The sequence below is a fragment of the Arvicanthis niloticus genome, chromosome 15 (genome assembly GCF_011762505.2).
Source record: "Arvicanthis niloticus isolate mArvNil1 chromosome 15, mArvNil1.pat.X, whole genome shotgun sequence".
Classification (NCBI taxonomy): domain Eukaryota; kingdom Metazoa; phylum Chordata; class Mammalia; order Rodentia; family Muridae; genus Arvicanthis; species Arvicanthis niloticus.
This window is the reverse complement of record NC_047672.1, coordinates 25,972,505-26,237,858: the sequence shown is the minus strand read 5'-3', so window position 1 is coordinate 26,237,858 and position 265,354 is coordinate 25,972,505. Positions and strand designations below refer to the sequence as shown.

The 265,354-nt window shown below is 43.2% G+C and overlaps 3 protein-coding genes and 1 long non-coding RNA gene across 28 annotated transcripts in view; 1 reads left to right on the top strand and 3 right to left on the bottom strand.

Moving 5' to 3' along the window:
• Dgki (diacylglycerol kinase iota) overlaps positions 1–7,225 on the bottom strand; it is a 423,756-nt gene extending 416,531 nt beyond the window's left edge. For all 4 annotated transcript variants that reach the window (XM_034519548.2, XM_034519550.2, XM_076913542.1 and 1 more), the window contains exon 1: positions 6,836–7,225. In XM_034519548.2, coding sequence (XP_034375439.1) covers positions 6,836–7,221 — 386 coding nt within the window. In that variant the 5' untranslated portion in view covers positions 7,222–7,225. The remainder of the gene's footprint in view (positions 1–6,835) is intronic.
• Positions 7,226–32,540: 25,315 nt separating this feature from the next.
• Positions 32,541–151,705, bottom strand: Creb3l2 (cAMP responsive element binding protein 3 like 2). 2 transcript variants are annotated; one of them, XM_034519017.2, is made up of 12 exons: positions 151,268–151,705; positions 84,573–84,789; positions 66,942–67,117; positions 65,615–65,702; positions 62,497–62,681; positions 59,662–59,808; positions 58,788–58,846; positions 57,584–57,652; positions 40,879–40,978; positions 40,480–40,606; positions 39,022–39,241; positions 32,541–37,181 (listed from the first exon to the last, which is right to left on the bottom strand). In XM_034519017.2, exons 1-12 carry the CDS (start codon positions 151,367–151,369, stop codon positions 37,106–37,108), a joined length of 1,566 nt encoding a protein of 521 aa, XP_034374908.1. In that variant the 5' UTR covers positions 151,370–151,705; the 3' UTR covers positions 32,541–37,105. The 2 variants fall into 2 exon arrangements, with proteins under 2 accessions (XP_034374908.1, XP_034374911.1); XM_034519020.2 differs by having other exon boundaries at positions 37,033–37,181; positions 39,013–39,241; positions 151,268–151,515.
• Positions 151,706–160,194: 8,489 nt separating this feature from the next.
• LOC143434532 (uncharacterized) lies at positions 160,195–191,512 on the bottom strand. 21 transcript variants are annotated; one of them, XR_013104074.1, is made up of 6 exons: positions 191,280–191,512; positions 169,241–169,295; positions 167,961–168,162; positions 164,065–164,390; positions 162,841–163,029; positions 160,195–161,166 (listed from the first exon to the last, which is right to left on the bottom strand). It is a non-coding gene; the product is annotated as an uncharacterized LOC143434532 (long non-coding RNA). The 21 variants fall into 21 exon arrangements; XR_013104066.1 differs by having other exon boundaries at positions 169,241–169,298; positions 191,280–191,510; XR_013104069.1 differs by having other exon boundaries at positions 169,245–169,295; positions 191,280–191,510.
• Positions 191,513–219,093: 27,581 nt separating this feature from the next.
• Positions 219,094–255,174, top strand: Akr1d1 (aldo-keto reductase family 1 member D1). Its single transcript, XM_034519303.2, has 9 exons — positions 219,094–219,255; positions 220,879–221,043; positions 224,203–224,319; positions 237,604–237,681; positions 243,451–243,573; positions 244,649–244,758; positions 245,532–245,697; positions 250,254–250,336; positions 252,919–255,174. Exons 1-9 carry the CDS (start codon positions 219,094–219,096, stop codon positions 252,959–252,961), a joined length of 1,047 nt encoding a protein of 348 aa, XP_034375194.2. The 3' UTR covers positions 252,962–255,174.
• The last annotated feature ends 10,180 nt before the right edge of the window (positions 255,175–265,354 follow it).

Genomic DNA, 265,354 nt, shown 5'->3' with positions numbered 1-265,354 from the left:
TAAAGGAAAGATTCATGAAGTAACACACAGCCTAGGTTGCTGGAGTGGCCGGGCAGACCCCAGGAATGCTGGGTTAAAAGTTCTACTCACAGAAGGAAACATGGGCAGATAGTACCCTGGGGAGGAAAATCAATGCTGCCCTTGGAAAGGGATGAGACAGACAGAAAGGACCAGAGAGCTAATTAGCACTGCTCAGAAAGCAAATTAAGGCCTTTTCTCTGACAAGCTGCAAATAGATGGGTAAGGAAGCGGTTCTGCCTCCTCCTCTGGTCTCCAGCAGCTGGCTAGATGGCTGGGGCAGGTACTCCAAGAGGAAGTTGTAAACAGAAACACTGCTCTGGGCTGCTGAGCAGAGTGTACAGGAGAGAAAGGCAGAAGACAGGAAAATGGTATTTACAATGGACCCGAAAGAGGCGAAAGAAGCTGCTTATTTAAAGTTGACGATTGTTATTCATTCAACAAATATTTATCTTCTACCTACCAATCAAGAAGGACAAGATTCTTTAAGACAGCTAACCCAGTTGAGTTCTGGAAACACCCTTATTCTCCAAGCCTCTGGGGCAGATACTTCTGTGACCCCATTTTACAGTGACTACGTCCAGCCTCAAAGAAGACACTCTACGATCATGTCTAATGTAATTCCTAGATCAAGCTATCACTAACAACGTGATTTGAGTCCTAACAAAGTTATCTGAAGAGACCCACATGAGGACCACCCAAATGTGAGCCTAGGAGTTTTCCGGATCACAAGCAAAGAGGCTCTAAGAGAGCCCTGCGCTCAAACAGTCCCAGTTTGGTATTGTGTTTCTTGAATCTTTTTATTACCCTGGTTTGCTGAGGCTGGCAATATGTTCCATCCAAGTCAACTAGAAATTGGTCTGTTGCATCATTATTCTGTGCAAATTTCAGCTCCCTCTGGTATTTGTTTATTGTTGTTTTGTGCAAATTCCTTCCTTCCTTTGGCACCCATCAGAAAAGGAGCTCACATGCCCCTGGATGCAGCAATTATCCCAAGATAGGACCTGGGGGGGGGGGGGGAATCCGTCCATCTTCACACGATCAGTGCAACCAATGCAAACCCAAGAACACATGTCAAGCCCAAAGGTGACTGTGGTTTCTCCAGATGCCTCTGGTCTCAAAGGGGTTTCCACTCCAAGTATGCCTTGGGGTGGCAGAGAAAACAAGTACCCCAGATCCCAGCCCAGAAGAACAGAAAGGTGCAGAGACCAGGTTGGCACTCCCTGGGAGTCCTCATTTTCTCAGATTAGAAAGTCGAGTGTTAGAAAGAGCTAGCTCTCCTCTAATTTAATTTGGCCCCATGAGGCAATACCACTGTTGCCACAACAGAATTGAACACCAACAAAGTGTTACTCTACTCCTCCTGCCCCCAACTCCATGGGGCTCAGAGTGAGAACTCTCCCATGTAAAACAAAAAAACATAAGCAAATCAAATCTAAAGTCTGGGAGATCAGTCTCAGCAGGCACGCTCTGGACAGCAGCTCACTTGAAACGTCACCTGGTATACGTCCCCACTGAGGACTGCAGTGCCTAAATGATAACTGGAGGCAAAATGAAATTACTGGCAGTGTTTCTGTCTGGCAGTGTTTCTGTCTCATCATGAAGTCTTTATCTAACAAGTGTACGAAACAGAGCACAGATGTTTAAAACTGGATTTGTAAAAAAGAACACTACATGGGGATAGTCAGAAGACAATGCTCCCTGTATGCTACCAACTCAAGAGCAAGGAAAAGCCATGACCGTGCTACCCTGTTTAGCTTCCAACTCCCAACTATCCCTTACTAACACAGTCCTGTTTGGGTGAACAGAGAACAACACGGGAGCACAGTGAGCCCTCTGTGTCTGCTTGAAGTGCCACTGTAGACTCAACTAACCATGGATTGAAAACATTTGAGAAAACAAAGTAAAACTAACGATTTCCGGATTGAACATACTATGTTGTCATTAATGGTATCTGACAACTCTTTAGATTGCATTAAACATTGTATTGCATATTTTTAGAAATGGAGATGACTCAAAGCTAATGAAAAGGTGCAGATAGGTTATATGAGAAGGTGATGCTGTGTCACCTAAGGGGCTTAGGCATCAGCAGGTTTTGATATCTGCACAGTAGTCCTGGATCCAATCCCCAACAGCCACCAAGGGACAACTAGACTCTGTGATTGTCATCAAAGTCAAGGAATAAGAGACCCCCTTCCTAGCTGTTGTCTACTCCAAGAAATTCCATAGTCCTTACCGTTGCTTCTATATTGTACCAGAAACTTCCTGTGGGAAAGGTCAAGTGTGACCACCATGACTTTCAAGTGAAGCAAGTTAAGTAATGGCACCTGCCAAGGCCTCCTTACAACAAGCAAGCTTCTACTTTCTCTTTTGCTGTGTGTTTCCCAAAGAGGAAAGGCAGCAGCTTTGCACCAAATCTCCCTGCACCTACACAGCACCTGCAGAAATTATTTTAAAAGTGCATAAACTTCTAACATGGGTGTCTTCGTAGAGATAACAGGTGTCTCGGAGGTGGTTTTGTTCTCAGAAGCAAAACCAAACAATTTGTTGAAGATCATGAATTTCTATTCACTTCCAGTTCGGAAACAGTAGAGGGTTTCTGAAGGCACTAGCCATTGAGGTCAAGGCAAAGAGCCTCCGCCCAAAGAATGAAGCCCTTAAGAAGGAACAGGGAGAGCTGGACTTGGTGGTCACACCTTTAGCCCCAGCGCTCAGGAGGCAAAGGCAAGAGGATCTATGAGAGTTTGAGACCAGTTTGTTCTACACAGTATACATAGTGAGTCCCAGGACAGGCAGCACCATACAGAGACCCTGTCTAAATTTTAAAAGAAGAGAGAGAGAGAGAGAGAGAGAGAGAGAGAGAGAGAGAGAGAGAGAGAGAGAGAGAACAGGAAAACCTGAAGCATCTTGTGGATGAGGTAAAAAGTCATCTCTCTCTCTGTCTCTCTCTCTGTCTCTCTCTGTCTCTCTGTCTCTCTCTCTCTCTCTCTCTCTCTCTCTCTCTCTCACACACACACACACACACACACACACACACACACACACACACACTGGTATGTATATACACACATGCAAAGAGTTCAAACCTAGCATGGATGCTTGAAGAAACAACCAGAAAGATGCAGTCTAAAGAGAAAGTCCTCAAGAGTCAGATCTGCCTCCAGCCCAAGCCCTGGGCATCAGGTTCACTTTCTCTAAAACAGAAATAGTAAGAATCACATCATGGAACCACCAGGAAGCTCAAATAAGATACAGTATACAAGTCTGAGGAGAAGGCTCAGTACTTAAATCTCTTGTCCACTTGGTCAGCATGATCTGACATCTAAGCTCTACTTAGAAGATGCACTGGTTTGCTGGCTACGTATAATCCCAGAAGTTAGGAATCAGAGACAAGATATTCCCAGAGCAAGTTGGCTAGCTAGACTAGCCAGAATCAGCTGGCTCCAAGTTCAAAGACCCTGTCTCAATAAATAAAATTAAGAGAGATTTAAAAAAGACAATGTCAACTTGAACCTTCCACGTGTAACTGCACACACATATATACACCCACACACATGTGTCCACCCTCATGCTTACACACAGGCAAACACACATGCACACATACAAAAAGAAACAATATGCTAAAATATTTCACACAATGTTGCCTGACAAAACACAATCAATACCAGCTATGTTCTCTCTCCTTCTCTGTGTCTTTCTGGGTTTTCCTTCCTTTCCTTTTACTCACTTAAATGAGAATTCTTACAGCAGTTAAAATAAGAACTCCCTGCATATTATATAGTCATTTACATACATGTATCTGTTACAACACCATTATTTGCAAAGAAAAAGGAAGTAGTAATTTTAACAGAAAAGTACCAGATTCGTTGCATTGCCTGATAAAAACCTTTCCCTTTACAGAAAACAGGAACCATTTGCTCTTGGGGTGCAGATTCTGAAAGGGGAAAAATGCTCGTGGGAAAAATCATCCCCCCAAAAGAACAGCCAATGAAAGAAAAGATAATGAGGGGAAATCTAGGGGTATGTAGAAGAGTTCATTTGACTTCACAAAGTAAAAGTCAACAAAATGAATAATCTGCCTCCAGAAATGGTTATTTAAAGGTTTTTTTTTGTAAAGGGCTCTGGTTCCTAAAAAGACAGGAGTCACTGCATATGCCCACCCACTCTTCATTTATTTTTAAACTCTAGCTTATACGTTCCTTAGCAACAAGAGGAGCAGATGAGACCCCCCTACACACACACACTCACACACACTCACACACACATGCACACTCCTCCAAAGCCCCCTTCTTTGCACCAACTTTCATTCCACAAATATTCCTATTCTTCAAGACATTCCCACCTGCCTGCAGATCTCCACTCCACCACCTCAAATGATCCCCTACATGGAAGCTGTATCTCCTACTCTAGCTACACACTTCTGCATGGACTCTATTCCCTGGGAGCTTCCTGACTCCTCTCCACTACCTCCCACTAGTCCCCATGCTAAGCTGTGCCCAGAATCCTTTCATCAAGAGCATCAGGTCCAGTGCCACCTCTGAGTCCAGCATAAAGGGCCACCAAGGCAAATAGGAAGACCATTTGCTATGACTCTAAAAATAAATAAACAGCAGTGACCAAAATACAGAGATTATCCGGGATTAGCACATGCCAGGTGAGATCACTACCCACTGCTCTTCTTGGCATCGAAACTGCCTGGCTTCTTTGGCTGGGACAGTTTATGAGATCAAAGGTCAATGACTGAACCTTGGAGACAGCAACTCTCAGGTACTGGTGTATAAGCATCACCTGAGGAGTGTGACAGCCATCCTCACCCACAGAGAGTGGAGGCTCTACACCTGGGGATTGCAAGCCATCTGAGCAGCCACTTGAGGTGCTGTGTGTGCCAAGTGTCACTGCCTTGCGAACTGTGTGGCTTTATTCAAGAAGAAATAGCATCCAGGAAACAAAACCCACCACAGTGGGCTTCAAGACAGGCCAGTGTCATGTACTGTTCCCCTCTTGCAAAGATGTTCCTGTTTCCACATCTGTGTGTGTGTATGAACACACTTGCACGTGCCTGTGGGAACACTCTGCCCAGAAAGCTGCAGCCTCAAAACCATGCTTTACCAGGAGAGAAGCTCAGAGAATGACCCCTGCCAGGAGGCAAGCTGAAGTGATTTCCCTTGCAAATTCTGGCTTCACAACCATACCCAATGAGGAGTTTCATGAATACCAATGACCCAGGAGCCTCTCTTAGCCCAGAAGCCCAGACCCACAATGTATTTCACATAATAACACCCCCTCAACTTACAGCTCCTAAATTAGGCTGAATATAGTCCCTGTTCCCCTAAGAGCCAGACAGACCATCATAAGTAGAACTGCCTGTGTCCTAGCCTACCTCCCTAGACCTATCCCACTCCCCCCCCACCTGCCTATTTTTAGAATCCGAAAATATAAAAAGAAAGATCCATTTGGATCCAATCTATGTGAGTGACTAAGAGAACAACTCAGGTGGGAAACTCCCTCTGCGCATGGAGAACAAAATGCAAGCAACGGATGCAGCAGCAACCACCTGGCTACAGAATCAGCAGAAACCGGCATTTAGACACAGAGCACATGCCCTGATGACAGGGCCTCCAGTCCAGGCAATGCCTGTGGGGATCCCAGTGATTCACACACCTGCCCCCATAAACAGAGCACACCCTCGCAACCCACACACCTCTGTCATCTGCTTTTGCTTACATAACAGCACATGGTGTGACAGGCTTAATACTTTAGATGGTTTTTCTAGAAGGGACTGCTAACCCAAAAGGAGGAGGGCTACAAAGATATTTTCTCCCTGACCCCCTTTGCAAATATCACTCTAAGACCCAGCAATACACTGCTTATCGCCCCAACTTTTAAGAATCACCAGTGAGGGTAGTCTCCGCGCCCACGGTCTCCCTTGCCTGGGAATGGGAGACAAGCGTAGGAAAGCTATTAAATCCTCACTTTGGTTTGGATCCTGACACATCTGGGGCTTTTTAAAGCGTAATTGGGTGGACGTTCATTGTACACTGTCCTAGTGTCACAGATTCATCCATCCTCAGGTGCCAGCATGATATCTTCGCGCCCGCACTGGAACTGAGGGTGGGGGAGTGAACCTGGGAGTAGGCTGCCCACATCATCATCTGAACACACTGAGAGAGGGATAGAACACACGTGCACACAACATCAACACACACTGACATACCTACATACCTACAAGAAGAGACGCAACCTCACTAGTCTTTAACAGAGGATTTCAAGACAAGAACTTCCCCATAAGGATTTCTCTTCTGTATAGGCTGTTCTTTGCTGCCTGTCAGAACAGATCTTAGCCATCCGGTTAGTGCCCAAGGCTCACCCAGTGAACTCTGCAAGGCAGGGGGAGTGCTGGAGATGACAGGAGCCTAGGGGCAACTTTGGCGACTCTTCTTTAAACTAGGCATGTCTGGGTCTGCACCCGATACACTCACAGATGGGGTTTTGATCTTGTTCTGACCTTAGTGTTCTCTTCTGTTACAAGTGCACCCAGCCCTCCCTGGGTGTTACAGGGAGAAGCTGGGGCACCCCACTTATTCCCTTCAACCCAGAATTAGAGGATAAGAACATGTCCCCAGGAGAGAAAATGAGGAAGAGAGACAGAGACATAGAGAGAGGGAGAGAGGCGAAGAGAGAGAGAGAGAGAGAGAGAGAGAGAGAGAGAGAGAGAGAGAGAGAGAGAGAACCCCAACTCTACAGAAGTGCCTCTCTGGAGCTAGAGCAAGTGTCCCCCGCCCTGGGCGGCACCTGTCTCGCTAGCTCCCGCGCCTACCTGTAAGAGACCTGCTTCCGGAAAGTTAAGTCCCTCAGCTTCTCCTCCAGCGCCTCTTCCTTCTCTTTCTGTCCGGCGGCCGCGGGGTCCTCCAAGGCAGCAGCAGCCGCTGCCCCTGCACCCCGCGGGTCCACGCCGCCCTCGGCGCCCAGGCAGCAGCTCCCGGCGCCGCTTCCGCTGCTGCTGCTACCTCCCGTCGCCCCTCTCTCCTCTCCCGCCGAGGAGCTGGGGTTCATGGCGACCGCTCCGGCGGCCGCGGAAGAAGCCGAGGCGGTGCCGCTGCAGAGGCCGGCCGGGCTGAGGGCGCTGGAGGCGGCGGGAGCGCGGGCAGGTCCGCGCGCCGCTGGCAGGGGCAGCAAATGGCAGCCCCTTCCCGCAGCATCCATCCGCGGCTGCACCGCACCGGGGCATTGTGGGAAACTCCGTGCCTCCACTCCCCCTCCCCAACCAATCAGAGGCCACCTCTCTCCGCCTCCCCTCGGCCTCGCCCGACCAGCCGGCTCCCTCCAATTCTCCCACCCCTTCTCCTTTTTTCTAAATCCAGAGCAAAAGCCGGGACTGAACTTGAACTCTGCCTGCAGGCAATGGACCGCAGTAGAGGAAAGAGGGGAAGGGTGGGAGCCACGGGGCTTAGGACGCTGGGGACGAACACTGACCGTCAGGAAAGGAGAGTGTCCGGGGAAACTTGGAGGCAAGCCGGGTTGCCGCGCCCTGGTTAGCGCACAAGGGAAGCGGACCCCGACCCAGGAGCTACTCTGCCCTGCCACTGGCTGGGCACGGCTTAGTCCCAGTCCACTGATGACAGATGCCGGAGGCAGCATTTTGTCACCTCTTTGCAGCATCAGAGCTGGAGCCGAGCATTAACCTCCAGACGTGGAGGACCTTTCGGGGCATATATCTGGAGCACTATTAGTAGGAACCTTGGGAGGAATTCGTTAACCATGTGAATTATGGAAGGGGGTAGATTTAAGCTCCAGCAGCTGCTTCTTCCCAAGGAGAGGGTCGGTCGGGAAGTCTTCACCCATGAACGCCCGTACCTAGATCCTCGCTTGGTGCCTTCCAAAAGCTTAGTGATGCTCCCTAAACAGCTGTTAATTAGATTGAAACGGATCACAGGATCCTCGGTGAAGCAAAAGGCTGAGAGCATCCCTCAAGCAGAAGTGAGGAGGACCTGAGTGTCTCGTGCTGTGGGTTCCCGTGCTGTGGGTTCCCAGGAGAAGGGGAGGAGGAGCTAGCCCAGGAAGGGGCTTCTGCCGGTTCAGACACCACGGCTGAAACCTACGGTGCCGGAGGGATTTAATGACTGCTCTCTTACTTTTCTGTTTCTAAGATTATTGAAATCTGTGCGATTTGAACGACGACGGGCAACAAAGTGTTTAAGACAGCTCATTTTCTAAATTAGAGGGTTTTTTCACCCAAGAAATCTCTGCTGTCAGAAAACGCGAGAAAGATCTATACTCAACAGTAAGTGTGAGCAACCGAACTACATACGTAGATGTATGTGCTGGTAAAGATGGCTTTTTTTTTCACCCTAAAATTAGGAGGTTGAGCAAAGGTACCTCAAGCCTCGTCCAGCTCTCACAGTGTGCATCCTCTCACAGGTACATTATATAAGACAGGGCAGGGACGTTTTCAGGGAGAAAGGAAAAGAGAATACCAAGAATACCTGTTGAGGATCAGCACTTCAGAGACAGACAGAGATGAGAGAGAGAGAGACAGAGATGAGAGAGAGAGAGAGAGAGAGAGAGAGAGAGAGAGAGAGAGAGAGAGACCTGTATTTTCCTAGCATCTTTCAAGTGACTTTCTTCACACCAAGGCTAATCTTTCTGGGACAGTGTAACACCCCCCCCCCCCCCCGTCTTCAGAAGGGGACCCTTAGCTGCTCTTATGGCAAGATCCACAAACATCTAGATTAAATGCCTACAGCCCCGAATTCCTGAATCACCTTCCTCAGTAGCCATACCTTCCCACTTATAAATATTGCTAATGGAATGTCGTCCTTAGGGTAAAGTTCTTTGTCCTTGTGGCAGCTAGTTGATCCTTCAGGGCCATGAGTGCATGGTGGAAGACACGCCCACTTCCCCTCACTGCATCATGGCTTCACTCAGAGCTGGCTTACTTGCAAATCTCTTCTACCCTCTGCTCTGCCTATCCTCTTCGTTACCCACTGGAGCCTGCTGTCTCTTTGTCTGTCTCCAATATCCACCTCGCTGTCTCCTTCACCTTCATTAGGTCTTAGTTTACAGATCAGTCTCATGGAGAAGCCTTTGTTGGTGACTTCCAGTATGTGTTGAGTGGGCATCAGCAGGCTCCCATCAGGCTAAGCTTGGACCACAGTAAATGTTTCTTGTCAGTGTCTCCCAAGTGTGTGTCAGGGTTATATCATGTCCTATGTTCATAAACAAACCACACAGTACATATGATAGGCATGCATATCGTAGTCTGTCATTGAGTCTAGAGAAAGAAGTGTGGCTTTGAACATAAAAAATATGCTCAAGTTGACTTTCTATGAAAGGAACACAAGTCTGAACTATAGAATGCCATTTGTTAGAATAATCTGCTAATAAACAGTGTTGGTGATGATGGTAGGTAGGTGAATTGGGGAAATTCACTAACATCTATCAATACATAAAATGTATTACCTGGACTGGGTGTGGTGGCTAGTCTGGTTTATGTAGCAGATTCCAGGCAACCAGGCTTACATAGCAAGACCATACCACTACGATAACAAAAGGAAGAAGAATAAAGCATTTCCTAGCTAACCCAACAATCCACTTCTAGAAAATTTCATCTGTTGTGTTAGTAGAAATATTCACAATATTTAAATACCCTGGCAATTCTTTTGCATTAGCATTAATATATGACTAATTACCTATGAGACATGAAATTCTCTGGAGCCATTTGGAGAAATAAGAAAAAATATATTATTATAAAATGATCTCAGAAAAATAATAATGTTAACCTAAAAAGAAAATAAGGGCCAAGTGAATGTTTAGTATGCTGCCACTAATGGAAAAACTAGCATATACATATATATATACACATACACAAAAATATAGCTATCTACTCATGCTCAGAGGGAGACTGTTGAGATACATTGAAGTAAGCATACATATGGAAAAGAGAAAGATATCAAGCAAAACAGTAGCACTCGAGCAAAGTCGAGCAGTTCTAGAGCTAGAATCTTGAAATTTTTCATAATTCAATCAATTTGTACTAACAGGAGACAGTCTGTCTCCCAAGCTAATAGAAAAGCCAGCCCAACCTATCAGGGTGCACATTTGCATATTTAAAGTGTTTCAGTGGACTACTAAACAAAAGAAAATGAGTTTTAAAATCATGGTCTGTACAAATGGACCCCAAATTAAGACAGAGAGACATCTGGGAGGCACAGGCAACTGAAGCATAAGAAAAATCAATCTCTTGGTGGAAGGACCCTTTTGAGAAGTTACTGGAAAGATCGGTGGTCCTTTTAGACAACTTATTTTTCCTGATATTGTCCTAAGTAAAGTTGACATTGTTCAATCAGGTTCGTATTTTTCTTTTTATTTACTGAGAGGTGGGATTCCTCAACACGGCACAGAAGCATTCCAATCACAGGAAGGGACACTGCTTGTAAACATACATTATTTGGAGGGATGTAAGTTCATACAGAACATGAACATTGCTAGATACGTGGAAACACTGGTTTCTGGACTCCAGATGAATTGAAATTTTGTCTTTGGACCCCACCCCATGGCAGAAGCTCCATAACTTATCTTCCTATTATTCTTTGTTTTTTCAGTTGCAACAGCTAACATCTAAATCTTGTTGAGACTGGTCTTCCAACTTTAAAGATTGCTTTTACATTATTTCACATTTATTTGTTTACTTACTGCTTTATCTAGTCTGTATATGCATGCGGACATGCTCATATGTACCATAGGGGGAATCCATTCTCTCCTTCCACCTTATGGGTTCCAGGATCAAACTCAGACTGTCAGGCTTAGCAGCAATCTCCTGAGCCATCTCACTGGCCCCAGGCTTTCTTTAAAAAGGAAAGTGGGAGGGTGGGTTTCCAGGCATGAATTTTAAATAAGAAGAAGAGGAGGAGGAAGAGGAGGAGGAGGAGGAAGAAGAGGAAGAAGAGGAGGAGGAAAAGGAAGACCAGGAGGAGAGGAAGAAGAAGGAGAAGAAAATCTTAAATGTGTAGTTTGTTTTAAGACAGTTGGGAAGACTCTGGGACTAGAATTTACCAGCCTATAAAACTGCAGGGCAGATGACAATTAATCTATTATTCCCAAAATAAGTAAACAGGAATTTCCAAATACTAATACAGGATCATGTTTTGTAAAAAGAAGTTGCCCAAGCATGCATATATTGAAGTTCTTGGTTATTTGTAGATCAAGAAGAATAATAGAGCTTTTAAAAATGTTTGTGAGAGAGACAGAAGGAAGGAGAAAGGAGGGAAGTTATTGTAACTAAATACCTAAGACAGGCAAAGGTGAGGAGGGAGGAAGTGGGGAGGAGGAGAGAATGAAGAGGGAGAGGAGGGAAAGGAGGGTGGAAAAGGAGAAGAGGGAGAGAGGAGGATAGAGAAGGGAAGTAAAAAGGAAAAGGGAGAAGGTAGAGAGATTTTTCTGGCGTTGTATGTATCCCACAAAATGATGCCTGAATTCTTCACACAGTCTATAAAGCCATGCAGGTCTCTCTGATATTGATTTTCTTCTACTCAGCACCTCTACAGGAGGAAGCCACAAACCTTCACAGTTTTCTCTACTACGACCTCTTGGTAATTATTTTTCCTGATACTTCTAGGCCAATATTCATAAAGAACTTGATGCATGTATTATTAGATAACTGGGAAATAAAAGTCTAACAAGATTTTGTGTCTTAATTGTTTTTTTTAAAGAAATAATACACATAAATTTAAACAAAATGATATGTACATTTCCTTCTTTAAATATTTATTTATTTTTTATCTTATGTATATAGGTGTTTTGTCTGCATGTATGTCTGTACACCACATGTGTGCAGTGCCTAAGAAGTCCAGAAGAGAGCATTAGATCCCCCCTGGATCTGGAGTTACAGATAATTGTGAGCCACCATGTAGGTGCTAGAAACTGAACCCAGGTCCCCTAAAAGAGCAAACAATGCTCTTAAATCCTGAGCCATCTCTTCAGTCCTTGCATGTCTTTTGAAGTAGATGGCTTATTTACTCATGGAAACTAGAAGAGCAGACACACTTCTCAAACCGGGGAATCCCTGGATGCCACCACCTTCTTTTCCTATTCCACACTGATTTTTTCTTCTCATTGTCTTTTCGTCTGAGCAACCATCTCAAATGTAACTTAGTAATCATGAATTGTTGAAAGAATGTGGCAAGATGTAGCACAGAAACATCAAATACCTTAAGTCGCTAGGATTCAAGCTTACAGATATCAAGTGTCTGGATACTCTGCCCTCAGAACACAGATCCACCCTGCAATATGTTTGCAAATTCACCAGAGAAACGGTAAGCATCTCTGTGCACATCTCAGGAACCCCGGTGCGACTCCATAATTTTACACAGAATACTTGATAATTATTTCTGCTGACACCTCTAGGGCAACATTTGTGAAGAATACAACGCATGTGTTATTAGACCGCGCTGGGTGACAACAGTTTAACAAGCATTTGTGTCCTAACTATAGTAGCTGTTTGAAAAAAATAATAAACATAAATTGAAACCAAAGAAAAAATAATATGTATACATATGTTTTTGTCTGAGTTCCTTGGAGAGCAGATCCTGAGACAACGCTTGCATTCATTGGGGTTTCTATTGTTGTGAGACTACACCGTGACCTAAGTAACTTGGGAAAGAAAGAGTGTATTCCATCCTACAATTTTCAGGCCACACACTGTCACTGAGGAAAGTCAGGGCAGGAATGCAAGCAAGAAGGGCAGGAACTGATGTGGAGGTCATGGAGGGATGCTGCATACTGGCTTGCTCCTCATGGCTTTCTCAGCCTGGACTGGCCCAGGGTGGTACCTTTGTGCTGGGTTCCCTTGCATCCGTCATCAATTAAGCAAAATGCACTATAGGCTCTCCACAGTCTTGAGGCTGCATTTTCTTAACTGAGGTCCCTTCTTCCAAAATGACTCTAATTTGCATCAAGTTGATATGAAAATAGCCAACACAATTAACTCCTTGTCAACTTGACACACAGAAACATCTCATTATTAAAACACAACTTTTCCTTTATTGTTTATCCACAAAACCTCATGTTGATATCAACATCGCAATATAAAACAATGGAGAATTACGATCCTAGAACTCAGAAATTAAAAGGCAAGGAAGGTGTATTTATCTGTGTGGCATTACTATAACTAAATACCCAAAACAGGCAAATGTAGAGAAAACAGTGTATTTAACTCATAGTTCTGAAGTTTCAAAGGCATGATGCCAGCATTTGCTGGGCTCAGGGGAGGATCTCACAGATGATATGATACAATAATAATGAGAGAAATAAGAGCAGACAGGAAGAAAGAAAGACCCAAGTTGCACTTCAGTGAATTCTGATTGGATTCTGCTCTATGGTATATATATATATATATATATATATATATATATATATATATATATATATATATATATTCTAAAGCAGTGTGCTGAGTTTGTGTCATGCCCCAGGTGACTCCATTTTGCAAACAGCTTTTGAGTCTGATTTGAGGGAGAGGGATGACTACAGCCCTTGAGTGGACCTCCAAACCACAATATCTGTCTGGCACCATCTGAGCAGCACATAATGATAAATAACTTACTCCTCAGCAAAGAAAGGGAGCCACCCTATAAGTTCATCAAGGTGAAATGAGTCTGTGAGGGCTCACACAAACATATTAAAATCAATCAGGGAAACCAGAACCAAGAACTGGACCCACTGGACCAAGAAAAGAGTGATTTTTCTCACCTGAACCCCATAAAGTGGTAGACACCTAGCATTGTGACAGCATGTCCCCACTGACCTGACATCCTGTGTGCATCAAGGACACGCAGGCAGAGAACACCTGATGGTTTCTGGAGCTGCCATGAGGCTGAGTGCCCTGCTACTGAGACTGCCCGCCATCTTCCTGTTGGCCCTTCTCTTTACCTCACAGCCAGACTCCATCCTGTAGCTTCAGCTTGAGCCTTGACTTGAGCTCAGCAGCAGTCCCTCTCAGCACTGGTCTTGGGTTGTTATTCTATCAATATAGGTTCTAACTAGCATACCATCAGCCCATTTCTGAAACGTTTGTGTTCTATTGTCTCTTTAACTTGTATTTATTCTGTAAACTATACACGTACACACACACACACACTGAACAATATATTTATTATGTGCTTTGTGATGTGTGCTATGAGAGTTAATATTAGTAATTAAGAAGAACCTGTGTTTGCTTATCCAGTCTACCAACCTTGGCAGCAGCATTATCTGACAAATTGATACCATAAAAACTGTTGAGTCTCATGAATTCACAGTTACTCCATGAATTCCAATATTGTGGAAAGATATACACACTCACATGCACGCACACATGCACACGCACACACACACACATGCACACACAAACACACATTTGTGTAGGTTTCTGTCAGAGAGAGCTTACAACAAGAATACCCGTTTCTTTGTTTTCATACAAAGCTCAGTCAGGAGATTCTCCTTCTGTGGTATCTCCTGATCCTATCCAAGAAAATGAAGCCAGTCTTGATTTTCAATGAACCCACCCTAATTTTCAGGAGTCACACACTGAACTTTTCTTTTTATTAACAACTCTTACTGGGTCTCTTCTATGTGAACATTATGCTAAGGATTCAAACAAGGACAAAACTTGATAGCATCTTTGTATTTGCCATGTAATTATAATAAATCAAAACTATCTCCTCCTATTTCTTTTACACTCACATGGCAAACATGGCAGCCTTTTAAATTAACAGTCACTCACATCTGCTTACTTCCCCATCATCCTGGACAACAGAGATGAAAAACAAACAAACAAACCTCGATCAGAACACAGAGATAGCCTGGCCCTCCAATCCTTCCCTCTAATCCCCTCGTGGAGCTTAGAGAGTTTGTGGTAGCCATCTTGTAGTCATGAAGATAGACACCATTCACTAAGATGGAAAACTCAGATGGATATCCTTGGTCTGTAAAGACTTTCTTGTAACATCCCCAGTGCAGGACGTCCACTCCATGGGACTATTTATTATGTGAGAAAAATTTAACTCTGACCTGATTAAGTGCCTGCTGTTTGCATTTTAGCTTTTGTTTACTAAGTGCTAAAAAGCATTCCTGTCACATGGCACAGATGTATTTATTAGAAGTATTCAAGATAAAATTTTAAATATTCAGCCGTGTGGTGCACATCTTTAATCCTAGCGTTGGAAAGGCAGGGGCAGGCAGATTTCTGAATTCAAAGCTAGCCTGGTCTAGAGCAAGTTCCAGGGCTGCCAAGATTACACAGAGATGCTCTGTCTCAAAAAAAAAAATAATATTCATAATAGAATGGATAGCATGGGGGTATTTAGACTATATTCTAATAAGATTGTTCTTGTGGATATGTTCCAAGGTTAACTACAAAATTATCAATATTACTATTGAGGCAAATCATCCAACTTTACAAACATATTCTAAGAAGAAAAGCCCCAGTACAGAAGACTCTACATAAAGGAAGAGAGCTGCTACAGACTTTTTAAAATAATACATAGAGAGACAAATCCGTCCAAAAGATTGCCAGTAGAAAAATAAGTACAGAAAAATATGTGTCAATAAAGAACCCATACAAATAGCTTGGTGATAAGTTATGTGAAAATATGGGGACTGAAAATTTGATGAATCGATTGAAACTACGTAAAAATGAATAAAGATGGAAAAGGAATACACAGTAAAGAGTGTTCATTTTAGATGCTGGTTTGTTTTCCAAAATTATTTATGACATAATTTATAAGACATTTTAAATGTTAAATGCTATTTTTAACAAATACCATGTTCTTTGAAAAAATAAATGTCCTTTTGTGCTTCTAAGCAGGGACAGAAGTATCACAGGCTATGTTTGAAAACTGGGCCGGTAAGCAGAGCTATGTGCTTATCTCAAATAAATGACAAAAAAGCATTTACTTTGCAATAAGGGTGAATTTTCAATATCAGAAAAACTCAGCGTGAGCAAAACCGTTCTTCTCAAGAACGGACATGGATCGTAGAACCAAAATCACTAGATACATTTGGGTTTGTCTCTGATTTCCTTGCATATTGTGGACAGTGGGTTTATTTTAATAATTACAGCTATCTTTTTGCACAAATGGCAATAATAAGATGTCAGAGACAAAGAGACAAGAGAGAGCCTGGAGATCAGTGGACATCACAGCTCACTTCGAAAATGAAGTACCAGAAGTCTATAGAAGTTAAACGGCTTGCCCAAGATCACCCAGGCAACTGATGGAGAATACAGAGTGGAGGTCAACTCTTCTGTCATTCTATTTACTTTCCAGAACAAGAAGTCACTGAATGAGCACCTACTGATTGGCTGCTTGGTACCATTGTATACGTGCATGGCTCACTATAAAGATAAATGATGTGCATATCTCCCTTCAGGGATCACAGTCCTGTGGGTTGAATGGTAGGATAAGAATTATAAGACATTGGCATCGACATGTGTTCTAAGTTCCAAGAGCCTCGGAACACCATCTTGGAAGACCTAACGAGGGACCCTGGAAAACCACAACAATCTTGGAAGAGATCAAAGTTGAGGTATCACATTTCTATCATATTTTTTAAAAATTACTATAGAAGTCTGGTTATCAAAACAGTATGGGCCCTGCTAGACTACTGGATACTGATGGATCCTGGGTGAAGAGGTTCATCACTGTCCTCAGCTGTATATCCACCAGGGGGGACCCAGGCACCAGTGGACAGTCCATACCTATGTCCACACAGATAGCTCTGCTTAAAGTCAGTGGGTCAGTCACATCAGAGAACCTCTTCCCTGCTGGCTAGCTTTCACAGTGTTGGTAGATACCCTGCAGGCTGGGGAGAAAATTCACACTGCTCTTACCTACCAGTGAGCTGTGCATGCTACAGTACCAACCTGCCAGGCAGGTTATGCCCACCAATGCAATAGAAGCATGGTTATTATGGGGTAACCAATAACTTTCTGATTAGATTTGAGGCATGCTCCATGGGAGGAAATTCAGACCTGGCACAGTAAACCTGATCTAAACCCCTTTTCCCAAGTCATAGGCTATGGGGTAGGGGTAGATGTTTTGCTGGGTGGACATCTTGTCAAACTACCTTCTCATATTAAAAGTCATGAGCGTGCAGAAAGACTTGTAGGCATGAGGATGAGCAGGGCTGTGTATGAAGTTGTAGAAGAACAAATTTAATAAAAATAACTACGAATGGTGCTGATCAAATGAAAACCATCCTCCTACCTCCACATTTTACTAGAGCTCTCATGCTCCCAGCAATGCAATGCTGTTCCCAAGAAAGCTTGGCTTCTGTTTAAAAAAAAAAAAAAAAATCAGTGTAGGATTGGCACAGAGGGAGATAGACATACAAATCAATCAAGTATTTCTGAGAAATAGACCATTGACGAGAGGCTTAAATGGTATTTGGCAGTCATGAGGAAAACACGGTGTAGGAAAAAAAAACAGAGCTATTATATGATTCAGCAGCTGTATTTTTACATGCATATCAAAAGACCAAAGGTAAGATTTCAAAGAGGTATGCACACACCCATGCTCAGAGCAGCATCCTATATTTACAAAAGGAGTCAACAGGCAGGAGCAACCCAAATCCCTCTCAGTAGATAGATGGAGCAGCAAAGAGTGGAACATCCGTCCAAGGGAGTATTACTCAGTCTTCAACAGGAAAGAATGTCTGACCTGTGCCACAGTATGGATAATGCCTTGCAGATGTTATACTAGTGAGATTAGCCTATCTCAAAAGACAGTATTTCACTTAAATGAGGTAGTAAAGTAATCAAATCCATGCCTTGGGACACCTCTGAAACAGAGCTTTAAAAAGAACCGAGTGGCAGGAAATCATGAGCATAAATTCACACCAGTTTCTGACTCTAAGTCTCAGCTCGTGAGCAAGGAAAATATACCCTGCAAGGAAGGCAAGTCCAAATGACTAGGAGCCTGGCAAGGGCCATTGCAAGGCAAAGGAAGAAGTAGCTTCTTGATGGAGTTGTCTGAGTCACGACGCCAATCTCTGTACCAGATTCCACTGGAGCCTGCTCTTGCTCCTTTATTACTCAAAGACAGTGCAGAATTACAAGGTAGAATTGTTTATCTTCTTACCAAAGAAGTTTCCACTTTCTGCTTCTCTGAGATGATGGCCGTTCCCCAAAGACAAAGGTTCGTGTTCTCAGAACCAGAGTTGGCTTGTAGCAAAATAAATCAGAGTGCTTGGGGCCTGATTCTGTTATTCCTATTCACAGTCACTCTGGTGAGCCCAGTGCAATCAGCATAGTACATCCAGGCCAGCCAACCATTAGGGAGCCACGGAAAAGAACATTTCCCCCTTTTGTTTCAAGCCAGTGTGGCCATTGGACTACGGGTCAGCTAGCTCTCTCAGTCCAACACGGCATCTGCTGCCAAAGGGTCTTGTAACAGCTTCTTTTCAGGTGGTTCCCAGTTGACTCTGCAGCTACTGCATCTGCGTACACTGACCCCTCTCAAAGGAGCACAAGAATTATTTCGAAGTCTCCTAGACTCACTTGGACTCTCTCTATTACCACTTTAACTCACTCTTTTTGCTTACAAACAAGCCACTTGTTGCATAACAATAGAATCTAAATAGTTGCCAAATGTAATATGAAAGAATAAAGCACAGGTAATTAATCTGAAACCACGGTATCAGTGCGGAGTGAGGACGGATGACCATGTTGCTAGATTGAATCCCTTCAATAAGACACAGCTCTGTTTGCTTCCAGGGACCATTTGGAGGCGGGTGCTATGAAAACAGTTGTATCTCGAGGCTGCAATCAGAAGGGACCCTCTTCTCCTGGCCCTCAAATGTCACTTGATTGTTCTTAACACACACTTTACATAACAATTCTCTCTTCCTTAGCTCACAGTGGTAAAACTGTGTGTTACTTGGTGATCAGGGCCCATGGGCCCTGCAATCTCATAACAGCAACGAAGGGCTGTCCTAGCTGGTGCAAAATGGGTGTATGTGCCCTGCATTAATTTTGAATTGATCGCAAGCATGAACAGGAAAGGTTTAATGTTGAAGAGAAACAGTAGAAGCTTCAGGTTCTTGTGCTCTGCTGTGGAGTTTTATTCAATGCTACAATCCACTTATCATCTCTGGAAAGTTCTCCACTGTTTTGCTGTTCATCTGCTTCAGTACGTGTTAATTCCTCCAGGGTAACTAGTCCATGGCTCTAGCACATTACCTGGGTACACCTTACAATGACGCCAGTGATCTTGCTGGTGATCCTCCCCGTGACCCGTCGCCTGCTTGCTTGGGTGAGTCCTGACCTACATGACTATGGCTCCCTGAGTTTTCCTGCTTTGGAGTTCGTAGCAGTTGATTCACTGGATTAGAGAAGTCAGTGTCATTAGATACCAGAGCAATCAGGCTCAGTCTACAGGTTAGTCATTTTGAGACATGAGGGGCTGAGGTGAAGGTTCACTCCTGCCATTGGCTCACTTACCTCACCCCCAATGGGCATTTAGACTAAACCGTGAGCACTCACCCTTTATACTTTCAGTCAGCTGAATCCCTGAGCTAGAACATGGATCCTGGATTTAAAGCAGCAAAGCGAACACAAAAAAAACTCTGTAACAAAGCCCCACCATGAGAATGTGGTCGAGGACTAGTTAGCTGGTTGAGGAAGTCAGAGCCCTGGTTTCTACCTTCTAACCAAGCAGCTATATGGCTTCAGGCAAGTGGTCCAACTTAACTAAGCCATCATTCTCTGATTGGTTCAAAGACGGAATGAGGAATTCTTTAAGGTTCATTTTTGTTTTAAGAATCTACACACATGCTCATGCAAGCAGATCTTATTAAACTGAGTGGATGTACGTCACATACAACACAAAAAGTAGGCGGGCGATTTGAGAGAAGGAGTTTCAGCAGGAGCAAAAGGAGATAAAAGACATTTGAAAATCACTACAATCCATTATATACATGTACGGAATTGTCAAAGAGTAATCTTTGTAATGAAAAGGTAATCTAATAAATATGAATAAGGCGGACACCTGGCTTTGGGGACAAATGGCCACTTTGCCATTTACTTTGTTGTGGGAAGAAGTGAAGAGTCTGCTGTTACCACTTAATTGTGCCGTGCCCTTTCTCTGGCTCTTCCCTCTTCTTCCTCTCCTTCCACAAATGGAGACCTCCATCCAGAAAGAAAGGGCCAGAAGCAGCATCCTGAGGAGTGCTTTCAGAGGGTGTTACTGCATAGCTCCTTAAAGGCATTTGCATCTTCCCTTTCTCTCAGGAGCAGATATGGATCCTTCTGACTTTTTTTTTTCAATCACAATAAGCAGCATCATGAGTGAATGTAATACTTTGAACATTGAACTGTTTCCAAAGGATCTCTCCATCAAAGCAAATGGATTACAGGAGTTGACCACCATGCGCTTACGGGTGTGTTTCCTGCTCTTTCCCTTAATGAAAGTTAAAGATCAATGTCTTAAAGGACAGTGAAAACAAATGCTCCAGATGAACTCTGTGAGACACAAGGAAGTCTCAGGAAGAGACGTGCAGAAAGCTGGAAACCATGTAGAGACCCATTTTGCAAGCACCAAGGCTGATCCCATAGACCTGGGTTTTGCTTTGCATCTGTGGGTGCTAACCGTAAAGTGTTCCTCTGACAGTTGGAGAGATGGGAGTTTCTGCCCTTGTTTCTTGTTCTCACATGAAATACAGTGGCTTGGCTTGGCTGACTGAACTGTTTGTGGTTTTGAAGAGTAGTTAAAGAGGTTTAAGAGTTTCAGAAGAAAGTAATGAAGATCACTGAGCGGGAGGGGGGAGATTAAAACGGGGGGCATAAAAGAAACTAGAGATATTTGTTGAATTTATAAGGAAAAAGCTAATGGATCACTTAATTACTAGTTTATGGGATTGTCAGGTTTTTGAGATCATGTGCACACACACATATACACATGTATGCACACATATACACATATGTGCATACATATACACAATACACACACACGTGCATGCAACCTCTGCATTTCCTAATAACATTTTTAAATTAAGAATTTCTTTTGGTTCCAGGAACTCTAATTCCAGCACATATTCTTAAGAGCCCTCATTATGTTTTTATTAAGATCGTCTTCAGTTCTTACATTAGCCCTGCTTCAAAAGAAAGCTAATCTGATTATTCAGCCTGAGCTGCCCTCTCAAACATCCCTGTCTCTCTGAATGTCTGGTGGTATTTCTGTGCCTATTCCCCCTGACCAGCTGTGGTATCCTCAGCACTGGGGCACTTAGTTGGCTTCCTCAGAAATGGATAGGCAAAATGGAGGATATCTCTTCCTCCTACTGACCTGCAGGGGAAAAAAGAAGTCTCGTCAAGAGAGCAGAATTGTCAGTTTCCATCCTTCTGGTGCCAAGGGTTCTGAATAGACTCTCACTGGCAGCCTCTCTCCAAGACAGTAGACTCCTTCAGTGCCTAGTACATAAAACCCCATCGGTTCAGCCTTTACCTAAGTAGATTCTAATGTCCACCCTATGCCACTGAACAATCTCTTTGCAGATTCCTGCTTTAGGGATAATCCTGGCTAGAGGGTGACTTTCCACTCCAATGGATAGCTGTTATAAAATGCTGTCTTTTGGGCACAGGATATGCATTGTATCTTGAAATCTGAACATCTATGCTCACCATATAAGAGCCTCATAAGATTGGGCTCACTAACTTTACCTTGTGGTAGAGGAGTGAGAGATCATGAGGATGACCAAGTGCCAGGCAGCGCCTCCTGGAGAATGTCTACCCCTGGAGGTTACATAAGTTGTCAACAATTGCTGTGGGAGAGAGAGACTCTTGGAGTTTCCACTAGCATGTCTATCTCCCATGTTTTTGTAAATAGCCTCGCTTAAACTCATTGGTGGAGTTATTCAGGTTTTTGTTTGGTTTGGTTGGGTTGGGTTGGGTTGGCTTGGCTGGCTTGGCTTGGGTTGGGTTGGCTTGGGTTGGGTTTTCTATACTGTCAAGGAGACTAAACATTTGCTCACAACTCTTCACACAATCATAGTTTAATTGATGGCTGTCCATCGATTTCCAGGTTTGGGATTTGTCCTCCAGGGACTTACGTTCCGAATGCTAAAAACTGGCCATGTTTGCTTCAATGGCTGAGTTGCCCATACCAGAGAGGGAGAGAGACAGAGAGAGACAGAGAGAGACAGAGAGAGACAGAGAGAGACAGAGAGAGACAGAGAGAGAGAGAGAACAGACCAACAGACAGAGACAGAGACAAACAGACAGAGACAGACAGAAAAGAAAAAGAAAAGAATATGGGAATTTGAAATCTGTGCCCAACTTAAATCCTCCGAGTCCCTCAGTGACAATTATTTAACCTGAAGCTAAAGAAGATGTAAATATCAAAAAAAAAAAAAAAAAAAAAGAAAGAAAGAAAAAAGAAATTCTTGGAAACTGTACTTTATTTGATGGTTTCCTTCTCATTCTGTTCTTCTCTTTTTGCCCACCCATTTCCAGCTGATGATTATTGGGCCATTAACTGACTATTCAACTATCCATTTTCTCTGCCTGCCTCATCCCTTTTACTGGATCTGGAGACGGAGCCCAGGACATTGCTCATGCTGGGCAAGGGCTCTGCTGCTGAGCTATGGCCAACCTTCTTTTTCCAATTCTGTTTTGTTTTGTTTTGTTTTGTTTTGTTTTGTTTTGTTTTGTTTTTGTTTGCTTGCTTGCTTGTTTGTTGGATTTGTTCATTTATTTATTTTGCACATTTAGAGCCATTAACTGAATAGCAATATAACAAGTTCAGTAGATACCTGTGCATAAACTTTACCCCTAACCAAGTTATTCAGACTCTCTTAGAATAGGGCCCAGAAGTTAGTATTCTAAAAACAGTTTTCTAGATAATTCTAGTGAGTGTACGCCACTGGTCTGGAAGCTTGCTGGTTTCTCCTGCATACAACTCACTGAGCACTTGAAATGGGATATTGACTCTGACAAGAAGAATGGTTCCCTCAAGACCCTTACTACAATATTATATATATTAACACCCTCTGTGAACACATTAACCCCGTAAAGTAGATTTTATTTTTATTCCCCTTTTACATATAAAGGAATTACTGTGGAGACGTTAAGACACTTGCCTGGAAGTAAAGACAATATTGCAGAGTTTGAACTCTGGCTGCCTGGGTCCAGGGTTGGTGCCCTGAATACTCTAGACTAGAGTGTCTTTGTCTCTGGGTCCTAACTTTGATTTTTGAAGACAAATTCGTGTCTTTTGGTGTGGAACATATGTATTTAAGAGTTAGAAATGGAAAGGTTGTCACAAATCAACTGTGTTGACAACTGCATTTATAGAGGTATTTCCAATTTCATAGTCCCCTTGTGATGATATCTAATCTGCTGTGTCTCCAGTTGTGTTCTTTGGAGGCAGATGCTGGGCAAAGAAATCAAAATGAAATAGAGCCCTAACAACACCTTGAGTGACCCAACAGGGAGCTTTGAAATGAATGTTTCTTAAGCCATTTGTCACACACTGAGATGAAGCACTCAGCTCAATCACTGGATAGTAGTTATGATTGTTCCAGTTACCTTGGAAAAGATAGCTAGTAGCTTCTGAGGTAGAACTGGAAACTGTAAGCAGATGAGGCTGTCTATCATTCCTTCAGCTTGCAGTTGGATAGGTAGGGAGGACAGCCCATAGAGAAACAAATGTAAGAGTTAAGTGATACTACAAACATAATGAGGTCTGAAATCAAAGAACTTGGCATTGCATATGACTTAACAGAAGGAGGAGACAGAAACCATTTAAAAAGAAATTGTTAGAGAATTTTTAAAATTAATGAAATGAACAATCAATCAGATAAAGTACACACAGTGAATATCAAGTTAGCTTAATAAGCACATCGTTGATTTTGTTATTAACAAAAGAGATTAGAAAGTTGTCAAAAGAAAAATCCTGATTACCATCAGATAAGAAAGTATCAGAAAAATGGGTTCTTCAACAGGTAAAATAAAAAGAACCCCAATGGCAGTGGGATCAAGAGAAAATAACTGAGTGACTATAATCTAAAATTATATACCCAGCAAAACTATCGTTTTAAGCATTAGGAAGAGGGCCACCAAGATAGCTCAGTAAGAAAAGGTGCTTGCCACCAAGTCTGACAACCAGATTTCAGTATCTGGGGCCCATATAAGGAGAGAACCAACCCCTACAAGTTGTCCTCTGACCTACACACATACTCTCATGCTATGGCACATTTGTGTTCCTTCCTCTAAATATATTCATGCACAGAAATATTTAGACTTCTATTGAAGAATTAGGAAGAGCAGAAGACAGTAATAGACAAATTAAAGCTTAAAATAGAACACTAACGTAACCCTTTTCCTGTACAACTTTAAAAGGTGTCAAAACTCCTTCCACAGCCTCCTAAACTGCAATACCTTCTTTATCTACAAGTTCAATTCCCCCCCTCTCTCTCTCTCTGTGTGTGTGTGTGTGTGTGTGTGTGTGTGTGTGTGTGTGTGTGTGTGTGTGTCTGGGAAGTGATTAATAAAGATATTTTAACATAGGCTTAAGCAAGAGAATTCAGAGAAAGAGAGACACTCAGAACATAAGACAAACCTGAACGCAGGAGTGTGGGCTTCTCTAGGACACAGTTGCAGAAGCACATATCCAAGTGTGAGCACAGAGCTCACTCTGCAGGCCTGTTTCCTAGGCTACGAGTATGGGGATGTGTTCCTTATCCATCCAACTATGAGTACAAGCTCCTCAAGGGAGAGTCACCAAGTTCATCAAGTGCCAAGCCTTGCAAGCTTTTGAAATGTGAGACATAGCAGGTAGCTGAGAAGGGCCTTGACATTGTCCTTACCCTGAGTAATGCAGCCATGAAGACTCCCTTGGTTTTTATAACAAAGTGAGCTTTTCTCCTCCTGCTTTTCTTCCCCTGCCTCCTCCTTCCCTTCCTTCTCCCCTTCCTTCTCCTCCGGTTTCAAAAGTCAGCATCTTAAAAATTCACATGCTTAACTGCTTTTCCATCTCTTGCTGTAGATGTTACTTTAGCACTTTTTCCAGTGCTGTCTCCTGACTCACCAGTTATTACCCTCAGGACCAACAGTTCTGTAATGCACATAAAAATGTTTCTAATTTTTCTGACCAAAGTTATAGCCCTTAATTGTAAATCATATCTATACTTTAGATATGCTAAGCTACTTTGCCTTTGTGCCCAATCTCAAGAAGCTCTAGAACAATGTAAAAAAATTACCCAAGACCATCGTAGACTAAGGCATGAAGTCAAGATGAACTTTGAGCTATCAGGTAAATGTAGTTACAACTGCTTCTACCACAGATATGTTCCTGTTTCTCAGCAGGCTTACCAGTGCTAGATTTAGATTTAAATCGTTGCTCTTTGATGAAAATAAAACAATGTCTATGGCTGTTAACTCGGGCAGTGCAACACACCCTTTTTTCTCGACTGACACGCATGGTTTGTTTTATTCTTTTAATGCTTATTGAACTTAGACATCCAAGTTAATAAAATCAGAGTGTAACTTTCCTCTCCACGTATACAACATGAGGCCCTTGCAGGCACTGACTGTAAGCAACCTTCTCATTTTTGCGCAATTTCTGTCTAATATTTTAACTGCACAATCAATCCTCATTATTCACAGCTACCATACTTGTGATCTCACCTACTCTCTTAAATTTGTGTGTAACAGTCTGTAACCTCTAAATCAGTCAGGCAACGGGGAGGCAAGGGCAAGTGCTGAGTGAGTCATCTCAGGAGTTCTTGGAGGTTCTTTGAGGGAGGAACCAAAATAGAACACAGTCGAAGCCACCGAGACCTAAGTAAGCAAGACTGGAGTATGGGACTGAAACAAAGAACAGAGTCAAGCCCATGTTAAATTGTTAGGCTCTTTCCAGTTCTCTTGATAACTCACTCCATTCCACAATGCCCACCAACAGTTAAATTTCTACTCTGGTGTTTTTTGTTTTCTTCTAAGCAGTTCCAACCCACCTCACTTTATGCTGCTTCTTGTTTTTGGTTTTGTTTGGTTTTTTTTTTTTTTTTTTTTTTTTTTTAATTGTTTCTAACCTGGTTAAACTTTCCGCTCTCAGTTTGAATTACGCTAGTGGGAAATGAACACCTATCTACCAAGCACACACTTTAATAACACGAATCATTGTATGTCGTTAATGCTCTTTGGCACTTGTGAGTAAACAGCGATATTCATTCAGTTATTTAAGAAAGATGGAACTCATAAGAAGCCAAATGAACCAATGGAGAATAAAAGTAGAACAGAGCAGACATCAGAAAGTAAATTTTAAAATATTATGTTTTATACACTTAGAAGGCATTGCTTCTAAGAAGCAGGACACAATTTCTAGGCCTGAGGGAAAATTGTAAAATGAAAAGAGCTTTGAGTTTTAAAACTATAATGGCACGCAAGCTTACAGTAGAAGAATTGGCAGTTAAGGTAGCGGTATCTAGTTTAAAAAAATAAAAAGGAGCTATCAGAAGAAAATATTTAAAAAATGAAGAACTCTGAAACTAACAGAATATTAATAAGATAAACATTCAGTAATATTCTAAGAGCTAAAAGACAGGTGTCATCATAAGATGATATTTAATATATTAAATGGAGGCCTTCTATAAGTAAGATCAGCATTTTGTAACTTTTGTGGCAACAGATATAGATGGAAAAGACGTCTTCAGGAGAAATAATCCAAAAGCATTGGAAGTTCAAAGCTGGTGGGGGAACTTGTACAAAATCTTGAGGGAAGAGTTTCCCACTCAGGTTTCTAGTAGCAGTCGAAACCTCACTTACATAAGAAAGCAGAATAAGATATGGTAAACCTCAGAAGAATCTAGTGCTTAACCAACAAGCAACCTCTTCTTAAGCAACTACTAAGAAGGTGCCCAGCTAACTAACGTAATAAGCCAAGAGGGAAAAAAAAAAAGACACATGATCCAGAACACATGATCCAGAACACATGAACTCCAAGAAAGCAAAATGAGAAAAAGAAGGCTGGTGAGACAGCTCAGTGGTTAAAAGCACCTGTTCTTCCAGGGTCCCTGAGTTTGGTTCCCAGTACCCTTATAGCTGCTCAAAGACGAATGTTCAGTGGTATCTGATGCCTTTTGATGCACACAAACAAGCAGACAGAATACCTTTAGATAAGTAAAATAAAATAGATGCCTAAAAAATAAAAAGTAGATTTTTTTAATAAGAAGAAGTTTTACAGTACCATAGTCAAGAACACAGTTAAAAAAAAAAATACAGATTCAGGGTGATAACTGTAAAATAAGGTAAAAAGCAAATGGATTGAAGCAGGTGATTAGAAGTTTCTTAGAAGAATGTCATAAAAGCAAAAGGGGGAATCTTGGTAAATTATCTACCTTATTTGAGTATTAAGAATATATTTATATTGGTAAGTATTAAGAATATTGATAGGCATTAATATTGATGAAACAGCCTGTATATATTTTGTGTATTATTTATATTAATATTGTAAAGATTGCATAATGAGTACTTTTAATATTACATATTTGTATGAGACACACATGTGCACAAAAAATAAGGCAATATTTCCACCACTCTGGGATGTCCATAGAGCTGGATGGTAAGAACATATTACTGAAGATGCTTTAGCTGCAGGAAACAGAGAAATCAAGCTCGAACTGAGCTGGAGGCTTCTTCCTCTCTGCTGCTAGCTTTCATGGTTTCAGAGGCTGTTATCCAGGCTGCTAGGGGAAAACCCAGCTGTGCCTCACCTCACATGCCACACAACTGAACTGCCAAGTATGACACACACACACAGGGTACAGTAATGGCACAGCTGTTATAGGAGTAACCAACCACTTTCTGTTTGGATTTGAGGCCTGCTCCACAAGAGGAAATGCCTTGCATCATAAACCCAGTTGGAAACCCATAGCTGGGGATATCATAGACCTAATAGAGGAAAGATACTACTGTTGTTCTCTTAGAAGATATGTTATGATCATCTAACAGCCTTCTAAATATTTATGTCTGTATGTTGGAACTGCCCTCAGACCTGGTTAGAGAAGTCTTGCTTTGCAGTGGGCTGTAGTCACCACAGAAATTCATAACTGGTCAAAGTGCAGAGAACATTTGACTGTGAGTACTCAGCTCTAAGTGGGGCATCTGTATCACCTCCTCTAAGTCTCAGGGAACATTGCACGAGAGGGGACAGGAAGCATGTAAAAGCTGGAGGACGGGAGGAGTTCTGTTAAGGCATCCATGCCCACAGGATGGGCATGACCCCATGTACACACAATCTGTGGTTACCTGCACAAGACCTGTACAAGATGGAGCCTGTGACCATTCCTTCCCAAACAGGGTTGGACCTCATGAGGCCCTACTTCTTCCTGAAAGTGAATGGTTTCCAGAGGAGATGTTCTCTTCACAGGTGCTCATGTTAGAAGTCCTAATTAAACAAAACAAAAATGACATCAAAGTAGAACGGGGACTTGATGGGAAGAAGAGGATGAGTGGGGATGGGAGAAGGGTGGGGTAAGCGATGGTCATGGGGATGGATATAAAAATGCATTGTGGACATTTATGAGATTATCAAGGCAATAAACCACTTAATACAAGAGTGCCAAGAAAGAAAGAAAGGAAGAAAGAAAGAAAGAAAGAAAGAAAGAAAGAAAGAAAGAAAGACAGAAAGACAGAAAGAAAGAAAGAGAAATTACTAATCCCAGAAAAGAGGAAAATTTATATACAAAAGGAAATTTGATCTTAAAACACTACATGGCTCAGCAGAAAACATTTCCATCATTGTTGTTGATGCCAACTCTCTATTGGGAAAAACAAGAGGAGAGATATAGACATGTTTCTCTCTGTTGGAAGTGGTCAGATTCTTATATATTGTAATACACAAGTACAAGGTTTCAAAATCGGCATCTCAAGTATTTTTTTTTTTTTTTAGAAATGCTGACACATGATTCAGATATGAGGAGAAATTTAAATCGCTTACTTCCAATGTGGGACTTTTTGGGAAAAGGAACAATGGGCTGCCATTTTTTCACAAAAGCTTATTAAGATTCTAATATTTCAAGGCACAACAATGTTTTAAATATAACTGTTTCGGAGTGATTCTTTCCTTGCTTTCAGCACATTCCTCCTAGCTCTTTCTCGCTGCCCATTTAGTGACCCATGCTCTCTGTGACTGGTTTTCTCTACCAGGAGCTCTCTAGTCAAGCCTGGGTCCCCATTCAAGCTCCGATGGACAATGCACAGGACTTTCTATGTGGCACTGCAAAGACTGTATCCACTGCATTTTCTTAGCCTAGCTGTATATATTTGTACTTCAAACCATCTTGAACCATGCTTAGAAAAAAAGGCGGGGCGGGGGCATTGTGGAGATGGAACCCATCTTTTCTATCTCTTTGATTCCTAACTATTCAGGTAGTCTTACATGTATACTTTGTTTTCTGGAGACTTAAAAAAAAAAAAAATCTTCCAGGCATGCGGAAGTCTTCTCGCACTCATCAGGAACTGAACCTGACATCTGTTTTCCAGCAGCTCTGAAGAGGGCATTAGTTTCTGGTAGCACGGATGCCCAAATTCCCTTCAGTTAGAAAACATTAAACATTTTGAAACAGATTTCTCAGAGAACAGCACAGCAGCCTCTCTGGCAGCCCTCATGGTATTCCTCAATGGGTATTTTTATCCCTCCCTCTGAAAACAACAGCCTAAAGGGAGGAGAAGAACACATGGCCTTCTCTTGGGGCCAAAAACTCTTCGTGAGCATTGCCAAGTGATCCAGCAACAGCTGAGCCCATTGGGGTACAACACCAACTTGTGCTCGTGCAACGGGCTTCCCACGTGACAACATGGACAGTTCTACAGGAAGTGGCTCGGGTGATCTACCGTCCTCCTTTTTCTCTGCCCGTAAAGGTGGTCACCTTTGGAAGGGTCCCAAATCTTGGGTTGAAACTCAGTTCTGAAATTATTTTAGCAAAGGCATGTGATGGAATCATCTTCCAAGCAGGTTTGCTTCCTGGATATACACAATTCCATCAGGGACTCATGGGCACCCCCTGCCCAGGTGAGACTTGGGTCGATGGAATCGTTCCAGGAAGATGTCACATCTGTTGGCTCATGACTCTGCACACATCACTATGTATGTAACCTAATAGGGATCTGTCACATATCTTTGGCCCCTATTTCCTAAGCTAGCAGCATGGATTAAAAAAAAAAAAAAAAAAATATCTGGTACCCAACAGGTTCGCAATGACCAGCAGCTGCTGAAAGACCTGTTAGGAAGTCACTTGCTCCTATGCATCACGAATCACTCACATTATATTCTTTTACTTTACTTTTGTGACAAGGTACTTTTTTACATTTTTATGCATCCCTGTCTGGCCTTGAATTCACTATGGCGCCAAGGTAGATCTGAACTTCTGGTTCTCCTTCTTGCACACACCCACCCCAAGCACCGGGATTACAGGAATGTACCACCAGGCCCAGTTTTCAGATTTTTAAAATGTAACTTTTTAAGATTCCTAAAGGGGGCTGGAGAGATGGCTCAGTGGTTAAAGGCACTGACTGCTTTTTCAGAAGTCCTGAGTTCAATTCTCAGCAACCACATGGTGGTTCACGACCATTTATTATGGGATCCAAAGCCCTCTTCTGGTGTGTCTGAAGACAGCAACCGTGTGTTCACATACATAAAATAAATTTTTTAAAAATCTTTTAAAAAAATGAAAACAAAATTATTTTTAAAATCATAAATGTTTTATCTCTGGATAGAGGAAAAATAGGCTGCAGCCTGGAACTCCATTTATGAGTCAGGAGAAGACTTTGAACACATCTTCATACTTCACAACCGAGTTGCCTTTCTGCTCAGGCTCCCTCATTTCTTCTCACCCACGGTAAAATCATCCCTCTACCCCCTTTCCGTCCACCACCAATCCAGTCTCTTTCCCTTTGTTTTTATTCTCCTGACCCCCATGGCCAAATCAAGCGTCACGTCACGTAGCCAAGAGGCCATGCATTTAGATGACAGATGAACGAAGGAAGCGACAGAAAGGAATGAGGCAGCTGGGTGTGCACCGGCCTCCTGAAAGCTCTGCGGCACCCTGCTCACTTAACGAGATCCGGAACTTAATCCACGTGTGCCAGCACTCCACCAACTGAGCTATGCCCCAGCCTGTACTCCTGAGATTCAGAGAAAGCTCTGCTCTCTCCGAGTGGAGAAAAATGACTGGATCTAGAGTGCAGGGCAAGGAAGCTCATTCTGCTTGAGTGCACTGACCTTTAACCACCATTCCATCGGCCTTTCTGGAGCACAAGTCATGAGGCCTCCTCCCCAGCTGCTCCTAGGAGCAAGGCCCATTCTTTTTTGGCTCAGATCCAAAGTGTCAGTCTCAAACCTCCAGACTAGAGAAAAGCAAAATCAAACTCATAGATTCTGGGAATGTAGTTGGGGAATAGCTGTGGGAGACAACGAACACAGCAGCCAGACCACACGAATCTCAGGAGAAAACTGATTTTCTGCCACTGGCTGAAAAAGACAATTGCATTTTTCAACATTATATTCCTTCAGGGGAGACTCAGATTTAGCACCACAGAATGTAAAAACCATTGGCCTGAGCTTACTTTTGCAGTTTGGCTAGATAATTAGAAGAAAATGTCGATACACACACACAACACACATACTCTACACCACACAAACAACACACATCGCACACCACACACACCACATCACACGCGCGCACACACACACACACACACACACACACACACACACACGCATGCGCGCACGCACAAACACACACAAAGGCAAATACCTTTGAAACCAGGTTACCAGGACTTAAAGACTGGGCAACATTTGACTAAGAAAAATATTTATTTGCAAGAAATGGAGATACAAATGCATTACAATTTCATTTTTCCCCAAACTAAGTACAAGTATACTACAAAGCTTTTTTTATTTTATTTTTTTATTTTTTGGTATCTAATTAGCTATGATGAAGAATAAGAAGGCATAAGACAGTGCAACAGATCGGGTCACAGGCTTGCAATACCCTTGGATTTAAACGATGCTGACTTATCTAGAGTCTTTCAAAAGAGAGCAAAGTCAGGTGCCAGTCTAGGCAAGGAAAGCTCACTGATGCCTTCGGCACCTCCTGGGCTCTGCTCTGCTCTGTGTCAGAAGCATCACCCACAGGGTGCATGATTGTTGGTGTTTCCCACAGATTCATCATGGGCTTCATCTATGCAGGCCATGAGTGCACAAAAGTCCTGCTCCCACCCTGCTGTTGAGGAAAAGACAGAAGCAGAGATGTGGAGCCTGAACCTGGGTTCCCTTCACCCAAACACAAAGCCTACGAGCCATGCTCTCAGAAGATAGGATGAGACAGACATGCAGAGTGAGCCAAAGAGCTGAGCATTGCGTGGTCGGGCCACTGCAGTGGGTAGACCTGTTTCTGCTCAGAGAGCCAGAGACAATGTGTGTGTCCTCAGAAAGGACTCCAGAAACTATGAACCTTCCATGGCATTTACTTCTCCTGGCAATGAGTCACCCTTGCTTTCCATTTCAGTCAGGTTCAAAGCCTCAAGGATTACTTAGCACAACACTCAACACTTTAGAAAAATACTCAGGAAAGACTTCCTTCCTTTTAGAAACCAAGAGAAAGTATGAAAGTCTTGAATTTCATGCTGGAACAAACAGCAGTTACTGTTTGTCTCCTAGTGCAGAGTGCTGACATCTTGGCCCAGAGGCACGGAATATTAATTTTCAAATGGGCTGGTGCCTTTGCATCCAGAAAATGCCCTGTGGTAAGGATTTAGAATGCCTCTAATCCTGCCTGGCCACATTTTTATGTGATTGCACCTCCGTCTACAAAATGGGATTTTCCTAATGGATATAACCCCATTTCTTTACCTCTGATGGGCAAATCTAACAGTGTATAGTTTGAGGGAACCATCTCTGTGTCTACAGAGAAAACGCCCACGCCCAACTTAAACCTAATACTAGATAGTAATATATCACCTTCCAGGGACAGGGGATTCCTGCATCCTGGATTGAGATACAAGGCACATCGGAGGCATGATTAAGTACCTAGGAGAGAGGGGGTAGGGGAAGAGACCTAGCATTAGTACTGGGTCCTCTGAATGGCTACTAAAACTGGTTTTCCAAGTCTTTCTTATTCCCCAAGATTTCCTAGGTCTCAAGAAACCTGTTCTTCCTTAGTAAAACTGCAAAAGTCTAAGGAATGAGTGAATGAATGAATGAATGAATGAATGAACCAGAATCTGTGTCTGGCTTCTTCCAGCCCCCACCTTACTGCTCTCTCCACTCCCACGACTGCCTTTGTGGGTTGGAAGCAGAACTTATCCTGTGGGCTCTGCTCACTGCCTCTGCAGCCAGTGTTGTAATGAAGTGGTTCTCGCTAAGACCCCCACCGTTATTGGCTCCACAGGTCCTGCCAGGCGCGAGTGGGAGAGCCAAGCTCTCATCCAGGTTTCTCAAACACTCGGCTCAGCGGAAACAAATTAGCAACTAAAAGCTTTTTCTCCCATTTCTGTCCCCTCCGTGTTGGCAAGGACCAGGCAGATGTCCACTCCTCAGGTGGGGACAAGATATCTCCATTTCTCCGTGGGGGCTCACGTATGCACCTCACGAAGGCACGGGATCTGGCTCAGAGGCACTTCTAATTCTGCTCTGCTTTTTCTGGGTCTGAGCACACGGGATGGGGCGTGAGGGGACAAGAAGTGCTGCAGAGAATTTTAACAAGACCTGTGGTTAAAACTGATGGACATGAAGAGGAAGCAATCTGATATCCCTGCTGTATGTGGACAACAGTTGCAGGGACTTTGGGGGTATCCAAGAGGAACTGGTGCTTAAGAGGGGGTATCTATTAACCTGGTGTCTGCAGTTTGTTAATAATGCTGCCCCAAATCTGTTTTCCCAACACACAGAATCGAATCTATGAACCGAATGGTTGTCTAATTTTGCCTGCACTGATGTTAGATCCCACCTCCACCTTCTGCCAGGAAGGAGCAACTGAGTTCAGCTGTCAGATTTTTATAGAACACTCTCTTTGCATGAGCTACACTGCAATCCTGACACTTCAGGGCCTCTTCCTCAATGCTGGTGATGACTCCTCCATTTACAGGAGCCACTTCCCAGTGTGAAGTTGGGAGCTGTGAAAAGATCCACGGGTGTGTGTGTGTGTGTGTGTGTGTGTGTGTGTGTGTGACAGGGTTCCTCAGGTCTCATGAGGGAAAAAAAGAACTGCCTTGTTCTCTAAATCTTTGTGAGACATCTCCATCACTAAAGTGATTTTAAAATGGGGGGAGGGGAGACCTGTTTATAAGGTAGAAAATGCAACCAGCAGAATTTGTTCTGGCTTCTAAGTCTAGCAGTCTTTTTCAAAATTTTTCAAAATTTCAGTTCAAGGCGTTGGGTCAACTACAATTTAAAACCTTCAGGTTTTAAATTAGGTATTGACAGGTCTGCAGGACAGCTCAGTTGGTGGAAAATAAAACAATATTCTAGCCTTAAACTTTGAACAAAAAGTGTGCACACATCTACTAATTGCTCCTAATCCATCTTGTCTCATGCATCTCTGCAGGGTCCCTTAACTCCACGGAGCATCCCAGAGGGACCACAGGCTTAGTCCCCTTCACTAGCAAGCCAGGAGTAAAGGGCAGAGGTTTTTCTCATAGAGTGGTGGTGTTGGTTCCTGAGAGCTCCTTTAAAGGGCCGTTTGAGTTCTCTGGCTTATGTCCCACGTCTCTTGTTACAGATTCTATTCTGGAAGGCTAATTTCCCAGAGACAGAGGGCCCTGCTGTCTGGAGACAGTGGCACCCAAAAGAGTAGGCAGAGAAGAAAATAAAGTCCTCAGAGAACTAAAGATGTGACTGGACATCTCTTCCCTCCTCTTCTACCTCTTTCTCCTCCTTCTCTTCCTCCTCTGCCTCTTGCATAAATGGGGTCTCGACCCAGCTCTTCAGGCACATCAAAAGACCAAGGTTCAGCTCAGCAAATGCACATGTCAGTCTAAAACCCCACTTCAGCTCCCTATGGCAAATCCTTCCTCTCTCATCATACAAACACTGCCGAACCCTAGGATTTTTCCTGTTTAGGTTCTCTTAGCATTTTTTTAAAGTTTATGGTGTATAAATATCTGGCATTGTGAAGAGCAGAATGGGCCAGGTCCAGGAAGACCAAAGGAAGAGAGAGAGAGACAGAGAGAGAGAGAGAGAGAGAGAGAGAGAGAGAGAGAGAGAGAAAAGCAGGTCACTAGCCACCCTCTTTGTATAGCCCAGGCTATACACCACCCTGTAAGGGAAGCCCTCCCTCTTAAGCAGGAGGGCTGCTGAGACAGCAGTGGCCCTGAGGCAGGTTTCACCCACTACAAGGTGAGCTTGGCCATCTGCCAGCTGGGAACTCACCAAGGGAAGGAGGGTTGAAGGGAGGGAAGGAGGGAAGGAGAGAGGAATGGGGGGGAGGAACATTCCCTATGATGCCCTGAGCAGACCAAGCAAGGAGCTGCTCACAGGGCATGATGGCAAACACTAATGACGAATGCAGGGGCCATAATCCCCTTTATACAGGCTCTAGTGATCTCAAAGATGATGAGAGAGAGAGAGAGAGAGAGAGAGAGAGAGAGAGCCAAAACTATAGGCCTTTTAGCTGCTGCTAAAAATAAAATACAAAGTGTAAGCACATTTCTTACATAAAATTTTTTACAAGCTGGGGTTGGTGGGGGAACACTTTAAAAGAATCTTCTATCTTATACAACAAAAGAGCAATTTCCATTTCTTATTTGTATGAAAGAGGAAAGGATTTTTTAAACTACAATTTTTACTTTTTAATCATTATTAAAAAAAAAAAAGAGTTTAGGGTTTAGCTATGTCTCTTTGGGTGAGCTGCAAAGTATAGGAACCTGACTGTAAAAGGTACCACTGTTGGATGTACAGAAATTACCAACTCCAGCCTCCGTTAGATAAGGCAGGTGGATGGAGGGCAGAGGGAAGGAGGAAGGCGAGGGAGGGGGGCAAGCAGGTAACGTAGGACAAGCTAGCAAGGTTGTCAGCAAAGCTTATTGTCTAGGACAGGGCTTCCCTTCTCTGTGGTGGGAACAGAGAGAGAAAGCCATAGATCCTAGGGCCTGAGCAAGAAGACAGCATTCCACCATCCCCATGTCTTCATCCAACAGGGGCCACATGCCGAAGGGAATTCCTCAACAGTGATTACTTTATAGGTCCCCAATTTTAAAAAGAAAGGGAAGGAACAAGGCATCAACTACAAAGACTGGGGTCCCAGATCGCGGGGACTCCCCTGTTCCAAAGGCCAACAGAGGGCTTTGCTGGTTGGAAGGAGAAATATTTTTACTATGGTCAGCTGGGAGCTTCAGCAAGCTAATAAATACTATTTACAAGTGGGGAGGGGAGGCCAGGGAGACAGAGCTACTGTCCTGTGGGGATGCAGGCTGTGTATGGATGGGTGTGGGGTATTCTACAAGCAACACAGTGGGCAGGATAGCCTGGAGGGGAAGAGCCTGATGCCTTTAGGAATTGCACTTGCGGCCTGAAAATATGGTGGGAGTCCTGTCTGCCTGTGCAGGCATCCAATAAGGAGTCTGGCGTGCAGGATGGAGAGAAGACTGGAATGATGCTTTGGTCCTCTCAGTGTGGGCAGGGTCACACCAGAGGCCTAATGAGCAAGGGAGCTCAGGAGTCAGTGCTTTGCCACTCCCTGGCATGTTTATGGCATAGGTGTGGCTAGAGTCTGGGGTCTCAACTGAACAAGAGTCACGTCTTCTTCAGAGGAGTCACGCCTCACAGGGAAGAATCAGGCAGTATCTTCTTGGCACTACTGGTGAAAACAAGCCTGCTCGTTCCACCCCACCTCACCCTTAAAATAATTTCCAATGGCAGTAAGAGAAAGGGATGGAGAGGTGCTAGCTCCCTTGTGTGGAGAGCTACGGGGACATACAAGCAGAAACCCCTGGGTTGGCCTCCCGTCTCAAGCTGTAACACTAGTCCATATCCTCCTGGAGATCCAGTGGTGAAGGGGGAACTGAAGAGCAGGGCAGACTGGGGATGCTCAGATGGAGAAGAAGAGGGTGGAGATCTCCTTAGAAGGTAGCATTCACTCTCCTCTCCAGTTCTACAACCTTGAGTGTTTCATTCCCTTCCAGTTTGCTGGTGACCCTGTGAAGGCATCAAACAGAGAGGTAGAGTATTAGCCACCAGCTTCTGCCCGAATTCTCAGACTGCATAGCATGAATCAATTCTAGTCCTGTGGGGTTACCCTGACAGAGTCTTTTAAATGCCTAATGGTAATTCTTTGCTCTCTGGATCTCCCACTAGTCACCTGCTCACCCCCACACTCCCATCTTTATCTGGGAGCAGAGGAGACCCACGGTAGTTTGAAGCTGACTTATTATAAACTGCTTTCAAGGGCTGTTAGCTGGATATTAATGACCTCGGTGCTTTAAGTTACGGGGAGGGGAAAGAAGGGTAAAGGGCTGACATCTGCTCTAGAATTAAGAATCCAGACAATGATTTTTTTTTTAATGAATCAACTTAAAATATCCCAGAATATATGCTATAAAATAAACACAAGATCAACTTGGGTATCAGCTCACTAAGTCTCCCAGCATTGGGAAAGCTTTATTACTCAAGGAGACACAGCAGTAAACAGAAGGGGGGGTCAGAATGGGCTTCCAAACCCTGAGCTGGGAGAGCAGACTGTGCTGTGAGCCATGAGCCTCCAAGGGCTTCCAGTACTGGCTCCAGGATCTCTCCATAATGCGAATAAATTAAGGCTATTCATCATACGATCCTTACAAGATCTGTTGGTAACACATGCAGGCATGGTTAGTACTAGTGTTAAACATGTGCATGCCATGGATACATATAAAAGTACATATGATTATGAACACTGTTGCAAAGAGTTGGGAGACAGCGAAATGAAGCCTTCACTAGTTATCCTGGAGCAGCCTCATTTCTGAGCCCCCAAGAGCACAGATTCGCTAACTCACCAGCTTCACCATACATTACCCAGAGGGGGCACGTGGGCTTCCTATGCTCATCAGCGCCCCCCAAACGCCCCCCACAACAACAGAACCCTAAGATCACATCAGCCATGATGTCTTAGAAAGGATCCCTCCCCTCCCCATCAGCGATCTGAGAGGAACAACTTGTGTAGAATTGGTGCCAAATAGGAATGATTTTCCATGAGGAAAAAAAAAAATTCGCAGTTTCACCAACACTGTTTCTCTAGATATACATATAAATGTATACAGGCTGAGCAACCCTAAAACTCTGAGCTGCTCTAAGAACTAAAACTTTGTTACCTAACATAGATACATTACATGTTTAGACTTGGGCCTCAATATGTATGTGCAAGCATTCTAACAGCTGGAAACTATTCCAAACACCTCTGGTCCCAAGCATTCCACAAAAAGGGCATTTTATCTGCAGTTACAACCAACTTTATGCACTAACACATAAACCATCACTTATACTGATACCTAGCATAACATTAGTTTACTCTCTAGTCAGAAGAAAACTATAGGATTGGATTGAAGGCACATTTGCAGAGGATGCTCTCTATGTCACGGAGTGTTTTTTGGAAAAAGGGTCTCATGTAGCCCAGGCTAACTAACCATGAACTCACTATGAAGCTGAGGCTGGCCTTGAATTCCTGGTTTTCCTGCCTCCTCTTGCCAAGTGCTAGGATTAAAAGGTATGTGCTACCACATATGGCCAGTCTGTGGCTATGAGAGCAAAACAGAGATAGTGACTGAGGAGACTCATATTCCCCCCCCTGCTTTTTGGGGCCATCACTGCCATCTCTGGGCTGATGATGCAGAGACGAGATTAGCTCATCCTAGACCTTTTCCTTGCTAACAGCCATCCTCAGACTCTTCCCAGTGCCAGTGCTTAAGGTGGGTCCCAAGAGGGCCTCCGGGAGAGTGACTACCCTCCTGTCGAGCCCGAGCCATACTCCATCATCAAGCACTAGGTCTGTACCTACAGGACTCACAGGTGCTGCTGAAGCTCCAACAGTACTGACTTCTCCAAGCTGGTCTCATTGGAGATGATGAAATGAGGAAGCTCCACCTCTGGCAGGGCCTCAAGCCCAGACGATGCCCTGAGCAGAGACGAGCCTCTGTCCCAGCCCCCAAGCTCTGCAGCTGAGGCTGGGCTGGACGACTCTTCCAGGGGAGAATGTTCCTCATAGATTAGCAGGTTCCTGGATCTCACTGAAGAAAGAAGAGAGCAATAGGTATTAGCAAAATACCCCGAGGCCCACACATGCCCTTTACTCCGAATGCCCAAGGCCAGTGGCAGATGACAATCAACACACACTCTCATCTCCTAGGATAAAGTGCCAGCTGGGGTTGGCTTTCTGCAATGGCTTCAGGCTTCAGAGCTTATGCATCAAAAAGTTATTCCAATTCTACAGGCTGGAAAAATGTAAAAGCAAATAAACACAAAGCCAACTTCCACCCTCACTGCCTTTTAGTAAAACTTCTCTCACCCCTATCTGTAACTGTCCCAGGGAAAACAACTCAAAGAAAGTGGGGGTCAAATACTTGGAGCTGTTAAAACCTATCTGAATGAGGAGGTATCTCCAGAAAGCAGGTCATAGAATCTGCAGAGATAGCACAAAGCCAATCCAAGAAGTCAGAGGGAGACAACCTCTGATGCATTATGGGAGAGTTACATGGGAGAGTGACTCTGTAGCCATTTTCCTGGACATAGAAACTGTGCTCCCCTCAACTTACAGAATTTAAAGCTATTTCCCTAGGGATGGAAAATCCCCAAGAAGCCGCTGAAATTATCTGAAAAGAATGTCATTGTATCACCTGTCTGGCCAGGATATACCTAACTGCTGAAATCCACAGACATTTTGAGAACAGCGAAATTGTCCCTTTCTCAAATCCAGTACCTTCTAACTCGGTGTGTGTTGTTACCAACATAGCCGTGACACTCTGTATATTCCCTCCTTGTTACCCTCTGTTTTCTAAATACTCAGAAGATATCATTGGTCAAGGTGAGAACACCATATGCTGCCTAGTGAATGCCTGAGCATTCCAAGTCTTGAGCCTAAGACAGACAAGTTCTTTTAATTTTGTTGCAAACTCTTACTGCAACAGCATATAATCCCACTCAGGGAGTCAGAGACACTGAGCTATCAGAGCAAGCTTAATGCCCTCCTTACTCTCTGGTCTTCCAAGATCCACATCCCTCCCCAGCCCAAATCAGAACTCGAAGGGGGGTGTCAGAGCTTATCATAAAACAAGTCTGGTGCAGTAGGCACTTCTAACAACTCTGTGGAATTCTTGAGAAGCCCTGGTGTTACACAGGGAGTCCAGTGGCCACTCCCAGAACACCCCACCTGCAAATAGAGACACTCCACTTTCACGCATCGGATGAGACCCCTTGCAAAGGGCTTGGAAAACCAACTTTAGGCAAACATAACAAAGTGGTGACTTACCCACGGAGGCTGTGTATGGCTCTGACAGGGGATGCTGGCTGGGCAGAGCCATCTTGGTGGCAGAAGGATAAGGCCCGTAGCCTTGAAAGAAGCTGCCAAATGCAACAGCAAAGCAAAGCACAACGACCTGGAAGTGAGGAGAGAACATGAGGAGCTATAGACCCCAGGCTGTGGGGAGCACAACTTCGGGAACAAGCCACCTGGGATCACGGGACAAGAAAGAGCAACAGTCTGTCAGGGGTCAGGTCATACCCTCAGTCACGTCCTTGAAATGACACGCTGAGGAAGCCTTGGAACAGGACGCATGATCTCTCTGGCTTCATTCATTTTTCGTATTTTCAAGGGAGGGGAGTCTGGAAAGAGGGGACTTGCCAGAGGAAGTCCCTTTCGGAAACTCACCATAAGGCAGGTGCCAGTCTGTGTGCCAGCTAACTTGCAGGTTCGAGAGACCTTCCCCATCACCAAAGTTTGAAGCTTCTGAAGTTGCTGAAGGAGAGTCCTGCCAAGGTGACAAACAAAAGCCAGGAAGGGGCACGTGAAATCAAAATGTTTTGCACGACCCTCCTGCAGAAGTCATGGTGGTGTCACACCTGTGACTGAGCAGGGTCTGTTTCCTTAAAGGGAAGAGAACTACACCTGGGGGAGTGTCCCTGAGGACAACTGCTGGCAGCATCATTGCAGAACCCCGTGAAACTTCAGAATCATCCTGGACAGCAGCTCTGCAGCCTGTACTGCAGCCTGAAGCTGTTCTGGGCAAGAGAGGAGCCCCCAAATAAACCCTGACAGGCAGAAACTTGTCTGTCAGCTAATGAGCAAAGAAAAAGGGACACTCTGGTTGGATGACTAGCACACTTTAAAGTCTCTGGGTCCCCTCTCTCCAAGTTCCTATGTTCAGACTGAAGTTGTAATATAATGGTAATAGACAGGGGGTTTGGGGTGAGTAGCCTTGAGAATGGAGTTTTAATAACAGGATCAGGGCCCGAACAAGGAGCTCAAAGTACAGTTCTTCAATTCTACTACGTGAGAACACAGCTAGGAGCTGCCTTCTTTCTATGCACCAAAAGGCAGCCTTTAGCAGACACCGAATCTGCCAGCACCTTGATCTTGGCTGCCTCAGCCTACAGAACAGTAAGAAATAAATTCCTGTTGTTTCTGAGCCACTCCTTTTATGGTATTGTGTTACAGCAGTCTGAACAGACCAGGACAGTGGTAATCACGAGGAGGCTCATTTCACCGAGATGAGAGATGAGAGCCACTAATCTATAAAAACAAAAACAAGAGAAGGAGGCAAAACAAAGGCAGCAGAGAACAATAGCAGGAGGGGCCGGAGGTGGTGGCATGACTGGAAATGGCCAGTCCATCAGTGAGCACTCTGCAGAGGAAGGGAGGGAGAAGGAAAGAAGGAGAGAGGGAAAGGGGGATTTCATTCCCCAAACAGGACAACCGTGAGTGTTCAGAGATGAGCAGAGTAGCATATGCTCTGTGTAATATCAAGACATTGTCTGTGAACTTCTCTGCAAATCCTAAACCAAGAATGGCAAGACATAGCAGGGGTCTGGCAGCACATCCTCCCGGATTAGTGTGTCTCCCAGGAATCCAGTGTGACTAGCAGAAAGCACCGGAACACCGCCTCTATGAGAAAATACGGTCGTCTGAGTACCAAAGATTTTCAGAAAAATGCATACCATGATGTAGTGTTTGAAAGCCAGGCAAGAAGAATTCTGGGATTTCCTCATAGCTTGTTTCCCATCACAGCCTATCCCCTACATGCCTTTCAAATGATGAAAACGAGCGCACGCTTTTCTGAGGTTTGTAATTCTGTCCTGGCCAGCATCAAAGACAAGAGTTCTCTTAGTTTAAAGAAATCAAGGGCAGGCTGGCTTTAAGATGGTTTTCTTTTCTGCAGTGTTAGTGGTGCTGGAATTGTTGAAAGAATTTGAACAGCCCTCAACACACATGGTAGAGGCTTTCTAAACTCAAAAAAAAAAAAAAAAAAAAAAAAAAAAATCTCCCTGTGGTCCTATCTACTCTGTGTTTTTGCCTTGTGGAATAATCTTAGGATAGTAAAATGATATTTACTATGGAAAGCTATTGTACTTACTCATACTTTTTATTTTGGTTATATAAAAGCATGACCAGATGGGGTTAGATATGACCTGTGTTTATTTTATCAAAGTAGGATTTGCTTGAAAAGCACACTGCATGTTGCTCAAGGTGAAGAAATACTGATAGCACAATTATTTTAAATTCCACTTTTCAAAGTTCATTACCAAGAGTTCCTGTGCGGCAGAACTTTCTTCTATCATTGAATTTACTCTCTCTCTCTCTCCTACCTAAACTTCCTCAGAACACCTCTGCACTACCCACTGACACAAACCCCACCGCAGCACCAAATGCTGAGTGATTTATTGCCTGGCCGCCGGCTGAGTAGAACTCATTCTACAGACTTGTGATTCTGCCAGCCATAGCATGTGTGGGATAGACTGTCATCTGTAATGCCAACCCCGAGTCCCTTGTGAAGTTCTCCCTCGGGTCCTGAGACATCTATACAAGCAAGCCCAGAGACAGGACCGCTTCTTCCAAGGCATCAATCCTAAGGTCTTGGCTGCCTGCTAAACTACAGCCTCCCTGCTTCCAGTGTTGGCTGACGCCTTCACGGGGTGCCCCAACTCTGCCTTGAGCATCCTTGTGCCAGGATACAAGCTCAGCCGTGATCTACACAGGGGTGGCTATCCCTTCCTCTGCAGAGTGCTCACTGATGGATGGACTGGCCATTTCCAGTCATGCCACCACCTCCAGCCCCTCCTGCAATTGTTCCCTGCCGGCCTTAGTTTTTCTCCTTGTTTTGGTTTTTATAGATCAGTGGCTCTCATCTCTTGGTGAAATGAGCCTCCTTCAACTAGAAAGACGCTTCTCAAGCTGTACCAATGCCATCTGCTTTGCTCCAACATCCTCTGGTGTTTCGGAAGCAAAACCATCCTGGGTATTCTTTTTGCCTGTTTATCATCAAACATTCTACACTTCCTCTCTGCCCACCCATGGTCCCTGCCCAGCTTCCACATTCTTGTGAACTGCTGAGAGAACAGATTCCCCAGGACAACAGAAATACTCCTCCCTTCCAATATAGTTGAGACTATTGGGATTAGCATTCGCTTTCCAAAAACAAATATTCTCCCAGGTCCCCCCTAAAAAGAGACTTTAAGCAAGGAAGACATCCCTAAAGCCCCTTGGAAGACTGAGTGCCACAAGTTCTGAGCCAGACCCCCACCGCAACCCTACCTGTTACAGGTGCCAAATACTTTAAGGTTGGGGGAATAGTTGGAGCCTGGCTGGAGGGAGCCGGGAAGGCTAAGCTCACTGACCAGAGGGTCTTCACTTGGCATCCGCCAGCTCATTCTTTACAGATTCAAAGATGATCACTCACTGAGTCAGCTGGAGTGAAACTGGCCATTGAATGGGTCCTGATTTCTAACAGCTTATAACCCAGCCCTTTAAGATGAGCAAACACTGTAGTTACAAAGACATGCTTTTAGTTGGGAATTCTGGCAGAAGGCAAGAGACTGATGACATCCAGTTTGCTGCTGTTTTTCCTGCTGGAATTGGTGACAGCAGAATGAAATGACGGTGTGTGTGTGTGTGTGTGTGTGTGTGTATACAAGCAACACTCCAAAAACCCCACCAGTCTGCAACCCTGAAGCATCCTGACAGGGAAAGCCAGACTAACTCATCCAACTCAAGCATTTGCATGGGTTCCTGTGAGCCAACATCGTCTGGGGAATACACGTAGAATCTTACAAGAGAATCATTCGCCACCCCAAGAGAATGAACAATGAGCGAGCTCTAGGAACTGACTGTGCAGCACGCAGTAATGAGTACTTGCCTCAGAATAACTAGTGAACCCCTGGGCCAAGGTGTCAATCCAAACCACCCAACTCTGCAGTTTGCACACCTTCCAATATGTACAACACAGTCCCTTATTCAACAGCCTAATAAAAGTCATGGTAAAAATACTTTTAAATTAACATTCAGTCACATTAACGTGATACAGACAACAGCCTAACATATCATGGAGTGACATGTGCACCCTTAGACAAAAAAAATGTGTCTACTACAAATAACTACGACTACAAATAACCACAGAAGGGAGAACTGTACAAGGACCCAGGTGAAAATAAAGGGCCATGGTAACAGCCAGTTCAATAGCACTGAGGTTTGTATCAGCTAATGTTCAGTAATAGTGACACGAATATATGCATAGGGACACATGTGTGCATGTGTGTACACATGCATGTGATTGTATGCTCATGTGTACCTCTGTGTATATGTGCATTGTATATATGTATAATGTGTGTGTATATGGGTATGTGGATACATGTGGGTACATATTTGTGTACATGTGTATCTGTGTGTATATGTGTACACATGAACATGTGTGTACCTATGTGCACATATGTGGGTATTTGTGTCTGTGTGGATACATGTATAGGTGTGTGTATGTATGTATAACTGTGCATATGTGTACCTATGTATAAGGGCAAATATGTGTATGTACATTTATGCATGTATATTTAGTACCTATGTGTATATGTGTGTACCTGTGTGACTATGTGCACATATGCATATATGTATGTATCTGTGTGTACATGTGTATTTGTATATATGTGTATTTGTATACATGTACATGCTATACATATATATATATACATAAACACACTCCTGTGTACACATATGTATATCTGCATATGTATATATATATATATATATATATATATATATATATATATATATATATGGGTATATGTGCACATGTGTATCTGCATATGGGCATGTATATGTGTGACTGTATATATGTGCATATGTGTATATAAGTATGTAAATGTGTGTATGTGTACGCATGTATGTACATGTATGTATGTGTATGATGAAAATAGAAAGGGGACCATGAGAGGGGAGAGAGTGTAATGAATACAGGTGACTGGAGAGCAGAAGGGGGATGAAGAACACTGGTTGAAGAGAACAAATAAGAAGCAAGTACAATGAGGCATGTATGGAAATGACACCATGGAACCCATTACTTTTTACACTCATTTAAAAACACTCATAAACAATGCAGGAACATAAACCCCGTGTGGAACATCTAGGAGAGTATTGAAAACAATGCAGATGATAGACAGAGAGGCTCAGATGAGCCCTGCACAACATGAGGTGTCAGGAAGTCAAACCCAGGATTTATTTAGATAATGGAAGAAATGAGACCTGGTCCTCTCTCAGATGCCAAGTGCACGGATGGCTTTAGTGATGTTTGGTGGGTGCGTGGATGGCAGGATAAGAAGACTGGCTGTGAATACGGAGGAGACCGAGTTTAGACCTCACCATGACAACTCTGTGCCTCTAACCCAGTTACTTAAGTTGTGTGCTTCAGCAGCTAAGCGAAGCTAGCTTCCTTAACCACATCAGCTAACGGGATCATGGAAGATTCACTCTGCCCCGGGGAATCTGGTTTGCTAAAGCAAATGCATCTCTGAAAGGTGCTGCTGTTTCTTCAGTGGCTGGCGGGTGAAGAGAGCTTCTTTCTCAGCCTCAGAATGGATACATTATTCTGAGGTGATGAGGCACACTCTGTGATGCCACAAGGACAGCTGTCACCAAGTGCAGCACTGAAAACTTGGATGACAGCAGCCAGCCAACCAGCCTGCAGGACTTGCTGTAAGGAAAGCTAACAAGTAAACAGAAATACCAGAGCTACAAAAACATCTATAAACAACCCAGTGGTGCCTCCAAAACTCCATACACACTGCACATTGCTATTGTATTTTGAATCTTCAGTGAGAAAGGCCAATTATGGCTTAATGAACTTCCAGGCTTTTGGGATCAAGGTCTTAATTTAGAGGGAAAAACACTCTTAACATACATTTTTATCGGGGCCAAAAGATTTTTCATAACTTGTTAAACTGGAGTGTCCAGCTTGATGGAAAATAAAGATTCTTGTCCTAAGGTGAAGTGTAAAAAATAAACTTAGTGGCTTATCTTCATGTATATCCTGGTTAAAAAAAAAAAGAAAGAAAAGAAAAAAGAAAGAAAGAAAGAAAAAGCAGTCAAGGGGAGCTTCAGCCTTGACCCAAATAAAACATCACCCTGTATCCCACACAGCACATAAAAACCAAACAAACAAACAAACCAAAACCTCACAAGAGCGTTCAAAAGCTTTAAGAGTACAAGACACAGTCCTGCAGGGACTGGAAAATACATCAATGGCCTGGTATGTTATCTTTATGTTTGGCTTAATTTTGTTTTCTTCCATACCCTTTATTTCCAAGATAGAGAGGAAGCAATAGAACGTGAGAAAGATACACAGCTAGTATATAGGTAAGCCTTCGAACAGCCAAGAAATTCATTTCCCATTGGAGTCAGAAATCAGGAAAAAGAATACACTGGTAGATCTCAGTTATGAGGTGGGGGAGTCACCTCATATCCTCCCAATGTACACACCTCCCACTGGATCTCATAGCGTACCTTACTAGAAATTTAATTCAATGGGTCATGAGGCGCGAGCTTACGTGTATGCGTGTGTGTGTGTGTGTGTGTGTGTGTGTGTGTGTGTGTGCGCGCTCAACTCTCTAGGTGAATCAGCCTTCTTCAGAAAATAATAAAACCCTTTTTTTCTTTTTTACATCCTTATGAATACCTAGAGAGATACTTTCCAGAGGCCAAGTCATGGACTCTTTGTGAGACATGAGGTCAGTTGGGTTTGTGACTAGTGTATCATTTTAATACAATGAAATCAAACAGAAAATATAGTATCAGGGAACAGCTGACAGCAACGAACAGTAATGGATGAGATATACACATCCGTTAGCTATAGCATATGTACATATATGTGTGTGTGTTGTGTCTGCAATAATGTGAAGTGTATTTGGCCTGATGCTGCTTGTGCTATAATGTTAATTCTGCCTCTCAAAACTGCTTACATGAGTGTCTGCACATAAGACACTGAGGGACCCTGTCCCCAGCTGGTTCTGACTGGTAACTAAAGATGGCTGGGCAGGGCATGCGGAGATGAGACTTTTAGGATTCCCGGGCTCGGGACAGATAGGAATAAGAGAAGGAGGCAGATTCACCATGACTCAGAGGCAGAAGGATCTGGTTTAGGAGCCACAGAAGAAAAATCATCCAAAATGTAGGTGGAAGGGGAAAGCAGGGGGAAGTCCAGGGGGAAGGTAACAGGGCAACAAAGATAAAACATAAAATTAGAAGGCATTAAGCCAGGAGCACCAGAGGAAAATATACGCTAGCCGTGGGAAGGGTTAGAAGTGCCCTGCCTTGAGCTGGCTAAGGCATATCAATTACCTGGTGTGTGTGTCTGTAGTGGGTGCAGCGTACATGCCACCGGCACTGGCACGGAGTTCAGAGTGGGTTAACTAATTTGCAGCTACAGATGGCACCCAACGTGGGTCAAGAACTCACTTAGAAAAATTATTTTGAGATTCTCAGATAAAATACACACACACACACACACACACACACACACACCATGATGTTAGATTAAGATTTGGGGAGAATTTGGCTTCTTAACAGGCTACAAAATTTGCTGAGCCACGTAGAGATTTCTTCCAACGGTTCAAAATAATATAAAGAACTTGAGCTCAGAGATGCTGGGAGCCCCTGCTGAACAAAGAGGCTGGCTGCTCAGAGAAAGACAGAGACAGACAGACAGACAGACAGACAATAGAAGCTGCCTGCTGCCCATGACCAGATAAAGAATAGAGATATATAAAATTTGATTTAATTGTTTTTTTAAGAATAGAAGGGAGTATAATGGTAGATGGTAGAGTACTTTATCTAATTGACAAATATGATAGACTAAATGCTAATTATATATATTTTATAATTTACATAATTGTTATGGTTATGCTCAATTTATGTCTGAGGGAAGAGTTTTTGTTTTTTAAATTTGGAAAGAAAGGGTTAGATGTTGGGAATTGGTCCTAATGCATTGTCTTAATTTGGCTCCCCAAACGAGGAATATTCATGTCCAAAAGCTGAAGTTCCCTGTCTCTTTGCTTTTTGATAGATCAATAAAGAGCCAACAGCCAATGGTTGGGCAGGATAAAAAAGGCGGGACTTCTAGGTTCCCGGGGGAAGAAAGGAGGAAGGGGATCTGCCATGAGGAGTGGGACTGACCACATCAGGAAGGAAGAAGAGGGAGAGATAGCCCAAATGTAGAATAAATGGAAAGCAACCCTGGGGGGAGGGGCGCTATCCAGAAGGTAAGAGGGCAACAAAGATAAAACGTAGATTAGGAGGGTATTAATTTAGGTATACCGGAGGGGAGTGTTTGCTAGCTGCGGAAAGGTTTAAAGGTGCCCAACCATTGAGCTAAATCAACTGGTGTATCTGTGTGTCTTTTATTCTCAAAATCCAGAGAGCTCCTGAGCAGGCACCGAGACACTTAACTAATTCCCACAACAGTAAGTAATATAAAATATGAAAAGATTTTATAAAGAAAAAGTCTCAGTGTACCTAAACTAGTGAGTGCGCACACACACACATGCTTGTGCACACACGCACACTCTACAGCAATGAATCAGGGCCTCGATGAAACAGATGAGCACCCAAGTCCCTTTAGAGCAAAGCCTGCCTGCAGCCATCCAAGTGTTACCCTCCCCACACCACCTCTATCCAGTCAGGCAGAGCTAGTGTCTGGCAAGGTCTGAGCCCCAGAGAAGGAATCCAAAGGCCAAGGCATCTACCCCATCAGGTGGGGAGGTGGCAGGATGTAACATTAACAATTAGAAATTCCATCAAGGTCTTCCATAAGGAACCTGAACTACCTCAATATCTTACACACTAAGTTTGACAACTACAGCTAATGCCCTTAAATGTTAATACCTAAGTTTACATTCTTTTGCTTTTTAAAAGCCTGTTGTGAGGCTCTGGCCTAAAGAAGGAAGAGGATGTCCTGGTAGGAAATACTACGGTCTTCTTTTCTTTCTGATTGAATTATTTTTAAAAACTCATTTTTACTTTATATGTATGGATACTTTGCCTCTATTTATGTTGTGAAACATATGTGCACTGCCTGTGAAGGCCAGGAAAGGACATTGGATCGCCTGAATGTAGAGTTACAGATGGTTGTGAGGCATCATGTGGGTGCTGGGAATCGAACCTATATCCTTTAGAAGAGCACCCCGTGCTCTTAACTCCTGAGTCAGCTCTCTATCCCTCTTTCTGAGGGATTTCTATATTATAAGACATTTGTTTTACAAGTACCAGAGAGCATTTCTGAATTACAATATTACCTACTGCCCTAGGAACACACAAAAGAGAATTTTAGAATATTTACCAGGTCTATGAGATTTCTAAATTCATCACTAAGGCACAATAAAATGCCTGTCTGATCTCTCTGGGGGCTCTATGGTAGAGCTCTCAACAACTCTTTGAAGTTTGAGATATTTCCATATGAAAAGAAAAAATGGTACACACAACAGAGGGTGTAGATACTGGAGAAATGAAAGGTGAATTAAACAAAGATGAAAGTCTAGAGAAATGCTACTTGGGTAATTTCTCTGTCCTTAGTGGCCTCTTTATATATGGCAGTGGGTGGGCTCAGTCAGTACCTGGTCCAAAACAGATGAGAGGAACTTAGACACAGAAGACACAATAGAGTGCAGGGAGGACAATCAAAGATAGTGCAAACTAACACAGCTTTGTAGCCTCAACAGACACCCCTGGAAAGCAAGGACCCAGGCAAACCCTGCAGATTTAACTGAAAAGACCTGTGATAGAAATTCTCTTTTGTTTTGTTTTGTTTTGTTTTGTTTTGTTTTGTTTTGTTTTTCAAGATACACTTTCTCTGTGTAGCCCTGGCTGTCCTGGAATTCACTCTGTAGACCAGGCTGGCCTTGAACCCAGAGATTCGCCTGCCACTGCCTCCTAAGTATTGGGATTAAAGGCTTGTGCTACCACCATTTAGCTCGTGTTAGGGATTCTTATATAGAGTTTAAAGACCCTGAGACGTAGAGGACTCACTAAAGGGAAGGTTAAAGAGTAAAATTGGGTGATTCTCGCTGCTGATCAAATATTTATCCCCCAACTCCCATGGCCTAAGGGAAGGGTTCTAAATATCCCATAAGTCTGAAGGCTCTTTCTTGAACTACTCTAAACTGGGCCAGCCCTGTCTATAAGGCACTGTCAATGTTTGCCTAACCAGGTCTATAAGGAATTATCAATGCCTGCCCCTTGAGGTTTTCTCTATACTTGTGACTTTGGAATTTTTTAACTCCCAGATGGTCATCTCAGCATCCTAAATCTGGACCAGGGCTGAGCCTGCTTCCCTTCTCTCTCCACCCTGGACTCTATCCCACAGAACAGCATGGGGAAAGGACAGTACTTGAGTATCCTGAAGAGACATCAGACATATAAGTCAACCTTCAATGCCAACTTGACTAGAGCCACTTAGGAGACACACCTCTAGGGGTGTTGAGAAGTCTTCCCAGAGAGGTTTACATGGAGTGAGAAGATCTACCCTGAATGTGTGTGGTACCACTCTGTGAGCCGCAGTCGAAGGCTGAAGGAAAGAGGGAGAGTTGGAAGACAGCAGAGAGCCACCTACCTCACCCTCCCACTGCATCTTCTTCCTGTTCGACCGTATTGTCTCAGACCATACATACTCCCTTCTCAAAATGCTGTCGTCGGATATTTTGTTACAGCCAAGGAAAGCAACTCCTTCAGGAAGGGAACGGGTGCTGTTCTCTAGCCATGCCAGGACCGGAAGGCCTATCTGCCTTTTCACATGGGCCAGTTCTCAGGCTGATTATGAAACAAGCAACCTAACGTCAGAAGTCATCACTACCACTGCACAGAAAAGCAGGCTTATTTACAACTTGCCAGAGAAGAAAGGACTCCTCAAGCCCCATGTCCGTTTTAGCCCTAGGCACTGGGAGGGCAATGCTCACCTGGATCTTTTCTGAAACATGATAGCAAAAAGAACTAATATGGATGTCTCAGTAGTCACACTGCTGTTATTCTGGGCAGAACAAAGTCCTCTGTCTTGGACTTGGGAACCTCAGATCTTCTATAGGAAGGTCAAATGAAATCTCAGGCCAAACGCTGTGAAGGAGCACCCTCAACCTCTGTCCCCTCTCCCTCTGCTCCTCCCTACCCACCCTCTACACCTGCATCAGCTCCAGTCACACACATACACACATACACACACACACACACACAACCTTCACAAAGACCCCATTGGCCTCAGGGGTCCACCAGTCCCCTAGTTTACCTGTCTATGTGGGGTAGAAGTCCACATAGACCCTGGACACAGGTTAAGAGCATCTAGCCAGAGAATTCCAAGACCCTGGGTACCAGCAGAGTGAGAGCTCTGGGGAGATGCATCCTTAAGGTCTTGCTGACTACTCAGCCCATGGAGAAAGTGTGGCTAGAAGGGGAAAGAAGAGTCCTCTAAAGCAGGGGCCTTCTTGGCCAGGTGTAAAGTTGCCCCATGCTGGGTGGACAAGAGGGCAGCACGACAGCAAGGAGGGGCAGACAGAGGTCAAGATGAACATCCATTGGCTGAATTCCAGTGCCCTTTCTACTTTCAATTATTTTTACAACTTTAACCTCACCTGACCTTATATTGATTAGCAAGAGAACAAGTTCTCTAAGATGCATTTTAAGACCAAGTTCCCAAGACTCTAAAAATCAGGGCAGGAGGAGAGAGACTGGATCCCACAGCCTTTTAGAGACAGAACAAGTGGTAAATGATACAAACACCTTCCTGTAACGGGTGGTGTGCATCACTTAGGCGAAGTGGCTGTGGAGATGAAGAACAGGATGTCTCAGGAGTGAGACAAGGGTGGGCCTTCCTGAGAAGGCTTGTATCCTGAGAGCTTGCATCCCAAGAGATCAGTGATAGCCCAGAGCAGCAGAGGAGTCTCCAGCAGCCCTGGCTCACACTGCTAAGAGCGAATATGCTTGCTGATTGAGGGTCCCCTGGGACACCATCTCACTTCCCTCTTCATATCCTTGATGGCATGCAATTAGTGGATTATCTTAGTGATGGTGTCATGAAGGTACACTCCTACCATGTGTCTGTCAGCTCTGGAGCAAGAGGGAACAGGGATCTCCGCCCCACCTGGCTGGCCCCACCCAGTGTCCTGAGGTCAGAAATAGGGGTTCTTTCCTCTAGAAACCAATAACAAGCCAGGAGTCTGAATTTAGTACAAACCAGTCCAGACTGGTACTCCTCATCTGGGTGTCTTGGCCAGGAGAGGCATTGCTCTCCTCTAGTGATGAATACTCACACACTGTGTGTCACATTATCTGCAACGAGGGCCCTCTCCATCTCCCACCCACATCTTGCAATGTCCCCATCCACATTTGTCATCTGTTTTGACTTCTGTCCAGCTGCCTCCAAAGGACAACGGTAGGAGAAGCATCAACAGTAGCACAAACACAGCTGTGTGTTCTGTCGGTCTAGGCCTGTGCTCAGTTGAAACACCATGTGATATGACTGTGGCTCCAGAAGCTCCTGCTGCCACCTGCTCCTCTGCAGCTGGTGCTGGGGGCCGGGGTTATTAGTGTTTACACCATAGTCATTTTGGTTACTGTGGTCTTCTGAACAAGGGGAGGTCCTTGCAAGAAACAGGAAAAGGAAGGCAGAAGAGAAGAGATGGCATCCCCACCTCTCCCAGACCATGCTCCAGTAAGAACAGTTCATCTGTGCATTTGCCTCTTAAGTCAGAATACATGCAATATGGGTCCTGACTACGATGACCAGGAGCTCCTGAGTAAAATTATTTGTGGAAAGATTATAAGGAGTCAGGTACCAGCTATCACCACCAATAAAGGCCATCCACCAGAAGTGAAGTTTGAGCCAGAAGTGGGAAAGAGCGCACAGAGGCCCAGAAGGGAACCCATGGAGGCTCTTGGCAGTCAAGAGGCTCACAAACTGGGGACAACCAGGGTGGTTCCCTGTTTTAAAAGTGAAAGAAGCTAGTCAGAGACAAAAAAAAATACTGTGGCATTTCTTACATACAGAGTGATTTATAAGAAGTTACAACTGAGAAACAAGAATGTGAAATTGGTTCACAGGGCTGGGGGACTGGGGAAGTAGGGAGATGTTCATCTGGGGCTTTGGGGTGAAAGGTTCTGTGAGTTGACGTTGGCGGTGTACAGCTGGTCACTGCAATTAGTGACAAGGCAGTGAGACTTCTGCTAATTCTTATTTTGATCTAAAGCATTTGCAGGAGAGAAAAAGAGAGGTAACCACACGTGGGGGTTGTGGTTTACTTAACTATGGTGACCACTGCACAACGTACACATATATTAAATGATGACACTCAAAAATGTACAGCTTTATCTGTCGGTTACACCCAGATAAAGGTAAAGACATAACAAAACAAGCAGAACCTCTCTCTGCTTTGGCCAGTGCCAATTTCCTAGTCCTGACTGTATTCATCAACAGCCACTGTAAAGAAAAGGAAAGGGAAGGCCAAACACCAACGCCATGAGGGAGTTATGAAACCATTTCTGAGGAGGATTCTGTAAACGTATGTATGAAAAATGAGTCCAGTGTAGGTTGTTCAATGAAAAGTTTTTAATTAAGAAATATGCTTCACACAAACACGTACATATGAAGGACCCCAGAAAGTATTGATAGGGCCACATCAAAGAATTCTGAGGTTTACATATGTATTCTCTCTATGTTGAATGTGTGTGTGTAGGCCAGAGGTGTCATCCTCAGAAGACATCCACCTTGCTTTTTAAGACAAGCTCTCCCTAGCCTAAAGCTCATCAATTAGGCTGGGCTGACTGGTCAGTGTGCCCAGGAACCCATCTGTCTCCTGCTTCTTGCTAGTGGGATTAGAGACATACATCACCGCATGGGTTTAAACCCAAGGCCTACTATGCAAGCACGAAGAGTTTGGATAGCTGGTGCTCCTTTAAAAGAGGTGTGGCCATATGCTCTAGGCAGCTCAGCCCTGGAGTTGGGAGTGATGGGGAAATAGAGACAAGCAGATCGTGGGGGCTCCCTGAACAGCCAGTCTATAGAAATGTCAAGCCTGCAGGGTCGATTCAGGAGGATAGAGAAGATATGGGTTTCAATTGCTGACCTCCATTCCTTCCTCAGCCACATGCATATACATGCATAGATCCCCCACATCATTATTAAATATAAATACCCTGCTAATAACTGAAGAAGAAATGATTGGAGTCTGTAGAGCTGTTTCTAAATTCCTTATGTATTGATCTACCAGGCAATTATTAGAAACTGATGATAACCAGAAAAATGAGTGTTTATACACCTCCTAGGAGGATGAGGGGACCCTAGGAGGAATTCATACAAAACTCAAAAATAAAGCAAAGCATTCCGCAGTAAACACAGGACTGTCTGACAGACACCACAGGCACGCCGGACTTGGAGGCCAGTGGGATGACTGGCTAGGCTCTGTACTAAGAAATACAGACGTGGAAGAGAATCTATGTTAAAGATAAAAAGGCCCGCAATGGACACCTTAATGTTAACGATAAGGCTCACAATGGAAGCCCCACCAGTTTGAACCTTTGGATGTGTGGATACCACCTGACTTAAGCCAGCAAGCAAAAAAAAAAAAAAAAAAAAAAAAAAAAAAAAAGTTACAGTCTGGTTGAGAGGTGGAAACGGAGAAATTTTTAAATGTTCATGATAATCAAGGAATAAACACACAAAGTCAAGTGCCACCAGATCTCTTCCCAGGTGGCCTGTGAGCCCTCTTCCTCTGTTGAGGACCAGGTTCCTTCCTGGTCCCAGCACAGCCCCGCTGAGGCTTTGCTGCACCCATGTGGCCAACAGGAGGCCTAACAGCAGAGCCAGAACACAAACTGAAAGAATAATTGGGCTTCTTCCTGCCTCTTCCCCAGCTCAGGGCCAAATAAATCTGTTCATACTCGGAAACACAGAGCATCCACTGCAGCAAGGGAAAGGCTGGAGGGCAAACGCTAAGGAAGTGGCTGAGATGCAGGATCTAGAGAACCCAAAAACCTTGAAGTCACCTCTGGTCAGAGGTAGTAAGATAAAGATGGGGGACTCAGAAGAAGATGGGGGAGGGGCGGGGAAGAGCAGCAAAACAGGAGTCTTACAGTGGGAGGAAGGTCCTTCAGGTGGAGGTGGGGGGTGAGGGGAGGGATGTCACCAGGAGGGAGAGGAGACAAGATCCGGTCTAAAGGTCTGAGGGCACAGCAGTCAGGCAAAGGGCACCTGGATCCTCTCTGTGAGTGCCCTTCCAGATTACCAAGATAGAATCTAGCTCATGCCCAGAGACAACACGTCTAAGCCTGCTCCTGTCGCAATAAACCACAGAGGTACAGGACTCAGGCTTCACATGTAAAGTTGCTGTTGATAGCATGTGGAGAGGTTAAATCAGACTCCCGTAGCCTTTGACATTTTTTTATTAAGCAATAATGCTGACCCCTGACCCCCGCCATAACTATTGATTCACATTTTCCTTAGCTCCAAATGAAGTTAGTTTTTTCCTGCTTAATTTATTGGACCTATAATTCACTGGACCTACACTTCACTAAGGTTGACAGGATCCTTTGACTACTGGCATTTTCAGAGCACAGGTGAGCACCGTGTGAGTCGTGGACACACATTCTGAATCAAACATGAAGCGTCTTACCACATCCTAAGCCCTTACTCCTGAACCAGAGTTAGACCCAATTGGATCTTTCTCTATCGAAATTCACAGGATTGGATGGTTGTCAGCTGACATTCATTCTAAAGCCAAGGAAAAAGCCAGGTTCAGAACTAAGTGTTTTAGTTAGGAGAGATGACAGAGGTTCTGGTTAGTCAACAAAATGATGGACTGGGTATTAGGACTATCTTGTACCTCACTGGTACAAATTGGCATAATTATGCTTTAATTGTATTTTGAGAGAAAAGTTTTATTTCAACAGGAAGGATGATATATAGGAGGAGCTAAGGTGGGAGGAGTACTGGGAGGAAGAGAAGGAGTAAGGAGAGGAGAAGAAGAAGGAGAGGAGAAGCTAGGTGATGAGAGAGAGAAAGAGGGGGGGGAGACAGGGAGGCAGTTGTTCACGTATCTCCACCAGTCAAAGATAGTTGATATATCTAGGTTGGGTAGTGGGTTACACCTCTGATTGAACAATACCAAACTTATAAAGCCTTTGATTAACATTTTTTTAAAAAGTGTATAAATGCAAAAAGGAAAAGGGGGCATGGGATAGGGGTTTTCTAAGGGAGGGAATGGGGAAAGGGGATGGCATCTGAAGTGTAAATAAAATATCCCAATAAAAAAAGGAAAAAAAAAAAAAGAAATTTACAGGATTAAACTAGGGAGTGATCCCGGGCAGATCCCCTAGCGTCTCTGGGTCTAGGGCCCTCGTCTGTGTAATAGGGATAATCTCACTCCAGCTCCTGAGAACGAGGGTTTAAGATCTACAATGTGACCCAAGCAGTAACAGACATAGAAAACGTCAAGAGAGTTCATCAGTTCAGAGCCACAGCTACTTTTTCAAAACGGGACTGAAATGTGAGTCACTAATTTTTTAAAAGCAGGCTTACAAAAACACGGCTGTCTTTTTAAACTAATAAGCATGATCGTTACTAGGTTTAGCTAACACTACATCCCAGGGCCTCCCTGCCCAGCCCTAAAACTCATTTTCAGGAGAATCTGACTTAGGGACTTTATTTATTCTGCTCTAAGCCCCCTTTTAAACATTTCTTAACCTGTTTGTTGTGATACTGAGGACTGAACCTAGGGCTTTGTGCACCTTAGGCAGGAACTTCCTATGACAGAGCCACACTCCCAGCCCAATGCTTTTAACTTCCTCATAATAGCCTTTGTTATGACCAACCTCCACACCAACCATTAAAAAGTAAAGAACATATGCGTGGTTTGTGTGTGTGTGTGTGGTGTGTGTGTGTGGTGTGTGTGTGTGTGGGGGGAGCCTATGAAGCAGGAACCAGTAGGTGGTGGCTAGCTACTTAAGAATCTTGGTTGGTAGAATCCTTATTCCCTCCACACTGGACACAGTCTACATGACCCCTGCCATTGGACTATGACCCCTGCCATTGGATACGGTTCCTTCCTCTGGCCACACTCACCTATTGGTGTTCTCCAGCACCTCCACCTTCTTCCGAAGCTCCAAGTTCTCAGTTGAACAAGACTCCACTCTGTGGAGAGAGCAAAAAGACACTCAGCTACTCTCCACAGAGCAAGTCGGGGGCTTTTGGCATCACAGAGAAAGGAGTGGGGTGGCCAGTGAAGAAGAACTGGGGCAGCTTGAATAGAGAGACAGTGAGGGCCCACAGGTATAACACGGCAGGCTGGGGCTCCCTTCAGGAAGTAGCTCAGGTGGGACACACAGAAACCCCATCAGGCATCTCCGTCAGGTTCCCCACCTCCTCCTGCTGCCCTCTTCCCTCACTAGACCACAGGCTGTACAGTCACCAGGGAGCTGCACTGCCGGCCACATCCGATACAAAGCTTGGAGCTTGGGTAAAAGGCAGGCAGGACCAGAACCCAGGGCAGTGAAGTGCTAAAGTGCACATGCCCAGAGAGACAGAGAAGAAAGATCCATAGAAATAACTTTGATTGTGAATATCTTTAGGACACAGTGAAACAAACACAAGAAAACAGAACAGGAGTCCTTAATGCTACATCACCTATGCCCAAACCAGCTCATAGACGGACAACTTTCCGTAGAAGCTTCTAGAACTAGTTAGAAGCCAGTCAGTGCTTTACCTCGCACATACAAATAAATGAGAAAGACTCATTGGTGGGTCTTCCAGGGCCTCCTTCCTATCTGGAAATCACACCAACTGGTCACCTGAAGAACTACTTTCTAAGGCTGGTAGAGTTGGTCCTCAATTCACATGGCCCTCAGAGCCCTCAGGACATTCCAGGGCTTTCAAAAGAACAAAGGTTGCCTTCATGTGTATTTGCAAAAATTCTGTCTCCCCACAGCATCCATTACAGAGTACAGGAAATACCAGAGTCTTATTTGTATCATTTGAGGCCAGTAGGAACTGGTTAAACAGCACTGCTCCTGTAGGCTGGAGCTGGGCATCTCTTCTGAGGAGTTGCAGGAATGTCAAAGTCTAAGGTTTGCTCAAGAGGCCTGGAAGCACTCAAGACTATGGTCAGAAAGCCGGGATCCAACAACATAGTTATAAGCAGTTCCCCCATATGACCACTAGGGGGCAGGCAAACACTGCCGATGCACTGGGAGGGGCCAAACTGAGACACTCTCACCCTGTTTGGTGAATATGACCTAATAAACACAACCAGCCAGTGAAGCAGGCTTACTTTTTCTCCAGGCTGTCCATGTATTCTTTCTTCTTTCTCCTGCTTTCTTGGGCAGAAATCTGTGAAATAAGGAGGGGATAGAGATGAATTTCTATTTTTGAAAGTAAACCAGGAGTGAATGGAAGGAACACAGGAGGCCATCTGCACAGGGGCCAGCCAAGCCAGCCTCACTCATGTGGCCAGCCCTGCTTTGTTTAAATTGTGGACTCCCCCCTACTTATCGCCAACTCTGTTTCCGGCCCAGACAGATCCTCCCAATCTGCCGACAAACTCCTGGGTCACAGACTGATGGTTGAAATAGTTCAGTAAAATGATGTCAGCTCCCTGGACTTTAGCTGGCTCAATTATATATAAAATCAGCCAGCTGGGCTTGGATATGTATAAACTGTCTGCTGGCTCTGCATGAGGGTGAGGAGGTGTGACTCTGGTTCTTTCTCTTGTCTTCTGCTCTCGATGCCTTCCTCTCTTGCTCCCTTTGTCACAGCTCTGAAGGCAACAGAGATTAGGTGGCTACTGAATGTTGTTTTTATCACAGACCACTAGCAAAAAAAACCACAAGCTTTTAAGTAACACCACATAAAACTATATTTGCTTATAAATTACATGTAGAGCAATGAGAAGAAAATATTATATACATCATAAAAATCGAAAGGCTGAGGTTTTTAAAAAAGAAGGGTAAAGAGAGATTCTTGTATCTCCTCCTGCCTCTGAACAAGGAGTCTACGTACTGGTGTGAGCTCACACGCACGGTGGGCAGACGCTGTCTATGCTCCTGACCTGACTACAGGAAGTCCCACTATGGACCTTGGGGGTGGGGGCTTGAGGGCTCAGTTCTCCTGTCTGTCACAGAAATGCCTGGGGTGGAACCGCTCACCTTATTCTTGATCTTTCTCCGGATTTTCTTCAGGGCCTTCTCCTCAGATTTTGTCAGAGGCAGCTTGGTAGGAATGGGATAGCCTTCGGCAATCAGGGTCCTCTTCTCTTCCTCTGTCAGGACCAGTGGGCCTGATCCCTGCAGCTTCTGTGCAGACACAGAAAGGTCAGAGAGGAGGGACTGAAAAGTGACCTTGACATGGAGTGTGGAGAGTCACGGTGAAGAGAAAGGGAGCCTCTTACGCTTTGGGTCAGACATAGGTGCTCTGAAGTGAAAGCAAAGATAGAGAAGGTGTGCCTGTACGGGTATTTATCTCTTTATGTACTCATGTGTGTATGTATGTACATATGTATGCAATCATGTATGTATGTATTCATGTGTGTATGTATGTATGTATGTATTCATGTAAATACGCATATATGTGTGGTGCATGTATGTAGAGTACACGTGTATGTGCCCATGCACATAGATGGAGACTGGAAGAGAGTATCAGGCATCTTCTATTCTGCTCTGCTTTGTTAGTGAGGCAGGGTCTCCCACTGAACAAGAAGCTTGTTTTCTTCATGTAGGTTGGCTAACCAGTAGCTCTCAGGATATACAAGCCCCAACCCTCCCATGCCGGTGTCGCATACATGGGCAGTGATGCCTGGCTTTTTTATGTGGGTCCTTGTGATTCAAACTCAAGTCTTTATGCTTGCAGGGCAAACGTTCTGACCCACTGACCCACCTCCCCAGTATCCCATATGGGTGTTTGAAATCCCATAATTCTCAATCAAAGGGAAAACTACAGAGGCCTCCATCCAGTTTCTCCCAGGGAACACCCCACTATCTAGCACAGACAAAGTAATAGTATAGAGTTCACACCCCGCATCCCTGGAAGCTTAGGGGCAGTGGAAAATTCCCTTAGAGTTCAGCTTCATTTAAGACGTGTATTGTTCTCCTACTGAAGGGCTGATTTTATGATCAGCTTTCTCCACAGTTTCTCTTCCCCTCCTCTTACAGCCAAGGGGCTTGAAGTCCCTTGGCTGTAACACACCAGCAGACATTTTCCATGGAAGTTCAGGCTTCTGAGAGTCCTGTGCTGCCGGTCAGCAATGAAGATGAGAACCACGGTCTGTTGCCTTTAGCTCAGAACACAATGACGTGTTTGTATTAGTCACACAAGCTGACTCACTCACTAGTGTGTAATCTCCGTGCTCCCTGCCACAGAGGACTGAAAACAAAACCCATCTCTGCAGTGGTTTAGCGTCAAGACGGTAGGACTGGAGTTTTAGCCGTGAGACTGTGAGGACAGTTCGAGGCTGAGCTGAGATGTTGACTGGAGGAGCCTTCAACTTTTAGAGAACGAGAACCCTTGTGAGTTTATGGGATGAGAGGAGATGAGGCTCAAATGCTGCTTTCTGGAGCCGTGACGATCGACAAGGACAAGGCACGCAATCCGAGCAAAGGTCAGTGCTGTACTCAGAAGAGTAACAGGAGACGGCCCTGCCCAGAGCAGGTGAGCTCAGGAGGCTGAGACAGCAAACGGGGAACTGCTTAATACAAGCAGAGGTACTGGGGCTCCAGGGGCCTACAGACATCAGGGAGATGCAGACACATAACATGAATCTACACAGTGAAATTCAGGTTCAAATAGGGAAGGCAGGAATGACAAGTGGAGGCCTTCGTTCTCAGTAATGACGACATGTTGTTAGGATCTAAAACATATGGGGGCAAGTGAATCTTCTCAAAACTATCCAAATTATGCTGCTAGATGGTTCCTATTTCATCTTAAACTATTTCATTTATATTTGCCGGTCATATACATTGCAGGCATGAAATTCTCAAAGAATAAAATACTACGTTTAAAATTCGTTCTTCGTGATAGTATAGTTTTAAAAACCTGCTTGTAATTCTGAAGACTTCATAGACATCAGATTCCCTCTCTGAATAATCAAAAGTGACTTCTCTACCCCTCCTTTTTACCTGCGAGTGGGACAAATGATGACCCGGGATTTTGTCATGGTACCCTGGGTTAAGATTCCCCCCCAACCCCTGAAACACACACAAAGATTAAACTATGTTTCTGAGCCTTTGACATCAAAGCACTTAATCTCAGAGAGACTTTCTTTTCAAATTTCACCCAAGAATGCTTATCTCAAAGATGAAAGGCATCTCCCAGAGCCCATTAAGTAAGGAGCTTCTACTTTAATGGCAAATGTTTGTGGTATAGCTTTGAGGGGGAGAAGAACTGAAATGTTAGGTCCGGGGCTTCCAGCCCTGGAAAATAAACACATGAAGAAGAACTGGATCTGCATTTGAAAAGAGAATTCCTGAGATGTATAGGCAGGTCTTTGTAAACATATTCTTTAGGGTTCCTACAATACTGCTTTGGCCCTATGGCTGGAATCCAGTCTGTCCCCACCTGGAGGCTTGGTCTCCATAGGGAAGTGTGGGTATGAAGAGAACAGTCAATGCCCTTTTGCAGGAGTGAGTTGGGTCTCACAGGACCAGGATTAGTTACCATGGGGTGTGCTGCTGCACAGCCTCCCTGCCTCCTTTGAAAGTGTCCTTCCCACTACCTGCTTCTTCCTTCTGTTTTTCTGCCATGCACGGAGCATCCTCTCCAGAAGCTAAGTAGATGCAGGCACCATGCTCTAGAACTTCACCACCTCCAGGACCATGCACCAAAACATTTTTCCTTCCTAACTTACTCAGTCTTGGGTATTTTGTTACAGCCACATAGCACGAACAGAGACTTCTAACCATTAAACAAAAATTTCACTAGAATGATGAAAAATTAGACTGAGAGGATCGACCCCTGCCCACCCTTAGAAGGGCCATCCAGATACTTACATGTGGAGCTGTGAGGAGAGGAGATGTGGACAAAGCAGAGGGGCCCCGAGGCATGGCTCTGGCAGGGCTGTGGGCCTGAGACAGGCTGAAGGGATGCAGGCGTGGGTTGGGGCTCAAGCTGCCCTCAGAGTCACTGCTGTGACTACTGGGTGGTGTCGGTGGTAAGTGCACTTGATCCACGGAGGCTGCAGACAAAGAGAGCTCATTTCAGCCACCACAGAAGAGTAGCTCAAGACTCAGGGGCAAGTTAAACACACATGTGTCTCCACACTGGGAGCTTTGGGGTAGGTGCAGAGAGTGGGAACTCTGGGCTGACCTAGAAAGTTTTAGGACTTGATGTAGTGAGGAGAGGAGAGCCGGGTGCAGGACAGTGTGTCCAGTAGTCCTGTTGTATGAAAAGGGAGAGAGAACGTGAGCATAGAGTTACACTTACTAGTCCCCGCACAAAACTACCCTGGGCAGACATGTGCATGAGACACTAACATAAGAATGACCCCAGGGGTGGCCTGGGATTCTGGGGACTCCTGACATGGTATTGGCAAGACTTTACTGTGTTTCTTTATCATTCTCTTTTTGTAACATATTTTGAGACAGGTTCTCATGTATCCAAGTCTGGCTTTGAATGCTGGATAGCTGAGGATAGTCCTGAACTTGTGATCCTCTTGTCCCCACCTCTGTGATGCTGAGATTGAACGTGGGTCCCACCATGACGGGTTTAATAGGGTACTAAGGGTGGGATGGAGAGCTTCTTGCAGGCTGTGCAAACACTCTATCAACTAGCTACACCCAATGTCCCTCTGTATTCTTTTCAGATAGTTTACACAGGTTCATCTGCAGAACGTGTTAGTAGTGTGCAGTTTGGGGTTTTCTTTTCTTTCTTTCTTTTTTTTTTTTTTTAAACAATCTTCTAGGAAACTGCCAACCTGAGGGCTCTTGTTAATTCTTGGAGAAAAGCCCCCTTTGTTTCTGGAGGAATGTGGCTGTTGGGGCCTGCAGGCAGGAGGCCAGGCATTCTTCGTTCAGAAACCCCACATCCACCATTAGATACATAAGTAGTCACAGGAAAACGAAAGGGGTGCAAAATGCTTTCTCCCCTAAAGCATTTCTTCATGGCACATTACTGGGGCTGAGAGCACCCGATAGGCATCCAGCTAGCACCCCCAGTTGGAATGAGCCTCTAAAGGGAGATCATTGCCTGGGGTTCACCTGCACAAAGACCCTGTGGGTTCCCTCTTTCCTTTTTCAGAACAGATTTTTCTGTTCTGCCAGCCACTGCTGCTGAGGGAGATTATGTTCGAGGGTCTCTCGTCCCAGCTTTATGCAGCATTTCTGTATCCACAGGACAACGGCATGCTTTACAAACCTGAGTAGCTCAGGGGTAGGCTGAGAATGCCCCTTTAACACATCATGTGCTTGGCTAGAAAGCTGGCATGTCCCGACGTATTAGCCAAGGTTTCCCCTATGCCATGAGTATATGACACTGTGGGTTAAAACCCAGAAAAAGCAAAAACAAAACAAAAAAACAAAACCAAAAAAAAAAAAAAAAAAAAAAAAAAAAAAACCCTCAGGATCAAATTTCCCTACTGGGGAGTCCAGCTGAACTCCCAAGGACACCAAAGTTTCTCTGCCTCCAGGTCTGGCACAAGCTAAGCTATGCTCTTCTTCTTTCTAAGCAGCAGGTAGCCCACAAGAGAGAAGCAGACAGGAAAAGCCAGCCCTTCTAGCCACAGGTGCCTCAGGATCAGATTTCTAAACACCATTTGAAAAGCTGCTCTTAAGCTGCAGAAGGAGCAGGGGACGGCAGGCTCCTCTGCCCAGAAACTTTGATGTACACAGGATATTCAATGTCTTTATCTGTCTTTATCCAGGATAATGAGGAAGGATTGCTATTTCTCCTCCAGTGACCCTAGATCCTGACGCCACTATGGGGATCTATTGTTGGGGCTGTGACAGTTTTTGAACCACATCACAACATATTAAAAAGAACAAGATACATTTGTTGGTGGTAAGCAGCCGTAAAGGTGAAAGAAATTGCTTGGAAGCAGACATGAAGGCTCAAAAGTATGAATGCAGACTGCTCACTGCCAAGAAACAAAGGCTCAATACAGATGCAGATGGATAGTATCACCTTTTAAGTCCTTTACAGATAGTAAGGGGTTAACCCTGAGTCAATGGTCTCAGATTCAGCCCTGAATCTAGTCATACAGGAATGAAGATAAATTGTACACTCCCGTGCTCACACAATGTGTGCTCCTTTGCACACTAGCACATGAGTTCTCTGTGATTGCGTACAGTGACTTCACTGTTGACCATGTAATGAACTGTACATCTAAACATGTGTTGAACATGTAAATAAAAGGAAGGTGTAGCACCAACAGACACAGAATTAAGAAGTGTGGACTCTGTGTTCTGTATAAATAAGATACCGAGAGCTTCCTGTGCGCTCCTGAGATGAAGAGACTGTGTCCAGCATCCCAACTTGGTCTCACGGGAGAACACAGAGGCGAAAGGCAAAAAAAAAGGAAACTAAAAAAGATGTAGAGAATGAACAAAGAGTAAACAACTCCAAGGATGGCGTGGTCAGGTTCTAAATGAATGACAAGCAGCCCAGAGAGGTATATCACCATCAGGACCATGAACATCACCAAGGTAAGGAGCTCATCACAACCCTCACTCAAATGAAGCAGCTAAGAGTACACCTTGGCTGGGTAGACCCATTACGACTTCATCTACAGAGGGCTAAAACTCAAGTTTTAATTAAGCTAGTGCCATTGTGGACTGCTGTGCATCTGTGTGGGGTGACAGTGGGTTCACACCAGGAGGGCATAAGGACAAGTGAGTCTCACCAACCGCACACCCGTCACAGCAGTCACTATGGGTCTAAAACCCTTCCTTGGTAAGCATCAAACCACACTAATGCTTAGCTGAAAAGAAAGGACATATAAGGAAATAATTTCATTAGGTCACTGTTTAGATTTCAAAATATTGTTTTGGAATCCAACACTCTAAGAACAGAATTATTTCATACAGCCAGTTACCTCTATCATCCTACACTCCTGTGTTCCCTTTCCTTTCGAAAGGGCACACGCAGTGTGGGAGGGACGGAAGATGAGCTCACCTTCTTTTGGAGAGAAGTTTAAGAACTGGTCCACTTCATGCGGCTCCAGCTTAATCTTAGGAATGAGTGTCTGGCTTGAGGAGTCCCCCTGGAAAAGGAATTTCAAAAACGAGTCTTTTAACTTAGTAACAGCCTTTATGAAACAAGAGCCAGTTGTCAACTGTATCTTCTCACAGCCAAACCTGGGACCTGCCATCTCTAGTTAAAAATCCAAGGCTCATTATTGTTGTTGTTGCTATGATAAAGACACTTATGGCAAAATATTCTTGGAAAAATTCAAAGAATCACCCCCCCTCCCCCCGTTTGTCCTGCAATAAGCCAACGTGCCTCAGGATGCATGCTATCCCTCCAGGCTCCTCAGTGACTGATAACAATATCTAACTATAAAGTACCCATCAGGGAAAGGAGAGAAGGGAACAAGAGCACAGGATCCTGAACTGTTAGTTATGTACCAACTGAGTTCAAAACCAACTGAGGCCTGAAGAGGTGTCTGAGCAGTAAAGAGCACTTGCTGCTCTTACAGACCTGGGTTCAGTTCCCAGCACCCACATAGTAGCTCACAATACCCGTAACTCCAGTTCCAGGGGATCCAATACCCTCTTCTGATCTCAGTGATTCGTGGTACATGTACACACACACACACACACACACATGTGCACATATACACATGTACACACATAACACATAAATCAAGTGGGCCAAAATCTTGTGCAGCAAGAAAACCAATACAGACCTGGACAGCCCTCCCAGGACCCAGAGTGATGTTAAATTCTGATTTCTATAGCCATGGGCTTAAATTAAGCAAGGCTGAAACTCCTGCCTTCCTATGATCCCCACCAGTAACACAGCATGTGTGAATAAGCAGGTGAGATATTTCTGGGTTGAGTGAGAATGACTCGGCAGGGGACTAGACAAGGAAGAGTATGTAGACCCAGCATGCATAGTCACCGTGGCACCAGATACTGTGGCCGCTACCCTAACCTCAACCATTCCTCTCCTTCTGGAATAAAAATGTCATGGACAACTTTTCTCCTTTTACTGTGGATATTCATCTGTGTTTTTAATTTCATAGAGGCTATTATGGGGGGGAAAATGAAATCTGCTTTGCCACTGCTTTTTTCACACAATGCCTTTGAACGCTGCCACAATCAGTGTTGATAACAACTAGCATATTCTTGATACACTCATGATACACACATGAATGCATGCACACATACATACCTATTCTCCCTCAGATTCATGTATCTCCTAGGATAAATGCCTTATTGGAGACCAAAGATCTCTACCTTTTGATATCTATATTTATAAGGAAGAAAACTGGATGTACCCCAGCAGTCATATCCAGAGGGGACTCTTCTTTTTCAAAAGGAGTGGAAATGGCAGTGATGGTCAGAGTGACAGAAGGGACAAGTCCTGGGGGCTGCTCCTCTGTGATTGGCTCTGTCTTGATGGTGGCTGAAGGAAACTCTGTAGACAGGTACCATTTCTCACTCTCCACCTCCTCTGTGGGAAAAGGACAAGCCACAGGTGAGCACATTGGGGCACCAGGTATATGCGAGTCATGTGACCACTGCCCGAGTCATGTGACCACTGACCACTCCTTGACCAAAGCTCCAACAAAAGACTACAAAAGAATAAAGGGAAATGTGTATGCGAGAGGAGAGATGCATGGATAAGGAACTGAAGGGCAACAACCAAAAGCTTCCATTTGTGTTCACCTGGACAAGATAAGCCTAGGAAGTGCCAGAGGGGTTACAAGAGTCTGGTGGTTTGAATGAGAATGTCCCCCATAGGCTTGGACTACTTGATTTCCAGTTGGTGGAACTGCTTGGGGCTGAGGAGGTGTGGCCTTGCTGGAAGAAGTCTGCCCCTAGGGAGTTGAAGTTTCAAAAGCACACACTCCCTGTCTTCCTGCCTACAGTTCAGGATATAAGCTTTTAGTTCTCAGCTGTCCCTGCTGATGTGATTCTAAGCCAGGAATGACTCCAACCCTCTGGAATCATAAGTCCAAGTAGACCTTTTCTTCTGTAGGTTGTTGTCATGGTGTTTTATTACACTAAAGGAAAACTACCTAGTATCCTGGGCTTCCTTGGTATACCAAGATGGAAGCTCAGTAGGTGGAGAATAAGATGGAAGGGAAGGTTTTTAAATGTGTTTTAAAAGGTTTTAAACATGAGCCGGGCAGTGGAAGCACAAGCCTTTAATCTCAGCACTCAGGAGGCAGAGGCAGGTGGATCTCTGAGTTCCGGGCCAGCCTGGTCTGGAGTTGGTTCTAGGATAGCCAGAGCTATACTGAGAAACCCTGCTTTGAAGAACAAAACAACAACAACCACAACAACCTCCCAAAAATGTTAATGTGCTCTACTTTTTGGTTTCTAAACCAAGTAAATAGGCTATCTATTTAATAATACATAAGTACAGTTTAAAATAAGAAAGATAAAAAGGGAAAAAGGCTAATGGTTGACAGAAAATTTTTCCAGTCATTTGTTTTCTCCCCTTCACTCCCCTCCCCTCCCCACCCCCTGCACTTCTAATCCCTAGTTTTTGCCCTTCTGCTTCCCCACCTACCTCTCAAGCTTAACTAGACATCAGAGACATTGCACAGACCTCCAGGAAAGTTCTAGGCTTGTTTGGCTGAAATGGATAAAATACTCATCTAGGGAGGAGGGGGGTAGGGTCTGGTGAGTCTGGGTTCTATCTTGTTACCAAGGCTTTAATGATGATTACTGGGCCTGAGGAGAGATGACAACTGCTAAGCAGCAAGATGAGCCAGCAGGGCACCTCAGTCACTGGACACAAGCTGCCCTGAAGCTTAAACCACACCAAACTGCTTCAGAGCTAATTACTCAGCCTGGCCCTGCAGGAACAAAGGGTGGGGTGGGAAGGGAGAGCCAAGAGGCTGGAAACATGCAGAAGAAAAGGAAAAGCCAGCAGTCCAGTCCTCTCTGGACACCAGCTTTACTAAGACGAGGCATACACAAAGCACATGTGTTCTCTGCTATTTGAAAACAAGCCCCGCCTGCTTGGTGATCCTAACTGTTCCAGGATGCAAAGCAGTTCACACTGTGAATACATACTCAAGAATATGACTCCAATTCCCTTATTTATTTTTTTTAAAAAAGGTACTTGAAAAGCATCGTACAGAGAGCTGAGGAGGGAAGCGTGGGAAGGGTGGCAAAGCAAAAGTTCACAAAGATAATCTCGAACCCTATAAACTACTTCCTTTGAGCAGAGAAAAGGTTAGGTTCCCACTCACAAGGTGGCAGTCTGCTTTCAGAGCGAGCTCTGTAAGCTGCTGAGCGTCTGCTCTGATGGGGGGGGGATTTCCGTCACAGGGTGTGGGCGACATCCTGGACCAGGAGGGGCTGGTGGGGAACAAAGGGACCTTTCAATGGCTGCCAGAGGAGAGACACCACACTGTACTTGACACATACTTCTGCTGGCCAGATGGGCGCCCCGCTCAGCTTATAGAAACAACTGAAGCACAGGCCAAAAGAAAACTAATGAACCTCACAAGGAGGCTCAGAACTAGAAGTCTGTCCAGAGCAAGGAAGCCACAGGGAAGACATGCTAGGACAGAATGGGGAAGTGGGGGAGAGGCGGAGTGAGGGTGTAGATCACTTAGGACAGGATGGAGGGGGGACAGAGAGAGGGTGTGGATCCCTGTCTTCACTCAGCAGTGAGATGCCAACGCTTCTGTTTGTAGAAATCACACTCATATCCCAGACTAAGCACTGCTTGCCAGCAGCAGAGGCTAGAAGAGATATAGGAAGAAGACATTTAGCCCTGGGTATAATAAAATGAAGAGGAAGGAACACCTCTGGGGGAAAATGGCCCCACGCAACGACCAGTAAATTGTGAGGTAAGGTCACATGTCCTGCTATTACAGCCAAAGGGACCGTAATCCAGTTTAACTCACAATACACGAGAAAGGCAAAATCAGTGCAGAAAGGACACTTGAACTTGAAGCCCAACAGGAAGATGAAACAGGTTCTTCTGGTTGAGCAAAACCATCCCTCAACAGACAAGAGCAGGTAGGAAACAGGAAAGAACAGTGTTTGCTCTTCATGCTCAGCCCCTGGTCCTATCTAAAAACCGGTCACTGCTGTCGTAGGAGCAATGGCTAGAAGAGCAAGCAGTGATAACCGGAAAGCAAGCCGACTCCATTGAAGAGCACACAAGTCTTCCAAGTGAAAAGTCCATGGCTCTGCTCCCCCGAGCTCAGATGAAGAAAGCAACTGGTGTCTCCTTCATGCTTCCAGCCCAGTACCGCAGTGTGGTCCTCCATCTTGAAGATGATTTGAGTTAAACTGAAGCTCAAGCTCAAAGGAGTCATTTTTATAGATGACAAGACTGATACCTAAGTCTCCTCCATCGGCACCCGAGGTCAGACCCCAGGCTGCTGCATGCCTACCAGCATTCGTGAAGGAAACAAGTGAAGATATATACATACATATAAATATATACATACATATCAATAAGCTCACTGTCCTCTGATTTACAAAACACAGGAAATGACAGTCCATGAAGAAGAGGAAGATGAGGTGGATTTTGGTCTATCTATACAGCAGAATATTTATGTAGACATCCACATTATACTTACAAAGCCTTTTTCAATATCCAGGGAAAGTGTCATAACATCCTAAGGAAAACCTTGGTATAATAATAAACTACTGATGAAGAGAAGAGACAGAGTGAAAAGGCCTGAACAGTAGATGGAGATCAAGACAACCATCCGAACACCGTGGCTTTTCCTTATTCTTTGACATTTTATATTTGAAACTATTAACACACTTGTCAGTTGTCACACACAGCCATGGCCCTGCCTTTGCCCCCTCTGTGGCTTTGGGATGGCAGTTAGTGCCTCGATGCTGTGATGGCTGAAAGGGTCCGTTGCTGACTCCAGTTGGCTTCCTCTCTCTCTGTGTTCGTTGTGACTTGTTATTGCCGTGATAAAATATCCTGACACAAGCAACTTAAGAGACAGTTACAGTTTGACGGAAGCCCGTCATGGGTGGAGAAGCATGGTGGTTAGAGTGTGAGGTACATGAACATATCATACTCATGAAGCAGGGAGGGGTGAGCTAGTACTCAGCTAGCTTTCTCCTTTTTAGGTAGTCAAGGACCCCAACCCAATGGGGGATGGTGCCACCAGTATTTAGTGGAGTACTTTGCCTGAATTAGTCTAATCAGAATTCCTCACTTCCAGAGGCTCCTTTCCTAGGTGAGTCTTAGTCTAGTCAAGCTACATGGATATAAGCCATCACACCCTCCAACTGTGCCTTTTGCTGTCTGAGCTCTCTCAGCGCCTCCAGCTTTGCCACGTAAGTTAACCTAGGCAGCACATGTTAGCTCCTCAACATAGTAGAATCTTGAATCCTGTCAGCTAAGACGGGCGTTTTGTTCTCACAGTTTTACTCTCGCATAAGAAGGGTGTGTTAGGATGATCAGTCTCTCGATCCCAGAGGAAGGAGCACAGCCATACAAATCAAAGGCACGGCAGGATTAGCTGAGCCAAGCCAAGCCAAGCCATCCAACTCTCTGCTAGCCTTAGGGATATGAGCGAAAGAAGGTGGACTTAGCAGCCACTTGTCTGACCTCATGTCAACCAGCCAATCCCCAGCAGTGGGGATGCATGAGCTCTAGTAATAAAGTGATTGCTACTTCAAGTCCTGACATTTAGAGCTAGGCAAATAATATAGTGGGTGGAGTGTTTATTTAGCATATGCAAAGCACCAGGTTTAATCCCTAGCACCACACAAATCCTAGTGTTCAAACTCAGGAGGTAGAGGCAAGAGGATCCGATGTTCAAAATCATTCTTGACTATATATTAAATTTGACACCACCCTGGAATAGACATTGCCCGCCCCCCCAAATACACAAAACATAAAAGAATGGAGGTTTCAGGTGGCTTCTTAAACAGCCCAGCTAGCTAATACAAGATGGCTGGTCTCAAGATGTCAGAATCTATTGCAGTGTGGTGATTTTCAGAATAATCCCTCTAAGTTATTGACTGGAGATTATGCCAGTAAACATGAATAGGGGCTGGTGAGATGGATGAGCAGGTTAGAGCACTTGCCTTGCAAGCGTGATGACCCAAGTTCGATTCCTAGGACCTACACAACGGTGGAAGGAGAGAACCAATTCCTAAAAGATGTCCTTTGACTTGCACATGAATAATTTGTTGGGAGCCGACTTTAGCAGAAAGCGGCTAGATCAACTTTGCAGCCATCTGGAACCATATACCCTGATGAAAGATTTGGTTTTCAATAGCCTACAACAGCTAAAGCACACTCTGATACCCCACATATTTTGTGTTGCTGTTTACTGGCCCCAGCTGCAAGGTGCACGTGGTAGTCACGCCTGCAAGGCATGCGGTTCACATGCTGTCCACGTGCTATCTACGCCATACATGCTTATAAGGCGCACGTGCTATCCACGCCTGCAAGGCATTGCGGTGCACGTGCTGTCCACGCTATAGACGCCTGTAAGGCTTACGTCATATCAACACCTGCAAGGCACTTGGTATCCACGCACCTACAAGGCACGTGGCAAAAGCCTATAAATAGCTCAGAATTCCCTTCAATAAAAGAGACTTGATCAGAATCTCTGTCTTGTCTCCATTCTTCGCGTCTCTTCCCCTTTATCCCCACTCTCTCTCTCGCTAGACCCTGACCCTCGGACCCGAACGGGCAGTACGGGCTGCAACAGTTTGGCGTCCAACATCAGGCTCCAGTAAGCGCAACAATAATTAATAAAAATACATAAATATTTGTAGACTGGCCAACCAGACCCACCAGATACATCATGAAAAAACTGGTTTCAGATTAAAGAAGTGCAGTTAATATAAGAAGTTTGATGAGACCGGCATTCCAGTGTGGCTGAAATCAGAGAAGACAGTTTGCATCCCAACTCTTGTCTGTTGACTTACATTCTGTCACTAAGGCAAATAAATATCAAGTCAGAGAAAACAAAATGGCAAATGTAACCTATAAGGTCAGAGGTCAACAAAGGGTCGAATGAGGAAAGAAGTGGCCTCTGCAACTTTCCCAGGGCTTTAGTTTTGCAGGTGAATTTTATTGGCAAAAAAGCGACCATAGGGCCACTGAGGCTTAGAATCAGAAGCATCCTCATTTGAGTAATTGGTTAAACAGAGAAAGGGGAACTAAAGGCTTGGAATACTATAATTTCTAACTTATAAATTCTGCAATTTAGACTTTAAATGAAAAAGTGTTCTTCTGAATTGTATCTATGTACCTTTTAAGCTTTATTTCAAATGAAAGGCATCCCCTCCCTAATTTAATAGTGAACATTCTGGAAGATAAGCACCCCCTGTAGCATCAGATTTTATTTACATAGCTTCCTCTCAAAAGTCAAATTCCAAAGCTGCATCTTCTCAGCAACACCCTTTGGCTATCAGCAAAGATGAAAAGAAGCCACTGTCTCATGACAGGGATCAAGCTCTGCATATCTGAGCTCAGAATGGAACAGCCGGCAACACCACAGATGCTAAATACACTGAAACATCAGGTGGTCTTGGAGAGCAAAAGCACATATCTGCTTAAAGCCAACGAAAAGACAGCACTGGGAGTACAGTCTCTATCATTTCCATATGTATAACCAGGCAACTGCAGTGGAAAAAGACCAAACCTGAACTCAGTCTTGTATTTTATAAACACATGTACACACATGTGGGTGTTCACATGTACACATACATACACACAACACAGGCATAAGCATACATTGTTAAGAGAAATCACTTGGTTACAAATATCATCTCTGTGACAAAAAAAAAAAAGTCCTACCTGTATCCAAACAGTATGCATATTTTGTCCAATTTATCATCCAATGTATTCACATTATCATCCAAATCGTGTGTATAAATTGAAGAAAGTATCTTAGTTTCTTATGCCTCCTCTAAACCTTTATTTTGTTTGCTCTTTGACCATGTTTTTAAAAAATTGACAGATCTTACTTTTTCCACATAAAAATCTCCTTGCCTAGAGAGATGGCTTGGTGGTTAAGAGCACTGGCTATTCTTCCAGAAGACCATGGTTCAATACCCATACGACAGCCCATTACCATCTGTAACTCCAGTTCCAGGAGGATCCAGGCCTCCATGGGTACCAGGCACCCAAGTGGTATGTACCTGCAGGCACACCCAGACTAATAAAAAAGGACTAACACTATCCTTTCAACAATTCCAAAGCTGAGTTCTGGAAGGTAGGAGGCGTGGAACAAGAATTCTGTGGAACATGGTCAGAATAGGAAAACCTGTGGCCCACTGCACAGGAACCCGTGACCTGTCTGCTCATGGTGTCCCGAAACGAATTAGAACAGTGACGAGGTACCCATGAGAGAAAATTCAGCAGCACCATCAGTGTTTGCTATGGGCTGGGAACTGTTCTAAGTATTTTGGAAATATTAACTTAGTTAATAAGCATAACCACAGAGGTTAATACAACCATTACTCCCACTTGAAAAACAAAAAACTGCGAGATTAAAAAACTCACCCAAAAGTGTACAGCCGGTGCTCGGCAGACCTGGGACTCATAGAAGAAGATTCTTCACATCACAAAAATGAATTCCATCCCCTGGGCTCACTGTCACCTGCACACATTGCTTTCCAAGGGAGCAATGGTTCAATATAGGCCAAGTCTAGATGTATACATTTTAATAAATGTTATTTTTAGAGCCTATAAGTACGCATAGAAAAAAGATAAAATATGAATCACTCCTATTCTACAAACCAACAAACCAAATGTTTCTGATATGAAGAAACATCGTTTAAGACCAACCCATAATAGCTAAAACATTTTGTCCTCAGTCTTTGGCAGGCACCCAGCCTGTACTGGATGGACCTCTGAGACCAACATAATCTCTGTCTCTCTGTGTTCTTTCCATGACTGTGTATATAGAAGCTCTCTTCTCGGTTCCTGTCATTCCTATCATGAGCACTTGGTAAGTTATGTACTTAATTATAGAGCAATCCACAGAAGAACAATAACAACAATAGCTCATACTTATTCAGTGCTTGCAAAGTGACAGGCACTGCTCTAAGTGCTCGGCAAATAGGAACTCAGAGAATCCCTCCTGCAACACTGTGGGGAAGTATCATATTTTCATTTTAGAGATCTGGAACGCCAGACAGAAGATTGATACAGCTCACCCAGGATCAAGTCATCCATAATTTGGGCAGAGCCCAGACTCATAACATGACTCTTAGAGATCCATGACATACTTGATTGGGGATCAAGATTATTTTAAACTCACAATTTCTCCTGCAGGGTGTGGTGTTTAGAGCATGAACCACATAAATATCCATGGGACAACAGACTGATTTGGAAAGGCTGATTTGGCACACAGATGTACACAAAACTGTCACATACAGTTTATGTTTCTTCATCAGCGACAGACAGCTGTTACTCATGAACAATCAAAGTGGCTTTACTTGATAGATGGTTAACTTTGCTGTTTTTACTATTCTAGACTGTGATGGTTAGCCAAAGGGGTCCCTATTTGACTGTTTTAAGGGAAGCAATGTTATCATCTTCACCGTGTTCCCCTGCCTGTCCTACCCAAACACAAGCAGGTTCTTCATTGGCTCACCCACTGCAGAGGGCCCAGTACAGAAGCAGAAGAGGAAAGCGTCATCCTTTTACACACACACAGGGATGACGCACGCTGATGCTCTAGACACTGGCTCAGAGGAAATGTGATTACCTTATTTATCTCATCTCAGTGCCTTTTTCTTTTCTGGGTCCCACTTCCTGGGAACACGTCAACACCAAGATCCCTCTAAGGCTACAGAGCAGAAACCTAAGTCACCTATGAGTCACCCTTACCCCGCTACACACACACACACACACACACACACACACACACACACACAGAGAGAGAGAGAGAGAGAGAGAGAGAGAGAGAGAGAGAGAGAGAGAGAGAGAGAGAGACGTACACAAGCACAACCCTGTGTGAATACTGCTGCCTAATTCTCTACTCATTTCAAAAATCAGCCTTTCTGTGCCATCTATGCAGCATGGCTTCCTGCCTCTCTGTAGGCAGCTCTGTCTGTGTACCCAATTCTCTGCTCTCAAAGCCTCAGCATCAACAAATGCTCTCTCATTGCTCCAGCCCTGCTTCCCAATCATCCCGTGGTCCTGCTCCTCCTGCAGCTTGTCTCATACACCGTGTGACTACCTGACAGCAAGAACTTTCTTGCTGAGGACTTGCTTTCATTGTAACTGTGAAAGCAACTTCATAAATTCAAGGAGTCAGTACTTAGCCCACCCAGCTATCTCCAGCTCCTGTAAAACTAAGGGGCCTCAATGGATTCATTCATCTATCTATACTCTATAGACCTGGAACAGCAATTGTCTGTAAAGACAGAATATTTATTTTTATACAGACAGATTTTAATTTGTTTTTATTATTACTTTTAAAATTGTTTGTATACGTATGTATATATCGGGGGAGTAGGTATGTGCACATGAATGCAGTACCCATGGAGGCCAGAAGAGGGTGCCTGATCCCACGGAGTTGGAATTTACAAGTGGTTGTGAGACATTTGATACAAATGCTAGAAACCAGACTCTGGACCTCTTCTAGAACAGTACGCACCCTTAACCACTGAACCATCTCTTCAGTGTCCCCTAGATAGTCTCTTAATCCAGCCTAAATAGGTTACCCTGGCACAAACGCATTATACATCACTTTTGATTAGCCTGCTGATATTTTATAGACTTTTAAACCCTATTCTTACACAACCTCAAAGGATAGAAGCCATATCAAGTTCTTTCTTAATGCTCCAGGCTGGCACTATCAAGTTTCTTCTTGGGAGAAACACTGAAATAAAAGAACAAAGTAAATGTATACCTTGCGGTACACTTGGCAGAATCTTTAGCTGCAAGTCACACATCTGAATGTGGGAATCCTGGCTAGTCGGGTCACAGGAAAAGGTTTCTGGACACACAATGGACAGAAATTAATTCAAAATCAAACCTGTATTATATCAGAGGGGTTTCTGACAGGGCTCACCCAGGGTTGCACGGAGCAACTTCACTGTGGCTTTGGCTCTGAACTCACTGCACGATACAGACTGCTATACCCGAAGCGCAAACCCCTCAGGTCACCCCTCAGGGCCACTGCATGTCACGGGCTGCAGTAAAAATTTTCCTGCTCTTATAGACATGAAATAGTTTAATTATAAAAACCAAAGGTTTTTAGTATCATTCTAAAACGATATCATTTTGGGCATCGATTCTTCAGCATGTAAATATCAAATTAGTATGTCTTTGGAGTCTACTGTGTTAGAACGCTTAATTTTAAAAATTGCCGTTGGAGTTTCTGACTTGTTTCTTTTTTAAAAAAAAATAAGTTAGATGAATTTGACTTGGGATTAGGACAGAATTTCCAACAGTTTCTGAAAAGGCCCTAAAGATGCTCTTGCCATGTTGTATTGCATATTCATGCAAGACGACATTCTTAGCTCTGATGATTTTAAAACCCAACTATTAATCCACTCTGAAAACATAAAAGACACGCTATACCCTGCAGTATCCAATGTGTGTCCAAGATTAATGCTTCATATAAAAATAAGTTCAGCCATCTGCTTAACCATATGTTTGCTTCTGTCATCAATAAATGGTAAAATCGCATGTGTACTAAAGAACTGTCCTAAAATCCACTTGCGATTGATTATAGTAAATATTTGCATCGTGAACCTATTTTCTGTACCTATATCCCCAAGGGTTGGGCAAAATTTTCTTGAGTAAAGAGGTTTCAATAACTGGAAAAAGTTTAAGAAGGCCAGCTATGGTGTGGGTCGTAAGCATCTTCTAGTGTGCATATGCTCTTGTACCCAGTCTGGCACTTCTGGAAGATGTGAAACTAGGTGCAGCCTAGTGAGAGGTTTGGAGTCAGTGGGTGTATGTCCTTCAGGGGACTGTGGGACTTAGTTTCATCCTTTCTCTCTCTCTCTTTTTTAACTTTCTGAACCCAAAATGAGCCGCTTTGTTCCACCGTGGACTTCCACTGTGAAGTGTTGCTTCACCACAGACCCTGTCAGCCACTGAAGACACACTGGAGCCTCCAAAGCTGTCAGACCAAACTATCCTTAGGTGGTGACTACATCAAGTATATACCATTGTAACAGAAAATTAAGCAATATACCCAGCATCCCAATTTGATTACAATGGAGCGTGACCCCCAGTAGGCACTAATGGTGATGACCTCCCTGGGGTGAGTGACCTTCAAGGTTTGCTCTTTCCAACATAAGCCTTCATTCTTCAGGTCATAAGCATAGCCAGGAACATTCTACTGGGATATTTCTCTCAGCCTCTTCATTTTTCTGGGTTTTTTTTTTCATTCTATTTTGTGGGTTGAACAAGCAGGAGCCTCAGCATCTTGTCGTCAGCCTGTATGCTGAGAAGAGGTGGCCGAATGGGGTGGAGACTGACTCCAATGGCCATGAAGAGCAGCCACATTCCCAGGCGTGGCCACACTATGGCCTGAGCCCCATGAAGTTCCGTGGCTCCACTGTTTCAGAGAAGCTTCCACTTAGTCAGCTTTTAAATGGATGAGTCCTGGGATGTATTAGACCAGGGTTTCTTAGCTTTTCATTTTTACGTAGAGAATCTTTTGTGAAACTAAAAAAAAAGTTAACAAAGCCCACAGAATGGCTCAGTGGGTAAGGACACTGCAGCCAAGCTCAACAGACCTGGGTTTGAGCCCCAGAACCCACATAGTGGAAGGAGAAAACCAACTTCACCTCAGCATTTGTGTAACATGTACATGTGCATACCCTTAAACGGACACACACACACAAATACACACACACACACAAATACACACACACACACAAATACACACACACACACAAGAACATGGGCATGCACATATAATAAAAAAAACATAAACACGCAAATTAACTAAAGAAAGTTATAGCACCTCTTACCAGAAAGGTTGACAAATGTAGATAGCCCCAAATTTTGGGCACAAGTTTAGAGATCCAGAGTCCACTTGACAGGACACAAACATCCATTCGCTCTGTGTGATTGCCCTGGGACTCTGGGGGGAGGGGCAGAAAGGGTAAGTGAAGAGGAACAGGGAGGGCAGAGAGAAGGATTATGGGAGAAGAAAGGAAGGAAGGGAAAGGAAGGGACGGGAAGGGAAGACAGAAGGGTTATGGCAGGCAGAAGGGAGGGAGATGAATAAGGAGACTCCTTCTAAACCAACTCCCTACTTAGGTATGTGTGTGAGCGTGCTGCTTTCAAGCTGAGAAGCAATTACAGAAGAGCAGAGTTTGCTTTAAGTCAAACTGGACAAGGAGAGCTGAATTACCCGCTTTCCCAAGGACAGTGAAAAGCTCACTATCCACCACTAGAAGTGAGGGCTCCTAGTACAATTTCAGCCACTGCTTACTAAGAGGTAAGGGATACTGGATTTGGTGCAAACAGCCAGTCTTAAATACTACGTGTCTTCATGTGGCCTGAAGAGAAGTCGTACGTTATCAAGGTGGTCATCTGCTCTGAATGCTTGGACCTGGAGCGACTGGTTTTTCTTCGGAGGGATATAAGGCACGGTTCAAGAGAATAAAATAACACTGTTTCCAAACATTTGCTCATTCTCAAAACTCAGAAACATAATTGAAGCTAAGACCCAGGAGAGGCTGTGCTAGAAAAGCCCACCCTTGCCTCTATTCACCCACGCCTTCGCTGTCAAACATCTCCAATGATTCCTACCCCATAGCCATCATCTCCTAGCTATATACATGAAAGAAAAATCACCAGAACATCCATGAAGATGGACTGTGGACCGAATGCCCTTTGCAAAGTCCATCAGAACTTCATCTGCTTCTTTTCAGCAAATTAGGGGCACAGCCTGTCACAGCATGTGAGCTACAAATAGAACTAGGTGCCATTTGGGGGAACCCAACAGTGTATTCTGGAGTCTTACAATAGGAAAGCCCTCCTCGACAAGATGTGCTGACCATTCTCCCCACACTGAAGGTTAGCTTGTGTGCTCTTACAATTCCTTTACTTTAGGTTGCATGTAAGTCAAGGAGAACATGAGTGGGAGCCCAGTGACTCCATGGAAGGAGGGTTGTTGTCCTGTGATCTTTGTGTCTCTTTGTCGTACCTTGAAAGTCTGTAGGGCTAAATGTGTCTCCTAGTTTTAACTCTCCCCCCCCCTAATTTTATTTGGTTCTTTTGCTTCCTGGGAGTCCCCCCAAAGGGTTGTCTTCTCCATGACTCATCCCCAAACTACCGACACCCCATAATGAAACCCCAAATCACCAAGACAGCCGAAATGTCCATGATGAATTCACAGTCCTCTTTGCAAGAATTAATGACTAGACAGATGACTTAAATCAGTAGATGCACTAAAGAAGTCTAGTCCCTCACAAGACAATCTCCAAAGGGAGCGAAACAGTCAACTGGGAGAGGAAGTCCGAATGCAGAGGAAAAAAAGTCATCAAGGAAATTGACACGCTGGAAATGAACCAAGCAGAAGTTCTGTAATTGAAAGAATCAATCAGCCAATTAAAAACTACAACAATAAGTGTTGGCACAAGAGAGGACCACAGGGAGGAATAAATTTCAGCAACAGAGGACAAAGTAGAGACAACAATAAACCCAGACGTAGACACAGGAAGGCAACTAATGAATGGAAGAGGAAGGAACCCAGAACCTTTGGAAATCTGTTCTGTGAACAATCTTTTCACCAGGGATCTCGTTTTCAGAGCAGCGGAGTCCTGGCTCTCTACTGTCCATCTGTGGCCCTCGACAAAGCTCCAGGAGGCTGACTCCAGGCAGCGAGCCAAGGCCCAGCTGAAATCCTGCTTCATTCAGGCAGTTCTTCCTGACCCCTCGATGGGTTTTCTCTTTCTTTCTCTCTCTCTCTCTCTCTCTCTCTCTCTCTCTCTCTCTCTCTCTCTCTCTCTCTCTCTCTCTCTCTCTCGGAACACTACTCCAGTTCTGCCGGATAGAGTATTAGGTACACTATGTTTCCATCAGACTCTGAGTTCTTCAAGACAGGGTCTATATCTTACTACTTGGTTCATAAGTATCTAAACTAGAGTCTGGCACACAGTAGGTGTGCAACCAACATATGGAACTGAAGCAAAGTTAGTCTATTGAATTTCATTAGGCCATCTCCAACTTGTGTGTTGTGCACAGCAAACTGTTAAGTGTGAGACATATGCCTGCTTCTTCCTTCTTCCGCTGGTCTCTGTTCATGTCACCTATTCCCATTCAAATTTCAGTTTCTCTCCCTTCCCAGATGCGCCTTGTCTTTTCTATTTTCCGTAGATGGGCAATTATAAGGTAAGGTACTAAAAATAAGATATGAAATTAATTTGAAAATGAAGCATAAAGCATTAACAACACACCTACTGCTCTTTGGCATATTTGATCCTGCAAATGACAGCTGCTGTTAGCTAAGAGCTAACACTGGTGAAATCCTGCTTCTGCAGTAGGTACAGAGAGGCCATGCTCCAGAGCAATGGTCTCCATGGTTCTACCCCACAGGTCAGAGATGGATGCTCCATCTCTTGTGCCATCTTTTTAAACAACTGGGTATCTTCAAAGTTCCAAGCACAATGCTAACTTCCAGAAACAGAATGGAACTTGACTCAGCTCAAAATATAAAAGAGACTCAACAGCTACACGGATAATTAAACATGCAAGGATAACTAATAATCTCCATGCAAGAAAGTATTATGTTTACAGTTAATTCCTGTTGTCTAAACAATTATAATCTGGGGCACATTCTCTGGACCTAGCTACTGAATAAAAAACAAACTAGCAAAAATAAAATAACCCACTAATAAGTTAGACCACTAAGTACCCACTAAGTTTCACCATTAAACACAGGCTGGTAAATAAAGAGATCTTCTTACATAGGACCTGGAAGATGGCTCACTGGGTGTTGGCACCTTCAGCTAAGTCTGATGACCTGAGCTCCATCCCTGGAACTGACGTGGTGGAAAGAGAGAACCAACTTCTGAAAAATCTTCCTCTGACCTCCACACATGCCTGGTGTATGCACACTCATCTCCCTCTAAATAAATTAATTAATGTTAAAACTTGTTTTTTAATCTTCTACAAAGTCTTTCTGAGGACCCTGTCCCCTTGCAGATCTTAGTTGCAAAGACTGACTGCTATAGAGTTAAGAAGAACCAGAACCTGGAAGCCCGTGAAATCGATCATCACACTTAATCCTCAAAGGACAACGGGAGACCTTCTTCTCACTATAGTTTTACACACAGGGAAGCTGGGCTACAATGGTTAAATGGCCCTCCCAGAGCCAGTCAGTGGTAATGTAGAATTTAGGATGTGTAGGAAGTCACTCCCACGAGGGCAGGCACATTACAATGATTCCATAACCAGTCACATACATTTGCAATCGTCTCCTCCTGATAAATCCTGGGAGAGCAATGGACCAACATTTTGTTCTTTATATTTCTTCAGTGCTGTGAATGTAAGCTTGAGACCCACTTGGTGAATGAAGAGAAATAGTGTGGCAAACAACAACTCCAGGTAAAGGAACACAAAGAACTCACAAAGTGGTTGTCAGCATCCAAGAGGCCTCCAGTGCCAGCACCTCCTCCGAGCTGCCTTCCTGCGCAACCCCCGCTCGCTGTGAATCAGTGTGATCCTCCTCTGTGAGCAGCTGAGTCTCCTCCCTGGCTATATGTCAGGAAAGAAAGATACCTGACAGGTCTTTCACTTGTGCCAGCACCACCATGGAGAGACCCACACAAAGGGCAACCAATTCATCAGCAGTGACTTGTTTGGCTACTGGAGATGGCTGCTTTTAGGGTAGAGCATCTAACCCTGGGAATATCTAGCATCTGAGTCCAATCCCATGGTAAATTATGAACCAAAACTATACAAGTGAATCACTTCAGAGAACTAAGACAGAACTCATGAGGGAACAAATGGCCGTTCTAAGTCATTAATGTTGGGAGGGGTATTTCTTACATAACATAGTTGGCTAATACAAAGGACACTGAGGGTGATTCCACAAATGAAGAAGGGCTAGAGATGGAGGGGGTCAAAGGAATTGTGAGGCGAAGACAGGCAAAGAAACAGCAAGAAATGGGGGGAATCTACGGTGCAGATGAGCAGAAGAAATCTTAAGTCATTCGTCCAGCCACTCATCGAAGGCTTTAGTCCATTGACAAAACAACAAAACCAACTCAGAGCTTGCATGAATGTAGCCTGAAACCTAGACAACCAATGCCCGAGGGCTGGCCTGCGCGTGGTGAGGAATGGGGACACAACTCTTCGTTATCTGCCGTTCACGTTCCATGGATTCCGTTACCTACAGTCAGCCAGTCTGACAATCTCACACGGAAAACTAGACAAATAAGTAACTCATGAGTTTCAAATAACTTTTCTATTGTACACTGTCATGGCAATACATAAGTTGTAATTAGGCTAAGGGGAGAAGAGGGTACCAGTCTCACCAGGGATCATCCTCTGCAGCTGATCTTGGGCATTGCTGACATGAAGTGAACAAGTTGACGCCGTGGGGCAGGATTGGGAGTGGGACGTGATTGGCTGAGATGCTGTGTGGTGGACACTGCTCTGAGAGTTTGAAACACCTCATTTTAACCCCCAGACACCATTATGTCCTCAGATTAGCTCAGCTCTTTCCTTTCTTTCCCAGAAGGTGACACACCCCATCCTACTGATCTAAGGGAGGAACAACTGACACACAAAGGGTTAACTCCTCATACTCCTAAACTCTCCACTGAAAAGGGAGAGTCAGAGTGTTCTGGTTGAGGCTCCAGCAGACAGGAAAGGATCCACTAGCAGATCCATAGCACCCGTTTTACCGAGCAAGTGTAAGAACACACCCCCTTCACGTTGATTAGAGTGGCTCTTCGAAAATTAAAGAAATGTGACCCAGAGAAGAGCTGGAATTTTCACACCCACGACTTTCTGAGTCCTGAGAGAAGTTCATTATTTTAGAGGCTAGTAATGAATTCCCCTGGAGGAGCAGCCCCTTCCTTATGTGTTTGGATACAGGCATTGGCCTTTAACCACAGAGAGGCACGGGGAACTGTGTTATGTGGGAGCAACCTGTAAAAGACACTGCCGTACGCACATGGTATGTGAGACATGGCAGAAGGGGGCTCAGAGCAAAACCCAAAGAGGTCAACTTTTGACCACTGTGTCATGGCCATGTTAAAAAAAAGGCATCTGCTAGAATGAGAATAGGGAACAAGGTGTTTAAAGTCTACTCAAAGTATTTAGAATAGCTGGCTATCCCACTGAGAAAATAAAACATTTCAATTTGTGTGTGTGTGTGTGTATGTATGTGTGTACATATACATGCATGTGTGTTAATGCACACACACATGGAGAATTGGGCAGATAGAAAAGACAGCAGATAAAGGCTTATAGAGTAATGGTTAAAACGCCTCAGCACCTTAGTTAGAAAAGCCAGACCTTCAGCAATGACAAGCATCAATGCTGTTGATGAGAACGGGTACAAAGGGGAAAGTCAGGTACAACAGGAGAGTCCAGTAATGTTCACTAAGAGTGTAGGGTCAGTGGGAAATGCACGTGAAGTTTCTCTAGATAAAAATGAATATAAAAATCCTTTGTCAGGAAAGTGATTGATTCCTTAAAATAACTGGCTTCACATACTGTCGGGTTGTCATTAGCCAAGAGAACAGCGTGATTGCAGATGGCTGCCCTGCTACCCAAAACCCAAGGTAAAAGAGCACTGTGATTCAGTGACAGCGAGTTCCCGGAGACGTAGCCTAGCACAGGAGAGATCATGCTGTACCTCTTGGCATTTACCTCAGCACCAGGCCTACCAGGCAGTGGGGGTGTGTGTGGCTAGTGTGAATGCTAACAATAACAGAGCCCGCATCATGTCTCCTCACAGAGCTAGAGTCAAAAGGTTTGAGGCCCCCAGTGTTTCCTTGCTCTCAGGTTTTACCATCATTGAAGTTATCGCTGGTAGCCACATGGGTAAATGGTGACTGAGCCCGGGGTTCCTCGCTCAGAGAGTAGCTGTGTTCAGCCTGGATGAGAGGCGCTGGTGATGTTGGAGACGGCTCCACCTCCATCGACACACTCTTCTCTGAGAGGAAAGGGTCATTTAGGAGCTGACCCAAGACGTTCTGGGAAAACTCATCCAGGAGCTCCGAGAAGTGCTGCAAGAAGCAGAGGAGGAAGTCAGTGTCTCTTACTCTTGATACCGACTCTCCACACACATACCGCAAGGCAAACAGACATTTGTTGATACCGACTCTCCACACACATACCGCAAGGCAAACAGACATTTGTTGATACCGACTCTCCACACACATACCGCAAGGCAAACAGACATTTGGTCACTCATAAAGTCCCCTTGTCTATCTCTGTCCATCCAACCACTGCAGTGGAGAGGAGGCTCAGTTGGTAAACTGTTGGCTGGGCAAGCATGAAGACCCAAGTTTGATCCCCAGTACACACATGGTGGCACACGTCTGTAAAGCCAGTGCTGGGGAATCAGAGACAGGCTGACTCCCAGGGCTCACTGGCCCGTCAGACCTAATTGAGGAACCTCAGAGACAAGGTGAACATCCCCTAAAGAAGACACTAGGGTTGACCTCTGTCCTGTGCACACACATACACATGCAAACACGACCAGTGTTTAGTGGCTTAAATTAACCATAATTTATTATTCCTTGCCACTCTGTGATTGAGTGAGGAACTGACTTTACCAAGGTGCCCTGGTACAGTCACACCGACCTGCATGCTTGGCTAGGGTTGAGCCAGGCAAGCTGGGATCTCATTCAAGGAAGCTAGGTGTGGCTCCCTGATAGAAATGTAGAAATCTTCCATCAAGGACAGCATGAAAAATGAATGGCCTTAGAATCATACATCACTGTCGCACAACGTCCTGTCTCCGTGGAATCTCTAGCCACAGCAAATAATGAGCTAGCCTAGGGTCACAGGGTGGCACAACACAACTCTAATTCCTGGGAGAAAAAAATAATAATAAAATGCACTGCAGACGTGTGTGCACGGAGGATGGTGTGATTACCTGAGGGCCATCGCTGTAATGATCATCCATGTTCTGCACTAGGGACATCAAACCACTACAGTGGGCTGGAGAGAAGCTATCCTCTACTTCCACAGCATGAGAGAGTGGCTATCGTAAGGAACCTGCAATGGAAGTAGTGCTAGTAGTTTGGATCTAGAATGTTCCCCCAAAAGTCTGCATGTCAGAGGGAGTGTGGGGCCTAGCAGGGGCCCTTCAGGTCACAGATGAAATCCTCTTAAAGGGGACCCTGGGATCTTTCTTTTCTCCTTTTCACTTTTCAGCCATGAAATGGGCAGTCCTGTTCTGCCACGGACTCTGACATGAAGGAATGCTGGCTTGCTCAAAGCGACAGCATTAGCAGAAACCAACTAGTCAAAGAGATCAGTTACACAAAGTGGCCAATTATGCAAAGGGATCTGGACAACAGAAGCCTAAGGAAACGTTTTCTCCTTGTAAACGGATCCTATCAGACAAGCAAGCATTGCAGTAGTGGTGAGTAACTAACGGCCCACTTCTCTCTGCTCTCTCCTGTTGTAGGATATCTAATCACACTGTGAACCCAGAGATTGTGCTATTTACTGAGGAAAAAGCTGTTTCTAGTTGCAATGTGGCTCAGCTTTAGCACACACCTTTAATCCCTCTGCCTGAATACAGTCACGCCCTTAGTATACAACTTTAATTTTTTTTTTTTTTTTTTTTTTTTTTTTTTTTTTTTTTTTTGGTTTTTCGAGACAGGGTTTCTCTGTGTAGTCCTGGCTGTCCTGGAACTCACTCTGTAGACCAGGCTGGCCTCAAACTCAGAAACCCGCCTGCCTCTGCCTCCCAAGTGCTGGGATTAAAGGCGTGCGCCACCACCGCCCAGCACAACTTTAATTGTTTAAAAAAAAAAAAAGGAAGGAAAAGTTAGTTTGTAGAGGGAAGAAGCCATGTTTGAAAGTGAATGGCAAAGTGACGAATCAGAGAAAGATTTGGATAGGATACTCGGAACTCTCAGGAGAAGAGAGAAGAAAGGGAAGCTACTTAAGGGGCAGTGCAAAGAGAAAGAAAGGGGAGGGGGTGGGGGAGGCCCAGAAGGAAGCAATTTTACTGGGAGAGTTATAGAGAGACAGGTTGCAAAGAGAGAGACAGGTTGCAAAGAGAGAACAAGCTAGACACAGATAAAGACAGAGTGAGCCAGAGAATGAGCAGGAGATAGAAGATCAGAACATTGCTAGGGTTAGTTTGAGACCAAGCAGAGCAATTCAGGAGAGGCTGAGAGAGAAGCCAGATTAAATCAGTCAGCTTGGAGAGGAGCTTGAGACAGAACAACTGAGTTGATCAGACAGCCAGAGCTCAGAAGGAAGCAAGAAGGGGTGAGCTTGTTCAGCGGCACGTCTCAGAGGCTGAAAACATTCTAGGCCTAGATAACACTGTACGGAGGCTAGCAGCTTCTAGGACCAGACCTAGGTTAGCAGACAGAGGCACTTATCTTCAGGCAAATAAAAGATACTTATACGCTCTCCACTAGATTTTTGTTTCTCTTTCAGATTTCATTAATCTCTTGAACAGTTTTCCATCCTCCATATCTAATGCTGTTGCTTTCCGAGCCTCTGCCATATCATGGACATGCTATAGGAGTAACCTATATGTAACACACATGTAATATGTGGTGTTACTATGTGCCTTGCTCCACTACCCCACAGTGAAGGAGATGGAGCCCATTAATCTTCCCTCCATCAGAGATGTGTACCAGTGCTGTGAGGGTCTTCACCTCACACTTCTTAGTGTACTGTCGGTATGCTAGACTAGATAATTCTTCTAGTTCTGGTGTGGAGGTGATGGCAGTGGCATGGGTGTGTGGCAGGGGCGGGGGCTAGGAAAGGTTGCTCTGCATGTTGTAGGGTGTTTAGCAGTGCATTACTGACACACTGGACTAGACAGTCACGTTTTGTGGTAGTGGTGATGATAGCTCTGTGTGTGTGTGTGTGTGTGTGTGTGTGTGTGTGTGTAGTATGTATGTATGAATGTATGTATGTATGTATGTATGTAGTGTGTGGGGATGAGAAGGGGCTATTGTTCTGCATGTTATGGAATGCTTTACAGCATCCTGAATCTACACTGCCTGGATATCAGAAACACTCCCCCTTGAGTATGACAATCAAAAATTCCTCCCCAAACTGCCAAGTGTCAAAAGCATCTCCACACTGAAGCCATCCTCAGCACCTATAATTCTATGCATATTTCCATTTTCAACAGGAAGATGGCTCCACTCCCGTCACCACCCTGCTGCCTATAACACGTTTGTCTTTGGATGCCAACTGTCCTTAGAGGTTGTGTCCCAGATGAGAAGAAAATTCACAGATTTTGCAGCTACCAAATGCCAAACTTGAGGAAGACTCAGGGACACGAAACAAATAAGACAGAAAAGGCCCAGGCCTACCCAAGGCATGGCCACTTACGATAAGGCAAGGATATCTTAAACTTCTTCATACACAGAAACTATCTGGAGAAATTGAAGATGGAGATTCTGAATCACATGTATGAGAGCCAGGACCCCAAAACTTCCTTTGTGACCAGCTGAGTCCACTGAGGAGCAGGGCAGCTGTAAGGCTAAGATTGAAACCAGGTTTCTGGTTATACAGTAAGCTAAGGTCAGTGTATGGTTCCCTAGACAGCCAAACTTCCGGCCTGATGGACTGACGGATGGTGACTACTGGGAGGTGTTTGACCGAGCTCCCTTCGAGAATAAAATCACAGTAATAGAAAGGAGTAGCCAATGCAAAGCATAAAATACCAAAGTGAGAACTGGATACGGCCTGCCCATTTCCAAACCGAAATTGTGTCCCAAGCTGCAAGGTCAACTCTGGCCAGCTAGGCTGGCCCTACTAAGCCTCTAGCATCCCGTTCCATCTGGAAGCAAGGCGAAGCTGCCTAGGCTGGCCTGCTCTGTTGACACCCTGTTTTCTTTCTCTGGAGCAGCACTAATGAGTGTTTTCATGAACATCCTCTCGATAACCAATGCTAAACCTGCTAGCTGTGTTTGCCCTCCTCAGGCTCCCCTACTTTGGATGATACAGTAATTAGTATGTTATGAAACAATTTAGCCCTAATGACAGGCAGCCCTGAAAAATTCACAGTCATTAACAAGTGCTTCATCATAACCTCCCCCTCTGGGGAAAAGGAGCTCCTCAGAACCAGGGACTAACAGTGCCTAGCCACCCACCTTGGAACAAAGGTAACCACTGAGCGGGGTCAGGGACTAAAGAAATATGCTCAGTCAGTCCCACCAGACGCCATGACTCAGACCAGCAAAATGGTTCTAGGCAGACTTTGGCCTTGGGGATGCACCAGACAGGTCAGCCTCCTCCTGCTGGTACAGAGCTCAGGCTAGAATCAGCGCATCTCTAATGCCAGCCAGATTGCGAGGCATTATGGTCTAGTGGTCCAAAATCAGAGAAAAGAACAAAGTGGGCCTCAAAAACGGAGTCCTTCTGGACCCTTCAGATACTCTAATAAGTAACTAAATGCTTCTATAAATATAGTTGGCTTCAGAGGAAATAGCATACCATTTTACCACCCTACCTATAATTAACCAAGTTTAGTTCTAGAGCCTGCTCCATATTCCATGATCACAGCAATCTTGTGGAGTTGCCTAGCAACCCACAGCCCAATATCTCATTCATCTATCACAAGATCTTGAACTAGGGTCCTCTCATTTCTAACTGATGGGACTTTTCCCACCTTACTTCTCCTAGGAAAGAGATATTTGAGCCTCACAGTCGAGAGGATACATGGAAAGTAGCTTAGGTAGTATGGTAGGCTTGCCTCAGGACCTGAGTGGCTGACCTAGCAGATCTTCTCCTACAAGAAAGACACATCTCTGGATTAACGAGAAATCGGTGGCTTACGATATTTATGTACATTGTCCTGGGTTGGGTTGTGCTGTTGATGAAGGATGGAGCTGAGGTTCCACGCTCAAGGGTTTCCATACTCTGTGCACTTTTTATTACAGCATGCTGTCTCACTGCTGTCTGCCTCTAATGCTAAGCAGACAGACTCACAGACCGACCATCTCCTAATGAGCACATGAAAACTGTACAAATATACCGAGACAGTTTGGTGGAGAAGTACCTAGTACTGCCTTCTATGATCCAGAAGAGATGGAGGCATTTCTGCTACAGAGTTCAGAGTCATCTGAGCTGCAGCTGGGCTAAACCCAACTTCATAATATGGCGTGTCTCATCCAGCCCGGTGGAGATGCTTCTTTTAAAGATTTATAAATGGTGCCAACAATAAATAATAAAGGCACACTAAGGGAAAACTTATCTTTTTCTGGTCAAGAGGATGAAATCTCTGGCCTGGGTGGAAACCTTAACTTCCAGTTGGGCAGGTCAATGAGCCACCTATGAGACCGGGCCTAGGAAGACAGTCTCACTTTAAGTCATACTAAAGACACAGAGTAACTTTATAGAGATAATGGACTTACTATTTCTTCTCAGAATCCCAGCCCCCACCTAGCAAAGCATCTCACAGGACTGAAGCCCCATGGCTTCTAAGTCACCCCACTTTCCTGATTTACTCAGAAAAGCACAGTGTCTCCTTTTCTTCTTCCTATCTCTGTTCTAAACACGCTTCCTCTGGTACTTTGGGCTTCTTCAGTTTCTCTAAAGCTTGCCTTGCAGCCATGGGGTTGTTTGTCTACCATGTCGCTGGTGGGCCTCCATGACAACTTAACTCAAATGGCATGACATTTTGTCCTTCTCCGGATGTGGCAACATATATATGCCTATGACCTGAGAGCTATATATAGTAGTGGAGGCAGGGGGAGTTCTAGGCTTGCTGGGTACCAGCCTAGCTCCAGGTTCAGTGAGAGACCTTGTCTCAAGGGAGTAAGACAGAGAATGATATGCATCCAATGTCTTCTTCTGGTCTCTCTCTCTCTCTCTCTCTCTCTCTCTCTCTCTCTCTCTCTCTTCCTCCCTCCCTCCCTCCCTCTCTCTCTCTCTCTCTCTCTCCCTCCCTCCCTCCCTCCACACACACACACACAAACACACACACACACACACACACACACACACACACACACACAGGCAGGGGGAATTAGAAAGGTGACCCGATTCTAATAAGGTCACTTACTCCAAGATCTGAGGTCATGATGGCCAGGAGAAAGAATGAGTTGGGAAGATATCAAGGGATTGTGAGTTCAAGTACGTGGCACATAGACTTCCTACTGTCTCCCTCAGAGCACTCACCGCTGAGGCCTCTCATCCAAGGGGCCTTAAATACAGCTCTCTGGACAAGGCACCAAGCCCGGTGAGGCAGGTAGGAAGGAAGCTGGAACTCTCATGTGGCACAAAGGGAACGCTCTGAGGCACATTCTCTGGTCTGTGGTCCTGGATGCTCAGAGCCCAATGAAAAGAAAGCAGGCTGGGACTCTGTCGCTGTCAACCCATCACTTTTGAAGTGTGTGTGTGTGTGTGTGTGTGTGTGTGTGTGTGTGTCCTGAGGGGGCAGTATGCTGAGGAATTATGTAGTGATCATTAGACTTAGTACTTATCCACCTCGATAGACAGGGATGTTGTTAAGGGAGGGCAGAGTGGATGATGTTGGACTTGGTCCATACTTAGTATCTAGCTTTGATTCAAAGATCTATAGGACAATCGTGTGCATGCTTTGGACCATGCTGCCTGAGAAGCACCCACCGCCATAGCCACAGAAACCCTACTTACGCAGGCCTGCCTATCCCTGAAGTCTGTCCCAGATAGGAAAGGGATATTCCATGCACTGAGGCTAAGCACTGCCAACATAGATAATAGTAACCACTCACGAATATTGGCAGGCCATGGTTAGCAACCTATTCAGCGAGGGCACTCTATAATTTTCTAAAATGATGCAGACAACATAAAATGAAGCTATACAGGTTTTTCCACTTTGGAGAAGGGCAAGTGTTCTCTTCCCTGTTGTGGGTTTGTTTTATTTGCCCCTGTGACCTATACCCTGGGGGGCAGTGAAGCAGGTAAGGGGGTTCAGATAGAAGAACCCCAGGGGCAGCTACCCAAAGCTTGCAATCTGTACTCACTAAACATCCCATTCTCTAGTCCTGTGGACCTGAAGCTGGGACTACCTTCTCTTTGAAAAAGATTACACTTGGGCAGAAAAAAAGAGAAGCCTTTGTACTTCAAAAATCAAAACGGAAAGCCAGAAGCCTTATATACAGCACAAAGGGCCCAAGGACTGGAGCTGCAGAATGGGGAATGTGGTGGGACAAGCTGAAAATTAAAAGGACTTAGAAGACGCGCCTCAAATTCACTTTAGGAACAGAGGGCTCCCTCTAGCAAAGCAGTTCCTCTGTGCTGGGACAGAAGGAGATGTCCTCAGGTTCTGGAGACCACAAGGCTGCCCTTCCTGTCCCCTCCCCTGGAGGCCTTAGACCTGAGACGTTCCTACTCAGGAAAATTCCAAGTGTGCCTGATTTGTATCTGGCACACTTTAGGTAATTACAGACGTCTCTAAATTAAAACAATGATAATATTAATAAGGGCCAAGCCTCTGACCTCTTTTCATTATAAAAGGAGTTGGGGGGGGGGTGCGTTTCTTGGGTTTGATTTCACATTGGCAAATGTAATTTGTTTCATCAGAAACTGTCCCAAGTCTTACCCTCCCTAAGACATACATACACACTTTATTTATTTATTTATTTATTTATTTATTTATTTATTTATTTTGAGACAGGGTTTCTCTGTATAGCCTTGGCTGTCCTGGAACTCACTCGGTAGACCAGGCTGGCCTCGAACTCAGAAAAATCCACCTGTCTCTGCCTCCCAAGTGCTGGGATTAAAGGCGTGCGCCACCACTGCCCGGCTACATACACACTTTAATATATTGTATCTAGGTGTGCTTTTCTTTATACATAAAACAATGTAATAGAATTAATCTGATTATAAAGGCATGGGTAGACTCTATCTAAGAGGGCAGGGGCACAACAGCACGGGGGGGGGGGGGGCAGCTAACTCTGGGCACTGGAATGCTGAGCCATGTCAGTACACACTTGTCTGTACCCCAGAAGGCTCAACACTCAGTGAACTCTAACATAAACTACTGACCCTTGTGAGAAGAATGTGTCAGTGCAACTGTAACACTTGGGTCACTCTGACCCGGATGTTGATCATGTAAATAGTTGTCTGGGAAGCCTTTTGTGTTTCTTGGTCAATTTTGCTTCGAACCTCAAAATGTTCTTCCAGATTTCTGGTCGACCTTCATTTGCCTATTATCCACAGGTAAACCCATTTACCTATTATCTAAATGTAAATGTTTGCCTAGTATCTAAATGTAAATTTTTACAGATGTTTGCCTGGTGTCATACACTAGTACAAACAGCTTTTAAACTTCATAACTGTTGGCCATTAAAATAAGAAATTATAATAAATGCTGCCCAGCCCTTAATGCCCCTCAGCAGCTCTTCTTGGATTTGCTGTGGGGAAACTGCACTAAATGTACTGCTTCCTTTGAAGACTCTCTACTCTTAGTGTACATGTACACACACACACACACACACACAGAGAGAGAGAGAGAGAGAGATCGTGACTTTCAGGGAAGATTAGTCCATCACTGGTCCCTGCAACAGGGCTCCAACAGTCACTTAGCTAGCACAAACAAGTTCCATTTGCTTTCTGCTTGCGTCATTGACATCTGCAGCTGCAAACGACCCCCAAATGTGTATCTGAGTAATTTCTGAACCCAAACTGGCCTCTAAGCCGGACCAAGAGCCTTTCCTTCCCCTGTTGGAGTAACAAGACGATATAGCGATATTTACCTTCCATGCTCAATGTTTCTGATATATATATATATATATATATATATATATATATATATATATATATATATATATATATATATAGAGAGAGAGAGAGAGAGAGAGAGAGAGAGAGAGCTCCCACCCCAATTACTTTATCTTCCCAAGGTTAGGACAAGGCAGAGGGTGGAGACTGCAACCGGAAGGAGCAAGGCAGGATTCCTGGTATCTGGCTTGCTCTCTGATACTTCCAACAAGCCCCCCCTCCCCCCCTACACATCAGTACCAGAGAGCTAGCAAACTCAGATTTCTAGTTTTTGCCAAGAAATGCTTTTAGAGGTTTAACTTGGGCCCCATCAGCAGGACCATCTCCTTGTAACAGAGAGAGCTCCTAGGATTCTTCTAGAGCAGCAGATCCTTGGGAGAGAGAGGAGGCCTTTGGATTTATTTTGAGCCTGTGAGTCCTTTTCTTGCTTCTTCTTCTTCTACTTTAGCAGGCGGTTGAATCTGACCATCATAAATGAAGCCCATTCAAAATCCCGATGGTGCTAACTACTCAATGGTGAAGCACTATGGAATCTGTAGTTCCATTCTCTCCAGTTATAAAGGGGAGATACACAGACTCGGGGTATGGAGAGCAGCTGTCTTCATGGCCAACCCTCGTTCATGGCAAAGTTCAGATGAATCACCTCCACCATTAGATGGGAGTGTTGGCAACACGGAGGGGCCCCATGCCTCGTCTGTCCTATGTACCAGAGCCTAGAAAATCAACATTCGTAACGCTTCCACAATTAGCAGTCTCCAACACAGCTCAGTCTAGACCCAACTCACCCACAGGTGGAGTTAAATGGATTTAAATTTCTGATTCATCATCTACTAGCTAAATTCCCGCAAGTGTCTCTTCCTGGTTGCTGTTTGATACCTTGTTGATATTCCTTCCTGTATTCTTTTGTTTGCAGTTTTTAACCCCTTTGTACTTTCATAAGTAAGTAGGGAGAGGGTTTGGGTCAATCTCTATCCCCACACTACAGCTTTTAGGTTCCTTGTATTCTTGAACACAAAGTATACCCGCACACCACCACCCCCAGCTCCCATCCATTGCCAAACTCTGGGCTTTGCCCCAACATTCCAGGGTGTTCCTGATATCCTTCAGTGAAGACACAGCTAAGATACTTGTTCTCACTATCCTGAGTCCACTTGAAGTATCTAACATCTGCCCCCAGCGAACACTTGTGTATGATAACACAGCCTGGAAGTCAGAGACCAGTGGCAATGATAGAATCTCTGAAAAACCACATGTGCCAGACTGATTATTCCAACCTGAGAAGAACAGAGGCAGAAAGTGGTACTTGAGTCAGAGTCCAGGCTAGACCAAACACTGAAGACAAATGACTGAAGGGTCTCCCAAGGCCTCCCCACCCCACCCCCACCCCCAACCCCACAAGCCCCCCTGTTACCCTGGAATCTTTACAACTTTGCAATGCAATCTGACCTTTAAGTCAAGACCGAATGCCAAAGATGCCAGGTATGAGAAGGTAAAGGAGTCATGAAGTTTGCACATTCCACAGACTCTGTGTTTTATTTATGAGCCAACTATGTCAGAGGGCGGGGGTGTTTCAGATGTACAAGGCACCACGTCTTGTTTAAGCGCATGGGGAGTGGCTCACTGCCAGGAGCAGATCTGTCACTGTAGATAAGTGCGCCAGGAATCCCACAGCTCTGGCATTCATCCATGTAGCCTCTTGGTCCATTAGACTCTACTCATATGCCCCACCCCCTCTCTGGCAAGATGGTGGCTACCACACATCAGGGGACTTTAGCCCCGTGAAGCACTGTTTCCCTCCTGGGACCCATGTATATGCTTGTGGGTTCTCCATCTGTAAACGGGAATAACTGAGTGAAGCTGGAAATGATCAAAACTAAAGGACCCAAGCAACCAATGCTGTACCAAGCATTACCAGACTTCTTTTCTTGACATTATTCCTTGAACAACATAATGAACATCTATTTACATAGCATCATTCTGTAAGTTACGTAGAGATCATTTAAAGTACACGAGATGATGTGTGCATGTTTATGCAAATATTAAGGCACTGTGCAAAAATACTTGAGTGTCTACAGATTTTGGTAATCGCAGAGGCAGTCTGGTACCAGTCCTCTGTTAGGGTCTGGGAGATGGATGGATGTTAAGTCAGCTGTGTTCTCTTTAGCATCCGACCTTGGCCAAGTCACTGGCACTTTCTATCTCATCTGAAAATCAGAAATAAAAAAAAAATCTGCCTTTCAGAATTCTAAAAACAAATCCAACACATACATGTTGTAGGCATGCCACTGAACTCCTGCTCTTCCTGACGCCCCCTCCCAAGTGCTGGGATTATAGATATGCATGCGTGGGTACCCTACTACCACCACCACACACAGAGTTTATTCACTGGTCAGGCCTACCACTTGTGCATGCTGTGTATCAAACCCATGGCTTTGTGCATGCTAGGCAAGTCCTGTACCAACCAAGCCACGTCCAAGCCCATCAGTTTATAATGGATATTATTTTCTTTTCCCCTTTCTGCAAAAGGCCCACATCTCGGCTCTAATCATCTCTCTCATTCCCTAAGATTGCTTCTCCATAAATCAAACTTAATTACATCCATTGTATTCCTTGGTGCTCTTCTAGCCAGAAATTATAATGTTATGCAAACCTCCCACCCATGCTTTCAAATAATGTTTCCCTTTAGTATTACCGTATGTATGTGGGGGTTTTGCCTTTCATGTATATCTATGCATCATATATATGCAGTGCCCCCTGGAGGCCAGAAGAGGGACTCAGATTCCCCTGGGACTGGAAGTTACAGATGGTTATGAGTTGCCCTGTCGATGCTGGAAATCAAATCTGGGTCCCCTGGAAGAACAGCCAGTGCTTCTAACTGCTGAAACCATCTCTCCACATTTTTATGAGGCAACTGATCAGAGCTAAGCAGCATTGCCAAATTCCTGCTTTGGTGAAACTACTGACCAAAAAGACCCAGATGACCTGAAGTAACCATTGTGAAGCCTGAGATATATCCCTGGGAACCCATGACATAGCTCAGCACAAAAGGACTGAACTATAACAGCTTGGTAGAAAGCATCGCCTCATAGCCACACCAAAAGGAGGTTTTTTTTTGTTTTTTTTTTTTTTTTTTAAACCCTGATTCTAAGCAGCAGAGATCACATTCATCTCTTTCAAAGAAAGGACATAAATGGAATCTTGTGATCTTAGTAGGCTGTTCTAAGAACAACCAAACCGAAGATAGTCTATAGTCTGTCTGGGAAACATATGTCAGCACCACATGTTAAAACTTGTTACCAAACAGCTTCCTTGAGTCCCTTCCCAGCCGCTTCTGCCAAAGACAACCTAAGGTGCTGTCTCTGTGTATTGCTTGTGGCTGAACAGTGGTAGAGAGCTGCTCACTGCAGCATGATCAGAGAGCTGCCTGCTGTTCCTGACACATTCTTCTCCAGCATCGGTGCAGCCAATGGCTTTAGGAAGCACATGTGGCTTCTATGGGACCATGATGCAATGCCTTGGTGGGAATGCCAGGAATATTTTAGAAAGGAAGTTAGCAAAGCTTCACTAATAAATTATGAGAAGTCTGCCTGTGTACTGGAAAGAAGGCTACATTTGAAATGTAAGGCCTTTCGTTTCAGACAAATTGTCACTACCTGCTTCCGTGACCCCAGATGAGTCCTTGAAACTGTCTAGGTCTCTTTTCACAGACTATAAGATAAGGGTGGACCTGTTCTCTCATGCCCTCGACATTCAGAAGGCGGTGATGGTGCGGTTGGCCTCTGCTTCCGCTTACACCTAAGGGAATATATAGCCTGAAAACAAATCTTAAGCCTGAGTCAGTCTTCCCTGCAAATCCGTCTCCTTGGCCTTTTCTGGGACTCTTGGCAAAGAATTTGCTCCCCTGAGGACAGCTGAGCTAACAGCTGGACAGTACTGGCTGATTTCCACAATTCCCACAGCCGGCCTTAGAGACAAACAGCCGGAAAGGCGTTTATCAACAAAACAAAACCATGACTCAACTTTTACAGGCCAAGTGTGGATGGACACTTGAGAGCCCTGGACCGCTTTTCCCTGACCTACAATCCCATACAGGGACCAAGATCTTCCTAGCCTTGGCTCGGATGAACTGCCGTGGGAAAAAGAGAGGCAAGGCAACTTCCAGAACAACCCAGGGCCATGGCTTCATGTTTTTTCCACCACTCCTCAGAAGAAACCAAACGACTCTAAAGTTGTTAGAGTGCTCAAGCAGGCCATGCTGTCAGTGCCCCGCCTCAGGACTAACTTATACACGATAGGGCCTCTGAGCATGAAATGCTCTGAGTCCCCTTTCTCATCAAGATGACAACCAAAAAATATATATATATCACCATATGTATAGTCCAAAAAGTCACAAAAGTATACTGCCAAATGGAGACCCCTGGGCCAGGGATACTGCTTAGTTGGCAGAGTCCTGGGTTTGGTCTCCAGCACCACATGAAAGTGTAGCACATACTCATAACTCTAGCATTTAGGAGGCAGAGGCAGAAGGATTAAAAAAAAATCCAAGGTCATCTTTCCCTAAACATCTGATTTGAGGCAAGTCTAGGGTGCAGGGGACCAAGTCTTAAAAGGCAAAAAATTAAAAATGGAGACACTCAGCTGGATGAAATGTGTGAGCTGATGACAGCATGCTCGGCCCTGCCTGATGCCCCACTAAAATCCATATGCCATGTTCCTTAAGGCCCTTCCTTCTCATTGGCAAAGTCAGGCTCTCTAACTAAGCTTTAAAGAGGTGATTCCACAATCTTCTGCTCACCTCTTTTTAAACAGTTTTCTGCCCCAGCAGCCCATTCAGAAGGAAACGGGAAAGACAAACCCCAGTTCATTGAACTGTACACGGAGTCTGTGTGTGGAACCTATGTGCATCTGGGCCACCCCACCACCTTGTGATGTCTGCTGCCGTGCACAGTCAAACTGGGAGACTGTGGTAGTGTTGATACTCCTGGATTCAACAAAGTGGTTTGTTTATTGGGGCTGCTAACTCACAAAAGAGGCATTTAAAAACTCTGTAAGGAAACTCGGGAACTGAGCAGGGAAAAGGCAAATAGACATTAGGAGTTTGGCCTTGGCAAGCAGCAGACGGCTGCACCAATGAGCTTTGTGCACTGGACCAACACAGAGGACCTCAGCCACCAAGATGGTCTCTGAATAGAGTGAGTCACCCTGCACTGCCATCAACCTCCTGTGTGAACCAAAAAATGGACCAGATAAGACTTCTTAAATAATGAAAAGTGTACCTAAGTAACTGTTTTAAATGCTGTGGCAGAAATCCATTTGCTAACGCATTTTAAAACGCCCTCACGCATATACGCACTGAGAAACATGAATTCCCTGTGGTTTCTCAATGATAAATGAACAAGCTGCCTAGAAAGATGCTGGGATGCCAGGACAGACAGACAGAGGCAAAAGGACAGTATCTACAGAGAAAATCGGATGCGTGATTTTCCTGGTCTATATTTTCTGCAACAAAAACTTTCAAGTTTGTGAGAGCAGAGAAAAACCAAATCAATCGAACAAACAAATCAAAAAATAAAAAATAAAAAAATAAAAACACCTAAATCAAACCAACCAACCAACCGAACAAACCCTACACTTTTCCTGTCTTGAAAAACAGACTCCATTTGTAAGAATTAAGTGAAACCCGGTTTAAATAGTCTTCAGGGAACAAAGAACAGTGAGGATACCTGACTAGAAGCAACGTTTTTCTGTCCAGAGGGCGGATACTGGATATTCCATCCTTGTTAAGTAAGTAAATAAATAGCCCCCTGGGAACTATGGGCTTAAAACACAGCCAGTCTGCAGAGCACTAACTCCCCGACTCACTGAGCGCCTCCACTCTGACAGGCTGTAAAATGGACAGAAATTTCCCCCTTGAATTTTCCCCCCAGCATCAGTAGCAACACCCTCTCACACCCTCTCACACCCTCTGAGCTGTTCTGGTGCGAGTACAGGCTGCAGCCGGGCAGCTCCATTTGGAGGCTCTGTACAACAGGCTCCCAGCAAGGTCCCCTACCTCTACAGCTCCTCACCAAGCAGCCTCGACCAGTGTCGTCCGTCCCCCCGTCCCCCCCCCCCCGCATCTCTTACCATGGACTCTCTTTCTGGTGTGAACCCAAGTCTCTGCTCATGGTAAGCTTGTGTTTGTGAACTATACTCAGGAGTAGCCTCTATGTCCTTTTGACTAAAAGTACCTAAAAGCACAGTTTTAATCCTACAATTCAAATACCCATCCCATTACCACCAGCTGAGGCACCAGAAAGGCACCCTGGCCACTCCCCTTCTCTAGCCTGCTGTAGTGGGCCCAGTTCTAAGTGGACCCCAATTCCCTGCTCCCTGGTCTACATCCTCTGTGTAGTTAGCTCCTTCCCCACTGCAGCCTCTGCAATAAAGAGTAGGGTAGAGATGGTGAGGTTATGGTATGAATGCGATTTTAAAGATGTAATTAAGGTTCTAACTCAGTTGACTAGTTCATTAAAAGGGAGACCATCCCACCCAGGTGTGCCGGCTACTTTTATGTCAACTTGACACAAGCCAGAGTCATCTGAAAGAGAGGGAACCTCACTGAGAAAATAAGGTTCCGTAAGATCTAGCTATAAGGCAGTTTCAGTTTTTTTTTTTTTCTCTTTTAATTTTTATTGGTTATTTTATTTATTTAACATTTCAGATGGTATCTCCCTTTCCAATTTCCCCTCTGAAAATACCTTATCCCACTCCCTCCCCTTGCTTCTATGAGGGTGCTCCCCCACTCTCCCACCCACTCCTGCCTCACTGCCCTAGCATTCCCCTACTCTGGGGCATCAAGCCTTCAGAGGACCAAGGGCCTCTCCTCCCATTGATGCCAGATCAGGCCATCCTCTGCTACATATGCAGCTGGAGCCATGGGTCCCTCCATGTGTATTCTTTGGTTGGTGGTTTAGTCCCTGGGAGCTCTGGGCATTTTCTTAATTAGAAGACCCTGCCCATTGTGAGTGGTGCTGTCCTTGAGTTCTATAAGGGAACAGGCTGAGCAAACCAGTAAGCAGAAACCCTCTACGTACTCTGCGTCAGCTCCTGTCTACAGGTTCCTGCTCTGCTTGAGTTCCTGTCCTGACTTCCTTCAGTGATGGACTACACTGTAGAAGTGTAAGCAAATAAACCCTGGCCTCCTCAGCTTGCTTTTGGTCACAGTGTTTCATCACAGCAATAATAATCCTAACCAGGACACCAGCACTGTCCTAACCAGGGGATCTTTAAAAAACAAAATGTCCAAGAAAAGAGACTGCTCTCCTGCTGGCCTGGAAAAAGCAGGCCAATTGCCCAAAAATATACCCAGCTTACAACTGACTGACTAGTGAACCCAAAAGAGACTACAGAGGCCGAGGCTCCAGCTGCCACCGGACTGTAAGGTAGTAAGAAGTGGGAAAGGAGGTAGCTAGGCCATGACATCTGCCCACAGGAAACAAGAAAAGATAAATGTGGCTTTTCTAATTGCTGTGTTTGTGGTAATTTGTAGTAATGCTAAAGACAAAATTATTCCACAACTGTATTATCACATAACCTCATGGGTTGGATCTTTCCTGCACAATGGGCTAGCTTTATGGAGATGGATCCTTCAGAGGGTTGTTAGGTTTAGATGACGTCACAGGGATACAGCAAGTTCTCTCCTGCAAAGACGCGGAAGAGATGCCTCCGTTGCTAAAGTATTCACTGCACAGGTGTGAAGATCTGACTTCAATATCCCAAACCAATGTCAAAAAAAGCTGGGTGTGGTAGCTTCTTGTAATCCCAGCACTGGAGAGTCAGAGACTTAGGGGTTTCTGGAGCTTCTGGGGCATCCAGACTAGCCTAATGGGCAAGCTCCAGCACAACAACGATGATCTATCTCAAGAAACATGGCGGCCAGAACCCAAGGAACACTCAAGACTGAACTCGGTCGTCCACATCCACATGCATATAGCATGTGCCCTCCTCTCTCCCACTCCATTCTCTCTCTCTCTCTCTCTCTCTCTCTCTCTCTCTCTCTCTCTCTCTCTCTCCCTCTCTCTCTTTCTCTCTGTCTCCTCTTTCTCTCCTCTTTCTCCTCTGCTCCCCTCTCTCTCCTTCCATCCCTATCTCACTTATGCCCTTCTTTCCTTTCTTCTTAGATTTCTTATATTGTATGCTTCTTTAATTAAATTTCTTCTTTCATTTTGTAAGTTTCCTGTATTGATACAGTGGGAGAGAGGGTGAGGAGGCACACCGTGGAGCACATGTGGAGGGTTTGCTTTCTGGAGCTGGGCCTTTCCTTCCAGCATGTGAAACCCTGTGATCAGACTCCAGTTGTCAAGCTTTGTGGCAAGTGCTTTTACCTGTTGAGTCATCTCTCTGGTCCCTTTTTCTTTCCTCTTTGAGAACACATTAAGTATCTATGAGCCAGGAACTGAGCCCTCAACCAAATCCAACTACTCTGGCTTCCTGACAGGTCTTCCTAGCCTACACATTTGTGAGAAATCCCAGCACTGAAGTCACTGAGGCTATGGTGCCTTGTTGCACACAGTATCTCAGGCAGACTAACACATGAAAAAACAAACAAAAACAGAAAAATTATACACCCGTCATTGAGCCTTATGTCTGCTCATTCTTGCACCTATACCTTCTCTTCTTCGTTCACCCCTGGAAATAGTTATATGAATAAAAGTGAATCTTGAAACAAGTGTGGCAGCTATGGGAGGCACTGAGCCTCTGAGACAGCCTCTAGCCCAGCATGAGAGGCCAGGCCTCCCCCTTCTGCATCTGTCTCCTGAGCCAGATGTCTGCCTCCCATCCTATCACTGACCCCTCTGAGAAGTCTGGCTACAAAAGAAGTCTAACTGGAACTTCACCTCTGGCCTCCTAAACTGCAGGCCTGCAGCTCTGCCCTGGCCTATGTCTGAGGCTATAGGGGATTGTCAAAGGAGGAGGGTGTGGTTTTTTTTTCCTAATGGTCCAGGGCAGCAAGAAGTTGACTTCCTTTGAAAGAAACGTTCAGGTGAAAACTGAAGGAAGGAGGAGGGGGTTTTTGATATGCACAAAGGAGACATATTTGTATAGGACATTTTGTATTCTACCTTAAGACTGATCACAGCTCAGCTTGACTGCTGATGCTCCTGGAAGACTCATCTCCACATCCTCTTCCTCTCTCTGCCTGTCTGTGCAAGTTGACAGGGCATCAGTTGCCCTCCAGCTGGTTTGAGCTAGCTCCCTCCCTGACTCTCTGTAACCTGGCACTTCCTCCATGTAACTAACCTTCCAGGTCCGCCTACTCTGTTCCTGGATCCACATAGGAGCAAGATCCCCATGTGACCTCACAAGCCTCTTGTACACCTAATCCCGGGTGCCTTTCAGGACCACACCGGCTTTACTCAGTGGGTTGAGGCCTCCATGGTGTCTCACTCTGTTCTCCAGCCACTTTTTCTTCAATTCAGAGAAGATAAATTCAGGACTTGCTGGAAAAACTAGTCTAGGTTCCAGATATACAGAGAAACTGTCTTAAAGCTTAGGGCCTGCCAGGACACTTAAAAAATTATCCATTATAGAGACTGGTACTATATTTTGCCCAAACTCCCTTCAGGATCCAATTAACTTTCCCCAGCTAGTGCCCAAGCTTCAGGCTTGATAACAGCCAGAGAAACAATGTGGTGGGAACAAAAGTTACCTATAGCTTCTCTGTTCCACCAACTCTTTAACGCTAAAATAAAATTGATGTGTTATAGTTTTGGTGTCCCTACTTGGTTCCCACTAGCAAATACCTGTTGCAACTACCAGAAAGAAACAGAATGTCAGCTAGCCTTAACCAAGACAAGAATTAAACCTTCAGAATGCCCTGATGGCTGTTTAAAAGTGTGCTTGGCTCAACACATGGGTTTTCTACTTTGAACCTTTCTACTGAATTGATTACGACAGCATGAATCGTAGTGAACTACTAAAAAGTAGCCTCACCACAATAACCTGTTATCTGCCCAATGCTTTAGACTATAAAATCCTAGACGTCTGTTAGATGCATTGTCTCGTCTTTGTTCTGTGGCCTACACAAAACAACAGATGGTTATTAAAGAAATCACAGCAATCAGAACAAACATGGGACGTTGCATATATCTACATAAGTGTGGAATAAAACAGGACACACAAATATAATGGGGGACTGTCACATAACACGGAAGAGACCCAATCGGGTCCATAAAGAACTCCCTCTCCTCCCCTAGCTGAACAATGAGTCATCTCACCTTAGGGTCCAGAGACCATCAAGGACCCAGGTTATCTCAAAGGTCAAGCCAACACACACACATGCCAGTCTCTTTCCTGTAGATATCAGTTATCAAAGTTCAGAGAGACTGGGCCACTTAGCATGAGACGATGACCTGTCATCTTTGCCATTGTCAGGCTGACCTTCCGATGGTAGCTGGTTTCACCTGCTAACTTCGCACAGAATCTTTTAAAAGAATCTTATGTGTTGAGAATGAAGCTCAGTAACCAAGGACTTGCCCAGCACACCCATGGCCCTGGGCCCAATCCACAGGATCATAAATAGACTTTTAAAATAAAGTAAAATTCTGGAACATGTCCTTATTAGATATAAGATATAGGTATAAAGAATCACATAGTATCATACAATTGCAAAATTATCATAAAAGGTGCTGAATCTTTATGTCTCTAGTCTAGTACCTCAAAGACTTGGCTACTGGTTGGGATCTTGTGGTTTGAGCCGTTCCTGGTACTGTCCTTTTCCCTTGATGAAATAGGTACCACACTGAACCAGTAACTGCCTATCCCTTTTATTTGTCTGTCATGCCAAGTGGGTGTTCCTGAGCCCCTTACTCAACAGGTGACACAGAAAACCTGGCAACACCTCCATCAAGATTAGAGGGAAAAAAAAATCTAAGGGAATCTTCCTCCGTGTTTACTCTAGGACATTTGTGTTTAGAAGGAAGAAAGTAAATAGTGACATCAGGTTAAGGTGTTTACTGATGCAGAAGCCAGGGTACACTGGCGATGTGATAATGGTTCGATTGGGAGTGCTCCCCTCCAGGCACAGCAGCTGACAGACAAAGGTCACAGTCTAAATGATGATTCATTAGTTTTATCTAGGAAGCCACTGATGAATGAGCTAGTTGTCTACAACGGCTTAGCCATGGAGACATAACGAGAAAAGTGGCTAAATATATTATTTTTAAAAAAATCTTCACAACAGACATATGAGTTAAGTAATTATGCTAGTCAGTTTACCAACGAGAAAGTGTGAGCCCAGAGAGGATCCATAATGGACCCCAAACTGTGCAGCTCAGAAAGGGGCAGAGACAGAAAATGAACATCTATTTCCCTGAGTATAGGAACCATGCTTTCCACTAGACACCCTTCAGTGGAAAGTCAGCACCCACAGCTAATTCATCCTTCATGCTGACGACACAGGGGGAACAGAAACATCATAAGCACACACCATTTTAAAATAAGTGGAAAGAGAACCGTGTCCGTCTGTGTCACGTGGGTAACGTGAGCTATGCTTTTCATGTGTATCTATTCTTACCAGGTGAGAGTGGTCAAAGAAAGGATCAGGACTCACTACCATGGCTTCCGGGAGGGTGGGCAGAATACCTGCCAATTATTTTAGGTAGAGTCAGGTATGATTCCAGGCAGCTCATAGCTGTATCCTTTTCTGGGCAAGCTAGTCCACAACACAGATATTCACACATGATGAAGCTCCTCCTATATGAAAGACGACATAACTGCCGTCAACCTTTCTAAGACATATGGGGCTGCTTCTCACCTGCCTCAGCCTTTTCAGCTACCTTCTCCTCAGGCTTTCAAGACTTGGCTCTGTGAATAAAGCCACATTCACAGCAAGCCATTTGCCATACTGTCAACCACACACCACCAGTCAGGAGGACAGTGGGACACTCTTTACTCTCCTACCCACAGACTCCGTATTTGTGACTCATTTGCTTGCTACAGTTTACTTGCCACCCCCAAATAAGTGGCAGTCCCATGGTCTCTTGTGAGTCTGTGCAAATCATGGAAAACAGTGGTCATCTGCTGCTCGGGCTCCTGGGGCCAGCTGCCTGACTCCACACTCACACCAGAAACAGTGTCCTCTGCAGGGTCTGTTCAATGTCATGTTTACACATCTTTGCACGGTTGATGAGTTTGCTGTTTGAAGCAGTTCCAGTCACAGATGTGAGGTGCTGCCATGTGCCCCTAAAGCAAGGAGATTATGATGTGCCTGCCTTACAGAAAACATCCTCCAGACAGATAAGTGCCATTCAAACAGGTATGGCACTCTTGGCCATAGTCCAGTGTAAACAAGCCAGCAGAACACACTGAATGAGGTATCTCTAAACAGATGTACACACTATTAAGACTATGTACCAACTGACTGATAAAAATGCTAGCATGAGAGGCTTACGAGAACCTTCGCATTTCTCTCCTCTGCTAGTAGCTAATTCGATGACTTTATTGGATGTAACCACTGCAAATAGCAAGAGGCGATTATGAGAAAAATCTACACATCCTTACTGTCATTTCTGTGACTAATACCATGCTAGGCTTCCCCATCTAATTAAGACCATCTGGGAAACCTGGAAATGATTTGTTGTTGAAGCCCTGCATGTCCTCTGTATCTGGATTTCTATCTCCTCCATAATGCACCGCCTTCCCCATCTCCTGTCTGCTGATCCCAAACCCGTTCCAGGCCCTCAGCTGCCCATATCAAAAGGTAGCTGCAGAAGATGGCACCCATGCCTCCAGTGGGGTCACAAAACCCTGTTTTATCATCCACATTTGCTCTTGTCATTATCTGAAATTAACATTTATCTGTTCTGGATTTCATTATCTGACTCCTACTTTGTTGACTGACAATGACCCTACCCCACCTATAAAGGAAATTCTGCACGTAGGAGGCACTCAGTAAATATTTGCTGACTTTACCAACACTATGGTTTCCTGGCATCTCTTTCTCCTTTGACCTCAGGTCCAGCCACAATCATTTATTTCCCAGCCCAGGAGTTTAAGAATCCTTCAATCATTTAAAAAGAAACTTGAAAGTGTGCCCATTGGTGTCTCTTGACCCTTTATCATGATTTGTTTCCTGGGAAGTAGCAGAATTCAGGGTTAGTGAGTTTGTCCCTCTAAGTCACCGTGATTGCTTTTAAAAGAGGACCCGCTCCTAGCGTGGCTCTGCTGAAAACCTGCATATCACTGGGCTGATTAATGGCCACTCCATATAACACATTCCTGCGTCATGACCAACTTGGGGCACCCGCCTTCTCTTTTCACACTCACTCCAGCCTGGCTGAGCTCCGAGTAACTGAAGGATGAATAATGGTGTCTGAAATTTTTCTGTTGGTTTTGCTAATGTTCTTTTAAAAAGGGGCCAGCAATTTACAACACAAAGTCTCCATGGAGGGAAGGTAATGTGGGGATGTGGAGGAGGAAGGTTTGGGTCATCCATGACCATCCTGGAATGTTGACTACAGGCACAAGGAGATATCTCCATCTACAGTGTTCTTGTTTGACTTCCATGTACCTTAAGGCCAAGATATATACAATGAGCCATTTCTAACACCAACCTTAATCAGAATGCACCTGTAATAGAAAGAAAGGAAAAAAGAAAGGAAGGGAGGGAGGGAGGGAGGAAGGAAGGAAGGAAGGAAGGAAGGAAGGAAGGAAGGAAGGAAGGAGAAAAGGCCTGTTTTCACATGGTATCTACGCAACTGTTAATGCAGACTAGCTCATAAACAGCTGGCAGCCAGACACCCAAGTAAAGGAGAGGCCTGGAGAGGCCTTCACTGGTAGTCAAACAAAGAGGACCTTTGCAGGGTGGAAAAACATCATCAAGACTTTCACACCAGCCAACGATATCACACAGACATGCAACCTTGTCAGAAGGAAAAACAAGAGGTGTGTGTGTGTATGTGAGAGAGAGAGAGAGAGAGAGAGAGAGAGAGAGAGAGAGAGAGAGAGAGAGAGAAAGCTGCAGGTTTAAAGAATAAACAAAGCTGTTCTGGTGAGTCTTAGGGAAAAAAAAAAACAAAACTCTTGATCCCATCCAAGAGGCCTCTGCTGGGGCTTCTGCTATTTTCAGCCTCCACAGTATAACCAGAGTTCTGCCCTTTGACCCTGAGGTGCTAGACAGTATCTGTTATATTTACATAGAATGGATAAGCAAGATGATGGTTGAAATTGACCCACAGTGTTGAATGATTCTAGGAGGCAGAGTGTAGCATTTGGCACTTAGTGACATCTTTTCCCAATTGTGTATTATTTTTCCTAAAAAGAAAAGTCTACACAGTACTAAGGATATAATTGGCAGATTACAGATAACCCTTCTGGTCTGCGGGGAAAAGTCAACAGCAGGCCAGTAGAAGTGGAAGCAGCAGCGGCTGCAGGCAGGGATCATCTCTCAAGAGCCTGCTCTCCCTGAAAGGTCTTCAGCTCACTGCTTTCAGGAAACTTTCAGCAGGTGGAAAGGTTTTACACAGGAGCAGCCAGGAGCAGCATGCAGGCTGTTAACTTTCCCACAGGCACCTCACGCTTACATCCAAACACAGAACGAGCACCCCTAGTCTTAAAGTGCATCATTTAGTCTTGAGTGCCTATAACGCAGCAGTCAAGAACTTGTTCAGCATATGTTAGGTTTTAAATCCCCAGAACCACAGAAGAAACAAAGAGAGGGAAATGGAGAGAGAGGGGAGTGGGGAGAGAAAGGCAGAGACACAGACACAAACACAGACATAGACACAGAGGGGCACAGAGACACAGAGACACAGACACACAGACATCAGAGAGAGGGAGAGAGACAGAGAGTTTCCTCACAACAGACTGTTTTGTTTGGCCAAGCTCTGCAAGTCTCTCATGGGTGAATATTATTCTTAAAACTGAGAAAGGAGTCTGGAATGTTTCTGCCTTCTTTGGCCGTGAGTGAGGAGAAAGGCAAGAAGGCTGGAAAGTAGGGTGATCGGCTGCCCTAGTTTGCCCTCTACTTTCCTGGTATACTCCATAGTCCCAGACACCAGGCACAGTTGTTCAGCCTACAGAGAAGGACAGGAAAGGCTGCAGATTGCCTCAGCACCACCACTGGCACTCCTGTATCAGCAGAACCCAGATGTAGGACACTCTGATCCAGGGGGACCCTGCTCTGCAATACAGCCTCACCCACCCCTCTACAGGGACAAGGGAGGCTGAAATCTTATTTGGCATTAAACAAAATTCTCCAAATTTCCCATCCTCCCACTGTTTAAAGACACCTTTTTGAGACAACTTTTCATGTGTCCCAGGCTGGCCCTTAAACGTCCTAGGCAGCCAGAGGCAACCTCAAATTTCTATTCTTTCTGCCTCCATTTCCCAAATTCAGGGACAGGGTTGTACTCCCATACCCAGCTTTGTATGTGGTACTGGGATCAAACCCGGGTCTCCCGTCTGCTAGAGGCACCATAACTGAAGTGCATACCCAGTCCCATTTAAACACACTTGAAAAATAAATAATCAATGGCTACAACCAGCACTGACTGGCTGGGTGGAGGGAAGTGTCACAAGATAAGAAAAATGCTGTGATTAACCCTTTGTTGTACCTCTTCATCTCCCCGTGAGCCCTGGCAGCAAACAAACTTGTTCAAAATTACTCAGCACCTTAGAAATAAGTGTGAGGGTACTTGGCCTTCTCATACCCAACTGGGATTAAAATCCATATATTTTAATACTTAAGAAAAAATTAACGGTCCCAGGACAGAAGATTATCCACAGGAAGTGGCAGAAGTGGCTCTTCTTCCAGTCTCTTTGGCCTGGGTAGGAGAAGCAAGACGCCGAGAGGAACGTCATGGTTTGGAGAGCAAAGATGTGTCTCTAAGGCCGACCACGGGTGGCATGTGTGCCTGCCCTGAGAAATTACAACTGGAGCCCCAAGACTAAGCGATGAAACACTATGGGAACCGGCGGATGAGGCACCTAAACTACCCATACCAGATTCAGACGTGGATTCCTTAAAGGAACACCTAAACCCACAAGGGGCAGCCGTTGCAGCACACAGTTCATCTTGAGGACTTCAAGCAGTCATAAAATAAATGATCTGGTTTCAAAGACTAGAGAGAGAGAGAGACAGAGACAGAGACAGAGACAGAGAGAGAGAGAGAGAGAGAGAGAGAGAGAGAGAGAGAGAGAGAGAGAGAGAGGAAGAAGAAGGAGGAGGAGGAGGGAGAGGAGGAAGAGGAGGAGGAGGAGGAGGAAGAGGAGGAAGAGGAGGAGAAGGAGAAGAAGACAAAAGAAACAAAGCCAGAATAGTCAAGAAGCCAGGAAAGAAGGAAGAAAGAGAAGAAACAAAAAACAATATTTCAGGGGGAATAATTAACAAATAACTCTACTCAGGTTTTTAATATGTAACTTCGTTCTCTTATCTTTACAATTTTAGAAAAATAAACCCTGAAGTATTGCAAATAAAACTAGAAACTTCTGAAAGAACCTGTTCAAAGAGGAGAAGTAATGTCCCCCAGGACATCTGGAGGGCACAGCCAGATTCCAGCCTTCCTTGCTATGTGGATAATTTATCTTCTCACCTGGCATGCCTTCAAGTCTTTTGAAATGATCACCAGTTTGATATTTAAAACACTAGCCAAGCCCCAAGAGTTCAGGACTCAGATTTTACTGCCATCCTATACTAACAGACGCAATACAAAGCGGGTTCCCAAAGGCCTTGTTAGTATTTATAAATGTTTTACCAGATCTGTGGAAATTAAGTTAAAAGATGGCAATTGGAAGTGAATACAATCTTAGTACAGTATGGTTTCAATATCTGATCCTTTGTTTTCATTATAAAACGTCTTCAAGTAACTGGTCGTCTGGCTCACTTGTCAAATTTTCTTGGGGCAGCATCTGGCTGTCACTCCAACTACCACTGTGTGTGTGTGTGTGTGTGTGTGTGTGTGTGTGTGTGTGTGTGTGTGTGTGTGTGTGTTTCATCCCCATCCTTTCTGACATAAAGATCTCATGTTTGTCTCTGTTTCTTCCCGTCCCCCCACTCTACTCCAGTCTGGCCAGATGGAGGGATTCAGCGGTCACCAAACCTCCCTGCCGTGGACACACCTTGGAATGATTTTCCTCCTTTCACCTCCTGCAAAATTCTGACTGTCACAACACAGCCTTTCCCCATTCGTGATGCTGTGCACCCATCGAGTTCCCAAAAGTCACCTTTCCTCCTGCCACAGTTATCTGCGCACTTCTGCCCATCTCCCCTTCTTCAGGGATGCGGCCACTGATCATGTTACCCATAGCTTTATCATGGGAAAGCCTTAGGTTACAGCGCTAGCCGGGTGGAAGGAAAACCAACCAACGCTTGATAAATTAATGAATGGCACGACCCTATTGTTTTCCTTGCCCTTCTGTGCCACATCCTGGCCACCCGCAGAGCTGCCTGGTTCTTTAACCCCAGAGCCACCTTTTATGCTATAATCTCCACCCAAGCTTGACTTCTTTCCATGGGTGTGTATATGGGGTGGGGGTGGGACTAGGGGAGGTTGGCTCTGACTTAAAGGACCAGACCAGCGTCTCAACTAGTGATGAACCTTGAAGCTCAAGGGAATGAGGACATTTTTTTTAAAATATATTTTAGGAAAAGATTGCCCAGTCATGGTAGTACATGCCTTTAATCCCAGCACTCAGAAGGCAGAGGCCAGTGGATTTCTATGAGTTTGAAGCCAGCCTGGTCTACAAAGGGAGTCCAGGATAGCCAAGGCTATTATACAAGGCGATCTAAACAAAAAACAACAAAAAATCAAAACAAACAAACAAAAAAAAAAAAAAAACAAAAGAAAAGAAAATGAAGACTATTTTGGAAACCCCAGTAACTTTTACTCTCTTCATTTTCAATTTGCCCATTTCACAAGTTTTCAAAGAACACACCTGGAAGAAAGCTGGGGACATATGACAAGTAGGTGACATGTATCTCTGACCCCAGCCAAGGTATAAATAAAACGGTAAGGAGGAACACATCAGATGAGCAGGTGCTTTAACTCTTTGTTTGCCCACTTAGGGTAAAAGACTGATCCTGAGGAGGGAACAGCCACACAATGAGACCTCTTCCCCACAGAGGCTACCCTTCTTGGTACCCTGAAGTTCTGAGGAGCCATTAAAGCAGGTCAGTCACTGTGTAGTTTTTTTTTTTCCTATAGATTTTCCCTAAAATCATCATCATCCCAAGCCTCCATGGTCCCGAAGAGAAGCAGATACCCTTGTATGCCGGTGCAAATGCCTGCAGGGGACCCTTAGGGAACACAAAGTTAAGTTTGTGAGCCTGGAGGTAACTAAGAATTCCCTGAGAACATAGAAGAGCAAAGACATGTGTAACAAACATTGTTTGTGATGGTTTGTCATTGGTCTCACCCCTCCTAAAGCCTAGACCCTTTAACACAGTCCCTCGTGTTGTGGTGACCCCCACCCAAAAAATTATTTTCATTGCTACCTCATAATTGTAATTTTGCATTGCTATGAATCATAATGTAAATGTGTGATATTTCTGATGGTCTTAGATGACCTGTGAAAGGGTCATTTGAACCCCCAAAAAGGGGTCAGGACCCACAGGTAGATAACCACTGGTTTATACTGACTGTCAAGATTCACCCCAGGGCTAGGATCTAGAATCACCTAAGAGATATGCTTCTGGACATGCCTGTGAGGGGTTTTCTAGACTCAGTTCACTGAGGTAGGAAGATCTCCCTTAACTGTGGGCAGCACTGTTACCCATGCTGGAGTCCTGCACTGAATAAAAAGGAGAAAGCAAGCTGAGGACTAGCGTTCACTATTCTCTACTTCCTGATTGGACCCAGCATGAATCACCACCTCCTGCTCCTGCCTCCACGAGCTCCCCACCATGGTGGACAGTATCCCCCACCCCAAGTGGTAAATCCAAATAAAGGCTTCTTAAAGTTGCTTCCCCCCACCCCCAGGTATTTTGGCACAGCAATGAGAAACAGATCTAGTAGAATGGCCTAGCCCCAGTTAGAATTCTAAGGTAAAATACATGTTAAAAATAACTCCTGTCAAGTGTGAGACTTCAAGACTACTTGTTGAGGTCTTGTAGTGTTTGTCCCCCATAGTCCTAGGTATTTGAATATTGTTAGTCCCCAGTTTGGTGGCGCTGTTTTAGAAGGCTTGGGAAGTGTGCTCTTCATGGAGGAAGCATGTAACTTGGGGGAGAGCTTTGAGAACTCAAGGTCTTTCCCTACTGGAAATTTGCTCCCTCTCTTGTATGCTCTCTCCTCCTCCCTCCCTCTCTCTGTGTCTCTCTGTGTCTCTCTCTGTGTCTCTGTCTGCCCACCCCCTCTCATTGGTGCATTCTCGAGCTGTCTGTGCCATCATGGCCTCTAAACCTCTGTAACTGTAAGCTCAAATGAACTTTTCCATAAGGTGCCTTGGCCATAGTGTTTTATCATGGTGACAGAATGGTGACTAGTACAAATTCTAAATCTTGTGTCTGGAGGAAACAATCAGAATTTCTCCTCCATCCAAAGAATCAGAAAATTAATTCTTAGCTACTTCAAGCCAACCCAAAGACTAAAGACCATCTGATGGATAAAGAGAACTTAAATTCAAGGAACTCAGATTTGTGTCCAGCATCTACCACAATGTACCGTCACTATCCCAAGAGATGTAGTAGTTCAAATGGAGCCTGTTTACTCATGCATACACATCTCCTGCATCAAAGACAGTGACCAAGCTGCTCCTGAGCCGGAACCTGGGCAGCCTCTCTCCTCTTCTGTCCACCACACAAGAACACAGAAGTGCATCTTGTTAGGGTGGATATCCAGGAGACGTTAGTAGAGTCAGACCCAGCACTAGCACTTAATGAACTTGAGATGACACTGGAACAGAAGGGAAAGGGAATACCCATATTGTTAGATTTCAGATACTATGACAAAACACCTGTGATATTCAGCTAAAGAAGATTTATCTCGGCTTACAGTTCCAAAGGACCTCTTGGCCCTGTTGTTTTTAGGCCAGTGGGAAGGCAATACACCATAGGATAAGCATGTGGCAGAGGGAGACATTCACCTTGGGGCAGCTAGAAAAGAGAAGGGAAGGGTGCCGGGACCCCGATATCTCCTTTAAGGAGATGCTCCCAGTTTTCCAACTTTCTTATGCTAGGTCCAACTTCCTAAATGATCTCTCCCTTCCCAATAATGGAGCCTAGCAACTAAGTCTTTAGCATGTGAGCATCATTTAAGACCCAAACCATGAAATCAAGGCATATAACAAACAGACTAAAATAAAGAAGATACTACAGAAGCCTTGAGGAAAACAACAAAAACAATCCTGGACTTTAAGAGACTACAACTAATTGGTCAATGGGTCTGCAGAATCCTTGCTGGAAGAAAGGATTACAAAAATGGGCTAATACTTTGCAGCTGTTCCCCCCCACCCCCGCCTGGGGGGGGGTGTCCACTCACTGCTCTCTAAGTCTAGGGTGACATTTTGAGTTGCTTTGGCCACTGGAACATGGTGCTAGTATCACTGTCCAACTCCTGAAACTGGGCCTCCAAAGTCCTTGGCATTTCCAGTCTTTCTCTTGTGCGTCCAAGTTGCCCTTGGAACAAGCCAAGGCTAGTCTGTTGGCTGAGGAGAGGCTAACCTCTGCCACTCCCTTCCTCTATCTCCCAAACTGATAACCTGATAATCAGCCAACCCTAGAAGCATAGCTGGCGGCCACCAATAGCCGACTCATGTGAGGAGCCCGCCGAGACGAGCAAAAGAACAGTGTATCTGAGAGTGCCCAGTCCAAGGACGCTGGTCCAGAATCTTGGGTTAAATTACTTATGGCCTACAGAAGACTTTAGGCCAGAAAGATGTGCCATGATCTGTTATACCAAAAAAAAAAGCCATACATCATCTTCAAAAACAGAAGACATGTATAATGTATGTATGTGAATAACATTCAACTCTCCAGAGATGGGGAACCAACACAAAGATTCCTCAAACACTGCAACGCCGGGTAATAGACATCAGTCATAAAGTCCAGATTAAATTATCCTGGGTGAATCGCATTCTTTGCCATTTAGTGAGGAGAGTACACGAGCTATCTAGAAAGCATAAAGTGAATTATTCACCAGTTTCTAGGCACAGTAGAAAACAGTGATAAAAACACGCCTTCAATTACTTCTTGCTTTCATGATCTCCCCTTGATTTCTCTTCCATGTTCCCTTTCCCTGGCTTTTATAAGGTTCATACTTGACATTCCCATTATAATCCTCAAACACAACAACAGTAAAAGCATTTTACTAGGTACTTTTAACATCTAATTAAATATACAGTGAATTTACTGTGGATTCTCACAACTACCTCACTAGGTAAATATGACCAGACCCATTTTGTACCACAGTAAACCGAGACGTGGGTTAACACCCCATTGGAATGTGTGGGAGCTAGAATTTAAACTGCCAGATGTCTGATTACACGGCTAATAAATTTTACATTGTATAATACTGCCCCTAAAGAATAACAAGAGCTGAGCTTATAAAACTGGCCATGGGGATGCAAGCTTAAAAGACAGTGACCACAAACAAATGCGAAACTAAATATACATGTGCACATGCATATACACAGAGGTAGGTCGGCAACTGTGCCGCTGCAGTGTGTTCAGCTCTCACACACTTGCCCCTGACAGTCACTACCCCTCCCTGCACATTTCTGTATCTGCCCACCATCCCCCTTTCCTTAAGGGGTTGGGGGTTGGTGGCCCCTGGAGAACTGAAGCTTCCAGATTGTTTTGATAGTTATATTTGTGTGTGTGTGTGTGTGTGTGTGTGTGTGTGTGTGTGTGTGTGTGTGCAAACACATCCATACAAGCCGTGGGGGTGGGGGTGGGGGTGGGGGTGGGGGGGTGGGTCAGTTATCTCCTTCCAGCTTAGTTCTAAGACAGGGTCTCTTTCGGAGCTGTATACTCTAGGCTAGCTAGCCAGAAAGGTGGTCTGATTCCCTCACCTCTGCCTCTCATCTTGCTGTAAGCATGCTAGGATTTCAGTGCATTCCTAAGTCAGGCCATCAGGTTTGACCAGCAAGCACTGACCCATCCTGATTCTCCTTGGCCTTTTAAAATTAATCTTGCAGTGTATAGTCCAAGCTGGACCTGAAGTGCAGTGATCCTCCTGCCTCAGCCTCCTCAGAAGGGTAGGACTTAACAATCATGCACACCAAACCTAGACACAGCTTTTGGGAAACCGTCGGTTTACACACTATGGTGGCTACAGAGCCCAAGGCTTCAAGCGTGCCAGGTAAGCATTTAACTGTTCAGCTGCATTCCCAGCACACTGAAGTGTCCTCTCTTGCCAGGGACTCCTCCGAAGCCTTCCGATCTTGGTGTCGTTGCTATCCCTGCCTGGAAAATCTCAGGTTCATTCTTTCCTGTTTCCTGGCAGATATAAAAAACTGCCCGGGTCCCTTGATCTCAAGAGCCACACTCCCCGGAATCCACTACTGCTCAGTGTCCTTAAGGTTGACCCTTAACCTTTGTAATCTATAGAATCCCTCTCCTAGGAAGTATCCCTGGAACAGAGTGAGCAAGGAAAGAGGGGGAAGGCTGAGGGGGAAAGAGCAGCTGCTGGTCTTAGTTGACAGTGGGGGTTTTGCACACAGGAGAGAGGACCATTTTCTTTATGTTCCTTTTTTATTTTTTTATTTTTTTGTATCAGACTAAATTTAAATTTTCTCCTAACTTCAGCCTTCAGGAACCATATTTATACTAGAATATCTAGACATGAAATCCATCCAAGTTCCCTCTGGTCCTCTTTAAATCCTCCTCCTTACATTAGAGACACAGTGGGAGCCTGTGACAAGACATTGTTGGGTGTGTGTGTGTGTGTGTGTGTGTGTGTGTGTGTGTGTGGTCAGAGAACAACCTCAGGTGTTGTTATCAGGAGCCATATACTTTGTTTTATGAAACAAAGTCTTTCATTGGCCTGGAACTTATCTAGTAGGCTAGAATGAATGACCAGCAAGCCCCAGAGAGCCATCTGTGTCCTCCTTCCCAAGCACTGGGTTAATAAATGGTGCCCCCATGCCCAGATTAATTTTTAAATGTGTATTCTGGGGCTCAAACTCAGATCCTCACACTTGAAGGCCAGTACTTCACTAAGTGATCTCCCAGCCCCTTGATATATTTTTTGTGTTAAATAGAAATGCTAATCTCTTTCATTACCCTTTTTTTTGAAACCATTTTTCTCAGTGCATAGTTTGGTATATCTGTTCAAACACACAGAGAGAAATAAGAATTAACAAGTGACGACATGAGACTGATTACACATCACAATCTGTTTTCTGCAAAATTACATTCCTCAAAGCTCTAAACAGAACTCTCATCCCTTTAAAAGTCACCATGGAACACAAAGCCCCACTTGGGACACCACGAGAATACAACCCACAGACTCAACTAAGCAGGGCTCATAGAGAGGCTCACAGAGACTGAAGGGACAATCACGGACCCTGGATGGCTCTGAGCTAGCCCCCTGCATATGTTATGGTCTTGTAGCTTGGTGTCACCATGGGACCTGTAATAGAGGGAGTTAGGAGGTATCTCTGACTGTTTTGCCTGCATTTGGGACCTTTTTCCTCCTACTGGGTTGCCTCAAGAGTATCCAACCTTGACATGAACCTTTGTGCTTAGCCTTATTGTAATTTGTTATGACATGTTCCGTTGATATCCCTGAGAGGCCTGATCTTTCTAGTTTTTGTTTTTCTTCTTTTCCATAAAGGGAAATGGAGGAGGTGTGGATCTAGGGGAGAGGGGAAGGAGGGCCAGGCCAGAAGGAGTGGAGGTAGGGGAAACTGGTCAGGATGTAAACCACAGAAATAAAAATAAAATAATAAAAAAGAAAGCCTCACTTTACCCAGCAGAACATCTCTGGCTCCCAACACAATTCAGCTCTATTCTGATCGGGAAATATTTCCTGCATGGTGACCCTCCCTTTCATGTTATCAGTACAGACATTGAAGCACTTGAGGGTCCTGACGTACCAAACCCAAGAGACTTAATCCAAGTCAAAAACCCAGGTCATTCCTGAAGAGGCTGGCTTTGTAAAGCACCACCCCAACCCCCACTCCTTCCCCACTTCCTCCCCACCCCCACCCCCACCCCCACCCCTAGCAATCCCACCCCAGGGGCAGAAGAGGAGCGGGTGTAACAGGACAGGAAATCCAATACTGAATATTCTGGAAACACTACTTGCAAATTTATTTCATTCTACCCTTTTCTTTAGATTACAGAGTTACAAACTAGTGCTGACCAAAATCTACTTCTGTTAAGAGATTAGCCTACTTAGGGGAGTGAGTTAGATAAGGAAAGGACTCACATACTGGAACTCAGAAGGTAACCACCCCTAACCCAGATAGCAAAGGGCAAGACAGTGAACCGTCTGCAACCCGCAAGCACCACTCCTTCCTCAGATAACTGACATTTTTTCCAATGAGCAAACGCAGTCTTTCTGCCTACCCTTTGTCACTCAAACACAAAGCATGCCCACATCTACACACAAATACTCTTACATTCATTGTAAGGTGTGAAAAGTAAAGCTGAAAAAGAATAAAACAAGACGGACACATAAGGAATGCTACGAATTTAGGCTTTTGATTCCTCCCAGAGAAAAAATAAATCGATTTTGAGGCTTGGGAACCCCTTATGAGATGCTGGATATTGCTAATATTAAAATGTTAAGAGAGTCAGTCCATGAGTGATTGGGTCAATGCTACCAGGTCTTCTAGAATATTTCCTTGTATCACCTTTCAAAGAATCCTAGTGTCAGAAAGTACTGATGACGCCTCTAAAAGGTATGGCCCACATTCACGATGAAGGACTAAGAACAAAGAAGCCTTTAGTGCCCAAGGGAATACCGCTGCCATCTGCAACCCATTGACACAGGTCATAAGCTCTCATCTGAATTGAATCGACCAGGGGATTGGCACTCAATATCTCACTCTATTTAAACTGGTTTGATGTTTGAAGGTGACCAAAACAAAACGCTGTCACCTGTGATAGCATAGTCAATAAGGAGATAAATATCTATCCGATTCATATCTAATCTGATGCAGGAAATCTTAACCTTTTGGGTACATCAGCACCACCCAGAAGACTCACTAAGACATGGACTCTGTGTCTCACACCAGAGTTTCTAATCTTTTAGGTCTGTGAGGGGCCCAGGGTTCTGCCCTTCTAACAAGTTCTCACTGATGCCTTTAGTCTGTAGAGCATGCAGGAAGAGCCACTGGTTGCAAAGACAGAAACCCGATCTTCACCAACAAGATGAGGGAGAGCAAAGATTGGAAGGAGAGTGATATACGACATTGGCCAGAGAAAAGAGATACATGTGTGAGCAGCTATAAAATATTCTAGAAACGGGAAAAATCAGAACCGACTGCATCTTATATCCTAACAGACAATGCACCTACCGTGTGGTGTTTGGATTGTATGACTGGCTTAAACACGTCTTTAGAACGATGTTCTGATCAGCTCAGATGCTAATAGGATGCTCTTTCAGAAATCAGGAAAAAGGGAAAAAAGAAAGAAAGAAACGCAAATTCTGCCCACAAAGAACTCTGGAAATGCTGGTCCCTGACACTTAAGAAGCATATGTTGATTTTAGCCATGGTTCAGTGGGAAGAGGTACAGCTTGAAACAATGGACTCTATTGAAGAGAGGTGGGGGAAAGATTTACTTTAGGGGCTATAAAAAAGTTTAATTTGGAGGTTTTACAGAGAATAAGCAGTAGCATTTTGCCTTGGGTTCATGTTTGGAATAAGAAACAGCATAAGCCAGAATACATAAGGGGCAGAAAGGAAGACCCCATGCAGTGTGGGAGGTCTCATGAGATCCCCACAAAGGACATTTTGGTAGAACTGTATGTAGTTCTGTATCATGTCACGTCCCAGCCTCCACACCCCACATATGAGATGCACACGTCAAGGCAATCATTTCCATTGAATATGGATTCCCAAGTGTCGGAGATGGGCCATCGATGGAGGGGATAAGAGAACCCTCAAAATTTGTATGTTGAAACTCCAGTCTGCAATGCGATGCTATTTGAGAGAGAGGCTCGGGCGGTGCTTGTGTTTAGGTAAAGCCCAGGGTCCTAGTGATGGGTTAGTGCTCTTGTAAGAAGAGACCAGAGAGCACGTGCTGCATGCTCTCCTTATCCTCTTTCATTTCCTTCCTTCCCTCTCTCCTTCCGACTGTCCTGTGAGGACACAGCAGGAAGAAGTCACGTGCAAGTCAGAGGGTGGCCATGCAAGTCAGAGGGTGGCTCTCACTAGATCTGCTCTATATGCTGGCATAGTGACCTTGGACCTTCAGCCTCCAGAACTATTGTTCCAACCACATCATCCATGGGGCTTTCTTTGCTCCTGCGGCCTGAGCTGACAGAGGCAGCAAATGCAGATAATTTTAGACCAGCGCATAAGTTTGACAGTGAGTTCATAATGAAAGTAGCATCAACCACCTAGGGCTGAGTGTCTAGCATTAGGCCAAACACGCAGGAAGAGAAGCCCCTCTGGGGTACAGCCATGGTCATTCTGTCACGAGCAGTTCTACAATGGAAATCAATGCTCCCTTTGTTTGAGGGCCGGCCTCTCCCACAGCAGCTCCCTGCCTCTTCAGTTCATTCCCAATGTGAGGCTCAAACAAGAGATGCTCCTAAAAGCTAGTCTCCTTTGCCATTCACTTGAACGCAATGGGACAGCTGGTTCTGAGTCTTAGTTTGTATTCTAGGTGTCAAGCGCCACGCTTTATGATGAAAATTATCTTCAGTTTCTGCTTCTGAGAGCAGCACCTGCCTTCCAAACTTCCATCCTATCCAGTACCACGCCCCAAACTTCATCCCAAAGGTCAGTCTCACTTTGGCCACCCGCATGACCTGCTAGCTCTTCACTTGGGACTTCTCTGGACCAAACACTGGCAGGGACATCATGTAAGTAATGATCACAGATGACTGAGACCGGCTGTATGCCAGGATCTCTGCTCTGGAATCTATGTTTCCTGATCTTTAACACAGCACGGCAAGAGAAGACATGACTCTTCACATTGTGGGAGAAGACCACGTGGAGTTACGGAACTCTTCCAAGATCACACAATACAACCACTTTATAAAGACTTGCTAGTCTAACATGTTCGTATGGCTTTTAAAAGCCCATACTTTTCCCAATGTACCACTGTACCACTTCTATTCTTGTCTTGGCACACCAGACACCCTCCTGCCTTCCACTGATGAAGTCTCCCTGAACTAGAGCTGAATATCTTTATGCTCTCTCAGTCTTTTCAGCACATAAGGACAAAAGTCTATGTGCACTGTGATAAGTTCATGAAAAGAGAGAAGAAAGATTCAGAAAGAAAGAAAGAAAGAAAGAAAGAAAGAAAGAAAGAAAGAAAGAAAGAAAAGAGAGAAAGAGAGAAAGGAAGCAAGAGTAAAGGGGGGAAGAAAAAAAGGTAAGGAAGAGAAAAGAGTAGAAGAGAAAAGAAAATCCAAAAGATGTGGAGGCCAGTAAGACAAGTAACATGTAAGGCCACTGTGCAGTCAGAGGGATGGGTGCTCCAGTCTGCAACCGCAGCAGGACCTGCAGTCCTCAGATAAGCAAAGGGAAATGGCTCCTAGCTGGAGATGAAGACACCCATAATATCAAGTCTGTAAATCATACAGCAATGATTGATCTATGTATTGAATCAAACAAGAAGCAAGACATGACAGGGAAGCTGCACCAAGGCACATAAAGGACATTTTGGAGACAACTGGAGAAATTTGAACAAGGATATAAAAGGCAAAGGGTACAAATTTATGAGCAATATGACTTTCATGGAGATAATTTAAGGAAATGTATGGGAACTTCAAAGGCACTTGCTAAGCATTCTGGGGAGGGATGTCATGTCTCAATGAGTTTTCAAAGGGTCATTAAACGAAACAAGCAAACAAACAAAAATCCTGAATAATCACCCCCACGAGCACCCCTGCAACCCCAGTTATACATCTTTAACATAACCCCCAAAGGCTCATCGAAAATCACAGAAAAGGAGACTAAAAGATTGTAAGAGCCAGAAGACCAGGAAGCCGGATGCTAGTTAGTGTCCTCGAGACAGCTGCACCAATGAATCCTCAACAATATGGTTGCCTAAAGGAGACCTGCATAATGACAACAGGGGTTGACATGCCAAAGGGAAACTTACACAAGGTCCCACTCCTAGACGAAGAGCTATAGACTAGTAATGGCTTATGAGAGAAGAAGCAGTTTCCTTCAGAGATGAGATCCCACATAGCTTATCCCATCTCAGGCAGTCAGTTCTGGACAAAATAATCCAAGCAATTATAAATATACTCAGCAGATTGTGTGTGTGTGTGTGTGTGTGTGTGTGTGTGTGTGTGTGTGTGTGATATAAATGTAGTTTCTGTGTATGAGGTTCTCAAAAATCATTTAATTAAAAAAAAAAGAGAACCCTATAAACACTCACACAAAGGCACATAGATAAGCTAGTGAGGTAAATATTAGCAACTGGAGAATTTAGTTGAAATACACAAAGCTTTGTGGCACTGGGCTTTTGTTTGTTTATTTTTAAATTTAAGATTACTTCTACTTATGTATGTGGAGCTTGGGGACAAATGTGTGCCGTGATGCACATCTAGAGATTGGGGACAAGTTGGAAGAGTGGCAGTTCTCTCCTTCTACCCGGGGTTCAAACTCAGGTTGCTAGGCTCGGCACTGGGAACCTTTACCTCCTGGTCCTGTTGGTCTGTTTATATGACTTCCCTCAGGCTTGAACTTTTTCAGAACAACAATAACAAAAAAAAAAAAAAAAAAAAAAAAAAAAAAAAAACATAGAGGGCTGAAGAGATGGCTTCGTAATTAAGAGCACTTGCTGCTCTTGTAGGAGTTGGGTTTGGTTCCCAGTGCCCACATGGTGGCTCACAACCATTTGCAACTCCACTTGCAAACTGATATGTGGGTGCTTGGAGTTGGCCCTGGGTCCACTCATCATCACTCGCAAGAGCTGAGCCATCTCTCCAGCTTCTCAGTCACACCTTTAGCCCACAACAAGGTGACGGATCTCAACCAAAGTTTGTATATATTCTTATAAGCTTTGTCTTCTGCTTTATATTCTGAGGAAAGCCCATGTAATGAAGAAACCACAAGGAAGACAAACAACAAACAAACAAACAGTCTCCACAGGCAATTGGGCGGCCTCTGGAATAAGGGGGATGGCCTAGGGTGAAACTCGGTTTTCCAAACAGATTACTCCTTATAGTAAGGGCATGGGCCAAGGGCTGAGGGTATGAGAGCGGGCTTCAGCCCACTTTAAGTCAGGGCCTGGCTGGCTGGGAGTGGAGATCAGACAGAACACATTCCACAGGTCTGGAGGGTGGGCCAGGGGCCAGGGGTTGTTAAACACCACTTGTCTGGAGCCGACAGCATGTGCCTTGTTCTGAGAAAAGCTTTCTCCTTCAGCCATGCCTCCAGCACACAGGAACTCCCTTAACACTGTGCATACACACCTAGCCCCGGTCATTTTAGAACTGTGTGCCCCACTGTGAGATTCTGGGAATACCCACACTTCTAAAGGGCCTGGAGGGTGGCAGGCTTCCAACCCCAGCATGATCTGACTCCCTAAATAAAGTCAGCGTGATTTCTGAGAGTTAAACACAAATCGGAAAAAAAAATAAGCAAACTCACATAGCTACTAGTGTAGCTGGCTTAGTCTACGAGTTTGAGTTGTATCAAAAATTGGAGGGCATAGAAGGTGCTGTGTGGGATTTGAAGGTCTGTGGAAGGTCAGTCAAGCAGAACTCGTGTGTGTGACAATGAGCTAGTGTGCACAGAACCCACAGCCTCAGTGCAAGCATGACTGCCTGGGTCACCTTCCTGGTGGTCAGCTGTCTGGACTTAACCCTGGGCTTCCCGGAGAGTCTCAGAAAAACTACCAAACAGTCCCACTTCATCTTCTGGCAGTTCTCACCTTTTGAAATTATTAATTAAAAACAAAGACAATGGATTTCCAAAAGCAAAATATAGGAAATAGCCAAACATTGTGTGGGTATTAAGTAAGGAACTACAACACGTACATACATACCAAGGGTGGACACGGCCACTAAAAGTGACAGGGAAATACTAAACTAGGAACCTTTCTATTACTGACCAAAAAGGATCGCATCCCAACAGCCGTGAGATAACACCCACAACCCTGTCAGATTTTCATAGGAAGTGGTGGCTGACAGTCTATCGGAATAAGCATCAGCTGGGGAACTGGATAGTGAGTTTTTGGAGGATGCAGGGCTTTGCTTTTGGGTTTCTATAGTGAGGTAATGCTTTTTTTATAATGAACAAAAATGACAAAAAAAATATTTTTTTCTAGTTAAGAAAATGGGAAAACCATGAATCCAACATAAGGTGATTTTTTTTATTCTAGATTCCATGCACACCCACCCAAGAGAACTAAACACCAAAGTCGCTGTGATATTCATAGGCAAATACTTGTGCTTTCCTGACAGCAGGTGCTCAGATGGACATCCCGGCAACAGAGTCCTTCGTGACTTGGGGACTGACCCCAATAACAGTGCAGATCAGAAGAAGGTTCACTCTCTCATTCTCTCACCATCCTCCTTTCTCCCCCTCTCCCTTCTATCCCTCCGTGTGCTACTTCCCCACCCCCTCCAGAAACTTAAAATAGTGAAGCTGGAGTGAAAGAAAACCTAAACTCCTTCAGCTAATGCTTGTCTAAGTGCTGCAGACAGACCAGTTTTCCCATTGGCTTGCCTCATGCAGAAGACCTGGGTCCACCAAGGAATCCATGAGCTCAAAGTGACACAGCCTAAAAGTGGTGAGCTGTTAGGAATTAGTTTGATACTGCAGCAGGGCATGCTGGACAACCCAGGGGTACCTAGTCTCTTTGAACAACACAATGGAAGGCCAAACAGCCCTGGGGAGCTGGAGGAACCTACCTCACAGTAAGTCCGAGTCTATTGCTCCTCAGAAGAGCAAGCAGCGAACAACAATGGGAGATGTCCCCACATTGAGCACATGCAGACTTGGCTCCACAGCTCAGTGACTTGACTTACTCAGAAGACCTGAGATGATACAGGTGCCAAGGGCCATGTGGGAAAATTCAGGAGTGGTGAGAGGGGCCCTCGACCAGCCTTACAAGTCAGTCATAAATCTTACCTCTTACGAGCCTTCCTGCATTATGGCACCAGAAATGGAGACTGAGCATCTAACCAATGACTCCCCAAAAGTTTACTGTGCAAATTTTTATATCATTTCTAGCTATCTGAGATCATTTTATAAAACAGCACTGTGTACTCTTGAGGAGCAATTTCAAAGCCAATGATTATGTATCACTAGCTCTGATGGGGAGAATCATTTAGTCAACAAATCTTTCTGATTGCTGGGATGGGGCAGAGGCAGAGGTAAAGGTAAAGGATTCCTCTCACATTAACAGCAGACAAGATGTCAATCAAATAATCAGAGTGAGCCAGAAAGACATCGGGTGAGAACCTTTCTTCATAGGGAAGAGCAGCAAGCAGTTGTTTATGCCTTGGGTAGACCAGAAGGACAAGCACCTGTTAACTGATCAAAAGAAAAGGAAGAAGTGTTCAGTCCGAGACACAGGTGCAAAAGCCGAGCACAATAAGGAACATATTTAAACAGCTTTAAGAAAGGAAATGGGGGAGGGGGCCGGAGAGATGGATGGCTCAGAGGTCAAGAGCACTTGCTGCCCTTACAGAGGACTTGGTTTAGTTCCCAGCACCCATATGGCAGCTCACTACGGCCTGTGATTCCAGTTTCTGGAGCTCAAGGCCCTTTCCAGAACTCTTCAGGCACTGCATGCAAGTAGTACATGTAATCAGAACAACATTCATGAACATGAAATACATTTAAAAAGAAAGGAAGAAAGGAAGGAAAGAAGAAAGGAAAGAAGGAAGAAGGAAGGAAGAGGAAGCTCTTATGTTTCAGAAGAGACCTAATCAGAGACCTAGCTAGACAGAGGTCAAACCACAGAGGGTGCTCTAGGCCCCACTGACTGGGTGTCATATTTCTATCCTGACAGCTTTGTAAAAGCCATTGTGTAGTTAAGGAGCAACATAACCAGAGCTACACTCTGAAGGATTTCTTCCAAAGCTGAGAGAGACAAGAAGCAGAGAGGACACAGCACGTTCCTGGAGACCCACTTACAGGCTTCTCCGCTAGAAAACGGGGCTCACCTTGTCCTAAGAAGGTGGCTAAAGAAACAAACGAAGTGTGTGGAGTAGCATTCAGGAAGGAAGGCACGCAGGCCTGTGTGAACAGCTGGATTGGAGGGAGGGGGAGGTGATGTCCAGGACAGGTGCTAGATGCTGTTGTACAAGTGGAAAGATGACCTCACTGTTCATTCAGGTGGGAGACACAGCACAAGTTTTGACAGGAAATTAGTTGAGCAGCCTTTGAACAGCACACTGCAGGTGTAGTGTACACTGGCAACTTGACGATCGGACCTTGTAGAGAGATCCAGGCTAAAGAGGTAATGAGGTATCCATCACCTATAGACAGATGATACCCAGAGCCACAAAAGTGACAGTGAGAAGAGACATGTCACCCTCCAGGCATCCGGGCTCTCTGGAAGGGTGTGTGTATTAAAGGGAGATAATGTTAATGGATGTGTTTTGTAAACAGAAAAGCATTTTTTGAAACAGCAGTTACTCCAGCAACTAAGAGGACCTGGCAGGGAAGCTTTCTCTGTGTTTCCTAGATTGGGACGTTGATAAGGTTGCAAGTCAGGCTCCCCAAGGACATTCACGGCACAAACTCGGAGTTTAACTTAGAACAGAGCTGCAAAAAGGCTGAGGGAACAGCCTGCGGTCCCTGGGAGCTCTGAGGAGGCTCCAAGAAGGGGGGATGAAAAGTTCCACAGCTGTGGCAGAGGAGTTCTTTTCCAGAACCCACAAGTGAGCCCCATACTTAGGCCTCAGCAACAAGTTGACTGCAGCTCTGGAGCCCCCACTGACACACTGTAACCTCACATCTGCAATACTCTGGTCTGTCTCCATCTCTTAAAGGGCCTTTGTCACTTGTTCTGCAGCCTCCCAGGCAGGACAGAAGGCCCTTTGCTTCTGCACTCAGTAAAAGCAGGAGTCAGGGGAGCTGGGGAGCTACAAGGAGACTGTTGGGGTTGGGGGCAGAGTTGAAGAGCTGACCAGAGTGAAGGGCACAGGATACAGCTCTCCTTAGGGTGCTGGTCCTCCTACAGTCTCTCAACACTTGATATTGAAGAGCAGGGAGAAAGCCAACGAGTGTTACATAAGACAGGCTTGGGGACACATCTGCTGGAATTAAAAGTGGCTTCGTTCTCAGAACAGTACCCCGGAGTCACTCTGCCCAGCTGTATAAACGAAGTGTAGTTCACTGAGACACTGAGTGGGAGGCTGGGCCAAATGGCCCTCAGTGCCTAGCATTTTACTCCCACATGTGAGATCCAGATGTTCCCGAGACATCATCTCTGATGAAGGAGTCAGCCTCGTCCAAAACATCCATTCTCTCTATGAGAATATGTGAATTCATGATACTCAGAGCTCTGACTGAGCAAGCTTTGGCTTTAACAGGGATATGAGCAACCGAGTTTTCCCTTACCCACCTCCTCTCTGGGGCTTTCTGAGGTTTCTTCTCCAAATGTAACGCCGCCTACACCCCACAGCCACGGCGCATGGCGCATGCGCTCGGCGCTGCTGCTCCTGCACTCCTCCGTAAAGCCGACGCAGACTCTGTCCACTCATCTCAAGCTTCTCAGGAATCAGCCCCAGACTTCATGCCCTAAATATCTCATAGCCACGGTCACCACTTCACACTGCACTCGTTCTCTGTAGAGGTGGTCTGTTTCCCCCACCCACAATGCCCACTGGGAAAAAATGTAAGTCATGCAGAAGTTGAAAAAAAAATGTTATAACACTGAGTGCCTACTGCCTACAGCTATCAATAGCATTTCACTATTCTTACCTGTCACAAATCTGTATATTCTACAGGAGCCCAGCAGCCTGCAGCCCCCAGGTTCCACCAAATGCAAAATCACTACCACAAACAAAGCAACAAAGGATCTCAGGCTAGGAGTTGCAGAGGGACATTTCCCATTAATCCAGACATTCAGAGCCACAAAGAAACCCTAAGTGTCTACCCTTGGACATGGCCATTGCCTTGGTACCCTCTCCCTTCCCGCCCATCCCTCACACTATCTCTCACCCACAAGGGAAGGCTGCATAGAAGTGGGGTAGCAGAGGTGCTCAAAATGTCTCCAAGGAGACAAGCCTGCTTGGGTTTACTAGATTAGAGGATCTTAACCCAAGATGCTTTGAAGTGACAGGAGCTGCAGCCCAGTTCTGTCCTCTCAGAGAGCCAGAACACATAGAGCAGAGGGGGCTCCAGCAGCACAGTGGCTGCAGGCACACGAATAGGGGTGAGTAATAATCACGAGGGCTCAGAAAAGCATGAGAGGCTGTGGCTTGAGGTAGGGGGCTTCATATGATCTATGAAGCATCTGACTGAAGCATTACGGCAAATTTCAAGATGTCCTGGACGATTTCATGATGGTGATACATGATGGATAGGTTATGGTTGGTAGATAGGTAGAGACAGAGAGAGGCAAGAATAAAAGTGATAGATGATGGTGATAAATGATAGATGATATGTAGATGATTGACAGATGATAGAAGAAAGAAGCAAAACGGGTAAAACATATGCCTTATTTCTGTGAATTTCCCAGCATCCCTAACGTACCCTGGATGTCCTCTAAGACATGAACTGCTTGGCTTTTTCTCTTTGCTGGCCTACCATGGGAGGCAGGTAGGGCAACTTTTAGGAAGCTATTTTTTTTTACATCCTCCAAACCGATACTTTGTTTCAGATCATGTGGCCTCTCAGGGTTCAAACGCTGATCCGGAGTCATAAGAACTGAGGGACCACTGCTTCCTGTGAACAGATCCTAAGTTCCCGTTCCTTCTGAGCTCCTGGCCACCCTGCCTCTGTGTCTGCTTAGATTCATGAGGGTTGTCTGTGGGAGCCAGAGAGGGAAGGAAGAAATGCCAAGGCCTGTACCTGTCGCCTATGTGCACCTATCACAGCTCTCGACCGCTTTATCTGTTTTCTCTTTAGTACTGGTTAGCCTGAGTTTCCTGCTTCCACCTTGAAGGTCAGGACAGGGCAAACACTACCAGGCAGGCTGAACAACACAGAGTCAGGTGAGGTCATCCGTTCAAACTATCAAAAAGCACAAGCTGTACAAAGTCCTGTCTGACTGATTTCAAAAGAACAATGACCAGATCCTGGCCTTGACACATGCTGGAGCTTTGGAGTGAACAGATGTATAAGGCACTAGTTGGGAAGGGAAGGAGGTAAGATCCTGATGCAGATGAAGGAAGAGCTGACCCCAAAGCTGGAGTTCTCGGGCATAAGTCAGTTTGCTCAACTCCCTCTAGCTTCATCTGATACACTGGAGAACGTTGAGGGCTCAGGAAGCCACAGACCAGGGTGACTGGACATTCAGGAGGCTCAGCCAGCGGTTCTCAGATTTTATAAGCACAGACTCAACAGATAAGCGTAACTCTCACCCCTCAGAACTTCTCTTTGCAACAGACGGAGACCATTACCAAAAACCTCACAAGTTATCAAAAGGCAGAGAACAAGTGGTGGTGGGGTACCCAGACCCAACGGATACATTGATAACACAACTCCTGTACCTAAGACTCCGGGAACATGGCAGAACAAGGGCTGGAAAGATTGGAAAAGCCAGCAAGACTCCATCTCCTAGAAAGGTCTGAAGCTACATCTATGAAATGTCAAGAACATGGCTGTCTAAAGGAAATCTAAACAAGCATGACACCAACAGGCATGCTAACATGAAAGGGAAAAGTCTTAGGGGGTCTTACCCCTAGTCAAAGAACCACAGGCAACTAAGGAATGCTGATGGCTGGAAAAATAAGTTCCCCAAGAAGAAACCCACAACTGGTTATCCAATACCAAGTCATCAGCCCTGAAAACACACAGAGAGAGAGAGAGAGAGAGAGAGAGAGAGAGAGAGAGAGAGAGAGAGAGAGAGAGAGAGACTGTCTATATATTTAGTGGGATAAATATATAACAATTAAAGAAAAGGAGGTCACAAAATTTGAGAGAGAACAGGATGGGTTGAGGGAGGAAACAGAGAGGGTGAAATGACAAAACTACACTTTAATAAAAAAATATTTCCAAGCACCAAAGCACAGTGACCAGAATATAGGGAAACTGCTAAAATTAGTCTACCTATATCCCCAAAGAACACAGTATCTAACTATTTATGTTGTTTGTGTATATTTATCTGCAGTAATTCAACATCTTTTCTATTTCAATGTATTCATGTAGACAATGCTTTAGTAATAATTCGTATGTACTGGGGTATCTTCAGATGGTTGGCTCTTCAGACTTGGATTCTGGAAGAAAGTCTGAAATCCTGTTCGAAGGATGAGCTCCAATGTGTTGCTGATGCTGTCCATCCATGAACCAGTCTTGAGTATCAAGGCTTGAAGCCAGGTAGTTCTGAAACTCAATTTCCTTTTGGAACTGCCAGGAAAGGGTAGAAAATCTGTGACATCCTGATCTTACCCCAAATCCCACTGAACCTAAATCTGAGGCTGGGACACCAATATCACTGCTTTCTAAGCTCCAAGGTCATTGTGACCAGCATCCAAGACTCAGCACCATTGCCGTAGACAGTAGAGTTAGTCAGAGTAGGACTTTCACAGATCCAAAAGTGTTGGAGTCAATCCAAGGAAGTGACCAGAGGTCTAATTAGGAAGGTGTCACACCGGCAGAGTGCCCTATAGGCCTAGGTAAGTACAGTTGGAGAAAGGGGAAGATAGCTGGTGCCCAAGGCTTGTGCCAAGCTTACAGACATCTGTAAACAGCAACTGAGCTTCACATGTCTCCATAGAGACGAGAGTCCAGCTCTGAAAATACAGAGCACAGATTTCTAAACTCAGGTTGAAGAACACTGGGCTACAGAACCAGTATTTCAGATAAACATAGCAAGGGACAGGAAAGGCAAAATAGGGAGAAATTATCCACCCAACCAGAAATCAGATGCCTCATCCATCTTTAATTTCAAGAGCACCGAGCTCCTGTCCTTGCTGTATTCACTAGTCCATGGTTTTGCACAATGGGACTCCTCCTCCGGCCCTAGCTCTCCCATATGTCCGGAACTAAAATCATGCAGTTTCCATACACCAGAGAGGAACTGACCCCAAACAGGTAGAGATACATGCTTTGTAGGCGATACCCTCTAAATGAAAGAGGTCACTCTGAGAGCAGAAAAGCCCCTAAGAAGCAGAAACAAAGAAGGAGTCCAAAGAAGAAGGGGGAAGGCAGGCCCAAGACAGGGAAAAGGAATGCAAACACACAGAGGGAGGGGAGAGAGGGAGAGAGGGAGAGAGGGAGAGAAGGAGGGAGAGAGGGAGAGAGGGAGAGAGGGAGAGAGAGAGAGAGAGAGAGAGAGAGAGAGAGAGAGAGAGAGAGAAGAGCAGTGTCCATGTGGGAAAGGCAGGCAGGGATGGATGGTGGCAAATGCCTCCTGCATGCCTCAGGGACTATGGAGTGAGTGTACTGAGGTCAGGAGTGCCTTAGCCCTTAACCAGGCTCCGGCTCTGAATCTACACTCTTCAAGTACATTCTTGTTTGACAGGTTTTGAAAGGCTTTTAAATGACTTTAAGGAAACTCAACAATTTGAGGTCAAACAAAATTCAAAATGGGTGTAGAAAAGAATCAACAACTCCAAGAACAAGGAAAGAAGTAAAGAGAAGCGTGGGGCTGGAAAATACTCCCGTCTGCACCTCACAGTTCAGAGAAGTCCACTGGTGCTCCAAATCAGAGAGCCTGCAATAGCCAGCTAGCAAGGGTAAGTGCACTGGACCAGAGGGGAAATAGTGTCTTAACTCACGGACCTATGAGTGAGCACGGGGCCAGAGCCCACCAGTGATGGTCAGAAAGGTCACTTTCAACCTGTGTCTTCTCCAAGTTAGAATCCTGAGAATGTGGTAAGAGGCCTTTAATTAACAACACAATGTAACATGGCTGCTTTTTTTCACTTTGTTTTTAAACATTCACTCCAAAAAAAACCAAAAAAACAAAAAACAAACAAACAAAAAAAAAAACCAAAACCAAGTCTAAGGATTAGGTTCTAGGTACAACTGTTCACTGTTCAGTGTTCAGTGCACATTGCAACTTGCTGATGTGCAATTCTCTTTGGTCCTCGGGCCATCAGCTCTCACCTGTCAATAGCCAGGTTCTAATGGAGTCCTGGAGGCAAGAGGAAGCAGGGATTACTGAAAATGTTTTTCCAGGACAGAACAGCCACAACAGGGCTTACACACGTATACAGAACACGGGTGGTGGACTCGCTCCACAGAGTTTAAGACAACAACATGTAGCATTGCTTGGCTCACACCTATTTTCCTTGAAATTTCATGAGAGGTGCCAATGCACAGTATACATCCAGCATCAGAGAGAGCATTCCAGAAGGTTCCAGTCCTGTTTGGGTCTCAGAGCACTTTGAGAGCCACTGGCTTATAGTCACCCAGCTACTCTAATACCCCTAAGCCCCAGTGGCTCAGGCTGCTCTTGCAAGGAAAACACACAAGGTTTCTGGCTGGTTACAGCACTATCTCTAACCAACAAAACTGCGTACTGTCAAAGTAGGATTTCCATCTACCACACAGAGCTTCACAAACGCCTGTTCCAAGTCAACTCCCCCATAGCCAACATCTGGCCCTGACTACGGCCTTTCTTTCTTCTCAAATTCACCTCTTCGGTGCCTCTTCCATGCAACTGTGGCTATCGGTCCTCCTAGCCTGCACTCCTCATGGGCAGGGCTGAGTCATACAACGGTTTTTATGATCATTCCAGAAGGCCAGATTCCAGGCCCTGCACTCAGAGGCGGCCCCTTAATTATTGTTGGCCAGCCGCTTTTCCTGAGAAAGCATAATCAGGCCTTTTGATTCCTACACACAACACCGCCTGTTCCCTGTTCGCCACATCTCCAGTGGAAGGGAACCTCACAGTCCACCCATGTTCCAGCCATAGTTAACAGATCAGAACAGAAGCACCCACCCAGAAGTACCGAAAAGACCACTGAGGATTGCATCTCCTTCCCCTGAGAAGCAAGAGAAGAAAAGGAAGCAGTCCCTTCATCTGTCAGCTCACAGCTCACAGCTCATCCCTAGACCAATGACTGCATCAGCCTGGTCCAAATGGGACTCTGATGCCACAACAGACTCTACTGCTTGGCCCTGTGGTAACTACCTTTCCAGTTCAGGTTTTGTCCTGGATAGAAAGGCACTAAGGTATGATAAAGGCCTTCTTTCTGGTCGCTCTTTCAGGAGAGGCAGTCAATGAAAGGCAAATGGGTTTCTGTTGACGGTGTTGAGAGGAATCCTTGGCTTCTCAATTCAGGCCTTCCTGCCTCACCTTTCCACTTCCTTCCACCAGTGTGTAAGGACAGGCTAGAAGTGAAGCAGCTGACTTTGTGGTTATAAAAACAAAGGTCTCTGTGCTAAAGATGGAAGAATAACATACAGGAAAATTCCGGGCCCCACGAACACTGGCCAGTAGCTATACAAGTCCTGGAGGACTTAGCAGGAGCACTTCTGGTTCATGACATAAGTAGGTTCTTATCTGTTTAAATTGCTGGGCTTTGAAGATGTTCGCCAATATGCTTGTGGTTTTTTTATAGTTTTTAAATTGTGACTGGTGTGGTTTTTTGGGGGTTTTTTTGTTTTTTGTTTTTTGTTTTTTTTCTAAAAGCAAATTGGCCAGAGTGAGTTTCTTAGATGAGCAGTTAAAAAGAAAAGTCTCTCAACCAGGGGATTTCTGTCTCAGTTGCCAAAGACCATTTCAAGAAAGACCAAAGACATCAGAAAGCCTCCAAAATAATACAAGGTTTTGCCGTACTGCAGTTCCACGAGAACTGTTGGGTAACTGTTTGGAACGTGTCAGCTGCATAGCCAAGAGCTCCCTCTTTCATAGTCAACTCCATGATCCGCAGTGACGTTTCTGTGAAAATAAAAAGTGTAACTTCCAGGGGAGATGGAAATTTAGACACAGGTTTCTAGAAGCTTCGGGAAGAAGCTACGTTGAACGTATCATAAGAGACTGTGGGAAAGGGTCCATCCACAGGGAGGAGTCTCTGTGAATTTCTGTTGTATGATGGGGTTTGACAGGTCCAGATGAAAGGAAAGACAGATAACATCTTAGAGCCCGGGTCTCAGGAGGCTCTCTGAGGAAGAGAATAACTCAGTTTCCATGGACACGTATTTATTATTTTTGACAGGATGTAACCCTGGCTGACCTCAACATTGTGACGACCCTCTTATCCCTGCAGCCTAAGTGTTTAGATTACAGGCATATACTACCACTCCAGGCTATTTTTATGACCTTCTCCAGAAAGCCCAAGACTGGATGCAGCCCAGGCCAGAAAAACTCCATGTGACTTCCTCATCCTCACCCCTGTTTCTCAGTAGAGGTGCTCTGCTGGGAAGCTGGGGATAGGGGAGTAGTGTCATCAAATGGAGGGGCTTTGTGAAGCCATGGGTTGTAGCCCCACCTGGGCCACTCAATCATGGCTATAGTCCCTCTCCTCTCCTCTCCTCTCCTCTCCTCTCCTCTCCTCTCCTCTCCTCTCCTCTCCTCTCCTCTCCTCATGCTAATGGATTCCTCTAAATAGCAAGAAAAGCTACTTACATAAGGAAAACGTAAAGTTGGTAATCTCAATGTCTAGTAATGGACAGTTGCTGGAGAGGCTGGCAGGTATCTTGTCCCCTCTTGTTGTAACTTTGTGGTGGTTTGAATAAGCTCAGGCCCATAGGAAGTGGTACAGTTAGGAAGCGTGGCCTTGTTGGAGGAATGTGTCACTGTGGGGGTGGGCTTTGGAGCTCTTCTCCTATGCTTAGTTTCTACCCATTGCAGAAGAGAGCTTCCTCCTAGTCGCCTGAGGATGCTGGTCTCTACTGGTTGCCTTCAAATCAAGATGCAGAACTCTCAGCTCCTTCTCCAACACCATGTCTGCCTGGATGCTGCCATGCTTCCCACCATGATGATAATGGACTGAACCTCAGAACCTCAGAAGCCAGCCACAAATAAATGTTGTCCTTTATAAGAGTTGCCTTGATCACGACGTCTCTTCAGAGCAATGAAAACCCTAAGACTAACTTCAAAAATACAAACACCTGCCTCAACCCTCCCCCACCAAAACTCACAGAGAATTTCAGTTCCTCGGGAGCAGGTGCCTGAAAACCTGAAGTGTGAATTCAGCCATGCAAATCACCAAAGGGCCTGGATCCCAAGGACATTCTGTAGGGAGGCAGAGAAACTTCTAGCAACTCTAGTCCCTCAGAATCTTTTCACAGCTGAGCCACAACACACACAGAGCCCCTGTTCTGCTTACTGACCTTTTCACTGTAAGTTCGTGATTCAACACATTTTCTTCCTATGTCTCTCTGACGTTAGTTACTGAAACAGAAAACTAGAGCAAAGGAAATTGGTTCCTTCTGAGAAGTAGCTTGGTACAGGCACAACAATACACACTTATTCCGTGTCATCTTATCTCTCTCAAAGCTTAGTGAAATAGTCTCAGGAAGACACTTGGGGTTGAGACAGCCAGACCCACACTCATTTAGGATTTACCCATCATCCATACCATTTTACTGGATAACTGCAAAGTGTCCAAGACTCTTCTGGAAATTGAGGAACCCCACAGTGGTTAAACCTAGGGAGCTCTGCCTTCATGGTGTTTATTCTTTATTGGAGGAAGGACCTGGGCAAACATAATTCTCAGGGGGGTTCCAACAAGTGTGCCATGAAGCACCCCGGCTCCATTCATGTGGCTGGGAATAAGGAACTATTCAGCAACAGAAGCTGGAGCCCACACCACTCGGGGCAGATCCTACCTGTGGAGACTACATTCATCCGAGCCTTCAGGGACCATAATTTTTTGTGTGTGCCAGGTCAGCAGAGTTTATACACACACAATAGTTTATCAGTGGCGATCAGGGCCATATAGATGTTTGGGAAGCCAAACTTCCACTTCTCTCACCCCCCCCCCGTCTCCCCACATAGGACCAACAGAATCCTATGACAAAATCAGGAAGGGATGGAACAAGAAAGCCCAAGAGAATCTCCCTTCACGGTCCACTTGTCCTTTCTGCTGATCCAGTGTCTTCCCGTAAGTCAAAAACGACACTAAACCACCTCAGGCTCCTCACCAAAGGCTTTGCTGGCAGCTACCTGTCTCTCTCATCATGCAAGAAAATTGTGCACCTCAAGACTGTCAAGGTCACAAAGTTTAGATACCCCCTGATACCCTGAGCCCAAGGAGGACAGACTGTTTCCCTCCGGGTTTGGTCCTGGCCTCACCACTTCGGTCCCTGCTTTCCAGGGGCTCCTAAATGTAGATCACAGCCTGCAGCAAGAATCCTGAAAAGAAAACTCACAAACCCAGAACAGAACCTGAAAAAACAACTTCAAACAGGACCTGCACCTCCCCAGTGAGTACAAGGCCAGGCGGGCAGCTAAAAGTTAGAGAGACAAAAACTGGCTTGGGAAATCTTTGGTTTTACACAAATATCCCTCACTAGAATTTTATATAAAGTCTCTGGTGGATTCCAGCCCCCTTTGCAAAGGAAGGCGTACAGTGACTAAGTCACCTGGAATGGGAAGAGGTAGAAAACATTCTACCGGTTCAGCTGTGCTCCGCTGAAATCCACAGGTCTGCACCTGGGTGTTTGAATAAGCCCTTGTCAACATAAAGAGAAAATAACACGGGCATGCCAACAGGCTTAAGGCTCTCTTGTGGGCTAGTGCAGATTCTTGCTGGTTATATGGGGGGAAAAGTCATTATGACTGAACTTAAAATACAAAGGTAAAGTAAAACACTGCCACAGGCAACCCTGGATGATGAAGCCATGGTCCACAGTGTGACAGCTGAGTGATCAGCCACAGGCAACCGCAGATGATGAAGCCATGGTTCATGGTGTGATGGAAGGGTGATCAAGGGAGGGAGATTTGTGTGTCCGGGTCAGACACTCTAGGAACTCTCTGTACCTGTGCTATGTTTTGCTATGTAGCTAAAATTGCTTCAGAAATTAAAATCAGGGGCTGGAAAGATGGCTCAGAGGTTAAGAGCACTTGCTGCTTTTGGAGAAAACCTGTTAGGTGGCCAGCATCCACATGGCAGCTCACACTATCTGTGACTTCCGGTCCAGAGGCTCCAATGACATCTTCTGGTTTCCTCGGGCACCAGGCACATGTGTAGTCTATTTACATATATGCAGGCAAAGCATTCTTAGACATAAAATAAAATAGTATTTTAAGTTCAATTTAAAAAAAAATGTTTCTCTGCAGATGCTTCAAATTTATAAGACATTTCTTATTGAAAGAATGTGAATGGTTGGGGATGTGGTTCCCTTGGTAAAGCACTCACCTAGCATGCATATCTCCTTGGTTCAATACCCAGCAACATGAACATATAAACTAGGTGTGGTTGCACATCCCTGGAATCTAAGATATGAAATTCAGGGTCATCCTTGGCTAAAGGAGAATTTGAAACCAGTGCTGAAAAGAGCATGTGCTAGCTACTCTTCAGAGGACCAGAGTTCTATTCCAACTACCCAAGTCAGGTGGTACACAACTGCCCATGACTCCAGCTCCAGAGGATCTGACACTTTTTATTGGTCTCCCTGAAACTCATATGCACATGTGCATATTCACAAAGAGACACACATACACACATATTTATTTTTTTAATCTTTAAAACAGACCAACAACGTGTTTAAAAGGCCAGCCTGGATTATGTGAGACCCAGTCACAAAAATAAACAAAATCTAATGAAACAAAATAAAATAAACTTAAAGACCCAAAGGCTGAGACAGAGTTCTTTGTGTCCTAGTTAAGACATCAGAATCTAGCTGGAGAGATGGCTCAATGGTTAAGAGCATGGTCTGCTCTTCCAAAGGGTCGGGGTTCTATGCCCAGCACCCACATAGCAGCTCACAACTGACTATAACTCCAGTTCCAAGATATCTGATACCCTCACACTAATGTGCACAAAAAAATTAATCAAAAAAAAATCAGAAACTCACCCCCCACATGGAACTGTGGTGTGAATTCCAGCTCCTCCATGAAACCCTTTTAGAAGCTTTGGACTGCACAGAAACTGACTTTTTCTCTCCAGCCATGTATATCTTCAGCCCCTATAAGCCTACCTTCTCGTGTCCCTGGGAGGCCTGAAGACATAAAAAGGACATCCCTGGGCAGAACCAGGCAGGGGTCTGCCATAGCCCTCTGTGGTGACAGCTTGGAACTGCTCATTTTCTTGAAAGTTATTTATTTTAGTTCTTCCTACAGGCTGACCATACTACAAAGCCGTCTGCCCCCATCTGCCCTGTTATTATTTCCTACAAGACTGGAGCCAATTTGTTTGGAGAAGCTTTTTTCCCCTCTGTTTTTCTTTCTTTCCCTCCTCTTCTACACCCCCACTTCCCTAATTGAAACTGACTCTTATGCAGCCCAGGCTGGCCCCAAACTCCCTGTGAAATTTGCTTTGATCTCCTGCCCCCCTGTGCCTGTCCCTCCCAGATGCTGGGATTTGGAGGTACAGGCTACCACATCTGGCTCTCTCTCATTTCTCTACAGTGTGAACATTGTTAGTGACTCTTCGACCAAACTCACTTGAGGCATGAGTGGGTGTGCAGAGCCCTTCTTGGTGAAGGGATGAGATGCAACAAAGAGAAATGGCAAACTACAACACTTAGGTATTATAAAGCCTACAGTAGCCATCCATCTTTTCTGTGGATCCCCAAGCACATGTGGTTCAAGGGCAAATCACATACACACGCACACACACTCACGCACGCAGGCACGCAGAGCACTGTGCTGACTAGTAGGACATCCTGGGATGATGGACTCACCATGGACAGAATGAAAGTAAGACCACAGAGGCACCCAAATGCTGCCAGTTTTGAGGACTGGGATTAACCCTATTACAAACCAAAGCAGTCCTGTGCACAGTGCACCACGTTCATTGGCTCTCCCGCTCCTCTTCCTGCAGTCTGCACTCTCAGCAGACAGCTCTTCCCAGAGGGAATCACATGCCCTGCACAAAGGTTCTGCCACCACAGAAGACCCGTGGCTGCAGAGACACTGAAACAACCCTGGACTAACAGACAAATCCATTCCTCCAAAGGCTCAGCAGGCAGCAGAAGGGGGGCACACAGTCTTCACTCCCAGCATCTCCCCCTCTTTGGAATGTGCAAAGGAGGTGTGCTCACTTTCTGCACTCTCTCTGCCCATTCTGAGTTCTGCCAGCACTCTCCTCTGCTATGACTGATGCTTCTGCAGCCCGGCTCCATTCTCCTTCTACTCCTCTGCTTCCTCTCACCAGGGGCTGTCTGGATTACTATATATGGACCCCTAGCTTCACTACAAAACACCAGACTCCCATCACCCCAATTTAGGCCCCCAATCAGAACCTCTCTCCAGAACTCCAGACACAATTTTCCAACTGCTTTTTTAACATCCTTCCCGAGTATCCCACAGACGCATCTGTCACCGAGTCTGAAAACGAGCTCGCTGCTATCTTCCCACCAAACTCATGTGCTCTCTAAACATTTGCATTCCAGGTCAGTAGTAACTCAGCTAGCCAAGGCAGGGGACAGGAAGTCTCCCATGCTTGACTCTTTTGCCCCTAAAGCCACCAAGTCCCCAGGTCTGGCTTCTAGTCCTCTCACAGGTGTTGCTCTTCCCAGTGGTCTCAGGCCTCACATGCTTCTGGCCCAGGATGAACTTGCCGGCCATTTAATCAACTCCATCCTCTCTGGCTTATCTCTTTTAGCCACGTTCTACTCTACATTTCCTTCCTCGAATACATTCATTCTGACGTCTGTCCTTCTCTTATTCTCAGCCTTCCTGTCCACAGAAAGAATGTGCAAACCTTTCATAATCTTGGACTAGCTCCCAACACTCCCCAACAGAGCCCCTTTTCTTAAAACTACGGCGTGTGTGTGTGTGTGGGGGGGGGGGTGATGGTGCATGTCTGTAATTCGAGCACTTGGGGCATGGAGGCAGAGAGATCTGCAGTCTGAAGCCCCTTTCTGAAATAAACTACTTAGGATTCCCAAATTCAACTCCAGCTTTTTAAATTGTCCTATGTTGAACACTCCAAAGGCTGGAGAACTTCTGTTTATACCCAGCATCAACTGTGGGTGCCACACTCTGAGTAAGAGTCCCTCAGTTCTTCCTCCCTTTTATTTGTCATTCCATTCTCCTCACTGCAGAAAGAGCCCACCCGAACACAGCTCTGCTGCAAAACACACTGCAGGTATTTAATGACTTGTAACTCGATGACCTCCTTGCCCTGTCTTCCCACTCTGCTGAGAAAGCGCACCGTCAGAACAGGTATCAGCCTACCTACAGGGATAGGCTTTGAAAGCAGTTCAGCAAACAAGAAAGTAAGGGGGTTGGAGGCAGGGGAGACAGAGAAACAGAGACAGACAGACAGACAGAGAAACAGAGACAGAGTGTGAGTCAGAGTCACCGAGAGAAACAGAGACAGCGATCTTGAGACTGGAGGAAGAACCAGCTCAGAGTGTTATTTCCCCAGGATGTGTGAGCAGGAAGTAAGGAAGGCCTTGAGGATGGGGACCCTTGCAAGGCTCTGACTTGCTGCCTCCGACTGTCTGTTAACAGGACTGACCAGTGAGGGGGCTCTGCGGCCACAAATCTCATTTCCTACTCTTGTCTGAAAACACCATCCTATCAGTTTGAATCCGGCTGGCTTGCTCCCTCTCAGCCAAAAGGAATTTCCCTTCACACAAAAACTATTCAGACATTTCCAAGGCACAAATGCTACAAACCAAGATTTTCCACTCAGACAACTTGGAAACTGTAGATTGTTTCTCCCCAGACACTCCTTATTGGCCAAGAAGTCTGAAAGGCCTTTTCTCCTTAGTATGAAAGAAAAAAAATGTCTCCTACCTCCTTGGGGTTTTTTTTTTTTTTTTCCACTTTTTATTTTGTCTAGGTTTCACTGAAGCCAAGTTTTAAACCAGAAAGCAGATTTCCACATTATAAAATACAAATTAGCCAGGCAGTGTAGCATGTACATGGAATGCCAGCACCCAGGAGGGTGAGGCAAGAGGACCAGGACTCTAAGACTGGCCTAGACTGCACAGGGAGACACTAGCTGAAAAAATAAAAATAAACACAAACACTATACTCATCAATCAGGTTGTCCAAATGAAATAGCCCAACAATTTAATATCATTGTTGTTATCTTTAATAACCCATTTAATTAAAGTTTGCTGTAGTTTTTTTTCTTTTTAATACATTGATAAGTTAGAATGCAAAGTAATGGGTTTCATTATGGCATTAAGTAGCCTGTTTTTGTTTTTAAGGAGACTTTTAGCCTGGTGTAGTGACTAACACCTGTAATTCTAATACTCTGAGGAGCTGAGGCAGGAGGATTTGCTGTTGGCTACTCAGTGGGGTTGGAGACAACCTGAACTAGAGGGTTCAGTATCAAAAAAAAAAAAAAAAAAAAAAAAAATCAAAACCAATCAAACCAAATGGCTTTCAATGGTAGGTACCCAAAGACATAAAGTACAAACCAGATTTCAGCCCATTTAATACAAATACAGACCTTCGATTGGGGCAAACTGCATACAGTGAGTTCCCATATCAAAATGCCTCAGACCCCAGCTAAGGGTTTTATCTACCACAGATGCAGCTACAAAGGAGTGGCCATAGAGATTTGGGCAGTTCAGCCGGAGCCATCTGACCTGTTCAACCACCACCACCAAAGCTCTTCTATAATGCTAGTTAAGTTTAGATAAATAAATCACATCAGGGGAAAACAACCTAAAAGCACGAATTTAACATGAACAGATTGTAACTCACTCTAGCAACACGGGAATGTAAGGGACGTGATCTAAGTAAGGTCTGACTTTTGCCCTGACCTTCCAAACAGTAGTCAAACAGCTGTACATACCACCACCACCACCCCAAGTCCATGAAGGATTTCCCTAGCCAAAATGTATCAGAAGTCCAGACAAAACACAGGCTGTATCTGATGGGTGACATTGAATCCAGAAGCAGCTGTCTCAGAAATGGCCCATGAGAAGGCTGCATGGGTTTATACTTGGAACTACTGAGTCACCAAACATCCCTGAGATAAGGAAGGCGCATGATAACAGGAGTCAAAGTAGCCTCAGTTCTCCTTAGTTAGAGGAACACATTGTGAAGGGTTAGCCAGCCTGAGCTGTTCTGCGACTGAGGTGGACCCAGAAGAATCTAGGGTCATACTCCAAAGATCTCTGGCTCTCCATCCACAAACAAGAGACATGAAGAATCAGTTACACTGTAGCTGACAGAGGAGATGGGGGTAGGGGCAGAGAAAGAGATGACAGCCAAGGGCCAAATGTTCACGTTTAAGATTAAGTCATCGAAAGACGAACAACGCTAAGTCTATCACCCTGACCCCTCGGTGTTGTGGAAACTCTGGTAAAGGCCCCTTATTACCAGGCACATAGCACAAGCCTGCAAACCCAAAAGATAGTGAGTCCGTGGTCAACCTGAGCTATAGGGTGCGTCAAAGCCAGTCTGTGCTACAATGCAAGATCCTGACTGGAAGAAAAGTGTTACAAGGTAAGCCGATGATCAATATTGTCAAATATTTCCACAAGGTCTGGCAGGGAAGCACAGGGGGAAAAGATGGTTGGACTCAAAGTTAGAGAGAGGTTGGCGAACCCTACAATCAGTGATAAGAACCAGAGCACAGGGGGTCTAGACAGGGATGAAAACTGAAGAAATGGAGTCGGATAACTACTTGTGTGGGGGGAGGAAAAAAAAAAAAAAAACCCTGACCTTAAACAAGACAGAGAGAAACGTGACTGAGAAGGGGCAGCTGGCAAGCATGTGTCGACGGCAGAAACCTGTGTTTATAGCTGAAGATAGAAGCTGGCAAGAGAAGAATTCAGATGCACGAGAGAAAATAATTACATGGCCTTCTGCATTCCAAATGACATCAGACTATCCGGGCTAAGACAGCACATCCCCAAACTGAAGACATAGAGGAACGGGGTAAAAATAAATGCATCTATTACAGGCAAAGAAACAAATCCAACTAGCATGGCCAAGGTCACCAGAGAACCAGTGGCCTGGGTCAAAGACACGCCCACTCCACAATACAACGGCCACTCCCACCCCTCGTGAAAGCCAGGGCTCTTAGAGAACTGCTCCACCCTCACAGTATTCCCTGAACAAAAAGAGAGAGATGGATACCAGTGTTGATGTCAACCTGACACAAGCTACAGTTACCTGAAAGGAGGGAGCCTCAACAGAGAAAACGCCTCCATAAGATCTGACTGTAAGGCACTTTTAGTGATTGATGGGGAGGGCCCAGCACATTGTAGGTGGTGCCATCCCCTGGGCTGGTGGCCCTGTGCTCTATAAGAAAGCAAGCTGAGCAAGCCAGTAAGCAGCAACCCTTTATGGATTGGCTCCTGCCTCCAGGTTCCTGCTCTGCTTTGAGTTTGTGTCCTGACTTTGTTCAGTGGTGAACAGTGATATGGAAGGGTAAGCCAAATAAACCCTTTCCTCCCCAAGGTGCTTTGGTCATGGTGTTTTGTCACAGCAATAGAAATTCTAACTAAGACACTGAGACACACTGAGTCCCTATCAAACTAAATGTGCGTATCTTAGGAAGCCTTCGTGACAATACAGCTTTAAAATATACACATACGTGTATGTTACTGATACATTGCTCTCCATCAACAAAAGAGGGCAGAATCACTCAGCCTGTCCATTTTCTAGGACGACTGTATGTCATGAAACTATCACGGACTGCTCAGCGTTTCATTCTTGACCTTAGCAAAGAGAAGAGTGGGGAAAAACTGAAGGCACGTCTGACCTCAAGAAGCCGGTCGCTGGGCGGTGGTGGCGCACGCCTTTAATCCCAGCATTTGGGAGGCAGAGGCAGGCAGATTTCTGAGTTCGAGGCCAGCCTGGTCTACAAAGTGAGTTCCAGGACAGCCAGAGACTACACAGAGAAACTACACAGAGGCTACACAGAGAAACCCTGTCTCGAAAAACCAAAAAAAAAAAAAAAGCCGGTCTTCCAGAGGGGCAAATTCCTTGACTCCAAGTCTCAGATTCTTTATATAAAACCCACCCTGTACACCACAGCTATACAATTCCATCCAGGGAAAAACCACGGTCACTTGGAATGTTATTTGGAAGAGCTGGTGAATATCCAGTGAGCAGGGAGAAACTGGCTCAGGGTTAACTCAAAGGTGGTAAGGTGACAGGTCTCCCATTTCCCCTCAGTTCTCCAGGCAGGAAACAGAGGCATTCACTGGGGCCTTACAGCCATCGGCTCAAACCCAGCAAATGGCTAGCAAGGCCTTGGGGCCATTCCCCACAGAAGTCAGCAGAGAGGCCAGGCTGTGGCAGAAGTCAGGTTGTGGGGAGACACACGATGCCGATGCCTCGTCAATATTCCAACAGCCCCATGCAAGTAGGAAAACGGCCTTGAAAACCGGACTTCAGCTTTTGCCCTGCTGTGGTCTTGGACCGGAAGAAGTCACTCTTGCCTTCCATGGTGAGCAAGATCACTGGCCCTGCTAGCTACCTCTAGCCCTGGTATTGGGCTCTGATGCTGGGAGTCTGGATAATGTAGTTAATTCTGCATGTCCCAGGCAGTGAGCAGAACACTCCCTCCCCGTACATCTTCAACCCTAGCTCCATGATCAAGCGTTGTATGTATCTCATGATTTTTTTCCTAGCACTCCCAGGGCCCCTCCTTGGATCCTTACAGCACACCTAAACAATCCTTAGACTTTTCAAGCCGCCTAGACTCTGGCCTTGTTCTTTTGTTCTCATGGCTAATAATTATCCATTTAAAACATTTTTCTGGTTGCTGTCCCACCTTTGAGAGACAGCAGGCACACCTTTGTTAATCAAACAAAACTTTTGACAGACTATTATACCAACAATCACACCTGGTCTCTGGTATCTCTTTCATCCCTAAATGATTAATCTAAGCCAGTGTTTTCAATCCTACACTGTTGGGGGGGTTGGTGTGGTGCTGCTATGTATTCAAGTGCTGAATGTTGAGCCCCAGGATCTGATTGCCCCCAGACAGTGAATTCTCACACACACTGGCCTTTGTTGTGTAAACATTGCTCCTTAATGTAAAGCTATTGGTTAATAAAAGGCCAGAGGTTATGACTGGGCAGGAGAAAGAGACCTGAGAATCCAGTGAAGGGTCTCAAGAGAGACCATGGGAGTGGAAGAAGGAAACAGAGAAAGGAGGATGCTGCCATGAGGTCAGATGGATCGTGAGCACCTGGCCAGAAGTGCACCCTGAGGACAGCTGACAAAATAGAATAAGCCTGGGCAAGACTCACACAGCAAGACTCACACAGCAGGTAACATAGCAGGGGCCTATGGATTGAGTGTAAGTTAGAATAGCTCAGAATCTGTCCAATCTAAGCTTACAGCTTGTCAAATACCAGGTTTTTTTTTCGTCATTTATATGGGATAGCTAAAAAATATAGTTCTTTAAAACTACACCCTTCTTTAGCTGTCTGTATGACCCAATCCTAAAAATAAAGTAAATCTGGGAAGCTATTAAGAAAATTTTAGTGGGTGCTGGAGAGATGGCTCTTGGAGAGGACCAGGGTGTGATTCCCAGCACCCACACGAGGTGACTCATAAACACTTGTAACTCCAGCTCCAGAGGACCTGGCGTCCTCTTTTGGCTTCTGTAAGCCACATACACGTGCAGGACACACATTAAACACACACATGCACATGAACATACCTGTGCACTAAACAAACAAACGTAAAAAAACCAAACAAACCCCTTTGTAAAGAAAAGTCTCTCCATCTCAAAAAAAAAAGGGGGGGGGTTCATGGAAGAAACCGCCTCTCTTCTTCGTCTGCATACTGTTATTGTGGATATAACATCCAAAACTACTGTGTCCACCAGGCATCCAACATGGATGGCTGGAACCAAAGTCCACTGGGACGTTGAGGATCTAGTGACTTATCCAAACACAGGGCTACATTTCTAAGCTCCTGGCAACATGAGAACTACTTTACGTATATCTGTGGATGTGGGGTTGAGTCTGGGTACTTCTAGCTGCAAGCACTGTGATCATTCAGATGCAATGCCTCATTCTTCTACATGGGCAGCACCACCCTGAGTTTCTGCTTCCCCAGAACACTGCACCTGAGATCTTTCAGGATTAAAGGCAAAAAGGAAACTTAGTCCTGGCCATGTTTGCCTTCTTGTGTTATTATTATATCGTCTGAACAATTAATACCATCCCTATCTGGAAAAACAACAAAAACAAGGGTTAGAGATATTTACAGAGACAATGGGAATCTTATATTCATGCATAAATTAGCCACAAATGAACAAGGGAGGTTGTCATTCAAGGGCCCTATGTATGGAATAACAGAGCAGGAGAAACTCACCCTGCTCCCCCAACCCCCAAGTGCTCTGCACATACTCCCGGGCTACTGCCTCAAATTCTCCATGTACAGAGCTACCATTTTACTCTAAAGTAGTTATGGCTCCATATGAACACGCTTGGATTGTTAATATTAGTGTGAGCTAATATCAAGTAAAGAGAAGCTGGAAAGAGGACATGAAGGAGATAATACTTGGGGCCTGAGAAAAGGGGGAAAACTTGAATGGAACAAAGATGTAGGAAGATCAAGTGAGGCCCTCGAAGACAAATTGTATTTCTATGTCCTGCTGGAACTGTGTCAACTGGTGAAGGCAAGGTGACCAGAAACAGTGGCATTCTCAGCCAATGAGGACCCAGATTCCTCATCAGGAATTTGCAGGGGATGCCAACAGGAAATGACATCCAAATGAGAATGCCCAGCCTCAGGCTCACTGCCTATCAGAACCACCTCAGTCTCTGGGCTTGCTGGCAGGAAGCCCAAATCCTTCCCTCTATGAGATGGACCAAGTCCTCAGCAGACAGTGTCAGCCAGATGAGAAAGCCAGATGCTTCCCTTGGGCTACCATAAGCCTCCCTTAACTCCCCTCCTACCACTGGGACCAGGCATCTCTCCTTAGAAACTGACCAGATGGAAAATCTGAGTAGCAGCAGCGTAACCCCCAACGCGTTTTACAGTCCTATTGTATAAGCAGAACATCTCAGGACCCCTTGGCAAAAAGTAGTTTCTACCTACTGGTTTTTTTTTTAACAGAATTGTTGCAAAAAACTAACAAAATCTGCATTTGCCAGAAAAGGAAAAGTAGCCAAAATGGCAACATTTATTCTGCACAACCCAGGGTCAGCCTTCAACCTGGGAACCCCGTTCCACCAAACATCCTGCTCCCTGGTGTCTTCACAAAAAGCCTGTGCAACGTGAGTACTGAGCTTTAATGGAGTACTGATTATTTTGTCCTTTATACTGCAAAAGTCCACAGAGAATTCCCAGGGGTATAATTTGTGTAGAACCTTACAGGTTCATATAGCTTCAGAACAGTCCTACATCCAGGCATGCCGGCAAAAAGGAGCAAGGTTTCTCAGAATGGCACCCAACCCTGAGAGACAAGTCTTCAGTTCTGTGCCAGCCATGGTTCTGAACACTCGTTCAGCCTTGATCAGTCTGGAAGCAGCGGCTGTCATAGAAAAACAATTTGCTGAACTAAAAGAACATTCCTCACCTCAATCACAACTTTTTTCGATTCAGCCATAGTGCTGGAGACCAGGGCCTCCTGACTGGCTCCTTAAGCTCAGAAGGCTTTATTTATATAAGCCTCAAGAGGAAGCCCAAAGCTTTAGTAATTCAGGATCTGCTGAGCAAGTCCACATCCACCCTATTCAAGGGTTTCATTATTCTGTTGACTGTCTTCCTGAGCCTTGAGCCTTCAAGTCCCAGAAGTCTTCACGGCTAGCCAAATTGAAAAAAATATATATATAGCTCTTCACGCTCACAAGACACATCTGAGAAAGAAAAGTCCCAGCCTTGGCAAAGTTGGACATTTTTTTGTTTTGAAGGTGAGCATGTTAAAAGTTTGCTAAAAAAAAAAAAAAAAAAAAAAAAAAAAAGAGCTTTCGTGATCTGCTATGTCGGTCGCTAGCTAAATCCCACCTTAAATCCATGAGCCTGATTCCAGAAGACACCGGCAGCTCCGGTTAAACATCGGCTGCATAGGGACTCAGCAGTTTCTAGAACCCTATCATTCTCTCCCAACCTTTTAATCAGATACTTCTCTTTAAGTCAGGATTTTTCAACCTATAGCGTAGAGGGTTTTGGAGTCGGGCAGATCTGGATTTGCATCCACGTTACATTACTAGTTAGCTGTGAGGCCCAAATCCCACAACATTCTCCAGTGCATCGAGCCTCAGTTTTCTTATATATAAAACAAAACTAAAAGGAGGAAATGACCTTAAATAGCAAGATGGCTCAGCAGGTAAAGGGACTTAACTGCACAAACCTGAGGACCGGTGTTCAAGCCCTGGGACCCATGGTGAACAAATAGACAAAGAAGGGGCACTCTCACTGGGTCACAAAAGAGGGGAAACAGCCCAATTTTAGTAAAGCGCTCGACGCACTTTTAGTACGGTCCCAGCATAATTTGGGGGAACCCTTGTAAAAATAAAGTTCTAGAGCTCCTACCCCAAAATGACTGAGGTTTTTAAGATGGTGACAGCACTGGAGAGAAACCTCAGGCCAGAAGGAGCTTGCCAGGCAAGCCCAAGGACTGAAGTTCAAACCCTAGAGCCATAATTAACAAAACAAAAACAAACACAAAACAAAACAAGAACAGGCCTGCGGTCTCCAGTTTGTAATCCCAGCACTGGGGAGGTAGAGAAGGGTAGATCTCTGGGGTTCATTGACCATTCACCCTAGCCTACATGACAAGTTCCAGGCTATTGAGAGACCCTGTCTCAAACAAGAAGAAAGGACAAGGATGGTACCTGGGGAATAACACCCAAGATAGTACTTTGGCTTCCACGGGCACAAAGGCACACATGTATAGTAGATAGTCAAAAGATGGTAAAAAGAGAACATCCAGCCAAGGGTGGGGCCTGGGAGACTGCACAAAGGCACAGGCACACAAAGAAAGAAGCCCTTCCTTTGAAGTGCAGGCTGTAGCTATGATCATTTCTTAGCACTTTTCCCAAAGACAATCTCCCCTCTGCTCCCCACCCCCACATTCTCCTCTCAACACACTCAACTTAGAAAATGTGCCTGGGTCATTCCAAAACCAGGCACCAGCATCTTGGAAGTCGCCCATATTTATAAAGAAAAGGATTCACCGAGACAGGGTAACCTAACACAGATGATGTTACAGACATAGATCACGTCTGAGGTACCCTACAGACAACCTGTGCCCAGGCTTTTCCTCCGGCTAATGCTCCCCTCTTTCAAACGCTCCTGCAGATACCCTGCTCCTCAGTTCCATCCTAGCCTCTGTCCTTGAGGTCTCTACCCTGGGGTAGACAGACACCAAGGATGACGCTGGTCTGCTATTACTTCGTTCTTCCTCTGCATTTAAAATGTCGACCATTCTGTATGGCTTGTCTCTCTTTTACGTTTGTCATCTCTTATTTATTTTCTTCCTACATACATGTAAAAAAATGTAAACGACTCAGAGTCACGCGTTTTGGTCTATTTTTGTTCATTATGGATCCCAAGTGTGTGGAAGAGTGTTTGGCACATGGAAGTTACTCAATAAATATGAAGTGAAAGGATATCTTTGAATGAAGACATAATTAAAAAAGTGGTCCACATGGAGACTCAGCCTTGCACCATCACAGACAAACTGCACTAGCAGCTCCACAACGTAGACATCTTGAATTCAAGCGCTAGCTGGGAAAAGTATCAATCTTTTCTAAACTTGCCCCAGTTCAGAGGCATATGATCCAGCCATCTACGCATCTTTCACTAGTAATCCATATACACATACTAATAACTGGCGGCCACCATGAGAGGCATGTATAAGTGAGCTGTTCAGAAGGGAGACACTTATCTGGAGACCCTATAATACTTGTTGAAAAGCAGAGGATTGTCAGGAAAACGACCCCACATCACTGCCTTACACAGGAAACCTAAGTTGTTAGTATCAAAAGGAATGCAAGGTCTCCAGCCCTGAAGCTGTAAAGCCGGTAATTGGAGCCAAGCCAAGCCTTTGTGCTACAGTTCCTGACAGTCCCAGGTAGGGACTCATCTCAAAGCCCAGCCTGGGATCTCTCAAGATCCAGCAATGTGGCTGTCTGCACATTTTATCCCGCCCACTGAAAGAGGCCTGACGTTGTGGCCTTGCGGCTGCTGTGTAAGACATTTTAGAGAGAGCTGTTGCTGAAAAACAAGGGGAGAGCTGTCTCTCCGCTCATGGCAAGCTGCAGCTCACGTCAGTACAAACATCTGGAGCCCCCAAGTTAAAAACAGCTATGGTCTAAAATGATCAGGCTCTTTCTAAAGCACAGGAAGCACACCTAGGCTCCCAACCCGAAGATTTCTTCAGGATAGACAGTGGGCAAAGGCCGGATAATCAGGATCACACTCAACATCTGGCTTTTGCCCCAGGGCGAACCACTGTTCCCTCTCAACCCTACACATGGCTTCTTTTTTTAACCCAGACCGTCTCAGCTACCACAAATGCTTTGGTGGGAAACAGCAGGGAGGCCCCATCCCTTTTCCCAAAATACAGTCAGCCAGCAGCAAAGGCCAAAGAGGTGGGGCCTGAAGGCAGTTTTGCAAAAGTTTCAAATATCCTGGTACTGACCCCATTAACAGCACTAAGACAGAAATGCAGCCAAGCCTGTCCCTCAATCAAGTCAGTCAGGTCCCCCCCACCACCACCACACACACACACTCTCTCTCTCTCTCTCTCTCTCTCTCTCTCTCTCTCTCTCTCTCTCTCAACTTCTAAGAGTTTTGAACAAAGCCACATTACCAGCACTGGCTATCACAAACAAGATTTTTTCCTTGCAAAAAGTTGAAAGTGACGTCTTTAAATGATCCACGCTTCTGACAGCTGAGTCTCCAAAGAAGTCTCTATGGGAAGGAACTGGTAAGCTGGCCCACCTCTCCCCCCCAAAGCCTCTCTGAAACACGCAGCTGCCTCAGATTTTCCGACCTTTTCAGAGATCTTTCCCCTGAAAAGGGAGGAAGCAGTTCGAGGTTGTGCAGATGAAGCAGCCAAGTGAGGCTGCCACCTTCCAGTAGGGAGTAGGAAGGCTTTTAATACTCACGAACATTTTAAAGACAGTAACAAGAAAGTAAAGAAACTGTGTGGGGGATTAAAAAAAATATGGAAAGAAAATAATGCATTAGCTTGTCCAAATTTTGGGAGGTCTGTGTGTGTGTGCGCGCGCGCGCGTGCGTGCGTGCGTGTTTTACAAACCTTAGCATTAAAAAAAAAAATCAGTGTAACTGGGCGGAGGCATTATTCTCAAAACGCGTCCCTTCCCAGCAGTGTTGTACCGTTAGAAATAGGAAATGGAGCTGCCGATAGGAAAACACTATAAACTGCTTTGGAATACAAAGGGTCACTTACTGGAAAGAAAGTTTAAAGGCCCCAGCTGTGCACCTTCATGTGTTTATAGAAGAAAACTCCTATCCCCATACCTCTTGCTCTGGCCATGCCCCTTCCCAAACGCTGCCTCTCAGGGTCCAGCTGGTGACAAAACCCGCTTTTCTCCTTACCCCCGCCCCCCTTTGCCCGGACCACGGGTCCTCACCGTGTGGTACATGAGGGCCTCGGTCTCCCCCGGCTCTGACAGCTCACTCAGCTTGCGGTCCCACTGCAGGACTCTCTGCTCCCCGCTCTCCAGCACCTCCATGGCGGTGGGCGCCGCGCAGGGCCGAGGATGCTGAGGCAGGAGGGGACCGCGCAGAGCCGCCGCGGACCGGTGAGACGTCTCTCTCCGCGTGTGCTTGCGTGTGCGCGAGTGGAACTTGGGCACTGGAGAGCCCTGCCGAAGGCTCCGCGACCCGTGTCCTCGGAGATCTGTGAATCCCCGGAGAGGACAGGCCTGCTGGGATCGGGCGGGAGGTTGCAGGGGTTAAATCGGGCTGTGCATCCAAAAAGAATGCAAGAAGGGAGCTCTCATCCCAAGAAAGTCCTCGCGCAACAAGCCCACTCCCAACTAGGTCTCCAGACAAACTTTGAGACTCCCTTGGGTCTCTAGAGCTCTGCCCCTGGATCCAGAGGCGACCCCACCTCCTTCCAGGCCAGTGACCAATCGGACGCCCGTCTTGCCATCTATACCGTATCAAAAGTCCCTTTCTCATCCATGTCCCGCCCCCAGAGGCAGAGTCGCGCGAAGTCTCCGCCTAGACCTCGGAATGTGGGCGGAGAGGGTCTTTTACGTCACTGGGGAAAACCTCCTGCCGGAGCGTGGCAACGGACCAATAGGCTGCTTGGGTCTAGAAATGATAGACTGAAACATAGATCAATAAGCGAGGGGGACCTGGATGAGCCAACCAATCAAATAGCGACAAGAATACATTTTTATTGGAGAGGGCGTATGCGACCAGCGTCCTCCCTAAAAGTCTCTGCTTAAAGTAGTTTTGTTTCTTCAGAGAAACCAAGCAGACTGAGTCGCTCGCTGTCCCTATTTCAAACTAGTTTAGGTCGCATCCGTCTGTCTGGATTTAAAAAAAAAGAAAAAAAAGCACTATATATATGAAGATACGCACGTGCACAGACATCTGAATTATCAAGTTCTAGCACACACTCATTGCTTGCTTTTTATGTAGTTTTATGAACTTTTTAAAACAGACATTAACCAATGACACACGTTTCCAAGTTCTAAATCAGTAGGCTAATTTTTTTTAATCCATAGGGTTTTGCTGTTTTGTTCTATTTTTGAGACAGAGTCGTCTGTAGCCCAGGCTCTCCTCAACCTCACTGTGCAGCTGAGGCTGGCCTTTAACTCCTGATCTCTCTGCCTCACATCCAGAGAGCTGGGAGGAATTTCAGTGTTATGCCACTAGCGCTTGGTTCACAGATCTTTTGTTCCCAACGGAGTGTCAGGTAAAAAAATGAGAGGATGGGCAGGTGGATACTATTTCAGATACTGGTCAGGGAGGTGACATTTGAGTGCCATATGGATGAAGCAGGACTTAGGGGAAAGCAAGTGTTTTAATGGCTGGAAGATGCACTCCAAGGTGTGTGGTGGGAAAGAGTACTAAGCCTTGACTCCCTTAGAGAAGAAAGGGCCTGTTCTATAGAATTTTTCCCCAGCATGATTTTTCTTCTTCCCTTCTGAGGTTCCCCTGAATGGAAACAGCCTTAGTTGGCTATAGTTTAGCCATTTTACATACAAGGGAAATGCTGTGGTTCTAGGTGGTCCTAAAAAGGGGACAGTCGGGTATCAGGTCTATAGAATGTTTTGTCTTCTTTAAAGCAAGGCTTTGTTGAGTGAAGACATTCAAAAGTCTCAGAACTTTACACTGTCTTTAAGCAACATTTTGTTTTCGTGTAAATGAGTCTGTTTGTCTAGCCTAGGATCTTTTGAGAGTATTTTAATATTTAGACACAGACCTTTCTTTCTTTTATTTTTATTTTATCTATCTATCTATCTATTATCCATCCATCCATTCATCCATCCATCTATCCATCCATCTATGTTTAAGACAGGGTTTCTCAGTGTAGCCCTGGATGTTCTAGAACTCACTCTGTAGACCAGGCTGGCCTTAAACTCTCCGCCTGCCTCTGCCTCCCAAGTGCTGGGATTAAAGGTGAGCACCACCACTGCCCAACCACACATTTCTTATACAATATAGTTTTCTCAACTTTCCCATAAGCCTTTGGTCTTTCTTTTCTGACCTGTTAGTCTCCTTCACTGCATCTCTTTTGTAAGTCACTCTTTGAGCATTTAAAGCCCTATTTCTAACACAGAATTTATCGTGAGCCAGTAAAGTTAAAAATATACATTCTCCTTAACATAAGGGCACAAGCATTTCTCTGCCCAACATAGCTGCATCTGACAAAGACTGATTCTAGTAATGCCCCAGTGGTAGGCAGCTTCCACAATGGCCTCCAGGTGTCAGCACCTTTGGGAATATCCCTCCTCTCCAGTGTGGGCAAAAATTAAAAGACAATAAAAAGATTCTGACTCTGACCCTCTTGCTCTCTCCTCCTCTCTCTTGCCTGTTCACTCCAAGGAAAGCCAGCCACCATGTTATAATCTTCCCTGTGGAGAGACAGATACATCCGAAGAACAGAAGAAAAGTGCTCAGTTACCAGTCCATGATCAATTGAGTTGGCTGATAGCCATGGAAGAAAATTCTCCCCCATGTGGCCCTTCAGTTGGCTACAACTTGTAAGAGAACCCGAGTCATAGATTGCAGCTGAGCTATACAGATTCCTGACCCACAGGTTCTAAATGGCCTTAAGTCACCAAGTCTTTCCTTTGTTAAGTAAGGAGGAAGACCATCCACACCCTGAGGTTTGAGTAACTTTAGGTGAGCCTAAAGATGCTAGCATGTTCTATGGATTTCTTCAGCCTCCTCTGTCTCACGCACAGTTTCCCCTAATAACTGCACACAAGACTCCTTGCTAGTACATCCTCCTGTTTCCCATCTTGAATACTGAAGTCATCCAATCCCTTTCCCTGTCACTCTTAAGGCTTGGTAGCGTAGTTCACTGTTTCTCCAGCATCTGGGCATCCTGTGGAAAATTGCTGCACTTGTCCCTTCTCTATTATCCACTGTGTGGCTAGACACCAGGCTTCCTCAAACCAAATTCAGACACACATGATAAACCACGTGATGATACTCTCCTGACTTCCCCGGATATTATTTCTTTTCCCATGCCAGCCTCTTTACAAGTTTGCCCTCCATGCTTGCTTTCCCCTCATCTCTGTCATTATCATTTCTGGAATTGACACTTGACAGATCCTCACATTGTAAAAACAGAATCCGCCTTCTATATTTACCTGGCCCCATTTCATTGGCACACTTTGTGTTTGATTAGCCAGCAAATGTTAATTCATTGAATTTCCCTTTTTCTTTTTTTTGTTATTTATTTATTAATTTTATGCATATGGGTACACTGCCGCTGTCTTCAGACACACAAGAAGAGGGCATCAGATCCCATTACACATGGTTGTGAGCCACAATGTGGTCGCTGGGGATTGAACTCAGGACCTTTGAAAGAGTGGTAAGTGCTCTTAACCTCTGAGCCATCTCTTCAGCCCATGAATTTCTCTTTTTTAGTCCAAGATTTTTAGTTTCTCCAAAGGAGCTGGTTAAATATCTATAAAATGCCAGACAGCATTTTATGCACATTTATCTGGGTATAAAAATTCCCCTGTTGAAGTAAATTTGGTCTATCTATCAATCACCTGTTTCTGGACTCATACTTACAGAGAAAAAAAAAAAAAAAGATCATGTTCAGTCTGATCTACCCACCCAGCCTTCTCGTTGGCTCCTTCTCTTTGGTTGGAGTTTCTCCCTCCAGTTCTTCAGGAAGGGTATGGAATTATATAATCATGTTTAAATAATTTGGTCTAGATAGTCACAAACTAGAGACAGTTACCGAGAGGAAAGTAAGCCAAACCAAGTCAATGTGAAAATGCCACGCAGAGTGTAAAACGCCACACCCCGATCCCACTTATGAGCACGTCTCCTCTCGTTCCTCCCGGGCACTTTCCCTTCCTGGTTTAGCAAACTCCATCTCCTCTTCCAACACTGTTTTCATGAATTCTGACCAGGACTGGCTTTGCACTTGAGTACCCCTGCTTCCTGTCATCTTTTGAGAATCTCCTTTCTATGTTAGCACCACTCTTTGGAAGGGGAGTAAATTTTGACTAGATTTGTCTTGCCCTTCTTTCATTCTTTCTGCTTCAACACTCTTGGGTGTTTGTTTGTGTTTGTTTTGTCTCATTGATACAGTCCTTCTAAGTCACCCATGCTGGTCTCAGATGATCCTCCTGAGCACCTGGGTCTATGGGCCCAGGCCACAACATCCAGCATCTGACACCTGTCAGTGAGACACATTTCCCAGCCTTGAAAAGCTAATAATTGAGGAATTATTATAATTATGACAATGTAATCACCAATGAGCTCTCCCCACTCCGCTTTTTAGTTTTTACTCTTTTGTGCACACAGAGGCACGATGTCTGGGAGAAACTGCAGCTTTTCCCTAAGAGATCTGAGACATTTGCGTAACCCACACGAGAACGGAAGGGGTACGTGGTCACTGAGGACTCAGCTGTCACATAGAGTTGAGCATGAGCCCTACTTTAAAGGCTGTGCTGGTTTTAGTAAAGAACCAGGAACGGTATCCGGGAGTAGTAAATGAGTTTAAAGGAATGGGGTGTGTGTGTGTGTGTGTGTGTGTGTGTGTGTGTGTGTGTGTGTGTGTGCTTTACTTGGAACTCGTGTGATAAAGTTGATGGGGACCAGGAAGGTGGGGTAAGAACATGTGCTGTTAAATGACTGGTTGGAGTTTCTCCCTCCAGGTCTTCAAGAAGGGATATAGAAAGCTGCTGCTGCCTTCTAAAGTGCTCTCTTTGAGGAAGGGCTAAAAAGCATGCACGCCTCGGCCTTGGTGGAGATTGGTGGTGGAGAAAAAATAGCAGAGGGCTCTTGAGTGCAGCCTCTCTGCCTGTAGCAGAGAAGAAAGTCCATATCTCTCAGTTTCTGAACATTAGACTATGAAAGTCCGGAGCACAGGGCGCCCTTTGAAAATGTAATAGAGATCTGTACAGAGACCTCCGCTTGACAAGTCTTGTCTTCATATGAAGACAATTGGGACAGCAGAGACAGACCTGGAGGAGAGAGCTGCAAACTCACACATTGTCCTGTTTTACCCCAACTACTAACCTTATGACATATGTAACCTTGGGCATCACAGTGTGGAATGCCACTCATAGGGATTCACCCGTGAGATAGAACTCTGAATAAATTGGCTAATTGGTTTTATAATTTTTAATTGTGTTATTTTAGAGACAGGCTTTCACATAGCCCAGGCTGGCCTTGAACTCACTATGTGGCCAGTGTATCCTTAAACTCCTGACCCTTCTGTTGACACATCCCAAATGCTGTAGTTATAGGCACATTTTAGAGATGGTGATGTCCACTCTAATCCCAACATTCAGGAGGCTAAAACTAGCCTGGGCTACATAGCAGATTCCAGGCTAGGCTGGGTTACATAATAAGATTTTGTCTTAAAAAACAAAAAAAAAATTTTTTTTTGAAAAATCAAGCCCCTACCTTACCACATATATTCTAACTATTTAGGTGAGCTAAGAATATAAATGTCAAACAAAGCAAAACCGTGCAAGGAAACTAAATACAAAATATTTATAATTTTGATGTGGCCAGGGCATGGGCATAATTGAGAGCATGAGAAACATATAGCTTAGGCTAAATTTATATGTGTGCACACATTGAATAGTAAACAAAAACGGAAGTGAGATTGTCTAAAGGACTGTATAGTTACTTTTCTATTGCTCTGATAGGACACCATTGCCAAGGCTATTTAGAAGAAATGGATTGTTTGGCTTGCAGCTACAAAGGGGGGAGGGGAAGAGAGAGAGAGAGAGAGAGAGAGAGAGAGAGAGAGGCTCTATCATGGTAGAGAGGTGTGTCGATAGACAGCTAGGGATAGCTGATGTGCTGTGGGAACAGCTGAGAGCTCACGTCTTGAAACCATTGGCAGGAAGCAGAAAGATCAAACCGAGAATGACAAAGGGCTTCCAAATGTCAAGGCCACCCCCAGTGACACAATTCTCCAGCAAAACCATACCCCCTAGACCTACCCAAACAGTGTGACCAGCTGGGGACCAAGCATTGAAATGCCAGAGACTTTAATGGGCATCTCATTCAAACTACCGCAAGAAAGAAGAGTGAGAAAAGGGAGGGGAGATGAGGTAGAGGGTCGACAGGCTCAGCGTGTACTATGTAGTTGTAAGAAAAAGAATTAATTTTAAAAAGAGGCCGCTGTTCATAGTGTCACAAGGAACAAAGGCTCCTTGAAGGAAGAAGGAAAGCACAATCCAGGTCTAAGCAAACGCCTGAGAAGGCCTTCATTTTAGTCAACTCTACAACACTGCCACCCTGTGGTTGTAAGAGAACAATGCATCTAGTTAACCCAAATGGTCTCCTTGAAACCCAAGTCTCACCTTTGTTTTAACAGCTAACTCCCAGGTGAAGATGCAGAACCTTCCGTCAAAGAATGTCCTTATGGTATTACCCATTCAGTACTCCCCTGGAGGCCATTGACATTCTGACATCCATAGGCTAGACTCGCCAGATTCTTTTTTTTTTTTTTTTAACATAACATGAATGGGATTCCCATTGAGTATTACGATATATCTCATTACATGCATGGTTGATTCTCATTATTCACAGTAACTGTGACCTATAAAGTCACAACAAACACAGAAAGGAACACTATTGAACCATTGCTTCTGAGGTAAAGTTAGGTTTGTTCCTGTATCTGATGACAACAGCCTCATCACCTGATCAATTTGCATTTAAAAAAAAAGAGAAAGCAAACCAGTATGTGTATTTCTGTATGAGTGTGTGTGAGTGTGTATATGTAAGTGTGTGTGTATGAATGTATGTGACTCTGTGTGTGTGTGTAAGCTTATGGATACATACAAGTCAACACAGCTATAATTGGTGTGTTCTTGTTATTTAATAATTTTCTTATCATAGCCTTCTTCCAGTGGGCACTACATGGCTCTCAGTGTTCTGCTTGGAGATCATTCTAAACAGCAAAATGGCCAACAAAGCTGGGCAGTGGTGGTGCACGCCTTTAATCCCAGCACTTGGGAGGCAGAGGCAGGTGAATTTCTGAGTTTAAGGCCAGCCTGGTCTACAGAGTGAGTTCCAGGACAGCCAGGGCTACACAGAGAAACCCTGTCTTGAAAAACAAAAACAAAAAAAATGGCCAACAAAAAGCACAAAATGTGAGGAATTTGGCATTTGGAGGGAGAAGATAACACAGGGCTTCTGTCGCCTTCATTGGAACTGCATGCAACCGGTGACTACAAATGTTTGTCCGTCCACGAATGTCCATGAATCACAGAAACACCATGGACACTCACTTTACAGTTACAAACACTATTCATCCTTCTTGTAACTGAGTACTTTATACATACATGAGTCCTTGTCAAATAAGTACATACATTGTGGGTGCAATGATTGTCTACCTGCAAGTGGCTTGTCTTTTCACCTTCTTACTTGTAAATTTTTAAAAATTGATATCAATTCTAAGCTGTCAAATATTCATCTAGGGTTATTGATTTTTGGCTTCCTAAGAAATCTTTGCTTATCCCTAGGTATTGAAATCCCTGTCCTGCTTCTGTTAGATAAAAGCTTTACATCTTTGCCTATCACATTTCTGTCTATGTCCATGTCAACTTTCATTTTTCTGCATAATATGCATTGAGTTAGAAATGATTATTTTTGGCACAGCTATCCAAATGCTCTAGTGACCGAAGACCGCCCCCATGAAGTGATGGACGCTGACATGTCAGCTTGATTGACACTGATGTGTTGAGTTGGCAAGGTCTCATGACCACAAATTTGCTCATTATGTCTGAGAAAAGGATATTTTAAGAAGAAATTAATATTTAAGTCAGTGCACTCAGAAGACAGTGTATCAAGCTGCCAAGTGTACATGTACCTCATACAATCAATCAAAGGCTTCAAGGAAAATGACTAAGATCCCTCAGTATAATGGGAGCCTGCTAGTGTTCTCAGACTCCAGCCTCAGCATCAGCTCCTCTGCATGTCTCCAACCTGCAGGCTACCAAAGAGCTTAACTCAACTGGCTCATCTTCCAGCTCTGTCTTATCCACTCATTTATCTGCTCTTATACCCTAAGTATATTATTTTATACCTGAAATCTTAATTATTGTTTCGTAGCTTGCCTTGGAATATGGTCATGAATAACTCCTTTCTTTTTTTCGAAGATTGTTTAGGTTGTCCAGGTCCTGTGCACTTCCACAAGAACTGTATCATCATCCACATATCTAAAATTCTGATGAAAGTCTCTTTGAACTTCTAAGTAAACTTAGGGGTGATTGTCATCTTAAACATGTCTAGTTTTCCAAGTTTTAATGGGCACACGACTGCTATTTGTTGGATTTGTTTTCGATGCTCTCAGTAACATTCTGTAGTTTTCAGAGCAGAAGCTTTAAGTATCCCCACTTACATCTAAAATTGATCCCTAATGCATGTCCTGGTTAAGACATAGTATCTTTCTCGATTTCTTTTTCTGATCTGTTAGCATTAATAGACATACAAATGAGTTTGGTGTACCCGCTTTGTCCACCTACAGCCTTGCCGATCATGTATCCCTTTGTGAGTCTTTTAGGCTCTCCACGTGTTTAGCCCCGTGTGTGTGTGTGTGTGTGTGTGTGTGTGTGTGTGTGAGCAGACTTTGTTGCTTCCTTCTCTCACACCCTCTTACCATTGCTGTGACCTGAACCTTTGTGTCTCCCCAAATTCACACCTTGAAATTCTAAGTCCAGTGTGATGGTGTTTGAAGTCCCAGTCCTTCAAAGGTAATGAGGACATGGCATTTTCCCTACAGTGGAAATTGCCCCCCAGCCTGCTGGGCGATGAACAGGGGACTGGGGGACCACCTGGAAGAGAATGGGGGGGGACAAGGGACTCGAAGAACAGACAACAAGTCAAGAGGCATGATCAAGCTGTCAGATTTTTATTGTTCCCACACAGGTTATATACTCATAGAAGCAGGATATGGGGTAGGGGGTTGACGTAGGGTCTCTTTGTCTCTAGGAAGCACAGGTATTCTCAAGAACAGGATGTTGGCTGGGTGAAAAGTTCAGCAGAAAGTACAGAACAGAATGGGTTGCTAGGTATCTGTCCACAAGATCTATAGCTACCTGTTCTCAACTGGGCTACCTGTCCATAAGATCGATAGCTATTTGTTCTCAATTGAACTAGTACTTTCCCACAGAGGCCAAGACTTTGTGCCAGTAAGCATGTATGGCTGTCTAGGCAGTTAATGTTTAAGCAAGGTCACTCCCAACAGGAATAGTCCCCACAAGAACAGGAGAGAGCCTGCTGCCTCTCCCTCGCCGTCTGCAGGGGACACTAGAAGACAGCTGTCTGAAACTAGGGAGAGGATCCTCAGCAGGCATGAGATCCGGTGATCTTAGACTTGCTGTTACCAGAGCCATGAGAAATTATGCAGGCTGTTTGAGCCACCCAGTCTCTGACATCCTGTTGTAAGAGCCAAAAATGAGACAACTTAAATTTTCTCCTTGTCCTAATGCATTGACCTGTGCGTTACCAAAATGGTAAAAATAAGCATTCTTCTGTTTCCAGTCTTGGGTGAACTATGCTCAATATTTACTCTAAAAGTTGGCATTCGCTGTTGGTTTTATTTGTCTGCATTGCAGATGGAATGGTCCCTTTTGCAGTTGATGTCATTATGTAATTCAAAACCCTCCCCCCCCCAAAACCCCTCCCAGGCTGTTGTGACAGCTGACAGCTCGTGGTTGAACCTCTTTCAGGATTTGAGCTTGACCAAAGTCTTTTCATAAGTCCATACCTCCCAAGGGATAACCCTCATCCAGCGAATGGAAATATTAGAGACCCAGTTCTTGTCACTTAATTTGGAACACATCTGGACAGGTAGCAAGCCCTGTGGGATCGGGAGAAGCATTTGTTGAGATTACATAATACGTCAGTTTCTTGCTTTGCTTAACATTCCCAACTACAGTCTGCTACAGGGGATGTTCTTGCAAGCCTTTCCCAATAACCTTTCTCTGGTCAGCAAAGAAAGGCACCGAGGTCTAGGACAGCAAACTTTAAATAGGACTCAGGAGCCACATCACCTGAGTAGGATTCTAGTGGAAACATGTCCTTCTGCCTCTGCAAGTTCAACCAAATGAGGATCAGAAATTCCCGGTAGTAGTCAGTCTCACTCAACTGGGGGCTCTGCCTTCCTGGTTTTAAGCATTTTACATCTTGGATTATGCTCTGCTCCTGTAATTCCTGCACTTAGGAGGCTGAGGCAGGAGTTTCAAGAGTTGAGGTCAGCCTGGAGTTATAGAAAGTGATTCTGCCAAACAGTGAAGAAGAGAGAAGAGAGAAGGGAAAGGGGAGAGGGGAGAGGGGAGAGGGGAGAGGGGAGAGGGGAGAGGGGAGAGGGGAGAGGGGAGAGGGGAGAGGGGAGAGGGGAGAGGGGAGAGGGGAGAGGGGAGAGGGGAGAGGGGAGAGGGGAGAGGGGAGAGGGGAGAGGGGAGAGGGGAGAGGGGAGAGAGGGGAGAGGGGAGGGAAACAACTCAGAAAATGGTGAGCCTGTTTTGATTCATAGATTTTTTTTTCCTTATTAATCCCCAAACGATAAAATATAGTGACTGTTTACACAGTATTTACATTATATTATGTATTATGCATAACTTAGAGGTAATTTAAGAAAGTCAGAAAAATTACAAAGGTTATGTGCAAATATTTTTTTTCTCTAAGGAACTTGGGTATCCTGAGATGTTAGGGTTTGGGGGATTTCTAGAGCAACCCCAGTGGGCAGACTTTATATGTGTAAATCTATGGAGGAATCTTTGTTCAATGCGGGTTTTCATTATGAGCAGATGTCTAATGTTTTCAAATGCTTTTTTCTCCTTCCATAGTGAGTTGTGTAAACAAATTCTTACTTTATTGGGATTGTCCTTGTATGTACTGGCTTTGTTAAAGACTAATGGAAGTACAGTAGACTGAGAATCATTGAACTGTAAGTTAAATATCTTTTATGCATGTTGGGTCCTATGCAACTATCAAAACAAATCAATGAATCAAACATTTCCTTAAATCTTAAATTTTCCTAGTTCCTGTGGTGTCCCCTGTGACCCTCCCTGGTGGCTGTTGGTCACCAGTGGGATGTGAGGAGAGTTCTGACTTTGTGAGTACAGACCAATGGATACACTTCCAGGATCAGCTTCAGTGAGGCAGCTCAACTTTTTTCAGGGTGAACAGGAGCTATATATATCTTGGGGAACAGGCTAGGGATTTGCAGGATGAATACACATTATTGGCTATGGTGGGAATGCTTCATTTACATGGAGAGGAATTCCAAAAATCTTCCTCAGAAGTTCTTATAGGGAAAGAGGAAGTTGAGCCTGTAATCTGGCCATAAGCTACATGACTTTCCTCAGAGGATTTTAGGGGTCACAGGTAAGAAGGGTTGTTGATTGGTCAAAACACAGAATCTAATTATCATGAGGCGAGAAGGGTTGAGCTGAGTGGGACTTAAGTGCTGAATCATGCAGTACTTGCAGGAAGCTCTGTGCAGGGCCATCCTCTAGATAAGGTCAGGTACCTATGCTTAGAGATATGCTCCAGACAAGATCAGGCAGAGAAGAGGAAGTCCCACTGAGAAATGAAGTCCTCCATTTTGCACCAAACTCAGAGAGCTTCTCCAGACAAAGCAGACTGCAGCCTTATCAGCAGGGTCTTCCAACAGTCTTCTATGCTTCCTTCATTCTGTGGGTGACTTCAATACCTGACTCTTGCCAAGAGACAGACAAAAAATAAACAGAGAAATATTGGAACTAATAAACATTATAAACCAAATGGACCTACCAGATATTTATAGAATGTTTCATCCAAACACAAACGAATATTCCTTCTTCTCAGCCTCTCACTGAACTTATCCAACATTGGCCACATATTCAGACTTAAAGCAAGTCTCAATAGCTACAAACCCTTTGATCTAAAGTGATGACCTGCCTCCAAGATACACAATGGTGACTCAAAGGTTGTGGGAGTAACCAACTAATATCTGATTGGATTAAGGCCCACTTCATGAGGTAGATCCCATGCCCAACACTGCTTGGGTAGCCAAGAACATCATACTAGATAGGTCAGAGACCTAGAGGAAAACCAAATACTGCTCAGCTAAAGAAGTGTTTTTCAACCTGTGGGTCATGGCCCTTTGGGGGGGGGTCAAATGACCCTTTTATAGGGGTCACATATCAGGTATCCTGCATATCGGATATTTAGATTTCATTTCATTACAGTAGCAAAATTACAGTTATGAAATAGCAACAAAAATAATTTTATGGTCACCACAGCATGAGGAACTGTATTAAAGGGTCACAATGTAACACTCTGGTGAGTCTTAGCTACCAGATCCCCCTGGGTGAATCACTTGGAGATGGAGATTGATGCAAAAGCAAGAGGAGTTAATTGTTCCAGCATGCTGGGGTCATCCTGCATCCAAAAGGAGAGACAACTCAGGGCAGCTTGTTCTGAAAACTTTTATACAGTTTCCAGGGGCAGAATAGAGAAACAGCATCTAGGCATAATATGATTAGCAGAACAGTGTGGCTTTTAAACTGATTCATCCTTAGGGGATGAGGTGGCAAGAGCGTTCCTTGTCTGCAGGGGCCGATGGTCTGCCTGCCCTGAGGAATATGTCTACTTGATCTGAGCTTCCTTTTTCTGCAGGGGGTCAACGGTAGGTTCCACTTCCCCCCTACCCCCATGGTCTTCCTGAGGAATGTGATTAAGCCTTTCCCTTCCAGAAGGGAGGAGTGCCTACCTGTTCTAAGGATTTATCCCTTCTGAGAAGGGAGGGGGGAGCCTGGTGGGGTTTTCCAAAGGCTGTGAGATGACCTCTTCAACAGTTTTAGGAAGGTTGAGGACCACCGTGCTAAAGGAACATAACAATAAAACCACTCCCAATGTCATTGTGCTATACTCATAGAGCGGTGTGCCTTGCTCAGAGAAGCTTCCTCCTGCCGTAGGTAGGATCAAATACAGAGACCCACGTCCAGACAATATGCAGAATGTGAGACAGCTTGGAACACTCTCAGTCCTAAAATGGGATGTCTCCATCAAATCCTTCCCTTCAGGGATCAGGGAACCCTACAGAAGATGAAGTGGAAAGAGTGTAAGAGCCAAGAGGGATGGAGAAGACCAAGGAGACAAAGCCTTCTAAACACAGCAGGACTGATGCTCATATGAACTCAGAGACTGTAGCACACAAGGCCATCACGGGTCTGCACCAGATGGGGTCCTAATGCTGACAAATGCTCCCTCCCAAACCCAGAAGCTATCTCCAACTGATAGCCACATGCAAATGAAAATTCTTGTTTTCTCTAAAGGATACAAACCACTGTTAAGGAATGTGTCTGGACATATTTATTTATTTATTTATTTATTTCCTTCCTTACAGGTCCTTTGCATATACATTATGGTTTTCAATTTTGTGTTTTTAGTGGATTCCTGTGTGTGCAAACATATGTGTCCTGGGGCTATATTTGTTTCTTGTGCTTTTTTCCTTTGTCTCTTCTCCTCTGTTTGTTTTGTTTCTTTCTAACATTTTTAATCATATTTTATTTTATTATTATACCTTAGAAGCCTGTTTGTTTTCTAACAAGAGACAGAAATGGAGTGGCTATAGATTGGGGTGGTGAGAAGGAACTGAAACAGGTAGTAGGAGGAGAACCATAGTTAGAATATATTATATGGGGTTCCTTCCAGTCTGGGCCTGAGCACTGAGCAGATCCCAGGCGGCAGCTCTTTCCCCAATCTCTAAGAACCCAGAAAAATCGGTGCTCCCAGGTGCTCTATCCCTGGCATTATCTTAGGTAAGCAGACAGCAATGCCTGCTCCAAACAGGAAGTAACTGGGATCCACTAGAACCCAGGAAGTCACTCCTGGCCCGGAGCACTGAGCAGATTTTGGGCCCCAGCTCTTACCCCAGTAGTAACACCCACCCCACACAGTTCTGATAAAACCAAGATAATAGGAAAGACAGGCTCCAGTCAGAGACAGGGAAGGTAGCACTAAGGAGATCCAGATGGATAAAGGCAAGTGCAAGAACATAAACATCAGCAATCCAGGGCACTTGGCATCAGTAGAACCTTGTTGTCCCACACAAGAAAGTCCTGAATTTCCCATAGTATTAGGAAAGCAAGATTTAGATTTTTAATTGCTTTTTTTAAAAAAAAATAATTCCTAATAAAGCTTGTTTCTGCTTGGCACATACCCATAAAAGTTTCTTTCATAGCTAGAGACAGCAAACTGGAGCCACTGTCTCAGATGGATTTTTAGAGTGACCCTGAGTGTGTGTGTGGTACTCCAGTTCTTTGGGTTGTGCACAGCCAGCCCTGAAAGTTCCTGTTACTGTAAAGATTCCTGCGTCGTTACCACTAAAACTAAGTTAATAGAGGAAGGGGCCAATGTGTCTGTAGCTCTTGTTGACTGTAGAGCATTTAGTCTGTGTCTTAACTAAAGACACTCAGGATTGTGTTTGAAGGTCATTTAGAAATTTGTTTTGTCTCTGAGATTATCTGGGAGGTGGGAATCTCCAATTCCCAGCCCAGAGCTCCTGAGGAGCTTGTAAATAGGAAAATCTTGTTCTAGGATTTTCTTGGACTCTGATTCCTGACACAGGGCCCTAAAATCTTAATATGTTTTCAAGTACTAGGAGTGCCCAACACAAAGTTCCTAAATCCTGTAGAATTTCCCAAGTGACAGCAGCACCCTTTCTTCCAATGAGAAGACTCTTGGTGGGCTCTTGGGTGGGTGCCAATCACCAGCAAATCTGTGTGAAAGAAAAGTTCAACATTTACTGTTGGTGTGGTGCCACATATTCTTAGAAACAGATCTTAGGAGATGGAAGCTGGAGGAAGGATCAAGAGTTGAAAAAAGATAGAAAGAGAAGGGGGTTGTGGGGGAGAGGCAAGGCGGGAGGCAGGAAGAAATTAATTAATTAAAATAGAAAGTTTAGAAGTTCAGACCTTTTGGCCTCATCTGGTCTGGTTTAGGGAGGCAAGAACCTGTTAATAAAAGTTGGTGCCTACATGATTTACCCGTAATAATTTCTAGACAGCACGACTCAGAGCTTCAAGTCTGAACACATCTCCAGGTGAGAGCGGAGCACAACCAAGTCCGTGCATCCAGACGCTCAGCGTATGGGACTGTTCTAGACCTTGCCCTGTGTGTCTTTTCATCTGGTTATTCATTTATTTATAACAAACCAGAAAGTGTGCTTGTGTGAGTTGTTTGAACCACTCTCTCAAGTGACAGCATCACTTGAGAGATTGGTTGGAGGGTCACAGGACTGTCTAATGTCTGACCAATACAAACTCGAGCTAAACTGAAGTGACACCACTTTGCCGGCAGTCACGTGGGAGCAAATCATCTGTGGGATCCATGTACAGCTCAGGTAGTGTCATGTCGAATTGAGTTATAGGACTCCTAGTCGTTCCCCCACAGTGACCTGCAGAATTGCTTGATGTGGAAAAATTAGCCTCTGGTGTCAGAGATAACCATCAGGGCTCGGTCGGGTGGGAAGTTGAGCGTGTGAAAGAGGGCTGTACCTCCTCAGCTTGCCATACCTTTCTGTTCATTCCTCACTCCTCCCTGTGTTCTCTACTCCAGGGATCCTACTATTGTAGGTCCACTAGGGGGAGCTGTTTTATTAGTTTCTACCTTATCCCTCCAGAGTTTTCCCTCAATTTGCATCTTACAATCAATATAGCCATCCCACAACACCATGGACACTGGTTCCAGTAACCCTTACAGATGTTCAAATCCACGTGCGTCCAAGTCCCTTATATAAAATGCCACCTATTCCCTTTATACTTGAAATGAGTTTTATACTGCCCACATAATCAACCAGCTCAGGGAAGAGCATTTCTTACCTGTTTGTTCTTTCTCTCTGTGTGTGCACAACACACTTGCATGTAGTGTACACATGTGAGTGTGCTGGTACACACTCATGCAGAGACCAAAGCGGGATATCAAGAGCCTTTCTTATCATTCTCAGCTTATTCCCTTGAGACAAAGTCTCTCACTGACCCCAAAGCTTACCATCTCAGCTAGGCTGGCTAGCCAGCAAGCTCTCAGAATCCTTCTGTCTCTTTTGACCTCATGTAGTGGTTACAGGCATGTGCAGCCATGCCCAGCTTTTACTGTGAGTGCTGGGATTCAAATACAGGACTTCACGCTTACACAGCAAGCCTGAGTTATCCACTGCAGCCCCTGCAGATAGGTTCTAGACCAGATTTTTAGGAGGATGACAAGAACAGAGCACTCGTCCTCTATACATTTATACACCTGAGTATTCACGCCATTCATCATTAGCTGATGCCATAGACCAGAAACCCACAGATACAAAGCACCGACTGTGTCTATGCCTCAGCAAGATAAATATTGAGATATATCTAACCTTTATAGGAAGGATATCTTGCCTTTCTCTACTGATTTCTCTTGTTCTCACGGGTGAAACTTGTGCACATTGTTCTCGAAAACCATCGCTCACCCTTTTTCCTCTTGACGTACTTTTCCATTGTGTGAAAAGACTTCAAATCACCTGTCTTTCTGCCACTTGGATCCTGTCCTTTACAGGGTCTTTCTCCTCGTATTTACTGTTTCTGAGAATAATCTTGTTACGTTTTCTCACGCATGCGTACGCATTTCACTTACTGAAACATGGGACTGCTTAGAAGAAAGGAGTGTGATGATCTACTGCAGAAAAAAAATCTTGGGAGAACTTTCAGTTTCTGGCCCAGCGTGTAAAGAACTTCAGTGGCATCATTCATATCAATAAGAACAAAAGCAGAATACAGCAAGGATCAGAATCGTTTAGGTGTGTTGGAGAACTGTGCTTACAGGCACAGCCCTGTCCCTGTGTTGGAGAAAGTATGGGACAGATGGAATCACAGGTGAGTGGGGGAGCAACAGCTGCTGGAGTTGGTCCTGGTGCAGGAAAACAGCTGATTACCAATGCAGGGAGGAGGCTGCCGCATTGACGGTAATACTCCCTCCCCTCCCCTCCCCTCCCCTCCCCTCCCCTCCCCTCCCCTCCCCTTCCCTCCCCTCCCTTCCCCTTCCCTCCCTTCTCATCTCCTCTCCCCATTTCTCCTCTCCTGCCTCCTTTCTTCCTCTCTTCTTCTGACTTTTCCACACTTCTCCCTCCTTTCCTCTCCTCTGCCATTCTCTCCCTTTCCTCTCTTCTTTCCTTTTCTTTCTTCTCCCCTTCTCTCTTTTCCTCTGCCCTTCACTCCACTGCATTCCTCTCCTTCACTTTATTTTCTTCCATCCCTCCCCCTCTCCTCCCCTCCCCTCCCCTCCCCTCCCCTCCCCTCCCCTCCCCTCCCCTCCCCTCCCCTCTCCTCTCCTCTCCTCTCCTCTCCTCTCCTCTCTCCTCCCCTTTCTTCTCCTCTCCACTCAAGCCTGATACCCCCACAACAAGGGCAGACAGGCAAGACAAAAGTATTTCATTTGATCAGAGGTTTACATGACGGCAGATGTGTTTAAAGCTCTGCCTAGACTCGGTGAAGATGGGGAGCCATGTGGAGATGAGACTGGGCATGAAGGGAGTGATGTGGTTCAACAGAATCCTGTGGAGAAATGAAGCAAGGCACTCCTTCTTCCTGGTTATAGGCAGGAGAATGAAGGTCTTCAGCCTACTGTATATCCCCGCTCACACAGAAGAGATGAGGCAATGCTGGGGTGGTTTTCTGAATCTGCCGCTGCTTTGAGAGAACTCTGGCTTCTACATTTCACTTTGTAACAGACCTTGATGGGAGGAGATTCTGATGCCCTTATTATACAGGAGTTCAAGAGGTTTCTGTGCCATAGCACTAAACTCAGGTTGTCCTTGGCTGAGTCTCAACACTAAGTATGAGAGTACATCATCTCACACGTTGCACCGTCTCGGGGGAATTACCACTTTTTTAAAATTTATTTATTTATTTACTTACTTACTTTGAACCTTCCAAGTTTTCATGGTGAGAATGGGAGGAAATCCTCTTTACACTGCTGGAAAAGAGATGGTCCATTTTAAATGAGAAGTCCTATTGTTAATTAGGTGTGACCACAAACAACTTAAGAAACTGTCCCCATTGCATGGACCACAGGTTCCACTGGAGTCTAACCATCACAGAGAGGTGGAGACATCTAAACTCTTCTTCCCTAGTATTTCCAACTCCCACAAGGGGGCCAAGGGTGACACAGATCCATCCCTAGCTCTGAGTCACAGTGCAATGGCCTATAGACCAAAACCTGTTAACTGGACTGCAGAAACTGCAATAGTAGACTTTACTATTGTTGTTGAAAAGTCCCAACCCCATTCTACTAGTAATTGGCAGGTTCAGTGGGTAGAAAATAGTGAAAGACACAGGTGAACTGAATGACACCATCAACCAACTGGATGCAGCTGGTACCTGTAGAGTATGACATCCAACAATAGAAAAAGATTTATTTCAAACTCATTCAAAACAGTCGACATTGTAAGTCATATCCTGGACCACACAAACACACTTGAGATATCCTCAGTAGGACTGGAGAGATGCCTCAGTGGATGAATAACTGCACTGGCTGCTCTTTCTAGGCTAGTTTTCCAGCACCCACATGGTGCCTCATGACCACTTACAACTCTAGTTCCAGTTCTAGTTCTGCTGTTCTCTTCTGGCCTGTGGGTATCAGGTAAGGATGTGTTATACAAACATGCAGGCAAACACTCATCTATAAACACTCATAAATAAAAATAAGCAAAAAAATTGTTTTTTGAAACAAGGTCTCATACTTTGTGGCTCTGGATTGTGTGGAACCTGGAACGTAGATAGGCTAACCTCAAACTCACAAAGATCCATTTGCCTCTGTGTCCTTAGTGCTGGGATTAAAGGCCTGCACTGCTATACTTAAATAAAAACTAAACAAAGCTCACAAATGGCAATGGGATTAAACTAGAGAAAAATAAGGGAAAACTGAAAAACTCCATAGAATACTTGAGATTAAAGGACACAATTCTAAGTAAACATGGATCAATGAAGTCGCAAGGGAGAGAGCTATAACTCACCAACATTTGCAGAATACAAACCAGGCATGATAACACTTGCCCATAGTCCTAGCTCTTAGCAGTCTGAGCCAGGAGAATCAGTTCAAGGCCTGGGCTACCCAAGGCTACATACCAAGACCTTGTCAAAGAACAAACAAAACAAAACAAAAATACGCCAACAACCAAGGGATGGTTTCCTTCTAGTTCTGGTGGGCAATCAAAACTGCTGTTGGCTGCCCACCAAAACTACATGACAAGACCTCATCTCTGAAGACATCAAATGTTCTGGTGACAGGACATGGAGAAAATAAGCTGGAGCTGGGCTGGAAGTTCCCTCCCTACTGCAGAGCCTTAATTATGCTAGACAGAGCTGAACACACTGCAGGAGGAAAGCATCCGTGGGCTTGCTCAGCTGTAGATGGAGCCTGTACGCAGCAATAATGACCAGCCACTCAAGGTGTGCTCAGTGGAACGGTAGTGGCTTCACAGTTAAGGAGGTATACAATTGCTTTCAGATTGAGTTTGGGGACCACTCTGCATCTGGTACTGTAAGCCTGGTCAAAAGTCCATGGCTGAGAAGGTCAGAGGCTGTAGTAGAGAAGTCTTTTTTTTTCCCCAAAATGCTCATCACATGTCTTCTACTTGTATTTCTGTGCATAGGTTAGTGCTGCTGCCAGCTTTGGTCAGAGAAACTACCTTTTGCAGTAGGTTACTTGTAATTTCAGCACTCAGAGATAAAGGTAGGAGAATCAAGGATTCAAGGACAGGCCAGGTGGGAGCAGAATAAGCCTGTGATCCCGAACTTGGGAGACAGCTGCAGGTGGATCTCTGTGAGTTCAAGGCCAGCCTGGTCTACAAAACATGCTCTAGAATATCCAGAATAGCCAGGGCTGTTACACAGTGACACCTTATCTCAAAAACAAACAAACAAGCAAAATCAAACAAAACCAAAAAGGTCAAGGACAGTCCCAGTTACATAATAAATTCAAGGCTGATCTAAATGACATCCTGCCTCAAACAACAACAGCAACAAAAACAATAAACCAAACAACCAACCAAAACCACAATTTTAAAAAGTGAGGAATACAGTAAAAGCAGCACTGTGAAAAAAAAAAAGTATAGCATCAAAATGTAGACAAAGAAAATAAGAAAGATAAAAAACAATCTAAGATTTCACTTTAGGAAACTACAAAACAGGGCTGGAGAGATGGCTCGGCTGGTAAAGTGCACAATGCGTGTAAGCATGGTGTCCTGAGTCAGAGCCCAGAACCCGAGGAAAGAAGGACGCATGGTGATGTGAACGCCTCTCATGCCAACAGTGGGTGGGAAGAGACAAGCAGGTCCTGGGATACCCAGCCTGTTGGTGAGCTCCAGACCAGTGAGAACAACTGTCTTCCATGTACATGGGCACACAAGTGCACACACACCAGCACATGCCTGTACACTCACAAATGAACATACACACACATGCACAGAGAGAGAGAGAGAGAGAGAGAGAGAGAGAGAGAGAGAGAGAGAAAGAGAATAAAAGTGAGTGTATCTCAGTGGTAGAGAACTTACACAGTATGTGAAAGGCCCTGAGTTTGGTTTTCAGAACTACAGGGAAGAGAAGAAAAAAGGGAGGGGACAGACAGAAGGACAGAGGGAGGAATAGAGGGAGAGAAGGACAGAAGAGGAAGAGAAATAGGAAGGAAGGAAAATAGAAAAAAGGGGGAAGGGGCAAGAGAAGGGGAATGGAGGGAAAGGAGGGGGAGGAGAGGGAAAGGTAGGAAGGACGGCCATTATGACTAGTCTGTGCCTATATATTTGAAAACCTAGATGAATTCCCACTTGCAGAAACAATCTGAGTAGATTTGTCTTTGTTAAAGAAACGGAATCAGTAGTGAACACATTTTGAAAACAGAAAGCACAGGACCAGATGTTTAACAGATGGAGTCTACCAAACAAAGAAGAAACGGTACCAGCTTTCTGCAGCCTCCTAAACAGAGCCAGAGAGGAAACTTCTTAACTTATACTAGGAGCTCTGCATTACCATAATGCAAATCAGACAACAATATCACCAGAAAGGAATTCTACAGACCAGTGTGTGTCTCACATAAATTCTCAATGAAATGTCACCCAGTCCTACCATGCACTTAAAAGTAACATACCACAGTGCCTTAGTTAGGGTTTTATTGCTGTGACAAAATACCATGACCAAAGAGCAAGTTGGAGAGAAAAAGGTTTATTTGACTTACATTTCCAGGTCATAGTCCATCATTGGAGGAAATCAGGACAGGAACCGAGGCTCCTGTCTCTGATGACTCTAGCTTATGGCAACTTGACACACAAAACCAGCCGGTATACACAGCTAAGTGATATTTATTTTACATATACAAAGATGATTCATCACTTGTAAACAATTATCTCAATTTATCACCTCCACACACTAAAGAGTAAAAAACATAGAAAGGATCAAGTTTCTTAAGACTGATAAGCAATTATAACAAAGTTATGTGAGAAAAGAAGGGTTGATACACAAAAAAACTATCTGCCCTTTTTCTCCCTTTCTTCTCTCATTCTTTCTATCTTTTAAAAATTATATTATTACTATTATTATTATTCGTGTGTGTGTGTGTGTGTGCATGCATACATGATTGGACAATGTACCATAGCACATTTGTAGAGATCAGAGGACAACATTGTGGAATTCTCTTCTTCCACCTTTTTGTAGGTTCTGGAATCAAACTCAGGTTACCAGACTGAAGCAGCAAGTGCCTTTACCTGTTAAACCATCTCAAAGGCCCTTCTTCATTTTTTTTTAAATTTCTCACATTTATTTTTAAAGAATCCTGCTATGTTGGGCTGGACACATGACTCAGCTGTTAAAAGCAATCTCATAACCAAGAAGACAAGAATCTTGCTATGTAGGTCTGATTAGTCTTGAACTCATAGTTTTTTTTTTTTTTTTTTTTTTTTTTTCCTCTGATTCCAGGATGTTGGGACTGTAAGTATGTACCACCATGCCTAGTTTCATACCAGTACCAAGCAAGACAATGTACTTGACTACCAAAACTATATATCTGATAATATGTACGTGTGTGTGTATATATATATATGAAATACATACACATATATATGATCTACTTTAGGAAAAACGTGAAACTGTGGAATAAAAGATCTAAACAGATGGAGATGTTTTCCGTGTACATAGGAGAAAGGGGCAATAATGCCAAGACATACATTAAACTCAGTATCACTTCATTCAATGCAATGCAATCAAAGGCTCAAGTTATTTTTTGAAAATCAACAAAGTAATTCTAAGGTTTATATGGAAAGCAAAAGACCTCAACAACCAACCTAAAGGAGAGTGTGAATGTCTGAGGGTTAACATTACACAATTTCAAGACTTGCTGTAGATACAGACAGTTCATGACAAAGTTAGTGCACTGTCTAGAAAAACTCGTACTGGATGCTCTCAATCACATGGAACTTACACTGAATCAGTAGCTCTCTGCTCTGGGTCCTTCCTTGCCTCACAATCTCAAAGGATGAAGCACGGATGGTAAGAAGAATGAGTTTTAAAAGGAATTTGTGCTCTAGAGGGAACATTTTTAAAAGAATGATCTAAGAAGGCAGAAATAAAACAGAAGCTCATCTAGAAATCAAGGAAGGTTCTGGAAGGACCCAAGAGGAGAAGACATGTTAAACCCTTTATCTAGGGGCTTTTCATAAGATTGATGGTTGAAAATAGACAACACTGAGGTAATTTTTATTTTGATTGGTTAGTTTTCTGAGCAGATCACGAGTTGAGTCTATGTGGGACCCACATGTTCCCGAATGTTCCCTGGCCCAGCCAGGCTGATAATATAATGCTGTTCACACAGTTTTTTTTTTTTTTTTTTAATCATGCTATGACCTGCTCTAACACTGTATTGTATATATCAGTGGTTTTTCAGGCTGTGACTGGTAGGCATACATTTTTTTGCAACCTACTTTAATAAGTGTGAAACCTTGCCCATCACCCATCAGAGGTAGTGGAAGAGAAAAGTTGTTAGGACACGGGGAAATAGACCTGTTTAGCAATAGTCTTTTGGGGGCGAGCCCGATCTTCTTTGGCAGCAGTTCGGTCCTGTAGCAAACACCAAATATGACTAGCAGCTGCAGACCAGTCCTCTAGGCAGGCAGACACAACACAAACCAGCTTCTGTAGTTCAATCCTGAAGAAACCACAAGGCTCACCAACCGGCCGGAGATGAGGCCTCAGAAGCAGCAAGCTGCCACAGGAACCTCATGAGCAGTTCTTTGGTGAGTTTCTAGCATCACCGCTAGTGGGGCTCAACAATGCTATGTAAGGCGAACCAATACATGTGTGTAGCTAGTAAACAGTAAGCCCGAGCAAACCAGACCAATGCTCTCTGCTCGTCTCCCACTGTCTGTGGGGTCATATTTATTATATTCCTTCATCATGGGTCCTTTCCTGTGTTTGCTATATCAAAATATCCTTTCACCTGTGTCTGCTTCAGGAAAACATTCTTGCCTCTGTCTACTCCAGCAAAACATCCTTTCTCCTGTGTGCCTCAGCAAAACATCATTTGACATAGCTGACTTTGCAAAGGAACTAGAAGTTTCTACTTCAGTGCCTTGTTCTAGGAGACGGCATTGTACACACAGCTTTGACTCCATTCTGAGGGAGAAGAAAAACATCGCCCTCTGGTGGACCCAGCCACTGCACCATCTGTGAGGAACCGCTTCACCTAGCACAAGCTGATAAAAGACTTATTCCTAGAGAAATAAAGGGAGCCACCCTATAAATTTATTGGGGAGACTATATGCACATGGATATATTAAAATTATATCAGCGAAAAACCAGGCCCCAAGAACTTATCAAACACCCCGGATGGAAGAAAAGGTATAACTCCCTTTCCTGGGCCCCCTAAAGAAAAAGACACCCTGACAGTATGACCTCACACTGAATAATTATCTGATATCCTGTGTGTGTGTGTGTGTGTGTGTGTGTGTGTGTGTGTGTGTGTGTGTGTGTGTGAGAGAGAGAGAGAGAGAGAGAGAGAGAGAGAGAGAGAGAGAGAGAGCTCTCCAGCCTAGCTTGGTGGTACATGCTTGGCACATGCTATTCAACTGCCTATCATTCACCTACTCCCTCATCTGGATGTGGACCTGACCTGTTTACTGCTGGATCCAGCTTGACCTCTTCACCTTGAATTCTGTAGCCTTGCTCTCAAGGTTGTCACAAGCATCTCCCTGGTAGCACTGGTCTGGTTAGTTATCTTGTCTATTAGACAGGCCCTTTCTCAAACCACATCTGCAGCCTCTTGAACTGCACTATAACTACTTTTGCAAATATCCAGTCTGTAACCCATATAGATCTAAGGCTTGCCATGTGCGATGTGCTATGAGTGTGGATATTAGTAAGTACAATTGGAATAAAAACTTTCTTTGCCTCAGGTCACCAAGTTAGGGGTATTTTCTGACAAATTGCTGTCATCAAACCTGCTAAACCTTGTGAATTTGTTATTTTCTGGTAAGTTCTGACCCTGTGGAAAGGCAAAATACCCCTAACTTGTTAAAGGTAAATGTTTTAAAATCAAGAATACATGGAAAGAGGACAGTGCCTTGCCTGTGTTCCTCAGGGTTGGGGTTCAGAGGAGCCAGCCATCTTGCCCACACTGGCTCCAAGCCCTGTTATTCCTCGTACCTAGTCAGCTGGTACGATTACTCACATCCAAACACAAGCTCGTCTCCTTTTTAAACCTAATATTCCTTTTGACCCTAACTTCTATCTACTGTAACATTAGAGCACTGAGTTCAACAACAGATAAAGAAAGAAAAATAGACTGAGAACTGCTAATGTATCGCTTCTTGTTGCAGCCCGAGCTGCCCCATGTTTTGGGGCCAGAAATGTTGAGAACTGAACTACCCCACATTTGGGGGCCAAATGTCTTGGACCGTTCTGTCAATGTTGGGACCCACACTGCCAAAAGCCTTGGGGACTAACTTGTTACTGCCCCAAGCAGCTCCGGTCTGCGGGTCAGGGTTCAGCAAGAGAGAGAGTGAGGACGGATGCGAAGAATGGAGACCAGACAGAGTATGATTTAATCCCATTTATTCTTCAGTCTCTCTTCCTAGTCCAAGTCCCAAGTCTTGAGTTCCTAGTCCTGAATTCCTAGTCTCTAGTGTCTCCAAGTTCCAAGTTACTTCTTCCAAGTGCTAAGTGCCTAATACCTAATAAGTCTTCTTCCTCAATGCCTAATTTCTACTCCAAGTTGTACTGAACTCTTCTGTCTGCCTCTCACTTCTAAGCCACGCCCTTAAGTCACGCCCTTAAGTCTTATCTCTAAATCTTATCTCTAAGTCACGCCCTTAAGTCTCGGCTCTAAATCACACATTTAAGTCTCACACACACAAGGGAAAATCCTGGGTATCTAAAACAAGATGTTATCAGAGTGTGCTCAGCTGTTGTAGGCTATTGTAAACAAGTCTCTTGTCAGGGTATATGGCTCAAGATGGCTGCAAGGATGATAGCCGCCTTCTGTCGGCTCCCCACAACTTCTAATATATTAGTCCTAATGTATTCATTTTAAAAGTATTATAAAGAGGTTTATAAAAATCTATAAAGATATAAAAGATGATTTTCTAAAAATCTTGGAAACAAACAAACTGACAGATTGTTAAAGTAGCTAGTGGCCTGCTGGTAGTACAATTACAATTTAAATAATATCCTTTCTGCCAGACAAAATCTACAAGCTAGTATGTAAACTCAGTGAGTAATTTGATTGAGATTCTGAAGCAGAGGCCTTGAGTCCCATTATGTGCTGTTTTCATACCCAGATCTCAGAGACTCTTCACAGTAGCCTGCTGAAACTGTTGCTCGGCATTGCTGTGCCAATTACATAAATATCACTGTTTCCATCACATGGGATTCCTTTCTGCTCTCACTATGCCCAGAAAAATTGTTTTGGTGGGTAATGCCATGTCCAGAGCAGAAATACATTTTGTCTCATGCAAACTGCCTATCTTCCTGCCATGTACTTTAGAAGTTCCTGGCTTCTTTTTAGCTTTATTTTACTGAATTATAATTTTCTGAGACATTCAGCTTTGTGGAGATGTGACGGATTAGCTAGAGCAATGAGACAACTAAAGAAGATCAAGGGGTTACAGATTGGAAGGAAATAAGTCAAAGTATCACTATTGTCAGATGATATGATAGTATATATAAGTGATCCCCAAAATTCTACCACCTTATAAACACTTTCAACAAAGTGGCTGGATACAAAATTAACTCAAAAAATCAGTAGCTCTCATTTATACAAGCAATTATCAGAATGAAAAAGAAATTAGAGAAACAACATTCTCCACAATAGCCACAAATAATATAAAATATCTTGGTGCAACTCTAACTAAGCAAGTGAAAGACCTGTATGACAAGAACTTCAAGTCCTTGGAGAAAGAAATTAAAGAAGATCTGAGAAGATGGAAAGATTTCCCATGTTCATTGATCAGTAGGATTGATATAGTAAAAATGGCCATCTTACCAAAAGCAATCTACAGATTCCCATCAATTCCCAACAAAATTCTAACACAATTCTTTACAGACCTTGAAAGTACAATTCTCAACTTCATATGGAAAAACAAAAAACCCAGGATAGTGAAAACAATCCTGTACAATAAGAGAACTTCTAGATGTATCACCATTCCTGATCTCAAGCTGTACTACAGAGCAATAGTAATAATTGCATGGTATTGGTATAGAAACAGACAGGTTGATCAATGGAATCGAATTGAAGACCCAGAAATAAACCCATACATCCAAGGACACATGATGGATTAGCAACCACAACTGGGTATGCTTAAGACATATCTTTTGATGTGTGTACATTGATTATCACAGTCAATTTAATTAGCATACCCAGTACCTTGGATAATTATATCTTGCTTAGGTGTGGTCAGAGCACTTGTGGACTGCTCTTCTGTTGTTACTTATAATCACAACTCTGCATGTTCAGTCCCTGGAAGTTATTCATCCTACATAAGTAAAGTGACTGACAGCTCTACATTCTCCCCATACCTTGTCTTATTTAGGGTTTTACTGCTGTGAACAGACACCATGACCAAGGCAATACTTATAAGAACAACATTTAGTTGGGGGGCTGCTTACAGGTTCAGAGGTTCAGTCCATTATCATCAAGGTGGGAACATGGCAGCATCCAGGCAGGCATGGTGTAGGAGGAGCTGAGAGTTCTACATCTTCATCTGAAGGCTGCTGGCAGAATACTGGTTTCCAGGCAACTAGGACAAACCCCACACCTACAGTGACACACCTACTCCAACAAGGCAACATCTACTGCAACAGGGCCATACCCCTTAATAGTGCCACTCCCTGGACCAATCGAGTACGAACCATCACATCCCTCATCCCCAGTCAGCACATTCTATTGTCTGTCCAACAGCTAATAGTATATGTGTAACTGAAATCACTCAGGTTTGCCTTGTTGTGCCTGTATCATTTTACTTAGTATGTCTTACAATTTTCCTATGTCATCACAACGACAAGATTTTCTTCTTTTTATGGGCTAATGAATAGTCTGTATCTATACCATGTTATCTGTACTGGCTGGTTTTGTGTGTCAACTTAACACAAGCTGGAGTTATCACAGAGAAGGGAGCCTCCCTTGAGGAAATGCCTCCATGAGATCCAGTTGTAAGGTATTTTCTCAGTTAGTGTTCAAGGGTGGGAAGGCCCGTTGTGGATGGTGCCATTTCTGAGTTGATAGTCCTGGGTTCTATAAGGAAAACAAGCTGAGCAAGCTAGAGTAAGTAAGCCAGTAAGTAACATCCCTCTATGGCCTCTGTATCAACTCCTGCTTCCTAACCTGCTTGAGTTCCAGTCCTGACTTCCTTTGGTGAATGAACAGCAATGTGGAACTGTAAGCTGAATAAATTCTTTTCTCCCCAACTTGATTCTTGGTCATGATATTTGTGCAGGAATAGAAATCCTGACTAAGACATTATCATTAACCTTTTAGCCATGGGCAGGCATTTAGAGAGATTCTGTATCTTAACTACTGTGGATGATGTTGTAAAGAACATGGAAGTACACATAGTTTCTTTGAGATGTTGGACTTACTTCCTTAGGTTGGATGCCCTGAAGTGAGACTACTCAGAAATTGCAGGGTGGTTAACTCATGCATGTGGGCAGGCATGGATCCTGTTGGGCTGTTGTGGTTCCTAACTGTGGCTCTGGTCAGCAGAAGCATGGGATTTTGACTGAGTTCACTCCATGAGGCCACTGCGGGGCTCCACTGGAGTGTGGGGAGATCTTAGTCAGAAGTCCCATGGAGCAGGGCTTTGGAGTGGTGGTCTGTCCTTGGGCTCCCAGATACCACTGAGAGCCGCTGAAGAACAGAGACTAGGGTCATACAGGGCTGGTGGGCAGCTGAGAAAAATGAGGGGGAGGGAAGCCCCAAAAGCATACCCTCTTGGTATGGCACTTCCTTAGCTGGATCATTGCTGGCTTGGTTGAATTGGCGGCCTCTGCGGCAGGAACATAGAAAAGTCATCAGTGGGAGATTAAACAGCAGCTTGATAGTCTGAGGCCCCCTCTGTGATTCTCCATGGCAGGCCTCAAAGACATGGTTCCAAAAGGTTTATTGTCATGGTGGGAAGTAGATGAATCTGGCTGCACGCCCCCCCCCCCCACCCCCCAAACTCAGGACAGACCTGAGTTAAATAGGGAGGGAGAAGGGAGGAGGGAGGAGGGCATGGGAAGGAATACTTAATTGGCTATGCCCTCTGGCCTTTAGGTATCTCATTAATATGGAAATCTCTTGAGGCCCAGAGGCCTGTAGTCATGCCCTCTACCTGTAGAGGGGCTGGTAGGGGCATTGCCCTACATGACTGAAAGGTGCTGATCAAATGGAGGTCTTAGACTGAGTATCAGGAGCCTGGAGTCTGGGAGAGTAGCAAAATATATGCTGTCCCTCTCAGGCATAGATACCTGTTGGGTCTCCAGTTATCTCTAGCCAGTGCTCTACCAGAAACCAAACCATCCTTTTACAGTCCCACAAGAAATAGGCATTTATATTTGTAATACTTTTATTATTTATTGTAATGTTGAAATAATAATAATTATATCATGTTCCCATTCCCTTTCCTCCCTCCAAACCTTCCAACATACCCATCCTTGCTGTCATTCAAATTCATGGCTTTTTTTCCCAATAAGCATTGTTATATGCATATATGTCCCTAAGTATAACCTACTCAGTCTGAATAATATTACTGGTATGTATGTTTTTAGGGATGATCATTTGGTGTTGAATAACTAATCGGTGTGCTCTTTCCTAGGGAAGACCATTTCTCCTGCTCTAAACTTTCCTTAGATACCTATAGGGCTGTGACCTTAGTGTTTCTCTAGTTCACTTTAGCATGCCCATTGTTGTTGTATTTGTTCAGCTCATGTTTAGGCAGCTAGATTAGTGAGACTTTATGGGTGTAGCTTTTGAAATTACTAGAAGACACAACCTCACAGCAAACTCCCTGGCCCTCTGGCCTTTATAGTTTTTTCGGCTGTTCTCTTCCACAATATTTTCTGAGTTTTAGATGCAGGAGTTATTTTGTAGTGTATTCACTAGGATTGAGCTCCACAACTCTGCATTTTGACTGATTGTGGGTTTTTTTTTAATGATCTCCCATCTGTTGCAAAAAGTTTTCTCATTTTTATTTTTATTTTTTTAGTAATTCTTCTACTATTTTCCACAATTATCTTATCAATTCTCATTCCCAGCAATTAGTACAAGGAAATTTACAACATTTCTAACAAATGTTATCTTTTGTTGTTTGCATATGTCTTGGTTTTTGAAATGCCAGGATCAATCTGAGAACCTCAGGCAAACATTTATCACTGAACTATGCCGTCATCTTTCATCTAATAGCCATTCTAACATAATAACCATTCTAAATATCAGATCTATGAGCTGATATTTAATTTGGGTCTAGATTTACATCTACATGACAATTAATGATGTCAAGAATTTTAGGCTGGTTATTGTATGTATTTGGGTTCTTTGTCCATTTCTTTGGGGGCGGGGGAATCAAGATGTGCTCCAGACAGGAGCTCTGTGTATAACAGCTCTGACTATCCTAGAACTCACTATGTAGACCAAGTTGAACTCCAGCTCACAAAAATCTACCTGCCTATGCCTCCCCAGTGCTGGAATTAAAGGTGTGCACTACCACTCTTGACTCTTTGTCCATTTCTTAATTGCTTATGCTTAAAACTAGAATATATTTTATTGATACTGACAGTTTCAAACATGAGAAATATGTCTTGATCACGGACACTCCCAGATCCCTCCCTGCTACCTGTTTCTCTTCCCCTCTTCATGTTGTCTCCTCTTGTTGAAGCCACTGATTCTGTGTTGCTTGTTGAAATGTGGTTGATCTTGTACAAGAAGGATAGACATGGTAATTTCATGGTACAATGGCAATGTCATGTCCCAAAAGACTGCACTTCACATAAGTCCTCCAGCTCTATTCCTGAACCTTCATAGAGAGAGGTCAACAATCAGCCACTTCTTCTCAGTACTTTGACCAATATGAATCTCCACATTAATTGATGATAACTATAAAGAGAAACTTCTCTGGCCAAGAATGACAACAATCCATGCATGTAGAAGAATTTTAATTCAGTGATGTAGCTTCTCTGGCAAGGGTTCACATCCAAAGACCACCTAGGTCTGTGTGATCCAGATGACCTTTAATCTCCCTGACTGGAATATATATATATATATCTTTAATCCCTCTGGCTGGAATACAGACACACATTTAATACATATGTTTAATCCCAAACAAGAATGACATTTAAAACAAACAAAGTGAAGAATCAGAGATGGATTTAACAAAAAGAGTCAGAGATAAGATATGCCCAACTCTTACAAGAACAGACAAGAAACAGAGGCTACTTAAGAGCAATGCAGAAGGTGGAGTTCAGTTGAGTTCAGTAAAGTTCAGGTAAATGCAGTTGAGTGTGTGCAGTTCTGTTCAGTTCCATTCAGTTTATGCAGTCATTTCAATCAGCACTGTTCAGTTTGTGAAGTTCAGAGGCAGTTTTTCCAAACAAAGCAATTCAGTTAGAAACTGAGAGAAGCCAATTTGAATTTGTCAGCTTGGATAGGAGTTTGAACCAGAACAGCTGAGTTGAAACAGCCATCCAGAGTTCAAAAAGAGCTAGCAACAGTGATGAGTTTATTGAGTCATAAGTCTCAAAAGATGAAACATTCTAGGCCTAGATTGTAATTTTATTAGGTCCCATTTATCAATTCTTGACAATGGCATAAGCCATTGGTGTTCTGTTCAGGAACTTTTCCCTTGTGCCCAGGTCTTCAAGGCTCTTCTCCACTTTCTCTTCTATTAGTTTCAGTGTAACTGGTTTTATGTGATGGTCCTTTATCTACTTGGACTTGAGCTTTGTACAAGGAGTTAAGAATGGATGGATTTACATTCTACATGCTGACCTCTGATTGAACCAGCACCATTTGTTGAAAATGCTGTTTTTCCCCCCACTGGACAGTTTTAGCTCCTTTGTCAAAGATCAAGTAACCACAGGTGTGTGGGTTAATTTCTGAGTCTTCAATTCTATTTCATTGATCTTCCTGCCTGTCTCTGTACCAATACCATGCAGTTTTTAATCATTATTGCTCTGTAGTACAGTTTGAGGTCAGGGAAGGTGATTCCCCCAGAAGTTCTTTTATTGTTGAGAATAGTTTTTTGCTATCCTGGATTTTTTGTTATTTTGAATGATTTTGCAAATTGCTCCTTCTATCTCTATGAAGAATTGAGTTGGAATTTTGATGGGGATTACATTGAATCTGTAGATTGCTTTTGGCAACATGGCCATTTTTACTATATTAATCCTGCCAATCCATGAGCATGGGAGCTTTTTCTATCTTCTGAGATCTTCTTCAATTTCTTTCTTCAGAGACTTGAAGTTCTTGTCATACAGTTCTTTCACTTGCTTGTTTAGATTCACACCAAGGTATTTTATATTGTTTGTGACTATTGTGAATGGTGTCATTTCCCTAATTTCTTTCTCAGTCTGTTTATGTAGAGGAAGGCTATTGATTTGTTTGAGTTTATTTTATATCTAGCTACTTTGCTGAAGTCGTTTATTAGGTTAAGAGTTAGCTGGTGGAGGTTTTGGGGTCACTTAAGTATACTATCATATCATCTGCAAATAGTGATATTTTGACTTCTTCCTTTCCTATGCATATCTAGAGAACCAAATAACCCTATTAAAAGATGGGGAACTGTGGGGGAGAAATCTCGTGGGCTGGGGGAGGGAGTCCAGCGGCAGGGTCCCAGGGTGGTCCGGCATCAGGGTCCCGGGTGGGCTTCCCACATCGCCAGCAGAGAGTCCCACATTCACGCAGCTGTTGGTGGGCGGGCCGGCGGCTGCATCGGCAAGGTTCCAGGGTTCCAAAAGCTGGGAATCAGGCGATAGACCATGCGATGAGTGGAGTCCGGTTTTCCAAAGCTTTATTGTTCATGACATGGTTAATGGATGTAAATGGTACGCGCTTCCCCCGCCAAAAGCCAGGGGAGACCAATCTTATAGGGAAGGGAGAAAGGGGAGGGAATAACTTAATTAGCTACGCCCCTGGCCTTTTGATAATTCATTAATATTTAAATCTCTGGAGGTAGAGACTTGTTAATCACGCCCTCTACCTGTGTCCTATGGAACTGAAGGTAACAGGTTAAATGGAGTTACCTCGTCCAAGGCCCAACATCCCACCCTCTTTTCTTTCATAAAAGGAGGGGCGGCTCTGTATCATCTGTAGTCTGTAAGGTGCAGGTTAATGAGAGATGTGGACCCAGTGGAGTAGTCTGGAATCTGGGAGCATGGGGAGATAATTGTCGTCCTTGACAGGCAATGTCCTGTTGGGTTCCCCGGCTATCTCAAACCCAGTTCTGTATCAAGGGGGCCTAGGAACAGAGCTGAACATCCTACCGTCCCTCAAAGGGTCTCCGGGGTTCAAAGCTCGTTCAACCAGGCTATGTCTAAACCATCTCTTCTCTGTCCACCCTACCCCCCTTTCTTTCTCTGATTCTTAGCTATAGTCTGACCCCTGCCTAATACAAAAGAACTAGGTCTCTCTCCCCACGTGTTCTCCAGCTCAAGGACAAGATGGCAGCGGCTTCTTAGCCCCCCACTCTTCCCATCCCCCCAGCTCCACAGAGGGGGTTCCTTCACAGCTAATAGCTGTCTTTCAAGCCACAACACCTGCTGTAACCCTCTTTCTAAGACTCCCTTGGCTGAGAGACTCCTTCTCGCAGCTGAGACCTTTCTCTCTCTCTCTCTCTCTCTCTCTCTCTCTCTCTCTCTCTCTCTCAAAATTGCCAACTCCAAACTCTAGCCCCTAGCGCCCTGCCAGGTAGCTTCTTTCCCTACTCCCCCGTCATATGTGACAGGCTACAGCTATTTGGCTTAGCCTGCTTGCCTGAAGCAACAGGGCGGAACCCCGCTTGCTACCCAGCCCTGTGTTCCTTAGCCAGCCTATGCTTCCCCTCACCCTCAGTCATTTGCAGCTGACTAAAGCTACTTAGCTCAGCCAGCTTGCCTGAAGCAGTGGATCTAAAATCCTGCCTGCACCCTTTGCCCCCTGTGCTGCCTGCCAGTTTCTCTCAAAGCTGCCTGACTCCAATCCAACTTCCACGTGTCTTTCCCATAGACACAGACTCTCACTCTTTCTGACTCAGCCCTCCCCAATACTTCTTGCTTGCCTTAAACTCTTCTTCAAAGTTGGCCTTTCCTCTTCTCTACATTTAAAATTTACCAACTAAGAAAAAGAAAAGCAGGAATGCAGAACCTCTCTGCCAGAGCACCCAGACACCACATGGCAGAGCTAGGCCCCTCCCCCCACTGCTTCTAAACCCGCCATTACTGCTTCTCCCCAACAGGAGGACCTGCAACAAACGTTCCTGTTTTTCAAGGGCCTAATGAAGACCTACTATGGTTTTGGAGCACCTTAAAAATATGATGATATCTCTTAATAATCAGTTTGATGAGATCAAGAACTACCTAAAAGGTGGGCCTATGGGCATGTATGTCTCTGGGGGATTATATTGACCAAGAAAATTGAGGCAGAAAGACACACTCACTGTGGGTGGCACCATTCCCTAGGCTGAGATACTGAAGGGTATAAAAAGAGGAAAGCAAGCTGAGCACAAGAATTCATTAGTTTTTTTTTTTTTTTTTACTCTGGATGCAATATTACCAGCTGCTTCCTTAAGTTGACCCAACAAAAACAACTTAAGGAAGAATAGTTTACCTTTACCCCTTGATAAAATACATATATGTGTGTGTGTGTGTGTATATATACATACATATATATGTGTGTATATATATGTGGATTTAAATATTATATATATATATATATATGTGTATATATATATGTGGGGAGAGAGAGAGAGAGAGAGAGAGAGAGAGAGAGAGAGAGGTGTTCCCCTTTAGAAACAAATAGTAGATTCTGCAAAATTAGTACTTCAAAACCAAAAGAGCCTACCATGTGAAGTCTGCTATTACTTCTTTGATTTGCTAAAGAAATCTATTGACCTTATGACATAAAACCAGAGACATCCTAAAACCATTCCAGAGTACAGTTACCTTTGGAAGGAGGCACTGAGTTAGGTTAGCATGTATGTAGCAGAAGTATAAGTGGAGTAGAAAATCCCCCAAATAGGAAAGTAGGAAAGAGCCTGTAACCAGTCACAGATATACATAAACCAAGGTAGCTGAAGCAGATTGTGATGCAGAATTCCATCCCTGCTGATCATCCAGCTTACTAATGCCTAACTAGCTATTTATCATATAATAACTCATAACTAATTTTTGTTAATTTTTTTTACTAAACTTCAAGTGTTCTATGTATTCCCCACTTATTTCTTTACTATTGTAAGCCATTCTGTTTAAATGTTATTTCATGTACTAAAAGGTTCTCTCCCATCTCAAGCTTTAACCACGCATCTCTATTCTAATCACCAGAGTCTTCCTGCCCAGGTCCTACTAATGCATCCTACCCATGTGTTTTCCTAAACTGTCACTAAAAAGTGGCAGTAGCTCATGAAATAAAATGTATGAACATAACTTCCACAATTTTCAATGCTTTAAAAAATTTAATTCCAAAATAAGTAAGATGTTTGAAAATTTTTAAAGGATTGCTGCCATATCATATATTTACTGTGAAGTTATGTTGACAGATCTCTTTGTTGTGAGTGTGCTATGTTAAAAATAGATACAGACATATTTGTGTCTTTACACAATGTTAGATTGATGAATAACAATAATTCATATGCTACGTTAGTTTTATTGGCTGTAATTTTCCAAGTAGTCCTGAGTTCCCTAGCTGTTGGCAAACACAGCTGCTTTTACTCTAATCCAGTAATATTAACTAGTAAGATTAACTCTCCAATTATTGCAGAAATAGTGCTTCCCCCAATGAAAAATTGTTTCATGTATTCAGGAAAATGAAGACACATCTCTTTACAGAAAAAGCATGTGTCACATTGTGGCTAATAGCCAAAGAGGAGGTAACCTTGAATAGATGATTTACTAACCTATGTATACTTTAGGCATATGCAGTTGACAAATGCTGTCATTCTTAAATCTCTTTTAGGTCCCAGCCCCAGGTTACAATTTGAATAACTTAAACAGACAGGAGACTACAAGTCTGGCTGCATAGGCAAATGGGAGACTTATACAGCAAAGATATTGCCAGAATTTTTAGGTACCCCAGTATTGTTCTTTTTCCCAAATGGTTGCTACTCAGGGTCATCTTGTCCACCTGGCAATATTATGTTTTTCTCAAAGAGAGAACTAAGAACTTTATGGCAGGACAGGACTTGGCAACAGTTGTGACCTTGAGCTGCCTGTTAGAGTTACTTTCTTTGGTACAGGGATGGGCCTTGTGGTTTGAATAACTTTGGTCCCCATGGACTCATGTTTGAATGACAGGGAGTGCTATTATTAGGTTGTATGGTCTTGTTGGAGTAGTTGAAGCCTTGTTGGAAGAAGTGTGTCACTGTGTAGGGGTGTGGACTTTAAGGTCTTCTATGTTCAAGCTACCTCTAGTGACACAGTCTCCTGCTACTGCCTGTAAATCAATATGTAGAACTCTCAACTCTGTCGTCAGCACCATGTCTGCCTGCATACAACCATGCTTCTCGAAATGATGATAATGGACTAAACCTCTGAAAATGCAAGCCAGCACTAATGAAATGTTTTCTTTTAGAAGAATTGCCATGGTCATGGTGTCTCTTCACAGCAATGAAATCCTAAGTATGACAGGCCTAATGTCTTGTTGCAAGCTAGGACCATGTACATGCTAAGCAACTGCTCTACTACTGAGCAATATTTCCAACCTTCTCTTTTTTCTGGTTTACTTTTTATTCTGAGACAAGGCTTCCTTGAACCAAATTTATAACCCAAGCTACCCTTGAATTTTCAATACTACTGCCTCAACCACCCAAGTAGCTGGTATTACAGGGTCATGCAGTCAGTCCTTGTTTGCAAAGTGTGTGATGATGGCCTATGATGTAATGTAGGTATCTTACCCAAATACAATCAAGACTCATACTACCAGAAATAGAGACCATCAATCTGTAAGAAAGGGAATGCCTATATTCTTCTGTGGAGAATCTGCTAAGTGTCATCCTGCCTAAAATTTCTTTTACAAGCTTTTTCTTTTAGAGACTTTTGAGTTACGATTGTTCTCTTGGAGGCTCTAATTGTTTGGTGAAAGTTAGTTCTGGGTTTTATTTGAATTTTTTAATAATAAATTATAATGTACATACTCCTTGTAAGATTAAAAAACATGACATGAAAGCAAACTCTGTAAACATCTGACAAGACAATTTGGTGCATGTTCCTTATCTGTCCTTCATATGAAAGATGACTCCATTGTATCATTCTGTGGCATTAGGCAATGTTTTTGGTTGTTATCTGCTTGTATTTTTATTGCTTTCTTATAAAAAAAAAAAAGACATATAGCCTTCCTCATGTTTTGCTGAGTGGATTTCCATAACTGAAGGATGGGCCTGGACCCAAGGCATTCCTCCCCCAATGGTTTCCAAGGACCTAACAGCTGCTTTTGTGCAATCCTTGCTCTAGGTCATTGTTTCAAAACCCTTTAAGGGTCTTTTCTGAAGGTCTGTCATTGTGCCCTTGAACAGTTTGTTTATTCATTGTTTACTTCGCCTCCAAGAGATAGAAAAGTCCATCTGGGTTCCCTTTGTGGTCTGAGAGAGGTGCAGTCTCAATGCTGGTCTGGGAGACATGCAGTTTCAAGTCAGGTCTAAGCCAGCAATCTCAGTGCAGGTCTAATCAAGCAGTTTTAGGGGTCTCTCTGCTTAAAACCAATGTGATCTTGGGTCCAAAAAGCCTACTGCGTTTGAGCTTCATCACTTAGGGCCATTTTTCTTGTTGTTCTCTCTGCCCCTTTTTATAAGGGCAAGAACCAAACTGATTCTTATCATTTATTTTAAGAAAAATGTATAAATAAAGCATATTTACTTATGTAGTACAGAATCTATCAGCTCAACCGGTACAATTTCGAATGGACAATCTGGGATCACATGGGTCATTCTTAGAAATATTTTGAACAAATAAGATTGCTCATTTAAGATAGTACTAAGAACTAAAAGGGAGAAAAATAACTCGATCGTCCAATGTCTATTACTCTGATTTTAAACATTAGTATTGCAACCAGGTGTGGTGGCATACACTTTTAATCCCAACACTCCGGAGCCAGATACAGGTGGATCTCTGAGTTCAAGGCCAGCTTGGTCAAAAGAGAAAGTTCCAGGACAGCCAGGGCTACACAGAGAAACCCTACTTTGAAACATGCCCTCTCCCCTACAAAATAGTATCACACTGGTCCATGAAAGGTAATTATTAACAACCATGATGATTAAACCTATTAAAAGTTCTAAGTCATTGTTTATGACCAGACTAAGAGTGGACATATGTCTCTGAAAGTTTCTTAGTACCCAAGTTCAGGGGTACAAAATTGTAAAAGTCAAAACCCCCAAAGATACATCAAAGTTAGATGATGGACCTAATGGTCACTTTGGTCAGATATAACTTATCAATTATTTTGGTTATTACATCTGGACCATGGTCAAGGCCATGATAATATCAAATGTATTGTCAAAACAGACGTAATTGTTGTAGGTTGGGGAGTAGGTGGCTAAGAACTAACTAGGCAAACACAAAATGGAGTCACAACGAGATGGTATCACCTTAGTCATTTCAAGACTAGTTTTTCATATGCAATTTACTCTGAAGTCACTACCCTAAAATATCCTTTTAATAATAATAAATACATTGGCAGGATTAACTTAGTAAAAATGACCATCTTGCCAAAAGCAATCTACAGGTTCAATACAATCCCCATCAAAATTTCAAATCAATTCTTCATAGAGATAGAAAAAGCAATTTGCAAATTCATTTGGAATAACAAAAAACCCAGGGTAGCAAGAACCATTCTCAACAACAAAATAACTTCTCTGGGAATCACCATCCCTGACCTCAAACTGTACTACAGAACAGTAGTGATAAAAACTGCATGGTATTGGTACAGAGACAGGCAGGAAGATCAATGGAATAGAATTGAAGATCCAGAAATGAACCCACATACCTATGATCACTTGATCTTTGACAAAGGAGCTAAATCCATCCAGTGGAAAAAGGACAGCATTTTCAACAAATGGTGCTGGCTCAACTGGAGGTCAGCATGTAGAAGAATGCAAATCAATCCATTCTTATCTCCTTGTACAAAGCTCAAGTCCAAGTAGATAAAGGACCTTCACATAAAACCAGATACACTGAAACTAATAGAAGAGAAGGTGGGGAAGACCCTCGAATACCTAGGCACAGGGGGAAAGTTCCTGAACAGAACGCCAATGGCTTATGCCCTAAGATCAAGAATTGACAAATGGGACCTCATAAAATTGCAAAGCTTCTGTAAGGCAAAGGACACTGTCAATAAGACAAAACAGCAACCAACAGATTGGGAAAAGATCATTACCAATCCTACATCCGATAGAGGGCTAATATCCAATATATACAAAGAACTCAAGAAATTATACTCCAGACAAACAAATAACCCTATTAAAAAATGGGGAACAGAGCTAAACAAAGAATTCTCAACTGAGGAAACTCAAATAGCCGAGACTCACCTAAAGAAATGTTCAATATCCTTAGGCATCAGGGAAATGCAAATCAAAACAACCCTGAGATTCCACCTCACACCAGTCAGAATGGCTAAGATCAAAAACTCAAGCAATAGCAGATGCTGTCCAGGATGTGGAGAAAGAAAAACACTCCTCCATTGTTGGTGGGATTGCAAGCTGGTATAACCACTCTGAAAATCAGTCTGGTGGTTCCTCAGAAAATTGCACATAGCACTACCTGAGGACCCAGCTGTACCACTCCTGGGCATATACCCAGAAGATGCTCCAACATATAACAAGGACATATGCTCCATTATGTTCATAGCAGCCTTATTTATAATAGCCAGAAGCTGGAAAGAACCCAAATGTCCTTCAACAGAGGAATGGATACAAAAAAATGTGGTATATTTACACAATGGAGTATTACTCAGCTATTAAAAATAATGAATTCGAGAAATTCTTAGGTAAATGGGTTGAAGTAGAAAATATCATCCTGAGTGAAGTAACCCAATCACAAAAGAACACACATGGTATTTACTCACTGATAAGCGGATATTAGTCCAAAAGCTGGAAATAGCCAAGATTCAACAAACAGACCACATGAAGCTCATGAAGAAGGAAGACCAAGTGTGGATGCCTCGATCCTACTTGGAAGGAGTGACAGAATGCTCAAGGGAGCAAATATGGAGACAAAGTGTGGAACAGAAACTCAAGGAGGGGCTGTCTGGAGACCATTCTACCTTGGTATCTGTCCCATGTGCAGTCACCAAAGATAGACGCCGATATGGATGTCAAGAAGTGCATGCTGACAGGAGCCTGATGTAGCTGTCTCCTCAGAGGTCTGCCAGAGTCTGACATATCCAGAGGCGGATGCTCGCAGCTAACCATTGATCTGATCAAAGGTTCCCAATGGAGAAGTTAGAGGACTGAAAGAGCTGAAAGGGTTGGCGGCCCCAAGATGAGAGCAACAGTGCCAACCAACCAGAGCTCCCCAGGGTCTAAACCACCAGCCTGGGAGCACATAGGGAGGGACCCATGACTCCAGCTGTATACCTAGGGGAGAATGGCCTTGTCTGGCATGGGTGAGAGAGGAGATCCTTGGTCCCGTGAAGGCTGAACACTGAGCCGAGAGGAATTCGAGAGTGCGGAGGTGGGAGTGGGGGGTAGGTGGGGGCACACCCTCGTGGAGGCAGGAGGAGGAGGGATGGGATAGGTGGTTCCTGGGTGATGGGGAGAATGAGGTGAGGGGATAAAATCTGAAATGTAAATATAATATCCAATAAAAAAGAAAAAAAGAATAATAAATACACAAGATATTAGAAGGAGGGATGAACATTTGGAAAGAGGAAGAAACCAGTGAAAGGAGAGAGGAGAAACAAGAGAAGTGATATAATATATGTTATATATTTATAAATATTATAAATATATTATAAATATATAAATATATTATAAATATATAAATATATTATAAATATATAAATATATTATAAATATAAATATTATGTATATTTTATATACATATATAATATTTTTTCAAAGGACATTATATATGTGTGCTCAATGTCATAATGTCATGATAAATCACATAATTTCATACACTCAATATGTTAATTACAAAGAAAAAGTCTTCGAATATTTCATTCTTGTAACTAAGTATATGACTTAAATTAACCTCCTAACAGCTGATGGGAGTCCTTGTTGCAATTCCTTTAATGTGTCATGAATAAAAAGATTACTCTGCTGTAATGTATCTTGTATTATAAACAGTCACATGTTGTTGGAGATCACTGAGAAGTTGGCTCTAAAAACAAGGTTTCACACCCACCATAAAATGACCCAGGCATGTTTGTGTCAAGCATCCTCTAAGCCCTCTTGTTTAAGCATGGTCCTCCTCCCAACTCTGTCACAGGAAGGAAGAAACGGACAAATAGCAACAACTTCGTGCTCTCAACAATCTGGTAGAACAAAAAACAAGGGACTTTTGAAACAAACCTAGTACTCTATGTAGACCAGGCTAGCCTTGAACTGAGGAAATTCTCCTACCTGTTTCTCAGCTGGTTGCTTGACATTAGTTAGTAAAGAGCCTGACACAGAAGGTCTGGGAATTATTGGCAACCTCAGTTTTACTGAACAATTTAGATAAGTTCTGTTATCTTGACCAAGAGAAAAGATAGTTACCCATGCTAGATATGGTGGCTGATGCCTGTAACCCCAGCAAGTAAGCTGTAGGGGCTTACCCAGGCTGGAGAAATATAAAAATCATCCCTACTGGGGGCTTAGTTTTCATTTCCAGAATCTGATGAGATTCCCAGTACAGACCTTGTATGATCCAGAAATGGATGTGTTCTGTGTGAGAGTATGAATGCTAGAAAGCATGAATGTCCCTTCTTTGACAGTAACATGACCCAAGATCAATGGCTGTATGTGGGAACATATTCTCTGAGTATGGTAGATCCTTCCCAATGGCTCTACATGGAAAAAGCACCTATATTTAGCACTTTTTTTTATTATTAAACTTGCATTGAATTTTTGGCAGAGATCATCAACCCCCACAAAGATCAATTTTTAAAAAAAAAAAAATCTAGAACAAAGCAAACAAATCGAGCCTCTGATATTCTTTCAGCTTTCATTAATTTGTAACTATTCTGCAAGTGTTTTGCTGTCAAATAAGAAGGAAGGGAGAGTCAGAGGGAAGCTTCACAAATCAAAATTTAAGTTAACCTTCTCACACTGATTATATGTAAGTAAAACCTATTAATATAAACACATATCAAAAATGTATAGGTTTTTCTGCTTAAAAGAAATGTAGCCAACTTTTCGCCTATTTGTTTGTCTGTGGATTGTGGACTTTGTTTGGTTTTGTTTGATTTTGCTTTGCTTTTTGAGGCAGGATTTTGCTGTGCAGCCCTGACTGGCTCTGTATTTCAGAAGTTACTCAAGATGATCTTGAATCTGTGGCCAACCTTCCAACCTTAGCCTCCCAAGTGCTAGGATTCCAACCACTTGCTGCTACCAGAACAAATTATAATATATTTCATGAAGCAAAGAAGGAGCCTGGATGCATTGCTTATCTTTGATTTCCATATCCCTGTCCATTACATCATGATTCTATCATCTCTTCCTTTGCTTGAGAAAGAAAGACCTCTTGATTATTTGCCTGTGCTGGGAAAGGTCCTGTAACCTGTATGCACCTTTGATTAGTCTCTATTTACAGCATGGGTTAATTTTAGTGGAGCTGAGTTGGCCTAATGTTTAATCTCTGAAATGACCTAGGTCATGACATTGACCTTCTACTAACTAAAGGTAAACAATGTTATGTAACCACAGGTCTGTCAGGTGTTTCATGGTAGTGCATACTAACTAGTCTGTCAGGACTATTTAACAGTAATAACTGTATCTATAATTTGCCCACACTTTGGATGGAACTTGGATGAACTAAGGCTGGTTGCACTAAAATGTGCCCATGTGACTGGTCAGCCCACTCTACGAAAGGCAGTGCAAGTTATGAACTTCTTGGCACCAAGATATTTACATGTATCAGCCAGGGTATGTGTAAAATAACGTGAAGGAGTATATTTGATACATCCAGATGGTGGGAGGTGAGGGGGCCTTCACCAGAGATTTCTAGAGCATATCAACGCATATCTGCCTCCCACTGCTACTATATTCCTTAACTGAAATAATGTGATTCCAGAAATTCTTCTTAATCAAGAATTTAAAATAATTGATAATTTATGCTTCACACCAAACTGAAGATAGGGAACTGATTCACTGAGCCACACTGGTCCCTGGCACACAAGTCTTCAAGTTACTTCTGAAGACAGCTGTTTCCAACTGCACTTCCAGTTATACGACACAAGAAAAGAAACTATTGGTACAATCAATATTTTCTAATAAGTTTTTAAATATTTTTTTTGTTTATTTTTAGGGTAGATCTAAACTTTTTCTTATCAGACTATTATCAAAGAACTTTGAAGGCTTTGTGTCAGAATCTTCATTACTCTTTTTCAATCCTCGGGGGAGAAAGGATGCAATACTAATAAAGGAATTCTGAAAATTCTGAGTTTCAGAAACCCTTATACCTCCAATTCTTAGTCTAAGTGGGGTATCCCAGTAACTCTTATGATACCACTCCCTTCAATTCCACTATCTGAAGCAACAATGTCTCACCACAACACACCCTCACATTCTAACCCCAGACTCTACCACCAACAAGTTCTGATGACAGCGTTCTTAGAATTATATTATCAAACAGGTATAAGTAGGTCTTCCAAAGTAGCCAGGGAGGCAACTACCTGAAATTTGTCTTCTGGAAGAAAGAATGAAGGACAAGCTGGTTTAGTGTTGATGAGTCAGACCTTATCAGCTACTGTGAATATATAGTTGATGTTCGGGTGAGGCTCGAAGATGGTATTTTGCTTTTGAGAAAGAGTTTCACTCTTTAGTCCAAGATAAGCATAAACTAGAGTGCAATCCTCCTCCTTCAGGATCCTCAGTGCTTGAATTCAGGGGTGTGCCAACAATGGAAGAGAATAGGTCATTTCTCAATAGCAGCCCTTGTAGGTATATAGCACTAGACACAGGGTTCCCATGTTGATTTAATAGAATACCAGCATCAAATGAGGACATTTCATCACTTTCATAGAATGAGAAAAAAAAAAAAAACCTAAGTTCTCTTCTTATCTGGAGACAGACATAACATGTAAACACAGGATTAAGGAAGATTGCATCCCTGTTGTTTTTTTTCTCTAATAATAAAAGTAGCTACTTCTGCATCTTCAGATTTCTCGGTGGAAAAAAACATTAAAATACCTAATTACTGTTTTGTGCATGGAAATGTAAAATAGACCTATATCCCAAATTTCCCCCCAAATCACTCAAATTCCTCATTTACAACAAGCTCTACTGCTCCCTTTGTATCACATCATGGAACCTGATATACTATTACAAAGATCATTGGTTCCCTGTATGTTCTTAATGGTTGTTGGCTGCAGCACTGACAAATTATTGACTAAATGGGATTTGAATACTATAGAAAATACCTGACATAGACGGGCCAGTAGGTAAAAGCACTTGTTGTGCAAGCCTGATGACCCCAGTTCAATACCCAGAACCCATATAAAGGCAGAAGGAGAGAACTGACTCCACAAAGTCGTCCTTTGGTCTCCACTTGTACACACATATGCCCCTCCCCCGATAATAGCAATTTCTCAAATTCCTGATGTAAAGTATATCCTAAAACTGTTCTCTGTCATTTCTATTGTTGGAATTGTTGCTACTAGTTACCAAAAAAAAAAAAAAAAAAATCAACTTTTGTCTCTGACCTCATCCAAAGTAAATATTTTTCTATCATTCCATTCATGGAGGAAGAACATCTAGCTGGCATTGGGCATACAATATACACAGGCCACAATAAATTGATAGTTAAGACCTGTTTCAAGTTGTCGTTTTTGTGAGACTAGAAGTATACGAGTAAACCACCAGTAGGATCCTACTCCCTCAGAGAATTTTATGCAGGAGTCTCAGTCAGAGTCCTAGTTTCATTGCTGTTACTGTGATAAGATATCCTAACAACAACCTAAGGGAGACAAGACTTTTTAGCTTATAGTTCTCGGTCACATTCATCTCAGAAAAGTCAAGGCAAGAACTTAAAATATATGGTCACATAACATTCAAAGTCAAGAACAGAGAGAAATGAACGCATGCATGCTTGTTTGCTTGCACTCAGCTTAATTTCTCTGCTCTTGTACAGTTTAGAACCCCTGCCTAAGAATCGGTGCTGCCCATGGTGGGGTGGATCTTCTCACATCAATTAACATAAGACAATTTCCCACAGGTGCACCCATAGGTCAACTTAATATAGTCAGTTCTGCACTGAAACTCAATTCTCAGGTGGATCCAGGTTATATCAAGTGGGCCATTAAAGCGAACCATCACATCTTTTAAAGTGTTTGCCATGAAAGTGTAAGAACCTTAGTTCTGATCCTCAACATTCAAGTTAAAAAAAAAAAAAAAAAAAAAAAAAAAAAAAAAGCCTGCAGTAGCACCAGGGACAGGAAGACAGAAGAATTTCTGGGGCTTGCTGATCATCCAATCTGTCTGATTGTTGAGCTCCAGATTCAATTAAAAAAAAAAAAAAAAGAAACCCCAATTAAAAATATTAAGATGGAGCTGCACCTTGGAGCTGACCCAGTGCCACAGCTCTCCATACCAAAATTTGTCCTGGAGAGAACTGGTCTCCCAGGAATGCTGACAAATAGGCTTACAGGAGGAACAAACCAGTCAGAGACAGCAAGACCAGTTAACACCAGTGATAACCAGATGGCGAGAGGCAAGGGCAAGAACATAAGCAACAGAAACCAAGGCTATTTGACATCATCAGAACCCAGTTTTCCTACCACAGCAAGCCCTGGATACCCCAACACACTGGAAATGCAAAACTTTGATTTAATCACATCTCATAATGATGATTGAGGAATTTAAGAAGGACATAAGTAATTCCCTTAAAGAAATACAGGAGAACACAGGTAAGCAGGTAGAAACCCTTAAGGAGGAAACACAAAAATACCTTAAAGAATTACAGGAAAATACAACAAAACAGGTGAAGGAATTGAACAAACCCATCCAGGATCTAAAAATGGAAATAGAAACAATAAAGAAATCACTGGCCCGGATACCAGTGGCTGGAACAGTCTTCCAGCCGGTCCAGAGGCACCCTAGGGAGGTCACAGACAGCAGAGCAGCAGGTAGGTGAACCCGCACACTGCCCCAGGCCTTAGAAGCACAACTAGCAGTAGGGAGCTCCCAGAGGGCACCTGACATCCAGACCCTGCCCCTGCAGAGAGCCACTCCCCTTCCGACCCTGGCCCGGATACCGGTGGCTGGAGCAGTCTTCCAGCTGATCTGCTCCCCTCTGGAAACTGAGTCCAGAGGCACCCTAGGGAGGTCACAGACAGCAGAGCTGCAGAGGTACCCAAGAGAAGTCAAGGACTGCAGAGCTGCAGGCATCCTAGAGAGGACACGGCCCACAGAGCTGCAAAGCAGGGGACACCATATCCTGAAGCATCATAGAGGAGCAAATACATTCAGAACAGCAAACACCTAGCTGGCCTACTACTGTGGAGACACCATATCCTGAAACATCCTAGAGGAGCCACTGTACCCAGAGCAGCTGGAGCTCAGGATCATAGAGTCATCCGGACCCCAAGGAGTTCTGACACAACCAAGATAACTGGAAAGGCAGACTCCAGTCAGAACCAGTGAGTGTGAGTAGCACTATAGCTAACCAAATGGCAAAAGGCAATCGTAAGAATGTAAACAACAGAAACCAAAATTACTTGGCATCACCAGAACCCAGCTCCCCCACCATAGCAAGTCCTGAACACCACACCACACCAGAAAAACAGGACTCAGAATTAAAATCACTTCTCATGATGATGATGGAGGACTTTAAAAAAGACATAAGCAACACTCTCAAAGAATTTGAGGAGAACACAGGTCAACAGGTAGAAGCCCTTAAAAAATTCAAGAAAACACAACCAAACAGGTGAAAGAATTAGAGAGAACCATCCAGGATCTAAAAATTGAAGTAGAAACAATAAAGAAATCTCAAAGGGAGACTACCCTGGACATAGAAAACCTAGGAAAAAGATCAGGAGTCATAGACACAAGCATCACCAACAGAATACAAGAAATAGAAGAAAGAATTTCATGCGCAGAAGATTCCATGGAAAACATAGACACAATGGTCAAAGAAAATGTGAAATGTAAAAAGCTCCTAACACAAAACATCCAGGAAATCCAGGACACAATGAGAAGACCAAACCTAAGGATAACAGGTATAGATGAAGGTGAAGACTCCCAACTTAAAGGGCCAGTAAATATCTTCAACAAAATTATAGAGGAAAACTTCCCTAACCTAAAGAAAGAGATCTCCTTAAATACAGAAGAAGCCTACAGAACCCCAAATAGACTAGACCAAAAAAAGAAACACCTCCCGTCACATAATAATCAAAACATCAAATATACAGAACAAAGAGAAGATACTAAAAGCAGTAAGGGAAAAAGGCAAAGTAACATATAAAGGCAGACCTATAAGAATTACACCAGATTTCTTACCAGAGACTATAAAAGCCAGAAGATCCTGGACTGATATCATACAGGCCCTAAGAGAACACAAATGCCAGCCCAGACTACTATACCCAGCAAAATCTCAATCAATATTGATGGAGAAACCAAAATATCCCATGACAAATCCAAATTTACAAAATATCTTACCACAAATCCAAAATTACACAATATCTTACCACAAATCCAGCACTTCAAAGGATAATTGGTGGAAAACTCCAACACAAGGAGGGAAACTACAACCTAGAAAAAGCAAGAAAGTAATCTTCCAACAACCCTAAAAGAAGGTAGCTATACAAACATAACTCCACAATAACAAAAATAACAGGAAACAACATTCATTTTCCTTAATATCTCTTAATATCAATGGACTCAATTCTCCAATAAAAAGACATAGACTATCAGATTGGATACATAAACAGGACCCAACATTTTGCTGCATACAGGAAACACACCTTTGTGAAAAAGACAGACACTACCTCAGAGTAAAAGGTTGGAAAACAATCTTCCAAGCAAATGGCCCAAAGAAACAAGCTGGAGTATCGATTCTAATATCAAATAAAATCATTTTTCAACCAAAAGTAATCAAAAAAGATAAAGAAGGACACTTCATATTCATCAAAGGAAAAATCTACCAAGAGGAACTTACAATTCTGAACATCTATGCTCCAAATGCAAGGGCACCCACATACATAAAAGAAACTTTACTAAAGCTTAAAGCATACATTGCACCTCACACAATAATAGTGGGAGATTTCAACACCCCACTCTCAGCTATGGACAGATCATGGAAACAGAAACTAAACCAAGACACAATGAAACTAACAGAAGTTATGAACCAATTGGACTTAACGGACATCTATAGAACAATTCATCCTAAAGCAAAAGAATATACCTTTTTCTCAGCACCTCATGGTACCTTCTCCAAACTAGACCATATAATTGGTCACAAAACAGGCCTCAACAGATACAAAAAGATTGAAATAATTCCTTGTACCCTATCAGACCACCATGGACTAAGACTCATCTTTGACATGGACAAAAACAATGGAAAGCCCACATACATGTGGAAACTGAACAGTGCTCTACTCAATGATAACTTGGTCAAGGAAGAAATAAAGAAAGAAATTAAAGACTTTCTAGATTTAAATGAAAATGAGGACACATCATATCAAAATTTGTGGGACTCCATGAAAGCAGTACTAAGAGGAAAAATCATAGCTCTAAGTGCCCACAAAAAGAAAATGGAAAGAGCATACATTAATAACTTGACAGCACCTGAAAGCATTAGAACAAAAAGAAGCTAATATACCCAAGAGGAGTAGACGGCAAAAAATAATCAAACTCAGGGCTGAAATCAACCAAGTTGAAACAGAAAGAACTATACAAAATATCAACAAAACCAGGAGCTGGTTCTTTGAGAAAAATCAACAAGATAGACAAACCCTTAGCCATACTAACCAAAGGGCACACAGACAGTACTCAAATTAATAAAATCAGAACTGAAAGGGGAGACATAACAACAGAAACAGAAGAAATTTAAAAAATCATCAGATCCTACTACAAAGGCCTATACTCAACAAAATTGAAAAATCTGGATGAAATGGACAATTTTCTAGATCGATAGGAGGTACCAAAGTTAAACGAGGAGCAGATAAACCATCTAAAGAGTCACATAACCCCTAAAGAAATAGAAGCAGTCATTAAAAATCTCCCCACCAAAAAAGTCCAGGACCAGATGGTTTTAGCAAAGAATTCTATCAGACCTTCCAGGAAGACCTAATACCAATTCTCTTCAAACTATTCCACAGAATAGAAACAGAAGGAACAGTACCCAAATTGTTCTATGAAGCTACAATTACACTCATACCTAAGCCTCACAAAGACCCAACAAAGAAAGAGAACTACAGACCAATCTCTCTTATGAATATTGATACAAAAATACTCAATAAAATTCTCACAAACTGAATTCAACAACACATCAAAGCAATCATCCATCATGATCAAGTAGGTTTTATCCCAGGAATGCAGGGATGGTTCAATATTCAGAAATCCATCAATGTAATCCACTACATAAATAAACTCAAAGAAAAAAAACCCACATGATCATCTTACTAGATGCTGAGAAAGCATTTGACAAAGTTCAACATCCCTTCATGTTAAAAGTCTTGGAAAGATTAGGAATTCAAGGTCCATACCTAAACATAGTAAAAGCAATATACAGCAAGCCAGTAGCCAACATCAAACTAAATGGAGAGAACCTTGAAGCAATCCCACTAAGATCAGGAACTAGACAAGGCTGCCCACTCTCACCCTACCTATTCAATATAGTACTGGAAGTCCTAGCTAGAGCGATTAGACAACAAAAGGAAGTCAAAGGGATACAAATAGGAAAGGAAGAAGTCAAAATTTCACTATTTGCAGATGATATGATAGTATACTTAAGTGACCCTAAAACTTCCACCAGAGAACTCCTAAACCTGATAAACAACTTCAGTAAAGTGTCTGGATATAAAATCAACTCAAACAAATAAGTAGCCTTCCTATACTCAAAAGATAAATAGGCTGAGAATGAAATTAGGGAAATGACACCCTTCACAATAGTTACAAATAAAATAAAATATCTTGGAGTGAATCTAACCAAGCAAGTGAAAGATCTGTATGACAAGAACTTCAAGTTTCTGAAGAAAGAAATAGAAGATCTCAGAAGATGGAAAGATCTCCCATGCTCCTGGATTGGCAGGGTTAATTTAGTAAAAATGGCCATCTTGCCAAAAGCAATCTATAGATTCAATGCAATCCCCATCAAAATTCCAAATCAATTCTTCATAAAGATAGAAAGAGCAATTTGCAAATTTATTTGGAACAACAAAAACCCCAGGATAGCGAGAACTATTCTCAGCAACAAAAGAACTTCTGGGGGAATCACCGTCCCTGACCTCAAACTATACTACAGGGCAACAGTAATAAAAACTGCATGGTATTGGTATAGAGACAGGCAGGAAGATCAATGGAATAGAATTGAAGATCCAGAAATGAGGCCACATACCTATGGTCACTTGATTTTGACAAAGGAGCTAAAACCATCCAGTGGAAAAAGGACAGCATTTTCAGCAAATGGTATGGTTCAACTGGAGGTCAACGTGTAGAAGGATGCAAATCAATCCATTCATATCTCCTTGTACAAAGCTCAAATCCAAGTGGATAAAAGACCTTCACTTAAAACCAGATACATTGAAACTAATAGAAGAGAAGGTGGGAAAGACCCTTGAATACCTAGGCACAGGGGGAAAGTTCCTGAACAGAACACCAGTGGCTTATGCTCTAAGATCAAGAATTGACAAATGGGACCTCATAAAATTGCAAAGCTTCTGTAAGGCAAAGGACACTGTCAATAAGACAAAACAACAACCAACAGATTGGGAAAAGATCTTAACCAATCCTACATCCGATAGATGGCTAATATCCAATATATACAAAGAACTCAAGAAATTATACTCCAGACAACCATATAACCCTATTAAAAATGGGGTACAGAGCTAAACAAAGAATTCTCAACAGAGGAAACTCGAATGGCTGAGAAACACCTTAAGAAATGCTCAACATCCTTAGTCAACAGGGAAATGCAAATCAAAACAACCCTGAGATTCCACCTCACACCAGTCAGAATGGCTAAGATCAAAAACTCAGGTGATAGTAGATGCGAGGATGCGGAGAAAGAGGAACACTCCACGATTGTTGGTGGGATTGCAAGCTGGCACAACCACTCTGGAAATCAGTCTGGAGGTTCCTCAGAAAACTGGACATAGCATTACCTGAGGATCCAGCTATACCACACCCGGGTATATACCCAGAAGATGCTCCAACATATAATAAGGACATATGCTCCACTATGTTCATAGCAGCCTTATTTATAATAGCCAGAAGCTGGAAAGAAACAAGATGTCCCTCAACAGAGGAATGGATACAAAAAATGTAGTACATCTACACAATGGAATATTACTCAGCTATTAAAAATAATGAATTCCAGAAATTTTTAGGTAAATGGATGGATCTAGAAAAATATCATCCTGAGTGAGTTAACCCAATCACAAAAGAACACACATGGTATTTACTCACTGTTAAGCGTATGTTAGCCCAAAATCTTGGAATAGTGAAGACTCAACCTGCAGACCACATGAAGCTCATGAAGAAGGAAGACCAAGAGGGGATGCCTCAGTTCTACTTAGAACGAGTAACAAAAATACTCAAGGGAGCAAATATAGAAACAAAACATGGGACAGAAACTGAAGGAGGGGCCATCAGGAGACCATTTCACCTGGGTATTCATCCCATGTGCAGTCAACTAAGCTAAACAGTGATGTGGATGGCTGGAAGTGCATGCCGTCAAGAATATGATATAGCTGTCTACTTAGAGGTCTGCCAAAGACTAACACATTCAGAGGACAATGCTCACAGCTAACCACTGATATGATCAAGGGTTTCCCAATGGAGAACTTAGAGACAAGACTGAAAAAGCAGATAGGCTTTGTGACCCCAGGAGGAAAACAACAATACCAAACAACCAGAGCCCCCCAGGGTCTAAACCACCAGCCTGGGAGCACATAGGGAGGGACCCATGACTCCAGCAGTATATGTAGGGGAGGATGGCCTTGTCAGGCATAGGTGGGAGAGGAGTTTCTTGGTCCCATAAACAACAAACACAGAGGGGGGGGATGTAAGGGGGGAGGGGGTAGTGGGGAGGTAGGTGTGGGCACTGCCTCGTAGAAGCATGAGGAGGGGAGATGGGATAGGAGGTCTCTGGGTGGTGGGACAAAGTGGGGTAAGGGGATAAAATCTGAAAGGTAAATATAATTCCCAATTTAAAAAAGAGAGATGAAAAAAGGGAAAAAAGGAGAAAAAAAGAAAAAAAAAAGAAAAATAGATTTAATAACACAAAGGGAAGGATTTAGAAATTTAGGAGGCAGTTTATGTTAATGGAAACAACATCATAGAAACTGGAAAATCACACCCTCATAGAAGCACAAGGAGGGGGGATGGGATAAGGGGTTCCTGGGTGGCGGGGGAATGGGATAAGGGGATAAAATTTGAAATGTAAATATTACAACCAATTTTAAAAGGGGGGAAAAAAGAAAAGGTGTTAGAACCAACATCTTTAAAAAAATGTCAGCCCTCTAGGAAAACATTTTTTTTTCTTGATACTAAAACTTGTTCTGAGAATTGTATATTGCAGAATACACAGCCTTGGTGTATCTACTCATCAAGCATACTGAGCAGACCTGCCCAAACCTCTGATGTCCTGGAATTCCATCTGGATTCAGTGAAGACACAGCGTCAGAGGCTTATCAATTTACTCTTTCCCCCACCCCTCTTCTAATATCTCAACGCCCATAATCAGCTTGAAGAAGTTAAAAAAGAGTCAGCGCCCCTATTCCCTGGGCTTGGGGACTAAGGTGGTTAATATTGGTCTGTCTTTCTAGGAAAAAGTAGTGGTTTTGTTGGAACAGGGAGGATTAGCTATGACTTATTGCATAGCCATAACCTATTGGTAGAAATCTGTATAATTAATATTAAGATGAAGTTATAATTTCTTAAATGGTACAAAATTTACTTTGTTTTCAAATTTAAGGTTTTCATTGGTATGAGCTTCTTATTGATATAAAAGTGAGATGAATATTGATACTCTCATGGGCATTGTGCCTGTATAACACATTTAGAAATACAAGGCTTAGACCCAGTCCTTCTTTAACTTTTTTAACTGATTTGGGATGGCTAGCCTATGAGTTAAGGGACTATAGCAAATTCATGGCTTTGAGTTTATTGTTAGGGTGTTTTCCATATTTTATTTAGAAATAGCTGAGAGGAGTTAACAGACAACAGTCCAGGTTACCTTACATGGATAATTGGTTTTCAAAACATCAGAAGTCCATAGAATTGACGTTACAAATATTTATATATTAATGTTCATTTTGATTAGAGACCTGTCTGCTCCTGACAGCTTCCTGTCATGGATTCTAAGAAGAAATTGAGCATCCTTGGAGTTACTCCAGTTGTGTGGTGACAGCCACTAGGCAAGAATTGCCTCTTTCCATCTACAGACAAATTACTGTCCAGAAAAGGACACACTTGCAGAATAGTTGACTGATTATATCTGCCTAGACAGAGTAGTCAGCCCTTAATAATTCTGCATCACTAAGGTCTGTCAGATAATTCTGGGCCAGAAGGCTGAAGATTTGATGCTCCAACGTTCTGTAGTATAGGGGCTTTCCAGGTGTTCAGCGGTCTCTATAAATTGGCTAAGTTTTAGAAGCTATGCTTAGTGATTCCCATATTTTCAGTCAACTCAGTCATTCTGGACTTCTGACGGGGTTGAAGACCTATAGTCTCATAGCCAATCCTGGCTATTTACTTTGAGAGAAAAGATCTGCCTGGATGGTTTTCAGCTGACATTCATTCTAAAGCCAAGAAAAAAGCCAGGTTCAAAACTAAGTGTTTTAGTTAGGAGAGATGACAGAGGTTCTGGTTAGTCACCAAAATAATAGACTGGGTATTAAGACTATCTTGTACCTCACTGGTACAATTAGGAATAATTATGCTCTAATTGTATTTTGAGAGAAAATTTTATTTTAGTAGTATAGAGGCTTTCTATGTATATGTAGGAGGTGCTAAGGGGAAAGGCGTACTGAGAGGAAGAGATGGAGTAAGGAGAGAAGATGAAGGAGAGGAGAAGCTAGGTGATGAGAGAGAGAAAAGGGGGGGGCATGGAGGCAGATGTTCACGTGTCTCCAAAGATAGTTTTTATATCTAGGTTGGGTATTGGGTGACACTTCTGATTGAGCATTACCAAACTTATAAAGCCTTTGATTAACATTTTAAAAAATTGTATAAAAGCAAAAAGGAAAAGGGGGCATGGGATAGGGGTTCTCTAGGGAGGGGAAATGGGGAAAGGGGATGGCATCTGAATTGTAAATAAAATATAAAATTTTTTAAAAGAGGAAAAAAAAGAAATCACAAAGAGAGACAACCCTGGAGATGAAAAACCTAGGAAAGAGATCAGAAGGCATAGATATAAGCATCACCAACAGAATATAATTGATAGAAGCAAGAATCTCAGGTGCAGAAGATACCATAGAAAACATTGGTACAACAGTTAAAGAAAATGCAAAATGCAAAAAGCTTCTAACCCAAAACATCCAGGAAATGCAGGACACAATGAGAAGACCAAACCTAAGGATAATAGGTATCGATGAGAGTGAAGATTCCCAACTGAAAGAGCCAGTAAATATCTTAAACAAAATTATAGAAGAAAACTTTCCTAACTTAAAGAAAGAGATGCCTATAAACATAAAAGAAGCCTACAGAACTCCAAATAGATTAAACCAGAAACAAAATTCCTCCCATCACATACAGTCAAAACACCAAATGCACAAAACAAAGTTAGTGGAAAAGGTCAAGTAACATATAAAGGCAGACCTATCAGAATTACACCAGACTTCTCAACAGAGACTATGAAAACTAGAAGATTCTGGACTGATGTCATACAGACCCTAAGAGAATACAAATGCCAGCCCTGGCTACTATACCCAGCAAACTCTCAATTATCATAGATGGAGAAACCAAGATATTCCTTGACAAAACCAAATTTATACAATATCTTTCCACAAATCCAGTCCTACAAAGGATAATAGATGAAAAACTCCAACACAAGGAGGGAAACTACACCCTAGAAAAAGCAAGAAAGTAATTTTTGAACAAACCTAAAAGAAGATAGCCACACAAGCATGATTCCACCTCTAACAACAAAAATAACAAGAAGCAACAATCACTATTCCTTGATATCTGTTAATATCTGTGTACTCAATTCCCCAATAAAAAGACATAAACTAACAGACTGGATATAGAAACAGGACCCAGTATTTTGCTGCATACAGGAAATGTACCTCAGTGAAAAAGACAGATCCTACCTCAGAGTAAAACACAGAAAAACAATTTTCTAAGGAAATGGTCCCAAGAAACAAGCATGAGAAGCCATTATAACATCAAATGAAATCAACTTTCAACCAAAAGTTATCAAGAAAGGTAAGAAAGGACACTTCATACTCATCAAAGAAAAAATCTTCCAAGATGAACTCTCAACTCTGAACATCTATGCTCCAAATGCAAGGACACCCACATTCATAGAAGAAACTTTATTAAAGCTCAAAGCACACATTGCACCTCACACAATAATAGTGGGAGACTTCAACATCCCACTCTCATCAATGGACAGGTCATGGAAACAGAAACTAAACAGAGACACAGTGAAACTAACAGACATTATGAATCAAATGATTTAACAGATATTTATAGGATATTTCATCTTAAAACAAAAGAATATACCTTCTTCTTAGCACCTCATGGTACCTTCTTCAAAATAGACCATATAATTGGTCACAAAACAAGCCACAACAGATACAAGAAGACTGAAATAATCTCATGTGTTCTATCAGATCACCACAAACTAAGGTTGGTCTTCTTTTTTTTTTTCTTTTCTTTTTTTAATTTTTTTTAAATTATTTTTTATTGGATATTTTATTTACATTTCAGATGCCATCCCCTTTCCCCATTTCCCCTCCCTAGAAAACCCCTATCCCAAGGTTGGTCTTCAATAACAACAAAAACAACAGAAAGTCCACATACACATGGAAGCTGAACAATGCCCTACTCAATGATAACTTGGTCAAGGAAAAAAAGAAAGAAAGAAATGAAAGACTTTTAAAAGAATTTAATGAAAGTGAATGCACAACATACCCAAACTTATGGGACACAATGAAGGCAATGCTAAGAGGAAAACCCATAGCTGAGTGCCTCCAAAAAGAAACTGGAGAGAGCATACACTAGCAGCTTAATAGCACACTTGAAAGCTCTAGAACTAAAAGAAGCAAATACAACCAAGAGGAGTAGACAGCAGCAAATAATCAAACTTAGGGATAAAATCAACCAAATAGAAACAAAAAGAAATATACAAGGAATCAACAAAATCAGGAGTTGGTTCTTTGAGAAAATCAACAAGATAGATCAGCCCTCAGCCAGACTAACTAGAGGGCACAAAGACAGTATCCAAATTAACAATACAAGAAAATAAAAAGGGAGCTAACAACAGAAACTGAGGAAATTTAAAAAAATCATCAGATCCTACTGATGAAAATCCTATATTCAACAAAACTGGAAAATCTGGATGAAATGGTCAATTTTCTAGACAGATACCAGGTACCAAAGTTAAATCAGGATCAGATAAACCATTTAAACAGCCCATAACACCTAATGAAATAGAAGCAGTCATTAAAAGTCTCCCAACTCCCCCCCCCCCCAAAAAAAGCCCAGGATCAGATGGGTTTAGTACAGAATTCTATCAGACCTTCAAAGAAGATCTAATATCAATACTCTTCAAACTATTCCATAAAATAGAAAAAGAAGGAACACTACCCAATTTGTTCTATGAAGTCACAGTTAAGCTAATATCAAAACCAAAGATCCAACTAAGAAAGAGAACTTCAGACCAGTTTCCCTTGTGAATATCAATGCAAAAATACTCAATAAAATTCTTAGAAACTGAATCCAAGAACACATCAAAATGATCGTTTACCATGATCAAGTAGGCTTCATCCCAGGGATGCAGGAATGGTTAAATCCATCAAATCCAGGAATGGGAAATTTATCAACATAATCCACTACATAAACAAACTCAAAATAAAAAACCACATGATCATTTCATTAGATGCTGAAAAAGTATTTGACAAAATTCAACGTCCCTTCATGTTAAAAGTCTTGGAAAGATCAGAAATTCAAGGCCCATACCTAAACACAGTAAAAGCAATATACAGCAAAGCAGTAGCTGACATCAAGCTAAATGGAGAGAAACTTGAAGCAATTCCAGAAAAACCAGGGACTAGACAAGGCTGCTCACTCTCTGCCTATCTGTTCAATATAGTATTTGAAGTTCTAGCTAAAGCAATTAGACAACAAAAGAAGGTCAAAGGGATAAAAATTGGGAAGGAAGAAGTCAAAATATCACTATTTGCAGATTATATAGTATACTTCAGTGACCGACAAAATTCCACCAAAGAACTCCTACAGCTGATAAACAACTTCAGCAAAGTGGCTTTATATAAAATTAACTCAAACAAATCAGTAGCCTTTCTATACTAAAAGGATAAATAGGCTGAGAAGAAATTAGGGAAATGACACCCTTCACAATAGTCACAAACAATATAAAATATCTTGGTGTGACTTTAACCAAACAAGAGAAAGATCTGTATGACAAGAACTTCATGTCTCTGAAGAAAGAAATTGAAGAAGACTTCAGAAGATAGAAAGATTTCCCATGCTCATGGATTGTCAGGATTTGTATAGTAAAAATTGCCATCTTGCCAAAAGAAATCCACAGATTCAATGCAATCCCCATCAAAATTTCAACTCAATTCTTCATAGAGTTAGAAAGAGAAATTCTCAAATTCATTTGGAATAACAAAAAAGCCAGGATAGTCAAAACTGTTTTCAACTATAAAAGAACATCTGGGGGAATCACCATCCCTGACTTCAAGCTGTACTACAGAGCAGTAGTGATAAAAACTGCATGGTATTGGTACAGTGACAGGCAGGTAGATCAATGGAATAGAATTAAATACTCAGAAATTAACCCACACCCCTATGGTCACTTGATCTTTGACAAAAAAAAAAAAAAAAAAAAAAAAAAAAAGCTAAAACCATCCAGTGGAACAAAGACAGCATTTTCTTTTCTTTTTATTGGATATGTTATTTATTTACATTTCAGATGTCATCCCCCTTTCCCCTCCCTAGAAATCACCTATCCCTTCCCCTCTCCTCCTTTTTGCTTTTATACCATTTTAATTACATGCAACTATTAAGGTTAGTTCTAGGTTGAGAAACTAGCAATACAATAGATGCAAATAGCCAAGGAACAAGCAAAACAATAAACACAAATATTCAAAAAAACAAGCAAGGCAATAAACAAAGTTCTATGAACACTCCCATGATCACTGTTTCTAAGGGCTTATCAGGATGACCAAAATATCTGAGCCTACTTCCCTGTCCTAGCACAAAGTCTAGTTTCATGTCTGAAGCCTACTTCCTTGTTCTAGACTAAGATTTATATCCCTCCCTGACATTATTTTGTTGTTCTAGCCTAATATGTAGATTCCTGCCTGAAATTACTTCTTTGTGATAGCCTAATGTCAGATTCCTGCTTGAAGCCCACTTCCTTGTCCTTGCCCAATGTCATATTCCTGCCAAGCAGCCCATTTCCATGTCCTTGGCCCATGTCAGATTCTTGCCAAGCAGCCTCAAAAGCTCTCTGACTTACCCCCTTTTTTATTTCATAAACAAAACTGAGCCTGTCTTAGGTTGTTCTGCCAAGAATGCCTTCCTTACCCATCGTGGAATATGCATTATCAAAAGCAATGCACTTCTATCTTAGGTTGGTAAGACTCTGCAGAATCTTACCTGTCCTTGGCTTGCCAGCCTGTTAATTTAATAACTTTGTCTTGGGGTCCATTTTCAGTTTCAAGCCATGTACTTTGGCTACCAACATGTTGATATTGTTAAAGACAAGCTTTAACACAATGATGGGCAGGAATAAAATTATTCCCAGGACAAAAAGGGCTAGCATGATCAAGCTATATATGTCATTCTTGAAGTTTGACCAAATTAGAAATACTAACCTCAGGCCATAGGTAATTTTATCAGCAATATCTGCTGCATAAATACTCAGCAGAGCAGCATTCTTTAAATTCACAAGCTCACTATGCAAAGTTAAAACATCCAGAGAGAAAAGCCAGCATTTTCAACAAATAGTGCTGGTTCAACTGAAGGTCAGCATGTAGAAGAATGCAAATTGATCCATTCTTATCTCCTTGTACAAAGCTCAAGTCCAAATGGATCAAGGACCTCCACATAAAACCAGATACACTGAATCTAATAGAAAAGAAAGTGGGGAAAAGTTTGAACACATGGGCACAGGGGAAAATGTTTTGAACAGCACACAATGGATTATGCTCTAAGATCAAAAACTGACAAATGGGACCTCATAAAATTGAAAAGCTTCTGTAAGGCAAAGGATACTGTAAATAGGACAAAATGGCAACCAACAGATTGGGAAAAGAGCTTTACCAATCCTACATCCGATAGAGGGCTAATATTTAATATATACAGAGAACTCAAGATAGATGTTAGACTCCAGAGGACCAAATAACCCTATTAAAATGGGGGAATAAAGCTAAACAGAGAATTCTCAACTGAGGAATACTGAATGGCCCAGAAGCACCTAAAGAAATGTTCAACATCCTTAGTCATCAGGGAAATGCAAATCAATACAACCCTGAGATTCTACCTCACACCAGTCAGAATGGCTAACAAGAAAAACTCAGGTGACAGCAGATGCTGGTGTGGATGTGGAGAAAGAGGAATACTCCTCCATTGCTGGTGGGATTGCAAGCTGGTACAATGAGTCTGGAAATCAGTCTGGCAATTCCACAGAAAATTGGACATTGTACTACCTGAGGACCCAGCAGTACCACTCCTGGGCGTATACCCAGAAGATGCTTCAACATGTAATAGGGACACATACTCCACTATGTTCATAGCAGCCTTATTTATAATAGCCAGAAGCTGGAAACAACTCAGATGTCCCTCAACGGAGGAATGAGTACAGATAATTTACACAGTGGAATACTACTCAGCTATTAAAAACAGTGACTTCAAGAAATTCGCAGGCAAATGGATGGATCTAGAAAATATCATCCTAAGTGATGTAACTCAGTCACAAAAGAACACACATAGTATGTATTCACTGATAAGTGGATATTAGGCAAATAGTATGGAATACCCATGATACAACTCATGGACCAAATGAAGCTCAAGAGGAAGAAAGACCAAAGAGTGGATGCTTCAGTCCTACTTAGAAGGGGGAACAAAGTAACCAAGGGAAGTAGAGGATGAGAGGGACTTGGGAGGAAGAGAAAAGAGGGAAGGAAAAAAAGAGGGGAAGAATCAGATATGGGAGGAGATAGATGAGATGTACAGAGGGTCAGGAAATTGAACAGAGGTGTGTAGCAATGGGGTATGGGGAACTGGGTGTAGCCACCAGAAAGTCCCAGATGCCCAGAAAGCAAGAGCCTCCCAGTACTCCATAGGAATGAAATTAGCTGAAATAACCCACAAAGGAGAGGGAGAACCTGTCGAGACCATATCCAGAGGTTAGGCATGCCCGCCCTCCCCCCCATTGAAGGATGGGGCTACCCACCCATCTTTAAAATTTTAACCCAGAATTGCTCCTGTCCAAAGGAAACACAGGGACCATGAGTGGAGCAGAGACTGAAGGAAAGGTCATCCAGAGACTGCCCCACCTGGGGATACATCCCACTTGCAAACACCAAACCCAGACACTATTGTGGACGCCAAGAATTGCTTGCTGACAGGAGCCTGATACAGCTTTCTCCTGAGAGCCTCTGCCAGATCATGACCAATACATATGTGGATGCTTATAGCCAACCATTGGACTGAGCATAGGAACATCAGTGGAGGAGTTAGGGGAAGGACTGAAGGAGCTGAAGAGGCCTTATCTAGCATCAAGAGAGGAGAGGCTCTTGGTTCTATGAAGGATTGATGCCCCAGTGTAGAGGAATGCTAGGGTGGTGAGGCAGGATCGGGTAGGTGGGTCGGGGAGCACCCTCATAGAAGCAGCATAAAGGAATGTGATAGGGAGTTTACAGAGTGCAAACCAGGAAAGGGGATAACAGTTGAAAAGTAAATAAATAAAATATCCAATTAAAAAATAAAATAAAAAAATTAAATGAAGAGAGATTTTAAAAGATACTCTGTGTCCATCTCTTGCTTATATGCATAATCCACACACATTCATATACACATACTCACACACACACACACACACTCACACATACACACATATACACACACTCACAAATACACACTCACACATATACACACATACACACACTCTCACAAACACTCTTACACACACTCACAAATACACACTCACACATATACACACGTACACATACTCTCACAAACACTCTTACACACACACACACACACACACACACTCACCAAGGATCTCTTTCATCTTGGGAGAGCAATGAGCCTTGTTTTTTATCTATCCCTTTCTCTTTTCTGACTCATTAGTGCAACTGCTTCTATTCTTTCAGGTCTATGAAGCCCCTCATACAATTCACATTGCTTCCTTATATTTTGCATAGTTGAGAGAAATTGTGTTTATACATTTTTGAACTCATGTTTTCTCAGTTCTTTCCCACAGCCTTAAGGGCTATGCTGAAGGTCATAGCATTACCATTCTGTTGACAATCATTGGACACATTCTTGCTTCCAGGATTTGTGCTGTCAATGAATTACAGATTCATTGACCTTGGCAAGGAGAGCAATCTCTGGAACATGAAAAATACATACATTATTATGCAAACAAGCCTCATGCTTAAAGCAACCATCAGCACTTGTGGAGACCCCTGTCCCACTGGCTCTGCTCCAGGGGTGGGAACTGTGTCACACTGCCCCTTCCTCAAATATGCTGGACCTGGCACCTGTGTATGAATACACACACACACACACACACACACACACACACACACACACACACACACAGAGAGAGAGAGAGAGAGTTCTAGAGAGGACCCCATTGCATCTTTCCAGCTGTTGTCCATTCTCAAATTCTTTGGCTTTGCATACTCCTTACTCCAGTGTCTGTCATATAATCTTCCTCCCTTAGGCTCTGTCTTCTCATGTTCCAAGGACAATGGATTGAAGCCTACTCTAACCCAGTATGAACTGATCTTAGCTAATTGTATATGTAAAGACTCTATTGCTAAATAAATCATATTCTGTAGTTTGAAGTAGACACCAACAATCCAGTACATACCACCATATAAGATTGTTTTGAAAATTAGAAGACATATAATGTACATAAGTTTGTTACTATTATTTCTATTGTGAATTTGAAGTTGCTGAGCAAGTATAATTCATAATCAATTCTAGGTAATTAAATCAGTGAATGGTGCCTGAATACCACAATATTTTTTTTAAGTCCACCAAGTGATTCCTCTATGTAGCTAGGGTTAAAAGTTAACTGCCAACTAACAGGCCTTCTGTGCTGTGCCGAGGAAGTACTCTAAGTAAATGTGTTCTCAGCCTGTAAATCGTCCTTGGGAAGCTGTGAGCTCTTAGCCTCTGTTTGCTGGCAGTGCCTGGTGGGCTATGAGCACTCAGCCTCTCAGCTGCTTACTGACTGGATCTTCTGGAGAGAGTGAAGGTGGTAAGACTTCAGGAGGGGCCTGTTTAGCCACCAGTGGGGAGGTGTCTGCCATACAGGTTGAAATGGGAGAGATGCTTCAGTAGGATGCTTAAACCTTCTTACTTGGGTTCTCCCTCATTCATGGAGTTCCGGAAATCCAGTGGAAGAGGGAGAGGAAAAAAAATGTAGGAGCCAGAGTGGTGGAGGCTCCAGGGGAACAAGTCTCACAGACATAACTAACCAGGGCTCATAGGAGCTCACAGAGACAGAAACGGAAATTATGAAGCTTACGTGAGTCTGCGCTACACCCTCTGCGTGTATGCTATGGCTGGTAGCCTGGTGTTTTTGTGGAACTCCTAACAGTGGGAGTAGGGGTGGCTCTGACTCTTTCAACTTCTCTTGGGACCCTTTTCCTGCTACTGGGTTGACTCAGCCAGCCCTGCTATGAGGGTTTGTGCTTAGTCTTATTGTGTCTTGTTATGCTATGTTCAGTACATGTTTCTGGGAGGCCTGCCTGCTCTGTTTTAAGTGGAAACAGTGGAGGAATTGATCTGGGGGAAAGGGGAACTGTCCTGGGCAGGAATGAGAGGAGTGGAAAGAGGGGAAACTTTAGTCAGGATGTATTGCAAACAACAACAGACACACAAAAAAGAGTGCATGCTGCTTTTGCAAAGAATTAGAATTTGTTTCTCAGCTCCCACATCAGATAGACATAAGTGCCCTTAACTCCACCTCCAAGGAATCTGATGCCCTCCTCTGGCTTCTATGGACACCTGCAAACCTCTCTCTCTCTCTCTCTCTCTCTCTCTCTCTCTCTCTCTCTCTCTCATACACACACACACACACACACACACACACACACACACACACACACACAACTAAAACAAATCTCAAATCACTAGAAAGTAACAAGGAGGGTGTGATGGTTTGTATGTGCCTGGCCCAGGAAGTGGCACTATTAGGAGGTATGGCTTTGTTGGAGCAGGAGTGGCCTTGTGGGGGATTTAATACCTTTGTCCTATTGTCCTAGCTGCCTGGGAGCCAGTCTTCTATCTGCCTTCTGATGAAGATGTAGAACTCTCATCTGAACTGCCTGAACTATGCCTGCCTGGATACTACTGTCCTGCTCCCACCTTAATGATAATGGACTGAATCTCCGAACCTATAAGCCAGCTCCAATTAAATGTTGTCCTTTATAAGACTTGCACTGGTCGTGGTGTCTGTTCACAGCAGTAAAACCCTCACTAAGACAGAGGGTTACTTGTTACTTGAAGTAATAAAGGGTGTGATCCTCAGCACAATGAAGGGTTTGAGAAGTCACTAGCAGATAGACCACTGCCTCAGACTTGCTATCAGGCCATTTGTATGCAGGATGGATTGAAAGATTAATTAAAGTTTGAGAACTGAGCAGACAGGGATTTTACAATTTACAAAATCTATAGTGTACAACGTTAAACAAGACTCAGAATCTTGCAACCTAATTTTCAAAAGGTCCTCAATATAATATAAGTCCATATTGAATGTGAACAACAAGGAGAATCCAATACCTAAGCGTATTTGGTAAGAGTAGAGACATCAATGCAAAGATGCCCCAGATGCTATGCACATTGGTGATATCTTCATAGCAATGATAGCAAAAGATTCTAACTTCCTCACAGGCAGAATGAAATGTAGGAAGATATAAAGAGGGCTGAGAACATACATCATTGAGTGAGCAATGCATATAAAATTTCTTCAAAAAAATTTAAACATTTATCCTAGTTATATTTTTAAATGTATTTCTTGGGCTGGAGAGCGGGCTCAGAAGGTAAAAGAACTAACTGCTCTTCCAGAGGTCCTGAGTTCAATTTCTAGCATCCACATGGTAGCCAACATAACTGTTGTCCCATGGGCTCTAGTGCCTGTACCTGCAGCTATAACACCTTTATTCAAACAAATAGCTCCCCCTTTAAAATGTATTAATTTCTTTAGTATGCTGTGGGTGTATATGTGTAGGGAGTGTGCATGTGTGAGCACAATCATGTGTGGGTGTGTTCAGGGCAGGGAGTGCATGTGTGTGTGTACACAAGTAGAGGCCAGAGATCAGCCTCAGATATCCTTCAATGGCCACTATCTACCTTCTTCTCTGAGGCAAGGTCTCTAACTTCTACCTGGGTTTTGATGACTGGGCTATGCCCAGGGATCCTATTGCCTCTGTACCCGCCTGTTCCAAGATAACAAATGCACACTGTCGCCTTTTTTTTTTTTTTTTTATAGCTAGGTCCTAGGATCAAACTCAGGTCTTTCATGCTTGCACAGTTAAGCACTTCACCAACTGAGCTATCACCCCCCTCAACTGGAATTTTAATAATAAAAAGCACAACAATTAAAATTTTAAAACTCACTGTAGAGGCTGGAGAGATTGCTCAGTGGTTAGAGTGCTGTATGATCTTCCAGATGATCTGAGCTACATTCCCAGTGCCTGCACAATGGCTCACGATGGCCCACAGCTCCAGTTCCAGAGAATCCAGTGCCCTCTCCTGGCCTCTCCAAACACTGTGTGAACAAACATACATGCAGACAAACCACTTATACATATAAAAAAAAATAAAAACAAGAAATCACTTGTAGAAGAAAAATGCCTAAGCCCAACGAATGTCAAGCATACCAGGACATACGTTATAGAAGCTTCTGGAGAGAAGACAGAAGAAGATGAAAAAGAAAACTGGCCAAGACTTCACACATCAAGAAGCGCCCCCCCCCCCCCCCCCCCGATTCCAGGAAGGATTAGCACAAAGGGATCTAAGGCACAGCACAGATTGTCAAACCCACAGAGGAGAGTTACAACTTATATAGGAGATAGTCTATAAAGACAAGTCCATTTTTCTCCAGAAATGGTGGGCTTTCATCTAGTTTTCAATAAAGTCATTGTTTCAGTTGTGATCAGACAGGAGGCCACCTGTGCTTCACTCAGAGAGTTTGTATGCCTGGTTTGTCCAGCATAGGAAAACTTAAGGCTACAGCTTGGCCATCCCTGGATGCTTTCAGCCAGGTTTATAGTGAGAACCTGTAGAACTAGAAAACTTGCAATTTTTGTCCGGAAAAGGAGTGCAATTAATCTTGCTGCCAAATGGAGTGCGGGTGCTAAAGAGGCTGGCACTAGAAGAGGAAGGACACTTTGAGGGCATCTCAGGATTCCACAGGACCACAGCCACATCAGGCTTAGATGATAGAGAAGTTGGTCTCAATGACTTAGACGCGAAAAGAGAAGCCAGGGGCTCCCTGCATGAGGGACAGCTCGTGGTCACCAACATTTTCACTTGGGGGCAGGATTGGAGTCACTCCAAGGAGTCCCTAAGACGGTAAATGAATCTGCCACAGTAAAGTTGAAGCTCCCAAGAAGAACCTGGGAACAGAAATGGCAAGGACATCGAGTGACAAGGAAAGCTGTGGGCAGTCAGTTCTCTGAAACCAGCGAGGCCGTAGTGATGCTTCTGCCTACGCTCCCATATCGCACCGCATGACAGACACGGAGCTACAAGACTGAGTGTGTGCCTGGCTGCAGAGGGCTGTTGCTTTGGCCTCTTTATGATTGGCCTGTTTCTCTCTTGGGATGGGACTGTTGATTCTGTCCTGGAACTTTTCGGAGGTAGAGTCTAGTCACACTAAGTCTGGTGTTTGTAGTTTGACTACCGTGCAGGAGTATGCTACATGCTCCCACCATGATAAACTATGCTGCCACAGGCCCAAAGTAATGAGTCTGTGACCTGGGCTCAAGACCTCTAAACCACTGAGACAAATAAAGCTTTCTTCCTTAACAGCTGATTTATCTCTGATACCTTAGTGACTTCATAGCCATCCCAGGCATCTGATTAACTGAAGTAATATTGATCTTTCTTTCTCTCTTTCTTTCTTTCCTTCTTTCCTTCCTTCCTTCTTTCCTTCCTTCCTTCTTTCCTTCCTTTCTTCCTTCCTTCCTTCCTTCCTTCCTTCCTTCCTTCCTTCCTTCCTTCTTTTCTTCTTTCTTTCTTTCTTTCTTTCTTTCTTTCTTTCTTTCTTTCTTTCTTTTTTCTTCTCATTTCTCTGTGTAGTCCTGGCTGTCCTGGGACTGGCTCTATAAATCAGACTGCCCTCAAACTTAGAGATCTGCCTGCCTCTGCCTCCCAAGTGCTTCGGATAAAAGCCACTCACCACCACCAGTGGGCCTCTTGTAATACTGAAGTGCTCAAATTCAAATAAATATTATTTCTTGTAACCTCAAAGTAAGAGATCCGTGATTCTGGTCATTCGAATGCCAAAAAGAAACTGTACGCCCCGGGCGGTGGTGGCGCACGCCTTTAATCCCAGCACTTGGGAGGCAGAGGCAGGCGGATTTCTGAGTTCCAGGCTAGCCTGGTCTACAGAGTGAGTTCCAGGACAGCCAGGACTACACAGAAAAACCCTGTCTTGAAAGATCAAAAAAAAAAAAAAAAAAAAAAAGAAAAAGAAAAAGAAAAAGAAAAAAGAAACTGTACAATGACTGCTTTAAGTGAAAAGACAAAAGTGTGATGTATGTATGTATGTCTGTCTGTCTGTATGTATGTATGTACATATGTATGTATAAGAAACAGTAACCTCTCTGTGCAGTTTCAGACATCTGTTGTGGACCTTGGAAACATATCTCCCAGAGAAAAATGGACTACTGTATTTGGAAATGGTGTTTAGGAAGGAATTTAAGTTCAATGAAGGCATGAGAGTTATGGCCTCATGGTTAGTATTTTCACCACTAGAGAGCCAACCTGGGCACCTCACACGCAACATGAGCTAATTTCTTTATCGTTTAAGGAAGTTTCGGATAAATCTGTTATTTTCCAACAAACCCCCCTGACAGAAACCAAATAGATTGCTTTCCTTAAACAAACTGTTTTTATTTGCAGAACACAGAGCATAACCCTTCAACAGGTTTACAGCTTCAAGCCTCTGAGGGGATTCCAAAAAACCAAAACCAAACCAAACCAAACCAAACAAACAAACAAAAAAAAAACTGCCTAGAATTTTCAGGGAGATTGAGAAATCTATTTACTTATCATCTTTCCCCTCCCTGCTCCTCCTCTGAGTGGTCAGTTCTTTTATGCAATAGGCTCTGGGATATGTTTTCAAAGAACGTGACTCTGTGCAGTTCAGAATCACCTCTAGAAGCTTCAGATCCCTTCTCTACAATGAGCCTCAGCACTGCAAACCACCAAATATCCCTGAATGACGGGAGCAGCATTCCAGTCATTGGGCTTGGAACCTATTCAGATCCCAGACCGGTATGTGCGTGTACGTGTGCGTGTGAATGTGCGTGTGTGTGTCGGGTGTTGCTTAAATGGATTTTAAATCAAAGGTTGAATTCTATCTGGTCACATTTTAAGGTTTTATAGTTGCAGAATGTAGTTTTATTTCTCTTTCTCCTTGAAGGTCGACTTAAGGCTAACAGCCAGAGTGAAGCAAGAGACTTGGGACTTGTGAGTTTATGATTTGTAAAGTACTTTTTAAGTTTTTATTTAAGAATTTTTAGTTCAGTCTAAGGAGTGTAAAATGAATACTGGCCACACAGGCATACATATCTAATTCAAGCTTTTTCAATTGTGACATGATGTCATCAACCACAGAGTACATGCTTCAAAAGATTGAAAATAAAGTCATGGCATTTTAAGTCTGTGAGTTTGTGGAGAGATTCATTCATAGTGATCTTTGTCCAGATGTGGTCTGTTGGCTGCAGGCTAGACTCACCTGTGAGCATGAGTCTATAAAAGCTTCCACTATGAAGAGAGTTGTCTTGCTATGTAGGCATTTAAATTCTAAGAGAAAGCAGAGTCCTTAACTGTGCAAGCAGAGAAGGTGGAGTTTGGTTCTAGAACTGTGCCTCATATCTAAAAGCATCAATGAATCAACGAATCAACATCACCACACAGAAAAGTTTCCGCATGTGAGAGCTAGAGCTCACCAGTTGCTACAGTGGCAGACCAATGAGCTCCAGGCATCAATCTGCTTATCTCTGCTTCTCAAGCCAGCACTAGGGATACAGACTCACCCCTTCATGTGTGGCTTTTATGTGGGTGCTAGGAATCCAAGTTCAGGTTTTCATGTTACCATGGCATGCAGCTCAACAACTGAGCCATCTCCCAGCCCCCTATAGTGAACTTTGAAGGATCAAACCAAAGGATACCTCTTCCCACTCACGACACCCTAACTTGCCCATGCTCACACACACAGCCTCTTGTCCTACTGCCACTCTGTAATCTTTCTCACTGGCCTGAGAAGTTTATTAGAAAAGACCACTGTTTGTTCAACTCTAGAGTCTCATGACAATGTCTTGTATATGGTGCATGTTCAAAGAGTGCCTATTAATCGAATAGAAAAGTTTGTGAGAGAAATGTGTATATCAGACAGTATGGAGATATAAATTTAAAAAAAAATAGCTAAAAGTGTTCTAAACACTTAACTATGAGCCCAGAACACTGTACATGCTTTGTACCACATTCATTTGCTAACATAATCCTCACATTACAAAATCAATACTGGTTAAGTCCACTGACAGACATGGAAAGACAGATGAGCATAGAGAGACCGAACACATCCAGGTTAGACTGACAAGGCCCAGGGCTGAAATGTGAACCCACATCATTCATGTTCAGACCTTGGGCTCTGCACACTGCTTTGTCAATACCAGAGAAATCACAATTCTGAAGCTCCAGTGTCAAGGTCAACCTGGAGGGCACAGATGGAGTGTTGAATGAGGCAGTTCGCCAGTTTCTCTTAGTTCTATGATCTTCCAATCATCAAAGCATGGCATTGGGAACTGCTCTGTGAGCTGTAAATCAGTGTATTATGAGATATCCTTTTAAAACCCACTTCTCTCCTCCCGATATTTATCCACATCATCTCATAAGGTCCCTGGGAAGACCTATGTCGCAGTGAAGACAGCTATTGACGAGGGGTACCGGCACATCGATGGGGCCTTCATCTACCACAATGAGCATGAAGTTGGTGAGGCCATCAGAGAAAAGATAGCAGAAGGGAAGGTAAAGAGGGAAGAGATTTTCTACTGCGGAAAGGTGAGTCATGTCTTACTATGTAGATACAGTGAATGGGGCGTAGTGTGGGGGTAGAGTTCAGTAAGACAGTCCTCAGCTAGTGTGCACAAGGCCGTAGATATGATCTCAATCAAACACTGGTAAACAATAAAGGAAGGAAGAGGGGGAAGAAAGGGAGGAGGTGATGGGCAAAGTTATCCTTCTAAATCCTTTAATTTGCTGAAAACAATATACCTGTGTATACATGCATGTCAATTAAACATAATAAAGCATACACATGGAAATGTACCCACAAGTAAACAGAAGGCCATGTGTAATTGAGCTCATGGAAGGACTAGTGGCTTTGGCCCATGGAGGTTTGCCTTCACTGCAGGTTTACCAATACCCAAGATCAGTATGAGGTAGTAGATGAGTTCCCAGACTTTGTGGTAGATTTTTATGGTGGTTTGGGTAAGAATGACCTCATAGGCTCATATCCTCGTGTGCTTAGTACCCAGTCGGCAAACTGTGAGTATTGTGAGGGGACCCTTGTTTGAGGAGGGGTGTTCTTGTTGAAAGAGGTGTGTCACTAAGGGTGAGCTTTGAGGCTTCAATACTCTCTGTGGATCAGTAAGTAAAGCTCTCAGCTACTGCTCCAGTTCCATGCCTGTGTGCTTGTCACCATGATGATAATGGACTAAGCCTCTGAAACTGTAAGCAAGGCTCCAATTAAATGCTTTCTTTTATAAGAGTTGCTTTAGTCTTCGTGTCTCTTCACAACAAAGGAATAGTGACTAAGATAATTGCATAACTTACAACACGTTTCCCACAGCATAATACAAGAGAATACTTACAAAAATAGCTGTGTGGTCCAACGGTGAGGTACTTAGCATTTACGACCCTTGTTTTCCCTATGTAAGATGGAAATGATAAAGTCAAACATTTCCTAAACTTACGGATTAGTATTTATAAAGCACTTGAACTGTACCTAGCACAAAACTAATATTGTATATCCTTGTTGAACAAAAGAACATTAAAGAGGACCTATAATCCAGGCTATTCAGGAGGCTGAGGTAGAGGGATCACAGCTCAATGCCTGCTTGGGCTAGCGATGGAGTTAAGGCAGTCTAAGTGGCTTAACAAGAAGTCATCTTTAACTTTAGAAAAGAATTAGGCTGTAGCTCAATGGTAGAGAGTTCACCTGGCATGATTAGGCCCTGGGTTCAACCCCTAGCATCACAGAAAGAAACGGAAAAGTAAAATAAGATGAAAAAACATACTTTTCACTTGGATGGAATGGCAGTGATAATGCCAATAGAGTCCACAGTAATAATGGAAGCATATTTTTCTCTTCTCTCTCTCCTTTACATTTTTTTTCTATCCTATGTTCCCTTTCCCCATTACTAGGGTTTGAACCCAGGGCCTTGTGCATGCAAGGCAAGCACTGACTCTCTGAGCTATATTCCATTTTTTTTTTAATGATATGTGTAGATAGGTATGAGTGTGTGTTCATGTATATGCAGGTAGTTAAGTGTGTGTGTGTATGTGTATGTGTGACTGTGTAGGCCAGAAGCCAACCTCACTTGTCATCCCTTCGTAGCCATCTACCCATCTACCTTCTGTTTTTTGAGACAGGGTTTCTCACTGAGATCTGGGGGGGCACTAATCAGGTTAGGCTAGCTAGCCAGCAAGACCAGGGATTACCTATCTCTACCTCCACAGCACCTTAATTTTGGCTATGTTACCAAGCCTGGCTTTTACATGGGGCCAGGAGATTAAACTCAGGTCCTCATACTTGTATATCAAGCCTTTTACTGACTGAACTACCTCGCCAGCCTCTTCCTCTGATGCTCCCTCCACCAGTTAATCCTTCTTTAGACTATAATTTGAGACAGAGTCTTGCCAAATTGCCTAATCTGGCCTAGGACTCTGTAGTTCAGGTAGGCCTTGAACTTTCCACCCTTCTGCCACAACCTACCAAGCAGCTAATAGTACAGGTGTGTGTCACTGTGTTGTAAATGTGTCTTTTAGTCTCCTGTTTAATTGTCAAGTCTCAGAGGCTTCCTGCCTCAGTCTGCTAACCTAGGTCTAGTCCTGGAAATTTCTAGCCTCTGTACAACCTTATTCAGGCCTCAAATATTTTCAGCTTCTGAGACTTACTGCTGAATAAGCTCACCCTTTCTAGTTACTTCTGAGCTCTGGTTGGCTGATTCAACTCAGCTGTTTAGGCTCAATTTTTCTCTCCAAACTGGCTGATTTAATATGGTTTCTCTCAGCTTCTGAATTGCTCTGTTTGGCCTCATACTAACTTTGGCATTTTGTTCTAGTCTGGTTCCTTCTCATTCTCTGGGTCTATCTATCTTCACCTGGTCTAGCTTGTTCTCTCTCTGCAGTCTGTCTCTGTAAAACTGTCCTGGTAAAACAACCTTGTCCTTTCTGTCTGCACTGCTCTCTTAAGTAACTCCCTTTCCTCTCTTCTTGTGAGAGTTGGTCATATGCTCTCAAATCTTTCTCTGATTCATCACTTTGTCTACCACTCAGTTAGACATCACTTTCAAACATGTGTACTTCCTTCTTCAAACTAACTTTACTTTTATTGTTTGGGATTAAAGGCGTGTCTGTATTCCAGCCAGAGGGATTACAGGTATGTGTAAGGTTGAGCCATTCAACAGCTAGAAACGGGGCTTTTCAGTAAATAACACAATCTCGGGATTCACATCGTGATTACATACCCTGCAACACTATGTCTGTTTTTTTCTGTGCTTTTAAGACAAGAACAAAACTGGGAGAGTCTAATTTTTCAGTTTCATATCCTGTGACAAATATATAGGGTCAATCCTCCCCCTCAACACGCACAAAAAGCTTTGGAGCAAAATTTATACTACAAGAAGATGTACTAATTTATCTGATTACCACTCTGTTTTCTGCATTGGCATGAAAACTTGGCCTTACTCGTCCACCGTCCAACACTTTGAACTCAGAGTGAAGCCTTATCTAGGATTGGCTAAATTGCCCTGGGGTGTGAGACCAAATGAGACTGTAGAGCAGTGGATTATCAGAACAGTGTCAAGAGTCTCATCCAGTCTTCCTACCCTCAAGTGTAATCATGTAACAGGAACAGATGACATGTATGAGGGTTTCACTATGTGATTGTGGAGATAGTAGATAGTATTTCACTATCCTTCATGACTTTCTTTTCAGTTATGGTGTACGGAGCATGTCCCAGAGATGGTCCGTCCAGCCCTGGAAAGGACGCTAAAGGCCCTCAAGCTAGACTACATAGACCTGTATATCATTGAATTGCCCATGGCCTTTAAGGTAAGCTCAAGTACCTAAAGTTTAGAGCTCTAGCCCATATTGATCATTCTTTAGTAGCACAGAATGCTGTAATGCTTGCTACCATAGATGCGAGGATACTGACCTTGACTGACAAAAACTCAACAAATAACGCTTACAGCTTTGAGCCCACGGTCCTTAACTCAATGCAGTTTCTATGATACATGTTTTAACAACTGTAGTTGTTTTCCATCAGAGTAACGCTGTGCTCCATATTATAGTTGACCAATATCTAGACATATCCATCTTCTAACCCTATAGCCATAAAAAAAATGTCTTTCACACATCACAGAGCAAAGTACTATAATAAAAAAAAAATTCTTACCTTCCATTCCCCTCAACAGGAGACCACTAAAATAAAAGGGGGGGGGATTCATTTGGCTTCGGGTTTGTAAAGCTGAAACCAAAGCAGAATATCAGGATGACATTTATTTCTGGAATACAAGTATAGTCCCTTTTGAGACTTTTTCTTTCCATCTATAGACACACTGTTTATTTAACCCTGATATATGTAGTTGCTGAGTAGAAATTAAGAAACAGGACTGGACTTGGGAGAGTGGACCCTTCACCTTGCCTGGGAAACACAGTAGAATTGTGGAGGGAAAGAGGGTGAGGCAGCCCTAAGAGTATGAGCATGAGAGAGCTGGCCAAGCCCCTTATCTGCTGTGCTTTGGTGTGAGCAAAGAAAAGATGTCTAACACACACACACACACACACACACACACACATCTGTGGCAGGCCAGACCCTCGCCTGGGCAGTACAATAGATCTGGCTCTGGTTGTATGTGTGAGGGAGGGCTGGCCCTGCTGGCAATAGTATGGTTGAGCTGACCAACCCAGCTACCACCCAGGCCCAGATACAGGGCTCTGAGTTGGCCCACCCAACATCTACCTTGTCTATGGCTGCAGCTTGTCAACCAACCAGTCTTGCAGATTCAAAGCTGTAGGATCTCCATGACACAGGGCAACAACAAGGTAACTGAGAGGAGTCCCAGTGAGGATCCAGTATCGATAGCAGAAGCCAGAGGCCTCAAACCAGACTGCCGACTCATTTCAATGAACATTTGCAAGTAAAGCTGTTTGGGCAAAAGAGTATACTGTGTGACGTGCTGTGACACACTGCGGCTTCCACAGAGAGATGTTTCTTTTTGTTTGTTTGTGTTTTGTTTGTGTTTTCTTTTGTGGGGAGGTTGCAAGGGCGAGGGCAGACATGAAGGGATGGGGAAATGCGTGAGATTGGGTGAATGATGTGCAATTCACAAAGAATTGATAAAAGGTAAAACACAAACAAACAAAAAACCAGAACTGGGGACTAAAGTGACAGGCCAGTGGTTAAACATGCTTATTGCTCTTGCAAATGACCTGAGTTTCATTCCCAGCACCAAGCCCAGCAGCTTACAAGCACCTGTGACTCCACCTCCAGGGTACCTGGCACCCGTTTGGCCTCGTGAGTGTATATATACACACAAATAAAAGTAAAACAAATCTTTTTCTTTTCTTTTGTAACTTTTGGTTTTTCAAGACAGGGTTACTCCATGTAGCCCTGGCTGTCCGGGAACTCACTCTATAGAACACTCTGGCCTTGAGTTCAGAGATCCACCTGCCTCTATTCAGAAGTGCTGAAATTAAAGGTGTGCAGTAGGCACAAGCAGGTCCTTTTAAAACAAAGAAGCAAAACCTAGTTAGCTGTCCGCAGACTGAATAACGTGGCACAGCTCCAAAGAACATTGTGTCACAGAGGCTAAGGTAGTTTAAACAATCCATCACACTGCCCAGGTCCTGCTTTGCCGTGACTATCCTTTGAGGCCAAAGCTGGAGAGGGACTTGGAGGACATTTCCCTTTCGAATGGAGGCGTGGGCTTGGTGTCTTTGCAACAGTATTGATAATCATAGGCTTTTAGTTGGATGAAGATTTAACAGACAAGACAATATAGATTTATTTCTACTCCTCAACTTCTCCCATGTCCCCAATCTACCTGTTCTCAAATTTATGACCTGATCATTCATATGTATATACATTCGTGTATGTGTGTGTGTGTGTGTATGTGTGTGTGTCTGTGTGTCTGTCTCTCTCTGTGTGTCTGTGTCTTGTGTTTGTGTGTCTTGTGTCTTGTGTCTGTGTGTCTGTCTGTCTCTGTGTTGTGTGTATGTGTGTCTGACTGTGTGTCTGTCTCTCTCTGTGGGTGTGTGTGCACGTGCAGGTATGCTTGTGCATGTGGGTGTGCCTGTGTGTGTATGTGTGAAACCTACTGACTCCAATCATTATTGCCTTTATTTATATTAGTTTTGGGATAACCCCTTAGGATTAGGTTCTCATCACAATAAAAAAAAAAAATCCCATCCCTCCTTCCTCTCTATAGCTCTTCATCTACTCATTAGGCCTGATGAAATTTTCTGTCATCCATGTCAGCATGTCGATGTACGGAGGACTATATTTTTCTTCACTGAAAGATTTCTCCTCTCTCCTCCGTGATTTGGCTTTGTTAAGAGGGTAAGAACTTTGTTGCCTTGAACTTCAGCTAGGATAGCTTGCCAGAGCACTGACTGTGAGAGTCCTCATTCTCAGACACCATTTCTTACGAAGGCACCCGTGGCTACTGGTAAAGACTGGGAGATTCAGGTAAGGTAATGGAAGTAATGTAAGTAATGTGCATCAGACAAATGGAGCTACCTGGAGACTCCCACAAAGAAGAGATTGTATTAACTATATATACTAATTATATCTAGGGAGCAAGAGGCCCTTGTGCACACAGATACACACTGGAGAAGCCAGGAAAAATTAAACATGCAGGGCTTCATCTCATCAAAGGAAAATGATGTCTACCTGTCTTCCTCCCAGAATGCTGGGAAGGATTGTAGTTTGCAACCCAGTGACCCTTTGCTATCTGTAGAGCTGGGCCTCAGCTGTATCCCATAGTATTTGTGTTTTGTTTATTCCAGACCCCTTCCCCTAAATCATGAATATTGTTTCTAAGTCCATTAAGCCCATCCTTACGAGAGACATCATGTCAATTTACAGTAGCCTAAGTGATTTCGGTGGTATCTTAGGCCAGGTCAACCCCGACACCCACAGGCATTATGTTTACCTTAGTCATTCTCCCCAGGCCCTAAGTCTGGAGCACTGGTTCTGGGTCAACAGAACCTATCTTTAAGGAAGAAGCCAAATATATTTTGTAAAGAGTCTCAAAGTAAACATGTCTTAAGTTTGTTTTACACTTGGGACTGAGTTAATTATTATCACTGATGATTATTATTACACCAAACTTTTCACCCAAATCGTGGTGTGCTTAAATATGGCTTAAATAAGCCAATTTGGTGTCAGACTCCAAGAAGCTTGGCTCAGCACCGGCTAACTGAGTCAGGCTGAGTTTCATTCTTACCTCACCTGGGTCATTTCTCTGCTAACCCTGATGCTTGCAGGAACCCTCGAAGCTGGCACTAAATGTGGGGCACACAACCCTTGGAGAAGGTAGAAACATTTTTCTTTAAATAGAGGTCCAGGGTTTAGGAAACTTGGGTCTTTCACGCAAGCGTTATGAGAAGTGAGAGAATGAGTATTAACATGAGCTTTCCTCGCTGTTTTGAAACACAGCATTTTGTACAGTTATTGAGATATTTGTTAAGATCCAGAGGAGCAAATTACTCAGAACAACAGCTCTGCAACTTCATACACATGGGAAGTAATATAAAGAGAGGCCAGGTTAAGAGACCTTAAAACCCTTGGTAATTATTTTACAAGCTGGAGTAATGTCTTGAGTAATGTCTTGCTTAAACCTTCTCAGGAGAGAGAGAGAGAGAGAGAGAGAGAGAGAGAGAGAGAGAGAGAGAGAGAGAGAGAGAGAGAGTTTTCCGCTACATACAGTTAGTTATTGGTAATTATTGGCAGGGCAGGCAAAGTCAGGTTTCCTAGTGGTCACAGAGTCACCTCAGGGCTCACCCTCCTGAGTGATCTGGCCAGAGCTCAAAGCCCTCTGCCTGCATTCCTTTCCACTTAGCTCTTCCCACAGCCAGTTGCTGGTAGTGCAGAGCAAATTCCAAAGAGTTGTGGGTGGGACTCTACCACCTGCAGCCTGTGAGGACTCTGCTGCCCTAGGGCTTAGTTTTATTTTGCTTGTGTGTTTGTGTGTGTTTTGTTTGTTTTCCCTCACAGTGAAAATAACTCAGTACATATTGATTAATGGTCCCTTCATGGGGAACAATTAAAACAGGCCCAACTTTTAGTACAGCAACAATTGCAACTAAGGTATAAGTACCTTAGCTGGTGCTGTTTAAGCTTCCTGAAGTAATGGTTGTTCAGTGCATATGGAGGGCATTCCCCCCTTCTGCTGGTCTAATCGAACACTTAAGTGTTTAACTTTCATGGTAAATAAACTAAGAGAAGAAAATTTAAACACAGCTCCAGATAAATGCATTATTACTCTACAACAAATTTGCCATCAGGCTCTCAGCTTAAAACTTCCCAAACAATGTACTCTCAATTACTTACAAAGAATTTGGGGACCTATCAAGTTGGATGCATCCATACCTGCCTGTCACTACTAAGGATCTGGTTCCAAAGCATCCCCCCCCCAAAAAAAAAAAAAAAAACCAAAAAAAAACAAAAAAACCAAACCAAAACAAAAAAAAAAAAAAAATTTTTTGAAAATGCCCCATGGGTATTACCTAAAATGACATCTAAAATTCCTATAGAGACTTTTCCTAATGCTTCTCCAGGCAGCTCTTTAAAAGGACGAGGAGCATGGCTTTTATATACAGCTCCATGTGCTCCACAGAAAAGACGATACATAGTCTCAACTCAATGTGTTCAACTTTTATTATGAGACATTTCTCAACCATTAACTATTTTAACTCATCTCTTGTATAACTTTGTACATAAAAGACACAGATACACTAACAATGTAGTCAAGTGTATCTAGAAAAATGAAAGAATGAAAGAAAACAAATGTTATAGAAAGGCTATAAATGTAAAAAAAATGCAATGAATGGGTGAAAAAATCTCTAAGCCTTTTCTACTTTTCATTCTTAAAGATCTTTTAACTTTAAACTTTATATCTTAGGATGTATAAGTTCATTAGACATGAAAAAAACTAACAAAAACTAGCTTAAAACTTATAACAAATGGGGCTGGAGAGATGGCTCAGAGCACTGACTGCTCTTCTTGAGTTCAAGTCCCAGTGACCACATGGCTCACAAACGTATGACGTGGGATCTGATGCCCTCTTCTGCTATGTCTGAAGATAGCTACCGTGTACTCATCATATGTAATAAATAAAGAAAATCTTTTTATTTAAAAGTTTAGAAACCCCTTATAACAAATGGTTAATAGCTTAAACATGTATCTATAGGCAGCATCTATAAAAGGTATCCGTCCTACCGAGCCTCCTGTCTATCACTCTATCTCCTGTTTAGACTAAGGCGGCCACAACAGGCCTGCAAAATAATTTGGATTAGGGTGAATTTTTATATAATGATAAATTCCTAAGGTTTTAAAGGTCTTCTCAATTTAACAAACCCCGACTTAGAGATGTATATTTAACTACTTCAGTCTTTGCTGACTGTTCAGCACTAGACTTCAAGGAAATTTTAAACAATAAACATCAGGTGTTTGACAAATAAGTTATATATGATAAATAAGGCTTATAAATTCCTAAGTCAGGTTAACAGAAACTGACTTAAAGATTGATGTCTAGTCTCTTTGTCTTTGCTAACTTAGTTAATTTAAGCTTTAGCTGTGTGGATAAACTGAGCCATTAAAAATAAAAAAAACAACAAAAAAAAACCAAGCCCTGATATTCTGTAATGGTACACTATGAACAAGTCAGAAAACAAAGTTTCTACTCTGCCTATAGACTGTATTGATGGTTTAAATTTTTATTTTTATTTTTTTTGATGCTAAAGGATTTTCCATTAAATGTTAAATACAAATTGTTAAGGTTCAAACTCAACAGGGATACAATTATAAAATCCTGATACTTATAAAAGCTACAAACTTGTTGTAAACTGTTAAAGATAATTTAAAAGTGCAGGTTAATTTTCTGACACTTAAAAATTATCAAATTATACAACGTTCTCAGAACTGTACTTGTAGTCATACTAAATACAAATGTGAGTCATTACACAGGGCAAGCTTTATTTAGCTTCCTATACATGTTTTCAAGGTTAAGCCTAAAGCAATAAAATAATAATAATAATAATAAAAAGTTTGCTTATACAGTTTACTTTGCTGACAGGCTTCACGCTCAAAGAGATAACTCACAAAACAGGTTCCAATATAAGTTTTTACTGTTTATTTAAAGAGATTTTCTTTACAATAGGTAAATTTTTAAAAAATACTACTGAAACATGATAGCAATAGTGAACTGCAGGCCCCTCTGTCTCTAGAGAACACAAGCAGAAAGAACCTGCGGATGGGAAAGCCAGAAAAGCAGCCCTGACTTAGGTTGCTGGTGGGCAGCTGCTCCAAAGGGTTGGTGTAGTGAGTTGTCTGTTACTGAGCCTGCTTTCTCTGCTGATGCCGCATCAAAGTACTCACTCATCAGTGGTGCACTTGGAGTAGCATCAAAATAAGAAAAATGTATCTTGTCTTTTACATAAAGAATGAAGACTTTTTTATTTTACACCTTTCAAACAATGAGAGCCGGGACACCACCAGGATTCCTTTTTTTATTTATGATTACCAAAACTTCATTTTTAAAATTTATATTTTTGTACAATATAACAAAACTTTAAAAAATGACAGTGTAAACAGACTTGGGATGGATTTTTGAAAACAGGATGTAATTTTTTAAAAAAAAATGTTTTGAAAAATATTTCATTTGGATAATATGACAACCAATAAATGCAAAAAGTCATTACATATTTCTCAAACTCCCTTTGAGGCCAAGAGGAGTTAAACAAAAACATCAAATAGAAATTAGGTTCTTTGGAAGTTTTTACCTGTTATATTTTGATACAGCCTAAAAATCTGTTACAGCAGACAGTCTACACAATGTAGTACAAACAGAAGCTATCCGGCAACTTCTTACTCTATGAAGCCATTAAGCTTTGATATTGCTCGCGGGTTTTTTGTTTCGTTTACAATATCAGTTGGGTATCAATGTTGATGATTTCTTGGAAAAACTTTTCTCTTTCATGCTCTGCATTTGTTTCTCAGGTACTTCTAAACATCCTGCTCCTAAAACAGGAGAGTCTTGAGCTCAAAATTAAAATTGCCCTGAATTTTAGAAATCTCAAAATTTATAGCATTAACTTTAAGTCTTTAAAAGTTATTGGCCATTTCTAATGAAATTAATTTTCTTTGTTTTTTAGTTTTATGCTTGCCTTTGGTTTGATAAATGATCAAGACTCTGGCAAGAAAAGAAGTTTAAGTAGGCTCATGAGAGCTCTATTAAAGGCATTGTTTCTCACAAACTAAAGAATTTTTAAATATTTTTGATTGATTGATTTGATTGATTGATTGATTGATTTTGAGTCAGGGTTTTAACTATACAGTCCTAGCTAGCCTGAAACTCACTATGTAGACAAGGCTGGCTTTGAACTCACAGAGACTCAGCTCCCTCTATCTCCCAAGTGTTGGGATTAAAGCCTTGCATCATCATCTCAGGTCTCATAAAGGAATAATTTTACAGTATCCCAAGCTAGTGTATAATTAATGGTGAATGACCATCAGATTGACATCTGGAACTACTGTTATCTGTGTCTGGGATATTCTCTGTTGTCAAGTATGTAGAAATCTATGCTCAAAATTCACTATAGATGGGTACACTGTCTTTCCCTGACTCATGCCCTAGGTGTGGGATAAGACCCAGAGAAATAACATTGTGTTATATTTAAATTTTGACTTTGTCAAATAGGACTTTATACATGTCCTTTCAAAGAGTTATATTACAACTAAAATCTAATAATCCTTTTAAAAATATCTGTTAAATAATAAGATCTAAAAACTAATCATGGAGAGTGGCTGGTGTTTGATCAAGGCAAGATTATGTTTATGTCTTTCCAGAAAATAAATAAAAAATCCCACAGTTCCCACCTTGATGCATCTGGCAAAAAAAAAAAAAAAAAAAAAAAAAAAAAAATCCCAAAGGCCATCAGACAAATAAAATATCTGAAAGTGGATGACAAACTTATCAAAAGGAGATGTGTGGTGGTTTGTATGAAAATGGCCCCTATTAGTCCATAGGGAATGGCTCTGTTAGATGGGACCTTGCTGAACAAAGTATGTTACTGGGGGTGGGCTTTGAGGTTTCAGATACTCAGACCATGCCTAGTGTTGCTATCTCTTCCTGAACTCTGAGACAGCCCCAATTAAATGTTTTCCTTTATAAGAGTTGCTTTGGTCATGATGCTTGTTCACAGTCATAGAAACCCTAACTAAGACAAGATGGAATAGTAAGACTATTGCTAACTTGTGGGGAGAGACATCAAGACTGTAACTCATAAACTGAGACTTTGGGGAAACAACAAGAACACTATACTTGTGTGTCCTTGGACATAGACCCCAAAATGTTGCTCTTATGTTTACTGACTGTATTGTACATTAACTCTCAGCTTGTCAATGGAGAATCTCTGGTTTTTGTCAGGTTCTTAAAAGACACACCTGTAAGACCAGACAGTATGATGGTGTTTGCCATGCTAAAGATTGTTTTTATGTTCTTTTATTGATAATCACAGGAATGGTTACTGATATACAAAGAGAAGTCTCAAACGTGGCCTATATGATTAGTAAAACTATTAATATTATGGCAAAATATTAGCAGAAATTAATCAAGAGATGGGTGAACTGAAGACCACATATTTACAAAATAGAACCACTATAGATTATTTGTTGTTCAAGTATAATCTTGGTTGTCAACAACTTCTTGGCATGTGTTGCTTTAATGTGTCATATTTTTCTATTATTATTGATGGTCAAGTTAAGGATTTGTACAAAGAGATAATTAAAATCTTTCAAGTGACCTTTGAATGCCCATCATGGCTTTCCCCTTTCCTTGGTCCTCTGATAGCTATCCTTATGCATGCCTATATAATTAGCCATAATATAGCCATAGAGGTAATGCATTTAATCATATCCTCTAATATGGCCATTATTTTTTTTCTTTAAAAACTTAGAAACAAGAAGATGCTGAGGGCAAGAGGTTCTTGTTCACATAGATAAGCACCAGAGAAGCCAGGAAAGTTAAACACACAGCCTTAGCTCTTCAAAGGAAAAAGAATTTTACCTGTCTTCCTCTTGGAATGCTGGGAAGGGTATAGTTTACAACCTGGTGACTTTTGGCTACCTGTAGAGCCAAGCTTCACCCACACCCCATAGAATGTATGTTTTGTTTATGTTAGACCCATCCCCCCTGTACCTTGAGCATTGCTTCGGAGCCAACAGAACCCAACTTTATAGAAGAAGCCATATGTGCCTTGTGAAGCGTTGCCATGTAAATATATCTTAAGTTTGTTGTAACTTGAGACTGAGTTGTCATCCGGAAACTTCTTTTCCAAAATTGTGGTGCTTAAATATGACTAAAATAAACCAATTGATGTTACACTTCAAGAAGTTCGGTCCAACACCGGCTAAGCTGGACTGAGTTAAGTTTCATTCTTTTTTTTTTTTTTTTTTTTTTTTAGATATTTTATTTACACTTCAGATGCCATCCCCTTTCCCCATTCCCCCCCCCTTAGAAAACCCCTATCCCATGCCCCCTTTTCCTTTTTGCATTTATACATTTTTTTAAAAATAATGTTAATCATAAGCGTTATAAGTTTGGAATTGTTCAATCAGAGGTGTAACCCACTGACCAACCTATATATATATTAATATGAACATTAATATATAAATATTTGTAGCGTCAGTTCTATGGACTTCTGATGTTTTGAAAACCAACTATCCATGTAAGGTAACCTGGACTGTTGTCTGTTCACTCCTCTCAGCTATTTCTAAATAAAATATGGGAAACACCCTAACAATAAACTCAAAAATATGAATTTGCTATAGTCCCTTAACTCATAGGTTAAGCGTCCCAAATCAGTTAAAAAGGTTAAAAAAGGGTTGGGTCTAGGCATTGTATTCCTAAATGTGTTATACAAGCACAATGCCCATGAGCGTATCAATATTCATCTCATTTTTATATTAATAAGAGGCTTGTACCAATGAAAACCTTAAATTTGAGATCAAAGTAAATTTTGTACCATTTAAGAAATTATAACTTCATCTTGATAACAATTATACAGATTTCTACCAATAGGTTATGGCTATGCAATAAGTCCTAGCTAATCCCCCCTGTTCCAACAAAACCACTACTTGTCCCTAGAAAGACAGACCATTATTAACCACATTAGTCCCCAAGCTCAGGGAATAGGGGCGCTGACTCTTCTTTAACTTCTTCATGCTGATTAAGGGCGTTGAGATTTTAGAAGAGGGGTTGGGGGGAAGAGTAAGTTGATAAGCCTCTAATGCTGTGTCTTCACTGAATCCAGATGGAATTCCAGGACATCAGAGGTTTGGGCAGGTCTGCTCAGTATGCTTGGTGAGTAGATACACCAAGGCTGTGTATTCTGCAATATACAATTCTCAGAACAAGTTTTAGTATCAAGAAAAAAAAATTTCCCACCCCCAGGGGGCTGACATTTTTTTTAAAGATGTTGGTTCTGAAGACTTCCCCCCCCCCCCCCGCTTGTTAAAATTGGTTGTAGTATTTACATTTCAGATTTTATCCTCTTAGCCTACTTCCTCCCACCACCCAGAAACCTCCTATCCCATCCCCCTCCTCATGCTTCTATGAGGCAGTGACTGCACCTACCCCCCCTCACTATCCTCTCCCCACCCTCACATCATCCCCCCCCCACTGTGTGTTCATTTTTTTTTTATGGGACCAAGAAACTCCTCTCCCACCTATGTCCGACAAGGCCATCCTCCCCTACATATACCTCTGGAGTCTTGGGTCCCTCCCTATGTGTCCATGTTTTGTTTCCCTATTTGCTCCCTTGAGCATTTTTGTTTCTCGTTCTAAGTAGAACTGAGGCATCCCCTCTTGGTCTTCCTTCTTCATGAGCTTCATGTGGTCTGTGGGTTGAGTCTTCACTAATCCAAGCTTTTGGACTAACATCCGTGGAGATATGTTTGTGTAACTATCTTCTTTTGGGGTTTTTGGAAGATTACTTTCTTGCTTTTTCTGGGTTATAGTTTCCCTCCTTGTGTTGGAGTTTTCCACCAATTATTCTTTGAAGTGCTGGATTTGTGTTGAGATACTGTGTAAATTTGGATTTGTCATGGAATATTTTGGTTTCTTCATAAATAATGATTGACAGTTTTGCTGGGTATAGTAGTCTGGGCTGGCATTTGTGTTCTCTTAGGGTCTGTATGATATCGGTCCAGGATCTTCTGGCTTTTATGGTCTCTGGTGAGAAGTCTTTTGTAATTCTTATAGGTCTGCCTTTATATGTTACTTTGCCTTTTTCCCTTACTGCTTTTAGTATTTTTTCTTTGTTTTGTACATTTGATGTTTTGACTATTATATGGCGGGAAGTATTTCTTTTCTGGTCTAAACTATTTGGAGTTCTGTAAGCTTCTTGTATATTTATGGACATCTCTTTCTTTAGGTTAGGGAAGTTTTCCTCTATAATTTTGTTGAGGATATTTACTGGTCCTTTTAGTTGGGAGTCTTCCCCCTCATCTATACCTATTATCCTTAGGTTTGGCCTTCTCATTGTGTCTTGGATTTCTTGTATATTTTGGGTTAGTAGCTTTTTGTATTTTGCATTTTCTTTGACAGTTGTGTCAATGTTTTCCATGGTATCTTCTGCACATGAGATTCTCTCTTCCATCTCTTGTATTCTGTTGGTGATACTTGTGTCTATGACTCCTGATCTTTTTTTTTAGGTTTTCTATCTCCAGGGTATTGTCCCTTTGTGATTTCTTTATTGTTTCTACTTCCATTTTTAGATCCTGCATGGTTCTGTTTAATTCCTTTTCCCGTTTGGCTGCATTTTCTTGCAATTCCTTAAGGGATTTTTGTGTTTCCTCTTTAAGGGTTTCTATCTGTCTACCAGTGCTCTCCTTAAGTTCTTTGAGAGCGTTATTTATGTCTTTCTTAAAGCCTTCTATCATCATCATGAGAAGTGATTTTAATTCTGATTCCTGCTTTTCTGGTGTGATGGGGTGTTCAGGGCTTGCTCTGATGGGGGAGCTGGGTTCTGATGATGCCATGTAACTTTGGTTTCTGTTGCTTATGTTCTTGCTCTTGCCTTTTGCCATCTGGTTAACTCTAGTGCTGCCTGTACTTGCTGTCTCTGACTGAAGCCTGTCTTTCTAGTTATCTAGCTTGTGTCTGATCTCCTAGGGTCTAGATGTCTCTGTGATCTTTTCCAGCTGTACTGATTATAGTGGTACCTCTAGGATGCCTCAGGATATGGTGCCTCCAAGGTAGTAGTCCAGCTAGGTGTCTGCTGTTCTGGGTGCAGTGTCTCCTCTAGAATATCTCAGGATATGTTGTCTGAAGCTCTGAGTTCATTTGTTCCTCTGTGGCTCTGGATTGAGTGGACCTTCCAGTATGTCTCAGGTGGAATCCGGGGTCGACACAACGGCAGACCTGGCAGAGGTCTGATCCAGGCCTCAGATCTGGAAACTAGTTTCTAAGACACTGTCCAAGTTAGAGGGATCCCTGCTTCCTCTGGGTTCTTGGAGGTTGGGGACAGAGCTGCCACCCAAGATCTGCTCAGTGCTCTGGCCCAGACTGGAAGGAACCAGTGTTCCGGGCCTGGAGTGACTTCCTGGGTCCTTTTGGTTCCCAGTTACTCCCTGTTTAGGGCGGGCCCTGCTGTCTGCTTACCTAAGATACTGCCTGAGTTCGAGGGCCTGGGATCCCTGCTTCCTCTGGGTTCTTGGAGGTTGGGGACAGAGCTGCCACCCAAGATCTGCTCAGTGCTCTGGCCCAGACTGGAAGGACATCAAGTTTCATTCTTACCTCACCTGGACCATTTTCCTGCTATCTATGACACTTTCAGGGACCCCCCGCCATTATAAAATATTGCAGTCTGTATAATTACATATAATAATATGTTATTTAAAAGATTCAGGAATGTATAATATGCTCTATAATTTTATGAAATATACATGTCTTTTATGCTACCACAATATTATATATACATATAATGTTTACTAGAAAAGTATATAAATTGGTAAACTTGACTTGCAAGGTCACAGTATAGTGGCCTATTGACAACTCAAATTATCTATTTTTAATTCTTAAGTGTAAATAGATGTTCTGTGTTTTACAGCCTGGAAAGGAAAATTATCCTAAAGATGAAAATAACCGAATGATATACTACAAATCAAATCTGTGTGCCACGTGGGAGGTGAGTTCATGTGGGCATCTATTGTAAAATGTGGGTAGCAATTGTAAAAGGCCTACATTGTTACCTAAGGCCCCTATTATTCCTACACAAGCCCTGACAGCTGAAGTGGTTACACTCAATAAGAAGTAACAGAATTTCTAGCCACACGTGCAGACATATGAAACCTCTCCTTGTAGGTGCTCAGTAAGTCTTTCTTTTAATCTTGAAATCGTGTGTGTGTGTGTGTGTGTGTGTGTGTGTGTGTGTGTGTGTGTCTGTGTGTGTGTGTGTTTGTACACATATACCCTGTAGGTCAAGGTGTGGGTCCTGGAAAATTATACTCAGATCATCAGGCTCGGCAGCTAGCCTTGGTGGTGAAGAATTCATGCTGAAGACAGTAATTACCAGGAATGGAAAAGGAAATACAGAGAGTGTGTTCTACTAAAATAGTACTTTAAAGCATAAATGAGATAGCTCACGAGTTTAAAATTGGGTTTTTAAGAATTAATGTGATGTCTAAACGAAATTAAAAATAGTCCATGTAAAGCTAAAAATTATTCTAGTTCCATTTGTGGACCATCCACTGGCTCTTTTCCTTGGGAGTATATGAGTGGGGAGATTCAGGAACATCAGGAAACTGTTGTGCGTGAATGCAGGGAAAAGATGTTCTACGCTGCCCTGGTCGGGGGTGGGGTGGGAGGAGTGGGGGTGGCTTAGTGCTGAAGGTTTACCCTGACAATTTCCCTCTCCCTGCCTTTACTCCCAGCTCCATCTGCCAATCCAAAGCTAAGAGAATGGGGATGAGTAAGGATTTCTGTCTATTTCTTTCTGGGGGGTAACAGCTGAGGGTGTGAACCACAGAGCTGTCTCATGGGTTTTCTGACGGCCATGGCATGTGTCCAAGAGGCCATACACTGTCAGGGGCAGCTTTGCTTATACACTGAGGGCCTGAAATCAGCCATAGGCCTAAAGTCAGCCTGCTAGCACAAAGTCTTGGGTCTCTGTGGAAAAACACTAGAACAGATGGCTAGAAGCTATTGTAAACAAGCAGCTTTGGTGGATAGTTGCCAGGCTCTAGTCATAGACCTTGTAGATAGGTGACCTTGGTAGATAGTACCAACTTAGATTAAGACAAGTGCATCACAGGCAGAGTCATAGTGTGCTGACCCCTGAACCTTCACCCAGCTGACACACTGTTCTAGAAGATATCTGTACTCCCCCTGAACACCTATGCTCCCACATCATCCCCTTCCCCACATCCTGCCTTTTTGTGTATATAACCAACCCCTGTGTGAAAAAGTAAAAATTGCGATTTCATCAGCATATAGACAGTTCGCCATTCTTTGTGTTTGCCTGTCCCCCATCTTCTCTTTCAGGTGACCTCCCTGGACCCCTGTTTAATGCCCTGCTGGATAGGACAATATACTTACTTTTTTGTTGTGATGAACTTGGGACTCTGGTCCTCCCTTCTAAAGGGCTGACTGGAAAGGAAAACCAGTACACGGCCCAAAGTAGCAGCACATTTACTTCAGAAGAAAACTTATCTCGGTTCTATCCCAATGTAAACAGAACAGAGGACCAAGGGTTGTTTGTCTTGAAAGGCCTTAAAAAGAGATATCAGCTACACAAATAAAGAGCAAAAAAAAACCAAACAAACAAAAAGACCCAACTTAAGCAAACACAAGAAAAATACTAACAAGGAAACATTTTAAAACACATGGGAGTGCATATTAGTTAGAAAAAAATATAGAATTTAAGAATCAGAATGAGGAAAACCCTTAGTATGAACAACAGACAACAAAACAAATAACAACAACAACAACCACTTCAATATGACAGGAAAAGCTCAGCGATAGAAAGAATAAAATTAGAATTTCAAGCTAAGAGGACAGGAGGAAGAAAATGGCGGTATTTGAAGAAGGAAAGATGTTAAGTACAGAAAGAAGAAACCCATGGCTACATGGTGCTGGGAATGGGCCTGGGGCCTCGAGAAAACAACCACACACTCTGAGGTATTTCAGCAGTGCAGAACATTTAAAAACATTCTGCAGAAAGGTGAGAAGGTGCTAAACCGAGCAAGCAATCATAGCAGCTTTATTCCAGCTCAAAGGGCCCTGTGCCTCATCCGAAGGGTGTGGTCAGGCCCAGCCTCACGTTCTTATGTGATTGGCTGATAAGTTAGTGAGCAATTGATAAGCAGGACCCAGCCTTACATAGAACATAAACTTAAACATATATCTTGATTTCAGGAAAACTCTGACCTGAGAAGAAGTTTTTTGTTTGTTTGTTTGTTTGTTTGTTTGCTAAGTAGTATTTTTATGGAGTTGTCTTTTTTTTTCTTTTTCTTTTTTTTTTCTTTTGGGTTTTTCAAGTAAGGGTTTTTCTGTGTAGCCCTGGCTGTCCTGGAACTCACTCTGTAGACCAGGCTGGCCTCGAACTCAGAAATCTGCCTGCCTCTGCCTCCCAAGTGCTGGGATTAAAGGCATGTGCCACCACTGCCAGGCCAGAGTTGTCTTTTAAATTGGTGTTTTCCTTTCCTTTGATAGAAAAGACAATACATTTCTTTCACATTTCCCACAATGGTTATAATGTGGTTTTAGCATATCGAGGAGAAATGCTAGGTGAAAAAAAAATTAAGCCTCTCAGAATATAGTAAATGCATCAACAAATTAGAATAATAAAAAGCAATCAACTGAAAAAAGAAAGGCATGGAAAGAAGAGAAATGAGTGATATAAATCAGAAGATAAATGCCCATTTGGAAGACGTAGTGATGTCAATAATTACAGAGCATGTGTCGTGTAATCACCTCAATGTAAAGGTAGAGTTTGCCAAAAGGCAGAAAGCCAAGTCCCACTACGTGTGTGCTTGTGTATGTGCTTGTGTATGCTTGTGTGTGTGTATGAAATAATATTAAATAAAAAGACAAAAGCATGTTAATAGAAAAAAACATATAGAAAAAATATATTAGTTTAGCCTTAATCCAGAGAAATCTGATTTGACTATTTCAGCTTCTAGAAAGGTGCTTAGGCACGAAGCCTACGCTAAAACAACAAAAAGGAGAAAATGAGAAATCCATGTCTGTAATTAAGGATTTCAAAGCCTCTTACTAATTAAGAAAAAATAATACACATAAAATCTGTGGAATTTATGAGATTCATGTGTGGTCAACCTTTTGACATAATTTACTCTCATGGAGCTCTCCACCCAAATCCAGCAGAGGGCTGGAGACAGGGTTCCGTGGCTAACAGCACTTACTGCTCTTGTGGAGGACGAAGGTTTGGTTTCCAACACCCATATGGTACCTAACAACTGTCTAGTACTCGAATTCTAGAGGATAATTATTCCTAATTGTACCAGTGAGGTACAAGATAGTCTTAATACCCAGTCTATCATTTTGTTGACTAACCAGAAACTCTGTCATCTCTCCTAACTAAAACACTTAGTTTTGAACCTGGCTTTTTTCTTGGCTTTAGAATGAATGTCAGCTGAAAACCATCCAGGCAGATCTTTTCTCTCAAAGTAAATAGCCAGGATTGGCTATGAGACTATAGGTCTTCAACCCCGTCAGAAGTCCAGAATGACTGAGTTGACTGAAAATATGGGAATCACTAAGCATAGCTTCTAAAACTTAGCCAATTTATAGAGACCGCTGAACACCTGGAAAGCCCCTATACTACAGAACATTGGAGCATCAAATCTTCAGCCTTCTGGCCCAGAATTATCTGACAGACCTTAGTGATGCAGAATTATTAAGGGCTGATTACTCTGTCTAGGCAGATATAATCAGTCGACTATTCTGCAAGTGTGTCCTTTTCTGGACAGTAATTTGTCTGTAGATGGAAAGAGGCAATTCTTGCCTAGTGGCTGTCACTTTTAACAGGAAGGGTGATATGTAGGAGGAGCTAAGGGGGAAGGAGTACCGAGAGGAAGAGATGGAGTAAGGAGAGGAGAAGAAGAAGGAGAGGAGAAGCTAGGTGATGAGAGAGAGAAAGAGAGAGAAAGAGAGGTGGGGCATGGAGGCAGATGTTCACGTGTCTCCACCAGTCAAAGATAGTTGATATATCTAGGTTGGGTATTGGGTTACACTTCTGATTGAGCATTACCAAACTTATAAAGCCTTTGATTAACATTTAAAAAATGTATAAAAGCAAAAAGAAAAAGGGGGCATGGGATAGGGGTTCTCTAGGGAGGGGAAATGGGGAAAGGGGATGGCATCTGAAATGTAAATAAAATATAAAATAAAAAAGGAAAAAAAAAAGAATTCTAGAGGATCTGATGCACTCTTCTGGCCTCTGTGGACACTGCACACATGAGATGCTAAAACATATATGAAGGCAAATTACCCATACTCATAAATAAAAATGAATAAGCCTAAAAAGAAAACAAACAAACAAAAGATAGAACTCCAGTTTTTTAGTACCCTTGGAAAAATGTAGCATAATTATGTTTTCTCATTCACAAAATATCTAAGTATTCTAGTTATGCAAAGTGTGCCATCTTATTCAATTGAAATTAAGTCTGAAACCAAAAACAAAAAGATATCTGAGAAAACATCAAATATTTAAGAACAGATAAACATGTATAAATAATTCATGAGACAAAAAGGAAATAAAACCAACTATATGCAATCCATACACTAGCCTCACACAATTAGAAATTGAATCTTTAAAAAAAACAATATTAAATATTTAGATAGAAATTTGATAAAATATGCATAAGCTTTCAACATTAAAAAACTATGCTTATAACTAAAAGAAATCAAGGATCTAAATGAATGGAGAAATAAATATATAGCATCTCTTAATTCAATTTGTTATGATGTTAATTCTCACCAAACTTGTCCAAAGACTCAGACTAAAATCACTCATTGAAATAAGAAAAAAGAAAAAACTAATGTTAAAATTTTTATGGAGGTACAAATATCTGCAGTGCCCCCGAAGAACTTAGAAAAAAAGAAAAGAAGGAGACATGATGAGGAAGCATTGTATGCATGTATGAAATTTCCAAAGAATAATTTTTAACATTTTTATTTGTTTTTTTGTATAGACATATGGCATGTGTGGAGGCCCATGGAGGCCAGTAGAGGGCTGGAGTTACAAGCAGATGTTAGCTGTGTGACATGGGTGCTGGGCAGTGAATCTGGGTCCTTTAGGAACCATCTCTCCAGACCCACCAAAACTAAACTTACAAATATTAATTAAAACAGAAGTTGAAGGAGTTACAATAAATTTAAGAGTTGCTACATAGTTACAGAAATTGTATAGTGCAGCAAGCATTGACATAACACATGAGTCCGTGTAACAGATTAGGGAATGCTGAAATAGATCCACAGGCTATATTGTCAAGATTGTAGCAGGAGGGCCAAGGGAGACGGGAGAGATTGCCTTTTCAATGGTGTGTTGAAACAAGCTGGCACCAGCTTACAAAACCCAACTCTGCATATCTCTTTCCAGCTCCATGGTCAGGGGTGTCAGTTGGCTTGCTTGAGTACAGCCTAGTGATAAGGTGACACCACAGAAATTGACAAATGCCATAAACTGGGTTGTTATTTCCCTGCCCTGGATAGCAGGATGTTAAATATTTATCTGCACTCCACTGAACGTATTTATAAATGGATAGTGTAAATGATTTTACTAGTATGTGCATACATTAGAATCTATCAAAATGCATTTTCTTCTGTCTTAGTTTTTATAATATGCATCTATTTGGGGATGGGGTGGGTGTATACAACAACATTCATTTTTGCCTCCTGAGAGCATCTTTCCTGACTGTTGGCACTTACCCTACAGGCATTGGAAGCTTGCAAAGATGCTGGCTTGGTGAAATCTCTTGGGGTGTCTAACTTTAACCGCAGGCAGCTGGAGCTCATCTTGAACAAGCCAGGACTCAAGTACAAGCCAGTCATCAACCAGGTAAATCAGAGTGGCTTTCGCTGAGTGGGGTATCCAGTAGAACTTTTTAAAAAAAAATTTTTTTATTGGTGTCTGGGTTTGGTGTCTGCATATAAGATGGATCCCCAGGTGGGGCAGTCTCTGGGTGGCCTTTCCTTCAGTCTCTGCTCCACTCTTTGTCCCTGCATTTCCTTTAGACAGGAGCGATTCTGGGTTAATATTTTTGAGATGGGTGGGTGGGCCCATCCCTCAACCAGGGGATTAAAAGACTAATACAAGTGAATCAAAGTACTTGATCGGGGAAAATTAAAAAAAAAAAACAAAACAAAACTTTAAGACTTAATAGAAAGGAAACAAAATAAACAGATGGGAATTCACAGAAAATATTCCCAGGAGTATAAAAGTTAGGGAAAATGTTTGTCTCACTGTAAGAGAAAGTCTGATTTAAATATGATGTTCTATTACGTGTAACAAATTCATATCAGACCTGCAGAGGACCCAGGTTCGAGTCCCACCCACCACAGCTCTCAATCATTTGCCAGTTCTAGGGGGGCTTGACACTATCTTCTGGGCTCCACAGGCACTGCTGCATAATGTGGTGCCCACACACATATGTGAGGCAGAACATGCACATACATAAAATAAAACTAAAACAAATACTATTAAAAAAAAAAAAAACCTACCAAACTTTGGTTTCATGTGTTTTAACAACACTCTTCAAAGCAAAGGATAGAGTATCAATGAATCAACCAGTGCCCACTGTTCAGCCTTTCTGGATAGCTATTTATATGTGTGGTTTTGAGTTTTTCCATTGCGTTTTTATTTGTGTGTGTGTGTGTGTGTGTGTGTGTGTGTGTGTGTGTGTGTACAGCACAATGTGTGTGGAGGCCAGAGATCAACTTTCTAGTTTCAAGTTGGTTCTATCTTTCCACTATGTGTATCCCAGGGATTGGAAGTCAGGTCACAAGCCCTGGTGGCATGTGCCTTTACCCACTGTGTCCTCTCAACAGCGCCTGAATAATGCTTTCAAAGCTGTGTGAAACTGCACTTGGTGATAGGCCTTAGCTTTGTTCTCGTCTCTCATGTAACTACACAGGTGGAGTGCCACCCGTATTTCACCCAGACAAAGCTCTTGAAATTCTGCCAGCAGCACGACATCGTCATTGTCGCTTATAGCCCCTTAGGGACCTGTCGCAACCCGTTATGGTAAGTGATGCTGTATTCTCATCAAGAAATGTCTCTATGTGGTTATGGCACAAAACCAGTGTGAAATAGGTGAGTGGGAGATTGTCTTTGACTGTGGGACCTTCAAGAAATGGCCTGCTTATGTCAAGATCCCTGTAAACAGATGAAAACTCGGGATACCTTCCTTACTGAGGGGTTTACTCGTGTATGGCATTTTCTATGGCTGCCTGATATGTAAGAAATACTCAGTAGATGTTACAGTATTACTGGACAGAGTTTCTGCAGTTTGAAAGCTTTTAAGTTGTTGAATTAGGTACACAGTGGCAATACCTTAGATAGAATCAAGTTGCTTTAGGAAAATGTCTACCCCAATTTCAAGAGTTGAGCTACTTTCTTCTATTCTGGTCTTTTTGCCTTTCTCTGTATGTCTACTTCAAATTGAGCTCTCTGTAAGATTCTTCATCCCACAGGTGCTCACTTGAAGAGAGAGAGAACTTGTGTGTATGTCTCTGTGTGTATTCATGAACATGTACATATACATATTATTATATTATATACATGTCTATTATGTGTCCTCTGCATCAGCCCCACCCACCTGCCTGTCTTGATCTTCTCATGCTAGAGTACCACTTCATTCCATGATTTGTTACACTCAGAGAAGTTGACTAGAGGTGACTTGAGTGTCGTGGGCAGTGACCAGTGAAGGAGAACATTGGCAGGTGACTGATAAATTCTTGCCTTTCGTCTATAGATGACATGGGTTTTCCTTTCTTCCCCACCGCCCCTCCCTGAAGGGTGAACATATCTTCTCCACCCTTGTTAAAGGACGAACTCCTAACCTCACTGGGGGAAAAGTACAAGAAGACACAAGCTCAAATCGTGTTGCGTTTCAACATCCAGCGAGGGATAGTCGTCATTCCTAAAAGCTTTACCCCCGAAAGGATCAAAGAAAACTTTCAGGTAAGAGAACTACCTTTGGACCTGTGAAAAGACTGTGCTGTCTGCTCTGATACCCCTGGAGAATGTTCATGCCCCTTCTGCATCCTGCACCCGGAGCACTCCTCTGCCTGTGTAACCCCCACCAACAGACAGACTCTAGACAGACTTGTAGACTAAAGCCTACGTAGACTTTCTCTGGCCGTTTCCACTGCTCTCTTCCTGTTTATAGGCAACCTCTTGGAAAGGAAATCTCCTCTTAATTCACTTCTCCTATTATTTTAGACCCATTAAAACCGAACTCTCACCCTGGCAGTCTATGTGGGCAGCTTTTCTCAGAGTCACCAGAGACTTCTGCATGAGCAGATCGGGAACTTCATTCTCAGTCCTTGTGGGGTCACGGCTTTGAGCCACATTTAGTCCAGTTGACACGCTCTCCCTCTTGGAACATTCTCTCTGACGGGAAATTATATGATATGGAGGCTTTGAGAAGACAAGCAAGAGCGTGGGTGGTTGATGTGTTTTCTGAGAGGGTCCAGTGCAGTCCACGCTGGCCTCAAACCTCTGTGTAGCTAAGAATGGTTTTGAGTTCCTGAAGCTTCTCCCTTCACCTTCCAAGTTCCGAGGTTACAGGCATGATTACCTGGCAGTTAATTTAATTTTATAGAGTGAAATCTCCACTCACGCAAGATAATTTGTGCCACAAAATAAAAGAGACTACAAAAAAAAAAAATCAATCCACACTGAACAAGGAAAATTAGTGATTAGAAACAACACAGAAAGGGAGAATTTGGAAGTTCATCTTCAGTTAAAAGCCAAAATTTATAAAAATAAATGGACTTATTTGATTTACAGCAAATCTAGGTTCCAGTTACTTACGCATACTGACTCCTAGAACAGAATCGGTACTGTTTTTTTAAAAAGACACTTGACAAATTTACATGATAGCACAGCACAGAAGCCTGTATTTCATAGTCTTTTGTAGAATGATCCTAGAAAGAATAATTTTCATCTGAAAAGGTACTTTAATTTTGGCTGTTCTTTTCTTCAAATTAGATATAGAGATAGATATTTATAGATATATAGATATATTGATATGTTAATATACTTGCCAAAGTAGAGTTTTAAACTTGGTCTTGTCCTTATTTGGGAAATATTGCATCTATAATTAGAATAAATCTTTGAATCTTCTCTTATTATTGATTTCTTGAAATCTGTGATCCCATAAGATCTGTTGCAGTTTGTCACTAGGATCCACAGTAGAGCCACAGAGTAGACACTGGCCTACTGTGTGCAAAAAGTAAATTCATAGAAGGACCCTCTTTTGAGCTATTAGTTTGCTTAGCGCTGGATTTATGTAATTAAAGTTTTTAAATGTTTAGATTTTTAATTCTATTTTATATATGTCAGTGTTTTGCCTGCACGCTCACATGTGCACTATGTTCATGCCTGGTGCCTGCAGATGCCAGATCCCCTGGAATCGGAGTGATAGGTGGTTGTAAGCTAACACATGGGTGTTGGGAATCGAACTTCAATATTTGGGTAATAAATAATCAAAGAAAGGAATTCTTTGAAAAGAAGAGTTAGAAATGGTCTATAGAGGAGCAATTAAGTGTGTTTAACATATCCTGTGAAAGGTAAATGAATAAAAAAAGTTACCTCTATGTCTTCATAAAACAGATCATGAAGACCACCAATGCATAAGTAAAGGAAGATAGCTATGCCACATCTGTACACTGTGTTTTTTCCTAACGTGTTTAGTACCTGGACCGAGAACAAAGCTGGGTAGTGAGTGAAGAGGAACCGCCCACTTTCCCTCCCATACTTGTCTATTATCCTATAGTAGTGCCGGTTTATAAAGAGTGTAGATTTACAGAGTGCTTACATAATTACAAGTTATAAACAGATAAACTATATAGATTTTAAGGGAAAATAAAGATTTTTAAATGCTAATACAGAATAATTATAAAATGAAAACATAAACAAAGTATAAATGCTAGGAAAAAAATAAAAACAGGCTAGCAAGATGGTTCAGTGACTAGAGGCACTGTCGCCAAAACTTCCATCACTTAAAAAAGAACTCATAGGAGGGACTCATGGTAGTCCACACTTTTAATCTCTGCACCCAGGAGGCAGAGACAGGGATATCTCTGTGTTTGAAGCCAGCCTGGTCTACAGAGTAAATTCCAGGACAGCCAGGTTACACAGAGAAACCCTGTCTCAAAAAAAAAAAAACAAAAACAAGCAAATGTCCAATTCTGAGAAGCCACATGGTGGAAGGAGAGAACCAATTCCTGCAAGTCATCCTCTGACCTCCACGTGAGTACCAACACGTACACACACACCAAATGAATGACTGTGAGAAACACAGAAAGAAAATAATTTTAACAAACCCCTAGAAAGATGTTATAAATGGTGAGAGAAAGAATTGCACACCTGTGATCCCAGGAGGTTGGCACAGGAAGATTGTGAGGTAGGGATACCTAGGATGTTCCAGATTGAGCTACAAAGCAAGATATTATTGTTGTTGTTGTTGTTGTTACTATTAACAGAATAAGCAAGCTTACTCTTTTTAAAAATTCTTCTCTCATACAGTGTATCCCAACCACAGTTTGCCTTTCCTTTCCCACAACCCCTCTCCCCATGCCTCCCATTTCCCTTCGCCTCCCTTTAGAGAAGAGCAGTCCTCCCAGGGACATTAACCAGACATGGTATAATAAGCTACAACAAGACCAGGCACATACCATCACATCAAAGCTGGACAAGGCAGCCCAGTAGTGGGAAAAAAAAAAGTAGGGAAAAGAGTCAAGGATAGCCCCCACTCCCACTGCTCCCACTGTTAGGATTTCTGTAAGAACACCAAGCTACTCACCCATAACATATGCAGAGGATCTAGGTCAGACCTGTCCAGGCTTCCTGGTTGATTCAAGTTCTCAGGAGTTCCAGTCAGTTGATTCTGTGAGCTGTGTCCCTGGTCCCTCTGGTTCCTCTGATCCTTCCTCCCCTTTGTCCATGGAACTCAAGGAGCTCTTCCTCTTGTCAGTTGCTGGGACTCTGCATCTGCTTCCACCAGTTGCTGGATGAAGTCTCTCTGGTCTCTTTGAGGACAATTCTGCTAGGCTCTGGTCCCAGCACACTCTGCAGGCAGAAGAATCTGTAGATCGAAAATTTTGTGGCTGGGTTGGTGTCCTCATCCCTCTACTTGAGGCATTGCTTGGCTACAGAAGATGGCTGGTTTAGGCTCCGTGCCCCCCATCGCTAGGAGTCTTAGCTGTGGTTTCTTTTGTAGATTCCATGAAATTTCCATAGTGCTAGTTCCACCTCCCATTGGTTTCTTACCCCACTCTCCCTTAGTCATTCCCTGGAAATCTATTTCTCCTTCCCAGGGAGATTCTTGTGCCCCTCCTCTTTTAAGCCCTCTGTTACCCTGTCTGGGTCTGTGGACTGTAGCATGATTGTCATTTACTTTACAGCTAATATTCACTTACAAGTGGGTACATACCAAGATTGTCTTTCTGGGGCTGAGTTAAAACTCACTCAGAATGACTTTTGTTCTAGTTCCATCCATTTGCTTGCAAATTTCATGAAATCATTGTTTCTAACAGCTAAGTAATACTGCACTGTGTAAATGTACCACATTTTCTTTATCCATTCTTCAGTTGAGGGACATCTAAGTTTTTTCTAGTTTCTGACTAGTACAAATAAAACTGCTATGAACATAGTTGAGCAAACATCCTTGTGATAAGATGGAGTGGCCTTTGGGTATATGGCCCAGAGTGGTATAGCTGAGTCTTGAGATAGATCAATTTCCAACTTTCTGAGAAACTGCCATATTGATTTCCAAAGTGGTTGTACAAGTTTGTGTTCCCACCAGCACTGGAAAAGTGTTCCCCTTGGTCCACAGCCTTGCTGGCATGAGGTGGTTTTTATCTTAGATATTCTAATGGCTGTGAAATGAGACACCAGTGAGACAAAATAGCAGCCCACAGAATGGGAAGAGATCTTCACCAACTCCACAACTTCAAAATATATAAAGAACTTAAGAAACTAGACATCAACAAACTAAATAACCCAATTTAAAAAAAAAAAAAAAAAAAAAACCAGGTACAAAGCTAAACAGAGAATTCTCAACAGAAGAACCCAAATGGGCAAGAAACACTTAAAGAAATGTTCAATGTTCTCAGCTATCAGGGAGATGTAAATGAGAAGAATAAGCAGTTTTAAAGGCTAATTTTTTTTTCAGTGTGTAAAGCAATAGTCTAGAATCTTTAAAATCTAGTGCTTTATATAAAAAAAATAAGAATTCTTCACATGTGGGACAGTAGTTGTTTTAAATGCATACTCTTTGGTAAGTTTGACTGGTCCCAAGCAAAACTGTTTTCAAGGCAAAGTTCAGAACAGAAGATCAAGCTGTCCCCGACCCTCCTCTTTGATGCACCCCACATGCACACATACAGGAGCCCAGCTCTCTCAGACACTCACAGAGATGCTAGCTCTTTTACAAAGGGCCTCAGCTGATTACTGTCTCCACTCTCTGATTCATTTTCACAAATGTTCTGTCTTCAATCTCCACTATTTAGATCTTTGACTTTTCCCTCACCGAAGAAGAAATGAAGAACATTGAAGCCTTGAATAAAAACATCCGCTATGTGGAGTTGCTCATGTAAGTGTCCTAGGAGCGCTAATCAGAGAGAGTTTGTCACATGTTAATAATAAGGCTCCTGTGAACTCTTACCTGTGCTCATAGAAACACCAGGATGAGGCATGAGCAGAGTGTTCTGAGTATTAGACAGGCTTAGTGAATGTGTCTGCCACTTAGGTAAAGGCATGGCATGGAGACAAGGAGAATTAACCCTTCATGCTACGTCTGCTAGAGCAATAACACAAATTCTGAAATGACACTGTTTACATCTAATTAAAAATCAAAACAATTCACAAGCTGGAGCAAATTCCTTTTGAAAAAAATTCTGAGAGAAGCCTGCTTGTGTAGTAGTAAAGAGAGTATCATGTTGTGAACCAAGAACCTAGAGTTTAAGTCAAATACTTTCTTGCCTGTAAGATTCAGAGCCTTGGGGCTGGGAAGATAGCTCAGTGGTTAAGAGTACTTGATGTTCTTTAGAAGACCAGGGTTCAGTTCCCAGCACCCATATCAGGCAGCTCACAATCACCAATAACTCCAGTTCTGAGGGAGTTACTGGTCCTCAAAAAAAAAAAACTTATGTAGTACACATAAGTTCACACCCACACAATACTCAAAAATAAAACTAAATAAATAAACTGAGCATGGTGGTACATACCTTAACGCTCACCCTTCAGGAGGCAGATACAGGTGGGTTTCTTTTAATTCAAAGCTAGCTTGTTCTACCCAGTGAGTTCCAAGCCAGCCAGAAATACATATTGAAGACATTTTGAAGACTTCTTTCAAAACTAAATACATAAATGAATAGAGCTGGAGAGATGACTTGGTGGCTAAGAGAACCTGGGTTCAATTCTCAGCATCTATATGGTGGCTGCCAATCATCTGTGACTTCAGCTCTCAGGATTCTGACACTCTCTTCTGGCTTCACCAGGTACTAGGCATGCATGTGGTACATAGAAAGATATGAAGCCAAAACACCTATACACATACAAATAATGAAATAAGTCTTTTAAAAACATGATGCAGAGCTTCAAGCTCTACCTATCAGCTATCTTTTCTATGAGATCTTACCACACCCTGTGTCTTAGTTAGGGTTTTACTGCTGTGAACAGACACCATGACCAAGGCAACTCTTGGAAGGACAACATTTAATTGGGGCTGGCTTACAGGTTCAGAGGTCCGTTATCATCAAGGCGGGAGCATGGCAGCATTCAGGCAGGCATGGTACAGGAGGAACTGAGTTCTACATCTTCCTCTGAAGGCTGCTAGCAGAATACTGGCTTCCAGGCAGCTAGGATGAGGGTCTTATAGCCCACACCCACAGTGACACACCTACCCCAACAAGGCCACACCTTCTAATCATGCCACTCCCTCAGCTGAGCATATACAACCATCACACCATCTATAGTGATTGTCAAGCTCACCCAAGACACTGTTCCCTAAACACTGCAGATCTTTTGAATTAAAACTAGTGTGCCTTATACACAGCCAAATGTGTATATGTATGCATATATTTTGTTCTTTATTGTTTCCTGTTACTCTTTTTGATTTCTCAAATAATGTTGGCAGTGACTTTATTTGGTCTTCTCTTTAAGCAGTGAGATATGCAGCACCCATTAAAATAAATGCATAGAGTCGGAACACAATTGATCTCACTACTTTTTATGAGTCGGAAAGTATTTTGAATGCACTAGCATTGATTTTTCTGAATTACTGTAATAAAGCAGCTCCTAAATGTGAGTTTTTCCAGGGAGAACAACTGCTTGGCATTAAAACATACCACCCAGCCTCTGAACACATAAGAAAATGCAAGCACACATACTCTCTTACTGGAAACTAAGCCATAGTTCATCAATAGCTCTTGAAGATATGTTATTTCTACTGAAAAAAATACCATTAAATGAAGAAATAATATGGACTAAATCTACCATTCTATTGATTTTCTTTTACTAACACATTATATGATTTACATTTGAAATACTAATACCAATTTTAACAATATTAGGGAAAATGACTGATTCTTCAGAAAAAAATAGAAAATCAACAAAGTGATATGAAGATTAAGCTCCCTTAATTTAAACAAAAACTGTGTCTTTGAATGGTAATGAGCTGTGCCTCTTTTCTGATGCTAATTTGTTGACCTCTGACATTGGAGAGCCATGTTTGTTTTGTATTTTTGTAGTCCTTTCAGAAAGCTAAATCTTGGCTATTGTTCCATGATAGACATACACATACTCCAGACTGTTATAGACACTCTCACATTTGTTATTTAAAAATTAGGGTCATCATCATCATCATGGTCATTATTGTAACAATATAAGATGGTATCATCATTATTACAAACAGTAACACTTGGAATGCAAGTACAGGCAGGAAGTTTCTCATCTTGTTTTGTTATGAGTGAAATGATGTAGCTACAACCAACTTTTCCATGCCTGCCTACTCTGTGTATCATCATGGAAAGGGAATGGCTTAAGGGGAAATGAGAAGAAAGTAAAAGGGGAAACCAAAGGGAAAGGACTAGAAACAAGACATAAGGATGCTGGTAACACATCTGCGCCACTATTAGAGTAAACTGTCTTCCTCTTGCGGGGTTGTCTTGGCAGGTGGAGTGACCATCCTGAATACCCATTTCATGACGAATATTGAACATGGAAATTGCTTCAGTGGAGTTTTTTCTTCTCTCATTCAAGATCTTGAGCCGGTTAATCATCTCCAGATGTAGAAATAAATTCGGTCTTGCTATCTTCAGATTAAGATGAACAGAACACACCATGCTTAACCTTTGTGTAGGATTAACTCAACTTAGCTCTGATGAAGAAAAAAGAAGATTTAAATCTAAGTAGTTCTTTGCAAATATTTTACTAATATCTTTAGATCAATGTCTTCTAGACTGTTTGATGGAAATCATTAAACTTTACTTCGAAAGTAGCATATAAAAGTAAGTTCTAACCCATGATTCTGAGACTACCACAGAGAGTCCGATTTGTTTAGCCTTTAGCGGGACAACAAAGAGATTTGCAGTTGGCATGCTTCCAGATGCTGACCATGACCCTGACCTACCAAATGTTTGGACCATTAGTTGCAAGATGGACACAACCGAGACAGAAACCACATGCCAATATCAATGCATCTTGAGTATAGACAGAACTGGAAGTCTAGAAAAGTCCTAAAGAAAAACATACAGGGGTAGAAGTTTCTGCAGGAGTACTTGCCTGGCAGGTTGAAGACCCAGGATGAGGATGGGAGTCAGGACAAGCAGCAAAACCATAATGGTTCTGTTTTTATCGTTTGTTTCCATCCAGTGTGCCCACTCCGCTTTTAATGTGCTGAAGGATGGCCAGTACCGATTCTTTCTTAAATTGTTTTTGTTCAGGGTGGTGGGGAGTTGAGACAGGGTCTCATGTAATTCAGTCTGCTCACAAACTTGCTGTGCATCTGAGACCAGTCTTGAATTCTGAACTGCTGGTCTTGCTTCCATTTTTAATGCCCTGAGCTTCCACATGGCTGGTAAGCCCTACTTATACTGTGCTGCAATCATTCTTGCCCATGCTCATCAAGAAAACCACCAAGTAGGGCGACAAGAAACAATCAATATATACAAATCAAGAATTGTATTGTAAAATGGTCTGAAGATTGTGATTTTACTTTTCCCGTATGTTGGGGTATCCAGGGCTTGCTATGGTAGGAGAACTGGGTTCTAATGATGCCAAGTAGTCTTGGTTTCTGTTGTTCATGTTCTTGCGTTTGCCTCTTGCTGTGTGGTTATCTCTGGTGTTAGCTGGTCCTGCTGTCTCTGACTGTAGCTTGTCCCTTCTGTGAGTCTGTGAGCCTGTGATCTTAGGTGTGTCAGCACTCCTGGGAGATCAATTCTCCCTGAGTGGAATTCTAGTAGGGAGAGCTGTGACACAGGGTTAGCTCTGGGGCACAGATGGAAACCGGAAGGATCCTGTCCCCGGCTGTTCCAAGGTTCCTGTATCCTGTGGGCTCCTGGCGGTCCCATTTGGATTAGGTATTGGAGCAATAGTGGTGGTCTCACCTGTGATCTTAAGTGTGTCAGCATTTCTGGAGGGGGAGACCAGCTCTCTCTGGGCGAGATTCTGGTATGGAGAGCTGTGGCACAGGGTAAGCTCCAGGGCTCAGATGGAAACCGGAAGGCAAGATGGTGATTTCAAATGAATGATTTTTTTAACACCCTATTTCTTTCTCTTTTTTGAATCTTTTTAAAACTATTTTTATTTTATGTGCCTTGGTGTTTTGGCTGCATGTGTATCTGTGTGAACATGTTAGGACTCCTGTAACTGGAGTTACAGACAATGGTAAGCTGCCAGATAGGTGCTGGGGATTGAACCCAAGTCATTTGGAAGAGCAGCCAGTGCTCTTAGCAGCTGGGTCATCTATCCAGCCCCCAAATGAATGATTTTTTTTTAAGGAGGATTAGAAAAATGCTGGAAGATAAAGCTTTATAAATGTAGTTTTTTAATATCTTAAGAACATACTGGGGTAGCTATTGGAATTTTGACAAAGCTGCAAGTTCTAAAAGAGTACAAATAACTTTGCTAAATAAAACTTTTAAAATGTGAGTCAAATGATTACAACTGTATCTATTTTTAGTTCATCTAAAGATATAGTACATTTGTTTATATTAGATCACTTTCAAAGGATGAGAGGATTCTTTAAAAAATAATGTATTTTTAATATCAGTAGAAGAAATCAAATGGCCCAAATAGAAACATTTTTGAGAAATTATCACTTAAAAATGTGATCAACATGAATCATTTTTGCTTCAATACTGTTAACAATGCTGTTCTCTGGGAAATATTTTATTCACAAGAATTAATAAAATATGATGATTTGTTCTAGCATGTGATCTCTGTTCTGTTTCTAAGACAGGGGAGAAACATCTTCATCAAAGAAAATGGAAAGAGCCTGAGGTTAAGCTTTGGGAAGAGAAGAAAGAAAAGGGTACAGAATGAAAAATCTGAGTCCATCTCCATTGCCAGAGCCCTTTAGGGTTTTTCATGAAAAACCATTCCTAGAGGTAGATACTTCAAAAAGAGTCCTGCCATTTGTCAGGGGACATAAACAAAAAAACCCAACAGAAGAAGAATAAGTTCAATCTTAACTATAGAAGAGATGGAAGGAAAAGAGTTAGAGACAGAAAATCCGTAAATCTGACATTTCATCTACTATGGTATAAAGTATTCCTCCCTCTCCTCTGCCCAAAGTTTATTGAAAACTCAACCTCCAATGCCTCAAAACATGACATTACTTGAAAAGGGTCACAATACCTATGATTAATTAATATGGGGATCAGACTGAAGGAAGATGACCCTTAATTTAAAAGCACTAATATCCTCATAAAAATAAAGAAATTTTTATATTTTTATTATATATATAATATATTATATATTAATATAATATATATTATATAAATATATATCATATATCATATATATCATATATATATATATATATATTCTCCAACAAAGATACCCTGGGGTTTCCCAAGGGAACTAGGTAGCCTGTGAGAAAATCTGCTGGACAATGCTCCCGTAGTACTAAAAGTACACACTTAAATTCCTTTCACTCTTTTCAAATATTGGATGAGGTTTTGGTTTGGTTTTTTTTTTTTTTTTTTTTTTTGTTGTTGTTGTTGTTGTTGTTGTTGTTGTTGTTTTGTTTTTTAAATACACCTTAAAGTGAATCCTGTGCTCTTGAGCTGGGGCAGAAATATAACTACTTCCAGGGTTACGTTGGGCACTTCCCTATTCTACAAGCAGGGCCTCTAAAGTGTTGAGAAGTCTGCATGAAATACCCTCATGGGAAACAAAGAAACTCACAGGAAGGAAGGACTTAGTAAAACTGAGCAGTGCTAGAATACTCCACAGTTCTGCCCCTGCGTTCAACCATATACAAGCCCTTCATATGAAGGTGCAGCATAATGGGACATAGCCACACAGACCAAAGTACACGGAGTCCATGAGTTTGCAGCATGCAGCTCAAGGATATTTTTCACATCTATACATACCCATTCTCCTGACATGCATGCCAAGAGATGAACATTTCTCAGGCTGAGGAAATGGCTCAGTTAGTAAAGCTCTTGGCGCACAAGCATGAGGACTTGAATTCAGTTGCCATTATCACAGCTGTAAGAACCTCCAGTGTATGTAAATCCTTCTGCTGGAGAAGCTGAAACAAGAAGATCACTAAGGCTTACTGAACAGCCACTAGTCTAGCTGAATGAGCAAGTTCCAGATTCAGTGAGAGACCCTCCCTCAAAAAGAACGGGAAGAACATATGACTTTGACCTCTGACCTCTACAATGCCCACACACATGAATACAAAAGCATGTAATCATAATAAATAAATAAATAAAATTTTAAATATAAAAATGTGTTAGGAATGTTGGCCTCTGAAATTTTATCTCTACATGTAGAGTCTGTATATTTTCTTTTTCATCAAAGATCAATCTTGCAAATTCATATTTTTCTCACAATATATTCTTCTTACATAGCATAAAGAAAATGTATTTGTTCATTTATCCAACACATATTCTGTGTGGTTGGCTAACTTCTTGGGCTGCCTCAGTGAAGTGAACACAGCACTGATTCGTTCTTTCTCTTTAATGACTTGATTTTCCTAGACTGTAACCACCTTTTCTGTTCTATTCTTGTTGTGCTATCAGCTAACAAACTAGTCAATCAGCTAAGTGGTTAACCAAGTTTTTTGTTCCTTCTTGTGTTCTTTCTGGATTTCACTTAGAATAAATTTGCAAGGGAAAAAAAATAATCTGCTCTGTGTCTCATTCATGAATACCTCATTTTCTTTTTCTAGAGTTATTTGTGGTTTCCCTTAGCATATCAATAGAATGCTAACTTCGTAGGTTAAATGCTCTTTTGACCAATGTTTTTAGCGTCTTTTTTTCTTCTTTAATGATACAGGAGCTAAACATAGCGAGTTTTTTTTTTTTTTTTTTCTCTTAAGATTTCACAAACAGGTTTTTAGCTTTGTTTCTATGCATTTTCTTTACTCCTATTTTAATTAATTTGCTGGGAGCCTGCGCAAGCGTGGAATGGGCTGAGCAGAACACAGAGTTGGATGTAGAGGTAGCTTTAAAGACTGATGGTCTCCGGATGTAGTTTCAAAGACTGATAGTCTGTAGACATACTTTTAAAGACTGGTGGGTGGTCTCTGGTTTTTAAACTCTGTAACTATACTGAATGCTGAGGTTGCTGGCTTAAAAACTTACTAACTTTCTTGCTTATTCTGAGGCTAAAAGCCTCTGGCTTGGGCGATTAACACATGTTGCCTAACGGGGGCCGAGGGGTGGGGTTGGTGTGGGGTTTTAAGTAAAGGAATAATTGCTAGGGCTTCTTTACTCTCTTGCCCAGAAGCCCTGCCACTGGCTTGTCTGGGAGGGAGGTTTGTAGCAATAAACATTTACTGAACCAGGAGAAGAGAGTCACTCACAGAAGGAAAAACTTTTACACAAGCAAATATGCATACACTCACATACATTCATATACAAAGTCATGCACACATACTGATACACCTCCATGCAAACCAGCTGAGCTCAGCCACGTATCTCATAATTACACACACACACACACACACACACATCTACACTTAAATATATGCATATGGAGCAAAAGACCAAGCACCAGTGCAGAAAGAACTTACTCATTCTGGATGAAAAATGAGCTCCAATCTTTATTGCACAAAGAAAGGAAAAGCTTCTGCTCTTTTATTGCTAAGTGAATTAAACCCAAGTTTGTAAGTAGAAATCGTTGTCCTCTTTGGTAAGACTAAGCCTGCCTTGTTGTTAAGAAACCCAGTCAGTATTTTATCTTCTGTCCCATGGCTAGGAGAAGCCTGCCTGCTCTTTCTGCTCTCTCTGCAGCGTCTTCTTTGTCCCTCTTTCTCTCTGCATTCTGTGTATTGCTCTCTTAATTTTTAAGTTCCTTTTTAATTTATAAGTGATTGTACTCTGCTGTCTTCCTCCTTCCTCCTCCTAGTCTTGCTCTCTCCTTCTGCTTTGATGCAATAATGCCCTGCAATGTAATCATTTCTAGTTTTCTGTGCCTTTTCTAGGGAAAGAGATCATACGTTTTTTTTTTCCAAGCATCCTTTTTTTTAAAAAACAAAAGTTCACTAAAAGTTCAAACATAAATTCAGATCATAAATTGAATAAGAAGTTTACAACAGAGAATGTTTACATGTATATCCATTAAGAGTAATTGTCTATCTAAACATTAATTTACTGTCACTGGCTCTATACATTCCTGGAGAGTTAAAAACCATAATTTTTGTGTCTGAGTTGACACCGAAGTTTTGTATAGATAAACCCAGTCAGTGTGTTATCTTCTGTCCTTGCACCTATAATAAATGTTAGTTATGACCTGTGGTTAATTGTGTTACAGCCTCTTGGAATGTGCTCTAAGTTGTAGATGCCTGCTCTCTATCTCTGAAGCAATTAACTCGTGACACTTGAAGACTGGCAGAGTTCTCATTGCAGTCTTCATATCAGAGAAGGCTTATAACAGCAGTCCTATTGTAAAGGGCTTAATAATTACTAGCATAATTTTAGGAATTCCTATAGGCTCATCATAGAGAATTAAGAAATCATCTATTTGTCTATATAGCATCGATACAAGACAGTACATCTTTGTTGATCTGCAGAAATATGCTCAGCAGGATGGGCTAATACTTAGTGGTTATTACATAATATTTAATAATTACAGGAAAACATATATGAAATGCAAGAAGCAATCCTGGGATGAACTCTCTGTGGGAATTTGTGTCACAGAGCTCATTCATCATAAGCCATGCAAAAAATGGTGGGCCACCTCCAGGAACGCTACCTGCCAGCCTTAGCCTATCCTAGATGGCTCCTGACATTAATTCTTTGATTAATAGTTGCTTACAGTTGGCTGGAGAGATGGCTCACTGGTTAGTGGCACTTAAGTCTTCCAGAGGACCTGAATTCGGCTCACAACCACCTGAGGCTCTCATTCCCATAGACCCAATACATTCTTCCAGATTCCTCAAGCATATGTACACATGTATCATACACTCACATAGACATACACTCACATACATATAATAAAAGTAAACAAAAGAGTAAATGTTTAATAGCTATTTGCAAGTTTTTATATTTTAATTTGTAATGAGAGGGCTTTATCCTCCTGAGTTTATAGTCTACTTTTTCACACTGAGTTCAGATAGCATCATGGATCAGATTTTTTGACGTGAGATTGGGACCACCTATAGTCTGTTCTAAAGTCTCGAGTTGGATCATCCCGTCTTACCAGGTTTTTACCTCTGATACTGGATAAGCCACACTGAGTGAGTGATTTCATTCCTTTACCACGGTGGTTCTTAACTAGGAGCAGTCATGTCCTGTCTTCCTGCAGAAGACATTTGGAAATGTCTGAGGATGTCTCTGCCCATCACAGCTGGAGTTGGGGGACATAGAAATGGAATGAACACCTAGGAAGTTAAGGCAAAAATACCTCTTAATGCCTTCCAGGCAATTTGGCAGGCAGGTTTTAAAACAAAGAATCATCTAACCCTAAATGCTAGTCAGGTGGAGGCTACAACACTCTACTAACACAAGCTCTTTTTTTTTAATTTTTAAATTTATTCTTCTTTTATAATTACATCCCAACCACAGTTTCCCCTCCCTCCTCCATTTCCAGTCTCTTCCCCCTCCCTCCCTTCATCTACTCAGGGTAGACCTCCTAAGGGTATCAACCAAACATAGCATATCAAGTTGCAATAAGACTAAGCACCACCCCTCATATTAAGGCTGGGACAAGGCAACCCAGTTGGACAAAAATGGTCCTTTAGGTGCAGGCAAAAGAGTCAGTGACAATGCCCCTGCTTCTGAAGAATGAAAATTATAAAAATCATTTTATAATATATAAATAGATTTTTCTTTAGGTTTTTCTTTAAAGGACATGGAAAACTTCTCTCTGAAACAAGCCAAGAATGTAGATCGGCCGATTCCAGAACCGGCTGACCACAAGGAAAAGATAAGTCATCTAGGTGGTACTGAGAAACTGGTGACCACAATGACAGGGCAAGGCCGTAGTCAGGACAACTGAAAAATAGTTGAGGGCAAGGCCACATTCTTGAAGAAACTAGGTGTACAAGGTGTTCTCCACATGACTAATATGGGCTGGGTCCCTCTGAGACTTTCCACTGTTTTTATGTTATGTTTCCTTGGTTACCCCTTCACCCCCTCCCCCATTTGTAAGTTTCTATATAAGACAGTCCCTGACCAGGTGGTCTTGTCAATTCCTCTGCCCCTGCTTGGGATATGGATTGACCATCAGTCGACTGATTAAAGCCTATGCAACCTCATGCTGCTTGCATCCAGTTTTGGTGTCGTGTGAGTTTTTGGGTGATAGTGACATCCCGAGACTTGAGTGAGGGTCTCCCCTGAGTGGGGGTCTTCACTTCCACTGTTAGTTGTACCACAAGAAGACCAAGTTATACCACCATAACATATATGCAGATGTGGGGCTGTGAAGAGATGGTTTGGTCTCCCTGGTAGAGCACTGGGTTTGAGATAGCCGGAGACCCAACAGGACATGGCCTGGAAGGGACAGCATATTTCTCCCCATGCCCCCGGGTTCCAGACTCCTCCAAACAATCCACATCTTACATTAACCTGCACCATGAGTCACTAGGACACAGGTAGAGGGCGTGACTAACAGGCCTCAGCCTTGAAATTTCCATATTCATGAGTTACCTAAAGGCCCTCCCCCCCCCCCCCATAGCTCAATTAAGTTCCTCCTCTTTCCCCCTCCCTATTTAAGCCAGCTCCACCTGGCTTTTAGGGGAAGGGGGCGCATCATCCAGACCCATCCACATTCGCTATGAACAATAAAGCTTTAGAACTCTTGGAATCCACGTATCTTCTGAGGCCTGTCACCAAGTTTCCAGCGTTTGGAACCGGGCTAGCTATTGGGACCCGCAGTCGTGTGACCAGCATGGAGGACTCCCCAACCCAGCCGCTGGTCCTCCGCTGGCCCGGGGACCCTGCCGTAAGCTACTGCAGAGTTTGTCCCCACATGCAGAGGGCCTAGGTGAGGGCCAAGCAGGCCCTCTGGTTGTTGGTTCAGTCTCTGTGAGCCCCTGTGAGGCCAGGTTAGTTGATTCTGTGGGTTTTCTTGTGGTGTCCTTGACTCCTCTGGCTCCTACGATCCTTCCTCCCCCTCTTCTGCAGGATTCCCCACGCTCTGCTTAATGTGGTCTCTGAGTCTGTTTCCATCAGTTGCTGGATGACCCCCTCTGTGATGACGATTACACTAGGCTCTTGTCTACAATTATAGCAGAATATCATTAAGAATCAGTTCATTGAGTGTTTTTGTTCGTGTATGTGTTGCCAGGTGTGTTGTCTCTGAGCCCTCCAGACTCTGGTTCCTGACCCTCCAGGCAGTGTCAGTAGATCTTAAAATGGACTCATTCCACATCCTGATTTCAGCTCATCGTATGTAACTGGAAAGCAATCCACTGAGGCTCATTGCTACAGTGCTTAATGTAAACAACCCATCTGTTGAGAAAGTAATCTCAGCGTCACACAAAGCAGCACACGGAGTAAAAGCAATTCCGCAAGGCAATTTCTTTCTGAAAAAGGATGTGCCAGAACTGAGACCTGGCAATCAGCAGCACACAAAACCTAAACGGCCTCTTTTATCCAGGATGTAGGTGGTGATGTCATCCCATTGATGGGAGCTCAGTCTCACCAATGAGGTGACTGGTTAATCGGTAAAAGGAGATGGAGGAAATTCAGGAAATATGAGCCCCTGTCAGGATATCCAACTTTGGTAGAAAGAAGAAGTCTCTTGCTCATCCCTTATTGTTCATCCGTGTTTTTCACAGCTTTTATCTTTTCTCAGATTGTTAGGCTGACAGTGGGTTTCATATCTTTGCATTTGCGTTTAGAGCAGATGGACAAATGAGTCCCAATGAAAAGTCGTTACTACAAGATGAAAAAAAGATACAAAGTATCTCTTTAGTATGTTAGCGCAGATTACTCTGACAGATAGCAGGCGGCTATCAAAAGACTTCAGATGATCTACTCCCCCCACCCTCCACACACAGATTCTTTGAAATAACTATGCAAAATTTGAAGGTCAAATCCCTGTAACCTCTGGAGTAAAGAAAAGATGTCATTAGCAAGTCCTCAAAGGACAAAAAGAAGGAATTGGATTGGCAAAGAAACGGAAAAGAAAATGTAATCCAAAGTGCATTCACGAAGCAACTGCTGCAAATACAAGGACACTTTTAGACACACTTCAGTCTTAAAGTCAACTGAAAGTTAAAGCACAGAAACTGTTAGGGAGCTGCAGGGGGTTAGGGGTAAACTGACTGCTGCCTGGCATGCACAAAGCCCCAGGCTGGATCTCAGAACTGCATGAAACAAGACAAACTCATACTCAATTGTAATCTGAGCACCGGGAAGTAGAGGCAGAAGGATGAGAATTTCAAGGTCATCCTTAGCTAAAAAGTCCTCCCTTATAATCACCGAGAATACTATACCTGAAGAAGTCATTAAGTCTAGCAGAAAAACAGAACACTGCCTGGGGTAACTGCACAGAACTACAGGATGGTGGGAGGAAAAAGAGTGAATGAAGCTGGTTGCAGTTTCCTCCTAGTGTGCAATTGGGGAGGTCATAGCCACAGTCAGAAACGGGGAGGTCTGGCAGTATTAAAGGGGTCTGTGAGCTACAAAAGGGCCAGTGCACTATGGCTTTGCTGTGCAGGTACATCATCCTCCTGCCTGAAGAAAGCAAAGAAACCAGTGACAGAAAAAAAAAAAAAAAAAAAACCAGAGAAAGGGTTTGCATCATAATCCTAACAAGATGACTCTTGGTGTAAGTTACATTATTTTAATGCTCTGGGATCAGGGATTGTTGTCTTTTCCATAATTTTATCAGTCAAACACCAATGTTCCTTTAACTATCCCATAAAACTGTTTCACAGCAATTTAGTGAGAACTTGACAAGAGTTAAATACACAGCACTGAAGAACTCACATACCCAAAGCAGTCCTGGGCAAAATGAATAATGCAGGGAGGTTCTGGGGGTGTGGCTTAGTTAGTAAATTACTTGCTGGGCTAGCCTGAGGACCTGGGTTCAGGTCCCCAGCACCTATGTAAAAACTGTAGTGGACAAGGCAGGTCTCTGGAGCTCATGGCTCGTCAGGTGGCCTGGACTTGTGAGCTCCGTAGAGATTTTATCTTAGAAAATAGGTGGAGCCGGGCAGTGGTGGCGCATGTCTTTAATCCCAGCACTTGGGAGGCAGAGACAGGCAGATTTCTGAGTTCGAGGCCAGCCTGGTCTACAGATTGAGTTCCAGGACAACCAGGGCTATACAGAGAAACCCTGTCTCATCCCCCCCCCCCAAAAAAAAAAAAAAAAGAAAATAGGTGGAAAGGTAACTGAAGAAGATATCCAATGTCAAAGTCTGGCCTCCATACATATACCAACACATATACGTGCACATGTGCCTATGTGTTCACACAGACAAATAGACACACAAATACACACACACACACACATACACACAAATAGACAGACACCAAAGTCTGACCTCCATACATATATAGACACATACATGTACACAAACATGTACACACATACCTATGTACTCACAGACAGACAGACAGATACACACACACACCAGACAGACAGACAGACAGACAGACAGACACACACACACACACACACACACACACACACACACAGGGGTAGTACTGGAAGTATCACCATACCTGATTTCAATTTATACTACAAAGCCATAGTAACAAGTCAGCATGATACTGACAAAAAAAAAGGAAACATAGATCAACTAAGTAGAACAGAGGACTCAGATATAAAGTCATGCAGCTACAGCCAAGTCATTTTTTCCAAAAAGATATCAAATATATATGTTAGAAAATTCTTCAACAAATAGTGCTAGCAAAACTGGATATCCACATTAGATGCCTCTCTCTACCTCTGTACAAAAATCAACTACAGATGGATCTGAAAGAGTTAACAATTTTTAAACCTTCCACAGATGGAGCCAAGAGTGCAGATCAGCTTGTTCTGCGCTCTGGGTCTCAGGAAATTAGCCATCCACAAGACAAATTAGGTAAGATTCGGAGCCAGGAGTCCAGAGCTAGGAGTTCAGGTCAGTGTGTTCGTGCACTCTGGGTTCCAGGAACTGGACTGATCACAAAATAAATTGAATAGGGTTTGATTCTTAAAAGAAGAAAGGCTTGTATAAGATATTTCCCCATGACCATTTCTTGAACCTGTCACGGAAGCTGAACACTGGATAGGTGCTTTCTATAGATACTTAATCATGATTCCCCCCTTATCTCCCCTGGGTTGCGGTTTTGCCTTTTAAAAACTCTACTCCTTTCTGATTCGTGGTTGTACTTCATTGCTTGCCTCTGCATAGGACAGGCTAGAAGTGCGACCTCAACACGTTGATCGAAATATACCTCTTGCTGTTGCATCGAGTTCGGTGTCTTGTGAGTTACTGGGGTGGGTGTGAATTCCCGAGGATTGAGAGGGAGGGAGTTCCTCCCTTTCTGGTGGACCTTACAGATCAAAGACATTAATGTTAAAGTGAGACTTTGAAATTGCCTGGGGTTGGGGAGTTGGAATGAAAAACACTTCAAGGTAGAAACAGGCAGGCTTTGGGATAAGATCCAGTGGCTCAGGAAATAGCATCAGCAATTGACAGATGGAATTTCATGAAAGTAGAGAGCTTCTGCACAGAGAAGGAGACTGGTAATCAAGGGGAGAAACAGCCACAGAGCGGTAGGAAGAGTCTTTGCTAGACATGCATCTAACCAGAGTAATAGCTAGAGAAAGAACTCAACAGTGAATGGGCTGACGAAATGAATAGACTGGTCTCAAAAGACAAATACAAATGGCCAAGAAACACTGGGAAATATGTTCAACCTCACTAGTAATCAAAGAAATGCAAATCCAGTGTGCGTTGAAATCCCTTCCCACCCCCATCTCCCAAAGGCAG

Excerpts from the sequence above, each read along its gene's own strand:
- Creb3l2 (XM_034519017.2), bottom strand. The coding sequence starts at position 151,369 with ATGGAGGTGCTGGAGAGCGGGGAGCAGAGAGTCCTGCAGTGGGACCGC. Across the intron at positions 67,118-84,572 it reads CAGCGATAACTTCAATGATG|AGGAGGTGGAGAGTGAGAAA; the intron begins GTAAAACCTGAG and ends CTTTTCCCACAG. Across the intron at positions 59,809-62,496 it reads CTCTCCTCACAGCTCCACAT|AAGCTGCAGGGATCAGGCCC; the intron begins GTAAGTATCTGG and ends GTGTCTGCACAG.
- Akr1d1 (XM_034519303.2), top strand. The coding sequence starts at position 219,094 with ATGTTTTCAAAGAACGTGACTCTGTGCAGTTCAGAATCACCTCTAGAA. Across the intron at positions 244,759-245,531 it reads ACCTGTCGCAACCCGTTATG|GGTGAACATATCTTCTCCAC; the intron begins GTAAGTGATGCT and ends CCCTCCCTGAAG. Across the intron at positions 250,337-252,918 it reads CGCTATGTGGAGTTGCTCAT|GTGGAGTGACCATCCTGAAT; the intron begins GTAAGTGTCCTA and ends TTGTCTTGGCAG.